The sequence below is a fragment of the Hyperolius riggenbachi genome, chromosome 8 (genome assembly GCF_040937935.1).
Source record: "Hyperolius riggenbachi isolate aHypRig1 chromosome 8, aHypRig1.pri, whole genome shotgun sequence".
Taxonomy (NCBI): domain Eukaryota; kingdom Metazoa; phylum Chordata; class Amphibia; order Anura; family Hyperoliidae; genus Hyperolius; species Hyperolius riggenbachi.
Window position 1 is genome coordinate 241256314 of NC_090653.1, and position 288358 is coordinate 241544671.

Genomic DNA, 288358 nt, shown 5'->3' on the forward strand with positions numbered 1-288358 from the left:
GGGGCAGTCACCAGAAAAGAATCGTTATGTGGGGGCAGTCACTAGAAAATAATCGTTATGTGGGGGCAGTCACCAGAAAATAATCGTTATGTGGGGGCAGTCACCAGAAAATAATCGTTATGTAGGGGGCAGTCACCAGAAAAGAATTGTTATGTGGGGGCAGTCACCAGAAAATAATCGTTATGTGGGGGCAGTTACCAGAAAATAATCGCTATGTGGGGGCAGTCACCAGAAAATAATCGTTATGTGGGGGCAGTCACCAGATAATAATCGCTATGTGGCTACAGTCACCAGATAATAATCGCTATGTGGGGGCAGTCACCAGAAAAGAATCGTTATGTGGGGGCAGTCACCAGAAAATAATCGTTATGTGGGGGCAGTCACCAGAAAAGAATCGTTATGTGGGGGCAGTCACCAGAAAATAATCGTTATGTGGGGGCAGTCACTAGAAAATAATCGTTATGTGGGGGCAGTCACCAGAAAAGAATCGTTATGTGGGGGCAGTCACCAGAAAATAATCGTTATGTGGGGGCAGTCACCAGAAAATAATCGTTATGTGGGGGCAGTCACCAGAAAATAATCGTTATGTGGGGGCAGTCACCAGAAAAGAATCGTTATGTGGGGGCAGTCACCAGAAAAGAATCGTTATGTGGGGCAGTCACTAGAAAATAATCGTTATGTGGGGGCAGTCACCAGAAAAGAATCGTTATGTGGGGGCAGTCACCAGATAATAATCGCTATGCGGGGAGCAGTCACCAGATAATAATTGCTATGTGTGAGCAGTCACCAGAAAAGAATCGTTATGTTGGGGCAGTCACCAGAAAATAATCGTTATGTGGGGGCAGTCACCAGAAAATAATCGTTATGTGGGGGCAGTCACCAGAAAATAATCGTTATGTGGGGAGCAGTCACCAGAAAATAATCGTTATGTGGGGGCAGTCACCAGAAAATAATCGTTATGTAGGGGGCAGTCACCAGAAAAGAATCGTTATGTGGGGGCAGTCACCAGAAAAGAATCGTTATGTGGGGGCAGTCACCAGAAAAGAATCGTTATGTAGGGGCAGTCACCAGAAAAGAATCGCTATGTGGGGGCAGTCACCAGAAAAGAATCGCTATGTGGGGGCAGTCACCAGAAAATAATCGCTATGTGGGGGCAGTCACCAGATAATAATCGTTATGTGGGGGCAGTCACCAGAAAATAATCGTTATGTGGGGGCAGTCACCAGAAATAGGGTTGCCAGGTCGGCTGATGGAGAAAACCGGACAGGGGGTGGAGTTAGGGGCGGAGTCAGAAGCGCACTTTTATGTAGAGTGGGGCTAAGCAATGGGCTTTTTAAAAAATGTTTTTTACAGTATTTATATCGCACTGACATCTTCTGCAGCACATTACAGAGTACATAGCCATGTCACTAACTGTCCTCACCAGTACATGCACATAAGAGACCACTTTTCACCAGTAAATGCACATAATAAGAGACCGCTTTTCACCAGTAAATGCACATAATAAGAGACAGAGCAGAAAACTATTACAAAACTGGAAAACTATGCAAATAATGCAATGCATTTATGGCGTTTTTGCACAATGAAGTGGGCGATTTCTTGCGGGAAGTTTTAAAATTTATTTTTTTTTTCCCACCAAAATTTTTTATTGAGAACAATAAAGTGGACATACATAGGCATAAAGTTAAAATATAAATCTGCGCATACATGTATGTACACATTTTGAGCAAATATAACAAATATAACAGTATAACAGTATAAATTGCGTTGTACAATAGTATGAATTCAAGTGTAAAGTATAGTAAGCAGCGGGCTCAGGCGAGATTGAATGAGATTGAAAGTCACGCCTGGACTATACGGAGGGGAGATAGAGCGGAGCCAATGCACACAAAGAGCGGAAATACAACCAGAGAATTATGGGTCACTCACTCACCATATCTCCAGACTCCTGACCTTACCTTGCTTCCTTCGCAGATGCAGAATCGCATTGCAAATGACGTGAGTGACGCACGTCATGCGTGCCTTGGCAACGCAGCGTTGGCGTTGCCGTAGCAACGTCGGGAAGCGCGGGCTCGGGGGCGGTACTTAAGCTGGCGTAACTTACGCCGCGTAAGCTGGCTGGCTGTGCCTTTGACTGACAGCTAGGCAGCGAATCAGCGGTCGCGCAGCGCTGGCGGACGGGTGGCGGCAAGTGGCAAAAGGCATAAAACCGGACATCTTAATTGTCCGGTTTAACATGCCTTTTTGGACAGGACACAGCGGCCAAAAACCGGACTGTCCGGTCTAAAACCGGACACCTGGCAACCCTAACCAGAAAATAATCGTTATGTGGGGGCAGTCACCAGAAAATAAACCTGTACAAATAAAAAAAAATCACTTACCTGGCCAGCCTCTGACATGAGCTCCCCGACGTGCAGCCAGCCTCCCTCGTGCAGCTCCTTTAGCGACGATCCTGCAGCGGAGCAGCCAGTTTCTCCCTCGCTGACAGGCAGAGTGCAGGGCTACGGCAAGATGGCGCCCGAAGCCCTGTACTGGAGACACAAATAGTCTCTAGTGCAGGGCTTCGGCAGCCATCTTGCCGTAGCCCTGCTCTGCCTCCGGGAGAAACTGGCTGCTCCGCTGCAGAATCCTGCTCTGCCTCCGGGAGCCAGTTTCAACACCTGGTGGGTCCAGGCCCCCGGGCCCCTCCCCCACCTCTTTAGGAGGCGGGCCCGGTCGCCACGGCGACCCCTGCGACCGCGGGCCCTACACCCATGAGTACTGTATATACTCTAATACAAGTCGAGCTCGTATATAAGCCGACTCCCAATATTTGACCCTCTTAAGCTGGAATTTTTTATTGACTCAAGTATAAGTCTACCCAGCAAAGTTAATGGCTGCACTTGGGGATTAGGAAGAACTAACACCTGCACTTGGGGCCCAGAAGGGTTTCATGACTGAACTGCATACAGTATTTCAACCATTGACCGCTCCTGCCCCTTGAGTGCAGCCAATAACTACTCCAGGTCCCCAAGTGCAGCAATTATTGTTGTGGCCAGGACTTTCAGAACTGTCAGTTTAAGTTTTGCACAACCTCAACCACGTCGTGTGACCAGAAAACTGCTGATAGCAGGAGTGGCGTCACTTGTGTAGGATACCAAGTATAATCAAATAGGTGCCACCACTCATCTGGTATATTGTGAAAAATATCTTTATTGGTACAAAAGTGCTGGAGTAATAAAGCTAAAACCACTTAAAAATGGAGCGCTCCCAAACCACCATTTCAGAACTGTGCTTACTTGGCATTTCCTTTATCAAGAAAGTTTCAATTGCTGCAAATGGGAATGTCACTAATAGTATGCACATTACTCAGTGTTCTCATTGTTATCCATGACTCATGTATAAGTAGACCCCTATACTTTGATTTAGTGAGTCAGACCTAAATTTCTAGACTTATACTCGAGTATATACTGTTATTTCTGCTATATCCAGATACGCCTGTAGGTGGCTGCTTGACTTAACATACTTTTGCTGTTCAGAGTGCAGTGACTGAGGCTAAGAGCTTGATAACATCACAGTCTGCAGCTATAGAAGCCTTTATCTCTGTTGCAGGAAGTGGCTGGTGGACAGGCTCCTGACCAGGTACTGTATGTAATTTTATTGGCGCCCTCTAAATAAAAAGCTTATACACATATGAAAACAAGTTCTGCAGTGACAGCCACTATCTACCAAGAGGTAAGGAAAAACATTGAGGTTGGGGCTGATCTTTCGAGAGGTGTCACATGTGTTGTAGTAGTGAGTTGTTGACAGTAGACTTGCAGTAAGTCAGGGGTGTCAACCTCAAATTCAGAGTGGGCTGAAATTGAACACTAGGACCAAGTTGCAGGCCAACCTCAATGTATAGTGGCCCCCTCCATTATAAAGTTCCCTGGTGTCTAATTCTTCTTCCCTCCCCTATACAGTTCCTGGTGTCTAGTGGCACTCCTCCCTCCCCTAGACTCTTCCCTGGTGTCTAATGCCTCCTCCCTTCCCTATACAGTTCCCTGGAGTCTAGTGACACTTCTCCCTCCCTTATACAGTTCCCTGGCGACTAATTCCTCTTCCCTCCCCTATACAGTTCTCCGGTGTCTAATGACTCCTTCCTCCCCTATACAGTTCCCTGGTGTCTAATGCCTCCTCCCTCCTCTATACAATTCCCTGGTGTCTCGTGGACCTTCCTTCCTTCCCCCTATATATCTCCATAGTGTTTAGTGGTCCTCCCTCCCCATAACGTATAGGTATCTAGTGGCCCCCATCCTCCCTTATACATTTCCCTGGTGCCTAGTGACATCCTCCCTCCCCTATACAGTTCCCTGGTGTCTAATGCTTTTCCCCTCGCTTCCCAATCCCCATATGATTTACCTGGTGATCTAGGGCTTCACTGTCAATATAGTTTCCCTGACGGTCTAGAGTGGGCCAAACATAATGCAAAGTGGGGAAACCACTTGTGGTCCAAATTTGATGGCTCTGCATGCCAGATTTGCCCCATGGGCCAGAGTTTGACATGTATGCACTAGCGCAGCTCTCTAGCTCTCTCCAAACAATGCCCAGCAAAATCTGGAATGGCCCATTGCTGGGCGACTACAGGCAGTAGCTGAATGACAGCAACAGTTTATTCTAAAGCAAGTCATTTGCTAGTCACTACTTGTATAGTCTTGAGACTAGTTGATTTGACAGAAAAGTCCCTGCATACAGTGCTGCGTAATGGGATGGCACTTTATGCAGATAACTTTTTAATAAGATAGTGGCAGACATTTTGTTTTTAGGTAAATGCCCAGTTATCAACTGCAATTCAAGGTGTCATTCAGGTAATCAAAGACACTATTAAGCTATGCACGGGCTGTCTTTTCTGAAAGTCCACTATGTGTACATATCACTTGTGGTAGCTTAGAGAAATGGCACACAAGTCAGTGACAGCGAAAAAATATGTGCAATGCATAGGCAAACGCAGGGGGGGGGGGGGTTATTGGGGGAATTACAGCTGCCCAGAATCTCCCGAGGCCAGTGCAGTGTCTGGGGACCGACACAAATTGAGACACCAGAATATCTACAGGCATCCTGCAGCTCACAGCACTGCCCCTTTATTTCCCTGCTACAGTTGATTTTGGATGGAACAGCAGCGTGTGTCCAGAGCATGGAGCAGCAGCGTGTGTACAGAGCATGGAGCAGCAGCGTGTGTACAGACCATGGAGCAGCTCTGGGGAACTTAACAGAGTCAGGTATGACTCTGTGCCCTGCTTTGTAAGTGCTTCACTTTCCTCTTCATTAGCAATGTTAGCTGTCCTCATTATTATCTGTATCCTCACTGCTCCTGATCGATCCCGTTGTTGGTCTGTCAGTCGATCGGACGGGAAATTGCATTATATGTACCCAACATGATGTCCTACCATATAATTACACTGTATTGTGCGTGGCTGAGGGAAACCTTTCAGGAATCCCCCCCTTGAAAACCCTGGGTTTGCCCCTGCAATGTTCTTGCACTCACCCTAACCGCTGACAGGTAAGATTCTCAGAAAATCTTGTGCTGCGCATGCTTCCTGTGATGGGAGCGTGATCAAGGACACGTGCGGCCAGGGCGTCGCTGAAATTAAAACTCAACCACTGCTGGGGATCAGAAGATTGTTCCAGGATGACACGGGCACAGGACGGCTGCAGGTGGCTGGTAGCCCCAGGTAAGGGAAACTCTTCTTCTCAGGTTAGTTAAGGTTTAACCATTTCAACCTGCGGGTATTTTTCACCTTATGGACGAGAGGAATTTTCACCTGTCATCGCTCCTCCCATTCATTCCCCAATAACTTTATCACTACTTATCACAATGAAATGATCTATACCTTGTTTTTTTCGCCACCAATTAGGCTTTCTTTGGGTGGTACATTATGCTAAGAATTATTTTATTCTAAATGCATTATGATGGGAATAATAAGAAAAAAATTAAAAAAATTAATTATGCTTCAGTTTTCAGCCATTATAGTTTTAAAATAATTCATGCTACCATAATTAAAATCCACACATTTTATTTGGCCATTTGTCCCGGTTATTGCAACATTAAAATTATATCCCTAGTACAATGTATGGTGACAATATTTTATTTGGAAATAAAGGTGCATTTTTTCAGTTTTACATCCATCACTCATTTTTAGCCCATTATTTCATAATTATATGCCCTCTTGCCATAAATATTTTTGTTTTCTTCCCTAAAGTCAGCAGGTGTACTTTACTATTTGGCCGCAAGATGTCCCCGCTAAGCAAAAATCCTATTTGCTACTTTGTGCGCTACATAGAATACAATGTGTTGTCATCGGAAACCTGCGATCACCTGGAAACCTGCGTCCACATTGCCGGCGGGGAAATTATGAATGGAAACATTGTTTCCATTCATAAATTTAACGATCGGGCGGCGGAAATCAGCGGTGGGAGATGTAAGAATAAATACTGTTTTTGAACAAAAACAGTGTTTATTCTCGGCGGACATGCTCGGATTGGCACAGGGGACTTTTGTCACCTGCAGCCAATCTCCCCTGCTAGCAGCAGCAGCGCGATCGCGGGCATCTGCCCGCACGATCGCCTGCAAACACCCCAAACTGCAGAGACGAGACTAGCGCGTCCCTGTGGCTCTAGCAGCTGCCGCTGCGAACTTGAAGCTCACGTCTGCACGGCATAAATGGTTAATGGAGGAGTGCACCAGCTGGGACAGGTAAATCGCTACAGTGCCAAAAACTGGGCCTGGGGAGGAGACGGCCCTCAGGAGGCTCGTGGCCCTGTGGCAATTGCCCAGTTTCCCGCTATGGAAGCATTGGCCCTGCTGTGCACTTGTTACCCACAGTTTTGTCCTAAAGATCAAGTTAGATCTACTGTATATAGTGGAATGTCCTCTTTCAGACGGACAGCGGACAGGCGGTAGATCCACCGACTGTCAGCCGCATCGGCGAGAATGGTGCTCGTTGGTGGCAAGCACGCAGTTTACCCATGTGTCTGAAAGAAAGCTAAGGGCTTGTTCACACCTAGGGCATTTTCGCCTTTTTTTTAGGTGCCGTCGATTTTCAAAATCTCCCTAAAAGTGCTTGTGCAATGATTCCCTATGAGAGTGTTCCTATCTGAGCAGTTCGATTCCGATCTGCTCACTAAGGCCCGGTTCACATTAGCGGTGGCCATCCGGAATCGCCGTGCCGGAGCCGGACCGCTTGCAGAATGCGTCCGTTCTGCCGGACCGGAGCCGGACCGGATCCGGGCCGGATCCGGACTCCGGCGTCCGTTCCAACATGCGCTATTTTTTGGTCCGGCTCCTCCGGCAGCCGTATCCGGGGCGGAGCCGGACTGCACCATCCGGCCAATACAAAGCAATGAGAGCCGGAGAGCGCACAACACACTGGCTACAAAAACCGGACGTTCTACCCCACTTCCTATGCATTTTGGATGGGGACCACATGGGCCCAGCGTTCAAAGAGTGGGGCAGCAGCGATTTCATGCTGGAGCTCTTTTTGGCAGCAACATGTCTGATATGTCTGACAAGGAGGCGAACAACAGGAAGGAGAGAATTCCCAGGTTTACGAGTAAAAAATGCCTGGATCCATGGTCCCAACTGCAGTCTCTGTATCCACGGATGGTCTCCACACGTCCACTTGTCTCCAACAATGACCCCAGACCCTTCTGCTGACCTCCCAGACCCCAGGTATTTACTGGATGTGTATCTCCTTAAGAAACCGGATCCGGACCGCAACCGTGTTCACACCGCACGGAAACCGGATGCAAACGGACCGGATCCGGATAGGAACCGTACGGATCAGGTCCGGTCCGGGTACGGTACGGTCCAGACATCCGGTGCGGTTTTTACTAAACCGCAAGTGTGAACGGGGCCTTAAGCACTGCCTGTTCCATTTTTGGGGCGCATGAAAAAGCGCTTTGTATAGCGATTTCCCCATCGCTTTCATGAATAAATACACTGTATCTATTCAAGCAGGGGCGTAGCAATAAGAGTTGCAGAGGTAGCGACTGCATCGGGGCCCTTGGGCCAGGGGACCCTCCCTCAACTACAGTATTAGCTCTCTACTGGTCCTGTGCTCATAATAATCACTACTATAGATACTTTAAATAGTGGTGATCATTAACAAGCTGTTCCCCATCCCCTTCTTGTACCTCTGACACTGTAGTTGCCACTGGCAGGTTTTGGTGCGCCGTATCAATTGTTATGTATAGAGTGCTTGGGGGGCCCCATTGTAAAACTTGCATCGGGGCCCACAGCTCCTTAGCTACGCCACTGTATTTAAAACAAGACAATATACTCTGTACAGCGCTGCCGCTGCATAATATGTCGGCGCTATATAAATAAATAAATAATAAAAACATCTATTCATTTCCGGGTGAAAGACTTCTCTTCCTGACTGACGTCAGTAAGTGAACAAAGAGAACCGCTCTGCAAAAGCGCTTAGAAAAGCGCTTTATACAAAATCGAAGCCTGCAGGTCAGTGCTGGGAGGGGGGAAAAATCGTGCAAAAAAAAATCTAAAATCGCTGGCGTTAGCGATTTCGATTTTAAACGTGAACAAAGCTTAATAGTGCGTGCCTTTATTAATCAGATTGCTTCTATGGCCTCTTTATAAAAAAAAAAAAAGAAAACAGAAAGAAAAAAATATCAATCTGCGTGCAGATCATGCCTTCTTCATAGAAAAGCTCCTGTCTGCTACTTCCTAGCAAACAGGATTGCTCACTTTTATGAAGCCTTTATGGAAATCATGCTGCTTCCAAATAACGTAGGCACAAAGCTACCTTCCCCTGAGCGCTGGAGGCTGTGTGTGACACTCCACTAAGATGAGTAAAAAATGAATGTATTATAGTAGACAGGAGGACTACAGTTCCCCTGATCCTCCAGCCTGCAGCCAGAACACGCAGTCCTTGGCGGCGAGCGCCCTCTAGCGGCACAAGATGGTCACTTCGCTTTAAATCCCCCAGGAGCCGCTGTGTGGATGCGCTTGAGTTGGCAGTCTGGGGAAGCGCAGGAGGCAGCAGATCCTGAGGAGGAGAAGCAGGACCGCTCAGATCGAAAGGGTCCTGCACATCCCCCCTCCTGCCGCTGTCACTGGGGACGAGGTGACAGAGCCTGACATTTCCTGCAGACAGTCAGCGAGGCAGCCTTCAAGATGGGCAACCGAGGCATGGAAGAGCTGATCCCGCTGGTCAACAAGCTGCAGGACGCCTTCTCAGCCATCGGACAGAATGCCAACCTTGATCTGCCGCAGATCGCCGTGGTGGGGGGTCAGAGCGCTGGCAAGAGCTCGGTGCTGGAGAATTTTGTCGGCAGGTAAGAGGAGGTGGGGGGATGCGGATGTCTCTCCAGCATCCATTGCTCAGGCTGAATGGATTATAGCAAAGCAACAGCAGTAGGGAAACCACAAAGCAGATTTATTCTACAGCAGAGCTTCTGCAGCTGATCACTGACATGTTTACTGCTGCCTTGTATAATGGGGGAAGGGGGCTGCAGAATAGGTCACCATAGGCAGTTTGGCCACATTCACCTTGAGCCCTCATCAGTGATGGCTGGACAGGGCAGGCAGTCATGCAATATAATGCAGTAGGTGCCACAGACTATGGGAGGTGGGTTAGTGGCTCCAGAACATCCATGTCATTCATTCCTGTGGGGGACATTGGACGAAATAAGAAAAATATGTTAGTGCAAACTGCAAAGGGTTAATGTGCAGTAAGAGGAAAAGATGGAGGAGGTGCTGGAGAATACAGTACAGTCACTCCTGCAATGGAGGAGAAGGGGAGGGGGGGCTGTTCAGGCAATGTCATCAGTTTACAATGCATAGTGGTGTCAATGTATGCAATCCAGGATACATGTTCTCTCCGGCATGTATATAGGTAGACTGTGGAACAACACAGCCTCTCTTTATCTCTAGATATATACAGATAGTCCTGTCTGTCTTATATTGTAATCTTGCTATATGCTGTGTCATGTATAGGTAGATTGTACAAGATGCTGTACCCTGTTGTAATATATATTATTTATACAGCACTGATAATATATATATATCTATATATATATATACACACACACACACACACACACACACCACACACCACACACCACACACACACACACACACACACACACACACACACACACACACACACACACACACACACACTCATACACGATTACTACGTGGATGTCACGTTGAAGCGGTCGGCTAGTATTTTTCATTGTTACGACTGCACAATATCATCGGAAACCTGCCGTCTGATTGGCTGGAATGGTTGAAACTACATCATCTCCTTCCATTTCATTAGATCTTGTTCTTTTTTTTGTTTGTCTTTTTCTTCTGTATAAAACAGATGTGAAGCAACCTACAGGTGTCACCCATTCATTAGTTAGAACAATGAAAGGTCACATCTGATTGGCTGCTGTGCCTTAATGAATGGTACGGCTTGCATTTAGCCTTACCCCGCCAGAGCATCTTAGGCTTATTTAGAAAGACAATGCATAGTGCAACCATCATGATGCAAACATTGTAGCCTGTAGCAACTGGATTTGGTCTTTGGGCAATCGGACCGGTAGTTGTGACTTGGAGTCTTGGTCTGGTTGCCGTGGCTTACTGCGGGTACCGCATCCTGCATGTTGCAAAGCCAGCAGTGTGAACGTGCCGGAGAAACCAGCAATGTTGGGTTTTCAAGGTGACACATCAGTGTACAGACCTCATCACTGTCCATAATTGCCACCCATCAGCTGAGCACGAGCAGGATAAGGGGTGGGGGGAGATGATGGTGTATTCTACAGATAACGTCATCTTAAAAGCAGGATGTTTCAATGTTTCAGGACCTCTGTAGACACACTGAACACACAATGCAGAATAAACATGACTGTGTCTACATTCATACAAAAGCACTCAATAGTCACTCAAAGACTGCGATTTCTGGGTGTAGTACGGCATAACAGTCACTGTTCCTCTTTCATCAAGGCCTAAGGGAGCAGTGATGGGTTAATGAGATTTACACACGGCAAAGGTACAGGCTCTGGGGAGCTGACAGCATCCAACTGATAGCAGCTGGTGTCTTCAAAATAGCCCCATGTCACACCTTGTGAGTGATGTATTCCAAGAGATGTGCAGTAAAGGGCTGTGAGGTGTACCTGTTCTCAGTCCAAACCTATAATCCTGCAGGGGACCTTAAAAGAAAAAAAGGGACTATATGGCAAGGAACTTTTAAAATGAACCCAAGGTATGAGACCTATGGAGGCTGCCATATTTATTTCCTTTTAAACATTACCAGTTGCCTGACAGTCCTGCTGATTTGACTGGTCAGTGTGGTCTAAATGGCACACCTGAAACAAGCAGATTTGTCATAGACATCTGATCTGCATGCTTGTTCAGGGTCTATGGACTAAAGTATTATAGGCAGAGGGAGTCAGTAGGACAGCCAAGCAATGTGCATTATTTAAAAGGAAATAAACAAGTCAGCTTCCATATCCCTCTCACCTTGGGTTCCCTTTAAAAGAAAATGGAGATACCAAGAGCCAGTTTAGTGAACTATTCGGAATACAAAAGAGTATTGCAAATAGGCTGAGGCCTGGTTCACATTACAGTTAAAAAATGGTCCGTTCCCAGATCGGAAAGGAACGGATCCAATGTTAAACTTTGGATCCATTCACATCCTTCTGTTCAAAGGGATCCGTTCCGTAATGATCCGCTGAGTGGACCGTAACTTTTGTTTTGCAGCATCTTCCTGTCCCACGCCACCAACTAGTTTCGTTTTTACCAACAGGCCTGACCACGCGTCTCCTTCTTCTCATTCCCGTCCGAACTGTTACTCAGTAGGCAGCCACTGGTAAGGCAAGTGGGGAGATAAACCTGATCCCTCATGGATAGCTTGGTCTCGCTGGGACATTTAGCAGAGTGATCACACTCCAACAAAGTCATTCATGGTAAAAATAAACCTAGTAAAAGTGGTTAAGATGTGGAATTATCTTCGCAGAGAAAGCCGTCATGGCAAATTCTATATATGCATTTAAAAGGCAATATTCCATATGCAGCCCTCTTTTCTATATGCAACTTAAAGGACAACTGAACAAAGAGGTATACAGAGGCTGCCATATGTATTTCCTTTTAAGCAATACCACTTGCCTGGCTGTCCTGTTGATCCTCGGCCTCTAATAATTTCAGCCGTAGACCCTGAACAAGCATGCAGCAGATCAGGTGTTCCTGACATTGTCAGATCTGACAAGATTAGCTGCATGCTTGTTTCAGCTGTGTGGATCAGACACTACTACTGCCAAATAGACAGCAAGGCTGCCAGGCAACAGGTAATGTTTAAAAAGAAATAAATATGGCAGGCTCCATATACTTCTCACTTCAGATTAGAAAAAACTTTTCTATCCATAATTTTCAATGGTGTTTTAGGCCTAGTCCACAGTGCTCAGTTATGTTGCACAATAACAGAGTATTGTACTGTGTTAGCCATTAGTAAAAGCAAGAAGTTTTGAATCAGGATGATACCATTTATTGGCTTAAAAGAAGAAAAGTAAGCTTTTGGCTGTGCAGCTTTCATCAGACTTCGATCCTGTTTGCTTACAAGATGTTGGAACAGTCAGGACAGTTTCTAGGCTAAATTGCACCCAGGACGATGGTGTAAAAATTGCGCCCCCACCTCCACCCTGTGGACTCACGAACCCTTATTCTTTAGGGACCGTCAAACAGCCACAGGTCACAAGTACTACTTACTAGTGACCAGCCGCTCATCCAGGAGGAAGCAGGGACCAGGGAAACACACAGGCGAAGAGAGCCCGGAAAGCTGACTCCTCCATGGGCGCTGCGCACTGACAGCCTGCAGTACCGCTACAGGACATCAGGTGTCATCACGCGGTGGTGACGTGATAATAACTTGACGTCTGACGCAGGCAGCCCAGGAGGATTCAAGGAAGGTGATCGCGCTGGTAATCTTCTTTCTCCAGCACCCTAGCGGTTATGTCCTGCCTGCGCCCCCCTTCTTCTACTTGCCAGTCTGCTCCCAGTGCGGTTGCCCTACCCGCACTGTCCAAGAAACGGCCCTGGGAACAGAAACAGTTGCAGGTATATAGCTGTCTGTTCTAACATCTTGTAAGCAAACATGGTTGAAGTCTGACGTAGGCTGCACAGCCAAAAAGTTGCACAATAAATTTGCATGTTGACTTACTGCCCATACAATTCTATGGGCTGCTCACAGTACTGTGTTGTAACTGGTCGCGTTAATTTAACTTGCTGCATGCAGGCTTTGTTTTTAAAGTCTATGGCCAGTCTCCATTGCAGTTCACACTCATTATAACACATGCGTTATGCAACTGACCACTGTGCACCTAGCCTTAAAGTAACACTGATGCGGAAAAAAAAAATAGTACAAGTCTCATGTTTGTATTGTCAGATATATATATATATATATATATATCTCATTGCATTATTCTCTAATATTTGCAGTTTACACGCTACACTCAGCATTCTAAATAATTTCACAGAGCAGGCTGATTAACTTTTGAACTTTCCTCTGCAGAAAAAACAAAATACAGTGACAGACACTTGAGATAATAAGCTTCAGAAGACAGAGCTCTCAGAAGACAGAGAGATCAGAGAAGCTCTTTTGCATAGATAACAACTGGAGTTTCTTAACTCTTCCTGTACTGGAAACAATATTAGACTCCTATCTCTGCTACTAATGTTTTATTTCTTAGCAGTACTACACATACAAATCATATCATAAGTTTATTATCACCTCAGATTCCCCTTAAAGTGAACCAGAGACGAAAGGGGTGAAAACTTTTATACATACCTGGGACTTCCTCCAGCCCCCTCCGGCCTGATCGCTCCCTCACCACTGTCCTCCGCCTCCTGGATGGTTTCGTAGAAGCCCCGTTATCTTTGGCCGGTCAGGCATACTGCGCATGCCCTGCATGGGCCGCGCATGCTCCGCTTTGTTTCCGTCACCGGGAGCGTTCTGCACCTGCCCAGTACTGCTGCGCAAGTGCAGAATACTCCCAGCTGCAGGAGCACAACGGAGGAGCACGCACGGGGTGGGGGGGTACTGCACCTGCGTGGACTGGCCCCGACTGGCTGAAGATAACGGGGCTTCTACAAAACCACCCAGGAGGTCGGAGGACAGCGGTGAGGGAGCGATCAGGCAGGAGGGGGCTGGAGGAAGCCCCAGGTATGTATAAAACTTTTCACCCCTTTTATCTAAGATACAATAGTGTAAAATTGATTTTAGCCACATTTTATAATACAGGCATGTCGGCTAAAGTGTGTCCTGTATAAACTGCTTTCCTGTGCCTACAGTGACCTGTGAAAGCATTTACCCTCCTCTTCCTGGGGTTGCATGGAATGAGGGTGGTTTCAATAAAACATGAGAATGCAGAGATGTTCCATATTATAAATTACTTATGCCTGACGACTGTTCTCTATTCTGCATACAGGCTGAATGCATTTAATAAGCCAGTTCCCTGGTGCAACTTTAGAGATTAACTGGAGTGTTACAAAGTGGTTAGGTATCTTGTGCCAGGTTTGAGTCAGGACACTGTTTGCATGGTGTCTGTATACTCTCCTGTGTGTGTAGGAGTCCTCCGAGTTTCCTTTCACAACCCAAAAACATACTGGTTCTCCCTAAAAAATGGCCCTACAAGCAGGGGTGCTGCTTGACCCAGGCAAACCAAGGAGCTGCTCGGGGCCTCAACCACAGCAGGGTCTTTCCATGCTGCCAGGCTGTCATATCTGTGACTTGTATGGCTGCCACTGCCACCCCATCACTGACACACAGACCTCAGATCAGCAGCAATGTGAACAGAGGGGATAGCAGAGCAGTGACCACAGAGTACGCTTCAGATGCACGAGTAGGCATTGCTAATTTCCTTCATTTTAAGTGTGCTGCACGGTTACTATGCACTGTTCCTCCTTCTTCGGGTCACCACTGATCTGCAAGTCTGTGAGTGTTGGCAATGGGGAGGCAGCAGGTAGCTACGTACTCCCACTGACACCAATACCCTATATGGGGTGGAGGACACCTTTGGCCACCTATACTGGGGGGGGGGGGGGGGGGTGATCTATACTGGGGGGTACACACCTTGGCTACCTTTACTGGGGGTGGCTACCTATACTGGGCGGTACACACCTTGGCTACCTATACTGGGGGTGGGTTGCAACTTTGGCTACCTGTACCTGTACAGTAGGGCTACCTATAATGGTTTTGTCTTCCTAAGTTGGAGGGGGGCATCTTTGGCTACCTATTATTACGTTAAAAGGGGCCTCTGACTGGGGTGTGTGTGTGTGTTTGGGGGGGGGGGGGGCGGTTGGGGGTATTGGCCGCACATTATGTGCCACTTGGGGCCACAAAAACTTAACAGCACCCCTGCCTACAAAGGGACAGAAGCTTCATAGTGTGAGCTTTGCTCAAGGACAGATATTTATGCAAGTAGGTTACTGTAAACATTGTGAAAAATGTATTGGCACTATATAAATGTGGGATGATAATACAAATTAGGAGGGGGTGCTGCTATATCAACAGACTAATCAACAGACAAATCAATGACACAGCATTTCAAATGAAATATACAGAGGCAGGGTGTAGAAAACAAAACAAGGAATAAAGACCGTGGGAAGAGTGAAATTTCTCTATCTTTACAATTTGATCAATGTAATTTGCCTTCTTAAAACCAAAGGCATTTGCCATGATTTAGCTTTAATTTCGCATAATTTAGCTTTAAGTGAGCAACTATGGTTTCCCACAAGGCATCACTTCTGACTATGCAAATGATCTCTTAATGCCTTTGAAGCCAGACTTGCATCCAGAACCTGGTGGATAGCATGCCTATAGCTTATATATTTTACAGAGCCACATCAACCAAACTTTTTGTCCTCATCAGTGCATGGCAGGGATTGATATGGCTCACATTCTTGTTCCCAATCTCTGAAAATTGTGATCTGAAGGTGAACCAGGCCTTGGTGTCGGCAGGTGTAATCTTATTAAATCCCACCAATGCTAGGAGGTAAAACTAACGCTATTCTCTATATTATGCAGGAGAACAGAGGCGCCAAAAGGATAAAAGGAAGCTAAATGAGCTTAAAAACCAAATTCCTGGTAAATAGAGGAGGTAGTGGTGGACTTACCTTCTCCAAGTAGACACACAACGACTGTAATAAAGACAGTCAATATATTTTATTTATGATCTCCAAATATGCAACGCGTTTCGCAGGTTTGATCCCGCTTCATCAGGCAATAACCACGGAGCAATAGCATATGTGGTCAGTAGAAGAGCCAGGCACCACTGTGCCTCTCTCAGAGGTGCCTGGCTCTTCTACTGACCACATATGTTATTGCTCCGTTATTTTTGCCTGATGAAGCGGGATCAAACCTGCGAAACGCGTTGCATATTTGGAGTTCATAAATAAAATATATTGACTATCTTTACTACAGTCGTTGTGTGTCTACTTGGAGGAGGTAAGTCCACCACTACTTACCAAGAATTTGGTTTTTAAAGAGAACCCGAGGTGGGTTTGAAGAATATTATCTGCATACAGAGGCTGGATCTGCCTATACAGTCCAGCCTCTGTTGCTATCCCAAACCCCCCTAAGGTCCCCCTGCACTCTGCAATCCCTCATAAATCACAGCCACGCTGCTGACAAACAGCTTGTCAGAGCTGGCTGTGTTTATCTCTATAGTGTCAGTCTGCTGCTCTCCCCGCCTCCTGCAGAACTCCAGTCCCCGCCTGCATTCCTTCCCTCCCTGCTGATTGGAGGGAAGGGACAGGGACCGGAGCTATGCAGGAGGCGGGGGAGCAGCTGAGACTGACACTACAGATGTAAACACAGCCTCACAGCATGGCTGTGATTTATGAGGGATTGCAGAGTGCAGGGGGACCTTAGTGGGGTTTGGGATAGCAACAGAGGCTGAGCTGTTTAGGCAGATCCAGCCTCTGTATGCAGATAACATTCTTTAAACACACCTCGGGTTCTCTTTAAGCTCATTTAGCTTCCTTTTATCCTTTTGGCGCCTCTGTTCTCCTGCATAATATTGAGTCCAAAACCCCCTTTTTTCTCATCTACAGAGAGCGACTTCTTATTCCTGAGTGGGGTCAGGAAAATCTCCCCACCTGCCTTTACAGTGGTTGCCTAATGGTAACCCTGGTTTGTGAGTGTTAATATTTACTCTATCTAGTAACCATTCACTAGTACATATTACACTATTGGGGCTCTTGGTGTTCCTTGTTTTTAACGCTATTCTCTGATCGATATCCAATCAGGGAGATAACAATCATTTGCCAGATTTAATATTGGAAGGTTGCGCTCTATATTTTGTTCCTTTAAGAAAACTTCTTATCCCTTCTTTAAATTTTCTACTTTATCCGCTACAGATAGTTTCACAAATCTCACAGCAAAGAATTCTTTCTGAAGCTGTAATTTAAACCTTTTTTTCCTTTCAACATCAAGGATGTCCTGGATTCTTCTGCAGTAAAGTGAACCATTGTCCACTGAATCTTCTGCAAGGGCCACTGATATAATTAATAACCTTTTCTCAAGATTATTAACTTTAGTTCATCTAGTCTTTGTACTTATAATTGAGGTCCTCCATACCTCTAATCATCCTGCTGACCCTTCTCAGCACCCTTCCCAGTTGCAGAAGATCCTTTTTGTGAATGACTGGGAGGGAGAAGGCACCCAAAAATTAGGTGGTAGTGGATGACAGGTATATATCTATATTATGTGACTAAAATGAATAGAAAATAAGAAAGAATGAAAAATGGCTTACCTCTAAACGAGGGGCAATGCCAATTTGAAACAAAAGATTTATTATTCATCAGACACTATAAATGATAACCTGTTTCGTGGAGCACAGTCCGCTTCCTCAGATGAAATACAAAACAGTGTCTGAAACAGGGAACAATGTAGGCACTCCTTAGAATAATATTATAATCAACATATAACAATATACATCAACATGTAAAAACATTCCATTTATAGTTGAAAAAACATTCTAAGATGATCATCTTAAAACCACATATAATAATTGCATGTCTATAAATATAAACACCTCCACACCTGCTCAAAAATGTATGTATAAGGATCTCATATATGATCTCGCATTCATATGTATAACGAACACCCGACTTACGAACGACCCGCAGATATAAATGGCATGGATTCTGTGTTTCCATGGGAGCAAGTCAAAAACATTTTTTTGCAAATTGGACTTCTAGTTTTTGAGAAAATCGATTTAAAAAAAATCAAAGAAAAAATGGCTTTTAAACTTATTTAAAGAGACACTGAAGCGAGACTAAATCTCGCTTCAGCTCTCATATATAGCAGGGGCATGTGTGCCCCTGCTAAAACGCCGCTATCCCGCGGCTGAACGAGGGTCCCTGACCCCCCAACCCACCCCCCTCAAACCTTGGTCGCAGACTTGGTCGCTGATTTTGCTTTCTGGAGGCAAGGGCTAACGGCTGCAGCCCTGCCTCCCAGCGCGTCTATCAGACGCGCATCGCCGCCTCTCCGCCGCCCCTCTCAGTGAAGGAAGACTGAGAGGGGCGGGGGAGAGGCGGAGATACGCGCTGACAGACGCGCGTGAGGCAGGGCTGCGGCGGTTAGCCCTGCCCCAATGCGGAAGCGCTCCCCGGCTGCACGGAGGGGATTTGGGGGGACAGGGACCCCCGTTAAGCCGCGGGATAGCGGCGTTTTAGCAGGGGCACACGTGCCCCTGCTATATATATGAGGTCTGAAGTGAGATCTATTCTCGCTTCAGACTTCTTTAAGCAGGTACAGAGGGCAGAGGTGACACAGAAAGGGACACTGGAGGCACAGGGGGGCACAGAGGAGGTACAGGGGACAGAGATGGCACAATGTTCCGACTTATGAACAGATTCAGGTTAAGAACGAACTTACAGTCCCTATCTTGTTCGTTAACCGGGGACTACCTGTATATATATTTATAATTGTGGAGATGTGTATAATAATGTGCATGAGGACTGCATATCTAAAATTAGGAGTCTAAAAATAACAAAAGGACCTAAAAACTACAAGTAAAATAGAATGAAATAGACCATTGTCTAAGAAGGACATCACAAGGTATTCCATATAGATAAGTCACATGATAAAAGCATACCATATATACAAACATCCGAAAGTGCACCACAATAATAGTCACTTACGGTAATTCAGCATAATGGGGTAAAGATCAACCGCAAAGGATTACCCTTATACTGTAGAGTGTAGACAGTAAGTTCGGAGCACCTAACTGGCTTCTGCTTGTCTGGTAGTTTATATATAAAGTGAGGTTGATTTCCATGTTCTGACATCACTTCCTGTATGGGTGGAAGGGCCATATCCTATTCAAGGTGATAAGTAGCTTGCAGATGCGAGCTACTTATCACCTTGCCATCGCGCGAGGATTGCTGGCAAATCCTATTGTCCATATCCTTCGCGCGATGGCCGATCGTTAGGGAGCATTACTCAGGCGAATGCCTGAGCGATGCTCCCTTTTACCGAGCGATGGGGAGTGAGGTTTACGCTGTGGTGCTGTCCATCAGCACCACAGCCTCACTCCCCACACATGCGCACTCGCCCGCCGAACATCGCTGACATCTTCCGCCGCAGCATCTGGGGGTCTCCTTTAATAAGGAGACCCCCAGAGCTCCCCGTCGGGTCGCCGCAAAGTTTAGAAGCCCCCGCGCAGCTCTGCAAAGGCTCCCCTGTCATACGTACCACCGCCGATCACCCGCCGCCTCTCGCCGCAAAATCCATCACGTAATTACAGTGTATCTAACAGTGTAATTACTGTCTGCATAGAAGGAGCCCGGGCAAAGCATCTTTGAATCTGCAGCCGGGCTCCCCATTGGTCCGCTGTCTGAACCAATAAAATCGTTTAGACAGCGGACCAATGGGGAGCCCGGCTGCAGATTCAAAGATACTTTGCCCGGGCTCCTTCTATGCGGACAGTAATTACAGTGTTAGATACACTGTAATTACGTGACGGATTTTGCGGCGGGTGATCGGCGGCGGTACGTATGACAGGGGAGCCTTTGCAGAGCTGCGCGGGGGCTTCTAAACTGTGCGGCGACCCGACGGGGAGCTCTGGGGGTCTACTTATTAAAGGAGACCCCCAGATGCTGCGGCGAAGACGTGCGTTAGCTAGTTTAGACCTGCTTTTTGCAGGTCTAAGCTAACGCTCATGTTGCAGGTCTAAGCTAACGACATGATAAGGGTAATTGGATTCCGTGGTAAGAACTCGCTGGGCGATTATATCGCCCAAGCGAGTTCTTTTCCGCCTAGGGGGGGGTCTAAAGTTTAATTAGATTAGGCTATGCCCCCATTGCCTAAGTTAAGAACTCGCCAGTGCTTAGCGCTGGCGAGTTCAGCAATAGAATATGGCCCGAAGTGTGTAATATAAGGGGTGGAAAGTGAGGGTAGAAGTAGAGGACCAAAGTGTGGTTGATAACTTAAGCTAAGTACCCACTTGAAGACCGTGGAAGATGGATCGGGGAGATACGCACTGACGGACGATCCAACAAATGATCCATCTTCTGCGATTGCGAACATTAGTACAGATGACGGGTACGGATGAGTTGTTGGACGATCTCGTTAATTAGCCAGGGTGTCAAGGCTATCGTTCCAACTGCGCACAAATGGATCCGTCATGGTGGTCGTTCAAAACGAATGATTATCGCATGCAATCCTCTGTCATTAAGCATCGTTTATCAAACTTTTGTTAAATGATGTTGCGTGATATCGCGAAAAATTGTCTGCTAAAAAATCGTTTGGTGGGTATGCAGCATAACAAAACCAGTGCGGAGAATTGCAACAATCGTTTATAGTGTCTGATGAAGTCTTTTGTTTGAAATTGGCATTGCCCCTTCTTTTAGAGGTAAGCCATTTGTATTATTTATTATTTTTTATTCATTTTAGTCACATAATATAGATATCCCTGTTATCCACTACCACCTATTTTTGGGGGGCCTTTTCCCTCCCAGTTGTTACGTCACATCCCCACAAGCTGCTTTGGGGGGTTAGTCTAGGTGTTCACTTCTGAACTATTGCTATTTTCTGGAGCGCGACCCACATATCTGATAAGCTAAAGAACCCGAATGAGGACAGGATTTTCTCACCTGCCTTCATACTGTGGTTGCTAGTTGTGGAACCCACACTTGTGAGTATTCTTTTGCTCTTTAGGGCTTATTCACATTAGGGTCGATTTCATGTTTTTCTTTTAGCGCTGGCTAAAAAATCGCCTTAAAAGCGATAGTGCTATGTTAACTTGTGTGAGTGTTCTCACATAAGCGATGAGCTTTCTATCCAATCGCAAACGCGGCTTCTGCACCATTTTCTGAGCTTTTGAGATTCAATAGAAAGGATAGGGAAATCGCTAAGCGCTTGAAAAAGCACTTTGAAAAGCGATCTCCCAAGTGCTTTCAATGAATAAATACATGGTGCTTGATTCACAAAACGGTGTTAACTGTTAGCACGCTGTTAAAAGTGCTTTGCGCAAAATTTCACGTGATAGCAGCTATTGCGCGGTCACGTTCGCGTGATAAATAACGCGAATAATAAATAACACGAACGTGAATTTTTGTGCTCGATAACCGTTTTTTCGCACTAAAAAGCGCAAAAAGCCGTGCTAACAGTTAGCACTGTTTTGTGAATCAAGCCCATTGTATTTGTTCATTTCTGGGGCAAAGAGGATGAACACATTGCTACACAAAAGCGCTAATTGCTCTGAAAACTCTTAGAAAAGCGCTTTCAAAATCTTTAAATAAATCGCTCAGCATTGCGATAGCGCTGGCGATTTATAATGTGAACAAGGCCTGATACTACGTGATCAGCACTCGAAATACTACAATCTAAGGGGCTCCTGGTGTCTCTGTGTTTTTTTTCCTGTCTCCCTAGGAAGTCTGTTGAATCCCTTGGGATAACACACACCCTCCTGTTTGTGAATAGCTAACCAAACTGAGCTGTATATTCATACTGTGGTCTTTGTATACAAGCAAAATGCTGTGTGCTTTGTATACAAGCAAAATTATACCTCTTTACCTTGCATGTGCTGTATATTCCGTATATACTCGAGTATAAGCCGATCCGAGTATAGGCCGAACCCCTAACTTTTATCTTCAAAAACAGGAAAAATTGGTTGTCCCGAGTATAAGCCGGGGGCAGGAAATGCCACAACTACAACTGCACTCACACCATGGCTGGCCACGATCATACACGGGAAAAGCAGCATAAACTTAGCAGATAGCAATAATAGGTTTACAAAATGAATAGTAAAAGTAAAACCACAAACGTACTTATTTACAATTAACCATAGCAGCTAAACAAAAGCAAATTAAGCAACTGACCACAGTGACCATCACCTCAGAACCACAGGTTACTGCACAAAATACCATGCTGGCAGTTTACCTCACACCACAAAAACCTCCTCACCTCAGCACTGCAATCACAATATGCCATACTGCAAGTGAATGACATCCTGAATGCCCCCTCCACCATATGCTGGGGGTATTATGTTGCAGCTGATTTTTTTCTTCCTCCCACAACTCCCCCCATGGCATGCAGTACATATGTGCCCCCAGAGCATGCAGTACATATGTGCCCCCAAGTGCTGCCTTGCCCCGCCACTTGTGTCCCCTGCCATATGCGGTATAAATAATGGTGTCTACAATTCAAGTGTATGTGAGCGGCTCACCCGAATCCCCCGCCAGTGTCCCCAGCCATACACTTGCTGCATAATGATGCTGCTACAATTTAACTGTACATGATCGGCTCTCCTCCCTCCCCCGAGTTTCTTACCCCCGCCTGAGAGCGATGTGTCGGTTCCGGCACTGTAATATGCAGAGTGGTACTCCGTGTTCAATCATCGGACCACGGTGCCTAAAAGAGCCTCCGCTCTATGACGTTCTGCAGCAGCGTGTATAATTATAGGCACTGCTAAGGTGTGTCATAGAGCGGAGATTCTTTCAGGCAACGTGGTCCGATGATTGAACACGGAGTACCGCTCTGCCTATTACAGTGCCGGAACCGACACATCGTTCTCCGTCGGGGGTAAGAGACTCCGGGGAGGGAGGAGAGCTGATCATGTACAGTTAAATTGTAGCGGCATCATTATGCAGCTAGTGTATGGCTGGGGACACTGGCGGGGGATTCTGGTGAGCCGCTCACATACACTTGAATTGTAGACACCATTATTCATACCGCATGTGGCAGGGAACACAAGCGGCGGGGCAAGGAAGCACTTGGGGGCACATGTGTCATGCACTGACTTGAGTGTAAGCCGAGACCCCCACTTTTGCCTCACTTTTTTGCACCCAAATTCTCGGCTTATACTCGAGTATATACGGTACTTCTTTTAGTAAAAACAAAAATGTTGCTAGCATTAGAAGCAGCAGGTTGACATTGCATGCTGATTCAGTAATCTTTGAAGACACTCGAAACCTTTTTTTTCGTGGTAGATTCACTTTTTTTAATCCATCTTAAATTATATAAAGTATGTTTTTTTGGCCCCCAAATGTCTAACTTTACATTTATCCACATTTAACTTAATTTAACCTGCAATAACCCAATCATATTGTTTGCTTAGTTCTCCCTATAAGTTGGAGATATTGTCTGAGATTTGTATTACATTAAAAATGTCTATGTCATTTACACAGAGTTAGTACTTTAAATATGGTAATGGCAAATTAAATAGCAATGATTCCAAAGCCGAACCTTGTGGAATGCCTCATTCAGCTGTGGACCAGAATAGGAATCATTAATCACAACTCTCTGTTCTATGTATTTGCATGTATGATTCTCTAAACCATACTTAAAGGGATACTGTAGGGGGGTCGGGGGAAAATGAGTTGAACTTACCCGGGGCTTCTAATGGTCCCCCGCAGACATCCTGTGTTGGCGTAGCCACTCACCTATGCTCAGGCCCCGCCTCCAGTTCACTTCTGGAATTTCTGACTTTAAAGTCAGAAAACCACTGCGCCTGCGTTGCCGTGTCCTCGATCCCGCTGATGTCACCAAGAGCGCACAGCGCAGGCCCAGTATGGTCTGTGTCTGCGCAGTACACTCCTGGTGACATCAGCGGAGGTGAGGACATGGCAACGCAGGCGCAGTGGTTTTCTGACTTTAAAGTCAGAAATTCCAGAAGTGAACTGGAGGCGGGGCCGGAGCATCGGTGAGCGGCTGCGCCAACACAGGATGTCTGCGGGGGACCATTAGAAGCCCCGGGTAAGTTCAACTCATTTTCCCCCGACCCCCCTACAGTATCCCTTTAAGATGACTGTGAGGATTCATGTTGAAAGCTTTTGCAAATATGAATCCTTAGATTAGGATTGTAGATAGAGTGGGAGGACTGAAGGTTAAAATTAAGTTTAGTGGAAAGTTCAGGGTTTGAACTAGACATTTCAGGAGCAAATAGGCAAAATAAGGTATGAAGTTAAAGGGCAACTGAAGTGAGAAGGATAGGGAGGCTGCCATACTTTTTAAGCAATACCAGATGTCTGGGCAAGCAGACCCCCCTACAGTATCCCTTTAAGATGACTGTGAGGATTCATGTTGAAAGCTTTTGCAAATATGAATCCTTAGATTAGGATTGTAGATAGAGTGGGAGGACTGAAGGTTAAAATTAAGTTTAGTGGAAAGTTCAGGGTTTGAACTAGACATTTCAGGAGCAAATAGGCAAAATAAGGTATGAAGTTAAAGGGCAACTGAAGTGAGAAGGATAGGGAGGCTGCCATACTTTTTAAGCAATACCAGATGTCTGGGCAAGCCTGCTGATCTTCTGCTTCTAATCCTTTTAGGCATAGACCCTGAACAAGCATATGCAGATCAGATTGTTTCTGGTGTTATTCAAACACAACTGCAGCCAAATAGATCAGCAACTAGTATTGTTTAAAAGGAAATAAATATGTCCGCCTCCATATAGCTCTCACTTCAGTTGTCCTTTAAGTTTAGGAATATTGGGGAGGAGGGGGCTTGTAGTGAAAGAAAGGTGAAACGTGAGTATTAGACATTGATGATTAGGCATGGGGCAAGAGTTGAGTTTAGGGTTGGGCTTTGGTAACCAGGATCAGGGCGGTCAAACTAAGGCGGCAGAGGTCAGGATTAATGGGTTACCAATTTTGTTGCTAAAACACATATGTGTTCTTTTGAGTAATGGCTGTTCTTTTTCTTTCTTTCTTTCTTTTTTTTTTTTTTTTGTGCGAAAAAGCAGCTGTAGAATATCAGGTCTTCCTGCTTTTTTTTTTTTTAACCTTATTATAATATAAAGCGTGAGGTAAAGTCCATGTTGTTAAATAAATAGTGAATGTAAGGGGTGTAACTAGATATCATTGGGCCCCCCTGCAAAGCTTTGCATGGGGCCCCCTCGCACCAAGGGGGCTGGGGGCTGTACACAAGAGCCTGATGCACACTGAATGGGGACTGTCTACAAATCTTTGTATGATTCCTTATCAGTGGCTGAGCAGATGCTGTCATTAGAACAATTGTGCAGGGAGTACAAAGCTTCCTTCTTCTTACCCTTAGTTGTCAGTCTATCAGGATGGGGCCCCCTGTGGCTTTTGGGCCCCCCTGCAGCTGCATCCCTTGCAGGGTTTATTGTTACGCCCCTGAGTGAATGATAAAACTGGGCCACCAGTAGCTAAATCCTGTCAGTGCCCGTCATATGCACCACAGCAGCTGTTAATTCACATATCCGTTTAGTCATGTGTGTGATGGCTGCCGGACTGATACACTCGTATCTCTGCATTAGGAAGCCCCGTTGGCAGGACGTCAATGGGCTATCGTGCCATGCTTCCTCTGCTGTATGTCTCATTGGAAATAAAATAGAAGGCCATGATAACATTTGTTATATTACCGATTGGGAAATATTCATTTTTCCTCTAAATTGTCATTTGAAGAGAGGGGGATTACAGCAACCGTATTTTTCTGGGAAGGGATTAGTTAAAAGCAGCCTTTTCCAGCTAGCAGATGAATGGGGTGGGCTAGCGCTGAGGCTTCTGGTTGTGGAGGTGTCACCCATTACATCTTTATTACAGCTCCCTCCGGTCTCCAAGGTTACTTGCAACGAACATCTTTTTGGTTTTAATTATTGTTTCCAAATTGTCGTTTGAGGAATGCGTGATCACAGATGGGGATAGTTTGTACACAGTACAGGAATGGTTTCTGTGGGGTTTCTGAAGATGTGCTTCGTCTGTTTCAAGGGCAGGTTAAAGTAGACCTGAACTCAGAACTTCCTCTCTGCTCTAAAAGATAAGCAACAGCATAATAACCTTTAAAGAAAAAAAACATTTCTTTGTTACAGCTGAAATACTGCAATAAACCTGTAGTGTGTCTACTTCCTGCTTTCTTGGAAGCAGACGTAGGGTTAACATCCTGTGTTTACAAAGTAGCAGCTCTGCCGAAGCTGCCATGGTTCCTGAGCTGACACAGCTGAGAGATCAAATTAAACTTGGGATTAGTCACAGATGAGGGGAAGTTAGGCAGGCTAAACTCTCTAAATATGTACAAGGTGGATTTCTCTATGTTTTTCAGGTCCACTTTAAAGGGATACTGTAGGGGGTCGGGGGAAAATGAGCTGAACTTACCCGAGGCTTCTAATGGTCCCCCGCAGACATCCTGTGTTGGCGCAGCCACTCCCCGATGCTCCGGCCCCGCCTCCGGTTCACTTCTGGAATTTCTGACTTTAAAGTCAGAAAACCACTCCGCCTGCGTTGCCGTGTCCTCGCTCCCGCTGATGTCATCAAGAGCGCACAGCGCAGGCCCAGTATGGTCTGTGCCTGCGCAGTACGCTCCTAGTGACATTAGGGGAAGCGAGGACACGGCAACACAGGCGCAGTGGTTTTCTGACTTTAAAGTCAGAAATTCCAGAAGTGAACTGGAGGCGGGGCCGGAGCATCGGTGAGTGGCTGCGCCAACACAGGATGTCTGCGGGGGACCATTAGAAGCCCCGGGTAAGTTCAGCTCATTTTCCCCCGACCCCCCTACAGTATCCCTTTAACATTGAATAAAATTGCTAGTACCTGTGTGCCAGTAGAATGGGATTCCGTGATGGGCCATACCATTGTTCTGTTGGCAAGGATATTGTTTTGTTAATCCTGATCATGTAAATCATTTCAACTGGGATTGTTTGATGGCACTTTCTGTTCAATAAAACAACAGCATTTATGCCAAACTGAAAGTTAAGAGCAGTGTAGTAATTGCAATAATTTTCAGTCGAATAGAGGTTTTTATTGAATTAAATTGCCAGAAAACGTAGATCACATTGAATCATATAGATCATTTTATAACAATATTTTAGCAATAGTTTTAGAATTATTTGTTTAGAAAGGATACGTTAAAATATACAGTATACATGTGTGACCAGCATAGCATTCAGTAAGTGAGGCTGCTTAAAGGGAAGGTCCAAGCAAAATAAAAAAAATGAGTTTCACTTACCTGGGGCTTCTACCAGCCCCATGCAGCCATCCTGTGCTCTCGTAGTCACTCACTGCTGCTCCAGTCCCCCGCTGGCAGCTTTCCGACCTCGGAGGTCGGCGGGCCCCATTGCGTACGTTTTTACGCATTCCCACTAGTGCAGGAACATTAACACATACATTTTTACGCATTACTGGTTCAATGCATAAACAATTACATATTGAACCAGTAAGGTGTAAAAATGTATGTGCTAATGTTCCTGCACTAGCGGGAATGCGTAAAAACGGACGCAATGCGGCCCGTCGACCTCCGAGGTCGGCAAGCTGCCAGCGGGGGACTGGAGCAGCAGTGAGTGACTACGAGAGCACAGGATGGCTGCATGGGGCTGGTAGAAGCCCCAGGTAAGTGAAACTCATTTTTTTATTTTGCTTGAACCTTCCCTTTAATGTTAGTGTAATAATAAATTAAATTGGTGTAAAAATACCAACCCCCCCCCCCCCCAACCTCTGGGCCAGTGGTATATTATATCCAGTTCATTTAAAAAGCTCTAAAAAGGGAGGAACATAGAGTCACCTTTGCATACAGTTACTGAGTCAAGCAACTCTCTGCTGTGTTTGTTTAGCCATATATTTTGAAAATAGTGATCACTGAACAGTTGCTGGCTGCTGTGGCAATGGCTGTGTGTCTAATAAGCCTTTTAAAGTGACACTGAAGTGAATGAAAACTTACGATTGAATGTTTTGTATGTGTAGTATTGATAATTAATAGAACATTAGCAGCAAAGAAAATAGTCTCATATTTTAATTTTTAGATATATAACTTTTTTTTATTAACATTGCATAATTCTGTCATATTTGCAATTACAAGCCACACTCTGTATTTTAAATAATAAAACAAGCAGAGCTAATGACCCTTTTAACTTCCCTGTAGTAAAAATCTTATCTAAATCTGTCTCTGTTTATTTGATGTATAAGTGCTCCAGAAAACAGCAACCCGAGTTGGGTCAGAGAGCTCAGAGAAGCTCTTTTGCATAGATAACAACTGAGGTTTCTTAACTATTCCCAAACTGGAAACAACATGACACTCATATCTGTGCTATTTATGTTATATTTCTTAGCTGTACTAACCATACAAATCTTTATCTCATAGGTTTATTTTCACTTCAGATTCCCTTTAAGGCTTCCTGCACACAGGGACGTTATAGGCGCATGTTAGTGCAGCCTGTAACGCTCCCCCAACGCACAGCAATGTAATACAAGTGGGCTGTTCACACTGCCCACGTTGCGTTACATTGTAACGCAGCAAAGTGCTGCATGCTGTGCGTTCTATGCGGCTAAGCCGCGTTAGACTGTTTGCACATGCTCAGTCATGTTGGGGAGGAGCGGAGAGCGGCCGGGCACATGGCTAATTAATATTCACTGCACTCAGTGACGTGCAGTGTTTACTTCCTGGAGCGGCCGCTCTGTGCGGCGATTGGCCGGGCGGGACCACGTGATGCTGCATGCGTCCAAGAGTACGCATCACGGCATCACGGACGCCAGAGTGAGCTGCACAACGCGGCTCACTCTGACGTCCACATCTAAGAGCACCAGGCGTTGCGTTAGGGGCACATTATGTGCCCTATAACATCCCCTAAACGCAACGTCCTGGTGTGTAACTAGCCTAAAGGAAAGGGAAATCCTGTCCATTAACTATTTCAGCAACTTTTTATTAAACTTTATCTGTCCCGAGAAGTTTTTTGGTGTGGCTAATCTGCAAAAGCAGAGGAGAAATCTTTAATGTAGCTCCATTTTATAGCCCAAGGTCACACAAGGGAGTGTCTGTTTGTGATCCTTGGCAGGCTGTGGGTAGGTTCAAACAGATCAAATGGGTCAGCCAATAACATACCTTTTATGGTCAACAAATGTTATCTTTTTTTTTTTTTATATTTTTTTACAAAAAGTATATTTTGTATTTATAACGCACCTACGCTATTCATCACATGGTAAATGTTACCTGTTTTTACGTTTTAAGTGCTATATAGAATTTAGTGAAACAACCCCATACTGTCATAAGCCAGTCTCTTATTTCAAGATGCAGGTAATGTTTCATTTATTTGAAGTATGTATCAAGCAGCAGCATCGCTAGATGTTCCAGGGCACCCCTGGGCACTCCATGCCAAAAAAGTGGATGTGATCATGATGTGTTATCGGCAGAGTAAAATGTACATTAACCTGGCAAAGATAATGGGCCTGCCCAGACATTGGATAAAGCTTTATATACTTTAATAGAAAAAAAAAAAAAGAATGCCCTAGTTACCATGCGCACAGCCATGTGAGATTTAACAAAATAGGCATTTGCCACAACATAATTAGGCATAGCCCCCAATCCCCAAACATACTTAAAGTGAACCAAGCACCATTTTTAGCACCCAAGGCATCTCAATAGCACATTACAAATGCATGCCAATAATGTTACATAGTCACGTAGTTATTTGGGTTGAAAAAAGACCATCCGGCCACACAGGAAGTGACGCTCACTTCCTGTTGGGCAATCGATGATGTGCACAGAAGTGTATTGCTAAAATAAGCTTCCACGCATGTGCGCCGTGAAAAACTGCGCAAAGTTTTTTAAATAGACGTGCGTTCCCATAGTCTTACATGACTTCCGGTCTGACGCAGATTGCCCCAGGTTGCTGCAGGAGCCGCGCGTTAATGTAGGAATGTCTGAGCGTTAGGGCACTTCCGGTGCAGCGTACCACAATGTGGGAAGTGTGAACTACCCCATAGACTTTCATTAGGCTGCAGAGGGGTGTGGTAAATTTACCCCACCGCCCCAGTGTGAAAGGCCCCTTAATGTGCGTACTGACCTACTACTAGTGTCGCCCTTCAGGATCAAGCACAATCTTGCGGATGATACTACGGACAACCAGTACCATACAAACCTGTCACACGGGTATGCATGAGTGGCGTGTACTACTTCTGTGGAGATGGGAGGTGTGACTCATTAGCAAGTAGCTTCTTACAGGAATTGTAAAGACGAGAACAGTGTCCTTGGTTGTCCCTGTTAGTTAAAGATTTTGTGTGGTAGATCGTTAAGTGACTTTTGGGGACACCTGTACATACGATCGATTCTCCTCAGAGATGGCTCCAAACTGCCACCTCAGCTGAGCTTCGTCTTGTGAGCCTTCCCACGTCCTCCTAAAGACCACCAATCCAGGTCTAGATCCTATGGAAGTTTGCGGGCGAGCTCCCGTCTGTGAACGGGCGTAGCCCTGCTGAGCAGGCACATGTCATCTTGCGTTTACGCAGCAGCACGGAGTTTCACTGGGTCAGCGGAACAAGCCAAGCCTCAGTGGCTCCGTGCTCATTCGCGAATGGGAGAACAGGGGCACGTACTGCTCAACAAAGCCCTCGTCCACGAGGTGGCGGGGTCCCAGGCAGCACTGGATCAATTGAGGCGAGGGGGATGGAACACCTCTAGAGGTTCCAGAAGCTTCTGTCTACTGTGGTAAGTACCCATTTGGGGCACTTTTTTTACCGTCAGGTACACTTTAACTCACAGATATTGGTCACAATTCTAGCTAGAGACAGAGGCTAAATACTATTCAGAAGTTTCTGATGACTTTTGAAGGACAGAAAACATAACTGGTATGAATTGCAAATGTTTTTTGCATCTGAAAAACATTTGAAGTCCAGTGAGAGTTTGTGGAATTCACCCAATTTTAAGGCATGAGTCAGTCCCAGATTCACTGCATCAAGGCTGAAACCCATGTGACACAATTACAGCTGGCTTTTAATACTGTGCATGTGTGTGTTTTACAATGACGGACCAATGACTCACAGTTGGCACTTGCCAACACCAATGACATCGAGCTAAGATGTCACCGATTAGTAGCTTTTGCAAATCTGTGGTTATTAGTTTTTGCAAGTCTCTAGCGTGGAGCTCTGTAGGAGTCTTGAGGCCAAACAAGTTATTGTGATTATCATGCAATTCTATAGTGGTGAGGTCTTCTGCAACACTTTACAATCTACACAGTCATGTCACTAACTGTATCTGTGAGAAGCTTGATCATAACTGAAGCCATAGTCTAATGTTGACACCATAGTCTAGGGCTAGGTTTTGAGGGAATGAGCTCACTTATTAGTATGTTTTTGGAGTGTTGGAGGAAATCAAAGAGCCCGGAGGAAACTTATACAAACATCGGGAAAGCACACAATCTGAATGCAGATAATATTGTGGCTGAGATTGGAACCTTCAGAAGAGAACTATGGATCCGCATGTATGTCTGTCCTAGCTTTGACAAAGGGGATCTCTCTGGCCCCGAAATGATCGTAAGCATACGGTCAGATTATTGTACGTGTGTGATGGTACAATAAAGGTTTCACTGTTCCTGCATAAATCTGTGTGCGGATCCATACTTCTCTTCTGTGGATTACGATTGCAGAGGATCCTGCACCAGCAACCGCTGGATTAAGGTGTGCGGTTTTTAGATCTTGAGATTGGAAACTGAGACTCTAGTGCTGCAAGGTGTGAGTGCTACACGCTACATATGGATATAGCGTATGCAGGCTGCCATTTTTATCTCTTTTGAAAAATGCTAATTGCCTAGTAACTCATGCTGACCTTATAATGTCAGTAGTTTCTAAGCCATACTCCTGCAGCAAGCACTTTAGGGATCTTTAAGGCCGCCTCATCACCGCAGTACAGAAATCAATCTTCATATGACCCTGCTCCACAGGGTCATATGCATCTGCCCGCCCCTGGACAGGAAGTGCCTGCTAGACAGGAAGTGCATCACTGGGATTCCCGTCGGTCCGCGCATGCCTGCCGCAGAATTGTTGTGCATTGTGCACGCTCACTGAGTTGCCCATCGACTTGCATTACTGCATGATCCGTTGTAGGCACAGTTCATGCAGTAACACGCTGCAGACTTTGCAACGGCATTGCGGCTATTTGGATACTTCCCCCGCACAGCGAAGCGTCATGTCCACTATGCAGATCTCCATAGACTTGCATGTCCCTTGAGATGAGCTGTGGCAGGGAAGTGTACTATGGTGCGATGCAACAGGTTCAGTGTGCAAGAGGCTTTATTGTCCCCACAGATCTACTTTATTCTTCAGTTGTGGAAAGGATTCTTTACTGTAAGGGCTGTTAAACTGTGACTTGTACACTTGTTAAAGGACCACTATTGTGAAAAAAGTAGGCAGTTAAAATCTGACAGAACCGACAGGTTATGGGCCAGTCCATCTCCTCATAGGCGATTTTCAGGGTTTTCTTTGTTTTCAACAGCATTTCCTGAACAGCAGCAGTTTAACTGCCATAATAGTAAGATATAAGCCAGCCTCCTTAATCACTTGAACACTATTTTGTCAGTTAGACTTTGCAACTGCTGTTCAGGAAATGCTGTTGAAAACAAAGAAAACCCTGAGAATCCCCCACGAGGAGATGGACTGGCCTGAAATCAGTCAGTTCTGTCAGATTTTAACTGCCTACTTTTTTCGCGATAGGGGTCCTTTAAGTGCAGCTTTGCCTTTTGCTGCAGAGCATAACCAATCTGAGGTTGGTGTGGAATAACTGTAAGCAATGTGTTATTAGTGATAATAGCTAAAGTGGTTGTCATCTGTTTAACTGATGCTATGCAGCACTGTGTGGGACAATTACAGATCTGTTGCATAGCAACAAAAGAAAGCACAATGCAATCTATGGATTGAGAATACTCCAATTTTCAAAGCGAGGAGGAGTCCACAGCAATGTGTTATGTGCCGATCCGCTTATCCTATAACACAACAAGCTAAAGGCCTTATTCAGGTGATGGGAATCATAGTAAAAACCTTCTGTTCAAGAAAGTGGTCTGTTACTAATTACAACCATATTAATCTATGCCATGTACTGATGAGGGGCAACTAATCCAAAACAGTCTGTATGCATGTTGAGCTAGTTTGGCTCTGTAATATTAACAGGCTTACACATCATTGCATTCCAGCAGATCTGGAGGTGTGTTTAGCGATCAGAGAAAACTAAGGGATGAATTGCATATTCAGCAGTGATGCATTGTGGGATACCTCAGAGCTCACTTCAACCTGAATAATTGCAAATACCTTCTGTTTTAAGAAATCAAACATCTGATTTTCATATCATCTTAGTAAGGAGGCTTTTTGGTCTCTTTCAGCCCCTTAAAGGGGTTCTGTGGACTGTTTAAATAAACAAAAACCGCCACTTACCTGGGGCTTCTATCGGCCCCCTGCAGCTGAAATGTCCCGCACCTTCCTCCTTCGATGCTCCATTCCCCGCCGCCGGTCCCGTTGTAATATTTGTCTAGAGAGACGAATAATGCTCGCTCCCGTGTGCGTCATCGGGAACTTACTGCGCAGGCTCAGTACTAAGATTTTACTGCGTTTGCACAGTAAGCTCCCAATGACGCACACAGCCACAGTCTAATCAGACGGCTGATTAGACCGGGACCGGCGGCAGGGAACGGAGGATCGGAGGAGGATGGCGTGGGGCATTTCAGCTGCAGGGGACCGATAGAAGCCCCAGGTAAGTGGCGGTTTTTGTTTATTTAAACCAGGAGTCCCCAAACTTTTCAGCCAAGGGCCGGGTCAGCATATTTCAGACTGCTGGGGGGCTGGAACATACATAAAATTATGTTAAAAACATTACATTGAATCTAGGTATATATTCTCCCCCAATCATGCCCGGAGGAGAACTCCCAGCAGCAGCCATTCAGCCATGCAGCGTGTGAAGAACGTCTTTGTGCATCAGACAGTAAAGCATATCCAGGTGACAGCCTGCCGTCCAGCTGGAGAGCAGTGTCACCTGATTCAGAATTGGATTGGAAGCCAGCGAATGACTGCTCGCTGGCTTCTACAGTATGTGGATGGGTGGTGCCAGCACTGCTATTCTAAATGTGAGCCGCTGATACAGTGGCTTGCAAATGTATTCTGCCCCCTTGACGGTTTCCACATTTTGTTGCATTACTGCCACAAACATGAATCAATGTTATTGGAATTCCACGTGAAAGACCAACACAAAGTGATCGACATGTGAGAAGTGGAACGAAAATCATACATGATTCCAAACATATTTTAAAAATAAATAACTGCAAAGTGGGGTGTGCGTAATTATTCAGCCCCCTTTGGTCTGAGTGCAGTTAGTTGCCCATAGACATTGCCTGATGAGTGCTAATGACTAAATAGATTGCACCTGTGTGTAATCTAATGTCAGTACAAATACAGCTGCTCTGTGATGGCCTCAGAGGTTGTCTAAGAGAATATTGGGAGCAACAACACCGTGAAGTCCAAAGAATACACCAGACAGGTCAGGGATAAAGTTATTGAAAAATTTAAAGCAGGCTTAGGCTACAAAAAGATTTCCAAAGCCTTGAACATCCCACGGAGCACTGCTCAAGCGATCATTCAGAAATGGAAGGAGTATGGCACAACTGTAAACCTACCAAGACAAGGCCATCCACCTCAACTCACAGGCTGAACAAGAAGAGTGCTGATCAGAAATGCAATCAAGAGGCCCATGGTGACTCTGGACGAGCTGCAGAGCTCTACAGCTCAGGTGGGGGAATCTATCCATAGGACAACTATTAGTCATGCACTGCACAAAATTGGCCTTTATGGAAGGTGGCAAGAAGAAAGCCATTGTTAACAGAAAAGCATAAGAAGTCCCATTTTCAGTTTGCCACAAGCCATGTGGGGGACACAGCAAGAAGAAAGTGCTCTGGTCAGATGAGACCAAATTTGAACTTTTTGGCCAAAATGCAAAACGCTATGTGTGGAAGAAAACTAACACTGCACATCACTCTGAACACACCATCCCCACAGTCAAATATGGTGGTGGCAGCATTATGCTCTGGGGGTGCTTCTCTTCAGCAGGGACAGGGAAGCTGGTCAGAGTTGATGGGAAGATGGATGGAGCCAAATACAGGGCAATCTTGGAAGAAAACCTCTTGGAGACTGCAAAAGACTTGAGACTAGGGCGGAGGTTCACCTTCCAACAGAACAACGACCCTAAACATAAAGCCAGGGCAACAATGGAATGGTTTAAAACAAAACATATCCATGTGTTAGAATGGCCCAAAGTCCAGATCTAAATCCAATTGAGAATCTGTGGCAAGTTCTGAAAACTGCTGTCTATCTAATTTGACTGAGCTGGAAATCTTTTGCAAAGGAGAATGGGCAAGTATTTCAGTGTCTAGATGTACAAAGCTGGTAGAGACATACCCTAAAAGACTGGCAGCTGTAATTGCAGAAAAAGGTGGTTCTACAAAGTATTGACTCAGGGGGCTGAATAATTATGCACACCCCACTTTGCAGTTATTTATTTTTAAAAAATGTTTGGAATCATGTATGATTTTCGTTCCACTTCTCACATGTACACCACTTTGTATTGGTCTTTCACGTGGAATTCCAATAAAATTGATTCATGTTTGTGGCAGTAATGTGACAAAATGTGGAAAACTTCAAGGGGGGCAAATACTTTTGCAAGCCACTGTATTTAAAGGTGCTGTGGGCTACACCTATAAGTTATACATTTTGTGTGAAAAAGGCTCAGGGGGCCGCATTTGACCCGTGGGCTGTAGTTTGAGGACCACCGTTTTAAACAGTCCACAGAACCCCTTTAAAGAGAGCCCGAGGTGGGCTCAAAAAAATGAAGAAAAAAAAGTAGGCTACTTGATCCACGGGGCTGAGCGGATCAGGTAGTCGCAAAGCACACTGCTTCCCGCCGCTCCTGTGGCCCGCAATGGCCCACTTTCATTTTTGTGACCCCTGGGTCACGATGCTGCACTAAGAGACTGGTGGAGCGACAGGAGGCGTGGCCAGGGAAAGTCAGCTGCCCAGTGGCAGCTCAGGAAACCCTGCAGGAATGCCACTGGGAACTCCTCTCCCCTGTGTTTACCTCCTAGATAGCAAATCTTGTCGCTAAATTCGGGGGCTATAGCGCGGCGGGGGGAGGGGGGGAGGAGGGCGCAGAGAGCGACGGTTGGGGTACACAGAGCTATGTCATTAGGCAGGGAAAATGCCTCTGTGTCCCATCTGCCCTGCGAAGATCCATCTTAGGTTCTCTTTAAACACTCCGAGGAGTTCTGGTTCACCATAATCTTGGGCTGGGCATTGTGGGCAATCTGTAATTAGAAAGTAGTTTCTTAGTTACTACGGTAAAAAAAAAAAAAAAAAAAAAAAAAAATAATACATGCATCCATCAAATTCAAGCTCACTGCAACTCAATCTGAAAAGAAAAGCAAAGGGGGCAGAACCCGTCTCCCTGAATGGATACTGGTGTCATCTTCTCACACCTAACAATCATGGCTGTGGATGCCCTTCAAAGTAAAGTAAAGCATCCAACCCTCTTTTAAAGGAAAAAAGTCTTTCTAAACAGGTGTTAGAATCTTCTTTTCTCCAAGCAAAGTTCATGCACTCTTGTCCTTTGTACAGACCTAGGGACAAAAATCTCATTCGTCAAGCCTCTACACTGCGCTTGGATGTATTTATCATGATAATTAGGTTGCCTCTACATCGTCTCTTTTCCAAGCTAAATAAGCTCGGTGTGTCCAGCGTTTCTTGGTATGGGAAACCATCCAATCCCTTGATTCATTTAGTTGTCCATTTTTGTACCAAAGTCTAAAACTTCAACATCCGTCCCACAGTGTGGTGCCCAAAACCGTCTTCTCCAGATGTGGCCTCACAAATAATTAATACAGAGGAAACAGTGGGGTTGCTTCACTGACAGTCGTTAAAATTGCTGTGCGCAGATAACGCACACAATTTTTTCGTTACTTACCCCAGTAGATTAGCGCACATTATGCAATTAGCCCAAAGAGCATTATCTGGGTAAGCTTGAATTGCTATGGTTATGTGCGTTACATAGAGTACCTTAATTTATTATAAATTATTTTCTCAAGTCCTTCTCCAAGTCTGATGTTTCCTGCTACATTTAATTTAGTCTATATAGTGACCTGCCACTGGCACGTCCAAGGTGAATGACTTTACATTTATCAACATTAACCACTTTGTCCACCAGTACAGTATATCTACATGACGTCCTCTGTGACTTCATCTAAGCCAGTGGTCTAGTCCTGGGAAAAGAAGTGAGTGGACTCACTTGGAGAAAAATAGGTGTGGTCAAGCACACCGTGGGCGTGGACATGGGTGGGGCCAAATATACATGACCTTAGCAGTGATATAAAAGGTCTGCCGAGGAAGTTTGAGCTCTGCCGTAGCGTATCCCCCAAAAATAGATGTAATCTGACAGCATTTCACCAAAAAGACACATAATCTGGTAGAAGTTCCTCCAAAATGCAGATAATATGAAAGTGGTTCCCCCAAAATAGACAATGTGGCAGCAGCAGTTCCACCAACATACACATAATTTGGAAGCAGTTCCCCAAAATACGCGAAACCTGGCAGCGGATCACCCAAAATACATGTAACACCCAAAGGACATATAATCTGGCAGTAGTGGTCCCCCAAACATACACAATCTGGCAGCAAATGCCCAAAATACACGTAATCTGGCAGCAGCTGTTCCCCTAACATACACATAATCTGGCAGCTGTTCCCCAAAATACATAACAGCGGTTCCACAAAAATGCAGATAATGTGACAGCAGTTCCCCCAAAATAGGTACCCCCAGGTAGCCAGGTCTATAGGTGTCCCCAGTATAAGTAGCTATGAGTATAGTAGTCCCCAGTATATGTAGCCAGAGGTATAGTTGCCTAGTATATGTAGCCAGGGGTATATGTGCCCAGTATATGTAGCCAGTGGGATATGTCCCCAGTATATGTAGTCAGGGGTATATGTGCCCAGTATATATAGCCAGGGGTATATGTGCCCAGTATATGTAGCCAGGGGTATATATGCCCAGTATATGTAGGCAGGGGTATATGTGCCCAGTATATGTTGCCAGGGGTATATATGCCCAGTATATGTAGCCAGGGGTATATATGCCCAGTATATGTAGCCAGGGGTATATATGCCCAGTATATGTAGGCAGGGGTATATGTGCCCAGTATATGTAGCCAGGGGTATATATGCCCAGTATATGTAGGCAGGGGTATATATGCCCAGTATATGTAGGCAGGGTTATATGTCCCCAGTATATGTAGGCAGGGGTATATGTGCCCAGTATATGTAGGCAGGTGTATATGTCCAGCCGCAAGGGACGCACCGCTCTGTGTGCGGCTAGTCTGGTCTTCTAGCCGCACACAGAGCGGAGCGTCCCTTGCGGCTGGAAGAAGGCGGAAAGTCTCCGCCCACTTTCGCCGCCGGACCCGACATTTCAAAACGCTGGAGGGGAGAGGCAGGAAGGGGAGCACGAAGGCGAGGGATGGGGGGAGGGAGATGTCCGCCCATCCCCGCTGTCCCCATAGCTCGCCTTCTCTGCGCTGCTGCCCTCCACACAAGCCAGGGTGAACGGCGTTCACTCTGAAGAAAAAGTGGGTGGACGCCGTTCACCCGCGTCCACGCAGGACTCAACCCCTGATCTAAGCCATGAGAACGTAGATATATGTCTTGTAGCTGAAGCAGTGCTCTGCTGTATTGGGCTCTGCTGCTACTGCAGCACTAATTGGTGAAAGCGAATATGTATTCCCTGAGCCAATAAGATTGATTTTTAACATTCAAAATACTTTTATTTTCTCAGTTCATAGTGAAAAATACACTCTGTATCATCATTTCAGAATCACATATCTTCACCATAAATTGTGACAGGAACATAATTTAAGTTTTGTGATAAACGGTAGAAATAGCCAAACAAAATTTGTGTTTTTTATTTACAGTAGTGCTTTTTATTTTTAAGCTGGAATTGGTAAAACTGAGAAATATTGTCTTTTTTTTTTTTTTATATTACACAGAAAACAAAATTGTTCAAGGGAAAAATGCCATAGGATGAAAGCCTAGTTGGTCTTGAAAAAACAATATATAGATCATTTAAGCGTTGTGTGTAGGGATGAAGCTATTGTTGATTAAACAGAGACATGGCTAAAATTATAAAACTGCTCTGGTCCATAAGGGGGAAACAAGGTCTGGACTCGAAGTGGTTAAACTTTATCTACAGTGTGCCTGCCCAATATAGCCATTCTGTCAATAATATGTCACCATAATGCGGAGTGTTCAAAATTCTACAGAATTTTGTCACCTGTGTAGATGGTAGCAACACTTTGTTTTTTTATCTACTAGTCCTTTAACCTCCCTGGCGTTCTATTAAGATCGCCAGGGCGGCTGCGGGAGTTTTTTTTTTAAATAAAAAAAAAATATTTCATGCAGCCAACTGAAAACCATGGTGACGAGCGGAGTGACGTCATGGACGTCAGCCGACGTCCTGACGTCTGCCGCCTCCGATCCAGCCCTTAGCGCTGGCCGGAACTGTTTGTTCCGGCTGCGCTGGGCTCGGTCGGCTGGGGGGACCCTCTTTCGCCACTGCACGCGGCGGATCGCCGCGCTGCGGCAGCGATCAGGTAGCACACGCGGCTGGCAAAGTGCCGGCTGCGTGTGCTGCTTTTTATTTAATAGAAATCGGCCCAGCGGGGCCTGAGAAATCCTCCTGCGCAGGTTACCCCGAGCTGAGCTCGCGATAACCGGCAAGGGGGTTAATAAATAAGAGAAACAAAAGTTAGCTTTCTTAAAACAGAAAGAATTTGCGATAATTCAGGTTGGAGTGAGCTTGAGATGTCTCCCAGTGCATCAGTGCTGAATATATGCAAATTAACCATTGTACCCTTAGAAGCTAAATACACCTCCAGAACCGCTGGAATGCAATGATGTCACCTTGTTAATTTGTACAGAGCCATAATAATCCAACATGCATACAGACTGTTTCGGATTGTTTGATCCTCATCAGCACATGGCATGGATTAATTTGGCTCTATGGAGTAGGGCTTGTAACACCGAGAGGTACAGACTAACCAGCAAGCTCATGGTGAACCAGAACTCATTGGAGTGTGTGAGGGACTTATAAATAAATTTGAAGAGAACTGGACCCAGTACTGACCCTTGCAGGACTCTACTACTAAGCGTTTCAAATTTCAAATATGATGCTCCTCTTTTCCCTCTATTCCTTATCCAGTTTTCTATCCATGTTCTATCCACAGTGTTCTTGCTCCGTAATTTCCATGTATGCCATGTTACTTTCAAGTCTCTGCCTCAGATTGGCACCAGCAGAATTTTCTACATGTAATTGTAGCAACCTGCCAACCTCCATTTTTTCCTACCCTAGCTCTGGTCTTGGCAACAGTATTTCCTTTGAGTCCTTCTATTTATACATCTTGGTTTTACTTTGACAAGCCCAGGCAATTTACTGGCAAAAATAAGATCCTACAGGCGGGATGCCCCAACATGCTTTTGAGATAAATTGGAGAATCAAACCAATCCAATCAAATTGATGGAATTGATCTGAAAAATGAATCGATTCCATTTATCCAATTAAATTGGTTACCGGGCTTTCGGAGGATAATGGACATGACCAATCGTTTACTGCGGTTATTGGAAATGGCCATTTGTCTGCGGGTTTGTATCATTAATGGCCACCATTAGTCCCATCTGTACTTCCTCTTAAGGGCTGGGGAATCGGAGTCGAGGAGTTGGAGTCTGAGCAATTTTGGGTACCTGGAGTCAGATAATTTGTGTACTGACTCCACAGCCCTTGTGCCCACATATTGCGAAGAAATCATTTGGGCCTAGAGCTATGCTTTAATTATTTCTGCATTGAATGATTTATAGGAACCCCTTTACACATCACATCAGGGTTATTTTGGAGCAGCGTTCTCCTCTATGGGGTTACCTGTTTTCTTTCAGCCACTTTTTTTTTCTTCTTTTGCCTGAGATCACATGTGAATTTGACACCATAGATTCCCTCCAGCTGATGGTCACATTAATGTTCTTCTGCAGATGGTTAATGTATGCAAATGATATTCCTTTTCTGAATCACACTCACACCTTCTCTATCGTTATCGGGCTGCGTCATCATGGAGTCTTACACTGGCCGCGGATGCTGTTAGATGAGTGCGCCCAAGGCTTTTTATATACAGATTAGATCCTTATGTTTCATTTTTTTTATTGTTTGTAACAGTCTATTGGTGTACATGATGATACATCAACCTCGCACAGGGATTTTTCATTGTAAAACCGGCCATACACAGTTCAGTGGCTGTTTGCATTGTGTGAAACAGAACTATGCAGAGCGGCAGTGTGATCAGTACTCAGATTTCTACTGCAGTCTGTTTAAAGTGAAGCTTAATGGAAAATAAACATATGAGATAATAAAAGGACGCCTGACGCAAGGCTAAGCTACAGTGGCAGCTTAGCGTCTATTTGTATTTTTTTTTGGGGGGGGGGGGGGCACAATGTCAGAGGGGGCCCATTTGGGTAATCAAAATTGATGTTGGTATTTTTTGCCTAACTCAGGTGATAAACTTAAAGAGGAACTGTAGTGAAAATCTTACAATTTAAAATACATACAAATAAGAAGTACATTTCTTCCTGAGTAAAATGAGCCATAAATTACTTTTTCTCCTATGTTGCTGTCACTTACAGTAGGTAGGAGAAATCTGACATTACCGACGGGTTTTGGGTTAGTCCATCTCATCATGCGGGATTCTCAGCATGGCCTTTATCCTTTATAAAGACATTCCCTGAAAAAGATTTATACAAAGATGCTGGCCAGCCTCCCTGCTCGCTGCACACTGTTTTTGGCAGTTGGCCGGAGCAACTGCCATTCACTAAGTGCTTTTAAAAATAAAGAAAACCCTGAGAACCCCCCCATGAGAAGATGGGCTAGTCCAAAATCTGTTGGTAATATCAGCTTTCTACTACTTACTGTAAGTGACAGCAACATAGGAGAAAAGTAATTTATGGCTCATTTTACTCTGGAAGAAACATACTTCGTATTTGTATATGTTTACGTGTATTTTAAAATTTACGATTTTCACGACAGAGGTCCTTTAAGGCTAACTAGTTCAGCAATGATAAGAACCAAATGTAAACATCACAAACAGAGCACAGAGGCTTTTGAGCAGAGCAGATTGTCCAAATGATGGTGCTATTATGGAAGAAAAGTTACCTACAGATGTACTCGACTAACCGGCTGGAATGCTTTGAGCCTTACTTGCTAGCAAGCTGCTCCTGTGTGGACAGATCACAGACAAATCATTACACCCCCCAGCCTGTTCCGTCGACTCTACGTTCAAGGGGAGGGGGAAGAGGCAGGAGAGAGAGAGAAACACTGTGGCCCATATGCAATTAACTTTTTATCCTGAGTTTTCTTCTAGGTGCCGTTTTAAAAAATAAATTTCACACCTTTTAAATGAAATGCATGTTAAAGAGAGTCTGAAGCGAGAATAAATCTCGCTTCAGACCTCATAGATAGCAGGGGCATGTGTGCCCCTGCTAAAACGCTGCTATCCCGTGGCTTAACGGGGGTCCCTGATCCCCCAAATCTCCTCCGTACAGCGGGGGAGCGCTTCCTGGTTGGGGCAGGGCTAACCGCCGCAGCCTTGCCCCACGCGCGTCTGTCAGCCGCGTATCTCCGCCTCTCCCCCGCCCCTCTCAGTCTTCCTTCACTGAGAGGGGCGGGGGAGAGGCGGCGATGCGCCGCTGATAGACGCGACTGGAGGCAGGGCTGCAGCCATTAGCCCTGCCTCCAGGAAACGAAAATCTGCGACCAAGAAGACGACCAAGGTTTGCGGGGGTGGGTTTGGGGGTGAAGGGACCCCCGTTTAGCCGCGGGATAGCGGCGGTTTAGCAGGGGCACACATGCCCCTGCTAACTATGAGCTCTGAAGCGAGATTTATTCTCGCTTCAGAGTCTCTTTAAATCACCAGCAAGCAAGAAAATACTCAAAATAATTTTGATAGTAGTTTTTCAAATACTTTTTGGTATTTTTTCAATTGTAAAATACTGAAAAGGTATTTTATATAAAGATGAAAAATTATCTCCTAGGAAAAAACTCAGGAGAAAAAGTTAATTGGATATGGGCCTGTGTGTTTAATTCCTTTTCCTAGTAGCTAAGCATTGCTGCAGACTAGAGATTGTGTTTTAGAGACAGGAAGTTTTCAATCTGGATTACAGGTAGTCCCCGGTTAACGAACGAAATAGGGACTGTAGGCTCGTTTTTAACCTGAATCTGTACTTAAGTCAAAACAGTGCACAGGGAGCGCCGGATTGCGGCAATTTAAATGTTTTAAAGTACATTTATATTGATCTAAAGACGCCATGTGTGTGTGAGGAGGTGAGCAGATACATACCGCACACCTCCCATGTCCTGGCCTCACCCTCGGCCTCTGCAAAACACCTCTGTGTCTCTAAACAGATCCGCGCCCTCTGACCCGGATACTGTACTGCGCTGGGCATGTGCAGTATGCTAGGTCGCCTCCTGGCCTGCGTCAGAGGGCACAGATCTGTTTATTGACACGGAGGTGTTTTGTAGCGGCGGAGGGTGACGCCAGGACATGGGAGGTGTGCGGTATGTATCTGCTCACCTCACCAAACACACATGGCGTCTTTTGATCAATGTAAATGTACTTAAAAACATTTAAATCGCCGCAATTCCACGCTCGGGTGACGTCATCAACGGGGCGGAGCTATCGGCGGGCCGTTCGTATCAGCGGGGCATTCGTAAAGCGGGCGTCCGTAACCCGAGGACTACCTGTATACCATTTATTGGCTAATTTAAATTGAAACACAGTAAGTGTTAGAACTGGGCGATAGAGAGATTTTCTTTTGCAAATATAAGTGTAATCCAGGTACATTAAGGTGCGTACACATGTGCAACTTAATGCACGACCAACTGCCCAACATGACGAGTTGTTGCACGACAAGTATATGCATAGGCATATACAAGTGTTGCACGACAAGTATATGCAATTGTCCCTCCCGCAACCTTCGCTCCTCCCAAGAAATTCTCCTGGCCTCTAAGTTGATCACCTCCTCTCATGCTCGCATCCAGGACTTTACACGAGCATCAGCCCTTATCTGGAACTCTCTTCCACAGCCTGTACGTCATGCTCCAAACCTGGACATCTTCAAACGCACTCTTAAAACACACCTTTTCAGACAAGCTTATAACATTCTATAGCCCTTATTTACTTGTCTGTCACAATGTAATGAGAGGCAAAGAATCACTGCCTCATCCATCCTCCACCCCCTTACCTATTGTGTCCCCCACTACCCATTAGATTGTAAGCTCGCAAGGGCAGGGTCATCCTCCTAATGTTTACTGTTCTTGTAACAATATTTGTGATGCTTGGAACTCTGCTGTACATTTGTTAGTTGTATCTATGTTCCCCTTGTCGTCTTATTGTGCTTTGTAAAGCGCTGCGGAATATGTTGGCGCTATATAAATAAAAAATAATAATAATAATAATAATAATAGGCGCTGACAATAGTTGGGCAATAGGTCCGCCTGTTGAATAGGGCAAACCGCCCGTTATAAGTTGGTTGTCTAGTCATTTGCTGCCTGCACATACACCCCACTATTGTCCAAAACACCAAGTTGGAATAATAGTTGGGCGAAAAGTTGCACTTGTGTATGAGCCTTTAATTAGAAGCTATGTTGCAAGGATCATGAGGTATTTATGGCAAATATATAAGACCCTTGCTTTACTAAACGCCTACATAGACTGACATGGAAAGTTTTTTACAGACCCTATCACGCTCAGTGTACACTCCTGGAGCCTGGAAACAGTTAACTGTAAGTTACTTAGTGGTAGGGGGGCACTCGGGGGGGGGGGGGGCAAAACAGTTATTCCAGAGAGGGGGGGGGCAGTGCCCAAGTGTAGTGCCGCCACTGCTAAGCTACCTGAGCTAAGCACAGAGATATGTTCGTGCTGGATTCACATTTCTAGGCAGTATGCATCCTTGGGTAGAGTTACCAGGGATGCAAAGAAGTGCAAGCTTGCCCTTAATTTTGGAATTTTATAGCTAGCTGCTAGTTGAAGTAGAAAGATTATTTTTAGTAACATTACTGCTCTATGTTTATTGCACATTCTTTTTAAAGCAAATGTAGAATTTTCCCTTTAAATCCTCCTTCCTCTTTGTACTTCCACTTCTCACTGTTTGCTGCCCTGAGACGCCAGGACAATTGCTGAACTTAGAGGCAATGCGTTTCTGGGGACACTGCATCACATTGTACATACTTTCAGCAGAGGTAGGCTCGAAATCTATCCAATTTTTGGGAAATCCGGCCCATTTTGAAATCGACACAGGAAAAGGAAATGCTGACTTCCTCCTCCTGCGTCTAAAAATAGTTAGCTATTAATTATTTTTTACTTTGCTGTCTGGATGGTCTGAAATAGTACTTTTCACACTCATATTCTCACTTGTTGCCAATGGACTGCAGGCATGTAGAAGTGGTCTTAGGTTATGCGCTTTGACATGACTCTTTCCTCAGATTACATGTTCTTATATATTTTTAGCAAGTAAAAAAATGAATTTAACTTGTGCAAAAAAATGTAAACAATTATAACAAATTATCTTAAAAAATGTAACTCATTATAAGTTGAACTATAAGTTTCCTCAAGGCATCCCAAATAAAAAAGTGACATAGTTACCTAGGTAGAGTGAAGCCTCTGAATAGTCCAGAGGCATCCTGTGGCCTCCTCACCCCCACTGTTGCCATGCTCGGACCCTCTGAACATATCCAACAAGAGCTGATGTTATTGTGGTCACACTTCTATTCACACACCAGTGCGGCCATACTGTACTTGTGCCAGTAGCCATGTCTGTCAGCGTTGTGGAGTTAAGGAGTCGGAGCAATTTTTTGTACCTGGAGTCAGAATCGGTGGTTTCATAAACTGAGGAGTCAGAGTTGGATAGCCCTTGCAGGGCTGTGGATCCAACACCATAGCCCTGCAAGGACTGTGGAGTTGGAGTTGAGGAGTCGGAGTCAGTGGTTTCATAAACTGAGGAGTTGGATTTTTGTGCCGACTCCACAGCCCTGGTGCCTGCACTGTAAGCCGTAGCTGCTCATTGCTGGAGATCTTTCTTTTCTTCTTTCTTCTACTCTATTTTTTTTACTCCTGGCAGGCTCTGATGGATTCTCAGGGTTAATATTTATGATCCTGATAGGTAACATACATTGGCATTGGCATTATATTTTACTGTAACGATCTGCTGGATGTATTGTTTATTGTATCCCTGGCCTTTGTTTGATAGGAGTTTCAAGTTAGTTTTTTTTATTGTTTCTTGGTTAGGATTTTATTTGGTGTATTAAAGGAATACTTAAGGGAAACAAAAAAAATGACATTTACTCACCCGGGGCATCCCTCAGCCCCCTGAAGCTGGATGGTGCCCTCGCAGCCCCGCTCCGATCGTCCTGTCCCCGCCGGCGGCTACTTCCGGGTTCGGCGACAGCCGCCGACAGGCTGGGAACGCGGCTGATTTTCCGCGTTCCCACTCGCTATATGCTGCTATAGCGTAGCTATATACGCTAACAAAACATGATTTCCTACTTTTTTTTTAAATTACTGATACAATAATCATATTTGCTTTTTGCATAAGTATTATTGTCCATTTACAAATTACAAGTTCCCAAAGTACTATTTATCTGCACTGAAAAAAAAAGTGCCATAGCTGCTGTATTTATATATTATAATGTACCCAGTGAGATTTCTCTGCTGTTTTTACATTCTGCTATCCGTGCAAGCTGATATATAAGCTGGTATAGCAATGTTAACGTATAGTGGGTGTCTAGCTGCTAAGCAAATATAAACAAGATAATGTTATCCCTTTCGAACTAACAGTAATGCTGCATACACACTTGAGATAAAAGTCTTTGGAAAAGGCAAGATCACAGACCAATTATACCCCATTCCATGTAGTATGAGAGCCATACTCTACACAGTCTATTCTATTGAGCTGAACTCCCCATCAGATAAAATCTTTGCAAGATGCTGCACACAAAGATGCCCGTACACATTCAAAAGATCATTATCTGCAAAAGATCTCTTCCTGCAATAGATCCATTCCTGCAAAATGCATTCATAGTCTATGAGATCTGCAGATCATCATACACACCTTGTTTAACAGGCAATCATCTGCAGATCATCTGCAGATCAGATCCACCAGGATGGATTTTCAGATCTGAAGATGATTGCCAGATATGCAGAAGAAGTCTGTTAAACAAGGTGTGTATGAGGATCTGCAGATCTCATAGACTATGAATGCATTTTGCAGGAATGGATCTATTGCAGGAGAGATCTTTTGCAGATAATGATCTTTTGAATGTGTACGGGCATCTTTGTGTGCAGCATCTTGCAAAGATTTTATCTGATGGGGAGTGCAGCTCCATAGAATAAACTGTGTAGGTATGGCTCTCATACTACATGGAAGGGGGTAAAATTGGTCTGTGATCTTGCCTTTTCCAAAGACTTTTATCTCAAGTGTGTATGCAGCATTAGTTTCCCACTGAAGAAGAAAGTGCTGTGTTTAACTGTTTGAATGCTGCTCTGCTACCGATTTTTTTCAGATAGTAGGTTTAAGGCTGTAAATAATCTTCTAGAAGAAATGCTCAGTATAATACCACTTTGAAGGGATACTGTAGGGGTGTCAGGGGAAAATGAGTTGAACTTACCCGGGGCTTCTAACGGTCCCCCGCAGACATCCTGTGTTGGCGCAGCCACTCACCGATGCTCCAGCCCCGCCTCCGGTTCACTTCTGGAATTTCAGACTTTAAAGTCTGAAAACCACTGCGCCTGCGTTGCCGTGTCCTTGATCCCGCTGATGTCATCAAGAGCGTACAGCGCAGGCCCAGTATGGTCTGTGTCTGCGCAGTACACTCCTGGTGACATCAGCGGGAGCGAGGAAACGAGCGTACAGGCGCAGTGGTTTTCTGACTTTAAAGTCAGAAATTCCAGAAGTGAACTGGAGCCGGGGCCGGAGCATCGGTGAGTGGCTGCGCCAACACAGGATGTCTGCGGGGGACCATTAGAAGCCCCGGGTAAGTTCAGCTCATTTTCCCCAGACCCCCTACAGTATCCCTTTAAGATAGTCAGAAGGTAGCACTGTTTTTAGTATTGGATTTATTATTTGCATTTGTTTTGTTGAAATAATAATAAAAAAAAGACAAAAAATTGATAGATCAGTAACTAAGTGGATACTTTCATTGCTGGGGTTCTTCTTTAACTGAGCTTAGGAAACTATCAACTGTCCTATCAAGTTATAGAAAATGACAGAGCACGGCGACAGGCTCCCATAGAAGCTTCTCAGAAGCAGAGCTTGTGATTAGACAAGCACTAAATATGCTTTGACATGAAAGCAGGGGAATGCTGGGATGGATTAAAAACTAGCGGAAGTAAAAAATAAAATGTAAGCATTCTAAAGGGCCTGGAGGCTCATCTACCAGACGATATATAACGAGTAGAGTTGGGCCGAACGGTTCGCCGGCGAACGTGGTTCGCGCGAACGTAGGTGGTTCGCGTGCGGGTACCGCACGCGAACCTTTTGCGGAAGAAGTTCGGTTCGCCCCATAATGCACTGAGGGTCAACTTTGACCCTCTACATCACAGTCAGCAGGCCCAGTGTAGCCAATTAGGCTACACTAGCCCCTGGAGCCCCACCCCCCCTTATATAAGGCAGGCAGCGGCGGCCATTACGGCCACTCGTGTGCCTGCATTAGTGAGAGTAGGGCGAGCTGCTGCAGTCTCTCATATAGGGAAAGATTAGTTAGGCTTAACTTCTTCCTGGCTGCATACCTGTTCTGTTCAGTGAGCCCTCAGCCCACTGCATACCTGTACTGTGATCCTGCCACTGCATACCTGTTCAGTGATCCTGCCACTGCATACCTGTTCAGTGATCCTGCCACTGCATACCTGTTCTGTTCAGTGAGCCCTCAGCCCACTGCATACCTGTACTGTGATCCTGCCACTCCATACCTGTTCAGTGATCCTGCCACTGCATACCTGTTCTGTTCAGTGAGCCCTCAGCCCACTGCATACCTGTACTGTGATCCTGCCACTGCATACCTGTTCAGTGATCCTGCCACTGCATACCTGTTCAGTGATCCTGCCACTGCATACCTGCTCTGTTCAGTGAGCCCTCAGCCCACTGCATACCTGTACTGTGATCCTGCCACTCCATACCTGTTCAGTGATCCTGCCACTGCATACCTGTTCTGTTCAGTGAGCCCTCAGCCCACTGCATACCTGTACTGTGATCCTGCCACTCCATACCTGTTCAGTGATCCTGCCACTGCATACCTGTTCAGTGATCCTGCCACTGCATACCTGTTCTGTGAACCCGCCACTGTATACCTGTTCTGTTCAGTGGACCCGCCACTGTATACCTGTTCTGTTCAGTGGACCCGCCACTGTATACCTGTTCTGTTCAGTGGACCCGCCACTATATACCTGTTCTGTTCAGTGGACCCGCCACTGTATACCTGTTCAGTGAACCCGCCACTGCATACCTGTTGTGTTCAGTGAACCTGCCACTGCATACCTGTTGTGTTCAGTGAACCTGCCACTGCATACCTGTTCTGTGAACCCGCCACTGTATACCTGTTCTGTTCAGTGGACCCACCACTGTATACCTGTTCAGTGAACCCGCCACTGTATACCTGTTCTGTTCAGTGGACCCGCCACTGTATACCTGTTTAGTGAACACGCCACTGCATACCTATTGTGTTCAGTGATTCTGCCACTGCATACCTGTTCTGTGGACCCGCCACTGTATACCTGTTCTGTTCAGTGGACCCGCCACTGTATACCTGTTTAGTGAACACGCCACTGCATACCTATTGTGTTCAGTGATCCTGCCACTGCATACCTGTTCTGTGGACCCGCCACTGTATACCTGTTCTGTTCAGTGGACCCGCCACTGTATACCTGTTTAGTGAACACGCCACTGCATACCTATTGTGTTCAGTGATCCTGCCACTGCATACCTGTTCTGTGGACCCGCCACTGTATACCTGTTCTGTTCAGTGGACCCGCCACTGTATACCTGTTCTGTTCAGTGGACCCGCCACTGTATACCTGTTCTGTTCAGTGGACCCGCCACTGTATACCTGTTCTGTTCAGTGGACCCGCCACTGTATACCTGTTCTGTTCAGTGGACCCGCCACTGTATACCTGTTTAGTGAACACGCCACTGCATACCTATTGTGTTCAGTGATCCTGCCACTGCATACCTGTTCTGTGAACCCGCCACTGTATACCTGTTCTGTTCAGTGGACCCGCCACTGTATACCTGTTCTGTGAACCCGCCACTGTATACCTGTTCTGTTCAGTGGACCCGCCACTGTATACCTGTTCTGTTCAGTGGACCCGCCACTGTATACCTGTTCTGTTCAGTGGACCCGCCACTGTATACCTGTTCTGTTCAGTGGACCCGCCACTGTATACCTGTTCTGTGAACCCGCCACTGCATACCTGTTGTGTTCAGTGAACCTGCCACTGCATACCTGTTGTGTTCAGTGAACCTGCCACTGCATACCTGTTCTGTGAACCCGCCACTGTATACCTGTTCTGTTCAGTGGACCCACCACTGTATACCTGTTCAGTGAACCCGCCACTGTATACCTGTTCTGTTTAGTGGACCCGCCACTGTATACCTGTTTAGTGAACACGCCACTGCATACCTATTGTGTTCAGTGATCCTGCCACTGCATACCTGTTCTGTGGACCCGCCACTGTATACCTGTTCTGTTCAGTGGACCCGCCACTGTATACCTGTTTAGTGAACACGCCACTGCATACCTATTGTGTTCAGTGATCCTGCCACTGCATACCTGTTCTGTGGACCCGCCACTGTATACCTGTTCTGTTCAGTGGACCCGCCACTGTATACCTGTTCTGTTCAGTGGACCCGCCACTGTATACCTGTTCTGTTCAGTGGACCCGCCACTGTATACCTGTTCTGTTCAGTGGACCCGCCACTGTATACCTGTTCTGTTCAGTGGACCCGCCACTGTATACCTGTTTAGTGAACACGCCACTGCATACCTATTGTGTTCAGTGATCCTGCCACTGCATACCTGTTCTGTGAACCCGCCACTGTATACCTGTTCTGTTCAGTGGACCCGCCACTGTATACCTGTTCTGTGAACCCGCCACTGTATACCTGTTCTGTTCAGTGGACCCGCCACTGTATACCTGTTCTGTTCAGTGGACCCGCCACTGTATACCTGTTCTGTTCAGTGGACCCGCCACTGTATACCTGTTCTGTTCAGTGGACCCGCCACTGTATACCTGTTCTGTGAACCCGCCACTGTATACCTGTTCTGTTCAGTGGACCCGCCACTGTATACCTGTTTAGTGAACACGCCACTGCATACCTATTGTGTTCAGTGATCCTGCCACTGCATACCTGTTCTGTGAACCCGCCACTGTATACCTGTTCTGTTCAGTGAACCCACCGCATCAGTGCGCATACCTGTGCAGTTAAGTGAACCCACCTACCTACGTGAGTGCACGCAGTGTGATATACCACTCCGTGCATACCCAATATGGACAAAACAGGTAGAGGAAGAGGAAGAGGTAGTGGCAGAGGCAGAGGAAGGCCACCCGGCAGGTCTGCGCGAGGTCGTGTAAATGTAATTTCGTGTGGACCTGGCCCACAGTACAGTGCTCGGAAGAAGGCACGTCCCATCACCTCCCAAGATTGTCAGGACGTGGTTGAGTATTTAGCGACACAGAACACCTCATCTTGCTCAGCCACCAGCGCTACTACTAGCACCACTTCCGCTGCATTTGACACTTCGCAAGAATTATTTAGTGTTGAAATCACTGATGCACAGCCATTGTTGTTACAGCCAGATGAATTTTCACCAGCTAATATGTCTGAGTTACGCGGCAACACTATGGATGTAACGTGTCAGGAGGATGAAGGACCTACTGATGGTGCAAGTTTGGATTTGTCTGAGGCAAGCGAAGCTGGGCAGGATGACTACGATGATGACGGTAATAGGGATCCTCTGTATGTTCCCAATAGAGGAGATGAAGAGGGGGACAGTTCAGAGGGGGAGTCAGAGAGTAGTAGGAGGAGAGAAGTTGCTGAAAGAAGCTGGGGCAGCTCTTCGTCAGAAACAGCTGGTGGCAGAGTCCGGCACCATGTATCGCCACCTATGTACAGCCAGCCAACTTGCCCTTCAGCATCAGCTGCTGAGGTCCCCATAGTGCCCACATCCCAGGGTGGCTCAGCGGTGTGGAAATTTTTTAATGTGTGTGCCTCAGATCGGACCAAAGCCATCTGTTCGCTCTGCCAACAAAAATTGAGCCGTGGAAAGGCCAACACTCACGTAGGGACAAGTGCCTTACGAAGGCACCTGGAGAAAAGGCACAAACAGCAATGGGATGGCCACCTGAGCAAAAGCAGCAGCAGCACACAAAAGAAAAGTCACCCTCCTTCTCCTCTTCCTCCTTCAGGTGCATCATCTGCTTCTGCCGCTTTCTCCCTTGCACCTTCACAGGCACCCTCCTCCACTCCGCCTCTGCCCTTGAGCGGTTCCTGCTCCTCTGCCCACAGCAGCAGTCAGGTGTCCGTGAAGGAAATGTTTGAGCGGAAGAAGCCACTTTTGGCCAGTCACCCCCTTGCCCGGCGTCTGACAGCTGGCGTGGCGGAACTGTTAGCTCGCCAGCTGTTACCATACCGGCTGGTGGACTCTGAGGCCTTCCGTAAATTTGTGGCCATCGGAACACCGCAGTGGAAGATGCCAGGCCGCACTTATTTTTCGAGAAAGGCCATACCCCAACTGCACCGTGAAGTTGAGAGGCAAGTGGTGTCATCTCTTGCGAAGAGCGTTGGGTCAAGGGTACACCTGACCACGGATGGCTGGTCTGCCAAGCACGGGCAGGGCCGCTACATTACCTACACAGCCCATTGGGTGAACCTGGTGGTGAACGATGGCAAGCAGAAAGCGGCGGACCAAATTGTGACACCTCCACGGCTTGCAGGCAGGCCTCCTGCCACCTCCTCTCCTCCTGCTACATGCTCTTCGCTGTCCTCCTCCTCCTCCTTGGCTGAGTGGCAGTTCTCCTCTCCAGCTACACAGCCCCAGCTCCGCAGGGCCTATGCTGCATGCCAGGTACGACGGTGTCACGCCATCTTAGACATGGCTTGTCTCAAAGCGGAGAGTCACACTGGAGCAGCTCTCCTGGCTGCTCTTAAGAAACAGGTGGATGAGTGGCTGACCCCGCACCACCTGGAGATAGGCAACGTGGTGTGCGACAACGGCAGCAATCTGCTTGCCGCTTTGCATATGGGGAAGCTGACACACATACCCTGCATAGCACATGTCATGAATCTAGTGGTTCAAAGATTTGTGGCAAAGTACCCTGGCTTAGCGGATGTCCTGAAGCAGGCCAGGAAGTTCTGTGGGCATTTGAGGCGCTCTTACACAGCCATGGCACGATTTGCAGAAATTCAGCGTAAAAACAACATGCCGGTGAGACGCCTCATTTGCGATAGCCCCACTCGCTGGAACTCGACCCTGCTCATGTTCTCCTGCCTGCTAGAACAGAAGAAAGCCGTCACCCAGTACCTCTACAACTGGAGTAGAACGAAACAGTCTGGGAAGATGGGGATGTTCTGGCCCGACAACTGGACACTGATGAAAAATGCATGCAGGCTCATGCGGCCGTTTGAGGAGGTGACCAACCTGGTGAGCCGCAGTGAGGGCACCATCAGCGACTTAATTCCCTACGCGTACTTCTTGGAGCGTGCTGTGCGTAGAGTGGCGGATTAAGCTGCGAATGAGCGTGACCAGGAACCGTTACGGCAGGAACAGGCATGGGACCAATTTTCATCAGACCCAGCTGTTTCCTCAACACCTGCGGCAGCACAGAGGGGGGAGGAGGAGGAAGAAGAGAGGTCGTGTGCAGAAGACGAGTCAGACTCAGAGGATGATGAGCAAGGTGTTTCTTTGGGGGAGGAGGAGGAGGAGGAGGAGGGGACAGCGGCAGGAGAACAACCGCAGCAGGTGTCGCAGGGGGCTTGTGCTGCTCAACCTTCCCGTGGTATTGTTCGCGGCTGGGGGGAGGAGGTTGACTTACCTGACGTCACTGAGGAAGAGCAAGAGGAGATGGAGGGTACTGGATCCGACTTTGTGCAGATGTCGTCTTTTATGCTGTCCTGCCTGTTGAGGGACCCCCGTATAAAAAACCTCAAGGGTAAAGAGCTGTACTGGGTGGCCACACTACTAGACCCTCGGTACAGGCACAAAGTGGCGGACCTGTTACCAACTCACCGGAAGGTGGAAAGGATGCAGCACATGCAGAACCAGCTGTCAACTATGCTTTACAATGCCTTTAAGGGTGATGTGACAGCACAACGCCAGCAAGGTACCACTGCCACTAATCCTCCTCCCGTGTCCACGCAGTCAAAGACAGGACGCTCCAGCGATCTCATGGTGATGTCGGACATGCGGACGTTCTTTAGTCCAACGCCTCGCCGTAGCCCTTCCGGATCCACCCTCCACCAACGCCTCGACCGGCAGGTAGCCGACTACCTGGCCTTAAGTGTGGATGTAGACACTGCTGTGAACAGCGATGAGGAACCCTTGAACTACTGGGTGCGCAGGCTTGACCTGTGGCCATAGCTGTCCCAATTTGCCATCCAACTTCTCTCCTGCCCTGCCGCAAGCGTCCTCTCAGAAAGGACCTTCAGCGCAGCTGGAGGCATTGTCACAGAGAAGAGAAGTCGCCTAAGTCACAAAAGTGTTAAGTACCTCACCTTTATCAAAATGAATGAGGCATGGATCCCGGAGGGCTGCTGCCCGCCCCAAGACTAAGTCAGTCCCCGCACACACAGCATCTCTGCCTGCACGCCGTGTGACTGGCTGCCTGGCCTGCCCCAAAAAGACTAAGTCGCTCCCAGTCCCTCCACACAGCATGTCTGCCTGCAGGCCGCTTCACTACCTTCTCCGCCACCACCAACAGGGTCCGGGACTCCAGGCGGATTGCTGAATTTTTTAGGCCGCTGCTAGCAGCGGCCGCTGTAATAATTTTTATGGTGCGTGTACATGACTGCCTAATTTTTCTGGCTGCACTGAGGGCAGCTGCAACAACAAAAGAAAAGGCATGTACATGCGCCCATTCCCCTTCGTGATCATTACCTTGCCGTGGTGAAGGGGCTTGCGTATCACAATGAAGCAATGACCGGCGCCTAGATGAGTGTCTCGGGGGGCACACAAAAGATAATAAGGTCGTTGCTTCATTGTGGTCAGACCAAATTTGATCAGCTGGACAGTCACTGTTCTGTCATTCAGCTACATCAGCCAGGCCGACCATATGGGCTGTAAAGCCACCAAAACCTGCACTCTCGCCATGGTGCGCACCAGTCCAGCACGGCCGTCACTAGTACAAACAGCTGTTTGCGGTGCGTTACACGGTGAGTTTGGTGTGTCAGTGTGAAGCAGTACCTTAATTACACTACCTGATTGATGTATACACATGCAAGATGTTTTAAAGCACTTTAGGCCTGTCATTTAGCATTCAATGTGATTTCTGCCCTTAAAACGCTGCTTTGCGTCAAATCCAGATTTTTCCCGGGGACTTTTGGCGTGTATCCCACTCCGCCATGCCCCCCTCCAGGTGTTAGACCTCTTGAAACATCTTTTCCATCACTTTTGTGGCCAGCATAATGATTTTTTTTTTTCAAAGTTCGCATCCCCATTGAAGTCTATTGCGGTTCGCGAACTTTAACGCGAACCGAACGTTCCGCGAAAGTTCGCGAACCCGGTTCGCGAACCTAAAATCGGAGGTTCGGCCCAACTCTAATAACGAGTGGAGCCACTGTGCCAACCATAATAAAGCAACCACCATTACTTTTCCCTATCATAATAAGTGTAGTCACAACACCTGCTGTAGATGGAGGTGGGGCTGATATTAAGGCCCTCTATGGCCCTGCCCCCCCCCCCCCTCTCTGCAGCTGCTGCTCCGGTAGCTAGCTACACCTCATTTACCTTCTGTGAGTTCCCTATTACTCAGCGATGCTATCCAACATAACTAATGTAACTTAATAACAGTATGTTTGTTTAGGCTGAAGTTCCCCTTTAAGGCCCTCTATGACCCTGCCCCCCCCCCCTCTGCAGCTGCTGTTCCGGTAGCTAGCTACACCTCAGTTACCTTCTGTGAGTTTCCTATTACTCAGCGATGCTATCCATCTTATTACACCCCTGTCTAGCCCAGGGCCGGATTACTGACCAGGCAACAAAAGCAGTCGCTTGGGGCCCCCATTCAGAGTCAAAGGGGCCCCATCAGCACATAAACCAGCCCTCGCCATCCTGTCAGCGGTGGCTGGATGGTATAATGGTTAAAGGGACTCTGAGCAGTGCAGTAACTATTAAAAGATGCATATCATTTTAAAGCTCTCTTTCTCCTCTTTCCAATGATATATAAACTGCCCCCCTATGCCTTTTAGTTTTTGCTATTTTCGCAACCGAAATTGCGGCCACAGCAATTTCGATAGCGAAAATAGCGAAAACTAAAAGGCGTAGGGTGGCAGTTTATCTATCATTGGAAAGAGAAGAAAGAGAGCTTCAAAATGATATGCATCTTTCCATAGTTACATTGTATTACACAAGACGACTTTTCTCCAAAGTCGGCAGCTCGATTCAGCACAATGCAATGAAATATAAGGAACCCAGGGGGATATAATTACAAACATCATGCTGGTAGGTGTGAGGATGCAATTAATTAGTTGTGGGTATGCTTAAAGACATACCCACAGGCACTGCTCGGAGTCCCTTTAAGGGCTCTGCCTCTGATACAGGAGACCAGGGTTCGAATCTCGGCTCTGCCTGTTCAGTAAGCCAGTACCTATTCAGTAGGAAACCTTAGACAGGTCTCTCTAACACTGCTACTGCCTATAGGGCGCGTCCTAGTGGCTGCAGCTCTGGCGCTTTGAGTCCGCCAGGAGAAAAGCGCAATATAAATGTTATTTGTCTTGTCAAATGATGCCGTGTGCTGCTGATTGTTTTCAGAGCCAGGCTCTCCTCCTAGGTCCCTGTCCTGCTACTGTGCGCTCTGCCACTGCCCACTCCTCCCTCCCTTCCCACAGAGAACCACAGCTGCAGCAAGAATGATAGCAGCAGATGGCAAACGCTCACTCACCTATCCATGATCCAAGTGATAGAGATCCCGTCATCTGAAACCCATCTGTCTCTTCTACAGTGTAGCCGCTCGCTCTGAACTTCCTGATTCTCAGACCAGACAGGAAGTAGGAAGTAGTAATAGTAGTAGTAACAGAGAGGCAGCACTCTAGAGAAGAAAGATGGGCTCCGGATGACGGGACCTCTATTGCTTGGATCGCAATAGGTGAATGTGAGTCATCTGGTGCTGTCATTCTCCCCTGCTGCGGCTGCCTTCTCTGCTGGACTATCGTATTCACTGGGATGGAGGCTGCATGGTGGCTGTCTAGTTTGGGAGGAAATCGGTTGTTCGGTGGTGGGGGTGGTTATGTAATTCTGTCTGGGGAACGGCTTCCGGTTTGGCGGTGTCCAGAGCTTTCTGCTATTGCCAGGCTGGAGATGCAGGGGGAAAGTGCTCCTGCTGTGATTTCTGGCGCCCTCTTCACAGGGGTGCCCCAGCCCCTGAGTGCAAATGTCCCAGCCATTCATCTCTCACTCTGCATTTTGCCGCTGCTATTCCCTGCATTGTGCACCCACAGAGGAAAGCGTGCTGTTGCCCATAGCAACCAGTAGCTCGGCTGCCCCGGTGTGTGCGGTCTGTGCAGCTGCATCTTCTGATTCTATTACAACATGATAGGGGGGCCCTACTCAGTTACTTTGCTTAGGGCCCCATTTAGCCTTAATCCTGGTCTCTGGTCTTGCCTCATCTTGCCCTTTAGTCACATAAAGCAAGGGTAAGTCATGTAAAAAGTCCCTAAATACCTGATTGGCTGGATGCTCAATTGCAAAAATGTTTGACGTTTCCAAAATCACTAGCACTTTCCAAATTGCCAAAGACACATGTTTTTCCCATGATTCCGGAGCGATTTTGCCATATTTGGCATAAGCACAATTGCTCTGGAAAAGTCACTAAAATGCTGCAGGCTGTGCTTTCGCAATTGCTCTGCAAACACAATGTGAGCTGTGGACTCACTCCCACAGCCTTTCAGTAGCGCTTTTAGGAATCACCGGCGGCAATCCTAGAAAGCATAATCGCTACTGAAAGGGCTCTAGTGGACGCCCAGCATTTTCCAAAGTAGTTTTTAAACTGAACACTAAAAGTGGACCTGAACTTTTGCACAGGACACAGGGAAAACATAGAGAAATTCACCCTGTGTGTTTTTAGATAGAAGGGCCTGTCTAATTCCTCCTAATCTTCAAGTAATCACAAGTGTAATTTTATCTCTCAGCTGTGTCAGCACAGAAATTCGTCAGTCCTTGGCAGGCACAGCTAATATGTAAACACAGGATGTTAACCCTTTGTCTGCTTCCATGTAAGGAGGAACTAGACAAACTGCAGATTTATTGCAGGAGTTCTGTAAGCTGTAACAGAAATGTTTTTCTTTAAAGGTTATTATGCTGTTGCTTATCTTTTAAAGCAGAGAGGTACGCTGTAAATAAGACAAATAAGCCATTATCAAGAACTCTCCTCAACTGGCTTACTTTTAGCCTCCTATGGATGCCCATATTACCAGGAGTCCACCGTAAAAATCAGCATACGACTGGACTGAAAGGAGGAAGCTTGGCTAGTCGGCTGTTCCTTGGAAGCTAAAATGACTTTCCTATGGATAGAGTGGGAAGGTAGGCAGGGAATAAGATCATCAACAATGTTTGATTTTTGTTAATTAGGGAATATCAAATTATTGGGGCTAATTGATATTTGTCAGTTTTTAATTCAAAGACAATTGTGGGTTCTGCTTTTCTAGTAAAGGAGAAGCACCAACTAAATGTATTATTATTATTATTATTTATTATTATTATTATTATTTAGTATTTATATTATTATTATTTAGTATTTATTATTATTATTTATTATTATTATTATTTAGTATGTATCCAAGTTTGTAAGCAGGCTGGTACTGACTAGTTTAGCTGTAGATTTGAAATGTAAGGACATTTTAAAAAACTTAGGGCTGGTTCCAACGGACGTCTGCTGAGCTTTTGCTGGGTACTGCGTTCCAACGGCGGCGTTTAGATGCTAGCTTTTACAGGCTTTTGGGAAGCACTCTAGGCTAGCGGTTAGAGTAGGTTCAACTTATCCGTGGCTCCGGTTTTTGTCCCGGATCCAGAACCAGAGCCACGGATACAAATGTTAAAAATAGAGGGCATCTTTACTACAAAAAAAAAACGGATCTGTCTGCATTCAGGGGGATATGTTTTAAAAACCTGAATGGACAGTCCGGATTTGCAACATTTTCACGGACCCAGGATACACGGAGGGGTAGGGAAAATCAATGCAAAAACGGATCCCCCTCTACACAGGCATCTTTGGACACAGAAACTGATCTGTTTTCTGTGGGTGGGGAGGGGGCTGCCATTCTGGAGAGGGGTAGCAGCCAGGACAGGGGTTGCAGCAGGCGGTGGGGATGGGGGGGTCATCCCCCCTCCCTCACCTGGGTCCCCCCTTCCCCGCTCCCCCTCCAGCTAGTTTAATCAATTAAAATCAATTTAAAGCAATGTATAAAGGCAAGCGGCGAGCAGGGGACTTACTTCCTTGCGTTCCACCGCTCGCCACATCACTTTCTGAATGCCACCCTCTGTACTTCATTGGATGGCATTACAGGAAGTGACGCTGCGAGCGGTGGAGCGCAAGGAAGTAAGTTCCCCGCTCGCCGCTTTCCTTTTATACATTATACTTTGCTTTAAATTGATTTTAATTAATGAGGGAGGGAGGGCCTCCCCGCCGCCCGCTGCAACCCCCATCCTGGCTTCTACCCCCTCCAACATGCCCCCCCCCCCCACGGCCAGGGCTGGGGACGTTTCCACGGACTGGAAACTTAGGCTTTAATTACACTATGGCCCCATTTTTTTTCTCTCAAAACGGAGAGGAAAAAAAAAATTAACAAAAACGGATCCGTTTGGAGCGGATTCGAACGGACAAGTGTGGACCTAGTCTTAGGGTCCCCACACTAGTTTCCCAGCGTTTACCGCCTCTGAAAGCTGCATGTTGCTTTTGAGACGCCAAGATCTAATGTCAGGCTTTTATGAAAGCCTGCAAAAGCTTGTCCCAAACGCTCCCATTCACTTGAATGGGACAGCGGTAGATCTCCAAAAACGTAGCGTCTAAAACATCGTGTTAAACATCCGGGAAAGCGTCCGTGTGAATCGGCCCTTAAAAAAATAAGTGTTTTTTCTTTTACAATATTCATTTATAGATTATTTAGTCAGTGTTTGCCCATTTTAAAAGCTTTCCTCTCCCTGATTATCATTCTGAAATTTATCACAGGTGGCAACATCTTTAGTCCTGCCAGGTGATCTCTGTGGAATGTTAGTTTACTGAGAGCTCTATACACAGAGGGAGATACTGGTTGCTTGGCAGTTGGACACAGCCATTATTTCCCACAATGCAACAAGGTTCACTGACAGGCAAACTGTCAGGGCCATGGCCCTGACATCACACCGTGGGAGGGGTTTCAGCCATAACAGATATCCCTGATGATCTATTGGAGAAAAGGTAAAGATTTCTCGTGGGAAAGGGGGTATCAGCTACTAATTGGAATGAAGTTCCATCCTTGGTTAAAGTTCTTCTATAAGTGGTGGTACAGCAAGTTCTAACTTCTACATGCAAACTTCAAGTTGTGACACTGGCAAGGCCACCATACTGGAGTGTTTTGTCCCCCACCCCCGCTGTGCCTTCTCATCGCCAGAGCAGTGTCAGTTGCTGGATAACGCCATGGGGACCTAACACTTAAAAATCACTCTAAGTAACTGAGAAGATGTGATATCACACATTTTGTGTAATTACGATTTGCAGCATGAACCGGGTCCAGATGTGTGAGTCTCATGCTAAAGTCATGACATCTGAGGGGATTTCACGTACGTCAACGCCTGCCTGTTAATGCACAGGAAATTCTGCAATGATTTTGGGAATCTGTGAAGCTTTGGCGCTCTTTGTCTCACTGAGACAATATGGAGTCTTATCTCTCTTCCTGCCTCCCCACTATCTTTTATTTTCCTTCCCCCTTCCGCTCTGCCTCATCCTCCCTTCAGTTTTAGGCACGGCACCCTCGCTGTGACAGTTATCTGTAATGACAGTAGCGCAACCCTCTCTCTGCTTTGCTGACTTGTTTCCATGGCAACAGATGGTTGCTATTCCCCCATCAGGCTCTGAGGAGGAAATAAGAGTGTGAGGTGGAGGACCAGCCCGTGCTTGTTACTGGCTTCGGGGCAAACTGCAGCCTAATGCACTGGATAATTTTTTAGGATGGCCAGGTGGTTAGAAAGGGTAATTACTGCGGATGAACTTCTATCTGTTATGTAATGTCTGTGATTTCTCTGCATGAGCTGTAACCCTGCTGCAGGGAGCCTTCCTTTTACATATTACAGTACTGCAAATACAGGACTCATAGTTACGTCTTGGAGAATCCAGGATTTTATGTAGGGGGCTAAATAAACAAATAAAGCAAAAACAAAAAGCCACCTACTTAGAGTAAATCCACAGGGAAAATAAACTGATGAGAAAAACAATTATTTTTATCAGTCCACTCCTAAAAATCACTTTTTAAAAGATGAACTTCAGCCTAAACAAACATACTGTCATTAAGTTACATTAGTTATGTTAATTAGAATAGATAAGTAATATAATCTCTTACCCACCCTGTTTTAAAAGAACAGGCAATTTTTTTTATTCCATGGGGCAGCTATCTTTTTGGTTGAAAGGAGGTGACAGGGAGCATAAGACACAGTTCCAACTGTCCTGTGTCCTGATCACCCCTCCCAGCTGTGCGCGCTAGGCTTCAAATATCAAATTCAACATTAAACATTTGCGCCAAAACAGCAGAATGAGAACAACAACATCAGAAATCCCATCATGCTTTGCACAGCATTAGGGGGAAACATGCTCGTGCAGATTTCTTTGGTGGGGTGGAGCTTAGCTTCTGTGCAGCTAAAAATGAGTAGAGTTGGGCCGAACGGTTCGCCTGCGAACGGTTCCATGCGAACTTCAGTGGTTCGCGTTCGCGTCCCGCAGGCGAACCTTTGCGGAAGTTCGGTTCGCCCCATAATGCACATGGAGGGTCAACTTTGACCCTCTACATCACAGTCAGCAGGCCCAGTGTAGCCAATTAGGCTACACTAGCCCCTGGAGCCCCACCCCCCCTTATATAAGGCAGGCAGCGGCGGCCATTACGGTCACTCGTGTGCTGCCTGCGTTAGTGAGAGTAGGGCGAGCTGCTGCAGACTGTCTCTCAGGGAAAGATTAGTTAGGCTTAACTTGTTCCTGTCTGGCTGCATACCTGTTCTGTGAACCCACCACTGCATACCTGTGCTGTGAACCCACCACTGCATACCTGTGCTGTGAACCCACCACTGCATACCTGTGCTGTGAACCCACCACTGCATACCTGTGCTGTGAACCCACCACTGCATACCTGTGCTGTGAACCCACCACTGCATACCTGTTCAGTGAACCTGCCACTGCATACCTGTTCTGTTCAGTGGACCCGCCACTGTATACCTGTTCATTGAACCCACCACTGCATACCTGTGCTGTGAACCCACCACTGCATACCTGTTCTGTGAACCCACCACTGCATACCTGTTCAGTGAACCCGCCACTGCATACCTGTTCTGTTCAGTGGACCCGCCACTGTATACCTGTTCAGTGTACCCGCCACTGCATACCTGTTCTGTTCAGTGGACCCGCCACTGTATACCTGTTCAGTGAACCCGCCACTGCATACCTGTTGTGTTCAGTGAACCTGCCACTGCATACCTGTTCTGTGAACCCGCCACTGTATACCTGTTCTGTTTAGTGAACCCGCCACTGTATACCTGTTCTGTTTAGTGAACCCGCCACTGCATACCTGTTCTGTTCAGTGGACCCGCCACTGTATACCTGTTCATTGAACCCGCCACTGCATACCTGTTGTGTTCAGTGAACCTGCCACTGCATACCTGTTCTGTGAACCCGCCACTGTATACCTGTTCTGTTTAGTGAACCTGCCACTGTATACCTGTTCTGTTTAGTGAACCCGCCACTGTATACCTGTTCTGTTTAGTGAACCCGCCACTGCATACCTGTTCTGTTCAGTGGACCCGCCACTGTATACCTGTTCAGTGAACCCGCCACTGCATACCTGTTGTGTTCAGTGAACCTGCCACTGCATACCTGTTCTGTGAACCCGCCACTGTATACCTGTTCTGTTTAGTGAACCCGCCACTGTATACCTGTTCTGTTTAGTGAACCCGCCACTGCATACCTGTTCTGTTCAGTGGAACCGCCACTGTATACCTGTTCAGTGAACCCGCCACTGTATACCTGTTCTGTTTAGTGAACCCGCCACTGCATACCTGTTCTGTTCAGTGGACCCGCCACTGTATACCTGTTCAGTGAACCCGCCACTGCATACCTGTTGTGTTCAGTGAACCTGCCACTGCATACCTGTTCTGTGAACCCGCCACTGTATACCTGTTCTGTTTAGTGAACCCGCCACTGTATACCTGTTCTGTTTAGTGAACCCGCCACTGCATACCTGTTCTGTTCAGTGGACCCGCCACTGTATACCTGTTCAGTGAACCCGCCACTGCATACCTGTTGTGTTCAGTGAACCTGCCACTGCATACCTGTTCTGTGAACCCACCACTGTATACCTGTTCAGTGAACCCGCCACTGCATACCTGTTGTGTTCAGTGAACCTGCCACTGCATACCTGTTCTGTGAACCCGCCACTGTATACCTGTTCTGTTTAGTGAACCCGCCACTGCATACCTGTTCTGTTTAGTGAACCCGCCACTGCATACCTGCTCTGTTCAGTGGACCCGCCACTGTATACCTGTTCAGTGAACCCGCCACTGCATACCTGTTGTGTTCAGTGAACCTGCCACTGCATACCTGTTCTGTGAACCAGCCACTGTATACCTGTTCTGTTTAGTGAACCCGCCACTGTATACCTGTTCTGTTTAGTGAACCCACCACTGTATACCTGTTCTGTTTAGTGAACCCGCCACTGCATACCTGTTCTGTTCAGTGGACCCGCCACTGTATACCTGTTCAGTGAACCCGCCACTGCATACCTGTTGTGTTCAGTGAACCTGCCACTGCATACCTGTTCTGTGAACCCGCCACTGTATACCTGTTCTGTTTAGTGAACCCGCCACTGTATACCTGTTCTGTTTAGTGAACCCGCCACTGCATACCTGTTCTGTTCAGTGGACCCGCCACTGCATACCTGTTCTGTGAACCCGCCACTGTATACCTGTTCTGTTCAGTGAACCCACCGCATCAGTGCGCATACCTGTGCAGTTAAGTGAACCCACCTACCTACGTGAGTGCACGCAGTGTGATATACCCTTCCGTGCATACCCGATATGGACAAAACAGGTAGAGGAAGAGGTAGTGCCAGAGCCAGAGGAAGGCCACCCGGCAGGTCTGCGCGAGGTCATGTAAATGTAATTTCGTGTGGACCTGGCCCACAGTACAGTGCTCGGAAGAAGGCACGTCCCATCACCTCCCAAGATTGTCAGGACGTGGTTGAGTATTTAGCGACACAGAACACCTCATCTTGCTCAGCCACCAGCGCTACTACTAGCACCACTTCCGCTGCATTTGACACTTCGCAAGAATTATTTAGTGTTGAAATCACTGATGCACAGCCATTGTTGTTACAGCCAGATGAATTTTCACCAGCTCATATGTCTGAGTTACGCGGCAACACTATGGATGTAACGTGTCAGGAGGATGAAGGACCTACTGATGGTGCAAGTTTGGATTTGTCTGAGGCAAGCGAAGCTGGGCAGGATGACTACGATGATGACGGTAATAGGGATCCTCTGTATGTTCCCAATAGAGGAGATGAAGAGGGGGACAGTTCAGAGGGGGAGTCAGAGAGTAGTAGGAGGAGAGAAGTTGCTGAAAGAAGCTGGGGCAGCTCTTCGTCAGAAACAGCTGGTGGCAGAGTCCGGCACCATGTATCGCCACCTATGTACAGCCAGCCAACTTGCCCTTCAGCATCAGCTGCTGAGGTCCCCATAGTGCCAACATCCCAGGGTGGCTCAGCGGTGTGGAAATTTTTTAATGTGTGTGCCTCAGATCGGACCAAAGCCATCTGTTCGCTCTGCCAACAAAAATTGAGCCGTGGAAAGGCCAACACTCACGTAGGGACAAGTGCCTTACGAAGGCACCTGGAGAAAAGGCACAAACAGCAATGGGATGGCCACCTGAGCAAAAGCAGCAGCAGCACACAAAAGCAAAGCCACCCTCCTTCTCCTCTTCCTCCTCCATCAGGTGCATTATCTGCTTCTGCCGCTTTCTCCCTTCCACCTTCACAGGCACCCTCCTCCACTCCGCCTCTGCCCTTGAGCGGTTCCTGCTCCTCTGCCCACAGCAGCAGTCAGGTTTCCGTGAAGGAAATGTTTGAGCGGAAGAAGCCAATTTCGGCCAGTCACCCCCTTGCCCGGCGTCTGACAGCTGGCGTGGCGGAACTGTTAGCTCGGCAGCTGTTACCATACCGGCTGGTAGACTCTGAGGCCTTCCGTAAATTTGTGGCCATCGGAACACCGCAGTGGAAGATGCCAGGCCGCACTTATTTTTCGAGAAAGGCCATACCCCAACTGCACCGTGAAGTTGAGAGGCAAGTGGTGTCATCTCTTGCGAAGAGCGTTGGGTCAAGGGTACACCTGACCACGGATGCCTGGTCTGCCAAGCACGGGCAGGGCCGCTACATTACCTACACAGCCCATTGGGTGAACCTGGTGGTGAACGATGGCAAGCAGGGCGCAGCGGACCAAATTGTGACACCTCCACGGCTTGCAGGCAGGCCTCCTGCCACCTCCTCTCCTCCTGCTACATGCTCTTCGCTGTCCTCCTCCTCCTTGGCTGAGTGGCAGTTCTCCTCTCCAGCTACACAGCCCCAGCTCCGCAGGGCCTATGCTGCATGCCAGGTACGACGCTGTCACGCCATCTTAGACATGTCTTGTCTCAAAGCGGAGAGTCACACTGGAGCAGCTCTCCTGGCTGCTCTTAAGAAACAGGTGGATGAGTGGCTGACCCCGCACCACCTGGAGATAGGCAACGTGGTGTGCGACAACGGCAGCAATCTGCTTGCCGCTTTGCATATGGGGAAGCTGACACACATACCCTGCATGGCACATGTCATGAATCTAGTGGTTCAAAGATTTGTGGCAAAGTACCCTGGCTTAGCGAATGTCCTGAAGCAGGCCAGGAAGTTCTGTGGGCATTTGAGGCGGTCTTACACAGCCATGGCACGCTTTGCGGAAATTCAGCGCAAAAACAACATGCCGGTGAGACGCCTCATTTGCGATAGCCCGACTCGCTGGAACTCGACCCTGCTCATGTTCTCCCGCCTGCTAGAACAGAAGAAAGCCGTGACCCACTACCTCTACAACTACAGTAGAATGAAACAGTCTGGGAAGATGGGGATGTTCTGGCCCGACAACTGGACACTGATGGAAAATGCATGCAGGCTCATGCGGCCGTTTGAGGAGGTGACCAACCTGGTGAGCCGCAGTGAGGGCACCATCAGCGACTTAATTCCCTACGCTTACTTCTTGGAGCGTGCTGTGCGTAGAGTGGCGGATGAAGCTGTGAATGAGCGTGACCAGGAACCGTTACGGCAGGAACAGGCAGGGGACCAATTTTCATCAGACCCAGCTGTTTCCTCAACACCTGCGGCAGCACAGAGGGGGGAGGAGGAGGAAGAAGAGAAGTCGTGTGCAGAAGACGAGTCAGACTCAGAGGATGATGAGCAAGGTGTTTCTTTGGGGGAGGAGGAGGAGGAGGGGACAGCGGCAGGAGAACAACCTCAGCAGGCATCGCAAGGGGCTTGTGCTGCTCAACCTTCCTGTGGTATTGTTCGCGGCTGGGGGGAGGAGGTTGACTTACCTGACGTCACTGAGGAAGAGCAAGAGGAGATGGAGGGTACTGGATCCGACTTTGTGCAGATGTCGTCTTTTATGCTGTCCTGCCTGTTGAGGGACCCCCGTATAAAAAACCTCAAGGGGAATGAGCTGTACTGGGTGGCCACACTACTAGACCCTCGGTACAGGCACAAAGTGGCGGACCTGTTACCAACTCACCGGAAGGTGGAAAGGATGCAGCACATGCAGAACCAGCTGTCAACTATGCTTTACAATGCCTTTAAGGGTGATGTGACGGCACAACGCCAGCAAGGTACCACTGCCACTAATCCTCCTCCCGTGTCCACGCAGTCAAAGACAGGACGCTCCAGCGATCTCATGGTGATGTCGGACATGCGGACGTTCTTTAGTCCAACGCCTCGCCGTAGCCCTTCCGGATCCACCCTCCACCAACGCCTGGAACGGCAGGTAGCCGACTACCTGGCCTTAAGTGTGGATGTAGACACTGCTGTGAACAGCGATGAGGAACCCTTGAACTACTGGGTGCGCAGGCTTGACCTGTGGCCAGAGCTGTCCCAATTTGCCATCCAACTTCTCTCCTGCCCTGCCGCAAGCGTCCTGTCAGAAAGGACCTTCAGCGCAGCTGGAGGCATTGTCACAGAGAAGAGAAGTCGCCTAAGTCACAAAAGTGTTAAGTACCTCACCTTTATCAAAATGAATGAGGCATGGATCCCGGAGGGCTGCTGCCCGCCCCAAGACTAAGTCAGTCCCCGCACACACAGCATCTCTGCCTGCACGCCGTGTGACTGGCTGCCTGGCCTGCCCCAAGAAGACTAAGTCGCTCCCAGTCCCTCCACACAGCATGTCTGCCTGCAGGCCGCTTGACTACCTTCTCCGCCACCACCAACAGGGTCCGGGACTCCAGGCGGATTGCTGAATTTTCTAGGCCGCTGCTAGCAGCGGCCGCTGTAATAATTTTTCTGGTGCGTGTACATGACTGCCTAATTTTTCTGGCTGCACTGCGGGCAGCTGCAACAACAAAAGAAAAGGCAAGTACATGCGCCCATTCCCCTTCGTGATCATTACCTTGCCGTGGTGAAGGGGCTTGCGTATCACAATGAAGCAATGACCGGCGCCTAGATGAGTGTCTCGGGGGGCACACCCACGATAATAAGGTCGTTGCCTCATTGTGGTCAGACCAAATTTGATCAGCTGGACAGTCACTGTTCTGTCATTCAGCTACATCAGCCAGGCGACCATATGGGCTGTAAAGCCACCAAAACCTGCACTCTCGCCATGGTGCGCACCAGTCTAGCACGGCCGTCACTACACAAACAGCTGTTTGCGCTGCGTTACACGGTGAGTTTGGTGTGTCAGTGTGAAGCAGTACCTTAATTACACTACCTGATTGATGTATACACATGCAAGATGTTTGAAAGCACTTTAGGCCTTTCATTTAGCATTCAATGTGATTTCTGCCCTTAAAACGCTGCTTTGCGTCAAATCCAGATTTTTCCCGGGGACTTTTGGCATGTATCCCACTCCGCCATGCCCCCCTCCAGGTGTTAGACCCCTTGAAACATCTTTTCCATCACTTTTGTGGCCAGCATAATTATTTTTTTTTTTCAAAGTTCGCATCCCCATTGAAGTCTATTGCGGTTCGCGAACTTTAACGCGAACCGAACCTTCCGCGGAAGTTCGCGAACCAGGTTCGCGAACCTAAAATCGGAGGTTCGGCCCAACTCTAAAAATGAGGCTTGGGTAAGAAAAACAAAGTTCTGAAGCTGTTAAACTGTTAAATAAATACCAAACCTTTTCAGTGCTGCTGAGTAGATTTTTAGCCTGAAGGTTCACTTTAAGTATCCCATGCTTTTCTTTTAAATTTAAACATTACAAAGTAGGTTGAATGTTTTACTGTCTCTAATCAGTGGCAGCCTATTAAGTGTCCCAGAGTGAAAATGCATGAACTAGACCTTGTCCTATCTCTCCTCTGTCCTCAGAAGTTGTATTCTGCCAGGAAAACAATTATGGCTGTAATTTGAAAGACAAGGAACTGACAAGACAGAAGTTGTCACTTCCATGCCTAGAAATTAACTCTTTCAGGCAGCAACGTAAAACAAGTTAAACAGCCTGGTTATTAATATGTTTTGTACTGTACATACACGTTTATCTCATCATGTCACATGTCACCTCGGGTACACCTTAAAGAGAGACTGTAACGATATATAGAAGAAGGCAGTACATTTTTCAGGGTACCCAGTTTTACATTCATTATCCTGGTTTCAGTATCAGAAACACTTTCTTTAGCTATATGCTGCTGCATAATGGTATGTAATCTTGTCCTCCTGCTGAGGCTTAGCCTAGGCTTTTTATTATGCAGAATTCTCCCCTAAGAGCATTGTGGGAGATCAGGTTTATTTCCTACTGGCTTTAGAACTCTTAGTAATGAGCATTCTGCAGAGATCACCTGCCAGTACTAACAATGGGGCGTCTGTAATCCAACTCAGGAAGTAAAACAGGAAGAGGAAAGATTTTACAATAGGCCAACACTGACTAAATGCTGTAAAAATAAATATTGTAAAAAATGTTTTAATTCAAATCTTTAAATCTTATGTAGACTACAGTTCTTTAAACCACTAAAAAAATAAAGTACTGACTTCTTATGTCCCAATTTGGACAAAGATTTTACATCTATTCAAAAGATCATGTTAAATGTATGTATATGAAAGTTGTGCGCCCATACATACATTTGCATCATCCTCGTCAAAGAACTACAGATGCTGACTGGCTACACACTTCATTTTTAGTCACATGGCCACGTAGGAGGTAGAAAACCATAAGCCTTGCGTTTCTATTGCCTACTGTGGCTGTCAGTCTCTAGCAGGCAATGATATTTTAATCATTGGAATTGCAGCTAAAGCCTGGTACACACCTTCAATTTTAATTGATCAATAAATGGCATTTTACCACCTCTATGTAACATGAGAGCTAACAGATTTTGAATACTGTGAACAGAGTCTGTAGGTAAAGTCTCATACTATATGGAGGTGGTAAAATTGGTCAGTAATTTGCCAATCAAAATTGAAGGTGTGTATACTGATCCAATCCTTCCACTCTTGCCCTGCACCCCCCATCCCACCTGTGAAGGAGTCACTTTGTTTCTATCTTTAGTCTTCCCTGTGGGCTGGTTGAGCATGCCAGTGATGATGTCATTGAACGCATCATATTTGGGAACAGTGGGGAGTGGCTGGCTGTTTTCATGAAATTCCGCCCTGGTGTCTGCACTAATAAAAAGGGGGGAGATAGGACGACAATAAGCAAAAGAGAGTGATGGGGACAGGGCGGTAATGACATACAGACACTTCCGCAGATACGCAGTTAGAAGACGGAAAGTGAAACCTTCATATTTTAATCTAACTATTGTTCCCTGCCCCTCTGTCTGTGTCAGACCCATTATTGTGGACCTATAGATAACTCGGTAAACACAGGTAGCATTTTATTTTCTAAGTCATTTTCTAAGTTCTTAATACCGTTTTCAAAAAGTGAAATCTTTCAGTAGCAGAGACAGTATACTTTCATGTTTGTGCACTGTTTTTACTTCTTTCTCACCTGAATTCTGCTGTCTTGTTTTTTTTCTGCCTGCATGGTAGCTGCCTTCTTGCTGGTGTTGTCAGCACTGTCCAAAGAGCAGGGATAATTCACAACATTGCTAGTCAGTGCTGCCACTGACTCAGGGTGCCTGCTGAAACAATTAAATATTCATAAATAATCAATTTCTTATCAGGTTTGTAACTGGGAGATTTAAATCAGGAAGCACCCATAATGCCTAGGACACACCATACAATTTTCTGTTAGATTATTTTATGTAGAGACTGATCATTCTCTGTGGTGCATTGACTTTTGGTTATCTCCTGCTGAGTAGAACAATGCCTTATTGCTAGGCAGATAGATGGTTAGATAGATAATTTCCAACATATTGGAAATTATCCATCTGGCAGGTAAATCTAATGCTGGGAATACACGGTACGTTTCTGTACCATGTATTGAGCCGCACGATAGATTCTGGCACGTCCCCGCTCGTCCCCACGGACGCCCGGATCGATTCCCGCTCGTCCTGCGGGCACTTCTTATCTTTTCGTTTTATTCTATTGTTCTTCCCATGGTATTGAGCACGGAATCGATCCGGCGGGGTATCGGACGCGTCGGATATTATCAATCGAGCCATCAGCGGCTCTATACACGGTACAGAAACGTACCGTGTATTCCCAGCATAACAGAAAATTGTATGGTGTAATCCCAGCATAAAACTAAATATGGTAGCTTTTCATTCCTGTGCAGGACCTGGATTAATGTAAATTTGGATTTCCTTGTGTTCAGTGGGCTTTTTTTACTTGAAAACTTTGTTGCTTCTGGAGTGTGGTGTATTTCAACTGGGTGCCTCATATAAGATAATTTCTTTTGTTTTGTTTTCTTTTTTTGTTATGCTTGATGGGGTTGTATGACATGAGGGGTTCTGCTGAGGTTTTTGTGGCCCCAAGCGGCAAGTGATTTGTGGCCCCCCATGTGTCTCACATGCCCCTGATCCAGTCTCACCACTCTCCTGCCAACGCCTTAGCTCCGATCACCATGGTACCTCTGGCCGGCACCTCTGATGCCATGAGACAGGAGCAGGGCCGGGCCGAGGCATAGGCTGGAGAGGCTCCAGCCTCAGGGCGCAGTGTAGGAGGGGGAGCACAATTCATTCAGCTGTCATTCCTAATTGTGTATGAAGCAGAAAGAAATAAGAAAAGGGGATACATAGCAGTGACTGCAAGCCAGATAACTAGATATTAAAGTGCTGGGGAGGTTTTGGGCCCTGTGGCCCTCTTAGTCTAATAGCAATCAGTGTGTGACAGCTGGGGTGGGAGGGATGGAGGGGCGCACTTTGGTGTCTCAGCCTTGGGTGCTGGAGGACCTTGTCCCTGCTCTGGACAGGAGTAAACATGGTGACAGGACGGATAGGATGGTAGGATAGCAGTGAGATGTATAGCTGGATCGGGGCATGTGAGTTACATCAGAAAGGGCGACAGGGCACAAGGCAGTCGCCAGGGACAGCGAGGCCCCCTCTAAAGTGAGGCCCCAAGCAGGGGCTTGCCTTGCTTGTACCCTGGTGGCGCCCCTGATGATATCCTCTTTAGGAGTGTCATTTTCTTGTCGTAGGTCACATTTTACTCGTTGTGTTTTTATAGCTAGACTACTTGCTCCATTGACACCATATTTTGCTGAACCTCAGCTGTTTGCTCACCTTGTGGTACCACCTTAATGTTATTTAGTTATGACTCATGTAGTGACAGACAGGTGCCTAGACTTCCTGTGTACACAAGCAATGTCATGGAACGAAATGCCACACGCAAAGTTAAAAAGTTTATCCTCTGTTAGGTGTGCGTTCTGCTTGCCTTCCACTGCTTAAACAATGATCTTCAGTTTCCATTTGTTGTTTTTAAAGTAGTAGTGGAAAAAATGGCTCCTGGAAGTGTATAGAGAAGGGCCCTTCAGGATGATGAGGTTGGGTGACACCAATTTTGTCACTAAGTGACTCAACTCGACATGTGACAAAACCCTTCCTGAACCTCCAGCACCAGAATAGGTGTGGATGGAAACAAACTGTCTGAAATGGATCTAAAGCAGATTGTTCAAGTGTGTTGGAAAGGGGTACATTTCTGGCAGATTCAATCAAAGTTAGCGAATTGTCTGGAAAAATTGATATGCGTATGGTCAGGTTAACACCAAAGGACAACTGAGAAGAATATGATGACTGCCGTATTTGTTTTTTTCTTTAGGCAATACCAGTTGCCTGGCTGCCCTGCGGATCTATGTGGCTTCAGTAATGTCTGAATCTCACCAGAAACAAGCATGCAGATAATCTTGTCAGATCTGACAATCGTGCCAGAAACACTTGATCTGCATATGATTGTCCAGGGTCTATGGCTTAAAGTATTAGAGGCATATGATCAGCAGAATAGCCAGACTACTTGTATTGCTTAAAGTAGACCTGAACTCTTGCACAGGATACAAGGAAAACATAACAGACATCCACCCTGTGTGTATTTAGAGAGTTTAGCCTGTTTTATTTGTGTCTAATAATCACAAGTTGTAACTTGATCTCTCCGTGTGTCACATGACTGCCATGGCAGAGATGGCAGATAAGCTCATTTGAAAGCACAGGCTGTAAACCAGGGGTGCCCACACTTTTTCGGCTCGCGAGCTACTTTAAAATTCGCCGAGGCCAGGAGATCTACCAACGTTTTAAATGCACCCCCCCCCCCCCCCAAGAAAGGTAGTTAGGCATAGGTCCCCTCAGTACAGGTTAGCTAGGCATAGGTCCCCTCAGTACAGGTTAGCTAGGCATAGGTCCCCTCAGTACAGGTTAGCTAGGCATAGGTCCCCTCAGTACAGGTTAGCTAGGCATAGGTCCCCTCAGTACAGGTTAGCTAGGCATAGGTCCCCTCAGTACAGGTTAGGTAGGCATAGGTCCCCTCAGTACAGGTTAGCTAGGCATAGGTCCCCTCAGTACAGGTTAGCTAGGCATAGGTCCCCTCAGTACAGGTTAGCTAGGCATAGGTCCCCTCAGTACAGGTTAGGTAGGCATAGGTCCCCTCAGTACAGGTTAGCTAGGCATAGGTCCCCTCAGTACAGGTTAGCTAGGCATAGGTCCCCTCAGTACAGGTTAGCTAGGCATAAGTCCCCTCAGTACAGGTTAGCTAGGCATAGGTCCCCTCAGTACAGGTTAGCTAGGCATAGGTCCACTCAGTACAGGTTAGCTAGGCATAGGTCCCCTCAGTACAGGTTAGCTAGGCATAGGTCCCATCAGTACAGGTTAGCTAGGTATAGGTCCCATCAGTACAGGTTAGCTAGGTATAGGTCCCATCAGTACAGGTTAGCTAGGCATAGGTCCCTTCAGTACAGGTTAGCTAGGCATAGGTCCCTTCAGTACAGGTTAGCTAGGCATAGGTACCTTCAGTACAGGTTAGCTAGGCATAGGTCCCCTCAGTACAGGTCAGCTAGGCATAGGTCCCCTCAGTACAGGTCAGCTAGGCATAGGTCCCCTCAGTACAGGTCAGCTAGGCATAGGTCCCCTCAGTACAGGTTAGCTAGGTATAGGTCCCCTCAGTACAGGTCAGCTAGGCATAGGTCCCCTCAGTACAGGTTAGCTAGGCATAGGTCCCCACAGTACAGGTTAGCTAGGCATAGGTCCCCTCAGTACAGGTTAGCTAGGCATAGGTCCCCTCAGTACAGGTTAGCTAGGCATAGGTCCCCTCAGTACAGGTTAGCTAGGCATAGGTCCCCTCAGTACAGGTTAGCTAGGCATAGGTCCCCTCAGTACAGGTTAGCTAGGCATAGGTCCCCTCAGTACAGGTCAGCTAGGCATAGGTCCCCTCAGTACAGGTTAGCTAGGTATAGGGCGGGCACACTTACCTCCCTTCAACTGTGGAGTCTGCGGGCTTGTCATCTCCCCATACACGCCATGTGTAGCAGCGATGCGGGCAGCCATGACACCTCGTGCGCGCAGCCAACTTCACGGCGGAGATCACATCACCAGGCGGCTGAGGGAGCGCTCCGGCAGGCAGCGTGAGAGGAGGCGGAAGTGTTGCCTCCAGCGCCGCCCCCAGCCATGACACTGCCGCCCTTAGCCTCTCAGCCGCGCCTCTCTCCTCTCCTGATTGGACACATCAGCGGCCAGCAGCAGAATCTGATAGGACGCGGCCACTACAGCTGCTGGCCACAAAAGTCAATGGGATGCAGCCAGGAGGCCGCGATCTACCAATCAGGCGGTCGCGATCTACCGGTAGATCGCGATCGACCTATTGGGCAGCCCTGCTGTAAACAATATGTCTGCTTTCATGAATCAGGAAGTAGAAACTGTGCAGATTTCTTTTTGAATTTGTATAGGGTGTAACAAAGATATGTCTCTTGGTCGAATCTGCCCATACATCTCTAAATGTATGGCTACCTAAATGCACAGTCTTCCACTCCCTCCTCCCCCCAAGCTATCTTATCCAAAGCCAACACTCCAACTAGTAATGGGACTAAAAGAGGAACTGCAGTGAAAATAATGTAGTAAAAAAGTGCTTCATTTTTACAATAATTATGTATAAATGATTTAGTCAGTGTTTGCTCATTGTAAAATATTTTAAATCCCTGATTTATATTCTGACATTTATTACATGGTGACATTTTTACTGCTGGCAAGTGATGTGTAAACAGCTATTTCCGACAATGTAACAGGGTTCACAGACAGGAAACTGTCAGGAGTACCTCGGTACTCAGAGCTTCTTGTGGGAGGGGTTTCACCACAATATCAGTCATACAGCGCCCCCTGATGGTCTGTTTGTGAAAAGGAATAGATTTTTCATGTAAAAGGGGGTATCAGCTACTGATTGGGATAAAGTTCAATTCTTGGTCGGAGTTTCTCTTTAAAGGGAACATGAAGTGAGAGGGTTATGGAGTCAGCCATATTTACTTCCTCTTAAAGGGAACCTAAACTGAGAAGGATATGGATTTTTCTTTTTAAAGTAATACCAGTTGCCTGACTCTCCTGCTGATCCTGTGTCTCTATTACGTTTAGCCACAGCCCCTGAACAAGCATGCAGATCAGGTGCTCTGACAGAAGTCAGACTGGATTAGCTGCATGCTTGTTTCAGGGTTGTGATTCAGCCACTACTGCAGCCAAAGAGATCAGCAGGACTGCCAGGCAACCGGTATTGTTTAAAAGGAAATAAATATGGTAGCCTCCGTATACCTCTCCCTTCAGGTTCCCTATAAGTTCACCATGTGAATTAAAGCAAAAGATGTACGTTAAAGAAACGTGGATGTTTAAAAGGTCAACCTACCATTTAGGGCCCGTTTCCACTACTGCGGAAATCGGACCGAATCCGCAGAGTTTCCCCGCAAGCAAATCGTGCAGGGAAACTCTGCTATAGGGGATAATGCTGCCGCAGTCCGAATCACTTAGCAATGCGGCCGACATTGCAGCATTTTTTCGTGTGGGTGGCAGCGGATCCCATAGCCGTGCATGGCTGCGTCCTCGCACCACAAGGAAGTGCCGCTGCGCGTCTCGCAGGCCACACGGCGGCTAGTGGAAACGGGCCATTAGATTGCAGTATTAATTCACTTAATCTTATAGCATTTTACTCTTCTCCTCTTGAGACAGAAGAACTGGTGAACACACGTGGTCCAGCAAATCTGTATTTGTTTTTCATTACAGTGGACCTGAATTCTTGCACAGGACACAAGGAAAGCATAGAGAAATGCACCCTGTATGAGAGTTTAGCCTGTCTAATCCCCCCTCATCTGTGATTGTAATTTGATCTCTCAGTTGTGTCAGCTGGCTGCCTGGGCAGAGCTTCCATGAAAGCAGGAAATAGACACACTGCAGATTTAGTGCAGTATTTGTATCAGCTGTAACAAGGAAATGTTTTTGTTTAAAGATAATCTGTATTGTTAAAATCGCACAAAAGTAAACATACCAGTGCGTTAGGGGACATCTCCTATTACCCTCTGTCACAATTTCGCCGCTCCTCGCCGCATTAAAAGTGGTTAAAAACAGTTTTAAAAAGTTTGTTTATAAACAAACAAAATGGCCACCAAAACAGGAAGTAGGTTGATGTACAGTATGTCCACACATAGAAAATACATTCATACACAAGCAGGCTGTATACACCCTTCCTTTTGAATCTCAAGAGATCATTTGTGTGTTTCTTTCCCCCTGCAGCTATCTTCCACTGAAGTGTCAGGCTGTTTCTTCCTGCAGAGTGCAGACAGCTCTGCCTGTATGTAATTCCTCAGTATGTGAAAGCCCAGCCAGCTCAGAGGAGGATTTATCCAGCTTGTAAAACATAAGAGAGAAGAGAGAAGCTGCCCTAATCTAAATAATACACAGGCAGTGTGCAGAGAGGGGCCTGGAGGGGGGAGATGCATCACAGAACCACAACACTGAAGAACTTGGCAGCCTTCCAGACACAGGCTGACAAGTCTGACAAGAGAGAGATAAGTTGATTTATTACAAAGATGGTAATAGTAGAATGTGCTGCAGTAAGCCAGAACACATTAGAATAGCTTTTGGAACTTGTAGGATGATAAAAAACAGTATGCAATTTTTGTTACAGAGTCTCTTTAAGGGCTCGTCCACTATTGCGGTGCGGAATCGCCTGGATTCCACTGCTGATGAAATCGCATGCGGATGCGATTCCGCATGCGTTTTTTGCCGCGAATTCGCATAGGTGAGGGTATATGCGATTTTAACCATGTCACTGCCTGTGTGAATTTACATTGGTACCTATGCGAATTCGCGGCAAAAAACGCATGGGGAAAACGCATGCGATTTCCCTATTAAATACATTGCATGCGATTCACATGCATTCCACTCGCAGGCGAATTCTGCGGCTCTTTTGTGCGTTTTTTCACCGCTGAAAAAAACGCACCTCAACAACGCTACAGTGGAAACAGGCCCATCCACTTGCATTACATGTGCGAATCCGCATGCGTTGGACGCATGCGGATTCGCGATAGTGGAAACGAGCCCTCAAGGTTATTATGCTGTTGCGTATCTTTTAGAGCAGAGAGGAAGTTCTAAGTTTAGGTCCACTTTGGCAAAGCTTTGCAACGCTGACCTGGATCATGTCAGGATATAACACGAGAGCTATAACCCCTTCTACAACACCTCTGCAAAGCTGTGTCAAAATTGGCCAATGCAGAAATGAACAGTGGCACATTATTAGTCATTCTGCGATTACGAGACACATCAGCTGACTGTGAAGCAATAGCTATAAAAGATGTTTTCCAACACTATTCCCAGCTTCCCACATTGCCGAGAGAAACAAGTCTAAGTAAAATAAACTCACACATGTCTGTTCCCAATTCACAGATCAGCATATTGGACAGGCGCCTGACCACAGGTTCCGAAAATGTTTGTAATGCAGGAAACATCTCCAGGATAAGTTATTATACAGTGGAGTCGATCTATGGGTAGCAGAACTGGAAAATAGGCCTCTTGAACTAATATTTCGAGGGGTGCCGCACTGTGAGGACTTTTATAAAAAAAACTTCACTTTTTGTACAGTGGTATTTTTTTTCATTATAAACTTACTGCGTTCAAATCGCAGACTGCCCATTTCATATGTCTGATAATTCCAACAACAATAATTTCATTGTTCCTTTAAGAACTTCTCTCCTGGCGGACTCAAAGCGCCAGAGACGCAGCCACTAAGGGTGCACTCTATAGGCAATAGCGGTGTTAGTGAGTCTATGAGTCTAGCCCAAGGACTCCTTACTGAATAGGTGCTGGATTACTGAATAGGAACTGCCGAGATTCGAACCCTGATCTCCTACATCAGAGACGGTGCCGTTAAAGAGGAACTGTTGTGAAAATAACATACAGTACAACTGCTTCTTTTTTACAATATTAATTTATATATTATATATATATTATAAAGTCAGTGTTTTCCCATTGTAAAAACTTTCCTCTCCCTGATTTACGTTCTGAAATTTATCACTGGTGGTGACATCTTTAGTTCTGCCGGGTGACCTGTACAGAATGTTCATTACAGAGAGTTCTATGCACAGAGGGAGATATTGCTTGCTTGGCAGTTGGAAAACGCTGTTATTTCCCACAATGCAACAAGGTTCACAGACAGGAAACTGTCAGGACCATGGTCATGACATCACGCTGGGGGAGGGGGGGTTTACCACAATATCAGCCACACAGACCCCCCTGATGATCTATTTGAGAAAAAATAAAAACAAGAAATAGATCATTTAGGTGCGATAAGCAGTAATAAAGTAATTGGCAAATGATTGGGAACACCGCTGATATGTGAGAATTCTTAGGGGCCTGAAGTGTTAAATTCCATACACAGCTAATGTCCTGCTGTCTACTGTACAGTATAGTCCTGAAAATGAAAAGGTTACTTGATGTACCTGCATATCATGAACTCTGTTGCGAATTCTACTGAAGAGAGACTTTCAGTCTAATTTAGTAAAATAACTGTCCACCTCCAGAAGCCCATCAATGTCTCATATGACCTTAAACAGCGTTTGGTCCAACAAGGCACTAGAGATGTAGCGAACGGTTCGCCGGCGAACGGTTCCAGGCGAACATTGGGGGTTCGCGTTCACCTGCGCCAGGCGAACCTTTGCGGAAGTTCGATTCGCCCCATAATGCACTATGAGGGTCAACTTTGACCCTCTGCATCACAGTCAGCAGGCACATTGTAGCCATTCAGGCTACAGTAAGCCCTTGAGCCCCCCCCCCCCCCGTTATATAAGGCAGGGTCCGGCGGCCATTACACTCACTCGTGTGCCTGCTATTAGACAGACTAGGGCGAGCTGCTGCAGACTTGTTCTTCTAGGGACAGATTAGTTAGGTTCTTGGCTGCTTAGTTTGCTCCTGGCTGATTGTTATTGCTTTTATAGCACCCTAGCTCTTTTCAGAGCTCATCCTGTACTTTATTTTTTTTACTGTGTGTCAAACTGACACTTTTGTTGCATGCACAGCCTTGCTAATTGATAGTGTGTGTGCCACTGCCAGCAGCCCAGCACATTCAGTGACTGACTACCTGTGTGTGTGACAGGGAGCTGCACATTGTACTACCCAGTACTGCATATACCCAGTACCTGTTGTGTTTACTTAACTCACCTCATCACTGCATATACCTAGCTTTGTGTTGAGTGAACCCAGCTCACTGCATCCTACTACTACCTGTTGTGTTTACTTAACCCACCTCATCACTGCACATAACTACCTGTAGTGTTAAGTGAACCCAGCTCACTGCATATACCTACTACCTGTTGTGTTTACTTAACCCACCTCATCACTGCACATAACTACCTGTTGTGTTGAGTAAACCCAGCTCACTGCACATACCTACTACCTGTTGTGTTGAGTGAACCCAGCTCACTGCATATACCTACTACCTGTTGTGTTTACTTAACCCACCTCATCACTGCACATAACTACCTGTAGTGTTGCGTAAACCCAGCTCACTGCATATACCTACTACATGTTGTGTTGAGTAAACTGAGCTCACTGCTCAGGCTCCACACCAGATTCAAACCCCTCATTCCCCGGCCATTACCCGGGGTCACAATGGCAGACTTGCCCGCCTCCACAGGATTCTCATTGTAGCGGTACTGAACAAGTACACAGCAAGTAGAAAATGTAATTTAAAAACAAAACGTAAGCTTTTTAACAATGCCATGGAAAGTTGAGAAGGAAGTCACACATTACCTGACATCACTGAGTGAGGAAGAGCAATCTCGCCATGTTGCGCAGTAGTCCAGCATGGCCGTCACTACACAAACAGCTGTTTGCGGTGCGTTACACAGTGAGTTTGGTGTGTCAGTGTGTAGCAGAACTCTAATTACACTCCCTGATTGATGTATACACATGCAAGATGTTTTAAAGCACGTTAGGCCTGCAATTTAGCATTCAATGTGATTTCTGCCCTTAAAACGCTGCTTTGCGTCACATCCAGATTTTTCTGTGGGACTTTTGGTGTGTATCCCACTCCGCCATGCCCCCCTCCAGGTGTTAGACCCCTTGAAACATCTTTTCCATCACTTTTGTGGCCAGCATAATTTTTTCTATTTTTCAAAATTCGCCTCCCCATTGAAGTCTATTGCGGTTCGCGAACTTTTCCGCGAACCAAACCTTCCCCGGAAGTTCGCGAACCGAAAATCAGCGGTTCGCGACATCTCTACAAGGCACCCCTACACTGAAGAAATGCTCTTTGCATAATAAAAGCGGTGTGGTGGCCACATATTTCACTCTGTCTATCTCTCTCCCAATCTCTCTCTCTCTCTCTCTCTCTCCCAATCTCTCTCTCTCTCTCTCTCTCTCTCTCTCTGTTTTTCTGGCTTCTAATCCGGCTTGAGGTGCAGATTGATATTAGGCCCAACAAGATTATTCTACCAGCTATCCAGGGATTACACAGTCACAGCTCACAGTTACAATATAACTTCACAGGTTAAAGTAGTTCTCCAGGTTAGTTCTCCAGGATAGTGTAACGGTTAAGGCTCTGCCTCTGACACAGGAGACCAGGGTTCGAATCTCGGCTCTGCCTGTTCAGTAAGCCTGCACCTATTCAGTAGGAGACCTTGGGCCAGTCTCACTAACACTGCTACTGCCTATAGAGCGCGTCCTAGTGGCTGCAGCTCTGCAGCTTTGAGTCTGCCAGGAGAAAAGCGCGATATAAATGTTCTGTGTTTGTGTTTGTTTGTATTGTGTAAGTGTACTTGTCTAAGGGCTTGATTCACAAAGTGGTGCTAACTGTTAGCACGCCTGTGAAAACCCCCTTAGCACGTCTAAACGAGCTTTTCACGCGCAAAACTTTATGTGCGTAAAACTTTACGCGCGCACTGCACAGAGCGCAGGGCGCTCTGCGCGAAGTGCCCATTAAAGCCTATGGGACTTAGAGTGCGCATAGGACATTGGTACTTAGCGCGCGATCTGATTGTGAAAACCGATGCTAACCTACTTAGCACCCTGGTTAGCGCGCCTAAAGACTGTAGGTTAGCATCGCATAATGAATCAAGCTCTAAGTTTCACTTACCTGTCCAGAAAAAGAGTGCTATAATTTACGAATGAAATTATTTTTCAACTTTGCATAAAGCAAGGACTGGCCATACATAACCTTTTGGATAGTGGAAACCAGAACTCTTGTATATTTGTTGCAACTTGTAATGCTTTCTGCTTTACTTATCGTCGCTCGGTGGCTCACTGACCAGACGGTGATCTGGAACTGATGTACACATGCCGGATTATCAGCTGCGGGGGGCGCTATCAGCCACTTTAGCTGACTTTCATTCTAGCATGTATATGGTTCTTTAGTTTAAGAAGTTAAAGTTTAAATACGTGATAGGATCTAAGGTAAAGACAGAAGATAGAGGTAAGAATAAAATGTGAAATTTGTGCCTCAAAAGTTATCAGTTGCAAAAGTTTTTAATTACCCCCTCCCCCCATGACCCTCTCTTGTCAGTTGCCAGTGGGGCTAAGTTGGGCTTTTATACTGCTTACAGGTATGTAAACAGTAATAAGTAGTTTCTTCCATACTAAACCTATGCATTCTGTTGTCTGTGATGGTTTCAGCAAAGCATTAACCCATCTATTCCTTTGTGTTTGAACTTGACAAGCATTTGAGTAGATCTACCTACTTCCTGATTCTTCTGCCAGTCATCTATTGCTCGAACATACCCGATCGATTAACTTTCAACTTACTAAAACTGCCATTTTATTTAGCATATAAATAAAAGACATATAAATAAAAGACTAGAACACAAATTTGTTGAACTAATTAAATTTATGAATAAACTGAAAAAATTGTGAAACTGTACAAATAAGGCTCAACACACACCATACAATCTTGGTTGTACAGATTTACCGAATCTATGTAGTATAAGGGCCAACAGATTGAAAATACCTTGAATGATTGATTGGATAAGCTCTAATACTACATGAAAGTGGTGAGATTGAGCAACCATGATTGTATGGTGCGTGTTGAGCCTAAGGCTCAACACACACCATACAATCTTGGTGTGTGTTGAGCCTTGGGCTCAACACGCACCATACAATCAGGGAGGTTAATTATCGGTAATCGGCGAACACGCAGTGATTGGGGCCCCCGATGCGGCTGGTAGCCGGATACTACATCGTAATAAAGGTTGTAGCTGCTCATAGACAATTGGCTACAATTATCAGTCATATGGGCTCTTGGGTTTTAAGGTTAGTGTTATGCTCTTAGTGTGGGATTAGAGATAAGGTGCCCATACACGGTACAATAAAAATGTTCAATTTTCCCTTTTATTCGACCAAAACGATCAAATCGAATCAAAGTTTAAAATAATCTTGTTTTTTATCAAGAAAAAAGGATCGATTATCCCTTTTTTTCCAATAAAAAATATGATTGGACATGTTGGAAAATCTTTATATTCGATCTAACGCAATAATTAAAGATTGTCTAATCGAAAAAAATGAAATTGTACCATGTATGGGCACCATTAGGCAATGTGAGTGTGTGTGTAGGTTAGGCACTTACAGGGGGGTTATTTGTTAGGCATTAGGTGGGAGTTTAGGGTTAGGCACCTAAAGGGGGAGGTTAGGGCTAAGCATTAGGTGGGGGGTTTAGGGTTAGGCATTTGCAGTGGAGGGTTCAAGTGAGAATGGGTACCGTTTACTGCATAGTAAAATATTGATAATTGATATTACAGTAAATATCGGTAATTTAAATTACAAGTTGTCATCTCCATACATTTCCTCATTAATCTCCAGATACCATCTCGCCTGGAACCTTCGCTCCTCCCAGGAGACCCTTTTGTTCTCTGGCTTGGTCGCCTCCTCTCACTCCCCCATTCAGGACTTCTCACGAGTGTCTGTCCCCCCCTCCTCTGGAACTCTCTCCCACAGCCTGTTCGTCATGCTGTGAGCCTGGAAACCTTCAACCGTACTCTCAAACGAGGCCTGAAGTACTAACAAAGAGACTGTGACAACCATTGGCATTAAAGGCCACAGCTTTATTATTAGTACACTTATAATTCATAACAAAATATTTGCATAATACTTTCCATGTAAAATGATATCATAAGAGTCCATGACAATGCTTCTTTATTATTTAGAGATAACAATAACCACCGTACCAGCCACCAGCCGCAGTTTTTCTAGCTCGGTGGAGACACCAACTGCTCATTAGCCAGGACACAAGTCCCACCACAGCCATAATCAGTCCAGCCAGCATTGTCAAGGACCCGCCGTCCTTGCTGTGACATTCATAATTCGTTCCAAGACATTTGCATAATACCTTCCGTGTAAAATGATATAAGAGTCCATAACAATGCTTCTCCATTATTTAGAGATAACCATAACCACCGTACCAGCCACCAGCCGCAGTTTTTCTCGCTCGGTGGGTACACCAACTGCTCTTTAGCCAGGACGCAAGTCCTGCCACAGCCATAATCAGTCCTGCCAATATTGTCCAGGACCCGCCGTCTTTTGCTGTGACAACTCGTTAGCGGCAGCAGATCAACCTTACGGACTCAAGGGTGGGTGGGAGGGTGTCACTCTGGAGTTCAAATTTAAAGAGGAAGTTTCCCCTTGTTGCCCCTGTTTTAACATTACCTGGCTGCTTTGCCCCGCCTCCTGGCCCACCTTTACCTGTCCGGCCTATCAGCTCCTGCCCCCAGGCCTCTATTCTCCGCCCATGTCATGCCCCCCGTCGCTAAGCAACGGCTGCTCTGGGGGCTTCCTTTCCTATTGTAAGCAACTCAAGGTCGGCTGGCACACCAGTTCAAAGTTCTAAGCAGTTTTATTGAATGCACAACATGACAATTGTATCGGGGCCCTTCATCAGATAAAGTGCAGACTTTATCTGATGAAGGGGACCCTCCGCGGCCCCGAAACAATTGTCATGTTGTGCATTCAATAAAACTGCTTGGAACTTTGAACTGGTGTGCCAGCCGTTCCTTGAATTGCTTGTATTGGACTGATGTGGCTTCTGCATCAAGGCTGAGCACCCAACTATCCATGGCAAGGTATGCCTATCCAAAACCTGATATTGTACTTTCCTATTGTCTCCACCCCACTACCCTCTAGATTGTAAGCTTGCAAGGGCAGGGACCTCCACCTTTTGTTTCTTATTTTGTTGAAATGTATCATTTGTGTACCAATTCTAGTACTACCTTAAACCACACATTAACTATTTATGTATTTGTACTTGCATTGCTGGATTGTCATGATTGTACAGTGACTTGAATTTTTCATGTATATACAGTATGTTCCCCAATATTTGTTTAGCACTATGTACAGCTCTACAGAAGATGCTGGCGCTATATAAATAAAAAATAATACTAATTTTACTATTAGAGGCACCACCCGATGCCCAACTCATGTGGTGCTGCAGGAATTAAGCTGTTTTGCTATCCCTTGTATTTTATCTGGCTATAATGATCAGGCCTATAGTTTCTGTAAAAACACATTTTACTGTTATACTTGTAAATAATACTTCCATCATTGATCCATTGAAATTCTATAGAAAAACATGGGCTGGGGTGGCAGTAATGTATGTGCGGTTTTCTGACTATCCAACCCTCCACGAGCCTGTAGCCGGATCACATGTGACACTCGTCTGTGTTTCCTGGCTCGCTGCCCTCTCACCATCAATAATTAAGGAGAGAATGGTGAGACAGGACTTCAGCAGAGGAGAGGAACACACATGATCCTGAGGAGATTGATTAGCTTGCGGATGGATAAGATGCATATAAATATCTATGAGATCATGACTTGGCATGAGACTTAAAGAATACCCGAGGTGACATGTGACATGATGAGATAGACATGTGCATGTACAGTGCCAAGCACACAGATAACTGTGCTGTGTTCCTTTTTATCTTTCTCTGCCTGAAAGAGTTAAAGGAGTTCTGTGGGGGCAGCTACAGATAAAAACACACTTACCTGGGGCTTTTATCAGCCCCCTGTAGCAGTAATGTCCCACGCCGTCCTCCTCCGATCTGCCGTTCTCCGCCGCCGCCCCCGGTCTTGCGCGTCATGCATCCAACTGCGGCTGCGCGGTGGGGCCGCGGGCCTGCTTGCTCCTGCCCGCGTCATCGGATGCTTATTGCGCAGGCGCAGTACAAAAAAACTTGCGCGAACGGGAGCACGCATTATTCGTCTGTGTTAGACGAATAACAGCCCGGTGGCGGGGAACGCCAGATCGGAGGACGGCGTGGGACACGACAGCTACAGGGGGCTGATAAAAGCCCCAGGTAAGTGTCTGTTTTTATCTGCAGCAGCCTCCACAGAACCCCTTTAAACATCAGGTATGTAAATGGCAGTTCCTGTCTGAGTCAGGACTTCACTGATAAGAAATTACAACTATAAAAAACTTTCTTAGCAGAAAATTGCTTCTGAGAGCAGGAAAGAAATGAAAAGGGTCAATCGTTCATAGATTTTAGCTCCGGCATACTTCAGTGAATGTGTCATTGAGATAAAACAGTAAAAACTTGAAAAGTCGATTTTAATATAAAATAAAACTGTAGAATATCTTAAAAAGTAATTTTTAGGGGAAGGAAGATAGATACAATTGTTTATTTCATTAGTTTATTTTCACCTTGGGTGACCTTTAAAGTGGAAATGATCATGAATTGCTTACAGTAAGTGTACAGTTAGGCCTCATTCGCATTAAAGTAGATGGCCGTGCGATTGGAATGCAAAGCCTTTGATCGCACGTCATCTGTGCTTCCCTGTGTTGCGCTGCTGATCCCATTCAGTACAGTAAATGGGTCAACGCTGCGCTTTGCCAAAAAATGCATTCATCAGTGCGATAGTGCATTGCATTGCTGCGCAACGCTTTGCAGCGCATATAGTCTGAGCATCAGACAGCACAGTCTATGCACTTCTGATGTTCCTACATACACAGTACCAAAATGCGCACAGCAACGAGTATAGTGTGAGTGTGACCAAGGTCTTAGAGATTAGAACACTGACCCAGTGTGTGGAATAAAATGCCAAACTTAAAGGAAGCATCAGCCATATAATGCTGCCCCATGATATACCTACCCGGGGCCTCCTCCAGCCCCTTGCAGCCGACATGTCCCACACCGCATCTTCGCTCCCAGCCCACTAGTAACCTGTGTTCCAGATGCCAGATCCCTGTGATATGGTCTGCATAGTGACATTTCCTTGTACACTGGAATACAAGCTATACAGTTACATTACAGGAATTCACAAGGTTTAGGTGAATAATGCAGGTTCCAAGTAACAGCACTGGGGAAAACAGAACGCTCTGGCCCCAGGGAACATCGGTAGAAATGGGCTCCGGGCGGACATCTCTTCTGTGGAGACCACATGGGTGAGAAGGGGGGTCATTGGTTGCAACGGGGCCGCCACAGTCCCGGAGATTATGAAGGGGAGGGGGCAGCCTGTTTCAGAGGTGCCGGCTGAGTCAGAGCAGCTTGATGCTGGGGGGGGGGGGGGGGGGGGGGGAGGGCTGCACACTGGATGGGCTGCATCTGGATGGGGGCCTGCGTGTACGGGGGAATGAAGGGGGGGGGCCCTCGCACCCAGAGTGTTGGATGGCTGACTGCCCATGTCATTCAGTTGCCCCTCTACCCACTCCAGCCCTACTTCCTCAGTCTGGTTCCTCATCCTCTCCCAGAACCGACCCAGGGGTGCCTCCATTCCTGGTGCACTAAACTGTCTAAGCTGACACTAGTAAAAGACTCACAATTTCTCTGTGTAGGGTGCATGTGGGTCTGCCTGGGGTGTGTTTAGGTCTGCCTGCTGCTCCTTCACTGTGATGTTGCCTGTTGTCCACTGATTCCAGAAAGGAAGTTCCCAATCCCCTTCCCCTGCTCTTACTGAGGCTAGCAGCTTACCTGCCCTCCCCTTTGTCATCTTTTGCCCCCTATTGACCTATCCTAGCTGTCTTGGGATCCCCTTACATCTATCCAGGTCATGTGCTCCTCTCGCCCAGCTCTGCCCTGCTCTGGAGCTCACTTTACAGGAATTCACAAGGTTTAGGGGAATAGTGCAGGTTCCACTCACGGAAATGCCAGCATCCCCAGATAGTGAACAAAGTAAATGCATAAGATGATGTGACATCATCCCATATTTAGTATTTTAGCCAATATAAGAGCTAATGTATAAAAACTGGATCAAAGGGAAGAAGTGGTTAGCTGGAGCTGTCTTTAACCCAGTTTTCATAGTCCTGTGTTTATGTATGGTCCTGTGCTCTATTTTCTCACTGAGTGTTTTTGTTTTCTCTTTTCTCTGATTTTAGAGATTTCCTGCCCCGTGGATCTGGCATTGTTACCCGTAGACCTCTTGTTCTGCAACTAGTGAATAGCCCTACAGGTAAGAACGTTAATATACTGAATCAGAATGTGATTTAGCTGCATGGCATGTTGGGGTACCATCTGGATGTGGGATTACAATAGTTTGCTTTCTTAAATCAGAAAGAATTTGCGATAATTCAGGTTGGAGTGAGCTTGAGATGTCTCCCAGTGAATCACTGCTGAATATATGCAAATTAACCATTGTTGCCCTTAGAAGCTAGACACACCTCCAGAACCGCTGGAATGCTTACCTGTAAGCTTTTGTACAGGCACTTCTGTAACTCATATTTAAAATAGAACTCTAGACAAACTGTATATGTTAGTTAGGGAATGCTTGGAAATGGTAAAAAATGGTCAGTATTGAGTTGCTATTTGTCTTCCCATTTGGGAGGTTTGGATTTATTTCGTGCTCTGGTGACAGCTAGGGCTCTGCTGTGAGCTGAATTTCCTGCTTCCACCCATTTTGAGTTGCAAAACAAGGCATTAGAGAGTCAGTATTACTGGCATTATTTATGTAGTAGGCTGACTACATGTCCCCTAATAAGAAGTTGTGGCTTTCAGGTGGGGTGGGGATTAGTGTTAGGCATAAGGAGGAGGGTTAATGTAGAGGTGGCCATTAATTATACAATTTTCCTAGCAATCGATTACGAACGATTCTTCTTATGAACGATTGTAAATTATCGTTTGGACCACTAATGGACAAAAATCTCCTAACCATTCTGATCACATTGAGGAGATTGAACCGAAATTCGGATTGATTTCATTAATCTGATCAGATTTGTAATCGTTCAGCAAATTGTATCATTAGTGGTCACCTTTAGGCATCAGTACATAAACATGTCTATCTCATGTCACATGTCACTTAAAGCTGGATTGTCAGTCACAAAATCAAATTCCATTTACCCACTATTATTTGTTTAACTGCAGCCTGAAATCTTACCCTGCATTGCAGGCATTCCAATCTATTCAGAAATGTTTCTGCTGTAATAAATCTTATTTCAGTCAGCTTGGCTCTATTTTTGCTATTGCCAATAAGAAGGAAGCTTGTTATCACCCCTCCCACATTGCTGCTCCTCAATGATTGGCTGAGGGCAGTTCAGTGAGCTGCTGAAATCTGATCTATGCTGTACTCATGTGTTTACAAAGCAAGCTAGCTATGACAGTGCGGTTTCTAGGAGGAAAAAAGTAAGGGAGGAAATGACATCAGGATTGGCTTCAGTCAGAGGGAACCAAGAATGAAAATGCCAGTAACAGCATTCTCTTCATTTACTATGTAAAATTCACTGAAATCAACACGTGGACAGTACAATACATCTGTTATGCAAGTAGAACAAGTAGTTATCTACTTATAAATGTGGTTTATTTTTCCATGGATAGTATGACTGCCCCTGCTGCTTTAAAGCAGTAGGATCAGCCATACTATACCAGGGAAAAAAACACATATGTAAGTAGATAAATACTTGATCTACTTACATAACACATGTATTATACTGTCCATGATTTGATTTCAGTGAATGTTATATAGTAAATGACGAGAATTCTGTCCCTGGTTGGGGCCATGTCTTTTGCCCACAGTTAAGGCTAACTCGTGATGTCATTTCTGCCCTTTACTTTTTTTCTTGTCTCCTCCAATCGAGGAATCACCTCAGCCTTGCTTGTAAACACAAGCGAGTAGGGGATTAGGTTTCAGATAAGCAGCTGGCAGGAAAATAAAGGACAGAGGAGGAAAAGATTATAGATAAAAAGAACCCCCAGCATGCAATTCTTTGGCACGACTACTAAAGGGCCAGTGCTCCTTAAAGAAAACCTGAACTGAACATTAAAAGTCAAAATAAACATACACAAGTCATACTTACCTCCTGTGTAGTCTACTCCTCAATCACTTTCGCCTCTCCTGCGTCCTGTTTGTGCACTGTGATCAATGGAATTCTCGGTCCTCCATTTTGAAAATGGCTATTACCCCATAACAGCTTCCTGGTCAGCACACAGTTGAACTGTAACATCACCCACTTGAGCCATAGGGAAACATGGACACATCAGTTCTCCTCTCAGCTGTAACTGACAGCAACTGATATATTTCAGTTCTAACAAAATGTTGTCAGAACTGGAAGGGATCACTGTAAGAAGACAATGGTGAGCTTCTGAGAGGAACTGGTGGCAAGGTGACTATGTAATGTTCATTTGAAGTTACCTCATGTGTTTATTTTAAATAATTTTACTCAGTACAGGTTCTCTTTAAGTATGTGATAACTCCAAATCATAACAGCAGAAAAAGTTTTGAAAGTTTTAAATGCAGGCTTAGCATCTTTATCACTTAATACACTCAGACCAGTTGCTGTTGAAATTTGATTTTTATGGTGACGATACTGCTTTAAGCTTCCCTTTAAATTAGAGATCTGTTGATTTTGCATTGCAAGTACATTGTAAATAATTTGCTACTTGTATTGTCATGCCAAATGTCCCTGATACAGTATACTGGGTGTATTTTCCATTGGCTGTCCCATTACTATTTTACAGAATATGGGGAGTTTCTGCACTGTAAGGGAAAGAAGTTTACGGACTTCGATGAGATCCGCGGAGAAATTGAAGCTGAGACAGACCGGGTCACCGGAAATAACAAGGGCATTTCCCCTGTGCCAATTAACCTTCGTGTCTATTCTCCAAATGGTGAGTCTGACAGTCTGTATGCAGAATATCAGGATTAGCATGGTGGTTTGCAATCTGGCTTTGGAGCATTTGTGTTACAAGTTTGCACCCAAGAAACGACAGTATATGCGTGGGATTTGTAGGTTCTGTGTGTGTGGTCCCACAAACATACTAGTAGGTTAACTGACTTCCTTTCGCAATTGGCCATTTACTGTAGAAGGCATATTCGTTTTGGTTTTAGGCATGGGCATACCAGGCAGATGCCTGGAGTGACAACTTTAGGAGGGAGCACCGCAGAGCTAGTCTTAGCACACTGTACTTTATGGAATTCTTATAGCCAACTGCTAGTTCCATTAGGTAAGGGATGGATGGCAATTTTAACACCTAAACGGCACTGCTATGTTGATTGTTGCAACTTTGATTGGATTTCCAGGGCAATATTCTAACCTATAAGACCCAGGCTATACATGAACAGTATGTTTATAAAGTGGATACACACCCCTCAAAACCATTATTGGAAGGGTTTATTATATGGGTTCAGTGAGTTTGGGCTAATGAAATGTACAGTATACGGCCTGGTAATAATTTCTGTATCCTTTACAAACTTATTTTGGCAAACAACCTTTATATGTAAGTTTATATGCAAACTATCAATTTCTTATTGTCGTGGCCACAAAACTAATTGATCTAAGTTATGATCTTCCCATTCACTAGATTGGGGTAGGGAGACAAAAAGGTGCCTTGCCTGGGGTGCCAAAATGGCCAGAAACAGCCCAGCTTCAGCTAGCCATGCATGAGCCGGCTGATCCGGCAAACAACTGATTACCTTCTGATTTCCACCTTGTGGTACTTCTCGGTACAAATCTGAATTAGGCCTGGGGACCACTTCAGATTGCAATCACTCAGCGGTTTTAGCTAGCCTTGTATACGTTGATTTCTGGCGGTTTTTGTAGCGATTTAATTTCTAGCGATTTAATTTTTCTTTTTGGGGGAGGGGGGGGGGGGGTGCTGGCCAGGTAGTTATTTCAAAGTGATTTTGCAGTATGAAAATGAGCCTAGTGAAGGAGATATGTGAACAACACAGTACTTCAAAGCCCCATGCAAGGGAGTTGTTCAGGTTGTTGTGAAAATGCTATTAAAGCAGGTTACTAAGAAAAATCAAGAAGAAAATATTAAACAGATGTAATCAAGTCAAATAGAAGAATGACAGGACATATCTATAAGTTTCTTGCCTCTTTGTACAGTACTGAGAAAACAGATTTAAAACTACTGCTTAATTATTCACAAAATAGTAGGTAATGAAGGCCTTGGTTATTAAAGTTGTATTATACTCACAAAACTAAAATTTCAGTGACTACTCTTAGTTACATGTAAAAGAACACATGAAAGCATCTCCAAGCATTCCCTGTGTGTAAAATAGTTAACTGCAAAGAGCAGTAGAAGCTGCTTATCTCTAGTCATCGGAACACACACACACACACACACACACACAGTCACTTCAACAGAAAAAGAGCGGTGCAGAGTTGCCGGTGACACGAGATAAGCAAGCTTCTACTGCTCTCTGTAGTGTAAATACTTAATTGTACACACAGTGAATACTTGGGAATGCTTTCAAATGTTCTTTTATTTAACTTAGAGTAGTTACTGAAATGTTAGTTTTCGGAGTATAATCCCACTTTAACGGTGAAGTTTGGGGCACAGGGACTGATATAAAATGGTGCATCCACATAGGCCTTAAATGCAGATTAAAAGGAAGGGTCGAAAAATGAGTTGCAATAACTGAACACCAGTAGAATATAGATTTTTAGGTATCCTGAAATTTAAGTAAATAAATTGAGAAATATGGATAAATCTTCTAATTGCCTTGGCTTAGAGCCGGTTTCCCTTGACGCCCGGCTTCTAAGACTCGTCGTCAAACGCTCCCATTCAAGCGAATGGGAGCATTTGTATTGGGCTTTTACCGGCGTTTGCACGAACGCGTCGGTCCGATCCCGATTTTCCCTGTCGTTTCAGGCAACCCTGGAAACTACATGCAGCATCCAGGGTCGATTACTGCCATGTCTTCATGTCCCCATGAGGGAGCGAAAAACACTGATTGCAGCGGGAAGCCACCGAATGCCCACAAAAGCCCGAACGAGACGCTGCCAAACTGGACGCCACTGGAAGCTGGGTGAAAGCTTGTGTGAACCGGCCCTTACTGTAACATTGCTACTCTGAATATGATCATTTCTTATTGGCTTACCTGGGATAGGAATGAAGATCAGACACTGATTGCTTATTCCGGGTAATTGATTTTGAAATGATTATAGCCAAAAGGATGAGCATTACTGCTTGCCACTTTCTGGAGGCCAATAATGGCAGGCTGCACCATTTTTTTATAGACAAGTTCTAGTTTTAGTTGAACAGTCCTTATTATGTCTGTGTTGCGACCTTAGTTTTTTGGTATGCTTTCTTTCCAGTGCTTAATCTGACGCTGGTCGATCTACCGGGGATGACCAAAATCGCAGTTGGTGACCAGCCTGCAGACATTGAGTTTCAGATCCGTGAAATGCTTATGCAATTCGTCACCAAGGAGAATTGCCTCCTACTAGCCGTGTCTCCAGCTAACACAGATCTGGCAAACTCGGATGCCTTGAAAATCGCCAAAGAAGTGGACCCTCAAGGTTTGTCCAAAATTAAGCCTAGAAGGACTTTGTGTTCAGTTGTATTATACTTACAGAGGGAATAAACTATGACATAATATTCAATAAAAACATGTTTTCCTATTTCTTATTATCCATACAGTGATCATATTTGCTTTTGTGCTCTAGTAGTATTGCTCATTTACAGATTACACGTTTCCAAAGTACAGTTTATCTGCTTTGAAAGCTGCCATTGCATTTGACTGCATAGCTGCTATATTTATTTATTATAATGTATCCAGTGATCATTTCTCAGGTCTCTCTGGTTCTAAATTGTGTTCAGATCAGTTTCAACATGCTGCTGGCTGTATACTAATTGTAGTTGACAAAGGAGTGTAAGCGAAAGATAATATTATCACCAGTTTGTATGCAGCAGGAAGCTTCCGCTGAAGAATTAAAGTTGACCCGAACTCAGAATATCCTCTGTGCTCTGAAAAAATAAGCAATAGCATAATGACGTTTAATGAAAAACATTTCTTTGTTACAGCTGATACAGCTCCTGCAATAAATATGCAGTGTGTCTGCTTCCTGCTTTCATGGAAGCAGACTTAGGGTTAACGTTCTGTGTTTACAAAATAGCTGCTCTGCCATGGCAGCCAACTGACACAGCGGAGAGATAACATTACAGTTGTGATTAGTCACAGTTGAGGGGGAATTAGGCTAAACTCTCTTGATTTATACAGGGTGCACTTTTACTGTTTTCCTTTGTCCTGTGCAAGAATTTGGGTCTACTTTAAGTGCTGTATTTAACTGTTTGAATGCTGTTTTGCTAACATTCTTTTGCACTAGCATGTTTTATGCTGTAAATAATCTTTTAGAGCAAAGAAGAAATGCTGACTTTCATTAAACAGGAACTGTAGTGAAAATAATGTAATGAATAAAAGTGTTTTTTTTTTTACAGTATTAATTTATAAATGATTTGCTCAGTGTTTGCCCATTGTAAAATTTTTCTTCACCCTGATTTACATTCTGAAATTGATCACAGGCGGCAACATCTTTAGTGCTGTCAGGTGCAGCTCTGCGGAATGTTTGCTTCTGAGAATTCTGAAGTCAGTACAAATAATACCTGAATAATTTACTACATTTGACTATATGCCACTACAGTGCCTCTTTAAAGAGAACCCGAGGTGGGTTTCTGACATCAATATTAGGACACAGAGGCACATTCTGCATACAATGCCCAGCCTCTGTGTCCTTACAGTGTCCCCCCACTCTCCTTGTTGCTCTGCTGTCCCCCAATATAAAAACTGCCAGGCTGGAACAACGCAGATTGTCGCTAGCTGGCTGTTTACCTTTATGCTGCCACTCAGCACCGCTCCCCCGCCTTCTCTATAGCGCGGCTCCCCGCCTGCGTCCCTTCCCTCCCTGCCTCTATAAGCCAATTGGAGGAAGCTTACGGAGGCGGGGAGGGAAAGGACTCAGGCAGGGAGCGGCACTGAGTGGCAGCCTAAAGGTAAACAGCCAGCTAGCGACAATCTGCGTTTTGCTAGCCTGGTGGCTTTTGTAATGGGGGACAGCAGATCACGGGGGAGAGGGGGGGCACACTGTAAGGACACAGAGGCTGGGCATTGTATGCAGAATGTGCTTTTGTGTCTTAATACTAATGTCAGAAACCCGCCTCTGGTTCTCTTTAAAGGGAACCAGAGAGGTTCAGGGAGAGCTTCTATACATACCTGGGGCTTCCTCCAGCCCCATACGCACGGATCGCTCCCACGCCGCCGCCCTCTGCTGCCTGAATCCGCCGGTACCGGGTCCCGTCATTGCCGCGAGTCGGCCAGTCGGCCGGCAGACGCGGCCAAATGTCCGCATCACACGGGGCTCCCTCCATACACATACGCATGAGGCTGCCTGCTGCGCAGCCTCATGCATACGAGTATGGAGGGAGCAATTGTCCGCGTCTGCCGGAAGTGACGGGACCCGGTACCGCCGATCCAGGAAGCGGAGGATGGCGGCGTGGGAGCGATCCAGGCTTATGGGGCTGGAAGAAGCCCCAGGTATGTATAAAATCTTGTTCTATTTTTTTCATGCCGACCCTCTCTGGTTCCCTTTAAGGAAACGCTCTGCATAGCTGCAAATTTGCAGCAAAGCACAGATATTCTTTCCCCTTTTTCTATAATGAAACCTTTAAAATGACCCCCCCCCCCCCACCCCATCTGAAACATGCTATTTCATAGTTTTGAATTCCTTGTCCCTTCACATCTCTGACTTCCTGTCCAATGTGAAGTGCTCATTTGCAATACAGAGTAGACTGGCTTCCATAGAGGTAAAGCCTGGCCCACATTTCAGACTGCACATATGCAGGACTATGGGCCATATGCAATTCATTTTTTTCTCCCGAGTTTTCTCCTAGGAGATCACTTTTAATCTTTTGATTTATATTAACTTTTTAGCACTTTGCAATGGAAAAAGTACCAAAAAGTATGTGAAAAAGTACCATCAAAATTATTTTGAGTATTTGTTTGCTTGCTGGTGGTTTTAGGCATTTTATTGACACATTTGAAATTTCTCTAAGGAGAATTCTCCAAGGAGAAAACTCAGGTGAAAAAGTGAATTGCATATGGGCCTGTGCGTTGCATCTCATTGGCCATTCTTACCAAGGGCTCAGTGGGTTACAGTAATCCTTTGCAATAAATCCCCTGTGTCTCTGCGTCCCGTGTTTGTGTCCCTGAGTTTGCGCTACTGAGCATGTGCCACAGGGACCCCCTTAGGACAGGGAGCAGGATGGGCCTTGGGGCCGCTGGGCGGGAGTGTGAGCCCATGGAAGGCGTGCGGCGGGCATGCGCACGCATTCACGCTAAGGGCCTGTTCAGACTATATGCGTTCCTAGCCGTTTTCAGGGAACGCGTACTGGTACCAAAAACGCATAGAAACGGCTCGTAATGCTTTTTAATGGGGTAGTTCACATGTATGCGTATGAGACGCATACGTTTCTCATCCGCATTGCTGCACGCAGTTCTGTGCGATACGCATAGAAACGGACGCAATGAAAGTCTATGGACGCGTATCAAAAACGCGTACTATTGCGTTTTTAGCGTCCGTTTTCCTCTGCGGTTCCCATAATTCTTTTTTTTTCCCCTGGGTCACATGTTTGTGCAAAACGCAATAGAAAACGCATTCAAACGCAAGAAAAACGCATGCGTTTTTCAACTTGCGTTTCTTTGAATTTATACGCGTTCTACAAACGCAGCAAGTATGAACAGACCCTTACTGTGCGCGGCGGCGGTCACAGGGGAGGGAGGGGAGGAGAGCAGAGGGGAGGGAGGAGGTGTTCCAACACAGACCTAGAGCCCGTTTTTAAACAGCTTCGGTCTACTAGTTATAACAATAATATGGTCCGTTCCCAATAGGGAGTGCCATTTACATTTGTTCAGTACAGATGGTGGGCGAAGGATTACTGTATTTTGCTGTGAAAGGAAATTAAACAACAACTGACCTGAGAGCGATATGGAGGCTGCCATATTTGTTTCCTTTTAAACAATGCACATTGCCTGGTTGTCCTGCTGATCTTCTACCTCTAATACTTTTAGTCATAGACCCTGAACAAACATGCAGATCAGATGTTTGAGCTAAAGCAAAACAACTTATGATATAATGAATTGTATGTGTAGTACAGCTAAGAAATAGAACATTAGTAGCAAAGAAGAAGAGTCTCTTATTTTTATTTTCAGTTACTGTATATAGCTTTTTTTAAGCTCTAAAACAGAGCAGAGCTAATGAACCTTTGAACTTTCTTGCAGTAAAATCTTATCTCAACCTGTCTATTACTGGTTCTTGGTTGTTTAAGGCTCTGTTCCCACTAGATTAGAGAACAGACATTTTTTTTGTCTATTCTCTGCTCATAAAGTGAAAGGCTCCTATTTTATAAATTAAGCTGTTCACGCTTGTCATGCTGCAACAGATCCGTGGCAGTTAGCAGACCACAATTCTCAGCGAGACACTACACTGTGGGAACTGAGCCTAAGTGCTTTACAAAACAGGAATGTCTTTGGCCCAAGTTGGGTAGGGGAGCTCAGAGAAGCTCTTTTGCATAGATAACAACTGAAGTTTCTTAACTCTTCGGCTACTTTCCCACCAAGACGTTGCGTTTTAGGGGACGTTATGGTCGCATAATGTGCTCCTAACACAATGCGTGGTGGTGTTGAAGTTGGACGTCAGATTGAGCCGCATTATGCAGCTCTCAAAGCAGCCGCTCCAGGTTAGTGATAGGAAGTCCGGATCTTTTTAAGGATTCGGATCATTTGAATCGGATCATTGAAAAGATCCGGATCTTTGAACCAAATCATTTGAATCATTTTACTAGGGTGTGCAGACTGGGTAAAATGATTAGAAGGACAGGACTTTCCCTGCACTGTACATTCTGTATGTTCCTGTTTCTTCCAGACAGACATCCACTGTGAACCGAATCTTTCATTGTGATGATCCGGATGATTCGACTCACAAAAAAGATCCGGATCAAATGAACGATTCGTTCATGATCCGGACAACACTACAGTCCCACCACAAGTCACCACAATGCAGTGAATATTAATTAGCCATGTGGCTGGCCGCAGAGGAGGAGGGGAGACCTCCTCCTCCAACATTACTGAGCATGTGCAAACAGTCTAACGCTGCTTAGCCCAGTATAACGTACAGCATGCAGCACTTTGTTTAAACATGCTGCGTTACTATGTAACACAACGTGTGCACTGTGAACAGCACAATTGATTTTACAGTGCTGTGAGTTAGGCTGCGTTACTGGCTGCTGTAACGTGGGACTTTAACGTCCCACTGTGAAACCAGCCTACAAATACTGGACTCAATATGAGACTCTTCTTTGCTACTCATGTTCTATTTGTTAGCTGTACTACACATACAATTCATTATCTCAGAAGTTAATTTTCGCTTCTGGTTTACTCTACGTTTTACAGCATTTGTCGTATGCTTGTTTCACTTGTGATTTAGACGCTACTAATTCCTGAGAGATCAGCTGGATGCCAGGCAACTGGTATTGTTTAAAAGAAGATAAATATGGCAGCCTCCACATACCTCTTCTGTCAGTTGTCCTTTAAAATAAATGTGGTCATAGGTTCTGTAACTTTCATACATATTACGCCCTTTTTTGTGACAGTTTAAATACACTTCACATATCTTGATTAATTGATATACTGAAATGAGATTTTATGAGATGTGAATGAAGCTGTGTAAAAATCTGTACAATAGAATGATAATACTGTTCCTTTGTCACATCTTTTACTCAGGACTTCGCACAATCGGCGTCATAACCAAACTTGACCTGATGGATGAAGGAACTGATGCCAGAGATATCCTTGAAAATAAATTATTACCCCTGAGGAGAGGTGAGGAGTGTCATAGAAACAGTTTCACTATCCATTGGTGGAACCCAAAGCATTGACATCAGGGGGTTACAGGGGCAAACCCAGGAATTTCAAGGGGGGATTTCTGAAAGCTCTCCCCCAGCCAAGCACAATACAGTATAATAATATGGTAGGATATCTTGCTGTATACACACAATGGATTTTTCCGTCCGACTGATTGACAACGGGAATAGATCAGGAGCAGTCTGGATACAGATAATAATGAAGTCAACATTGGTAATGAAGGGGAAAGTGAAGCATTCACACAGCAGGGCACAGGGCTGTGCTCATTCAGAGCTGCTCCATGCTCTGTACACACGCTGCTGCTACATCCAAAGTCAACTGTAGCAGGGAAAGAAAGGGGGCAGTGCTGTGAGCTGCTGGATGCCTGCAGATATTCTGGTGTCTCAATTTGTGCCTGTCCCCAGACACTGCACTGGCCCTGGTCTGAGGGGGGATTCTGGGCAGCTGTAATCCCCCTGCGTTTGCCTCTGGGTTAAAAGTATTGACAGCAAGGGGTGTTGGGTGTTAGGCATCTTTGTGCTTGTGGGCATACATTTTGTACATGGGTTTAAAGGACTATTTAAAATACATACATATAAAATGTACATTTCCTATGTTGCTGCCCACTTACAGTATTTTGCAAAAAATCTGCAAGGACGCATGCAGCCAGCGTCTGCGCACTAATGCCCAACTCTGATCAATTAAAAAACGATCAGAAAATTGAAAAATCAATCGAAATTCAGATCAGACATTTTGGAAATAATCGATCTGGCAGGTAAATCTGCCAGAAAATTGTATGGTTTGTACCTAGTATTACTTTGGGGACCCCTAGGCCTTCATCCCTAATCTTGTGTTCCTCAGGTTATATTGGAGTTGTAAACAGAAGCCAGAAGGACATTGATGGCAGGAAAGATATCCAGGCTGCCTTGGCTGCTGAAAGGAAGTTTTTCCTGTCGCATCCTTCTTATCGACATCTTGCAGACCGCATGGGCACCCCATACCTACAGAAGGCTCTCAATCAGGTATGCTATATAGAAGCTTGCAGAAAGCATAAGGAATTACTGCTCTTAAAAGGCAACTTCAGTGATTTTTTTGTTTTGTTTTAACAAGGTTTAGTGCAGTAAGTATAGAGGAAAAACAGTTACCGTAAGTAAAACATGTACAGTGACTTGCAAAAGTATTCGGCCCCCTTGAAGTTTTCCACATTTTGTCACATTACTGCCACAAACATGAATCAATTTTTTTGGAATGCCACGTGAAAGACCAATACAAAGTGGTGTACACGTGAGAAGTGGAACGAAAATCATACATGATTATAAACATTTTTTACAAATCAATAACTGCAAAGTGGGGTGTGCGTAATTATTCAGCCCCCTTTGGTCTGGGTGCAGTCAGTTGCCCATAGACATTGCCTTATGAGTGCTAATAACTAAATAGAGTGCACCTGTATGTAATATAATGTCAGTACAAATACAGCTGCTCTGTGATGGCCTCAGATGTTGTCTAAGAAAATATTGGAAGCAACAACACCATGAAGTCCAAAGAACACACCAGACAGGTCAGGGATAAAGTTATTGAGAAATTTAAAGCAGGCTTAGGCTACAAAAAGATTTCCAAAGCCTTGAACATCCCACGGAGCACTGTTCAAGCGATCATTCAGAAATGGAAGGAGTATGGCACAACTGTAAACCTACCAAGACAAGGCCGTGTACCTAAACTCACAGGCCGAACAAGGAGAGCGCTGATCAGAAATGCAGTCAAGAGGCCCATGGTGACTCTGGACGAGCTGCAGAGATCTACAGCTCAGGTGGGAGACTCTGTCCATAGGACAACTATTAGTCGTGCACTGCACAAAGTTGGCTCTTATGGAAGAGTGAAAGAAGAAAGCCATTGTTAACAGAAATGCATAAGAAGTCCTGTTTGCAGTTTGCCACTTGCCATGGGGGGGACACAGCAAACATGTGGAAGAAGGTGCTCTAGTCGGATGAGACCAAAATGGAACTTTTTGGCCAAAATGCAAAACGCTATGTGTGGCAGAAAACTAACACTGCACATCACTGAGAACACACCATCCCCACATTTAAATATGGTGGTGGCAGCATCATGTTCGTGGGGTGCATCTCTTCAGCAGGGACAGGGAAGCTGGTCAAAGTAGATGGGAAGATGGATGGAGCCAAATATAGGGCAATCTTGGAAGAAGAGTCTGCAAAAGACTTGAGACTGGGGCGGAGGTTCACCTTCCAGCAAGGCAACGACCCTCAACATAAAGCCAGGGCAACAATGGCATGGTTTAAAACAAAACATATCCATGTGCTAGAATGGCCTAGTCAAAGTCTAGATCTAAATCCAATCGAGAATCTGTGGCAAGATCTGAAAACTGCTGTTCACGAATTCTGTCCATCTAATCTGACTGAGCTGGTTTTGCAAAGAAGAATGGGCAAGGATTTCAGTCTCTAGATGTGCAAATCTGGTAGAGACATACCATAAAAGACTGGCAGCTGTAATTGCAGCAAAAGGTGGTTCTACAAAGTATTGACACAGGGGGCTGAATAATTACGCACACCCCACTTTGCAGTTATTGATTTGTAAAAAATGTTTGGAATCATGTATGATTTTCGTTCCACTTCTCACGTGTACACCACTTTGTATTGGTCCTTCACATGGAATTCCAATAAAATTGATTCATGTTTGTGGCAGTAATGTGACAAAATGTGGAAAACTTCAAGGGGGCCGAATACTTTTGCAAGCCACTGTATATCCCACTCCTCACTTGATACAATTAAGTAAACACAAGATAACATTATCTTCACTTTGGATGCATCCAGATTTCTCTGCACTGAACTTTGAAGTCTTGTGTGTAACCCTTTGAATGCTGTTCTAGTAAAAAGAAAATGCTTGTTGTATATAATATACTGTAAATCATTTTTTAGAGCAAAGAAGAAATGCTGGGTTTCATTACGCTTTAAAGTAACATTAAAGCAAAAAAAAAAAACCCTTATGATATAATGAATTGTATGTGTAGTACGGATAATTCATAGAGCATTAGTAGCAAAGAAAAGAGTCTCATATTTTTATTGTCAGTTATATAGCTTTTTTTTATAACATTGCATCATTCTCCAATATTTGGAGTTTTTCAAACTACACTCTGTATTTTAAAATATGAAACCGAGCAGAGCTAATGACCCTTTGATCTTCGCTGCAGTAAAACCTTCTGTGAAGTTGTCTTTCACTGTTTCTTTGATGTATAAATGCTTCAGAAAACAGTACTGTCTTCAACCTAAGTTGGAAACAATATAAGACTCATATCTTTGCTACTAACGTTCTATTTCTTTACAATTCATTATGTCATAAGTTTATTTCTACTTCAGATTCCCTTTAAACCCCCCCCCCCCCCCCCATTCACTATTCAATTATGAAATAGTCTTCTGCTTTCAATATTAGATTTTGATGTGCCCATTGGTTGTATTTCTGAAAACAATAGCACATAAATTGTTCAGTGTGCCATCTACCTGTACAATAACTGATATGATGTACAATTAATATTCCCTTTGCCATTTCAATATGGGGCCTGAAAATGTTGACATGACCTTTGGAGTGTTATTATTATTATTATTATGGTGTATTTAAATAACTTTACAGAGTATATATTCATGGCACGAATTGCCCTTGGAGGAGCTCAAAATCTAATGCTTACTGTAGTCATATGCCCTGTACACACCAGGGGATGTCTGTCGACCGGCAGGGATCGGTACTCGATCCCTTGGGTGACAGTGCAGTGCAGACGCTGTACAGATGTGGCTAGTGTTGCATCTGTTGCTATGGAGGGAGTTGGAAGGTAAATGAGCGTGGTACGATGGAGCATACTATCTCAGGTGGGGCAGAGGGGAGAACAATGTGATCAGGCGGTGCTCGGGTGTCGGAATCACTAAAGGTTAGACATGCCAGATCTTTAGCAGATGTCAGGCAGCAGCTATACATATGTTGGATTGACTCATGATACTCGGCCAAGGTGGTCTTTATCATCTGCCATGGCCGAATTCAAACCAGTGTGTGTTGTATGTAACTTTCGTCCAGCATCCCTATCACAGACTATGGGAAATTTTTAGGGGGAGCCGCTGACAGCTAGGATGAGTGGGAATAGTGAAAGTGAGTAGTGAAATTAACCTTTCTGGTCATTCCTACTGTCAGACAATTACCAGGAAGCTACAGACACTTTGCCTGCAATAAATTCTTTGCTAAGCACCTGGGGTACCAAGCAGCTAATCAGTAGGCTGATTTTTCATACCACTATGATTATCTGATTCTTAAAGATCCTGTTATCGTCGCCGTTTCAAGCCTTCACCTTTCAGAAAATTTAATTGTGGTAATTTTTTAGTGAACAGTGACATTCTTTTTACAACAAACGCATGCAAACCACTGACTCTGAATTATACTCGTACCCTGTTTCCCCAAAATTAAGACATCCTCCGAGAGTAAGCCCTAGCAGGAATTACTCAGAGAGTAAGCCCTAGCCAGTAAGTATATATTGCCAGTAAGTATGGCAACTTGTGTTATTACTGGAGCCTATGGTCTCGCGGGCAGGACCATGGCTCCGTCATTAGGCCAATCACTGCGCTCGCTGCTACTCAGTGAGTACATTGATTGGCCCAATAAAGGAGCCATGGTCCTGCCTGTGAGATCATCAGCTCCAGTAGAAACACAAGTTTCCATACTTCTTCCCCACAGGCTGAAGCTCAGGGACACAGTGCCATGAAGCTGGGAGAAAGCAGAGGATGCAGGGGAACATCGGAGGATATAGGGGACAACAGGAGGACATGGGCGACAGTGAAAACACAGCAGAGGACTCAGAGGACATAGTGGGACACAGAAGGACGGGATAGAGGAGGACACGGGTTCAGAGGGGGACACAAGAAGGACACTAAAGGTACAAGGGGGACATGGGCATACATCAGATGGATCCAGCGTAGAAAGAGGTGGCACAGTGGAGAAGACAGGAGGACATACAGCCCAGGAACTTGTGTGTTCATAGAAATATAAGACATCTCCTGAAAATAAGCCCTAGCACATCTTTTGATGTAAAGATTAACGCAAGACACTGTCTTATTTTCAGGGAAACATGGCATATAATAAACACAGGGGTCCTAATTTGCGAGTTCTGCTTACATACTAAGATCTGGTATTCATAGTATATATGAATAACTCTCACCATTGTGTACATCTTACTGCAGCAACTGACCAATCACATTCGAGACACACTGCCAGGGCTGCGGAACAAGCTGCAGAGCCAGCTTTTGTCCATCGAGAAGGAAGTGGATGAGTACAAGAACTTCCGTCCTGATGATCCGGCTCGTAAGACTAAGGCTCTCCTCCAGTGAGTAGTGGACTCTGAAGTGTATAGTTGATGACTTGTGATATTTTGTTGTTTTCTGTTAAAAGTCGCTGCACACAAATTTGATATTTATTAGAGGGTCTCCATTGGATTCAGTAGATACCAATCACTATTGCTGCACTACCACACAATGAAATTACTTTTCACTGAAGGGTGACCATGAGTGGTTAGTTGCACTTTGATACCCAAGCTTCAAATACCAGATGCAACATCTTGCAGCATTTATCTTAACTGAATTGGTGTGGGTATCCAAAGGGTTTTGCATAGGGAATGTACCCAGCCTGTCATCACATAAAGCACCATACGTGGAGGAGTGACTGTTAGAGGTGCACTCCCAATTCTTGCCTTCTTTTCTTCAATAAATGGCTTCCCAATACAGCGCAGCTGTTTTTGTGGCTGTGTTCATTATTGAATCAGGGCAACCACACATGCTAACCAACCCCTGACAGATGGGCTCTCTTATGTTAGGTACACACAATGACATTTTCTGGCAGATTTTCTGCCAGATCGATTATTTCCAACATGTGCGATCGATTTTCCATTCACTTCTATGGAAAATCGATCGGAAATCAGATCGGACGTGTTGGAAATAATCGATATGGCAGGAAATTTGCCTGATAATTTCATTGTGTGTACTAGGCATTTCTGTGGAGGTCAACATGGGGAGTGGGGTTTAAAGTTGGCTGAGGGGGGGGGGGGTTCTCCATCAAAGTTTAGCTAAGAGAGACCATAATTTGCAGTTACACCTCTGATTATAAGTCACACTTAACTACTTGCCGAATTGGCGTGAGAAGTGCTGCAGCCCCAGGACCTTTCCACGCCCATTGGCGTGAACGGCCGTCTACAACAACAACAACAACAAATAACATTTGTAAAGCGCTTTTCTCCCGTGGGACTCAAAGCGCATAAGCATGGCGCCGACCATCGTGGTACAGAGGAAGAATTTTATAAATCTGGAAATGCCAGGCTAAACAGGTGGCTTTTCAGTCTGGATTTGAATAGCTCCAGGGATGGTGCTGTCTTTACTGGGTGTGGTAGGGAGTTCCAAAGAGTAGGGGCAGCATGACAGAAGGCTCTGTCTCCAGATTTTTTGAGGTGCACTCTGGGAGTGACCAAGTTTATAGAACTTGCTGATCTGAGGTTGTGAGAGGTGTGGTGCAGCTTCAGCAAGTCCTTCATGTATCCAGGGCCCAGATTGTGCAGGGATTTGAATGTCAGCAGTCCAATCTTGAAGAGTATTCTCCATTCTACTGGTAGCCAGTGCAGTGAGCGAAGGATCGGTGTAATGTGACAGTAGCGAGGCTGGTTTGTTAGCAATCTGGCAGCAGCATTCTGCACTAATTGCAGGCGACGCAGGTCTTTTTTGGGGAGGCCAGCATAAAGGGCATTGCAGTAGTCCAGCCGTGATGTGATGAAGGCAGGGCCGGGCCGAGGCATAGGCTGGAGAGGCTCCAGCCTCAGGGCGCAGTGTAGGAGGGGGCGCACAATTCATTCAGCTGTCATTCCTAATTGTGTATGAAGCAGAAAGAAATAAGAAAAGGACATGCAAAGCAGTGACTGCAAGCCAGATAACTAGATATTAAGGTGTTGGGGAGGTTGTGGGCCCTGTGGCCCTCTTAGTCTAGTAGCAGTCAGTGTGTGACAGCTGGGGTGGGAGGGATGGAGGGGCGCACGTTGGTGTCTCAGCCTTGGGTGCTGGAGGACCTTGTCCCGCCTCTGGATGAAGGCGTGGACTAGGGTTTGAAGATCCTCTGGGGGAATCAGATGTTTAATCTTTGCAATGTTCTTCAGATGAAAGAAGGAAGATTTAACTACAGATGAAATTTGGTTTCTGAAACTCAATTCCCCATCGATTAGTACGCCAAGGCTGCGTCTAGGGGGCTAGCAGAGCATCTCTTGCTTGGGGGGCAAAGTTCTGCCCCGCCTGCAGTCTCCGAGCGGCAATCGCCGCTCGGGAGACTGTTACACGGCAAAATTACTTTGTACATCGCTGCAATCTGCAGCAGCGCTGTACTGGGGACAGCCGTGTGACACGACTGTCCCCCTGGGGGACTCAGAAGCGATCTGCTGTGATAGGCTGAAGCCTATCACAGTTGATTACAGTGATTGGCTGGCCAGGGGAGGGAGAGAGGAATATAATACAAATAAAAAAAAGCACATTTTATTAAAAAATTTATAAAATAAATATTTACAAAACAAAAAACAAACATCTGGGGGGCGATCAGGGAAAGGGGGGGGGGGGGGGGATCACTGGTGTGCTGAGTTGTTCGGCCCTGCAGCTTGGCCTTAAAGCTGCAGTGGCCATTTTAGTAATAAATGTCCTGGTCACTGGGAGGGTTAACACCGCAGTCCTCAAGTGGTTAAATAAAAAAAAAACCACAACTTGCACAAAGGCTCATCTATTAAGACTTGGTGGTCTTGTTGCATCCTTCAGGCGGTCAGCTCTTATTGAACAGCCACCTACTCTCTCTGCATCTGTCCCAGGCTTGAATATATGGCCTCGATTCATCAACACTTAGCAAATTTGTTAACAACAGTTTGGTAAAATACCAAATTTGTTAACTTCATTTCAGGATTCATCAAAGTTATCTACAGCTGTTAGCGAACATTCGTTAACGATTTGGTAACGATTCGCTAAAACGGAAGAAAGTGCAATTCATGAAAAAGAAAGTGGGCGTGGTTTAGTGTTACATTTAGGATTAGTTATCTCCTTCACTGCTCTGTCGTTATTCCTGTCAGATCATTGCTGACAGAGAAGATGGAGCCATTTGAAGTGGTTATGTATCAGCTGAGAGTGAGTCAAAGGCGCAGAAGGGCAAGAATAAGGTCTGCAACCATATAAATTTGTAAAAGAATAGATTTATTTGCTATAACACGACATCTGCATTTCTCTTGAATCATCTTGTAAGAGAACACAGGCAGTGTCAGGGTTAACTAATTTGCTAGCTGCACTATAATTTTTTAGAAAAGGCTCCTATCAAATTGTGGGATTGTCCAAACCACTTTCAGAATCCTGGTCCAGGTGTAAAGCCCTATTCAGAATGTTGCTACGTAGTGCTCAAAGGACTGCCTTTTACCCACAATTCCATGGGAATCTTATGGCCTTGTGTTAAAGTACCACTGTAAAATGGAAATATCGACACGTTACCGAATTGTTATCGAATTCACACCGAATGAGGAAAAACCTTGATGAATACAACTAGAAATCGCTAAACTTCGAATTCGGTAATTTAACAAACTGGAAAAAGTTATCTCAAAGAGAATGATGAATCGAGGCCATGATCTCCTGGCAGATACTTTCCCAGTGATGTCAAACCACACCTTCCATAGTCTTCTCCATGTGTGTTGCTATCATTAGAATGCCTACTGTATTTCTTTGCTTACTTGAATTACATATTTTAAGAAGTTGCAATGAATCCTGACGTTTGGAATGGAGACTTGCATCAGCTTATAATGAATTAGCAGTGAATCATTCTATCCATCATATTCACTGGAAATAGTTTTATAAATATACTTCGCTGGTACAGTGAAAGCTATAGCATGTTGTATATGAATTAAGTATTGACTTTTTTATAGGCATGTTTGTTTTTTCGGCAACGTTCACATTGTCTTTAGACTTATACTTTCAGTATACAGCTTTGTTACTTATCTAATATTATTATTTAGTATTTATATAGCGCTGACATATTACGCAGCGCTGTACAGAATATATATATTAGTAGGTATAATTGGGTGCAGCGCTCAGCGTATATCAGTCTCTCATACGACCACAAGCATTGATGGGGACTCCATAAACAAGGGGGGTAAGTGTTAGCACAATCCCCCCAAAGTGGAAGGACTCACCAGATCAGCTGGCCAAGTGGGCCCGTCTGCGCAGTAGGGGTATCGGCCACCCCTCAGCCACCTCAGAAGACCTCAGCTGGGCACTTGTGTTGGCAATCCGTGTCACCTCCAAAAGAGAAGCCTCACCATAGCGTAAAAGAGTAAGGGATTGTTTCCCACGTTTATTTAAAAGTATGACAAAGTCCAACATCGAATGTCACATGGGGAAGGGGTTTCCGGCAAGCGCACAGCTCTGTATAGCCTGCTCGCCTGTAAAGGCTGCTCCGGCTCCAGTCCCCGCAACAGACGCTGAAGTGCCTGTAAAGGGCGCCCCTGATGAGTTGCCATAGCAACGAAACGCGTTGGGCGGAGCTACGGAGCGGCGCTGTGCGTGTGACGTCACCGGACGCGGTGACCATCCATACACGCTTTCTTTACACTTCAGCGTCTGTTGCGGGGACTGGAGCCGGAGCAGCCTTTACAGGCGAGCAGGCTATACAGAGCTGTGCGCTTGCCGGAAACCCCTTCCCCATGTGACATTCGATGTTGGACTTTGTCATACTTTTAAATAAACGTGGGAAACAATCCCTTACTCTTTTACGCTATGGTGAGGCTTCTCTTTTGGAGGTGACACGGATTGCCAACACAAGTGCCCAGCTGAGGTCTTCTGAGGTGGCTGAGGGGTGGCCGATACCCCTACTGCGCAGACGGGCCCACTTGGCCAGCTGATCTGGGGAGTCCTTCCACTTTGGGGGGATTGTGCTAACACTTACCCCCCTTGTTTATGGAGTCCCCATCAATGCTTGTGGTCGTATGAGAGACTGATATACGCTGAGCGCTGCACCCAATTATACCTACTAATTTTGTTCAGCTTGTCACAGAAAGCAGGGAGCGCTCCACCTGTTATTATTGGTGTTTGCCTATATTAGTGTTGATGCCTGCATCTTTTTAAACTGACTTTATACACCTTTTGTGAGCGCTAGTATATATATTTTGTATAGAATATATATATAGTCTTTTCACTAACTGTCCCTCAGAGGAGCTCACAATCTAATCCCTACCACTGCACATCTCCACTAACACAGCCTCTGGTTGCTAGAATGGAGACAAACTTACAAATACAAAGGAATGCTATATGCAAGCAATCACATTGCTTCACTATTTTTCTTCTTTTCAAGGATGGTGCAGCAGTTTGCTGTTGACTTTGAGAAGCGCATTGAAGGTTCTGGGGATCAGATCGACACTTATGAGCTGTCAGGTGGTGCAAGAATTAACCGAATCTTCCATGAACGCTTCCCATTTGAACTGGTGAAGGTACGGCTTGTCACTTTTTCTTGATCTCTCATATACTCCTAAAAGTATCATAGTGCACTTTTTTGTTCAGTATTTAGTGTTAAATTACATCAGTCTGGTATAACCTACAATAAAAAATTACTTTCTTCACTCTTTATTGCCAATGGGGCATCCTATTTGCATTTTTGGCAGGGTAATGTCATCTGTGTGAGTATCACGAGTCCCCCAAGCTCAGAACACAGCCTTGCTAGGAGCTGTCATTGCATGGATATAATATCAAATTCATTCCAGTCTTTTTTTAAAGACTATTTTGTTTACTATGCTCAGAACGGCTAAGGCTTGACATAAGGGCAAAGAGAGTTTAAGGTTGTTTGAGGGTTAGGCATTACGTATGTATGTGCGCACGTGGGAGGGCTAAGGCTCATCCTGAGGGCAAGGAGATTGGAAGATTTTAAGGGTTAGGCGTTAGAAGGGGTTAAAGTCAATCTAAGTCTCTAAAATATGGGTAAAGTGGGTATGCGAGACCCAGGCACTCCTAAATTCAGAACACTGATTAGTACAGGTAATGCATGCTGAGGTTGTAATTAAATTATCGCAGTTCTCTGTGAGGGGGAGAGGAGGTTCCGCTTCCTTACTTTTTACTTCTCCTTTTTCTCTATTCCTTCTTTTCTTAACTCTTTGTTTCTTATGATCACTGGTACTATCAGACGCCAAAAGATGATTCGGTGTAACCTATGCAATGGTTAATCTTGATTGCTATCTGCTATTATGGTTAGTAATAACTAGATGTGTAGCTTTTTGTATAGAGTTGACTTTTGTACTTGCCTCTATTCTATTCTATCCTTGTCACCGTGTGACATTGCCTTCAGTGTCATTTTGCTTAATCGGAATCAAATGCATTGACATAACATCCTGGATACCTGCTTGTAAGCTTGTCTAAACTTAATAAAGTTTATCTGTTAAAACAAATATAAGTCCATTTCCATGCATGAAACTATAAGTACCATCTGCTAGCTTAGTAATCAGACAGCAGGGAAGGGAAACTCCACTTCCCTAAAATATATTGAGGGAACTAGTGGTGCAGAAAAAGCAGGCTAATTACTGCAGAGCAAAAGCCACAGAAAGTAGTACCTCACTACCTTGGAATGCCGGTCTTCTGTAACTCTTTTTAAGGATTTCTCCAAATCCTAGAAATAAAAACCCTCCAAATAGAGGACTGGAGTTCAACATCATTAAAGGGACTCCGAGCTCATCTAAAAAATAAAAGTTGTACTCACCCGGGGCTTTTTCCAGCCCAGTGCTGGTCGGGAGGTCCCATGACGGCGTCCTGGCTCCTCTCCTACTCCCCGCTCCGGAATGGCTGACCGGCCGCAGCCCGGGCGACACTCGGCCGAGTGTCGGGCTGCTCCTTCCGCGTATGACGCGGCTGATGTCACACGCCGGCCGCCTCGCGTCATCACGGCGGCCGGTGTGGCAGTACCGCGCATGCGCGCTTTAATTGCGCATGCGCAGTACTTTCACGCCGGCCGCCGTGATGATGCGAGGCGGCCGGCGTGTGACGTCAGCCGCATCATACGCGGAAGGAGCAGCCCGACACTCGGCCGAGTGTCGCCCGCGCTGCGGCCGGTCAGCCATTCCGGAGCGGGGAGTAGGAGAGGAGCCAGGATGCCGTCGTGGGACCTCCCGACCAGCACTGGGCTGGAAAAAGCCCCAGGTGAGTACAACTTTTATTTTTTAGATGAGCTCGGAGTCCCTTTAATTTAGGTCCTGTTTCCACTGCACGCAGATTGGATGCAGAAAAACTGACTCCAATGAATGCTTATGGGCCTGTTTCCACTAAACGCAATTTTTCTGATGCAGAGTTTCCTATAGGCATTCATTGGAGTCAGTTTTTCTGCATCCATTCTGCATCCAATCTGCGTGTAGTGGAAACAGGCCCTTAGAGGAAAAGACTAATACATTTTTTTTATGCAATCCAGCTATGAAAATGTAATCCAGCTATGAAAAGAGATTTCACATGTTTATGGGGTTGGAGGAAGCCATGGGTAAGTATTGATTCTGTGTATTTTATGATCTCTGGTTTTGCCTTCTCAGAATCTAGATAGACCCAAGAACCCAAACCTACTTCCATGAGATGGCATTTTGAAACTACACTAAGCGTAGTAAATCAAGAGACTTCTAATCGCTGCCAGAGAACATGTTATGAATGAATGAGTACACATTTTCTCTGATATTTCTTCAATAACACACCCAAAGTGCAGAGCTCTTTTTCAAACCTTTTATTTCATTTCACGAAAGGTTAGGATCCATTATATTTGCATTGCCATTTGTATTAATATTTAACTTATCAAACAAAAAGGTACATTGACTTTATGAAGACCTGAAAGTACTTACGAACCCTAGTTTCGTAAATCTCCAAACCAGTAGACTCAGATTTCTTTTCACGCAAGTGTCCTCAGAGGGATTGGCTCAAAGTCTCACACCAGACCAAGAAATGCAAAGAAAGGCCTGATTCTTTATCCACGATTCTATTGACTAAAATATTCAAAGGTCAGAATCCCAAGGTATGGAGGTTAGTTTGAAAGAAGATACCTGACTTTTTTCAGAAAGACCTCTTATCTTATCTAAATCTGTAACTGTGCAGATCAAGAGTCTCCCTTTTTATTTATTTATTTTTACTTTTTTAAAAACATTTTTTGAGCCTTGTTGCCTTTTCCTAAAAGCAAACAATGCAGGTATCTTTTTCTGTATTTCCATTTATAATTTTCCTACCTTGTTCTGGATCCACATCTGGATCTAAATTTATAAGTCATGTTATGGTTTCAAAGGCTGTTCTAGTCTGCCCTCCACATTTAGAATTTCCACAAGTCTAAAGGTTTTATCCTCTGTCGAACCTGCTTTTGCTATTTTATTCGATATTCAACATTTTCTGTATGGAAGGTTTTTTTTTCTTTATTATTATTTTCAGTGTTTTGCAGTTGTCACAAGCTACAGTCATACCATATTAGTATGGAGGGTCCAAGGGAGGAGAGACACATGGGTGTATAACAGAGTAACCAAGCAGCTCGGGGTGACCCAAACCACCAGGAATGTATAGGGGGAAAAAAGAGACCGAAAAGCCCTCCTATCTCTCGCCTCCCTTGCACTCACTAGCGTACCACTGTTGGTATGTAATGCAAACTGTGTTCCTTTGAATGTCACATGCAGAAGACTGTGTAAAAAAAGATAAGGTGAACTTAACAAATGCCCTATCAGCCTCTACAATCCTTTCTGATCATTTTCCACTATACTGGGATACTGAACACATCAGGATCACATCAAGCTGCACACATGCCATCAGCCCTGCATGCCAAAAATATGAGACTCTTTCCTTTGCTACTTATGTTTTATTTATTATTATCTATACTACACATACAATTCATTATCTCATAATACATTATCTCATAAGTTTATTTTCACTTCAGATTTGCTTTAAAGAATATCATGTAAAAAAAACCTATGCTACCTGATCCGGGGGGCTGGGCTGATTAGGTAGCCGCCATCCTCACCGCTCTCTGTCACTCCATTGGCCTGCAGTCCATCACTTTTGTTTTCATAACCTCTGGGGTTGCTATGCTGGAAGGAGAGAGATCTCTCTTAGTGTGCAGGAAGGTGGGGGTGTGGTCAGAGAGAGAGAGAGCTGCCCAATGGCAGCTCTGGAAATCCTGCAAGAACGCCCCCTAGTGGGCGTTTTGAGCAGAGAATCCCTCTCCTCCGATTACCGTCCGGAATAGTGACAAATATTGTCGCTAATTTCAGGGGGCCATAGTGCGACAGTGGGGGGGGGGGGCAGAGAGCAGCGTCTGGGGGACACAGAGGCATGTCATGAGGCAGAGAGCATGTCTCTGTGTTCCATCTGCCCCTGTGCCTCATGTCTCGGGTTCTCTTTACAAACCTCTTTTTCTTCTGACCACAAAAGCAGTGTGTAAGTTGGAGCTCCAGTGAAAATTATGTAATTAAAAAGTACTTCATTTTTACAATAATTATGTATAAATGATTTAGTCAGTGTTTTCCCATTGTAAAAGCTTTCCTCTCCTTGATTTACATTCTGACATTTATCAGATGGTGACATTTTTACTGCTGGCAGGTGATGTCACTGGAAGTACCTGCTGCTTTCTTTTTTGGCAGTTGGAAACAGCTGTAAACAGCTTTTTTCCACAATGCAACGAGGTTCATAGACAGGAAACTGCCAGGAAAATGGTGCTCACGGTTTCCTGTGGGAGGGGTTTCACCACAATATCAGCCATACAGCGCCCCCTGATGATCCATTTGTGAAAAGGAATAGATTTCTCATGTAAAAGGGGGTATCAGCTACTGATTGGGATGAAGTTCAATTCTTGGTCACGGTTTCTCTTTAAACCGTTTACAGCTTGAATCTCAAGAGAATGTAGTTTTTTTTTTCTAAAAGGCGTATTAAAAATGTTAACTTTAACAAAAAGGTAGCAAGATTTCTATTTGGTCTGAGACACATATGGTACTTTTTTACTAATAAAAATCTAAAATAAGATACAAAATCACTTTTTGTGAAGACGTAAATTGGCTTTCTCTGTTTAGAAAATACAGATTCTATGTCTGCTAATGACCTCCAACAAATAGACCAGCTAATGGAACAATCAGATGTACTCCCCTCAGAGGAAAAAGAAATCAAATACAAATGTCTTGGCCAGAAATACTAGCAAACAAAGCACACAGCGTGTTAGCCAGAAAGCTATCCTGAAAATGAGTTTTCTTTTCATCCAGCTGACAAATAATCACAAAAATATAGACAGTTCCTTTAGGGAATTTCATAAACCTTTATTTCAAATATGAAATTTTTCAAGAGTTAGCTGAAGGCATTCAGTAAATAAGAAATTAGTAAGGCAATCAAATGTCTGAAACCTAATAAAGCACCTGGGTCAGATGCTTTGTCTCCAATATACTGAAAACAAATCTCAATCATTTCAGCATCTTAGATCATAATTTAACTTCCTTTAGAGGGAAGTAATTTCACACAGAAGCCAATAAGGCTATGATGTCAGTGATACCTATACCTGGCAGATATATTTACACATGTGAAAACAGTAAACTATAACTTTGAAATCAATGCTGATCTTAAAGAGGAACTTTAACCAAGGAGTGAACTTCATTCCAATCAGTAGCCGATACCCCTTCATACCAGAAATATTTACCTTTTTGTTTGGGTTTGGGTGTCTGTATGGCTGATATTGTGATTAAAACCCCTTGACCTAGGTCCTGACAGTTTGCTGTCTGTGAACCTCATTGCATTGTGGGAAATAACTGCTTTTTCCAACTGCCAAGCAACCACTGTGCATAGAATTCTCTGTAACTAACATTCTGTTCAGGTCACCTGGCAGAACTAAAGACATCACCACCTGTGATAAATTTCAGAGTGTAAATCGGAGAGGAAATATTTACAATGGGCAAACGCTGACTAAATAATCTATGAATGAATATTGAAAAATAAAAAAGCAATTTTATCCATTGTTATTGTTTACTACAGCTCCCTTTTAAGTTTGTTGCAAATATTTTAACTACTATAAGGGTTAACATGCAAATGACAAGGATCAATAGCATAAGACATTTCCTCAACAACATAGTGTAGGCAAATCATGTTATTTTAATTATAAAATTATAGGAGTTGATAAAGAAAAATCCTTTGATACCCTGAAATTAATGTATTTGTTCAGTGTATTTTTCTAGCCTAGATGAATCATTCCTACAAAAATGAAGGTAATATACCCTAACTTTTCAGCTAGAGTATTAGTTGGCAGTGAGTCATCTTAGCTTTTAAAATCCAAAGATGTACAAAGCAAGGGGGTCCTTTGTCGCTCCTGCCCTTTGTGCTACGGCTCCAGCAACTCTTTCAAAGCATAAAGGAAGCCATACAAAGCATAACCCAAATGTGAGATTTTTATATGTATATGATAAAATGATTGGTTGTGTAGAAAAAGCGAATTCATGTTTTCTTTTGTTGAATGAATTTTGGTTGATTAAATAGAACATTTGATTAGTTGGGCATACTGGAAAATTCTGTTTGACTGGTTTAAAAAAATTAATCATTTTAAAAAGACTAAATAATAATAATAATAATAATGAAAAATCAAACCATATATGGCCACCTTAATCTCCCTGGCAGTATGACGTCTTCCCGATTTTAAGGTCTAAAAACGTTATTTTTTCATCTGCTTTTAGAGCCTAAAAGCAGGAAAAAATCATTCTGCAGAGAGATTTCCTGCAGCCCTGCACATTACTCACCTGTCCTGATACAGCGCTGCAATTTTTCCTCCTGCCCTCTGGGTGGCACTCTACCCCTATGGTAAGATTGCCGTCTGTCGTCATGTGACAAATAGTAATCTCTCCCGAGGGATCAAGAGTCTCTGAGGGTTGAAAGAAGATGGGCTGCAAGCGTCCAGATCCATGGCAGGTCAGTTATAATCGCTGCTGCACTGCAGCCTCTGCACATACCTCCCAGCGGTCATTCCAAGCCTGGCTCGGAATTACGCAAACAGCATCTTTTTTTCACCCCGAGCCTGGCTTGGGGTAGCCACCAAGAAAGGTAAAAGCAAGTGTGGGCATTAGTGGGATAGAAATTGGTAATAATATATGTAAATGTGACTTACGGTATATGCAGTTAACTTGCATATAAGTCTTTTAAAACCTCATACAGTATATCTCTGCCAGAATAGCTTTGGGGTATCTCTGGCTTAAAGGACCACTATATCAAAATTTTTTAAAATATATACATATAAAAAGTACATTTCTCCCAGAGTATAATGCACTGTAAATTTGCTTTCACTTTCAGTAGGCAAACAAAAGCAGATATAACAGATTTTGGTCTAGTCTATTTCCTCATGAGAGAGTCTCAATATTACCTTTATTCTTTTCAAAAGCACTCTGTGAAATGATCTATGCAAAGATGCTGGTAAGCCTCCCTAATCGTTTGCACACTATTTTGGCAGTTTGTGCCTAGATACTTGTATTTGCACAGCATGTCAGATATAATAATGGCATGTCCTGTCGGACTCAAAGCGCTTGCGAGGCAGCCACTAGAGCGCACTCAGTAGGCAGAAGCAGTGTTAGGGAGACTTGCCCAAGAAACTCCTTACTGAATAGGTGCTGGCTTACTGAACAGGCAGAGCCGAGATTTGAACCCAGGTCTCCTGTGTCAGAGGCAGAGCCCTTAACCATTACACTATCCAGATATGCCAGATATTCAATAGATACTGTGAGTGACAGCGATATAGGAAAGTAATTTATAGTGCATTTTACTTTGGGAGAAACCTACATTTTATATGCATGTATTTTATATTTTACAATTTTCGTGATAGTTGTCGATTAAAATATAACCAGGACAATATTGCAATTTTAAAATGATCTGCACCAATAGATAAGCTATCTTTGACACCTTATAACACAATTATCTTCAGGATAATTATGAGATTAATTGTCCCTCTTAATTACTAATTACTAATTACTAATTTAATTCAAGATTTTGTGAAATGGGAATATTAAAAGCTCTAGTTCAGCCTCTCATTTTGAATACAATTGATGGTAAATTTGCATTAGATAGTAATGCTCAATTGCACATCTGTACTTTTTGCATTAATCAAATTGAAAGCAGGTAGCTGGCCAGCTTCTATCATTTCTCTTTTCCTTCAGACAACAATGCAAAAAACCTAACAAAAAACTGTCTAGAATCCTCTTTTGAAACCATCATTGCCCACATGAGGCAATCGTTTTGTTCACCCCACTGAATTAAAGCTGAAAGTCTGGACTTCAACTGCATCTGAGCTGTTTCATTTAAAATTCATTGTGGTAATGGGCAGAACCAAAATTAGAAAAAAAGTTGTCTCTGTCCAAATATTTATGGACCTAACTGTATATATGATTCTGTAGGCTCAGAATCATATATAAGTCTCTGTATTTTACATTCACTTTTGTACGGTTCAGGTCCAGTTCTGTATAATGCCTGAAGAAGAAACTTAACCATTTATGCCGCCTGGACGTGATTGTTATGTCGAGGCTGCTGCTGTAGCGCTGCTGCGCGGCTCCCGCGTGCGCACGTGTTGTTCCCTGTTAGCCCTGAGATCAATGAATTTGAACATAGTTCCCATTCATTGATCTAAGTCCCCCGTAGAAAGACCGACGGATTCTTATCAGAAACCGCCATCTTTCTGATGAAAAAAAAAAAGTTTCCCATCCTCCTTATGTTCCCTGGAAACGAGAGCATTCGCTTTCAGGACTGAAATTTTTTTTTTACTGTGGCCATCTTGTGGCCAAATAATAAAACTACATCTACATACATTTTTCAACACACATTATTACATTCAAAATTAACTGTTTACCTCCCACACCAAAAATTACCCAAATAAAATTTTTAATGGAAAAAAAAAATTACAATTATAAAAAAACATAAATAGTTACCTAAGGTTCTGAATTTTTTTTTAATATGCATGTGAAGAGGATATATTACGAACATTTTTTTAAATTATAAGCTTTTAAATAGCGATGGATGCAAAACTGAAAAAAGCCCTTTTCATTTCCAAATAAAATATTGGCGCCATACATTGTGATAGGGACATAATTTAAATGGTGTAATAACCGGGACAAATGGGCAAATAAAATACATAGGTTTTAATTATGGTAGCATGTATTATTTTACAGCTATAATGGCTGAAAACTGAGAAATAATGCATTTTTTTTATTTATTTTCTTAATATTCCTGTGAAAATGCATTTAGAAAAAAATAATTCTCAGCAAAATGTACCACCTAAAGAAAGCCTAATTGGTGGCGGAAAAAAACAAGATATAGATCAGTTCATTGTGATAATTAGTGCTAAAATTATTGGCGAATGAATGGGAGGTGAAAATTGCTCTGGTGCATAAGGTGAAAAATACCCGCAGGCTGAAATGGTTAAAGAGTAACTGTCAGGCTGCAGAAGCTAATTTAAACCTCTATTCTCCTGTGTTAAACAGTTTAGACAGAAGCCAAAAGACATTACTAAAGATAAAAATCTCTCTTACATTTAATGTGTGCTTATCACCAAAGCTAAGCTCCTAAGGAGGACGCAAGCCGCATTCCATACTGCAAAGCATTCTGGGGCCCTCCCCTCGGCTGCTAAGGAGAAGACGGGATCAAGTTTCAGCAGCTTCTAAACTCACAGCACAGATAAATCTCTGGGAAGATTACTCTGCAGGAGTCCGCTATTGTTCCTAGCCACATGGCTCATTAATATTCACTGCACACTGTGTTATTCTGTACCAGCTCTTCTGTGATCAGAAGCAGGCAGGACATGACGACACATTTGGCTTCACAAACATGGAACCTGCCATGGGCTGTCAGGAGCATCATTCTCTGCATATACTATATACAAATTCTGTGAAATCCAAACGTGGACAGTGAAATGCATATGTAATGTAAGTACAGCCAATCTTTAGCTACTGATATATGTGTTTATTTTCTCTGAGACCTTATACCTAACAGCTCCTCTTTAAAGGATGCCTGAGAAGAGAGGGCTATGGAGGGTGCCATATTTATTTCATTTTAAACAATACTACTTGCCTGGCAGTCCTCCAGGCCCTGTGTCTCTAATACTTCTAGCCATAAACCCTGAACAGGCATGCAGCAGATCAAGGACTCTGACTCAGCTGACTGGATTAGCCATATTCTTGTTCCAGAGTTTTGACTCAGACACGGCTTATGCCAGAAGATCAACAGGGCAACTGGCATTGTTTACAAGGAAATAAATATGGCCTCTCACCTCCGGTTCCCTTTAACACAAGCTTGCAATAAACCATGTACAGTTAGTGATTATAGGTATCACCAGAATCAACGTTTGTTGTATTGATGTCTGCATTTCTGCTCCACACCTAACACCTGACTATGTTTCACTTGCTTTATGGTTTTAATTGTAGTTTTATCTAAAATGCACTACTTTGGATCCCTCCCTGTCCTTGTCTCTGAAAATTATAACTTGGTTTTTCAGAAGCCTTTTTTTTTTTTTTGCATTTTATGAGATGACAAGAAGATACGAATTAGAACGTAAGTTTTGTATAGCTCCAGGAAATTTGTTAGCCTGGGTAATGCAAAACCATTAAAGCGACTCAGGGAGGAAGGATACGAAAGCTCTGCTACTTACCTGGGGCTTCCTCCCGCCCAATAAACACGTTTAAGTCCCACGCCGTCCTCCCGCGGTCTGCCGTTCAGCCGCGGTGAGCTCCGTTACCAGGCTCAGTCGATGCCAGTCAGGGACTACTGCGCCTGTGCAGACCTCCCACGCATGCGCAGTAGACCCGGACTGATGTCACTGAGACTGATCGCCGTTGAATGGCAGACCGCGAGAGGACGGTGTGGGACTTAGACGTGTTTATGGGGGGTGGGGGAGGTATCGGAGCTTTAGTATCCTTCGTCTCTGTAGCAGTATAGTATATAGTATAAGAACTCTTAACTTACACAACTAAGTTATCAAACTAATTCAGTTTATATTCCCGTTTGGGTGGTGTCTGAAAACTCATTGATTCAACTTAAAGAGACTATACAATGTAAAAAAAATTATACCGTTCTCCATCTCATGCAAAGTTATAATGACTTGCTGGGTTTGTTTCCTTTAATGCAATCCCCGAATCCGGTGTGCCCCTGCTTCCCGCATATAGCCCCGACTCCTTTCAGAAACGTGCTGTGGCGCTTCCTTTGCGTCTCTATTTCAGATAAAGAGTGCCATGGCACTCATCTAACAAGGGTGCGGCTACGCACCAGAACCCGGCACACACATGGTTTAAAATTGCATTACAGGAAACAGACCCGGCAAGTCATTATAATGTAACCTTAGGAGAAGAAAGGTGGAAAGTTTTTTCTTTTCTACACTGTATAGTCTCTTAAAAAAAAAAGTAGTTTTATAAGTGAATAAAACTTCTAATAATAGGGCTCATACACACTCTACATTTATCGGCCATCGACCACGTTTATGGCTGAACACTAGATATAAAGATGATCTTTTTTGTAAAAACTCAGAATTAGCTTTAATGACTTGTAATGTAGATTACACCTCAGGAGGGGCTCCAAAAGTTTTTTATAAGGTGGCCTTTGTAGAATAATTGCTATAATGTGATGAAATTAGATCATCTGAATCTTTGACGAAAAAAATACAATATTCCTTTTTATAGAATATTTTAGATATCAGAAGCGACATCATACCATTTTCTTTATACAGTTTTCCACACAAAATTGTAGCGTTACACTTTTTAAATTCGGACTATATAATAGTGTGATCTTTAAAGGTATGACTTCATCATGCTTTTATTTTGTACTATGCTGAAGGACCCATCTGGGAAACCATAAGGATAAATTGCAGCTGACATGGGAAAGGGATTTAGAATCACAGTCAGATGTAGGAGATATCTGAGAATACAGCAAAATGCTTAATCAACAATTCATGACAGACACATCTGTCTTAAAGGGGGCCATACATCTATAGACTTGGTGGCCTATCGACCATCAGATTCGATCTGAAATGACATTGATCTGAAATGCTGCATATTCTCGGGTTGACATGCTCAGTTGGGTGTGCGGTGGCAACGACTTGTATAATCAAAATGGAAACCCCCGGCCGCTGTCCCCCTTAATGTTTTATGTCCTCCCTGGTGCCCATGCAGTTATATTTTACCTGTCCACGCTGAGTGTCCGTTCCCACATTTCCACATTCAGGCCCCACGTGACTACCAACATATAGCACGTCGGCACTTGTGTGATGTCACACACACACCCCACGTACTATAACACCAACAACCACGCAGGGTTATAGTATAGTTTGGATACTCAGCGCGGACGGTGGACAGGTAATGGCACGGGTTTACGTAAAACATTCTGGTACAATGACTGGAGGTGGCGCTGCAAGGCCATTTCCTGAAAGATTTCATGCTGAAATCAATCAGGAATCGGCCTGCAGTTTATGGCGATCAACAGATCTCTCTTTGAACAGAGAGAAATCTATCTCTCGCCAAACTCGCTAGATGTATGGCCATCTAGAGCCCAATATAGTGTAGTATGTATGGATTATTGTATGGATTAAATAATATGAGTAAAAGGGATACTCACAAAGGTAACCACTGTATCAGCAGGTGGAGCGAACAAACCCGACCCCACTCTTTGTAGGATAAGAAAGATAGAGGTAACACCCTTCCACCAAAAGTGCACAATATAATGCAGAATGCAGTATATAGAGGCGCCAGCAGAATAAGATACACTAAAATCCAGTTAAAAATGGAGGTGGTGGTGGACTTACCACCAGTGGTACGACACTGATAGTGAATTTTTCAAAACTGTTTTAACTAAGACATAAAGGCTTCAATTCATCAAGCATTACTGCATTCGGTAATGCTGAAAACAGCTGACTTTACGGAGCACTTAGTAAAATGTTAATTCATCAAAGCAGTTACCGCATGAGAAGCAGACATTCCTGTGCAGAGAGATAAATTACCGACTTGTTAAGTGATTACCTCAACACATGTCAGTAAAATGTCAGCAAATGTTAATTCATCAAGCTCACAGCATTCGATAACATGTGCGGTGTTTATCTCCAGCTCTCCCCTGTCGATAAGGAGCTTGGAATGCCTTCTCCGTGTGTGACAGGACCATAGAAACCTCCCCTGTCCCCTGCAAGTGCTGCTGATAGGTTGGCCAGGCTTCTCGGGTGGAACAGACCCCCCCAGGCAGCCAGGGGAGAGAAAAGAATTAAAGTTATTTTCCAGGCACCCTTCTTTTCTAGGCACCCTTCGGTAGTGTAACCCCTTGAGTGCCTGTTTAAATATGCAGGGATGCAAGTGGGAGCTCATGGCAAAATGACCTAAGCAGGGAATGTGTAATGTTTCTCAGCAGTTCATCTAAGCTGTGGCAAGTAAATAGAAACTTAAGACTAATGAGACAGATTCAGCAAGAGCAGAGGCAGCACAACAAATATAAAAGGCACATGTATAGGGATGTCGGTGCTGCCTCTCTCCTATTGTAATGCCCTCACTGCACGGACCTCTTCGGTAACTTACCGAACATCTACCACATGTGTGAAAATATTGATGAATTAGCACAGTGAAGTGTAAAATACCGAATGCGGTATTTTAAGGACTGGGATTTTGTTATCGAACACCCTTTGATGAATTGAAGCCATAAACTCCAAATTGCAATGCGTTTTACAAGACTTTCTTGCTTCTTCGGGCAAACAAAGTGCAAGTGTACGTGGCACAGTGGGGTAATGCATTATCTCACTGTGCCACAGATTCTCCCACTTATTTATTTTTGCCTTAAAAAGCAGGAGATTCCTGTGAAATACGTTGCAGTTTGGAGTTTTTATGACAATTAAAACTGTTTTGAAAAATTGACTATCGGTGTTTTATAGCTGGAGGTAAGTCCACCACCACCTCCATTTGTAACCAGATTTTAGTGTATCTTATTTTGTTGGCACCTCTGTTTACCGACATTTCCGCGTTTTTTTTTTTTTATTAAATGGCTCTTACATCCGATGTCTAGTTCCAAACTCCTCGTAATGCCGCGTGGTATGATATATTTTAGAATTTGGTATTTTGCCAATGTATACAGTACAGTTTTTATGAGAAGGCATGCTGTTATGACTTTGATATAATATATGCTTGCTATCGCTTTTTCTTTCCTGCTGAGTTTGGCTTGGTGTACTGATTTAAACAATCTGTTAGTTTGCTAAACTGCCTTGTAACTTATTGATTTTAAACTTATTTTTATCTTGTGGTTGTGATATTCTCCTGTGCAATGTTGTGAGGTGAGAATGCTTTTGGATATATTATTGGTGTTATTAATTAAAGTACTGAAAGGAAAAAAACATAATAATGAGGCTTCTTTTTGCAGCATGCAGGACTTTTTTCAGGCTTCTTTTACACTGTAAATTGCAATTCCGATTTGCGATTTTCACTGGTTGCTAGCTACTTAAGAAGAAAAATGCAGAAATATTTAAAGAGTAACTGTCGGGCATAAAATCAAAAATCAATTCTATATTTTTATCTGGTAATAAGGATGCTAATCAGGCAATCCAAAAGTTAAAATCTCTATTACTTTTCTTGTTTATAAATGATCATTACTCAGTTTACCTGATTCTTATTTGGTATGTTGCCGCCCAAAGGAAGTTGCAGGGCATGCTGGGTTGTTCTTTTTTTGCTTATGTGCATTAGTTAAATCTGAGAGGAAATAAAGAAGCAAAAAAAGACAACCCAGCATGCCCTGTAACTTCTTTGTGCGGCAAGTACCAAATAAGAGTCAAGGAAACTGGGGAATGATCATTTATAAACAAGAAAAGTAAAAGAGATTTTAACTTTTGGATTGCCTGGTTAGCATCTGTATTACTTGAATACCAGATAAAAATAAAGAATTGATTTTTTATTTTATGCCCGACAGTTACACTTTAAGTGCATTTTCAAAGCAAATTATAATCTAAGGGAAAAAGTGTTTGAAAATTAATTTGCAATAACTTTAGGTATAATTTTAGGCAAATAAAACAACTATGCCGGAATTGGGGCTTTATTTTGATTCGAAAACAAATTCTAATAGCAGCCAGTCAGGAAGAATATAAACAAGTGTATAGAAACAAAGTCCTGGACAGAATGCCTGTTTCATGGACCATTTGTATGTGACACTGTAATATGGCTCGCTTCCTCTCCTCTGCGGATTTAGCTCCTGGTCAACCAGGTCAGCACATACAGTATGACACACAAAGCAGAAAAACAATACATGTTAAACTGCATTTTCTTCACTACTTTACATGAAGAGGTATGACTTTGTAGTTTACAGGAAGTAAGTTCTAGACCTCAACTTTTTCAACAGGTTACAATAGGCTAGAAAGGAGTCACAATCTCACCTCAGAAAAAAGAAAAAGGAGAGGAGCGCTCTCTGGTGCATTAACTTTTTTAATGATGCTTCTTGCACAAAGACAAAGAATAAAACTTACAATGTTAAAAGTAAAACAAAGCTCATCACAATGTTGTATATCACTGTGTCCTAGATGTAATATCACCGGCCTGGCCACCTCCACACTATGGCCAGTAGTTGTGGTAATACTAAGGATCCAGTCCCGCCAGCGGGATGAAGTACACGGGAGATAGCGGCAGCTGCCCTGCGCCTAGGACGTCGTGCCGCGTTTCGGCGTTCCACGCCTTCATCAGATGACGTCATGGCGCAGAAGGGCAATGTTAAAAGATGTACCGTTGCTTAGCAACATTCGGGACGCACAGACGGTGGTCGGATAGAATCAATATTAATGCGTGCGTATCATGCGGACAGAAGGGCGCATGAGACGCGCCTAGTTGCGTAGCAACAAAAAGGTAACAGGCAGGAGGCTGTGAACTCCTGGAACTATATAGAACGCAGCGATGGTGGGCGGACATAAACAACAATGTTAGTGCACGCGTGTCAAACAAAAGGAGGGGCGTGACAAGCGTCTGGTTGCTTAGCAACCGGAAATGCAAAAGATGAGAAGCTGTGCGCTCCTAAAAACATATAAAACTTAATCCATTTGGATGCGCAACAAGGACAGCAATAACTTGCATGCTAATCTTAAGCTCGCTTGTTATAGATCTGCCTTGGATATATAAAAGAAATGGTACATTTCAGGCAGGTGTACTACGAGGAAATACCGAGCCATTTGACAGTAAATGCATAAATACACAAAAAATACGCAAAGATGCATAAAAATACATACAAATCAATAATCCATCCCTGTCATCAATAAGCAAATAGATGAACTTATGCATAATATAATAATAAATATCCATGTGCATAAAAAGTATATATATATATATATATATATATATACTGTATATTCCGGCGTATAAGACGACTGGGCGTATAAGACGACCCCCCAACTTTTCCAGTTAAAATATAGAGTTTGGGATATACTCGCCGTATAAGACTACCCCTCTTCCAATGCACACCAAATTAAAATAAAAAAATCATATACTGGTGCTATGTATGAACATATACTGGTGCTGTACTGTATGTGTTACCCAGTATATAACAGTATATAGTCAACTGACTTGTTGCATTGGTCAACTGCAATTAGTGCAGAATGCTGCGGCCAGATTGCTAACAAACCAGCCTCGCCACTGTCACATTACACCGATCCTTCGCTTACTGCACTAGCTACCAGTAGAATGGAGAATACTCTTCAAGATTGGACTGCTGACATTCAAATCCCTGCACAATCTGGGCCCTGGATACATGAAGGACTTGCTGAAGCTGCACCACACCTCTCACAACCTCAGATCAGCAAGTTCTATAAACTTGGTCACTCCCAGAGTGCACCTCAAAAAATCTGGAGACAGAGCCTTCTGTCATGCTGCCCCTACTCTTTGGAACTCCCTACCACACCCAGTAAAGACAGCACCATCCCTGGAGCTATTTAAATCCAGACGGAAAAGCCACCTGTTTAGCCTGGCATTTCCAGATTTATAAAATTCTTCCTCTGTACCACGATGGTCGGAGCCATGCTTATGCGCTTTGAGTCCCACGGGAGAAAAGCACTTTACAAATGTTATTTGTTGTTGTTGTTGTTGTTAAGTAGACTGGTCAGCTTTCCTTGTCTACCTGTTTGTTAGAGTGGTATGGAAGAATAGATTGCGCTCCCTCAGCAGGGAGATCTGAGAGGCGGTAACAGGATAGGGCGTATCACCCGGTATCAATGACACCCGGCGTATAAGACGACCCCCATCTTTTCAGAAGATTTTCAAGGGTTAATACCCTTGAATATACAGTATATATATATATATATATGTATATATATATATATACACAAATGAAATCCTGTTGGGTAAATATAAGCTCACTAAAACACCTCAATCTGAGTCTCGCTGACTACAAAACATATACATGACATAAAGAATTAATAATGAATGCATATGAGCATATGACAAAACAACTATATACACACATGGACTTATAACCATGCGCATATAAAGACTGCATAAAACATATCTATACCACAAACCATCAATATCAATACACTTTTATACTCAATGTTAGAAAATTGATTAGGCAGAATAATTTCATAGATTTGTATTGGATTATAATAAATTCAAAAAATTATGTGAAAGAGAGTCATATTGGATTTTCAAATTGAATTCTCTAACCCCAGTTGGATTAATAAATGAAGGTTTTGAAGTAGCTACTTATATCTAATTACTATGGGCATGCCACCATACACCACCTAGCCTTTATTCTGTTCCTTCTTCCCCTGGTTTGGAGTTGTACTTGCCCAGCTCTGGACCAATAACATTTAACTTCTCCCCCTCCCTCTCTTCAGCAACCAAGAGAAATATAGTTCGAGTCGTTTGCCCAACAATCTATGCTCTGAACTGATGGCAAAACACAAAGCCGTTTGACTTTCTATTAGTACCATTTACGTATTTAATGTACAATTTATTATAATCCAATACAAATCTATGAATTTATTCTGCCTAATCAATTTTCTAACATTGAGTATAAAAGTGTATTGATATTGATGGTTTGTGGTATAGATATGTTTTATGCAGTCTTTATACGCACATGGTTATAAGTCCATGTGTGTATATAGTTGTTTTGTCATATGCTCATATGCATTTATGATTAATTCTCAATGTCATGTATATGTTTTGTAGTCAGCGAGACTCAGATTGAGGTCTTTTAGTGAGCTTATATTTGCCCAACAGGATTTTATTTGTATATATATATATATATATATATATATATATATATATATATATATATATATATATATATATACACTTTTTATGCACATGGATATTTATTGTTATATAATGCATAAGTTCATCTATTTGCTTATTTATGACACAGGGATGGATTATTGATTTGTATGTATTTTTATGCATCTTTGTGTAGTTTTTGTGTATTTATGCATTTACTGTCAAATGGCTTGGTAGTTCCTTGTAGTACACCTGCCTGAAATGTACCATTTCTTTTATTTATCCAAGGCAGATCTATAACAAGTGAGCTTAAGATTAACATGCAAGTTATTGCTGTCCTTGTTGCGCATCCAAATGGATTAAGTTTTATATGTTTTTAGGAGCACACAGCTTCTCATCTTTTGCATTTCCGGTTGCTAAGCAACCGGATGCTTGTCACGCCCCACCTTTTGTTTGATACGCGTGCACTAACATTGTTGTTTATATCCGCCCACCATTGCTGCGTTCTATATAGTTCCAGGAGTGCACCGCCTCCTGCCTGTTACCTTTTTGTTGCTACGCAACTAGGCGCATCTCATGCGCCCTTCTGTCCGCATGATACGCGCGCATTAATATTGATTCTATCCGACCACCGTCTGTGCATCCCGAATGTTGCTAAGCAACACTACGTCTTTTAACTTTGCCCTTCTGCACCATGGAACGCCAAAACGCGTCATGACGTCCTAGGCGCAGGGCAGCTGCCGCTAACTCCCGTGTACTTCATCCCGCTGACGTGACTGGAACCTTAGGATTACCACAACTACTGGCCATAGTGTGGAGGTGGCCAGGCCGGTGATATTACATCTAGGACACTGTGATATACAACATTGTGATGAGCTTTGTTTTACTTTTAACATTGAAGAAGAAGCATCATTAAAAAAGTTAATGCACCAGAGAGCGCTCCTCACCTTTTTCTTTTTTCTGTTTTTACCAGTATGTTTACCCTAATCCCAGAGTAAACCAGGAGCAGCACTCATTGGTGGCTTAACGATTATTTGTGGAGACACTATCTGGCTGAACGCAGTGGAATACGTTTGAACAATCTCACTTTAGCCTGGCTCCAACAATGGACCGGTGTTCTCAGGGAGCCGATGCGGACGTTTGGGTTCCCAGTGTGCAGTTGGCATTTGTGGGTCCTGTGAGCTTGGCGCGGACCAACTTCCCCTGTTGTTGCTGGGCGACAGGGACGCGTGATGTATGCTCTCCGACACCGCATTTGAACCAGGAAGTGATTGCCTATGTAGACCTCGATCACTGGTGGCAGGCTGTGCGTACCATTTGCTGGCTGTCTGATTGGAGCTTCTTGATTGGCGTCTGGTAGTATTTTAACTGGGTTCTTACACTTGTTCATTGCCTGTGATAGCAATAAGTCGCTAGAGTCAGCTGCTGGGCATACCTTGTATCTTACACCTGTTACCTTGCCTGAAACCTTGCTTGTGACCTGACTATCCTTCTGTTTGCAGCCTGGACTTACCTGTGTTTGATTTTGACCACTTTTCTGTTTCATCCTTTGTATTTGGTATTGTCTGTTTGTATATGACTTCTGGCTTGTTGACTATGATATTGCATACTCCTCTGATTGACTGCCATCTGATTACTGTGTATGACCCTGTATTGTTTGACTACGTATTTGCCTGTTTCACAGCTCAGTAAGTTCTGATGGTTGCTGAGTCTTCCCTCGGCTTCAGTCCTTATACTTTGCACCCTGAAGTCCTGGGGGTAACCGTAGTCAGGTAGGCATAACTTTGTCTCCCGTTCACGTGGGGGCTTGTCTATAGGTGAAGAGCATGGTTTCAGATTGGGGCGTAGGGCTTGAAGAAAGACGAGAGATCGTTCAGTCCTTAGGTGCACATCTTTACCAAGCACAGCTACACAAAAGATTTTTTTAACTTGAAAAGTTCAGTACCAAAGGTAAAAGTTATAACTTACCTGAATCAACATAAGAATGGCAGAATTTGCTGTGTTTACTTTGGGGTTTAATTGGTGAAAGTACTAGTTATTTACATATCCAAAGTATCCAAACTGTTACAAAATTGAGGTAATAAGTAACATCTAATATTTTATTTAGTTACTACATTTTAATAGTTATTTATGTAGATTTTTTTTTACTGATCACAACCTATCTTTGATTTACAGATGGAATTTGATGAGAAGGAGCTGCGAAGAGAGATCAGCTATGCTATCAAGAACATCCATGGCATCAGGCACGTATAGCATGTGGGGTGTCTTGTAGTTGCACATGCATTAGTGCTGTGTATTTTTCTCCATGTAGTACTTTTCCCTTAGAACCTCTTAATCTTTTCCATGACCCCCTAGATAACTGTCTAGGGTAGTTTTTCTTGTGGTGGCCCACTCTTCTTAGAACCTTAGGCACAGCCACTGGGAATATAAGGCAGCTGTCTGACATTCACACAGAGCAGAGGTACCCACACATTTCACAATGGAACACTCACACATCTCACATACTGCACCAGGATATATTTATTATTATGCTTGTGACATCTTCAAGAGATGTAAGAATCCATTGGGTAACTCAGCACACCAGTGTTGTAAATAATTAGTTTTCAGTTAGCTTAACTTTGAATTGAAAAGTGGATCCCTGCTTAAGACACATTAGTGTAGAATAAATGGGGGTGTCTTCATCCCACATTCATCTGCTAAGCAGTTCAGGTTCTCACATTTAGACAAAAGCTCACATGGTGTCCATATACAGTATTTGGGTGATCACACAAAGTATCAACTGTGAGTTGGATTTTTTTTTTAGAAAGGAGGAACTCACAGTATTCCTATGCTGTGGGTTTATCAAATCTCTTCTTTAGATTTGTAGGATTTAGTCATCTCCCTCAGGTACTTTATGTAGTCCTCACCTTATTTTGAGGATGCAATGATTACGCTTACACACAGTTAAAAGTGAGTAGATCAGGACCCTTCGTTTAGCTAAACTGCCTTATGGCTACCAGTGGTGTTGCCTTATAAGTCAAACTATTACTACTTCTAGCTCATAACATTGTTGTCACTGGTGGGTAACGATGTATATTCTCCTTATTACCTGCCTCCCTCTGTCGGGTGTTTAGAACTGGGCTCTTCACACCTGACATGGCCTTTGAAACCATCGTCAAGAAGCAAGTGAAGAAGCAGAAAGAGCCGTGCTTGAAATGTGTGGACATGGTCATTTCCGAGCTAATCAATACCGTTAGACAGTGCACCAAGAAGGTAAACCTTCTGCATTCAGATCCTGACATCTGTGACATCCCAGACTCAGCATGAACTGGGAATACAGCCAAACAGAAGGCAGGAAACTGTTTGCGGTTTTTTTCAGCTTCTGATTGGCTGAGCCACTTCTATCTGAGCATGCTCTCCACAGTGTAGTCTTTCTTTGAGCAATTGCATGGACTCAACATGACAAAAGAGGATCACAGAGCCACCAAGGTTGTGTGAGTGTGTGAGAATATGTGAGTACTAAGAATTATGTTCCATAGTGAGTACATTTATAGTTTAGTGTACTTAGAATACTCTGATAAGGACAGGTTTGGTAAAATCAGATCTGAGTACTATCTAGACAGCACACTGAATATGTAGGTATACGGCAGAAGATGTTTCAGATGTGTCCAGCAAAATGGCCTATGACTCCTTCACATCATTGCTTGTCATCACTTTCAAAAAGGTTATACTCTTTTCTCGCTCAGATGTCTCTCTCTCTATCTCTCTCTATCTCTTCCTTCTACCTCTATCTCTCTCTCTCCCGTGATGGTGTTCACCCTAACTCTAGCAAGTTACTTAGCTTAAAATGCATAAATTATATAAATTATAGACACCCTTTATGTTTGCTTTGAAATCAGACACCAGACAGCATGTAGAAATTGAAAACAGTTTCTCACAATAGAGCCATTATTTGCTCTAATGAGACTTCAGCTTCAAAGGGTTAGTCCACCTGAAACTAATGTGCCAGCCATGAGTGGTCTCTGGTGGTCTTTGGTGGCCTCAGTCATTCACTGGCTCCTCTCTAAAAGGGATCAGTGGCATGATATCTTAACCTGACCTTCTAGCCTTGCCTCTCCTCAATATGGAATCACGATTAAGCTTCAGCAAAGGGGCCTCAAACCTATCAACTCCAGTCTTCAAAAGAGTGAAAGTGGGATTAACTTATGATAGTTGAGGCTTATGGATGGAAGTGGAAACAGATGACGGTATCATGTTAATGGACTGCGCATAAGACACAAAAGGCCAGTGGTTGATTAAAGTAGCAACTATCTAAACCAGACTATTTGTTTTGGTGAACTGACCCTTTTTGGCTAGATATAGTAAAGCTTATTGGCTAGATGTAGTTGCTAAACAATTGCTTTGCATCAGTCTCCATTTTGTTGAAGTCCCTGAGTTCTGCACCAGGAAACATGTCTGCCTTATCCCCCCAGTGTTTGGTCTTATGACTCCTGGAGAAGGGTTAGGTCAGCAGAGAGTTGTTTACTTTCTTCCCTTCAATCTTCTTTCTCATACTGCTAATCCCCACCTGCTATCAGCCTCTCTTTTCCTTAAGTCATACCCAAGCAGAGTCCAGCCTTTCATTTTTTGCCTCATGTATTTCTCTGTGTTTTTCTCAAACCTTTCCCTCCTGTGTCGATCTGTGACCTCATGTGTTCACCTTCTCTGTTCTGGACTTCTCTTTCCATCTGGCTTCTTCCCTGCCCCTCTTATGGACTTCTCTGCCCTGTGACCATATCTATCTACCTATCTATCCTCTACTGCTCTGCCTTCCTACCCTTTTGTCCTGATGTTTGTCATGCCTCCCCCTTGGGGTCCACCTTTGACTTGCACAGGACTGGACTCTTCACGCCTGACCTCGCTTTTGAAGCCATTGTGAAAAAGCAGGTGCAGAAGCTGAAGGAGCCGAGTCTGAAGTGTGTGGATATGGTAGTAAGTGAGCTGACCTCCACCATCCGAAAGTGTAGCGAAAAGGTAAAACCGCTCTCTGCAGTTCAGCCATCGTTACTATTTATAAAAGTATGACTGTAAGGCCAGGAGGTTCTGGTAAAGCTTTCTTTGGTCAGAGAGGTCTGTAATATATAATAAGTTAAAGGGAATTTGAAGAACAGCAGTTTCAACTGGGCACTTCCTTTTTGTATTCTAGAAGACATTTCACCACTATGTGGCTTCTTTAGCACAAATAAGCTGAAGAGGTATCTAGGATTTTGACTGTATGGTTGGTATGTACTTCATGCATCAGAAAAGGTCTAAAATAGAAAAGCTAAGGCCTCTTTGACATAAAGAGCAAAATGCCCGTATAAATACCCAATTGCCGGTAGTAAGCGCCTTCCGGTTGCAACCAATTAGGAGCTTTTGGTGCCACATCTGACACTGGTGGAGCCGCCCTCGAGATATAACTATACAACTGTTATATTTGAGGTAAGAGATATTTTGTCTTACCATCTTAGAAGGACAAACAAAGTCTTTTTTGGGGAAAAAAAGTTTTTTTTCATGCACATAAGACAACATGTTTTAAAGGTTCTGGCCCGCTTCCTCAGGTCAACAAACGTGCCACCACTTCTGCCGCAAGTCCTATCAATGTCTTCTTTCTACTTCCTGCCAATCATATACAGCCTCCGGTCTGAGCGGTCCATTCCAAATACGTGTCATCTATTGACACATGGTGCTGTTGTTGAGTCACTCTACAGTCTCGTTCGACTCTTTGCAATTCCATGGACCACATCACCCCAGGCCCCTCTATACTTTACTGCCTGTTGACGGTTGTTTGCCTGGTAAAAAAAAATTCTGCATGTCAAGTCTAGGGGCAGCTGTCACCTGTTTAGATGTGGTTGCAAGAGACCACCGCCAGTGCTGGATGCTTGCACAATGCAGAAGTACAACGTAAACTTGGGGGCAGCAGACAGGTAAAGTATTTAAATGCAAGGGGGAAGGGGTCATCTAACGTTTGAGGGGATGTCGGAGAGGTGGTGCCACAAGGCCGATTCCTGAAAGATTTCATGTTGAAATCGATCAGGAATCGGCCTATGCTGAAATCGATCAGGGATCGGCCTGTCATGGGAAGCCAACAGATCTCTCTCTTTCTCAGATCAGATTCGATCAGAGAAAGATCTGTCTCTTGGTTGAATCTGCCCAGCAGTCACCAGATACTGCAGCTACTGCAGACAGCACAGAAGCCAAAGTAATGCCAGAGGGGTTACCACTAAGGATGAGGTGCCAGCTAGGAAGGTTAGTGTTACACTGTAAAGTATTAGCCTTTAACACAAATCCTGGTGGTGGGGCTGCTACCTAAAGCTTCCAGGCACACTGATTTTCTTTCAGGGATCCTTCCCTTAGCCTTTGGAATTCCACTTCTACCACAAGGCAGCAGAGCTAGTTTTTGAATGACCCTGGATTATACCAGTATTTGCTATATCTAGTCAGCATTCTTTGATATGCCACTGAATGAGGCTTCTGATGGTAGACTAGCAACTTCACACAGTCTTTGCTCCACTTTGGCCCTCATGTTTGGGGTTCCTGTCAGGCGTTCTTGGCTACTGGAGCGGCTCAGGGTCCCAACAGACTATTGGCATCAATTCACTAAACTTATCTCCTGTCTTTAATAACGTTTCTAGAGTTATCACCATGGTGATAAGGCATGTAGTATTCAGGAAACATTTTAACTCAGGCAAACCTAAAGTTAACTCTTCTGTCTTTAAGTTAAGGTGAGATCTCTAAAGTTAACTCTTCAATCCTTAAAATAACGACAGCATTCTAAAGTTAAAGACAGGCTGTTAATTAACTGCATGTGAAAATAACTACAGAGGAGGTAACTTAAGGACTGAAGAGATAAGATAACTCTCTTACTGTGTAAACGTATCTCTACACCTTAATAAGGCAAGATCGATGTGTGGTGGTAAGTTTTCTCTTGCCTTATTATCTCCAGCATGATCTTAGTGAATTGAGGCCAATCTCTTACTTGATATTGCCCAGGTCATACCATGAGGAGGTATCGAGTTTGCTGGAAAGTGAGTAATGTTAAGGGTTACCTCTAAAGATGAGGTGCCAGCTAGGAAGTGTTAGACCAGTGATTCTCAAGCCTGTCCTTCTTACTTCCCAATGGTGCATGTTTTACAGGCAACCACACATAATGCACGGGTGGGATAATTATTATCTCAGCTAGGTGGATTCTATCTACTCGATGGGGGAGATAATGCCGAAACACCAACAATAAAACACAGTTACAAACCTCCTCCTCGGGTATTTTAAAAGTGATCAATTTGACATCATCAGAGAGCTTCTACTCAGATGAAAATAAACTCTACCTAAAGTTGAGCTTGAAAGCTGTAGTTCTTTTTTGACTGAAAAAAGTAAGGTAAATGCCACTCATGTAACGTCCAAAGGACTAGGCTGGTGCATGACATGATTAGCAGTACAAAGAAATTCAAAACTTAAAGGGGAACTGAAGAGAGAGGTATATGGAGGCTGTCATGTTTATTTCCTTTTAGACAATACCAGTTGCCTGGCAGCCCTGCTGATCCTCTGTCTCTAATACTATTAGCCATAGCCCCTGAACAAGCATGCAGCAGATCAGGTGTTTCAGTGGTTCAGACTTATAAGTCTGATCTGACAAGACTAGCTGCATGCTTGTTTCTGGTTTTAATCAGATACTACTGCAGAGAAATAGACCAGCAGGGCTGCCAGGCAACTGGTATTGATTAAAAGGAAATAAACAGGACAGCCTCCATATACCTCTTTCTTCAGTTCCCCTTTAAGATCTAGCATACAAGGTGATGTGAAGACGAAGTTTTAACTATGAAGTCGATATATTTGTAGTAACTTATTGCTGAAATCTAGGAAAGGGGATGGATTTTTCAAGCTCTGCAATTTTAGAGAGTCAAATGGGAGCCTTCTGAGCTCCCTTATAAGTCTCTACTCGCCAGCCACTCAGAAACTCTGAAGTCATCGATGTTGCCAATCATGCTGTGTCTTAGAACTCAATGCCCCATAGTCAGTGCACTGCAGCTGTCAATATTTAGGCCACATGCCCCTAGAAGCAGGTTGTCCACGTTCTCCTTCAAAGAGCTTACATGTAGCTTGAAACGTGGATTATCAATCTTTACACTGTGCTGAGAAGCTTTATAGACATTGAATAAAGAACATTACAGACTGGAGAACATTATTAGTCTATAATATACCGCGGTGTTTGCGAAGACATGGAAATTGCCTTCATCTAAAAGACACCAGGGAAAACATTCCTAGCAGAAAATGAAAACAAGATCTATAAATATGTATTAGAAGCTGAATTTACATTATAAGAAGCAGGCAGCATGCAGCAATCATTGTAAAAGGTCAGCAGAAAAGTTGATAATCCCAGCCAGTGATATTTGTGGATGGTTTCTGAGCTTTTTAACAGAGAGTATGGTAACCCCTTTCCTCCGAGAGATCTGGAGGATAAGGAGAAATTGCAGTTGCTTTGATCAGTGGAGTGGTGAATACTGCAAAGGCCCACATGACCTTGGATGGGTCAACCTGTTAGTGGGGTCATAATTGAGCCTCCGCTACCCTTTCCCCTTCTACAGTGGTCCAAGTTTATTGTCGCATAAAGGGAACCGATAATGGTAACAATGTTTTTTCTATAGACATGTGCTTATGATTAGCTTTTTTGTTCTTCCTCCCTGCAGATATGAATGTTCAAAAAGTACTGAAAGTAAACCAGTTTTGCACATTTTCCTTTAAAGTAAAGCTAAAGGGGGAAAAGTGGTTTAAAATAGTTTGGAAAGGTGTTGGAATTTATTCTTTCTTTGTGCTCTTAATTGCTGGCCTGTGAAAAGAAACTGCTTCTGAAAATAGCATTAGATAGCAAGCTCAGGAACCTGTGAACTGGAGGCTGCAAATGCTGTGAATTCTCCGGGCATTATGTATCTCCAGGGGTCTGCTTCCTAGCCCCCGTCTTTATGTTGGCCTCTATCTTCTTTCAGGGAGACCCGCAAGTGCTGCGGATTGAAGCACTTAAAGCAAACCTGAACTGAAAAGTAAAACTCAAACTAAACATACACATGCAATACTTACCTCCAGTGTAGTCTACTCATCAAACTCTTTCTCCTCTCCCGCGTCCTGTTTGTCCACTGTGATCAATCAGTTCTCCGTCCTTCATTTTGAAAATGGCCTTTACCCCATAACAGCTTCCTGGTCAGCATATTGTTAAACTGTAATATCGCCCACTTGAGCCAAAGGGAAACATATACATTACTTTGCTCATCAGTTGTCCTTTCAGTTATAACTGACAGCAACTGATATATGACTGACAGCAACTGCTATATTTCAGTTCTGATAAAATTTTGTCAGAACTGGAAGGGATTGTTGTAAGAAGAAAATGTTGAGCTTGAGAGAGTTACTGAAGGTAGGTAGGTATGTAATATTCATTTGCAGGTACAACGTGTTTATTTGAAATAATTTTTACTCGGTTCAGGTGCACTTTAACCACCAAGCTGCCCCGTAGCCAACTGACATGAACTAGGATGGTAGAAGTGATCATATAATGATGACTATAGTTTATCACCAAGTGTGTTCCAATATTTGGCTACAATATTAAAACCAGACACAATGGTGACAGTTACATGTTTTTGAGTGACTTCTGCTATTAGCTTTAGATGGATTATGTTAATATGAAATGTGTCTGTAAAATCAAATTCTGAGTACCTTGGTATAGTACTCAACACTGCCAATGTAACTTTGAACCCATACTTAGTTTAGCAGTAAGGAAGAAAATATCCATTCAAAGCTTATAGCTATGTAGTTTCCACCAGGCCTGGATGTCCTGGCACCCAAGACTTCACCCTCCATGAACCTACAAGTCCCTGCCAAACTGCACCACAAGTGTGCTGGCTGGCCCAGCTGTCACTTCTCCCTTACTTCCCTTGCCCATCATAGGTAGCCAGAGGTACCCTGATTATTAAGTACCTAGAGGTGTCCCCAAGTATAAGGTAGCCGGAGGTACCCTCAGTATTAAATAGCTACAGATGCCCCTTAGTATTAGGTAGCTAGATTAACCTCAGTATTAGGTAGCTAGAGGTACCACTGACTGAAGGGAGATCTCGTCAGTTGAATGACAAGAGCAGGGTGAGTAACCTGTCATTTACACTCTGCTCAGGACTTTGCATTGAGAAGGAGGGAGGGAAGCACCAGGGGAGGGAGTGACCCTCCTTTCCATCATCAGGTGCCTGTAGGCACGTGCCTACAGTGCCTTATGGTAAATACGGTTCTGGTTACCACTCAGGATTGAATATTGCAGACCCACAAGTGCTCAAAAGCACAAGAAACCTATTTTCTCTCATTTTAAGCATGCAGCAACAGCAGAATGTGTTACAGACCTCTCTGTTTCCAAACAAGGTGATTTATTGACCAAGGCAACCTTTGGTGATTATCCTCGAGCTTTGTTCTGGAAATTTAGGCAGATAGTGGTGTTGAGAAGGGAGGAAGCTGGTGTGAATTTGATGTGTGCAAGCCTTCAGATCTGATTCATAATCAAGGTGGCTCCACTTATTCTGAATCAAGAGGGACAGGAACAGGCAATGTTATCTGTGTAAACTCTACCCAGAAGAGGCTGAACTTGGGTCTACCATCATTTCAAAAGCTAACTCTGAAATTTCATAAATTGTTCTTCAATGCCTCCCACGTGGATCCAACAAAACGCACCTCAATGCTCAATTTTAGTTTTCATCCTTCTCCCCTTTTTTGGTCCTTAAAAACCTACAATGTGTCATCCAATATGGACATTTAAGGGCGATGTATTAAAAATTCACCTGTAGGTTGAAAACACAATACTCACCTCTGCAGGAAGGCTACTTCTAGTCCTTGGTCTTCTTAGATTCTAAGCTCATCTCACCAAGTGCAGCAGTGAAGAAATCAGTAAGTGTCTAGATTAGTGATGGTCATGTCTAGGAGAACTCATGGAGAAGCATGTGACTTGTTTGATCAGCTAATCGATTTGCAAAGCTTTGATTTGCTGTCATCACATCCTGCTTTAGCACATGATCATGACTAGCAAATCAGAGATATACATATCTATCGCCTGACCAAACTGATCACATGCTCCTCCATGAGTTCTCCTAGACATAACCATCGCTAGTCTCTATTCACGCATGCCCAACTGCCCCACAGACCTTATCAATCAAATCCACCCCTTTACCTTACCATACGACTGAGAAGGGCCAGGACATGCTGGCCATCTTGGAAAGGCAGCTGCAGAATCTTCACTCCTGTGATAATGGTGCTATGGGACAAGGAAAAGGAAGACCCAGGATAGGGTGGTTTTGCTCAGGTGATGATTATCTCCCCCAGAGGAGTATTGTTTGTAGAAAGGTCCAGAATTACAATTTAATGGATGGAAAGAGTGAATGGAATGGCTGCACTAGTGTCTGTAGAAGATATTTTTTACCACACACTTATGTTGTATCCCCGTGGCTGTGAAATGAGTACATCTTAACAGATGGGTAGCTATTTGCCTGTGCCTGTTCCTTATGCACGTGACATTGATCTTGTGTATTCTCTGCACCCATGCTGCATATCCTTTGCATGTTTGCTTGTTGCATGTGCTGATGGTATTTTATGTTTTTATTTGTGGGTCTTTTGGCCAGTTTAGTTTTCTCAGACTCCATCCCGAGGGAATGCCATTTCAATTATCTGATTTTCATTACCATGCAGGACTCCTAGCAAGTTCAATTCAATTCAGCACTTATTATTTTCAGTAGATCTTGTTAAACTTGGATAGAAAATAATGAGTGGGTATTGAAAATCTTGTTAGCGTGAAGGAAGTGAGTAAAGTTGTTACATATGAAGAGTCCTTACCTTCTCATATAGGAGGTATCTGCTTCCTCGTACTTACCATCAGCGTTCAGTCTGCATTATACTAATGTAAGGTGTGCTTTCTGCTTCATTTCATGCAGTGAGAACATCTGATTTTAATTAGTACTAAATAAAGGTGGCCATACATCTATCAATTTTGTGGCCCAGTTGACCCCCCAATTTCATAATCGATGCCCTATTGACAATTCAACTGATTGTGGGCCGGATTTGGTCAAAATATTGATTGAGCATGCTGAGAAATTTCGGGTCGAGGTGGTTGATCGAGTGCATGGCAGTAATGGTGTGCGATTTTGCAATGACCGACAAAGACGTGACATAACTCCTAGCCGCTGCCCCCCAAATATTTATGTCCCCTCGCTGGTGCTTGTGCACTAAAATCTCACCTGTTCCAGCTGACATTACAGTACAGCTTCTCCCAATCTCATTCGCTGCTTCTTCCGAGCCAGGCGCGTGGGGGACATCACAAACACACCACGTGCTATACGTGGCAACCACGTGGTGTGACGACAGCATTCATGGGGAAGCAGCAGGCGAGACTGGGAGCAGCTGGACAGTTGTGGCACCTGGAACAGATGAGATTTGAATGCACAGGGGCAAGTTAACATTTGGGGGGATAGTGGCCAGGCGGCAGGAGTGGCGTAGGTGGCGTCACAAGGCCAATCCCCGAGAGTTTTCATGCTGAAATCGATCTGAAATCGGCCTTCAGTGCATGGGCAGCCAACAGATCTCACTCTGATCAGATTTGTTGAGAGAGAGATCTGTTTCTTGGACGATCTGCCCAAACATTGCTAGATGTATGAGCACTTTAATCCTATAAAACCTCAGATCTTCTCTACCACCGTGAATTATTTGCAGTGCAGAAGGAAGGCTATATCTTAAAAAGAATGTATAGTGTTTTTTTTCACATTATTTGTTTTATTTTAATTTTTTATAGTTTTAATACTAAAAAATGTATAAAAGGTTTTTTTATTTTTAATCAAAAAAAGATTAAACACGAGAATGGAAAATGTGATATTTGTTTACAGTGGCACCTGTTGATCTGTCTGGCAAACTACAAGTAGGAACTAATTTTGCTGCAGTGCAGTAAAGCAATGGTGGCTCTATTAAGCATGCCCAGGCCTACTTGTGATTCAACAAGTCTGGGGACTTTGCTGTTGTAAAGTTACACTTTTCTTTTTATTGTGGCAGTAAAGTGACACTCTTTTCTGCTTTTAAAATATTAAAAAGTGGAGGTGCAGATGGACTCCAGAAGGCTGCAATGTTTTTAGTTTACAAAATAATTTCTTGATTAAAAAAAAAGTGTTTTTATATTATTTTATAATTAAAAAAAACAATATTTTTTAATTCTAAAAAAAACCTGAAATATGTTTTAAAGAAAACTCTATACTTTCCACTCAAACCCCAAGATCAGGTACAGTTGTATGGCAGCTAAGAAAAATGTTTTTAAATAAATTACTTACATCCTTAAAATGCTTTTTAAAATTAAGTACAAAAAAAGAAATAATAATTTGAATGATTTATTTAACATAATTGTCTATAAAAAAAAAACTGGGCCTCGAGGGTACTTTAATTTTATATAGATAAATTGCCATTGCTTGCTGCTACCATTAGCTATTGGACTAAGCATTTATCAGATGTCTGTAGAAGTATATCTTGGCCTCTGAGCTGAACCTTCTTATACCTCCAAAGAAATGAATATGCCTTATAGAGTGACTTTAAACCTACAGTATGTGCATCTTAATACATTTGTAGCCTCCTGCATGTAAACGAAAATCAAAATTAGGTGGCAGTTTCTTATTACTCATGGAGCAATAGAGATAAAACCAAACTTGGCCAATGTGTTTATTGTTTTATTCTGCCTTAGAAATAATTGTTAGATAAGATTACTTATGTGAACACATTACTGTTATTTTCTTATTTCTTTTTTTTCTAGCACGTGAGCTGAGTGTTTTACTTAAATTTTATTAGGTTATATTTGCACCAAGTAAAACTTAATATTTACTTGATCCAGAAAATTGTCCAGTTATATAATGCAAACCTGGAGTCAATATGAAATAAAAACTGTCTTTACCATTACATAATGGAGCCATGACATATACTTACCTTCCATGCTCCCTACTGACCCCACCATCATTTCTGGAGTTTGCAAACAAAACAGGACACTTGCTGGGACTACTGTTAAAGATCCAACCACCCAGCAGGATATTGAGTTCTTGAGTGACCTGTTTCTAGGCCTGAGCTTTGTCTCTTGAGCATTATAAGTCCTATGCAAATTCCAAAAGCTAGCTGTTTTATTATTTGCATGTGCTACTTTTGGTGCATCTGGCATTGCTGGGAAGGTTAAATATCCCCCACAATTGGCACCTTAAAATTTTGGTAGAGTTTACAGTTTTTATTATTTTAATTTTGATTATTTAATTTAAATCCAAACAAATACAATTCAAACAAATTAAATACATAAAACCCAGAAAATTAATATAATCAGCCAGTTTCTCAATACATACTGTGTATATAGATGGATTTTTGTTTCTCAGGCATTGAAACAAAAATATGACCGCCTCAAACTTAAGAAAAGCCTTGTGATTGTGTGCCATCATGAAGAATATTTTGATTCCATTTTGAGAATGCAGTTCAGACACAGTCATAGATACGCAAAGTCGAATATCCTCTAGAACAGTGTTTCTCAACATTTGGTATGTACCCCTTTTAAAACCCTGTACTCACCAAGTACCCCCTGGCATAGTAAACATTATCACAAGTACCCCTTGACAAATATATATTTAATCATAGTACATGATAATTGGTTCTAAACAATTTCCAAGCATTTACTATTGCTTTTAATTAACTAAAATACTAATTTGGTGTTTTTAAATAAGATTTATCAATTTCTAAAACTCTAAATGTGTTATTCTTGGTTAAGTATATCAAGCCTGAGTACCCCCTGGAACCATCAGAAGTACCCCTGGGGTACGCGTACCACACGTTGAGAACCTATGATCTAGAACAAAATCTAAAACATAGTCTAAGTTGTGGGCCAAATTGTTTATTAAGATCTAACATTTATTGAACAGTCTTAAACTAAGTGGTGTGACTATAGTGACCATGGTGGGGGGGGGTTGCTGCTCCTCCACTTCTGCAGAGTGGAGCAGTGTAGTATTTACCTGCCCCAGTGCTGCTTCGGTGGAAAATGTTCCACTTCTGCAGAGTAGCGCAGTGGAGCAGTGTAATATTTACCTGCCTCAGTGCTGCTTCGGTGGAAAATTTTCAAGATGAAATGTGGCCCAAGTAAAGATGCTAGCCACGCGAGGGGGTTGGGATGCTAAGAGGGGTCCCCATGGTCATTTTGCAGAGGGGTCCCATGGGTTGTTGCTGCACCTCACCTCAAACTGACAATGTTTCAACCAGAAACTGTCACCAGCATGCCCCTCTAGCTGGGAAAGCAATGTGCTGTTGTTGTTTTACTACTTATGGTGCCCATACATGGTACAATTTTTTTCGATTAGATAATTTCATTTGATTATTCCGTTAGATCGAATATCAAGATTTTTCCAACATGTACAATCACATTTTTATTGTACCATGTATGGGCAAGGTTGTACATTTAATGTACAGCTCTCGAGGGCCACATAAAATAGCAAGGAGGGCTGCATTCACCCTACGGGCCTTGTGTTTGGCACCTGTGCTCTGCAACTATAGATAAAACACATTAGCCAACTTAAAAAAAAAAACATAACGCACAACAGCACTGGGCTAGTACTGCTAACTAATTCAGCCCAAATTATTTCCCTTCACAGCAACTCGCTCTGTCACTATTACAGGCCTTTTTTGCTTGGTCACTCTTTATTTATTAATTTTTTATAGGTTTTGAAAGGGGAATTCTGCTTTTAATACATATTATAAAATTTGTTGTGTGCTGCAAAGACTCTGCGGGAGCCCCAGGGAACACAGTTAAATTGGAGGGTGACTTGGGGGTTCCTGGCTGTCGACTCAGGGCCCTTGGGCAGTCGCCCATTTTGCACATATGGTAGGGCCGGTCCTGGTTCAGCTTCATTTTAAGTTATTTTGGACACACTTTTTAAGAGGACCTCAATCTTGAAAAAAAATTCTGCAGTGCTACTGAAATGAAAAGTTATATTTACCTCCGAAGTCTTGTCCCATGAAGCCAACCCAAAGTCCCTGCATCACTACACTTCCGTCGCTTGGCCCTGCCTCCCCTCTCTCCTCCGAGAAAAAATGCCTGGCAATTTAATGCAGTAAATAGCTTGGTGTTTTTCTTGGAGGAGAGAGGGGAGGCGGGGCCAAGCAGCGGAAGTGTAGTAACGCGGGGACTTATGGGCGGCTTCCTGGGACGAGACTCCTGAGGTAAATATAACTTTTCATTTCAGTAGCGCTGCAGGATTTTGTTTTTCAGGATGGAGGTCCTTTAGGAGTATAATGTATACACACACAAACACACACACTTTAACTTTTTTAAGACTCAGTAAAGATGCTGATATCTTTTTAATTCGACAATTATAATGGGATAGATATTTAGCTGCTCAGATGAAACTCTTCTCATTATATAGGGGAGATGGGCTGCACATTGATAGATGTTGACAGTTGCTGCATGGTAATTGGGATTTTAATTATGCGGAACCTTTATAATATAATCCGAGGCTTGCTGCTGGAGTTGTAAACATCTTTGAAGCCTCTTGTTTTATCCCTTAAGGGAAGATTCTCGGGATTTCCTTGCCATTCTCCACTCTCGCTTCGTGTGTCCCAGCTTCCCTCAGAGGAAACAGGAAGACATGTTTCCATGGAAACTCATGAGTTTAGGCACACGAGCCAAAACTTTATGGCGGATATGATGGGGTTGTTTAAATAAACGTTGTATAGTTAGTATGCTGGTGCAATTCTGTGCAAGTGAATCACTGGCAGCCCATAGAATGTTATAATAAAAGGACCTATGATCAGAATGTATAGGCACACCTCTTGGGCACCCCCCACAGGCACAGAAAAGAAGAGAAGTCAACAAACTCCACCTATGTGGAGCTGGAAGACAACAAATATTAGGGGTTTGTTGTGACAAGGGGTATTATGTTAATTGCACATCTTAAACAAAAGTTGTATACATTAGTCTTTAATGTGTACATTGATTTCATGCACGGTCTGTGCTTCCATAGGGGAAATTTAGGCAATTGCGCCAGGGCCCTGAGCTGGCCCCCCTCCAAGGTCTCCCCTCCCCAACTTTATATTGGTTCCCGGAGCCTATGCAGTTTTTGGTAGTGTAGCAATTCACGTGCCCCTGGGTGACACGCTCTGCTATCAGTCTATGCACTCCTGTCTTCATCCCCGCAGGAGCAACCTCTTAGTGACTTGGCGCATGTTATTACGTAATATGCCGTTGGGTCACTGAGAAGATGTGGCCAGTGGGAAAAAGATTGGACTATAATCAAGTTTGGGGGTGACCTGGGGGCCTGGCCTCTGGCTCGGGGGCCTGGGGGGGGGATTTCCAGAAACAAAGGAGTGGGGTTACTGTCATGGGGTCCCCCAGGTTAATTTTGCCTTGGGGCATCATTGTAACTAGAACCAGCCCTGATTTCATGTGCACATAAACAATTCAGAGATAGTATAAAAACTTTTTGGCCAATTAAAAAGCTCTTTAATGAGCACTTAAATTCCTGATGCATGTTTCGCATCCCAATTTGCAGCTTCCTCAGAGGCTCCGCATAACAGTCACTTTTTTGTTGTACAGCCTTACAAAACCATCTGTATGGGTAAAAAAAGAAGAGAACTGCTGTAATAGGTTAGACCAGGCTTTCTCAACCAGGGTTCCCTGGAACCCCAGGGTTCCTTGAGTACTCTGCAGGGGTTCCTTGGCATTTTCCCCCATCGTGGTGAAAGTATATAGAGCACACTATAATAGGTGGTACTGTAACAAGAAGCACTAATTTGGTGGGTCAGGAGACGGTATAATGAGTGGCAGTGTAATAGGGGGTAGTAAAATAAACAGCCACACATACTTTTAAAGACCATGCCTCCTGCAAAATAACTGCAGGGGTTCCTTGAGATCAAAACATTGTTTGCAGGGGTTCCTTGGGATCAAAAAGTTATTTGCAGGGTTCCTCCAGGGTAGAAAGGTTGAGAAAGGCTGGGTTAGACGTTACTTTCCATGAAACATGAATCTAACAAAAAATCGAATAAAAATAAAAGCCTTCTCAATTCACGTTTGATTGTTTTATTGACCGAACATTCTTTTTGCATCTAATATCAAGTGGGGAATGGTGGTACACAATCAATAACGGGTAAATATACATTTTTTTTACCACATTTAATAGCATATAACCATAACATGGATTTGATAAAACTTGACAACAGAGTGCAATCAAGATTGTATAGTGTATGACAGGTTTAATCCTACAGCCAAATGCAAAGCCAAAAACTCTTTGCAGCTTAGGCAGATTTTTTGCTCATTTATGAAAGTTGTTGCTCACCTTCTGTTAGACTTCTCATACCATTTCTTCACTTAAAGTATACTGTAGGTTCAGTCACTCAGCCATGTTTAGCTTTATCCCACACAGATGTGCATTGTCTTCCACAGCTCAGCCAGTATCCTCACCTCAGGGAGGAGATGGAACGGATCGTCACCACACATATCCGTGAGAGGGAAGGAAGGACAAAAGACCAGGTGAAGATCTAGAATCTCGCTGTGCAGTTATTGAGCATGTTTTTAGGTCCCAGCCAAACCCAAAACTGGTCAAGGCTCATTTTCTTAGCAATCATAATGATAAGTGAATGCAAACAGTGCAAAGGGGGTAGAGAGAGTGTGTTTTACAAGCCAGATATAATTGGTATACTTCTCCTCTCCACTCTGAATGCAGTCAGTGGGTGTGGCCATGTGATGCCCAAAGTAGGAAGAATAAGAGATCCACAATAGTTTCCTTTTCACTTCCTCTTAGTTCCTCTTCGGTGTTGCTGCCGTGCAGCCAATCACTTAGTGGCTCCCAACACTGCATGCCTTGTGACAAGCTGTTAGGTGATTGCCTGCACGGGGGCTACACTGATGAGGAAGTGAAGAGGACCTGTTCATTGCCGGATCGAGGTACAGTATGAAGCTTCGCTGCCAGGGCTCTGCACTGCAGGTCTGAGTCCCCTTACACCCTGGGCCCCCCTGTGCTTGCAAGGGTCTGAGGGGCTATTGTTATGCCCCTGATACCATTATCCATGTAACATAGTAGAAAGTGTGCATTCTTAGTGAGGATATAGACTTGTAAGTCACAGGAAGTAGGAGGTTAGCAGTTGTAAGACCACGGCACAGTATGAGTAGTGGGTTAGTGGGGAGCACAGCATATGGAACCAAGAGGTGGGGTTGCTCAGAGCCCAGTATGGGGAGCTTACAAGATTGGAGTTGGATGGAAGTGAAGGTCAGCATATGCGGGAATGGCATGTGTTGGTTGGGGAGTTAATCTCAATTTTGCATCATAATTTATTTCTCGTTTTTTTTTTTATTCCATCGACTTAAGCTTAAATAATGTTGTTTCTTGTTCCCACAGGTTATGCTGCTGATTGATATAGAGCTGGCATACATGAACACTAACCATGAAGATTTCATTGGCTTTGCTAAGTAAGGAGCTACTGTCACCGCAACAGAGAGAGCAAAATTTCTGTCAGGGCAAATGCACAACACTGTATCACCTGTCGCATTTTAGTCTCTCTGCATTTAGATCTAAATCTCACGGGCAGTTAAATATTTTTACATCCAAGTAAAACAGTCTCTGATTTACAACTAAGTTTTCTCTGAAGACAGCTTTGAGGTGTTCCATAAAAACCAACTTCATCCTGCACTTGACACAGAGCCCAAGTCCTGAGAGCTCCATAGCATCAGCAATACGACACCCTCAGTATGAAACATTCTAGGTGAGAGAAATCTTTAAGTAGCAGCTTAGGAGAAAGTAAATAAAACAATGTGCAACTCAGGTTAAAACATTATAATTTAAGATTTGAGTCATATTCTTTACTAGTCATGAGGCCCATCAAATAACAGGTGCTAGGTAGCACAGTGGTGCACAAGTTCCTGGCTGTGCGCTTGACCGCACGCTGCTGGCGGCATGTGTGCTCGCGGCCCTGTGCTGCAAGGCATTTGGCACACACGGATGCAGGAGGACACAAATTCCTGTGTTTTATTTGATAAGATTGTTTTAGGCTTCAGGTCAAATCATGGATGGCTATACAGCCTTAAATGAATGCCATGCTGCTGTCATTAGTAGGAGGATAAAGTTCCTATATACTGTAGAGTATATATTTACTCCTATATGTATAGGAGGAGCGATCTGGATTATAGGTGATGATGTCAATAGGGATCGATACTAAAGTAATCGTATAGTGTCGCTCTGTATTGACTGCTAGAGGTGGTGGCAAAGACTCTGTATAGACTGGGTAGGGGATGGGAGAAGACAAAAATGGGAAAAGAGCGCACTCAAATTCTTAGCCAAGTCATGCCAAGCCTCTCCGTAGAATAATCCTCTCCGTGGAATAATCCACAGGTTGGATTATTCCACGGAGAGGCTTGGCATGACTTGGCTAAGAATTTGAGTGCGCTCTTTACCCGTTTTTGCCTTCTCCCATCCCACCCCCACCCTGTCTACACAGATGCTGCTGTCATGCCTGACTACATACTTCCTGTCACAGGAATTGTAAGAATCAAAGGGCCATATCCAATTAACTTTCTCCAAGGAGATAATTTTTCATCTCATCTAAACATATATTCAATACTTAGCAATTAAAAAAGGACTAAAAAGTAGGTAAAAACATAATGTTAGACTCATTTTGAGTAATTTCTTGCTTGGTGGGAGCTTTAAAAGTATATTATTCATTAGGTTTAAAAACATCTACTGGAAGAAAACCCTTGAGAAAAGATATTAGGCTAAAGGTGGCCATACACTGGTCGATGTGCCATTAGATCGACCAGCTGACAGATCCCTATCTGATCGAATCTGATCAGATAGGGATCGTATGGCTGCCTTTACTGCAAACAGATTGTGAATCGATTTCAGCCTGAAACCGATCACAATCTGTTCAGCTGCTCCTGCCGCCTGTCCTCCCCCCCCTGTATACATTACCTGAGGCTGACTCCCAGGCGTCTTCTCCGCACTGCACCGCACCGCTGTTCTTGCTCCATCCCGGCGCTTCCTGTGTTACTCCGTGACCAGGAAGTTCAAATAGAGCGCCCTCTATTTCAACTTCCTGGTCACCGGAGTGACACAGGAAGTATAAGCGTACACTGGGACATGCGGAAATGCGGTGCAGCGAGGAGAAGAGGACCCCGGAGCCAGCTTCAGGTAATGTATACATGCTCGGATCGGGCCCGAATCGTACGCCGCAAGCGACGCGCTCCTACCGCCGGGCGATCGAGGGTAATTTCCCGCACGGCGCGATCGACGGACCGATCCGATTTCGGGAGGGAATCGGATCGGCGGGTGCGTTTAGCGCAAGCGATTGGCAGCAGATTCGATCCCAGGATCGGATCTGCTGTCGAAACGGCCGTGAATCGAGCCAGTGTATGGCCTGCTTAAGGCTCATGTGCAGTTAACTTTTTATGCTGAGTTTTCTCCAATATGTTAGTTTCAGGCCTTGCCAATAAACAGTAATGCCTTTTAACCACCCTGGCGTTCTGATTAAATCGCCAGGGTGGCTGCGGGAGGGTTTTTTTTAAATAAAAAAAAAACTATTTCATGCAGCCAACTGAAAGTTGGCTGCATGAAAGCCCACTAGAGGGCGCTCCGGAGGCGATCTTCCGATCGCCTCCGGCGCCCAGAATAAACAAGGAAGGCCGCAATGAGCGGCCTTCCTTGTTTTGCTTATATCGTCGCCATAGCGACGAGCGGAGTGACGTCATCGACGTCAGCCGACGTCCTGATGTCAGCCGCCTCCGATCCAGCCCTTAGCGCTGGCCGGAACTTTTTGTTCCGGCTACGCTGGGCTCAGGCGGCTGGGGGGACCCTCTTTCGCCGCTGCTGGCGGCGGATCGCCGCAGAGCGGCGGCGATCAGGCAGCACACGCGGCTGGCAAAGTGCCGGCTGCGTGTGCTGCTTTTTATTTGATGTAAATCGGCCCAGCAGGGCCTGAGCGGCAGCCTCCGGCGGTGTTGGACGAGCTGAGCTCGTCCAGACCGCTCAGGTGGTTAAAGAGGTGCATAAGTGAAAAAAATAAATTGAGTTTTACTCATCTGGGGCTTACCTCAGCCCCTGCAGCTGATCGGTGCCCACGACGAGTCGCTCTGATGCTCCGGGTCCCGCCGGCGGCCACTTCCGGTTTCGCCGTCAGGACCCATCAAGCTGGGAAACGCGGCTGATTCTACGTGTTCCCAGCCAAAATAGCACCCCTATGCGGCCATATGGTAGTACTTTGATAGTACTTTTTCACATACTTTTTGGTACTTTATAAATTGCAAAGTACTGAAAAAAAATGCAGGAGATAAAGTTAATTGCATAGGGCCCTTACATGCCTTGTAAAGCTGTCTGTCCTCTTATTTAACAGTATTGTTTATGCAAACTTCATTGCAGTAGGAAACTGAAAGCCCCAAACAAGGCTGTCTAATGTGCTGCCTGACCCCAGTGTTGCTATGAGAAGCCCTTTTTTCTGCTGTCAATTTAAATAGCCTTGAGCTTTTTTTCATATGTTTCTGACAGTGCCTGTCGTTTTTGGAAGTTTTAAGATTTTTGGTTTTCAGCAGTGAGTTGGGGCAACGGATAAGGCATACTTTCCTGAAACATAAAGCCAGCATATAAAGCCAGACAAATAAATAAAATGGGCTAACAGCTGTCCTTGAAAGGTAAGACTTGCTACAGGGGCATAGCAATAACCATAGCAGCCATAGCAACTTCTATAAGACCCTGGAGAAGAGGGGGCCCAGTGGTACCTGATGTGTTCTCTATGAACTTTCCTTTGTTTCCTTCACCCTACGACTTTGTCTCAGTAGCCATGGACTATAAACAGTGTACATTGCATAGAAATACAAAAAGCCCGGTCAACTTATATCCATAGGGTAGGGGCAGGTGGCATTGCTCAAGAGTGTGATGGCCCCAGGAAAATTTTGCTATGGGGCCCCATAGTCTCTAGCTGCACCACTGACTTGCTATACTGGTTTTGACCTTGAAACCTGGTATTGCAGGATGGCCACAAATAGCAGTAGTGCATTGTCAGCATCCCTTCATTTAATTGGTTTATTCCAGCACTGCAAGTAAAGTAGGCAATAGTGAGATATGGAGGGTTGATACACTGTTACTGTAGATATAGGGGAATAGTGAGGTGAGAAGGAGCTGCATTTAGCAGCATGACAGGACCGCAGCCCAACAGAGGCTTTCACATTTATTGGAACTCACCCTACATAAAGGTATGACTTGTTTCACCCAGTTTAATTTCCTGACCAGAAATGACTGACCGGTTTGGTGGGTGAACGAGAAGGCATAGCGGAATCAGTAGAGACAGCTGACCAAATATGAAGGAGATGCAAGGAGTGCGCTATCGAGCATAAATCTTTTTTTTTATTGAAGGTCATAAAAACCTACTGCACTTACTAGATGTAAAAAAGTTGTAGGGATATATTAAAACCAAGGCTTTCACTGCCGTCCTTCCTCCTCGAACCGTGACCAGCAGTGTGGATGTAACACGGTACACAGCCTGGTGGATGATCCTGTATTCAGAGTGTTACTGCATTGTTACGCGTTTCGGTGAACTCGCCCTTCATCTGATGAAGAGGGGGGGGGGTCACCCGAAATGCGTAGTGATTCATTTACAACTTTTGTCCATCTAGTATGTGTAATATGGTTTTATTACCATCAATAAAAAAAGATTTATGCAGGATAGCACGCTCCTTGTATCTTCTTCATAGATCCCTGCCACTGACCCACAGTATGGAGCTGTGCTTTTGTGTTACATAAAGAAATGACCCAACTGGTCTGATTGCGCTGTAGCGCGGGAATTCTTACTGTATATACAGATGACCAAATAACCTGCTCTTTATTGTAGTGCACAGCAAAGGAGCAGCCAAATGAACAAGAAGAAAGCATCCGGGAACCAGGTGGGTGCATTTTATACCTCTTGCTTCTGATCAGATGAAACGCATATGTGATGTAGCTAAATTGGGAAACCCATATGTGCAATAGAGTTTCTGATACGATGCTGTTTATTAGTTTTGTTTTCATTAAATTGCATTTATACCCACCCCTAAATCTAATCCTGGCCAAGAGCAGATAGATTAAAAAATGTATGACAGATTCCCTTTACAGTTGTTCCAAATTGATTAGCAAAGTACTGCAGTCAGTCCTTCAAAAATACAAAATCTTAAAGGGTCAGTTACATGGGTCAAGTTCACTATGATACTCTAAATGAAATTTCAATTGGATCTGTGTGCTGACCTGACGGGAATAGATTGAATCTGCTGCTCTACATTGTTTTATGCTGTACAAATAAAAACAAATTTCCAATCACAAGATTGTTCAGATCTTGAAAATTTCATCAGAAGTCATTCATCAATCTTCAGTGAAGCACCAGGTTTTAGCAGAAGTATCAAATCTGTTACTGTAGTGTATCTACTCGACCATAAGTCTGGAAATTTAGGTCGGACTCACTAAATAAGGGCTTTTTCACATCAGAGCTTGCGTTGGAGAACGCTCAAAGCATACGTTTTGTTGTATGCGTTTTAATATGCGTTGCACTGCAGTGAGTGTGCGTTTTTAATGCGTTTTCAATGCATTACAGCACATAGGAAAACGCAGGTAATTTTTTTTTCTTTTTAGTTTTCAACTCTCTACATTGTTCCTCTGTTGCATTCTGGGACTGATTGCCTGCGTTAACGGTTTAAAAACGCGCATAGTGTGCGTTTTACATTGACTAACATTGTAACGCATAAAGCTAGCGTCGGCCGAAAAACTGCGCCTGGGTGCAGTGTAACGCAACGCACAAAAACGCAGCGTTATATGTGAAAGCTAAAATGAAAGTCTATGGACTTTCATTTCACCTTTGGGTAACGCAAACTTTACCCGTTGCGTTGAAACGCAGAAAATCTGTCCTAATGTAAAAGAGCCCTAAAAGTATAGGGGTTTATTTATACAGGAGTCACAGGCAACACTGAGTAATGTGTATACTATTAGTGACATCCCATTTGCAGCAATTTTCTCAGTGGCAAGTGACACTTTCTTGATAAAGGAAATGCCAAGAAAACATAGGCCTGAAAGTCCAGGCCACAACAATTAACAAGCAAGGGGGGGGGGGGGGGGGGAGGGGGCTGCAGGAAGGGGAGTGAATAATTTTTGCACTTGTGGGCTTGGAGGATTTATTGGCTGCACTTAACCTCTTGAGGACTGCAGTGCTAAACCCCCCTAGTGACCAGGCCATTTTTAGTAAAATGTGCCACTGCAGCTTTAAGACTAAGCTGCAGATCCGCACAACACAGCACACAAGTGATTCCCCCCCTCCCCCTTTTCTCCCCACCAACAGAGCTCTCTGTTGGTGGGGTCTGATCGCCCCCAGATTGTTTCTTTTTTTTTTTGTGCAAATATTTTTGTTCCTCTTTTTATTAAAAAAAGTGTGTTCCTTTAAATGTATTCCCTCCCTCCCTCCCCACAGCCAGCCAATTGTGGCGATCAGCTGTCATAGGCTTCTGCCTATGAGAGCCGATCACTCTCCAGTGTCCCAGGGGGACAGCCGTGTCACACGGCTGTCCCCAGTACAGCGCTGCTGCCGATCGCAGCGCTGTACTCGTAAATAGACGGCAACAGTCTCCCGAGCGGCAATAGCCGCTCGGAGACTGAAGGCGGGGCAGAGCTCCGCCATCCAAGCAGGAGATGCGCGCGCAGCCTGCGCACAATCTCCTGAAAAACAGAGCCCCAGAACTTTACGCCAATTGGCGTTAGGCGGTCCTAGGGCTGCCGCCGTGGCCACGCCCATCGGTGTGATGTGGTCGGCAAGAGGTTAAGGGACCAGGGAGGGGTTAATGGCTACAATACTGTATGCAGTACAGTCATTAACCCCTCCTGAGCCCCAAGTGCAGCTGTTAATTATTCCTGGTCCCTAAGTGCAACCATTTTCTTTGCTGGGTAGACTTATACTTGAGTCAATAATTAGAGTCGACTTATACACAGGGTCGACTTTTATTCAAGGATATACGGTAATCAAACTAACTGTTAATTGTTCATCAAATCTGACAACAATCCATAATTTCTAAAGAAATTGTATATAGCCACCTTCAGGGGCGTAACTGCAGGGGAGCAGCCTCTGCAACTGCAGGGGGTCCCAGAGTTGTAAGGGGGCCCCAACTACTACTTCACCCCTCCAATAAAGGGGGCCATCCTTCAGATCAGGTGTTTTTGTGGCTACACGGGTTAAATTGGTTTTGGGCCCCATTAAAGTTGTGCTGGTGGCCCCATGATTTGTAGCTTCGCCAGTGGCCATCTTTATCAGATCTTATGCAATAGAAATTTCCAACCTGATGGAAGTTTGAAACAATTCCATAAAGATATTGTTTGCTTTTTATTGGCAGGGAGAAAACAATCATACCTGATTTCTGGCCATTATGATTATTTCTGATCAGAAATGTCATTGATCATCCATCGATATCATGTCTGGGCAGCAGTAAAATATCCTGTTCTTCTTTAGCTTGTCCAACCTTGGGAGGCAACACATTCCCATGTTAAGCTATTTACACACACTAGATGTTCATTAGAGGAAACCATTTTTCCTGATCATCCTGTGTGTACAGATCTTTAGTGATCCTTTGTGACAAATTATTGATGAATGGCACTGCTGTTATTCTTGTTCTACAAGTACCAACCAAACACCAGAGCTCAACTTAGAGCTTCACCTTTCATGAGTCAATGAGGGCAGGATAAAGTGAAGCCAGTGATTTTGGCACGCGGCTCTGCAGTCTTATTGACCCTAATGACGAGTAATAATAATCAGGCGCTCAGGCGGTGAGTTGGGTGCTTGATGCGGGTAGCTTATGTAGCCAAGTAGTAACCAGTTGGCTACATAAGTAGCTAATCGGATACTATTAGGTTTGTAGTAGAGCTGCCGATCGTTTAGGTATTAGAAGGGGAATTACTTTTAGGCATTGGGTGGGGGTGGTTAGTTTATGGCATTGGGAGGGGGGATTCATTTTAGGAATTAGATTGGGGGGAGGGGTAGTTTTATGCACTAGGAAGGGGAATTCGTTTTACCTTAGGTATTAGGTGGGGTGAGGCAGAGTTCGTTTTAGGCACTAGGAAGGGGGATTAGTTTTAGGCATAAGGTGGAGGGTTAGTTTTAGGCAATAGGAAGGAAAATTCATTTTAGACATTAGGTGGTTGTTGGTGGTGGTGGTGGGGGGGGGGGGGGGGTTCATTTTAGGAACTAGGAGCAAGGATTAGTTTCAGGTAATAGGTTAGGGTAGGTGGTAGTTGTAGTTACTTGGAAGGGGGATTAATTTTAGGCATTAGTTAAGGAATTCCTTTTAGGCACTAGGAGAGGGCATTAGTTTTAGGAAATGGGGGGGGGGGGGGGGGGGTAGTTTTAAAGAGGAGCTGTTAGGTATAAGGTCTCAGAGAAAATAAACACATATATCAGTAGCTAAAGATTGGCTGTACTTACATTACATATGCATTTCACTGTCCACGTTTGTACTTCACAGAATTTTTATATAGTATATGCAGAGATTGATGCTCCTGACAGCTCATGGCAGGTTCCATGTTTTTCTGTCAAATGTGTCGTCATGTCCTGCCTGCTTCCTGATCACAGAAAAGCTCGTACTGAATGACACAGTGTGCAGTGAATATTAATGAGCCATGTGGCTAGGAACAATAGCTGACTCCTGCAGTGTACTCTGCCCGGAGATTTATCAGTGCTACGCGCTGGACTGATTACAAGCTGCTGTAACGTCTCATTAGCAGCCGAGGGGAGGGCCCCAGAATGCTTTGCAGTATAGTATGCGGCTTGCGTCTTCTTAGGTCTAACAGCTTTTCTGATAAGAACACATCAAAGGTAAGAGAGATTTTTATCTTCAATAATGCCTTTATGGCTTCCTTCTAAACTGTTTAACACAGGAGAATAGAGGTTTAAATTAGCTTCTGCAGCCTGACAGTTACTCTTTAAGTAATAAGGAGGGGGATTATTTTTGGGCATTAGGTGGGGTAGGGGGTGTTTTAGGAAGGGGGACGGGACTAGTTTTAGGCATTAGGTGGAGGGTTAATTTTAGGCACTAGGAAGGGGGATTAGTTTTAAGCATTAGATGGGAGAGGGTAGTTTCAACCAGTAGGAAGGAGGATTAGTTTTAGGCATTAGGTAGGGGGTTCATTTTAGGCACTAGGAGATGGGCTAATTTGAGAATGAGTGCCAGGTTTATCTATAGTAAAATATCAATAATTTAAATTACCAATATTTTTACTATCGGCAACTCGTGTGCAGCCAACTCATGCAGTGGCATGCTATAAGTACTTAGGATGAAGGCAGCAATTTTTGGGCCATAGTCACCTCGCCCTTCTTCAGGTTCCTTCCTAAGGACGAGGTGGCCTAATATGTAATGTGTACCCTAAGCTAGGTACCCTACTCTAATTGACTAAGAAAAAGTGAATGTAGGTTAAGCTCTGGGGCTTAGCATGTACTTGGAATGTTGACCCAGGTTGGTGGATTCCATATCACACTTTGAGCACCCACTATAAAGTGGAAAGCAAAGCAGGCATAGAAAAGCACTTGTTGTTATGCTCTTTTTAGTCTTATGGAAGAAAATTACTTTACAAATGGTGTTGTTGGTTTTTGTTGTGTTTTTTTTTTCCTCCCGCAGCAGGGCGCTTCTTGCTCCCCCTTCCTTCCGTATTCTTTCCAAATTACAGTACAGACTGCTCAGTATAATAGGCAATCCGCATGATCTGTACAGCTATCATCCGCAAACTGTCACCCAAAATGATCACTAACAGTCATCACCAAAAGTGTGTATAAGTCTTTAAACACTCTTTATTGGAAATAGCATAGCATCTGTGGCCTTGCTTTATGCTACAGAGCATCTACAATACACCGTTCTGCTTTTTCCTGTTTTTGCCGGTCTGAGTGGCACAACTTGTGAACTGTTGAAAAGCCATTGATTAATGTTATGTGAATGAGGACTGGCCTGACCCCCGTGGCACACCCGATCGGCAGTGTTCTCTTGCATTATTACATTTGCTGGCATTGGTGATGTAACACAGTAAGGCCCATCCGGATCATATCACATGGCTGGCAGGCTGCAGCGTCAGCATCTCAGGCCGCAGGCTTGGCACGTGTGCCTCTATGTGTGTGTGTGAGGTGAGACTCTGCCAGGCCGGCATGTCATGCACGGGGCTGTGGGATCTGCAGCAATTACACCTTTTGGTTTTGCACCCGCGCTGCTAGTAATGTATCTCCCTCTTCTTCTGCTCCTCTCTCTCTCCTCTCCACTCCGCTGCTGTTGCTATGGTTACCCTGTGCAGGATGAGATCCTGGTGAGTAGTCGGCAACGGCTGATGCGTCAAGCAGCGAGAGTGCATCAGGGCAGCGTTTGTGCAGGCACTTATCACATCCAGACAAATAAACACCAGCAGGCAGAAACGTCCAAAAATCACTGCCGCGTCTGATCTCTGGACGCAAGAGTAAACCATCACCGTTTGTAAACTGCAATGCAAAATAAATCTGATAACATTCGAGACACCAATGCCTTGTTAAAGGACCACTATTGTGAAAAAACTGTAAAAGTTAAAATACATACATATAAAATGTACATTTCTCCCAGAGTTAATTGCACTATACATTACAATTTTCCTATGTTGTTGTCACAGTAGGTAGTGAAAAGCTGACATATCTGATAGATTTTGGACTAATACATCATCTCATGGGAGATTCTCAGTATTACCTTTATTCATTACAAAAGCTCTCCCTGGAAAGAATCTACACAAAGATGTCAGCCAGCCTCTCTACTCGCTTGCACAGTATTCTGGCCGTTGGACTGATCAACTGCAGTTTAGTAAGTGTTTTTATAAATAAAGAAATAACTGAGAAAACCCCATGAGGAGATTGACTAGTCCAAAACCTGTCAGATCTTTTCACTACCTACTGTAAGTGACGGTGAAATGGGAAAAAGGTAATTTATAGTGCATTTTACTCTGGGAGAAATGCACATTTATATGTATGTATTTTAAATTTTATAATTTTTAATGATAGCTATCCTTTAAGATTCCTTTAAGGAAAATTGTAATGTACATATGAAAGTACAGTTATCTGTTTGCCCACCAAAGTGCAAAAGTACAAAATATATGAAACCCCCTTTCTTAGGTTATCTGTATACAAAAATTTGGCAGCTATAATCTAGTATATCACAAAACAGCACAAAATGAGGGTTTACAATGCATATAGTATTGAACAGTAAAACATGACCTTTAATACATCACATTTAAAAGAGATATGTACAGGTAAGTAAAAACTGCACAATACATCATGGCAATGTCATTAAGCGCAGCCTGACATGCGTTTCGTGACTATAAAAGGTCACTTCTTCAGAGGCACGTGGTAAAGATAAAGATCTCCATGATCATATAACAACATACATGGATCCCGTCACATGAAGGAATGAACATCCACCACTGTCGAGTAGTATCACAAAGACTATTTCGTAGGGCAAATACCCCGTGAAAAATACTGTATATACTCGAGTATAAGTCTAGAAATTTAGGTCTGTTTCACTTCATAAAACTATAGGGGTCGACTTATACACAAGTCACAGGCAACACTGAGCACACGCAGTAATGTGTGTACTATTAGTGACATTCCCTTTTGCCGCAATTTACCCAGCGGTAAATGACACTTTGAGGAAAGGAAATGCCAAGAAAACACAGGTCTGAAAGTCCTGGCCACAACAATTAACAAGGAAAGGGGCAGGGGGGAAAAAAACTGGGCTGCATAAAAGGAAGTGAATAATTGCAGTATTTGGGGGCCTGGAAATGGTATTGGCTGCACTTAAGGGCCAGGAGAAGTTAATGGCTGCAATACTGTATGCAGTGCAGTCATTAACCTCTCCTGAGCCCCATGTGCAGCCATTAACTTTGCTGGGTAGACTTATACTTGAGTCATTAAACATTTCAGCTCATTTTAGTTGAATATTGGAGTTGATTTAGGCCCCGTTCACATCATCAAACACGGACGGCCGTGCGTTCGGAATGAAACGCATACAAATGCACGCCATCCGCGTTTGTATGTGTTGTGTGGCTGATCCCATTCACTGAAAGTCAGCCGCGCATTTTGGGAAAAAACACTGGTCCGGAACGCATGCAGTGTGAACATCAGTCAGTGAAGTCTATGCACTTTCTGATGTTGTGCGTGTCTGCCTCCTGCAAGCATTGCCGAAATCCGGACGGCAATGCGTACAGTGTGAACGGCCCCTAATATACAAGGTTGACTTGTATTTGAGTATATAAGGTATATATCCAAATGCCACAGCACAAGGAGAAGTTAGTGTTATAAACGTCCAAGGATTTCTCTGGATATGCCTTTGTCCAGATGCAGAGAGTATGGCATGCAGAGAGGGGACCGTTCACCCAAGACGCCAGATCTTTATCTGTACCGTACTTCATGACTCTGGAGAAGAGACCTTTTCGTGGTCGGGAAATACTAGTTAGGCTGCATTGCTATGATGTATGTTTTTTGTTAAATTTGATGTATTAACCACCCTGGCGTTCTGATAAAATCGCCAGGGTGGCTGCGGGAGGGTTTTTTTTAAATAAAAAAAAAACTATTCCATGCAGCCAACTGAAAGTTGGCTTCATGAAAGCCCACTAGAGGGCGCTCCGGAGGCGTTCTTCCGATCGCCTCCGGCGGCCAGAATTAACACGGAAGGCCGCAATAAGCGGCCTTCCGTGTTTCGCTTACCTCGTCGCCATGGCGACGAGCGAAGTGACGTCATGGACGTCAGCTGACGTCTTGACGTCAGCCGCCTCCGATCCAGCCCTTAGCGCTGGCCGGAACTGTTTTTTCCGGCTACGCTGGGCTCGGGCGGCTGGGGGGACCCTCTTTCGCCGCTGCACGCGGCGGATCGCCACGCTGCAGCGGCGATCAGGCAGCACACGCGGCTGGCAAAGTGCCGGCTGCGTGTGCTGCTTTTTATTTCATTAAAATCGGCCCAGCAGGGCCTGAGCGGCAGCCTCTGGCGGTGTTGGACGAGCTGAGCTCGTCCAGACCGCTCAGCAGGTTAAAAGTTATCCCTCTTTCACGCCCTATATATATATATATATATATATATATATATATATATATATATAGGTCTGAGACTACTGAAATGTACTTCTTCGAGACATAAATTAACTATGGTCTACTGCTTATCCATTCTACCCTGCCAGTGGTAAACAATAGTGATGAGAAAACAAGTAATGAGCACAATAATAAACAGGCCAAGATCCATGTCCGTGGACGAAATACAAACTACAATATATATACAGACATCCACGACATACCAAAATCAATACTGCAAAGCAACCACCTCCATGAATATCAAAAGTTTATTAAGGAATGAACAAACATATAAAAAACAAACAAATTAAAACCACATAGTGGAACCTACAAAGTGCAGAAAATATACAGTGGGTTGCAAAAGTATTCGGCCTCCTTGAAGTTTTCCACATTTTGTCACATTACTGCCACAAACATGCATCAATTTTATTGGAATTCCACGTGAAAGACCAATACAAAGTGGTGTACATGTGAAAAGTGGATCGAAAATCATACATCATTCCAAACATTTTTTACAAATAAATAACTGCAAAGTGGGGTGTGCATAATTATTCAGCCCCCTGAGTCAATACTTTGTAGAACCACCTTTTGCTGCAATTACAGCTGCCAGTCTTTTAGGGTATGTCGCTACCAGCTTTGCACATCTAGAGACTGAAATCCTTGCCCATTCTTCTTTGCAAAACAGCTCCAGCTCAGTCAGATTAGATGGACAGCGTTTGTGAACAGCAGTTTTCAGATCTTGCCACAGATTTGCGATTGGATTTAGATCTGGACTTTGACTGGGCCATTCTAACAAATAGATTTGTTTTGTTTTAAACCATTCCATTGTTGCTCTGGCTTTATATTTAGGGTCATTGTCCTGCTGGAAGGTGAACCCCCGCCCCAGTCTCACAGTCTCAAGTCTTTTGCAGTCTCCAAGAGGTTTTCTTCCAAGTTTACCCTGTATTTGGCTCCATCCATCTTCCCATCAACTCTGATCAGCTTCCCTGTCCCTGCTGAAGAGATGCACCCCCCGAGCATGTTGCTGCCACCACAATATTTTACAGTGGGGATGGTGTGTTCAGAGTGATGTGCAGTGTTAGTTTTCTGCCACACATAGCGTTTGGCATTTTGGCCAAAAAGTTCAATTTTGGTCTCATCTGACCAGAGCACCTTCTTCCACATGTTTGGACTTCTTATGCTTTCTGTCAACAATGCCTTTCTTCTTGCCACTCTTCCATAAAGGCCAACTTTGTGCAGTGCATGACTAATAGTTGTCCTATGGACAGATTCCCCCACCTGAGCTGTAGATCTCTGCAGTTCATCCACAGTCACCATGGGCCTCTTGACTGCATTTCCGATCAGCGCTCTCCTTGTTCAGCCTGTGAGTTTAGGTGGATGGTCTTGTCTTGGTAGGTGTACAGTTGTGCCATACTCCTTCCATTTCTGAATGATCGCTTGAACAGTGCTCCGTGGGATGTTCAAGGCTTTGGAAATCTTTTTGTAGCCTAAGCCTGCTTTGAATTTCTCAATAACTTGATCCCTGACCTGTCTGGTGTGTTCTTTGGACTTCGCGGTGTTGTTGCTCCCAATATTCTCTTAGACAACCTCTGAGGCCCTCAAAGAGCAGCTGTATTTGTACTGACATTAGATTACACACAGGCGCACTCTATTTAGTCATTAGCACTCATCAGGCAATGTCTATAGGCAACTGACTGCACTCAGATCAAAGGGGGCCGAATAATTATGCACACACCACTTTGCAGTTATTTATTTGTAAAAAATGTTTGGAATCATGTATGATTTTCATTTCACTTCTCATGTGTACACCACTTTGTGTTGGTCTTTCATGTGGAATTCCAATAAAATTGATTTATGTTTGTGGCAGTAATATGACAAAATGTGGAAAACTTCAAGGGGGCCGAATACTTTTGCAATCCACTGTAGCTAGTATGATATACAATACCACAGGGTCAGAGGAACAATCCCTCATAATATACAATACAAGCAACTGAATAACCAAGAGCTGCAACAAGAGAAAAAGGCATAATGCATTAATTGTGCAAACAGCCTAACTTCTAGATACCCACATCTCCATAGCTGCAGCTATCCAATGCACACTTACCCTGGTAACGATGTTGTCCACACAGCGAGGCCCAGCTCTGCCTATCTAACCTGTGTCGGACATCAGTCCTTCATCGGAGATCATCTTCTGTCTATCCAAAGAAACTAGAAAGGACACTAGAGCCTGCCTTATTGCAAGTATCAAATTGCATATCGCAGTGGCATTCATCAATTGCCATTACCACACACCTGCCATCAGAAGCTCCGCCTTCTGTCTACCTCATAACTCCTTTGGGCATACAGCACAGACTCAGGCAGGGGTCACAAATGAGTCAGAAGAAAATTGGACAAATTTGCAGTGTCAGACGAGAGCAGCTCACTGTCGGCAATGGGGAATCAGATGCAATGTGCGAAAAAAAAAGCAGCAGTGTTGGTATTTTTTCGCACATTACCTTCCCTTCCCTGCGACTGCCCACAAGGAAGCGTTATGTATAATGCTCGCATTGCAAAAAACGCATGCGATTCTTGGCAAGCGTGACCCTTGCCTTGTCACTAGGCCGCAGTGTTCAGATTTATGTATACTGACATACTAGATAAGAGGAACAAATCATTTTTGGGGTGACATACAGGTAACTATGCTTATGAGCATCAGTACAGTTATGCTTGAAGTATTCCGCAGTAAATTACTTTAGTGACGTTTATTTGTCTGGATAACCATAGTGGAATTATTCTATAGTTATCCTCAGTTTACCTCACAGAGCATCGGAAGGCATGACGCTACCTCATAAATAGCTTATATGCACAGACTGATAGACAAATAAGGAATTTTAAGGGCTCCCAGATGCACCCTCTTGCCGTGCTCAGTCCCCCCTTGTGTGTCCTCATTTCCCTTCCTACTGTTCCTTTCATGCTATGAACATTGTGTGTGAGAGTTACATTCCAGACCTCGTCAAGCTGCCTCAGTATCCTGACGGATTACCAGTGGCCTGGTATAGGAGGCAGTCCTAGTGAAACAGTTAAGCAGGATTTATTCAAAATTTGTCAGAGAAAAGGATTACAGCATCGCTATCAATGTGCCGAACATCAGGGAATTATCACTGAGCTGCATTATTCTCAAATAATGGAGATTGTATCGCTCATCGCCCTTAAAGGATAAGTTAACTTACAAATTTAAACTCACAAAGACCTTTGCAACATTTAATTACAAGGCAGTCTGGAGTCGAGATCTTTTTTTCACACATGGCCCCCCCACCCCCACCTCTGACAGCCTGAAGTTGGAAGTAAAAATCCTTGTTTTTACCTGTCGCACAAGCAGGGGTGTACCTGGGTAATATAGAGAATACGGCAAACACTGAAATGCGCCCCCCACCCCTGGTCAGAGCCCCCTTCCCCTCTAAAAACAGCATTGTTTTTCATGTACATTTGTTATGGGTGCCTGTGTTTTTGGCTCGGGATATTGCTGAAATATTTTTTGGGGGGAAATATCTCTTCGTATTCCCTCTCTGTCCTCTTTTCTAACACTAAGCTGAGTGCGCCCTACATACATAAGTTAATAATGGCAGTATTTGTATAGCGCCTTTCTCCTGTCGGACTCAAAGCGCTTGCGAGGCAGCCACTAGAGCGCACTCAGTAGGCAGTAGCAGTGTTAAGGAGACCTGCCCAAGAAACTTCTTACTGAAATAGGTGCTGGCTTACTGAACAGGCAGAGCCAAGATTTGAACCCAGGTCTCCTGTGTCAGAGGCAGAGCCCTTAACCATTACACTATCCAGCCACTGCACTGCAAGTTAAGTAGCTATGTTCCACAGATACCAGAATTAATCTGAGGTCTGAGTGACTAGGACGCATGGGGGCAGGCATGTTGGGGTAGCACAGGGGCAGGCATGGGAAGCAGCACAGGAGCAGGCATGGCGCCCATGGCACAAGCCACATCTGCACCCCTCTAGATACGCACTAGAATAAAAGTAAAAGTGGGATAACTTTGAAGAAAAAGGCCTTCCTTCTCACAGTTTGACTAGGCCGAGGAAACAGGAAGTGAGAGACGCTTTCTGGAAAGACTATATGGTCATGTGAACTTAAAGTTATTTGACATGAGCTAGTGACAGAGATCATACATGGAAAAACACGGCTTTGGTAAACTCATGCCTGTGGTTGGTCTGAATGTGATACTCTTTTTGTATGTTTAAAGCCATAGTTCACTGTCCCACCATGAACATAATGTTTACCTCATATAGGAGTTGGTGCATTATAATAAAGCACCACTTAATATGTGCTGCTGCTGGTGCTGTTAGTATGCTTAGTGACTGCAGCTTAAGACAATTTCATGGTGCGGAATATATTCAGCTCCATGAAAACCAAGAAAAAATATGAGTTAGGTTGGGGATCCTCCCAACTTGTATAATGGAATACTGTACAAGTTGGGAGGATCCCCAACACTCGCTAGGTTTCCCTGTGCTCACTTCCAGCTCCTATAGATGGGAGTGGTGGCTTATATAGATGGGGCATCTATATAAGCCACCACTCCCATCTATAGGAGCTGGAAGTGAACACAGGGAAACCTAACGAGTGTTGGGGATCCTCCCAACTTGTATTCCATTATAAATGGTATGCCATTTATAAAGTTCAAAGGGGCATGCTTGAATTTCCCAATGCCCCTGCATAGCCCTAGCCGGGTCTTAAATAGAGGCAGAAAAAAAAGTTAAGTAGCCAGAAGACAACTCGTGTTTTCCAGGTACTATTCAGAGACTGAAAACTCTAAGCAGCACACAGAGAAACCTTCTATAAACAAGGGGGAAAGAGGCGCCAAAATGATGATAAAACTGTTAAAAACCGCTAAAAAAAAGGTCGAGGTGGATTACCTCAAATGACGACAAATTCATATATAAGACTCACAAATTTAATTAAGCATTTGGCAACGCGTTTTGTGGGTCCTTGCCCACTTCTTCAACAACAGAGATGGCCGACCTACACTCATGCCCATTGTTCTGCTCTTCACCCCACCCGACGAAAGCCGCTCCAGTGACTGCCGCACCGCCATCCCTCCACCCTTCTCCAATCAAACAGATGAGGCTCTCAGCTGTATCCATGGAATACATCTGTACAGTAGTTGTCCACTGCAGTGTCGCCACTGCAGGATTGAGTTCAGTGAGATAAACAATTGTATCTATAGTCCTATTCCTAAATTACCACAGTCTTATCTTTAAGTTTGAAGGAAATGACCAGGCTACTTAAAAAAAAAGATCTACTTACCTGGGGCCGCTATGTCCCTCGCCGTAGCTCCGCGCTCTCAAGCCTGCGCAAGCTCGGCTGTCAATCAAGTCCACGTTGTCTGGAGTGTACTGCAAAAATGCAAGTTTAATGTTTTTATTGTCTCAGCTCAATGACATGGTCTTTTATTAGAGTATATATGAAATGGCCGTGTTTCATTTTGGTGCAGGAAAAACCTCTAGGTAATCTCGGGGGAATATAAAAAATATATTCCCCTACTGATTACCTAACTTTTTCCTTTATGTAAATAATTTGGGGTCTGGCTATTGCCAGCACCTGAATTACGGTGATTTTATTGTAATTCGTGATCCGCATATTGCCAGCTCCCAAATGACTCTGTGAGCGCCGCTATAGCAGTGATTAACATTATGGCTTATCACGACACCCAAATCCTGCGCAGCGCGGGTGCCGAGTGGGGGCCGAAATCACCGGCTTGGTTTTAATATTCCACAGCTTCTATCTTGTACTATTGACCCTTTTTATTTATTTCCTATACCCAGAAGTGAGTGTTCTGGTTGGAATTGGTTTTCAGTGAAAGTTCTGCTACAGTCTGACTAACTTTAAATTTACATACGAGATACCTTAACTCTTAACCCTTACAGTGAGAGGAAGAAAAATGGAACACAACGTAGTTTTATAGTTCTATGTAACCATGGGAACATACATATACATGTTTATCTCATCACATCACATATCGGTTCAGGTACCCTTTATGTAACTTGACCTAGTGGCAGAGTTGTTCAGGCAGACAGTTATGCACAGGTAGCAGCCAATAAAAGTTATCATTTACCTTCACATTTAACTATGGACAAGAGACTCATTCATTTGAAAGCATTGATCTCAGGCAGTACAATAGACAGTCTCATTGGGATCTTTCCTGACTGACACCTGAAGACTGTTAAAAACAATACAATTTAATAACAAAACCTTAGGGCCTGGACGGCATGCTGCAGATTTCTGCAACCCGCAGCCAAAGCCTTATAGCCGTGCTTGGCTAGTGGAAACCGACAAGGATGATCCAACTTCAGTCAGCTTTAGACTGGTATTTCATCCTACAACAAATTTATATTTGTGACTAGTTCTCTTTAATGCCCTTATAGTCATTCTAAGCAGCTCCAAAGAAAATGACCCTTTTAGCCTAAATTCAATGGGGCTGTTAGACGAATCTTCTTCACAGATCACTGAGGAGAGATATGAAAGGTCTGGAGTTGAATATCTTACACACTGCAATTCCATCCATTCTATCTGCTTTGCTGGAAATGAGCACTGTTCAAATTACTGATGTGAGATTACGGGGTTTGGCAAGCTTTTCCGCTCTAATGACAAAGCAGTATCATGATGTTTGCAGTTTGTGATGCCCAGGAAGGCTGGCTGCCATTTTATTGTCTGGCCAGGCCTTGCACAGAACAAGATGGCCGATGTCTTGCTCTTTTGCTGTGAGTTTGTCTATTTCGCCTGAAGTGTGTGCATGCGTCTGCTAACCATAGCTTGTTCCATCCCCACAAACAGCATTATATTGACCTCATCATCTTTCATGCTTGTCTTTTCCTTGTGTGGCCTCATAAAAGAGTGATGTGTAAAACTAGGGCCCTGAGGAGGCCCATGTTATCTCCTCTCTGCCATACATCTAAGTACTGGGTAATACATACTGCTAACTGATTTTTTTTGTTTTTGTGAATTTGCAGCTTTTGTTTTATTTTATACATTTCACTTTGCACTGCTTTAGTTTATTTAATGAAATGGAACTTGAATCAGACGTGCAGTAAAGTTTGGTCAGCCTCCAGAATTAAAGTTTAACTTTAGCCAGTTTTACATAATATCAGTAAGGGTTAAAACTCCTGCAAGGTGCTTATTGTTGTCTGTGCCTCTTCTGAGGAGATTTCAGGTCACCTCCCATACTTGTAACAGTTGGGCAAAACAGAGAGTGATCGGTATCTTGAACCAAAAAGAAGTCACCTGTGGTGAAAACTGCAGGACAAAACAATTATTTGATCCAGAGATATAATCAGGAAATTGTATTCACGGTAAATAAATTGTTATTGTTGCCAAAAGTGTCAGGAGGAAGTTCCTCAGTGTCAAAAGAAAGTCCCTCCCCTTTGACATTGTAAGCCTCCCTGTTGGTCCGTTGGATGGCTTCACTGATCAGTATGGATATTTAGGAGTTCAGCTCAATTTTCCCTCAGTTCCATTTTCCTTTATTACACCTCGCTTCTCTGGAACGCCTGATGATTTTACATATGCAGTGTTTACTATAGGTATCATGTGACTGCGAGATTTTCCATCTCATTTGTTTTTATGACCTTTGCTTCTGGGTTGTGTTAAACTTTTCCATTGGCTTACAAACCTGTCATGTCTGTATGAAGACCAGAGATGGGCAATGAGAAGTTCATATTTCCAGCTTGCATGTATGTAAATTGTTTGCAGCTTGGCACTGGGCTAATGAAAATCAACAGGAAGTTCACCTGACTGGTCTAATTCCAAGCTAATTTGCATAAAAGTTGCATGAAGCTGTGATTATTAGCATCTCATTGACAATCTTTGATCAAGAGTTGCACCAAACATTTCTTTATTTTAATTAAAGCAGTCGATTAAATAACTAAGGCTTAAACTAAAGATTGTAATCATAAATAGGGATGGTAAATGAGATGCAAATCATTTTAGAGTTGATGCAGGATTATGCAAATGTATGCAGTTGAAAATGGACCAATCGAATTTTACCTTAGCAGGATTTGATTGGTTCATTTTTAAGCTGCATAATTTTGCATCTCGTTGAACATCCCTAATCATAAATGCTAAATAATGAAATTAAGCTGCATTTTTTTACATTTTATACAATAGTGGGTATAACTCGTATGGCAAGAGAGGAAACTTTTTAAATAAAGCATAATTGGCAAAGAATACCCAAAGACCGTTGTTTGGAGTGGTTCTGGTAGACATATATGACATGTCGAGGTGGTTAGTGAGAGGCAAATAATTCTGAGTTGCAAAATTTGTATGCAGATTTATGCAGCTTTAAAAATAGACCCATTGATTCCCGTCTAGGTGGAATTTGATTGGACCCTTTTTTCAAGCTGCATATACTCACATACAACTCAGAATTATTTGCATCTAATTGACCATACAACTTATGACAATACAGAAACTGAATTCAGCATCCTTTTGGTTGTGCAGTGAGCGCTCTCTATAGTGATCACAATGTAATTGCCCTTAGGAGGGACCGATGGGTTGCAAAACGTAGGCTTCTTGTTTTCTTCATGAAATAAAGCTTGTTTGAAGTGAAGGAGGTGCCAGCTTGAATATTGTTTATTGCAAGCTTTGTGAAACAAGGAAAGGGATAAGAAAGATTTTACAGTGGGCACACACTGACTAAATAATTAAATGAATATTGTGAAAAAAAAAAAAAAGCAATTTTATTAATTACATTACCGGTATTTTCACTATTGTTCCTCTTTAAGGACTCTAGGCAGTAGGGTTTCTTATTTGGCAACCCACCAACGGTAGCAACATAATTGCACCCTGTAGTTATAATAAAACACCACTTTTCTCTTAGTAAACTTTACAAGTGTGATGCTGAGTTCCTTTCACTGTAAGGATAGAATATGAGGGTACCTAAAGCCTTTGTGTACATGTATCTGCGAAATAATCTCCATGCTCAAGCTGCATTTTTATGTATTGGGGTTTGAACATGGATTAAAGCATATTGCAGCTACACTTTAAATATTCAGCTTTTTGTTTGCAAACGCAGCTCCAGGCAAAACTAATGTAGATAAATGTAAACTGTCCTACCTGTTCAAGGATTATTTATTTTTATCTTGCGATTATACAACCACACTGCATTGCAAGATGATGCCTCCTGTCTTATTGCCTCCTTTACCTGCCTGCTGAATGGACAAATCATCATTAAAACAATAGCAATTAAGTGTCATGTGAGCAAACAAGTGACATGAACCCACACAGGTGGGATAGATGGGACTCCGGCCTGCCTATGCAGTGTAGAAGGGGTGTGTAAATCACAAGACCTCTAGCACAGAATTACTATTCACTTGGCAGGTAGAATTGTTTGTCTTGCATATGTTACACCAGTTTGCCTGGAGTTCTACAGTTATTAAAATGAATCGGAGGTGAGTGACTTATGGAGGCTGACATATTTATTTCCTTTTAAAGTGGATTCGAGATAAACTTTTACTCATTGCATAATTGTGTTCCTTTCATATAGTTTATAGGGCATTCCTCAAGCCCAATACTTTTTTTGTTTTTGTTTTAATACTCTAATTCCCTATAAATTAAACAAGCCTCGACCAACAGCTTCTCCAGAGTGCCTTGGCACTCTCAGCCTTAGTAGCAAGGGCTTATGGGAGCTTAGTCTGGGCAGGAGGAGGAGGTGTTACTAGCTAGAGATTTCAGAGGCAGAGGGGAGGAGGAGAGGGGAGTGAAGTTTTCACAGGCTGAGGGCTGGAGATGCAGATCAGCTTGACTGTGTGTAATGTGACAAACAGAACATGGCTGCTCTCATTGTATCACAGGAATAAATAATCATAAACTGGTGAAGCTGTCTAAACTTTAGATAAGATATATAGACAAGTTACTTGTTATAGTTAGTTTTTCATCTCGGATCTGCTTTAAACAATGCAGATTGCCTGCCTGTCCAGCGTATCCTCTGCTTCTAATACTTTTAGCCAGAGACCCTGAACAAGCATGCAGATCAGATTTTTGACAAAAATCTGACAAGATTATCCACATGCTTGTTTCAGGTGTGTGATTCAGACACAGACCATAAAAATCAGCAGGACAGCGAGGCAACTGGTATAGCTTAAAAGGAAATAAATATGGCAGCCTCCATGTGTCTCTCATCTTGGATACCTTTTAAATATAAGCAGTGTTTGCTAAACCATGACAAAAATCGTGATATCCCTACAATCCTCTTTAACACATATTGCTAATAAGCTAACTTAACAAGCATGCAGATCAGATGTTTCTGACAAGATTAGCTACATGCTTGTTTCGGGTGTGTGATTTAGACACTACTGATGCCAGGATAATCAGCAGAGCAGCCAGCCAACTACTATTGTTTAAAAAGACATACATATGCCAGCCTCCATATCCTTCTTAACTTCAGGTCTCCTTTAAAGGTAATCTGAAGTGAAAATAAACTTATGATATAAGGATTTGTATGTGTAGTACAGCTAAGAAATAAAACATTAGCAGCAGGGATATGAGTCTAATACTGTTTCCAGTACAAGAGGAGTTAAGAAACTCCAGTTGCTATCTATTCAAAAGAGCTTCACTGAGCTATCCAACTTTCAAAGTCGCAGAGAGCTCTGTCTTCTGAAGCTTATTATCTCAACTGTCTGTCACTGTATTTTGTTTTTTCTGGAAAGTTCAAAAAGTCTTTAGCCTGCTCTGTGTAGTGTGTAAACTGCAAATATTAGAAATTGATACAGTGTTCTAAAAATACTATATAACTGAAAATAAAAATATGAGACTATTTTCTTTGCTACTAATGTTCTATTAATTATCTACACAATCCATTCATTATATCCTTTTTTTTGCTTCTGTGTCACTTTAACAGTTTGGGGAGCAAGTGTTTCATACAGCATATATGTTACCCACATTAGCCAATAGGATTTTTTTATTTTGAGTTTGGTGAAGCATAGGGAGATTGTGATTGTTTGTATTTTGCAGCTCTACTTCTGCAAAGAATATTTTTGAAAGTTGGAGAGCCAGTCTCCAGATTGTGTGTGGTTTGTATCTTTGTCTTCCCTGCAATAACAGTATTGCCTTTCTCTGAACAGGTCATCCGGAAGGGGTGGCTGACTATCAACAACATTGGTATAATGAAAGGTGGCTCAAAGGAATACTGGTTTGTCCTCACAGCAGAAAATCTGTCCTGGTACAAAGATGATGAGGTACGTACTTCAGAGGTTGTTTAAAATTGTAACCAAGAATTGAACTTCATCCCATTCCCATGAGAAATCTTTTCCTTTTCTCAAACAGATCATCAGGGAGCTCTGTATGGCTGATATTGTGTTGAAACCCCTCCCACAGTGTGATGTCAGGACTATGACATCACACTGTGGGAGCCTTGTTGCATTGTGGGAAATAACAGCTGTTTACAGCTGTTTCCAACTGCCAAAAAAGCAAGCAGCATCTCCTTCCACTGACATCACCTGCCAGCAGTAAAAATGTCACCATGTGATTAATGTCAGAATGTAAATCAGGAAGAGGAAAACTTTTACAATGCGCAAACACTGACTAAAACATTTATACATTATTGTAAAAATGAAGCTCTTTTTTATTATATTATTTTCACTGGAGTTCTTCTTTGATCCTTTAGCAGCCAATTTATTTAGAGGCTTGAAAGTGCTCCAGGCCAATTTGTTTTAGCTCATTTTTTATTTTTTTATTTGTTACATTTTCTCGCTTGTAATTAGCACTGCTGTAATGTGTATTTATGGCTACTAGGGGGCAGTTTAAGACAATAAAAGAGGACTTCTTTCAGTTTCTATATTTTTTGCTAGCAGAGCGAGATCTAAGCATTCCAAGAATTTACTGCACAAAGAGTTCTGCTGACTGAAGTCTAAAGCACTGCACTTATCTCGAACGAAAACTCTATTGAAGCTGCTACTTATAGGTTAGAGTAAAAATAATAAGTAAAAGTAATGAGATGCTATAACTGTGATTGTTATAAAAACTATATTATATACATTCATATCATATGGTAGGGATTAGATTGTGAGCTCCTTTGAGGGACAGTTAGTGACAAGATATATATATATATATATATATATATATATATATATATATATATATACACTGTACAGCGCTGCGTAATATGTCGGCGCTATATAAATACTAAATAATAATAATAATATCCAGGTGAAGCTGCTGCTACACATACAGCAGGTGGGCCTTTATGTTTATACTTTGTTTCCAATACCATCTGAATCACAGACAGTGGGGAGGATGCATATCAGGTTATCAGTCTCCACTGCCTGCATGCTGGTTCCAGGTGTTTGACTCTGACACTAGTGAAGAAAAAAGATTACCATGACAACCAGGCACATAGCCTATTTTAAAATGGAATAAAGATGGCAACCTCCATGGTCAGTGAGATTCAAATCATTCCAAACCGTGTTTGCAGCTTTAAAATGGACCAATCAAAACCCAGCCGAGGTAATTTTCAGGATGAATGAATTTGCTCACAAAATGTGCATAATCCTGCATCAACTCGGAATTATCTGCATCTTATTGACCATCTCTACGTCTCATTATTTACTGTAATGAATACAGTAGCCACAGTAAGTGCATCACTGCATTGTGGCCCTGAAAGGGGTTACCTGCTACTGAGAAACTAATTTTTAAACATGAAAACATCCTTCCCAGTGTTGGACTGTGAGGTGGAAAAGGAAAGGAAATCCTCTTGTTGGCCAAGCAGCAGTAACCCTGTGTTATCACTCCCAATTGAAACCTGTAGCAAGTGAGCAGCAACACATGATTACTGCTGCTTGGCCAGCAAGTGGATTTCCTCAGCTTTACCACTTCCCAGTCCAACACTGATCCTGCCTCCATTATCTAGTAAAAGACGGACCTGGAAAAAATGTGGTCGACTTTTCAAGCTTGTTAGAGTTCATAGGCATCGGAAGTGAGAGGCATATAGAGGCTACCATATTGAGCGGAAGTGAGCGCTAGAAAGCCTCACTTAAGATTTTCATCTCTGCCAGGAATAAAATGAAGGCTCTTTATTATCTACAAAGCCTTTTTAATGTTGTGGTCCGATCACGCTGGTTGCTAGTGTGAAACCAGCCTTAAGGTTTGTTCCATGCCAGTGGTTCACTAAGTAATGAAGATGGGATCAGGTTAATACCGTGGAACGTGCACCAAAAAATCCTCAAGTGTCCCGGTTGACACATTGGGCCTCATCCAGTTCACTTTTTCTCCTAGAAGGCAATTTTTCATCTTTTGTTTAAAATAACTTTTCAGCACTTTGCAATTGAAAAAGTATCAAAAAAGTTGTTGAAAAGGCACTGTCAAAATTATTTTGAGTATTTTCTTGCAAGCTGGTGGTTTAAAAGGCATTCTATTGATAAGGTGTAAAAATGATCACCTAATAGAAAACTTAAGAGAAAAGTGAATTGGATCAGGCCAATAATCATACTCTACATGATCATACTCTTCCCAGAAGTATAGCAACAGATGTCTGCAGTGCAGAAACATCACATAAATGACTACTGTACATCGAATAAAGTCCTGTACATACACTAACTGGTGCAAGATCAGAGCGGATGGTCAGGGCCATCTATTCTGAGAATCTAGCACGTTTACCGCGACCCTGATGTGTCTGTGAGAGATCCAGAGAGTCGAATGTCTCGGCCAAGCGCATTGTTCCCTCTACCCCTCCAACTGGAAGCTCCTTCATTGCACACTGCTCCATTGTCACTTCTGCCCCCTTACAGAATGTGTTATGAGGCTACTTGTGCCTGTACAACATTCGGGCACTGAATTATCGCTCGATGGATTGACTCCCATGGCAACAACTTAGAGCTGCAGAACAGTGCCATATTAACAGGATGGGTTGAAGAGGTGATAACCACAACCAGGCCCTCACACCAGTGATCCTGATTACAGCCCTTCTTCAGGTATTGGTCATTGGTGGTACAGGGGTAATGGAACAGCACATAACTAGAGAGGAGGTCAGTGCTGCGGAGGGAGAAAGCAGTGAGGAGATTCATGGAACAAATGGGAGGCACTGGGTAACAGTTGTCCCTGCTGTGTGGATCTTGGGTCCTCCCTCTCTTCACTGCAGAGTAGTACAGAATTCGAATAATATAACAATTACACTAATAATAGTGTAATACTTGCCTGTTCCAGAGCTGCTTCCTGGCAGTCGTTTGCCCTATGCTGATATTCCCCGGCCCCTGGTGCATGTCACGTGATCAGGAGCCGTGATCATGTGACATGCTGCGATGCAGCATAGAACAAGTGGCTGCTGGTAGGAAGAGGACACCCAATGCAGTGCTGTAATATTACACTGCTCCCTGCATTACTCTGCAAAGTTGGGGGGTTGCGTTACTAACTACACTTTGCTGAAATGTGGGGGTTGAGAAGTACTGGGAGTAAAGCTCTAATAAGAATCGGTCAGAATTTTCTGGCTATCATAAACTGTTATCTTGGACCCTCCATACATGGTAAACTTTAGGGCATACTTTATGCTGAAGTACTTCCTGTACCACTCTGGAGTCAGCTGTGCTAGCAAGAGGGGGGACCAATCTTTGCTTTATAGCTTGTGGTTATATTATTATTTTGGATTTATATTCTGCCAGCATCTTCAGTAGCGCTGATCTGGCTATGAAACTGCTGCACAGAGTTCTATTGCTACACTGATGTCCCATAATCCTTAGAATGAACGTAAGCAAAAGCAGAGCTTTCCAGGTCTTGTGTTCATTTTCAGCCTCATAAATACTAGCTGGTTGCTATGGCAACATGTGACCATTTGTTCTCATTTCATACTTTTTATTTATTTATTTTTATAAATCATTCCCATATGTTGCGTTCAGCTCACAAGGTCTAAACCAGCGGCTGAAAATCTGCTGACACATTTATATATTCCTGTAACTGCCTTGCCCACAATTACTCACAGCTGTAGCAGCTGGATTTCATCTGCAGCATTTCCTCCCAGATCTCCCCTGTCCCTCTCCGGCCCTTACAAACCGAAACCTGGAATAAACCAAAACAACTTCAACTGCTATTTTCATCTTGTGCAAGTTCCCCGTACAAAGATTTCCAAGTCCCATTGTTTGCTATCAAGACTCGACTTGGAGCCAAAAATCTGGGGAAGCACTGACCCCAGAGAGCTTGTAGCGTGCCTTCCCCCGGCCACTCGGTACGGTCTGATTTCCTGCTGGTCTTTCTTTAGAAAGTACAAAAGAAAAAAAGTTTTAGAACATTTATTTATTTATTGTATTTATAAAGTGCCCACATATTACGCAGCGCTGGACATTAAAGGACACCCGAGGTGAAAATTAACAAATTAAATAAACAATTGTACCTATCTTCCTTCTCCTAAAAATTACTTTTTAAGATATTCCACAGTTTTATTTTATATTTAAATCTACTTTTTAAATTTTTACTGTTTTATTGTTTTTTCTCAATAACACATTCATTGAACTATGCCCGAGCTAAAATCTATAAACTATTGGCCCATTGTATCTCTTTCCTGCTCTCAGAAGCCTTTTTCTGCTAAGAAAGTGTTTTATAACTGTAATGTCTTATCAGTGAGGGTCACACTGTAGTCTGACAGGCGCACTGATTCGTCACTCCACCCAGATTCCTCTGATGTCCAACTTAAACCACAGCTATCGGGGCTAAAAGTTAACTGGTGGGTAATGTAACCACATTGTATATCAATGTGCGGTTGCATAACCTGATAGCAATGCACAACGAATGGGGATGCATGCCGAGGCGCATCCAGTATAGATTCTTTCCAGGGAGAATTACAATCATTTTTTTTAAGTAATTGTAACTTTAAAAAAAAAATGGTGCAATGTACCACACGTGCTCAATTTTTAACCAGTTATGAAAATAATTATCAGAAACCGCGTCTATAAATTATGAAATTTGCACTCTATCCTATGCCATTACATTTTTGGAAAAATTGTTAAAACTTTTCCGCCACTGTGAAAAAAAACCCTTGAAATTTGTAAATTTGTGTACATGCAAAAACGTGCAAAAATGTTGCATGCTAATTTGTACGCAGTGCAAACCAGAAAAAAAATTGCTTAAAGGTGCATCAAATAGCGGTAATAGAATATCGGTAAACTGATGTAGTGAAATATCGGTAATAATTGCCAATATTTTACTATGACCTTACCTCTCCCTACTCTTACACAGAACCCTCCCCTGGGGGGAATTAATAACACCCCCCGGAAAGCTAACAACCCTTCCCTCTGGTGGTCAACTAATAACATCCCCCGGACAAATAATAACCCCCCATTGACATAAACGGGAGGCTGATAAATCGCTTTGTGCCTGCTACCACATAGTAAGCGGTACCGGCTCCCCCATTTTTGTTGCGCTTTTTTAGCTGCTTCATTCAAGCTTTCCGTACAAAGGATAGTTTAAAAAAACGTGAAGACTGACCCTTTTAATTATATCATGTGTGGCCACTTTTATGCTGATGAACCTTCAAGACATTTATCAATGCATGAAAATCTGAATTTTTCTAAATTTTTTCATAACGGACCCTTAAAGCGGATCCGAGATGAAAAACTACGGTAGCTATAAAAAGTTACTTGTCTATATATCTTATCTAAAGTTTAGATAGTTTACACAGCAAATCTAGACGCAAACAGCTTCAGTTGTTTATGCTTATTTATTTCTGTGATACAATGAGAGCAGCCATGTTCTGTTTGTCACAGGCTGAGAGCTGAAGATGCTATCAGCTTGCCTGTGTGTAATTTGACAAATTCAGTCCCCTCTCCTCCTCCCTCCTCCCCTCTGCCTCTGAAATCTGTGGCTAGTAACCTCCTCCTCCTCCTGCCCAGACTGAGCTCCCATAAGCCCTTGCTACAGTGCCAAGGCACTCTAAAAAGCTGTGGACGAGACTTGTTAGTTTATAGGGAATTAGAGTATTAAAACAAAGCAAAAAAAGTATTTGGCTTGAGGAATGCCCTATAAACTATACGAAAGTAACACAATTATGCAATGAATAAAAGTTTATCTTAGACCAACTTAAACTGTAGAAGTAGTGGTGAGGGAAGCCTTCATGTATTTGACGGTTTTCCTCCTTTCTTCCGTCCCAAAAGGTTGGGAGGTTTGAAGAACATACGGTGCACTGCCAGCTGCAGCAGTAAAAACGTGCAGGCTGAGCTGTGTTCAGACATTTTCCATACACCGTGCATCTCCAGATTATGAGGTCATACTTTGCATTCATATTCAGGCATAAAGTTAAAAGTAGAAATCTAAAACAGATTTCTTCTTTTAAAGCTGAAGTTCAGCCATATTTATTTTTTACAGATTAATTTAATAGAATAATATGACATGAATTGTGTACTAAAAAGTTTCAAAAAATGTTGCGGTTGTTGCATAATGAAAAAGGAAAAAAATCTACTCCATTCATTCATAGACCGTGAGCGACATCCAGCTGCTTGATCCCTTCCTAAGGCCTTGTTCACATTATAGGCGTTTTTGTAAAATTTTAATCGCGGGCGATTTTCAAAATCGCCCTGAAAGCGCTTGTGCAATGATTCTCTATGAGAGAGTTCATATCTGAGCGGTTCGTTTGCGATCCGATTAGAAAAGCGGTGCTTAGACCATTTTTGAGGCGATTTGCCTCAATGGAGGGTATAAAAAAAACGCAAAATGCTCACAAATTCGCTTGGCTCTGCAAAAACGCTTACAAAAACGCCCCAAAAAACGAGTTAACATGCAGAAAATCGCCAGAAAACGGTTTAAAAAACGCATTAAAAAAGCCCACCGCGGACGGACACACGAGCCGAACGCAATGTGAACAAGGCCTCAGCAAGTTTTAGGATATGCTTCTTTACTGGCGTACATTTAAAATGGCAGCTGGCAAATTTGGGTGCAGGGTGAAGTCGAAAGTTGGCTGTGTTAAATACTATTCCCCCTTCGAGTTGTCGCAACTTACATGTAATTTGTGCACCGTCTGTTGCACGATGCCCAAATTATCGTTATTTTTCTAATTTGAGCTACGGCAAAACTAGTCATTGAGTGCCGCCTATGGTGGTACCCAAACGATTGCACACCGCTGCGCCAAAATTAACTGATCTGATTTACTGGGCTATAGAAGTCATGATAAGCTATAAGTCAAAAAGTAGGCAATGCCAAGGCCAGATTTATACTTTTAGTGCCCCTATGCCCCCTTCCATGCGCAGCAGCCGCCCTCCCATTCCATGTGCAGCCCCCTCTTCTATATGAAGCATCTATGTACAGCTGCCCCTTTTTTCATATGTAGTTACTTTGTGCAGCAGTTTCCATCTTCTATGTCGTGTTCCTCGTTTGCAACCTCTTTTTCAATTTGCATCCTCCTCTATATGCAGCAACCCCTGTTCCCGGGCTTTGTGGGAGGGCCACAAAGTCTGGGCTGTTGTGGCCTTCCCAGAAAACTGGCCCTGGGCTTTGCTTCAACTGCCAGAGCAATCACTCATGCCTCCGCATGCCCATGTGACAGGAAGGAAGAGCACGTCAGACTGACTGGTCACTGGTAGTTAGCACCTAGCAGTAGGTCACAAAAGATCTTCAAATTGGTACAACAGATAATTTTACTTTTTATTTTGCAAAAACTCAAATATTTTTAGTTAATTAGTTTATTAATAATTACTGTATTTTTCTGACTATAAGACGTTCCTGACCATAAGACACACCTAGGTTTAGAGCACAAAAACCAGGGGAAAAAATATAAACTAAACCTGGTGCATCCATAGTGAAGGGGCATCTTGTGGATTATGCCCCCTTTGTACCTCATGCAGCCTTGTACCTCTTGTGTCTCTGTGTCGCCCATGTGTCCTCCTCTGTCCTCCTTGTGTCCTTGTGCTTCTGCATGGGCACAATACATGGAGTCCCCGACATTGTGGCAGGTTGGAGGTTCGTATTGGCAGGTGTTCACAAGTCAGGAACTCCCTGCATTTGGACTATAAGATGCAGTGACTTTTTCCCCCGCTTATGGAGGAGAAAAAGTGAGTCTTGTAGTCCAAAAAATACAGTAATCATCAAAAATGTGTACATTTATAAAAATGCCTAACGTAGCATATTTAAAAGACATTTTAAGCTAGAGGGGGCTGTCATATTTATTACTTTTGAAACAAGTTGCCAGGCATTCCTGCTGATCTTTCTGGTTAGTAGTATCTGAATCACTCACCTGAAACAAGCATGCAGCTAATGTAGTCGTCGTCTGTAACCTCCGCAATCCGTCCCAGTAATCTGGTCAGTTGGTGCATGCGCAGTATGCTTCGACTACCAGTTACCGGGACGGATTGCAAAGGCTACAGATGGCAAAAGAGGACATCGAGGACAGGATTAACCTGAATGGGGCTGGAAAAGGCCCCAGGTACGTATAATTTTTTTAATATCTGCCATCTCGGGTTTTCTTTAAGGTTTTGTTGCTGATGTTTGTGCCCTTAGAGTGAAGATATGCTCCCATACCTGTTTCAGAATAATATAAGATGGTAAAGGGAAGCAACTTTAATGGGAGGGTGTCCTTAACGAGGCGCTGTCAGCCATACTATCTCAGAACACACACACACGCACGCACGCACGCACGCACGCACGCACGCACACACACACACACACACACACACACACACACACACACACGTAGATAAATACTTGCTTTACTTACATAACATATGTATTGCACTGTTTATGTTTTGATTTCAGTGATTTTTCTATAGTAAAAAAAGAGAAAATCCTTCTTAAGCTGGCCACTAACGGTTCAATTTCTAGCGAAAAATTGTTTGAGCGATCAAAAATTCTGATTGGATTGGTTGTAAATAATCTTAGTTGATGGGCACAATCGATAATGAACGATTATAAAAAAAATCGTCTGATTGAATTTTCGTCTAACCAAAATTTGGATTTTCTTGTTGGTCGTGATAGATAGGAAGCAATGATTGGTTAGTTGATGGTGTATGAACGATTTTTCGTCTGATCAGAATTTCTGATCGCTCGAACGATTTTTCGCTAGAAGTTGGACCCTTAGTGGCCACCTTTAGGATTCTCCATTTTAACTGTGTCTGTCTTGAAGCCAATCCTGATGTCATTTCCTCCCTTACTCTTCTCTATGTATGCATTGCCCGCCCTCCTCCCAGAAAGTGGCTAGTCTCAGTATGAGAAATATTGGCCAATCAGAGAGGAACAGAGGTGTAGGGGAAGAAAACAAGGGGGAAAGAGGCTTCAGCCAACCAGGCTTCATTAGTTAAGTCTGAGAGTAAAGTAAAGAAGCTAAAAAAAGACAACCCAGCATGCCCTGCAACTTTCTTTGTGCGCGATGTACCAAATAAGAGTCAGGTAAACTGGGGAATGATCATTTATCAACAAGAAAAGTAATAGTGATTTTTAACTTTTGGATTGCCTGATTAGCATCCGTATTACTTGTTTACCAGATAAAAACAAAGAATTGATTTTTGATTTGACATGCCTGACACTTATACTTTAAAGCAGAACTATATCTAGATCTTGTCTTATTTTAAAGCACCCTCCCAGATATTTTGTTTAACTACCCCTCCCACCCCTTCCTGATGGGCAAAAAGAAAACTACTGCCGTGAATAAGTCCAGTTATGCTTTGAAAGTCTGTGTATGAGTAATACTGTAGAGTGTGACCTCAGGATCAGGAGACGGTTAATGTATGGAAAGTGTCTGGATGGAGTTGAGCCTGCACATGTTTTTTATTGCTATTACTGGCAGAGAACCAGGTGTTGTTCTACCCCTCTGCAAGGGCAGGCTGAATTACTGTGCTGCATATGCACATTTACATTCACTGTGTAGCTGCAGAAGCATATTCTCCCACTTTCTCCATACCGGTAACAGTGGTTAGAGTCAGAAATGGATTGAGAATGGAATGAGGCCCTAGGCGAAAGAGCAGTTTTTGCCCACAGCTGATGATCATTTGGCTTATTTTCCTTAGCAAGATTTGGTGGGGGGTAGCATCTGCCAGCCCCTAGACTATCTCCAGGCCCTAGGCAACTGCCTAGATTTGCATTTTGGATGATCCAGCTCTGTACAGAGTGGAAATGGCACCTTACTAAGGGTTTGTTTACAGGCACAGTCAGTGTCGCCTGTAATGATTATAATTCACCATTAGGGCAACACCATGGGGACTGAGCTCTTTACAGAAACAACACTTGTCTAAAGCCGAACAGTGTGTACTGTTCAATGTAGAGGAGGGACCAAGAGGTGTCACTCAAACAAGTGGCTTCTGTCAGGCAGGGGAAGGAGGAGGACAATATGATCATTCGTCGGTGTCCTTTAGAGATAGCATCAGATCATTAAACAAGGCTATTATTATTATTGATTTATAAAGTGCCAACATATTCCGTGGCGCTGTACAAAGAAACGAACATGGGCTATGGGGCAGATGAACAAACACTGGATGCTTGGCCGAGATGGTGACGAATCGCTGCCTATGCAGAGTTCTCTTTAGGTGTGTACGAGGCTTCATAGCTCAAGGGGGAGCAATGTCCCAATTTTGTGCCAGCAGGGTGTATCATGCCACAGGTGCCAGCAGGGTGTCTCATGCTGCAGGTGCCAGCAGAGTGTCTCATTCTGCAGGTGCCAGTAGTTGTCTCATGCCGCAGGTGCCAGCAGAGTGTCTCATTCTGCAGGTGCCAGTAGTTGTCTCATGCCGCAGGTGCCAGCAGGGTGTGTCATGGTGCAGGTGCCAGCAGGGTGTATCATGGTGCAGGTGCCAGCAGGGTGTATCATGCCACAGGTGCCAGCAGGGTGTATCATGCCGCAGGTGCCAGCAGGGTGTATCATGCCACAGGTGCCAGCAGGGTGTATCAAGCTGCAGGTGCCAGCAGGGTGTCTCATGCTGCAGGTGCCAGCAGGGTGTCTCATGCTGCAGGTGCCAGCAGGGTGTATCATGCCACAGATGCCAGCAGGGTGTATCATGCCACAGGTGCCAGCAGGGTGTATCATGCCGCAGGTGCCAGCAGGGTGTATCATGCCACAGGTGCCAGCAGGGTGTATCAAGCTGCAGGTGCCTGCAGGGTGTCTCATGCTACAGGTGCCAGCAGGGTGTCTCATGCTGCAGGTGCCAGCAGGGTGTATAATGCCACAGATGCCAGCAGGGTGTATCATGCCATAGGTGCCAGCAGGGTGTCTCATACTGCAGGTGCCAGCAGGGTGTATCATGGTGCAGGTGCCAGCAGGGTGCGTCATGCTGCAGGTGCCAGCTGGGTGCGTCATGCTGCAGGTGCCAGCAGGGTGCGTCATGCTGCAGGTGCCAGCAGGGTGTATCATGCCATAGATGCCAGCAGGGCGTCTCATGCCGCAGGTGCCAGCAGGGTGTATCATGGTGCAGGTGCCAGCAGGGTGCCTCATGCAACAGGTGCCAGCAGGGTATATCATGCTGCAGGTGCCAGCAGGGTGTCTCATGCTGTAGGTGCCAGCAGGGTGTCTCATGCTGTAGGTGCCAGCAGGGTGTCTCGTGCTGCATGTGCCAGCAGGGTGTCTCATGCTGTAGGTGCCAGCAAGGTGTCTCATGCTGCAGGTGCCAGCAGGGTGTATCATGCTGTAGGTGCCAGCAGGGTGTCTCATGCTGCAGGTGCCAGTAGGGTGTCTCATGCTGTAGGTGCAAGCAGGGTGTCTCGTGCTGCATGTGCCAGCAGGGTGTATCATGCTGTAGGTGCCAGCAAGGTGTCTCATGCTGCAGGTGCCAGCAGGGTGTATCATGCTGTAGGTGCCAGCAGGGTGTCTCATGCTGCAGGTGCCAGCAGGGTGTCTCATGCTGTAGGTGCCAGCAAGGTGTCTCATGTTGTAGGTGCCAGCAGGGCGTCTAGTGCTGCAGTTGCCAGCAGGGCCTCTCGTGCCACAGGTGCCAGCAGGGTGCCTCATGCCGCAGGTGCCAGCAGGGCGTCTCATGCCGCAGGTGCCAGCAGGGTGTATCATGCCACAGGTGCCAGCAGAGTGTCTCATGCTGTAGGTGCCAGCAGGGCGTCTCATGCCGCAGGTGCCAGCAGGGTGTCTCGTGCTGCAGGTGCCAGCAGGGTGTCTCATGCTGTAGGTGCCAGCAGGGTGCCTCATGCCGTAGGTGCCAGCAGGGTGTCTCAATCCGCAGGTGTCAGCAGGGTGTATCATGCTGCAGGTGCCAGCAGGGTGTATCATGGTACAGGTGCCAGCAGAGTGTCTCATGCTGTAGGTGCCTGCAGGGCGTCTCATGCCGTAGGTGCCAGCAGGGTGTCTCATGCCGCAGGTGCCAGCAGAGCGTCTCATGCTGCAGGTGCCAGCAGGGTGTATCATGGTGCAGGTGCCAGCAGGGTGTCTCATGCTGCAGGTGCCAGCAGGGTATATCATGCCACAGGTGCCAGCAGGGTGTCTCATTCTGCAGGTGCCAGCAGGGTGTCTCATGCCGTAGGTGCCAGCTGGGTGTCTTATGCTGTAGGTGCCAGCAGGGTGGATCATAGTGCAGGTGCCAGCAGGGTGCCTCATGCCGTAGGTGCCAGAAGGGTGTATCATGCTGCAGGTGCCAGCAGGGTGTCTCATGCTGCATGTACCAGCAGGGTATCTCATGCTTGTCTTTCTTGTCCTTTCTACCCAAAGCATAACGGGCTGCTTGGCAGTGAGCTCATAACAGGCACATTATTTTTCATAGCATGAAGATTGCTATGGTAACCTGCTCACTAATGCACCCATCCACGTATGCATTGAAGAAAGCGTGTTTGGACAATGTCGTTCATTACAAGGCAGAGACGTAATTATGTCCATACAATTGTATAGGCAGTGCGTTCACATACTGCAACACAGCAATGCGCATAGTGTGTACATACAGTGGCTTGCAAAAGTATTTGGCCCCCTTGACGTTTTCCACATTTTGTCACATTACTGCCACAAACCTGAATCAATTTTATTGGAATTCCAGGTGAAAGACCAATACAAAGTGGTGTACACGTGAGAAGTGGATCGAAAATCATACATTATTCCAAACATATTTTACAAATCAATAACTGCAAAGTGGGGTGTGCGTAATTATTGAGCCCCCTGAGTCAATACTTTGTAGAACCACCTTTTTCTGCAATTACAGCTGTCAGTCTTTTTGGGTATGTCTCTACCAGCTTTGCACATTTAGAGACTGAAATCCTTGCCCATTCTTCTTTGTAAAACAGCTCAGTCAGATTAGAAGGACAGCATTTGTGAACAGCAGTTTTCAGATCTTTCCACAGATTCTCAATTGGATTTAGATCTGGACTTTGACTGGGCCATTCTAACACATGGATATGTTTTGTTTTAAACCATTCCATTGTTGCCCTGGCTTTATGTTTAGGGTTGTTGTCCTGCTGGAAGGTGAACCTCCGCCCCAGTCTCAAGTCTTTTGCAGACTCCAAGAGGTTTTCTTCCAAGATTGTCCTGTATTTGGCTCCATCCATCTTCCCATCAACTTTGACCAGCTTCCCTGTCCCTGCTGAAGAGAAGCACCCCCAGAGCATGATGCTGCCACCACCATATTTGACAGTGGGGATGGTGTGTTCTGAGTGATGTTCAGTGTTCGTTTTCTGCCACACATAGCGTTTTGCATTTTGGACAAAAAGTTCCATTTTGGTCTCATCCGACCAGAGCACCTTCTTCCACATGTTTGCTGTGTCCCCCACGTGGCATGTGGCAAACTGCAAACGGGACTTCTTGTTTGTCTGTTGTATGTTATGGCTTTCTTCTTGTCACTCTTCCATAAGAGCCAACTTTGTGCAGTAAACGACTAATAGTTGTCCTATGGACAAATTCCCCCACCTCAGCTGTAGATCTCTGCAGCTCGTCCAGAGTCACCATGGGCCTCTTGACTTGACTGCATTTCTGATCAGCGCTCTCCTTGTTTGGCCTGTGAGTTTAGGTACACGGCCTTGTCTTGGTAGGTTTACAGTTGTGCCATACACTTTCCATTTCTGAATGATCTATTGAACAGTGCTCCGTGGGATGTTCAAGGCTTTGGAAATCTTTTTGTAGCTTAAACCTGCTTTAAATTTCTCAATAAGTTTATCTCTGACCTGTCTGGTGTGTTCTTTGGACTTCATGGTGTTGTTGCTCCCAATATTCTCTTAGACAACCTCTGAGGCCATCACAGAGCAGCTGTATTTGTACTGACATTAGATTACACACAGGTGCACTCTCTTTAGTCATTAGCACTCATCAGGCAATGTCTATGGGCAACTGACTGCACTTAGACCAATGGGGGCTGAATAATTATGCACACCCCACTTTGCAGTTATTGATTTGTAAAAAATGTTTGGAATCCTGTATGATTTTCGTTCCACTTCTCACGTGTACACCACTTTGTATTGGTCTTTCATGTGGAATTCCAATAAAATTGATTCATGTTTGTGGCAGTAATGTGACAAAATGTGGAAAACTTCAAAGGGGCCAAATACTTTTGCAAGCCACTGTACCTGGTTTGTAAGCATTTAGGCTTAATAGTGTGTACATATATCCAGTTTTGATTGGCCAACTTCCATGTTCCAGCGTCAGTCCGGCGTGTGTACAGTTTGTCTGTAGCGGCGGATCGCTCAGGAACAGCCGTATCAGTCCGCCGACAGACTGTACACATGCCGGACTGTCGCCGGAACGCCCACCCAGCGGGAGGTGACGACGGACCCGTCGTTGCCTCCAGTCCGGCGTGTGTACGGACCTTTAGGCTATGTACAAACATCCAGTTTTGATTGCCTAATGATAAGCTAATTTTACCACCCCCGTGCAGTTTGAGGGCTAGTTCGCAGTGCTCATTTGCATTGCAGAATAATTCTGCATGGCTACTCAGTGCCCATACAATTCTATGGGTCTGTTCACAGTACTGCGCTGTAACTGATCATATTCTCTGCATGCAGGCTTTGTATTAGCATCTATGTCCAGTCTCCATTGCAATCCACACTCATCATAATGTCTGCGTTGTGCAATTGACCACTGAGAGCTTACTTACACTATCTTATTGAAATATGATAACAGAGGCGCCAAGCAGAATAAAATTAGTTAAAATTGTTAAAAAGGGGGAAGTGGGTGGACTCACCTCCCTTCTGAAAAAAATGGCCGGACAATGGACAGGTTACTTACAGTCTAAAGTAACATTTATTAGTAACTCCAAAAGTGCAACGCGTTTCACGGGTAACAGTCCCGCTTCTTCAGGCAAACGATTATTTGGAGGGTGCAAAATCAGGTCATGAACCAGGTAGAGCGCCTCTGTCTGGTTCATGACCTGATTTTGCACCCTCCAAATAATCGTTTGCCTGAAGAAGCGGGACTGTTACCCGTGAAACGCGTTGCACTTTTGGAGTTACTAATAAATGTTACTTTAGACTGTAAGTAACCTGTCCATTGTCCGGCCATTTTTTTCAGAAGGGAGGTGAGTCCACCCACTTCCCCCTTTTTAACAATTTTAACTAATTTTATTCTGCTTGGCGCCTCTGTTATCATATTTCAATATCATCTAGTCCACCCTTGGTGGAGGGGTGTATCCCCATTTTCTCCTATCTACAGAGAGCGACTTTTTAACCTGAGCGGGGTCAGGTTACAATTCTCCCCGCCGGCCTTTCCAGTGGTTGCCTTTGTGGCGACCCACCCTTGTGAGTATAATCATCTCATTTATTCACAACAGATCTCTCCATATTAACATACTGCACCATATTGGGCTCTCGGTTTCTCCCCCATTTTCATACTTACACTATCTGTTCATACCATTCAAACATGTTGGCCTTCGTGCTACATAGAAGTGGTAAAATTATTCAATCAAAATTGGATGTGTGTATGTACCCTAAGCATCCCAAACTTGGACTGGGTTATTTAAAAATTGTTGTTAAGTGGTAAAAGATTGCATCGCTCTTTAGGGTCGTGTTAGAATAGATCATAGTGAAGATTTCTCAATGATGTGAGATTTAGGAGTTGTGTGATTGCAGTTGCATGCGGCATCCTTGGGTTTATTTAAATAATAATAATCATCATTATCATCATCTTACTGTGGTTACCTGAATACAAATGTAGTCACACAACTGCAGCAACCCCCACTATGTTCTAGAAGGTCTCAGGCATGGGTTGCCAACTTTTACCAAATTATAGTCACCCCTATTATAGATATAATTATAGATCACTGAAGATACCCCCTTAGGGGTCCTCAGGGATCACTGCAGCTATCCTGCTCATTTTTTTGGCTTAAAAAAAATGTCTGAAACAAGTATGTGGCCATTGTTGTTAGGCACTAGCCAGATCATGTGATCTTTCTCGTTCTGTGTCAGTGGCCTATACGGTTGCACCATTAGGGGTGGAGAGCCAGTCAGACAATATTTTATTGTTTAAAAGGAAGTGAATATTGCAGCTTTCCATATGCCTCTCATTTCAGGGTTGCCTTAAAGTGGAAAAAAAAATCACCAAAGTAGAGGGAAGACTCTTGGTCCTATAGAGCCTTCCCGTTCCTCCTATGGTCCCTTCGCTCTAGGGCTGTGTCCCCGTTAGCAATCTCTGACTGATGGGTCGGAGATGCTCTCTGCCGCTGCAGGAGGCTTTGGAAGTCTTCAGTAGACCAAGTGCTCCTAAATACGGGCGGCTCTGTACTCCCCTGTAGCAGTATTTGGCTAAATCAGTCAAATACTGCTCTCTGCGCCGCCAAAGGGAGGCTTCAGAAGTCTTCTGGATCCCAAGTGCTCCATACTGAACACAAGCAAGCGCCTCTCTCCTGCACTAGCACTGTGCGCAGTATGGAGCCTCCTTTCTTCAGGAGGACTCGGCTCCTAAAGACTTACGAAGCACCCCGCAGTAGGGGATTTAAGCGGAGGAGCGGACACCGCAATGAGGGCACCAGTATAGGAGAGGAAGGCTCATTAGGACCCAGAGCCTTCCCTCTCCTTAGATAAGTGTCTAATTTTTTTTTTTTTTTTATTACAGACTCCCAATGACTTCAAATAAATCAAACACTTTGTCTTTTGTATTGCAAACTGTTTTTTCTCTATAAGAAGCTTTTATTTTAACAATGTGTATTTTTTGCCCCCTACAGGAGAAAGAGAAGAAGTACATGCTTCCCCTGGATAACCTGAAGCTGAGGGATATTGAAAAGGGATTTATGTCAAGCAAGCACATTTTTGCCCTGTTCAATACTGAGCAGAGGTGGGTACTGATCAATGTGCTGCTCCACTACAGATGAGCTTGAGGGCCCGTTCACATCTGAAACCGCAGAACGCCGGCGATTACCGCCGGCGTTTTGCGGGAGTGATTTTCCCGCGATTAACACGGAAAAATCACTGGACACTGCGGCGGTTTTGGAGCGATCACGATTAGCGTGCTTTGCACGCTAATCACCGGCAAACTGCTGCATGCAGCGTGTTTGCGGTTATCTCTAACGGAAGTAAGAACACCGCCGATGGCTACAATGTGTAGCGGTTTTTACAAAACCACTAGCGGTTTGCCCTGACTTTCCATACAAATTTCCATTGACTTACAACTGAGCCAATCAAGCCCTTCAGCTGCTGAACAATTAGCTGACAGCTGGTTAATTACCCAGCAGCTAATAGGCTTGACTGGCCCATATTGGATTCAGTGGAAATTATTTCTACTTTGTATCTTAATGTTCAGCACTAGCCAAAACTTTATTTCAGTTTCAGTAGAGTGAGGAATGGTAAAAACTCCTTTTTGAATTTTAAAAAATGATTAAAACCTCTATCGGGTTTGTATTTCAGTCTGTGTGTCTTTTGGGAAGATTTTCAATCTATGTCTGTTCCAGTGATCACTCATCACTTCCATAGGAAGTCAGATAAAGAGGAAAAGTTCTATTAAAGTACCTCTGAACTGGGTTTTGCTCAACACAATTTTAATTCTGTTTTATCTGTGGGAATCTGTTCATATGGGAGACAAGCACGTGTACATATGTATTTAAAATTTTACAATGTTTCACATTAGTGGTCCTTTAAACAGTAAAAAAAAAATGGCAACTGTGAATCTCTGGCACAGCTCTTTCTAGTGTTATCCAATGAATATGCTGCTACCAGTGTCACAGCAGCAGTAACCTTGAAGGACACATCCGGGGTAAAAAAAAAAATCCAACATCTACTTACCTGGGGCCTCCTGCAGCCCCTGGCAGCCTATCTCCTTCATGCATCTCCACTGCCAGCTGGTGTCCCGTGGTCCCCTTCGTTGCAGATGTCTTCTGCACAAGCATGTGGCATCTGCAACGGAGGGGACCTCGGGACATCGGCTGGAAGCGGAGAGGGCACAGGGCGGCTGCCTGGGGCCGGAGGAGGACCCAGGTAAGTAGAGCTTGGTTTTTGTTACCTCAGACCTGTCCTTTAAGCTCCTCAGACTTGCAGGCAAGGGGATACTTTTTCTTCCTTGATCAGTGACCCTGTTTATTGATGAAATGCACAAGACTCGTTAGTACTAACAGTAATGCTTCAACTGCTGGAATGCAGGACAGAATGCCACAGAGCTATTATAATCAATTCTCTGTATTATATGATATTCATATATATCTTGCGTGGTATGTTTCAAGCAGGAATGTTTACAAAGATTACCGTCAGCTGGAGCTGGCCTGTGAGACTCAGGAGGAAGTGGACAGCTGGAAGGCCTCCTTCCTACGTGCTGGTGTTTACCCGGAGAGAGCTGGGGTATGTTCTTAAAGATCCACATAACACAACTGTTTCATTCAATCATTAACATCTTCTATTCCATCTTGTTTTTGTAGAGGTCTCATAGACATTGCTGGTGTTGTTGAACGTTACAGGGAATGTACCACTGAACTTTATCAATTATTCAGTTAAAAGACTCAAGACTCACTAACCAAGAGACCCATAATGATCTATTGCTGGTAGGCTTTCTAGAGGGCAGCAGAACTCATGGGGAAGCATGTGATCAGTTTGATCAGGTGGTAGAGGTTCTGATTTGAAAATCAGAGCTTTACAAATCCATTGACTGATCAAAGCCTGCCACACAAGAGATATGGCTACACACAAGTTACTGGGAGTGGTCTATTCTGTTTTTGGTCTACTTTACATATTGCTGACTTACCAAACACGTAAAGCCTACCGGAAGTCATTAAATAAAATACATTAATTCAGTATTGGGAAACCCCTGGATAGTCCAGAGACTTCCCCCATCTTTTTACACCCCTCTGTTCCAGATGGATCCCTCTAAACATATTCAATAAAAGTGTTAAATATGCTTCTCTTGGCCCCACTCCCATCCTTGTATGAGCACGCCAGTACTGCACACAACTGCACCCTTTTCTCCTCTGTGTTTTTAGATCCCCAAAATCCCTCCTTATGCAACACTGAAGGGTATACAACTGGTGGGCCCGTCACAGCATCTTAGTGACGCAGCCTCTCCAAAAGCTTAATTGTGGGTTTTTGTTTTCAGAGGTGGACTTGCTTCAGATTGTACAATTGTTTAACCCAGTTGCACTTGAACTTCAGATAATCGACTGACGATGGGTCATTCTCCATCAGTGCTTTCTTGTAGAAAGCAGAATTCCTCCTTCATTCAATCATGGCAAGTCACAGGAGCCCTGAAACAGCAAATCACCCCTAACAATCACACTACCGCCGCCATGTTTCACTGTGGGCATTGTGATAAAAAGTAGCAAAAGTGTTTAAAATGTGTTCTTTTGGCAAATGTTATATAATCCTTTATGTTCCTCTTGTTTAGCAATTGTTTTCTGGGTTCTCCTGTGACTTCTGTGATAAGACTTCCATATGCTTCTAGAGTATTTTTGTTAGAATTGGCACTCATGGGCAGATTTACCACTGTTCCAACGTTTCTCCTTTTTAAAATAATGGCTCTCATAGTTGTTAATCTGAGTATTAGAGATTTTTTTGTGAGTGATCCTTTCTTGACTGATGCATTTTAGTATTTTTTTTCTCAGACCTTTTGGACTTGATCAACACATTAATTTTTTTTTCTCCTAGGTGATAATGTATGTCAATAAAATGTCCTTTAAATCACCAGCAGGCAAGGAAATACTCAAAACAATTCTGATAGTACCTTTTTTACCGATTTTTTTTGGTACATTTTCAATTGCAAAGTGCTGAAAAGTTATTTTAAAGAGAATATGAAAAAAAAAATTCCATAAAGCTGGCACCACCGAATGAAGTAAAAAAGCTCTTTATTCAAACGTCATTAAAATGACATTCAGTCAGTAATCAAAAAGTGTAGCAATGGCGACAGCCCGCTGTTTCGAACTTCGAAATTCCTTTGTCAAGCCATACTGCTATCACTAACCATAAAACACACCTCCTTTAAATAGTGGTCAGTTACACAATCAACCAATGAGTTTGAAATCTTAACAACCAATGGGAACGCCTGACAGGAGGTGAGGACCTGATGGGGAACTGCACTAAATCATGTGATCCATGGTAGACCAATAGGAACGCAGATCGCGTGAATGGAATTTATGAGAAACCCCCTTCTGTTAGGGATAAGGTTTTTCACCACCGGGTATCAGGGGACAGGCCTCCTGATAATGTTAGGAAAGGTACCTATCCCTGCCTTAATTGCCATTTATGCAGTCACATTACTAAGGGCGGTACTTTTACTCACCCTTCTAAAGGTACAAGATTTGTTGTTAGGGGACGGTATTCTTGTGACTCGAGTTATGTAGTTTACTTAATTGTATGCCCATGTGGTCTTGGGTATGTTGGGATGACGACTACACCTCTTAAAGTTAGGATGTCGGGTCACAAGACTGCCATCCGTAACAAGGATTCTACTCAGACAGTTTCTAGTCATTTTAAAGAGGAACTGTAACGCCAAAACGGCCCCTGGGGGGTACTCACCTCGGGTGGGGGAAGCCTCAGGATCCTAATGAGGCTTCCCACGCCGTCCTGCGTCCCTCGGGGGTCTCGCTGTAGCCCTCCGTGCAGTCCGGGCAGCGGTGACGTCATTATTTACCTTCCTGGCTCCTGCGCAGGCGCTCTGATGCCTCTCGGCGCCGAAGTAGGCGGAAATACCCGATCGCCGTCGGGTCTGCTCTACTGCGCAGGCGCAAGTTTCCGGCGCCTGCGCAGTAGAGCGGACCCGACGGAGATCGGGTATTTCCGTCTATTTCCGTGCCGAAAGTCGCCACAGCGCCCCCGCTGGAGCCAGCAAAGGTAAATATTGAAATGACAGTCGGCACAGTCGCCGGCTGTTCGGAGGGCTGCGGCGAGACCCCCGTGGGACAGAGGACGGCGTGGGAAGCCTCATTAGGATCCGGAGGCTTCCCCCACCCGAGGTGAGTACCCCCCAGGGGAGGTTTTTGTTGTTACAGAGTCTCTTTAAAGAAGCACGACATAACATCTCACAAATGAGAGTCCAAGTAATTGATAGTGTCCCCTGATTGGCGAGGAAAATTGGACCGCAAACAAGAATTAGCACGTAGAGAAGCTTGGTGGATTAAACGCCTGGGAGTTATGGGTCGAGGGGGTTTGAATCGAGTCTTTTCATTTATGAGGGGCTTTAGGAAATTTTTAATCGGCCACACTGAGTGGACACCTATGATATGATATTGGTAAATTTACGCATCCGGTGACGCATGCGTAAATTTTTACGCGTACGGCACGCGTTGACGTCATTTTTGCGTACCGGAAGTTTTCATGCGTATTTTCATGCGTATTTTTGTCCGCATGCGTATTCCATTCACGCGATCTGCGTTCCTATTGGTCTACCATGGATCACATGATTTAGTGCAGTTCCCCATCAGGTCCTCACCCCTGTCAGGCGTTCCCATTGGTTGTTAAGATTTCAAACTCATTGGTTGATTGTGTAACTGACCAGTGACCACTATTTAAAGGAGGTGTGTTTTATGGTTAGTGATAGCAGTATGGCTTGACAAAGGACGTCAAGTTCGAAACAGCGGGCTGTCGCCATTGCTACACTTTTTGATTACTGACTGAATGTCACTTTAATGACGTTTGAATAAAGAGCTTTTTTACTTCATTCGGTGGTGCCAGCTTTGTGGAATTTTTGTTACTGGGTCACTAGGTACTGTGACCATGAGCTAAGGCACACAGAGGTCTTCTTGCATGGGTGCTTCTCCATTTTTGTGAATTGTGAAAGAGAATATGAAGAATTATAGGCTAGGAGAAATCTCAGGAGAAAAAGTTAATTGCATATGGTCCAGGGTGTTCTGTATCTTAATACCTGTTTGGCAATTTCAGATTGGTGAAATGGTTCTAATCAAATGATGTTCAATATTCAAATGATGTTCAATCAAGCTTAGGTGTATCTGTTCTAAATGTACCCATAATTATTGAAATTTGCTTCACTGTTTGATTGTGTGACCAAAGGAGCAGTTAACTTTTCATAGGGGTAATATGGGTATTGATAAACATTTTCACACAACAAGTCAAATGAGTATTCAAAATCAGTGTATTGTTTGTACTCAGGGGCCAAATGCAATTACCTTTTTCTCCTGAGTTTTCTCCTAAGAGGTTATTTTTCAACCTCTTTTTAAAATAACTGCTTATCACTTTGCAATTGAAAGAGTACAAAAAAAGTAGATGAAAAAGTACTATCAAAATAATTCTAAGTATTTTGTCAAATGCTAGTGTTTTAGGGCCCATTCACACTTGCAGAACGCTAGCGTTTTGCTCTGGCGATTTTTGGTGATTAACACACAAAAAAAGCGATTTTTTTCACATTTGCGTTTAGCGCTTCTATAGCACTAAAAGCGATCGCCGGAAAACCGCCTGAAAATGGTGCAGGGTACAAATTTGTGTTTGCCGATTTGCGTTAATCGCCAGCGATTAACGCAAATCGCCCAAGTGAGAACGGGCCCATAGGGTATCATTGCACTAGCGCTTGAGCGTTTTGCCAAAATCGCCCGCAAAACGCTCAAGTGTGAATGGGCCCTTACAAAGCATTTTATTCACAAGGGCCAATAAGCAGTTAGCTTTTTACCCTGAGTTTTCACCTAGGTGATATTTTCAAACTGGTCAATATAATGCTTTTTAAAGTTACTAGTTACTAGTTTTGATACTAATTTCCCAGCTATGTTTGGTATTTTTTGAGTTGAAAAATGTTGAAAAGTTATTCTAAATAGAAAATGAAAGTTTGGCTCCTAGGAGAAAACTAAGGAGAAGACTGTAATTGCATGTGGGCCAAGGTGTGAAAATATCACCCAGGCAAAAACTCAGGAGAAAAACCGTAATCGCATATGGACCGAGATGTCTTTTCTATTTTACTACATTTGTTTGGAGATAAAAAATAAATAAATAAATAAGTGCAACAAATAAATCTAAATAGAATAAGGTAGCAAAAACTATTTTGCACCAATGTATATGAAAAATGTGATAGCATTGGTTGTCTATCTTCCAGGTTCAGATCCTGATCAAATTAATCTAAACTACTAAGCTCACTACTAGATATAGCCAATAAGAACCTAATAATTCCAGATTGCATGATTTAGTGAAAATTGTGTACAACTTCGGATTGATATAAAGATGTTTTGTACAATATCACCTTGCAGTCTCTTCCTCTGAGCTGCCATTTTGTTGTGGCCATTGATCATTCCCTACTAGACTTCAGTGTGCTCATTTCCTGTTTCATTATATACAAGCAAGGCCTGAGGATTCCTCCTTAACCACTAACTCTGGTGTTTTTCTATTTTGTCCCCTTTTGTGTGTTTTATTTTATTCTATTGTGGCTCAATCTGACCTGAAAGGACAAGGATAAAGTAAGTGGTGTAATCAGCTCCAGGAGAGTTCTGACGCTCTTTCCTGCTTCTTTAATGACCTCACTTTCCTTTCTGCTTCCCCCATGAGTGGCCCCTGTGGCCCTAGCTGGATATTTCAAAGGGGGATACTGACTTCCCTCGTCGTCCTCATCATTTTTTTTATCCTCAGTTTCGTCTGTCTCCAAGTCTGGTCAGAGCTTTTAATTTGGGGTCTCTCCCCCTTTTCTCTCCTGGTTCTGACGTTCTCCCGAGCTCTCTCCATTAACATTCTTTTTTATTTTGCATGCCTGACACGAGATGCTGAACTGAAACAGAGCAGGTAGAACCTGAACAGTCTTCTCCATGGTCCTCAGCAGTCCCTCTAAGGTTCCTGTTGTACTTTTAAATATTCCTGTCTCCCACACATGTTCAGATGGTGACACCTTCTTAGCATGTACAGATGGCAAAATGCAGTGAGATTTTGATTGGCTGATTCAAATAATTTCACCAACAGCCATAAGAGGTTAAAGTGGTCTGAAAGTCAGCATTTCTGCTTCGCTCTAAAAGATTCCTCACAGCTTGAAAGCTACTATCCCAATTTTTTTTTAAGCAGAATATCACTGAAATGGTTAAAGAAAGCACTTTGTCCTGCTATTTATCTACAAATCTGCATCCAAACTGGAGATAACCGTATATTTGTTTGCATTCCAATGTTGATACATGTGTGTAAACACAGTGTAACAAGTGAAAAGGAGATCTCTGTGAAGCTCTCTGTGCTTCAAGCACACAAACATCTCAGAACAGCTAATTAGAAGATGTTAATATGTAATAAAAAGCAGTTTAAATAAAATGCAACGGCAGGTTTCATGGCAAGATAAACTACACTTTCGAAACTTGTAATTTGTAAACAGACAATATTACTTATGCACTAAAGCAAATATGATAACTGTATGAGTAATAAAAAGTAGGAAAACACATTTTTATTGAATGTTATGTCGGAGTTTCAGACCACTTTAAAGCCCAACTACATCTAAAATTACTTTTGAATAAAGTGGAAGATTACAAACTTTTTAGTGTTTGTATTGTTGTCATTTCAGAAAATAAACATCATATCATGTCCAGAGGGAAGTAGATAAATCTCCAGTCTGGACAAAGACAAATAAATATATTTTTGTAGAAGTGAGAAGAGACAGCTTATCCCTTATTTTTACTGCTGGCTCTCACTTCTTTCCATGGTGACACCATGGGCTCAGAGTCAAGGACACTGTGTCACAGAGAAAGGAAAGGAGAGGAGATCTCTCCAATGGAGGCACAAAGTAAGAAACTGACAGAGGTTCATGTTGTAGTTCATCCACTCTGTCCAAATCTTAAAATAAAGGTTTTGACTAGAGTTGGGTTTAAATGTTCTGCTTAATGTCAACCTGTCAGTTACATGACCAACATAATGGTACTAGCACTATGTGAGGACCTTGTAGTGTCCACCAATACCTGCAAAAGTCTTGATGTCAGCTTCTATATTTCTGGTTCGCTAGGTATACTCTATACAAGAGCCTATTCCCTCCTGCTGATAAGACTCACCCAAATGTCAAGCATCCAATACCTCCACATTCGTTGCCAATTGATATTCTGGCTGGGACTGGTAAAAACTGAGAAAGACTAAACTTAGATAAAAATCAAGAATGTTAATTATATTACTTTGCAGGGTCGGATTTTCCTTAAAGGAGTTATCAGGCTTTTTTAATAAAAAGAAGTGCTACTTACCCTATTTCGTCCAGCCTCAAGCTTCCAGCATGTCCCTCCTGCGTCAGCCGTTCGCCGCCGTGCCTACCGATCCCCGGCGATGACGCGATGCGGTGCTGTCAATCACTGCCACGTGGTTCGGAGCATACTGTGCAGGCGCAGGTCGGCCTGACTTCATCGCCGGGGGCCGGGAGGCAGTGACCCTGAACTGCTGACGGCGGAGCTGCGGCGAGGGACATGCTGGGAGCTTGGGGCTGGACGAAGCCCCGGGTAAGTATTACTTATTTTCATTAAAAAAGCTTGATAACTCCTTTAAAGCATTGTAGGCACGTGCGTACAGGCGCCTTAAGTGGGAGAGACCCCTCCTCAGGTCACTGACCTCAGGATCTTACAGTCTAATCCCTGCCTTATATCACTGACCTCAGGCACTTACACCCTAATCCTTGTCTCATGACACTAAGGATGATATGAGACAGTGATTAGAGTGTATGATTCTAAGGAAAGTTAGTGACATAAGGTAGGGATAAGAGTTCAGAATATTATTATTTGCCTGTTTACAGGGGCGGAGTTTAGGGCACCAGAACGCCTGTGCCTACAGTTGTAAATCCGGCCATGTTCTTATGCATGTACAACCCCCTGTTCAAACAATTTGTGACGCTGTGTACATTTTTTTCAAAAACCTGAGTGAAATAATTTGCAAAACATTTATACCCTGTATTTAGACCTGGTCCACACTAGGTCCGGAAACATATCCGTGGCTGCGTTTTTCAAACCTGATGAAAAACGGAGTCCCGGATACTAATGTTCAAAATAGCAGCCAGCCTCACCCAAGTAAAAAACGGATCCGTCTGCGTTTGCGGGGACCCGTTTTCAAAACCTGAACGGAAGGTCCGGATCTGCTGCATTTTCACGCAACGGATCAGGACCACGGATACACGCAGGGGTAGTGAAAAGCAATAAGAAAACGCATCTCCAGCTCCACAGACAAAAAACTGATGTGAAAACGGATAGCCTGAGCTTTATGATTGGCCCAAAAAAATACTCCCACTCCTTCCTAATGATGAAGACGTTTTCTGTCAGGGAAAAACTGAACGGAAACTGATGCAAAACTGATGCACTTTCATCAGTTTGCAGTACGGTGGGTACTTCCCCTAATCTTCCCCTGATCCGGACTGCAGTGTCCGTCCTGCAACTGTGTCTAGTGTGGACCTAGCCTTACCGGTAGTTTAAAATATTCCAAAGACAACATGTCAAATGCCGAAACTGATAAATTGTATTCTTTTATGAAGAATATATGCCCCTTCATATGTGAATCTAGCAACATACCACAGAAAAGTTGTTATGGGGCAACAAAAAAAAATTAAAATGCTATTTTATCATAAAAAACACCTAGGTGGAACATCTCACAACTAAGTCGGATCAGAGGCAACCAGTCATTGGGTATAAAGAGTGCACCCCAGGAAGGCGGAGTCTCCAAAGAAGAGATGGAGAGGAGCGCACTGCTCTGTGAAACACTGTGCAGCCAAATATGATAAAACTATCAGATTAATGTTCCATGGTGTAAAACTGTAGAGTTCAGGCACTTCATTTACAGTAAAGATTTGTGTACTACTTAAAAGCACCATTTTTACCATAGGAGACTCAAGCCCTGGCTGGGATTCGAACTGGCACCAGCGCTGCAAGGCAGGAGTGCTAATCACAACACCACTGTGCTGCTTAATAGACTTCACAGATAAAGGTTTTCGAAATGTTCATGTGTCAATTCCAGTGATTTCCATTTGCCCCCTGAAGGCCATTTAGTAGTTGCTTTCAGCCATATCCCTTACATACAGATACTTCTTCATATGTAAGGCTTCATAGACAGCAGTCTTATCCTTAGTGGGTACTTTGTGAAATTAGACCTGTTTTACTTCAAGGCCCTAGTGGCTGGAAAGTATAATGGTTACGGGCTCTGCCTCTGACACAGGAGACCTGGGTTAAAATCTTGGCTCTGCCTGTTCAGTGAGCCTGCACCTATTCAGTAAGGAGTTTCTTGGGCAAGTCTCCTTAAAGCTGCTACTGCCTACTGAGTGCGCTCTAGTGGCTGCCTCGCAAGCGCTTTGGGTCCGACAGGAGAAAGGCGCTATACAAATACTGCTTTTTTTATTTTTATAGATAATGGGTTGGGATCTAGATACCAGTATGTCTACTCTTCTTCAGTTTGGTCATGATTGTTGAGACTGGCCCACAGTTACAGGGTTGCCTCAGTTTTTAATTTGCAAATCAAAATCTTACAGCAGACCTAACCCTCCAATTGATGTAGTGAACAACATGGAAGAATACCTATTGCTCAGTTGTGCCCTGGCTGTTTCGGTTCAATATCAGTAACAGACTATGCCATGGACGCAGTCACGAAGGACTCTACTGACCTCCATCCTAAGCTTTGCTTCTCTCCTTGTGTTTCTCTTGCTTTACAGTCTAGTGAGTCTGAGGAGAATGGATCTGACAACTTTATGCACTCCATGGACCCTCAGCTGGAAAGGCAAGTGGAGACCATCCGTAATTTGGTGGATTCATACATGGGTATAGTCAACAAGACCGTGCGGGACCTGATGCCCAAAACCATCATGCATCTCATGATCAACAATGTAAGTCTTTTTATAAGTGTCCTCCTGTACAGGCTGTATATATTCTCAGTTTTTAACTAGTTCACCCCACAGGCTATTTTACTCTTACCACCAAGAGCCATTTTCTCTTTTTCAGCGCTCCTCCTATTCATTTGGCCATAACTTTATCACTGCTTATCACACATAAATGATCTATATCTACTTGTATTTAGTAATTACTTTATTTTCTATGAATTTTAAGGGGAAAACCAAGGAAAAAATGCACTATTTCTTCAATTCTATCCTCAATATTTATAAAATAAACAATGCTTCTATAGATAAAACCCACAATTTGTATTTGCCCTTTTGTCTCAGCTGTCACAACATTTAAACTATGTTCCTAGTACAATGTATGGCAACAATATATTATTTGGAAATTTAAGTGTATCTTTTTATTTTTTTGTACGGGGGGGGGGGGGGGGGAGGGGGGATTAAAGGGACCCTGAGCAGTAAAAATAAACGAAATTGGTACTTCCCTGGGTCTTTCTCCAGTCCACCGTAGGTTGCGAGGTCCCCCAGAGTCGCCGGCTGCTGCGCGTCAAAAAACATCGGCCGGCGTGACAGTACTGCACATGCGCAGTTAAACCCCGCATGCACAGTACTGTCACGCCGGCCTACATGATGACGTGCAGTGGCCGGCGTGATGATGAAGAGCGTCACCGTTAAGGAAGTGGGGGCCCGATGTGGTATGCCGCGGAGGGACCGGGAGAAGAGCCAGGAGGACACCCGACCTACGGTGGGCTGGAGAAAGCCCCAGCTAAGTACCAATTTAATTTCTTTTTACTGCCCAGGTCACTTTAAGTGGTCTACACTGTCATGGGTTAAAAGATTATGATGTCCACACTTGTTTTTATGATCCTTGCGAGATGGCCCTCAGGATGTGAGGGTCACAAGGGGCTGCCAAGCTGTGAATAAAAATTTTTGCTGGGGGCCTCATGATTTATAGTTTTGCCCCTGTTGCCAAGCACAGGAAGTGATGTAAAAATGTGTCCATTGGGGACACGGGGTGCAACAGTAGTAATGTTGGAAAGTATTACTAACATCTGTGACATTTTAGTCTTGTCTTTGCCACCGCTGAGAAGATGATCACTTGACAAAGTCACTGAGAAGCGAAACCAAGTGGAAGGTTCCTCAGTGGTGGTTACAGACAACCAGACGTATTCCATCAGTTTGGTTAAAAGAGTTCCTTATCTGTTCTGTGCTTTCTTTTCTAGACAAAAGAGTTCATCCATTCTGAACTCCTGGCCCACCTGTATTCCTGCGGTGACCAGAACACACTGATGGAGGAGTCAGCAGAGCAGGCACAACACAGGGACGAGATGTTGCGCATGTATCACGCGCTGAAAGAAGCCTTAAATATTATCGGAGACATCAACACCACCACCATCACCGTCCCTATGCCGCCTCCTGTGGATGACTCTTGGCTGCAGGTCCAGAGTGTACCAACAGGACGCAGGTGAGCAACCTGGATGTGATCTCAGGACAACCAACCATAAAAGTGGCCATGCACAGGTGGATTTCGAATGATCTTTAAAGGGGCCCATGAACTATCCAATATCCCAAAAGATCGACCATCCAATGCAATTGTAGGGGACAAAATTACAAGCAATATGATTAAAAGAATAGTTCTGACACCCAGATCAATAGAACAACTTTTTGTCGTTATTTAATGGTACCAGATGGGCATTAATGGGCGCCTTTAGAAAGATCACTTTTCAGAATGATTATATTTGCTTTGCAAAAAAACGGCCACTTAGCAGAAAAAGCTAAAGACAAAAAAAGAAAAGAACAATCAGTCATTTTGCATCGCTCTCAACTGATTTTATTTGATTATACACCATCTACACCAGCCTGTTTGTATAGAAATATAATCATTTTGTAGGCAGTACTTTGCAGTTAATATCGTTTCTTAAGCCTTGTGCACATGTACTCATTGGGAGTCTATCCCTCGGGCTGAGGCTATACAGATGTATCGCTACCTTCTAGGCAGACGTGTTCTGTTGCTTTGCAGAGGGGAGGAAGGCCGACAGAGTAACACAGAGCAGGAGGGTGAGTGAGGAGAACAATGCCCTTGACTGAGTGCTAGGTAGATCACTGGCCATTGTGCCAAGGGGAATTAGGGGCTGCTGTACTGAAACATCCCACATACAGTACCAATACAGGAAGTACAGGACATATTGCTTGCTAGGCAGTTGGAAAAAGCCGTTATTTCCCACAATGCAATGAGGCTCACAGACAAGAAACATTCAGGACCAGGGTCCTGACTTCACACTGTGGGAGGGGTTTCACCACAATATCAGCCATACAGACCCCCCTGATGACAAAAGGTAAAGATTTCTCGTTGGAAAGAGGGTATCAGCTACTGATTATAATGAAGTTTAATCCTGTGTTGAAGTTCCTCTTTAAAACCACCAAAAGGTAGAAAGCGGGGGCAGCCTTAGTACATAATGGTTATAAGGTAATAGTAGCTACCAGTGATCCAGACTACGTTTTAGGGGATAATAATCTGTGAGGATATTGAGATAGGTTAAATAGAAATTATGCTACACAGCAATAAGTCTAAACACAGTTAATAACAGGGATCCATGTGAAATAGCTTAGACAAAAGTGCTCACTAGAATCAGTACTGAATGCAACTTAACTCAGAAAAGTGCAAGTGCAAAACTACTACTAAACAGCCTAGGGTAGCCAGCTGAGTAGGGCCAAGGCTACTGCCTGTGAAGCACCAGGACATGAGTTCAACTCCCGGATCTCAAAAAAAACCAACAGCATAGGTCTCTAATGGCAACATTCCATAGAAAAACAAACACCAAAAAAATAAAAAAAAATAATAACTGACAATAACTCATGAACAGCTTCCATAAGAGTGCCAGGTAAATAATTTGTGTAAGAGATTATGTAAGTTACACAAAGTGCATATCCTATGCAGATCCTTGTAACAAACGCCTCATCGCCCAAATTAGGAAATGCGGATACTCTCAACAGGCAAATAAATAAAGTCAATTATAAAGCCAAGAAATATTGGAAGAGTAGAAAGAACAAGGCCTTGTTTAGAAACGGTGAGTGCGCCCGTAACACACGTCAGGCATTGGGGTGTCGACAGCCAGGCCCTGTGACTCTTCTTGCATGTAAGCATCATCCCCTTTATTTATTATGAACGAAGTTCTTTTCTCATTTTACTCTCTTGGTCTATTTACTACTCCATAGCAACAGAACCCGTTGTTAGCCTACATACTAGCAATGGGTCTGTACAGCACTCGTCCCCAAAGTGTCGTCTGAAGGGTCGAATCTCAATACTTGTGGGTGACAGGCTCATACATGTGTACAAGGCATATGACCAAAGATTATATTTAGTATGACTTTATTTACAACAGTTTATGCCGCTAGTACCTAGAGGTTCTATTCACTAACAATAGAACCTCCAAATTCTTTGGCCTTATAAAGCCAGTGCTGTCCTTGTTCCTGTAGACTGGAAGCGTGTGGAGTAGGGCGGTATGGGCTATAAGATACAGCCAAATGCATGAATATTCAAAGTCCTACAAGCTCTGCATATAGTTCAGAAATAACACTGTATTTTAGCCATACAGGCCTTCTCAGGCTTGAATTTTGGCCAGGACACTATCTGCAAGGCGTTTGTATGTTCTCCCTGTGCTTTTTCTTGGTTTCTCGAGGGAGCTCCAATTTTATCCTACATTTCAAAATTTTACTTATAGTTTAGTTGGCTTTCCCTGAGTCTATACCTGTGTTAGGGATTTCACTAAAGATGGCCATACATCAGGCGATGTAGCGGCTTCAGTAATAATTATCGGATGCAAATTGATTCCGCTAAAAGCATTACTGATCAGCGATGCGACCAATGTGGGCCTGAAATTAGTCATTTACAACCGATCCCCCCCCCCCTCGTATTAATAATTTACCTCTCCGTCGATGTGTCCGAACTCCTCTTCCAGGTTCGCGCCCCATGTGGTTGGCGTAATGTGGTTTGCTGGCAATATGTGCGGGCAGTCACGTGGGGTGCAAACCTGGAAGAGGAATCTGGACACATTGGTGGAGAGGTAAAGTAGAAATGCTGGGGCACCTGGGTACATGTACATTGGGGGGACAGCGAGGCGGCGGATGTGGCATCACAAGGCCGATTCCCTATACATTTCATGCTGAAATCTCTTGGGAATCGGTCTGCTGGTGTATTGACAGGTAATAGATCTCTGTCCAATCATATCTAATCAGAGAGAGATCTGTCTCTTAGTCAATCAGCCCATATGATGTATGGGCACCTTAAAGTGGATCCGAGATGAACTTTTACTCATTGCATTATTGTGTTCCTTTCCTATTGTTTATAAGGCATTCCTCGAGCCAAATACTTTTTAGTTTTTGTTTGAATACTGGAATTCCCTATAAACTAAACAAGCCACGCCCACAGGTTTTCAGAGAGCCAAGGCACTTTCAGACAGTAGCAAGGGCTCATGGGAGCTCAGTCTGGGCAGGAGGAGGGGGAGGTATTACTAGCCAAAGATTTCAGAGGCAGAGGGGAGGAGGGAGGAGGAGGGGGATTAGGTTTTTTGCTCAAGATACAGATAAGCCTGCCTCTGTGTAATGTTTACAAACAACATGGCTGCTGTCATTGTATCACAGGAAGAAATAATCATATTCTATTAAAGCTGTTTGCAGCTAGATTTGCAGTGTAAACTATCTAAACTTTAGATAAGATATATAGACAAGTTACTTGTTATAGTTAGTTCATCTCAGATCCGCTTTAAGTGTCCCTCAGAGGGTCAGGACTTACAATCTACTTAACATTAAGTTAATTTATTTAACTTAACATAAACATCTAATATGTACAGAACTGCAAAAATGTCTCAGTGCTACATACATACATAATACTGTAATGATATTAAATAAAAGTAGCAAGACTAATATGATGAGAGACATGTCCCATGATGACAACAAATCTTCCTCCCTTTACTTATGTTTCTTTACAAGAGCATCTTGTAAAGCATCTTGAGAATCTAACTTGACACATTTTCTTCTGTGAGTTTCATCCAGCTTTGTAATGTGCCACCCAGAGTGAGTCCATGTGCCACCAGTGGTAGGCCTGCAATATCTTGGGAAATGGTAGTCTGTCATAGCTCAAACTGTCTTTTGATTTCTTGTTGCAATTTAGGTCTCCCACATCTAGCCCAACCCCTCAGAGGAGAGCGCCTGCCGTACCCCCAGCCAGACCTGGCTCTCGAGGACCAGCACCTGGCCCACCACCACCTGGAACCACTCTTGGAAGTGCACCACCAGTTCCCTCCAGGCCTGGAGCTTCCCCTGACCCATTTGGTCCTCCTCCCCAGATCCCCTCTAGACCTAACCGTGCCCCTCCTGGTGTCCCAAGGTAAGTTTGTCTGATCTCTGAGCAACTTCCCTAAAGGAGTAAATCTTAGCCTTGACGACTTCATCTGTATCACGATTAATAGACATTGTGAGATAAAATCGAAACGTAAAAACTTTCTTTCCTAAAGAGAAATGTGGTGATCAAATGGCCAGCAAACCCAAAATATCAAAATAACTTTTTACTGGGTCTGCTCATAGACAGACATACTTAAAGGGTCACTGAATCTAAAACATGTTTTATAAAAATAAAGTCAATTTCTTCATGGATAATGCAGTTAGCACCCTCTCAACCTTTGCAGACTGGAGTAGCTGCATACATAAAGTATAAGCTGTGCTGAAATAATTGTTTGTTAAAAAAAAGGAATGGAAATTTAAAAACATACATCCAGGCATCACATTAAAAAAAGACGATACCCTCCACCTCCACCTGTTACTGTCTGCCTATCAATGATTGATAAAGCGGTGGTAATTATCATATCACAAGACTGCTCCTGTTGCTTTCAATGGCCCTTCTTGTGGCTGTGGAGGAAAGATGGGGGAATCACAGACTAGTGATGTAATATTCCCATTAACCTCTAGAGAGCCAGAGGAGGGTGGATCCCGATCCAGTATCTGCACATTGTTGCATGGAGGTGACATCCTGGACTGATCATACAAGGCAGTAACAGGCGGAGGGTGACTGTTATATTACATATTTTGTGATGTTTGGAATTAAAATTTACAGTGGAACTCCAGGAAAAGAAATACATTTGCCTGTGGAACATAAGGTTTATATAAGATACTTACCCCAATCCTTAAACAGTGTTATACCTGGTACACACCATGCAATTTCCCGTCAGACGGGTCAAAACGATTATTTTTCCACAGGTCTGATTTCTGATCGTTTTTTTCTGATCATTTTGTATGGAAGTGATTGGAAAATTTATCAGAAATCAGATAGGACCTGCCGGAAATAATCAATTAAACCCATCTATCTGGCAGGAAATTGCATGGTGTGTACCAGGCATTAGTACACAGTCTCCCAGTTAATTGATTTGATGCAGCTCTCTGGGCCAGTTTTAAACAGTTGTGTCAGCTAAAGCCACTTTTCTTAGCTTGCACAATGGGAGGAGCAATGAGTAGAAGAAAAATATACAATGTCCTTTTTTTTGTTTACATGGTTCATTTTTTGGCACCCTCCACTTGTCACTTCAATTTAGCAGTGGCAGATAAAGAAAGCTATAGGCTGGACGTGCCGCTCTCGGTCTTTTGTTACACAGTCAAATTTATTTTTTCTTTGGACTTCCACTGTAAGAGACCATGAGTATGATATGACTGTAAAGATGTGTATTGCCTTGTTTATGAAAGGCAACTTTTGTTTTAGGTTTAGTGGTCCTTTAACTGTCTAACTGGTGTGGTTTCCTTTTACGCTTTTTTCGCTTGACCCGGGACACATTATAGTTTCAGGTGTGCTACATGCTCTCATAGTGTGTGATCAGTGGCACAATATTCCTATAAGCATGTCAGCCAACAGTGTGTGCACCACTATGGAAGCAGATAGCACTTACTGAATGCCTGTGCGCCTCATCACCTAGCTCAGACAGTGCATGCTTTCAGCCGTTCGGAATTTGCAGTTAAAGGATCAGTCCACCGAAAACTGACTTTTCAACCATAGCTAAATTTGCTGAGATGAGTCACTCACTCTCAGGAACTGCAGGGCCAAGTCTCAGTCCTCTGTTAGAAGGTCAAATAAATTAACCTGAGAGAGTTTTGCCCAGTTGTATTGACTACAACTTGTGGGCCGAGTTGGGAACAGGTTCAGAGATCACGTCTCAGTCTCTCCAACAGCCATTGGACAATACCCAGCATTCTCATAGCCAGTGGGTCTGATTATAGTTAAAAGATAGGGGTACTTAAATGACATTGGGAATACATCAGCTAAGGTTCTGTGATCAATAATAAAATTCTAATGCATTACTGATTTTACTACTTTGTAGAGATCCCTTTGTCTCTGTACTACTTACTAGCATTCTCTCCATAGAAGCTTGCATACTGTGCACAGTTTGTATACCAGATCTACTGTATACTCTGCCTCCTGTCAGCTTCCTCATGCCCCTCCCTGTGAATCCTTCTCTGCTGTCTATTTCTGAGTGAATATTTTACTTAAAACGGAACTGAATACTGCTATGAAAAAAAGAGAGAGAGACAGAGATTCACTTACATGGGACTTCTGCCAGCCTCCTGCAGCCACCCTGTGCCTGTGCAGACCTGGAACGTTCCTACGGTCCCTCCGTCCACTGCGCCAGCGCGAACCTAGCCGCATGCGTCCTTGTTCGCGCTCCAGTCGATAGGAGCTTCCTGTGCAGTTGCAGTAGAGATCTTTTCTCGTACTGCACCTGTGCAGGATGCTCTCAGCCACGGGAGCGCACACAAGGATGCGCGCGGCAGGGTCGGGCAGGTGCAGTGGCCATTGACTTGTAAGTCGGCAGAGAAGAAACGGAGTCGCTGCAGGGGATCGGAGGATCTTTTAATACCGGAGCAGGACAGGATGGCTGCCAGGTGCTGGGAGAAGCCCCGGGTAAGTGAATCTTTTTTTTTTTTTTAAAGCAATCTTCAGTTCCTCTTTAAAGGACACCTTACCCGAGGCAAAGCTACTAAAGGTAAGCACAGAGATGAGTTCATGCTGGATTCACATACCCCTGTGCATTTTCTGTTCCTTTGCTTGTCCCCCCCCCCCCCCCCCCCGATCCCTGTAATCAATCCTTGAAAAATTAATTTTTGGCAAGTCAGTTTTTTTTAAATAGAGGAGGAGGAGGCAGGCTTGTGGCAGTGTTCCCCCCTATCACCCTCCCATTCCCTCCCCAATTCACTCCCCCTGAAGGAGTCATCGGTAAATTTACAAAATAGGTGCTACTTACCCGGGGCTTCCTACAGCCCCAAGCTCCCAGCATGTCCCTCGCCGCAGCTCTGCAGTCAGCCATTCGCCGCAGCTCGCTCCCGGTCCACAGTGATGACGTCAGGCTGACCTCCAGGACTGTTCTGTGCCTGCACGAGCGGTGCTGTCAATCGCCGCCACGTGGATCGGAGCGGACTGCGCAGGCGCAGAACAGTCCTGGAGGTCGGCCTGACGTCATCGCCGGGGACCGGGCGCGAGCTGCGGCGAACGGCTGACTGCAGAGCTGCGGCGAGGGACATGCTGGGAGCTTGGGGCTGGAGGAAGCCCCGGGTAAGTAGCACTTATTTTGTAAATTTACTCTGATAACTCCTTTAAGAGGGGAATGGAAGAGAACATCACCACAAGCATGCTTCCTCTTCTTACCTGAAAATGTGACTTTAGCCAAAAGTCCCATTTTTAAAAGAGTGATTATGGGGACTGATGGGAAGAAGGAGAGGAATGAACAACGCACAGAGGTATGTGCGTTGTTCATTTTTTTCCTTCTTCCCATCAGTCCCCATAATCACTCACAGTCCCGTATAAACACACCTTTGTGCTTGGCTTTAGATTTAGGTTAATGTGTCCTTTAAACACTGTATGTGATGTGTACTCAGGTCTGATCACTGCTGTCTGCATATCCTTTTCTGTATTATGCCCAGGAAGCAGAATTAGCATTTGCAGGAACAGAATGGACAACACTCAGGACAACACAAGAGCAATAATCAGACCTGATCTACAAGTCATATGAGTAAAGCTATCACACAGGGATGCAGAGTAAAGCTTTCACACAGGGATGCAGAGATCTTACACCTGGTGTACAGTGTATATAGAATGCTGTATAGAGTTTGTAAACAACAAGGAGCCAGTGGTTCTCATATCTTTATGGGGTTCACCATAATTATTTAGGATTGTGTTATTGATCAAGAATCAGTTTGGGCTTGATTTCCTTTAGTTATACTCAAAGTACACTTACCCTTTAAGGGAGAACATACTTATGCTACAACATTGGACTGTCTGGTTCCTGAACGCAATCTGATTTGGTTATAAGACGCAGGTGGCTAATTTGACACAGTACTATTTATTTACAACTGGTGTCACTTTTAGGCGGATTGACCCTTCAATTGGTAGCAACATCAGACTCACCTTTTTTAATGATTAAGCCTCCTTTGTTTATTAAAGGAAATCGTGAAGGTGGCCACTTACTGTAGTCCCCTGATGACAGCAGGTAGGAATGGTTCACCCAAGTTACGCTCCTGTTTATTTGCTTGCAGCCTCCCTCACATTTGAATAAATGTGAATTGTCTGTCAGGATCAACATTAAAATAACACCAAATTTTAAATTTGCAGTTCACCTGCTCTCATTGGGCTTCTCACAACACAGCCACAGATGTCCAGGACACTATAACGTGATAGCAGTTAAATCGATGTAATAGCCATTTGTGTGCAGCATCATATGAGAACATTTTATGTCAGTTCTCTAAAATCCGGAAAGCTGAGGTTCCAGGTGCTATTGGGAATGTTTAGGGGGTGGGGGAGGGGATGCAAAGCTCAGATCAGGCTAGGTTTAGGGAATTGTCACACTATGTACAACTGATAGAGTTTTAGCATTACAAACAGTCAATTCGAGCTGCTTTAGATTTATTAGAACAATCATTCGTAATGCAAGTCTGGGAATTCCTAGTAAGAGAAATTTTCAACCTGGAATTATACTTTTAATCAGGTCAGGTGAAAGCTCAGCGTTAAGCTACATTTACACTTTAAATTTTATTAAACAATTGTTAATTATCTTGAATACTGTGTACAGGTGTTAGGGATAGGTTAGGAGGGTAGCTTAGTGTTAGGGATAGGTTAGGAGGGAGGTTTAGTGTTAGGGATATGTTAGGAGGGTGATTTAGTGTTAGGTCTAGGTTAGGAGGTTAGTTTGGTGCTAGGGATAGGTTAGGAGGGTAGTTAAGTGTCAGGGATAGGATAGGAGGGAGGTTTAATGTTAGGGATAGGTTAGGTGGATAGTTTAGATTTAGGGATAGGTTAGGAGGGAAGTTTTGTGATAAGTATAGGTTAGGATGAAGGTTTAGTGTTAAGGTTAGATTAGGAGGGAGGGATTAGTGTTACGGATCTATTTGGAGGGCAGTTTGGTGAAAGGCATAGGTTAGGGGTTGGTTTGGTCCTAGGGATAGATTAGGAGAGATGTTTAGTGTTTAGATTAGCTATGTAGGGATGTTTAGTGTTAGATTAGGAAGACAGCATGGTGCCAGGGATAGGCTAGGAGGATAATTTGGTGCTAGGGATATGTTAGGAGGGAGGTGTTTGAGGAAGATCAGGAGGGAGAATCAGTGTTACAGATAGTTTATGAGGGTTGTTCAGTGTTAGGGATAGGTTAAGAGGGAGGTTTAGTTTTTACGTTTGAATAGGAGGGAGTTGTAGTGTTAGGGATAGGTTAGGAGGGCTGTTTGTTGCTAAGGATAGGTTAGGAGGGGGTAGGCTAGTGTTGGATAGCTTGGGAGGGTAATTTGGTGATAGGGATAGGCTAGTGGGAAAGATTCGTTTTTTGGTTAGATGTTATGGATATATTATGAAAATTGTTTAGTGTTAGGGATATGTTAGGAAGAAGGTTTAGTGTCTGGGTTAGATTAGGATGGGGCATGGGGGTTTAGTCTTACAGATAGGTTAATAGGAAGATTTAGTGCTAGTGACAGGCTAAGATCGAGGTTTAGATTTCGGGATTGTTCAGGAGTGTTGGCTAGTGTTAGAGTAGTTTTGGGTCCTACGGTGAGGGTAGGTTGTTAGAGGACAGTTGTCACTGCTGCTACAAAGTTGTTCTTACATCACTTTTCTATTGAGTGGATCCTGGTTAACTGACAGGCTACTTGTATGTATTCTGCACAAAAATGACTCCTCTCTGTACAATGGAATGACAACCTTAGGGTTTCCTTCAGTGTGCTTATATGGCACTACATAGAGAAATGAAGGCACCATCTGCACAGGACTACTTTAATCACTAGAAGCTATATTTGAATGTTTGTACAATATTACTTGAAGATTATTAGTACAGGGATGACAACACAACACTGTTGTATTATGTCACTGCTTATACACAAGAAGACCCTCCCCTACTTATACACAAGAAGACCCTCCCCTGCTTATACACAAGAAGACCTGCCCCTGCTTATGCACAAGAAGACCCTCCTCTGCTTATCCCCTGTATGGTCATCAGAAGCCTCCACAATCACAGCTAGAATTAACAGTTGCCCACAACTACAATTTGCAATCACCCTCTTTTATCCTCAGCAGTAGTAATAACTTTAGGTGAGGCCCTGTCCAGGTTCATCAACAATATATGAATATATCCTGAGATCAATGAAAAAGAGAGGCTCATGCCTGACCATGGTTATATTGCATGTGTATGCCGATTTTGTTCTCTTGCTTATATATGAACTTTGGCTGTTCTCCCTGTGTAATGATACAGATAGGTAGACATGAAGAGTAATTTTTCAGCGTTCTAGCATCATCGGGAGTATGTGTTATATTAACCGGTTTAAAGCAGCAACTAACCCATGACGAGACTCTTCCACAACCTGAATTTTAATGTTCGTCTTTATGTAGCTTTGCATGTTTCCATGTTGTGTGTTACCACACCCAATCCATGTCATCACATCATGCGCATTCCCTCATTCCATCCTCCTTTCCCCAAGTTTTCCCTGTCCTCATTTCATACTGCATTTTCTCTATTCTATATACCCCTCCCTTCCCTCCCCCCTCTTACTCTGGTGGTGGCTGCAGCCCTCGCTTTTAGACATTAGTGTCTTATGAAATCTGCCTGCAATTACAGAACAAGCAGGGATAGTAGTCCTTCTGTGAATGCAAAATTAGATTTTCTGCTCAAAGAGTGCCCTCTAGTGGTTCTAAAAAAAAGCCACTGCTGATTGCTTCATTCCCTATTGTTTTCTGCGAAGCAGGTGGTTTCAGGCGCCGGCTACAAAGCGCCTAAGTTGGGGGCTGCTATAGCATGAGTGCTAGAGTCTGCGTCCCATGCGACGGGTAATTCTGGTGTCGGCAATCGCCGGACCTCAAATTACTACTCCCTTCGAGTTGCTACGACTCAGAGGGGGAATAGTATTGAACTCTGCTGGGAATTTGAACGGCAGCAGGATGAGTTGTCATTCTGCTCACCCTGCGCCCAACTCACCAGACGTATGTGTTTCCTGGGTACTTACGTTTTATACCCTCTACTGAATTTTACTGCCCCCTGTTTAAAAGATATTTACTCCCCTTTGTTTTTCCTGAGTTAGGTGGTGTTGAACAAGGCAAGTTCACTGCGTCTGGCTGCCAGCAGCACTAACCTGGCAACCCGAGTTTCCGTCCCAAAGCTAGCGAGCGAAGTGAACAGGCGAGGGTCCTGGTGTGCAATGTCCAAGTGGACACAGAGTCAGTATAAAAAGATGTCCAAGCGAAGGGAGGTCCGAGCGCACAGCCCAGCAAGAGAAGAAAGCGGGTTAGGGGACAATGATACCAGTAAAGCAGGGAATATCACTTTAAAAGGAGTGGACACCCCTCGTTCAACACCCCCTAACTCAGGAACAATGCATCCCAACAACACTGGGCATTGTGCAAATGAAAGCCAAGGTTCTTCAATGTCCAACAATAGGTAGATTTCCAAAGGGGAGGAAATATCTTTTAAACAGGGGGCAGGCAAGTTTGGTAGACAGCATATTATATAATTACCATTTTCTGAATTTGAGGCCATGTTATATACTCAAGGCAAGGCTAAAGTACTCAATCAGAATTGATGCTGCATTTAACAGCTGAAACCTGATTGGTTACTTTTTACTTTTCATTATTCACTTTAGTTCAAGTCTGCTTTGCTTGTCTTGGTACCGACAGTTTCCAAGGAGGGAAGAGGGCAGTAAGGGGCTGGAGTCAGGCAGCTAATTGACTGTTGCAGGATCAGGAGATACCACACAGTCACCTTAAAGTGTCCGTATAGCTTACAGCGACCAATGAAAGTATTTCATTTTCCAAAACTGCACTGTATGCTGTAAGCAACATTTGCCATTGAAACTCTAAACAGCCATCAGCATATGCTGGGAAAGGAATCTGTGCTTGGGCAGGATGCAGCCAGTGGCGTAACTACAACTCATGCCCCTCCCCCAGCAAAATTTTGATGCCCCCCCCAATGTTCACAGCCCCTCCCTTCCCTCTCCTTGGTGCCCTTCACGGCCTTGGGGCCCATCTCACAAGGGTCATAAAACAAGTGTGGCCATCATGATCTTCACACCCATAACAAGTGTAGCCAGAAAACACCTGATCTGAAGCATAATCCCCGATTGCTGGGGCTGCTCTAATCTAGTTACACCCCTGGATGCAACCTATACCTGAATTATGGTGTAGAGACACTTTTTTAAAGTAATTAAGAATGTCTACAGTTTTTTCTGAGGGTCTTTAGGTTGTAGTTCTCTTTTGCTTGGGTTCTACAAGCTGTTATTGTGTCTTATGTCTGTCTCCTCCCAACATCTCTTGTATCTTGTGTATAGAATGAGCTTCATTTGCCACCCCTGGATCCATCAACAACATCATGGTGACATTGTTCGACACAAACCTTGAAGGGCTTTGTGTTCAAGTTCTGTGCTGGTGATAGAGTTATACGCGTAACCTGGATCTTATGTTATATTTATCTTAGTTTTCAAAGTTTTGGATTGATGTACAGCACACTGCCATCTGCATTGAATTGTGTGTCCATAATTTCTCTTTTGGGACTTTCAGACCTCCGTTATAAACCGTGGAGCAAATATTAGCCTGGGCTCCATAACCAACCAATGTAATCAAACTACCCATTCTTCTTACACATGGATCCAGACGTCACGTGTATGCTTCATCAGCTAAACAGACTAAGAAAATGGCACCAACTGTCATTATTCTGCCAAGTGAAAATGTTACGTTACTTCAGGTGGAAGCAGTTTGTTAAAGGATCACTATCGTGAAAAAATTGTAAAATTTAAAATGCACACATATAAAATGTACATTTCTCCCCTAGTAAAATGCACTATAAATTACTTTTTTCTTATGTTGCTGTCACTTACAGTAAGCAGTAAAATGCTGACAGATCTGAAATATTTTGGACTAGTCCATGTCCTTGTGGCAGAGTCTCAGTAATACCCTTCTTCTTTACAAAAAAACGCTCCTTGGAAAGGACCTATACAAAGATACTGGCCAGCTTGCCTACCTACTCGTTTTTACACTATTTTGGCAGTTGGATTGAACACCTGCTATTCAGTAAGTGCTTTGTAAATAATAATATACCCAAGAGTCCCCCATGAGGAGATGGACTAGACCAAAATCTGTCATATCTCAGTTTCACTACCTGCTGTAAGTGACGGCAACATAGGAAAAAAAAAAAGTAATCTATAGTGCATTTTGCTCTAGGAAAAAAAAATCTACATTTAATATGTATGTATTTAAAATGTTAAAATTTTTCATGATTGTTGTCCTTTAAGGACCTAAATTGTAACTGTACTTACACATGCCAAGTAAACTTGTGTCTAAAATTGACTTAATAAGTTGAGTGCATGGACTTATACAATGGGTTATAATAAGTACTTGCCCGCTATCTCTTTTCTTATTTGTCGTCTTTAGATTTTCTAATTCGCGTTTTCAGTTTCCCGTGGAGGAACAGGAAGTCTGTTGCTCCGTGCCCTGCATTTACCTTCCTCAGTGTATGTGAGAAAGACTGTTTGTTCCCCTGAAATGTTTGTCCTGCTTCCAAATCATATTTTGAAATTAAACAAGACTGAATGCTATGAGCAACAAGCACAAATGCTTCTCACTCGAGACTCTGGGCTGCAGTTTTATCTCTCTCATGGGTAAAACTGTATTTAGCTTAATTGAAGATGGATATACTTTAAGCCTAGTACACACGATACAATTTTCCATAAGATCGACGGATCGATCTAATAATTCCTGACCGGTCCGATCAGATCCTGATCAATAATGCGATCAATTTTACATAGTTATCAATGGGAAATCGATCACATTATCGATCGAGAGCAGTTTGGACATCTACACACAATGCAACTTCCTATCCGATCGAGCCGTCAATATGACGCAAAATTGCATTGAGTTTACTAGGCTTTAAACCTGTCACTAATATTACAAGATGGTGACACTTGGCCAATGGAAGCAGCTTAGTGGCACAGACAGCATTAGACCCAGGTTATGACTCAGGTCTGAGTTTCACTCATAAGAAACATAAGAGACAAAAAACAATTTCAGAGAAAATAAAAATATTAAGGCCAAACACAAAGCTATCATATAATGGCAAAGCTCTATAATGTTTTCACAGGTTTGTTTTACTTCACAGGATTTGGACACAGGTTCACTTAAAGTACAGTTACCTGTTTGTCTCTAGAATGTATAAAAAAAACTTAACTTGGACTGCCTGCCTAGGATATCCAATACAGAGCTTTGGCCATGGCAGCCTTGAGTTTCCACCAATCCACACTGGCAGTTTTAAACAATAGTGATTCATCTCCTTGGGAGCCCAAGCGAAAGAGAGGGAAGCCTCAGAACCCTATTGATGCTTCCCTCTACATTCTCTGCTCTCCCACTGCTGAGCACGGGCTGCCTGCACATCGGGGCACTGAAGAGGCGCAATGGTCGTACGAGTAGGCCGAGCATGTGCAGTAGCACGGAGCCACTCATTCAAAAGTGGATCAGGCCTACCGTGCATGCCCGGGCGCGCTGAAGGCAGAAGAGGAGCACGGCACTAAGATTGACGACTCTGCCTTGTTGCCAAACTTGCGTGGGTATGCGCTCAGCAAGGGGGGGAAAGAAGAACCCTGAAGAAAGCCTCAATAGGATCCTGAGGCTTCCCTCTCTTTAGCCACGTATCTCTTTTTATTCACTAGCTTCAGTTCGGGTACACTTTTAAAGTGAATGGGAACCGACATAAAAGAAAAAAAAGCCAGATACTTACCTAAGAAGAGGGAAGGCTCAGGGTCCTATAGAGCCTTCCCTCTCCTCTCGGTCCCCGTTGTAGCGCTGGCTCCCCCGTAGCAGCATTAAATCAATTTGGTCAAAAGCTTTGGTCTCCGTCGCCAAAGGGAGTCTTTGGAAGTCTTCGGGAGCTCGAGTGCTCCCAAAGATGGCCGCTCCATAATGCGGCCTCTCTCGCACATGCACAGTATGGAGCAATCTGTCTTCAGGAGGACTCGGCTCCTGAAGACTTCCAAAGTCCCCCGTGGTGGGGGATTTGAGCAGAGGAGCTGCCGCCTGAGTGAGAGTACCGGGAGAGGAGAGGGAAGGCTCTATAGGACCCCTTCCCTCTCCTTAGGTAGGTATCTGGTTTCTTTTTTTTTCAACAAAGATCCCATTAGCTTTAAAGAAGCTAGATAGGAAACTAGACGTCTGGTGGCTGGGGGTGGGGCTTTGGTTAGTCAGGGAGGGGCTTCCATAGAATGTAATTGCCATGCCCATTGCAAAGAGAAGCTCCACCCCTTTGTCTACATTTTTGCGTTTTTAGGTGGACAGGAGATGGCATCTCTGTTGCTTATGACTGCCAGCATGGACTGGATGGGCACTAGACTATGGAATTATAATTGTACTTATGCATGTGAGTACAGGTATCTACTTGCCTTCAGAGAAGGGAGAGAAGTACGTAGCCCCAGTAATCAGGGCTGGTGATTATCTATGCTCCACATTTGTTGTGGAGAGCACAGCCACTTTGAGGGGAGTGTAGTGATTCTCCTGCACATCAATCAGATTACCACCAATTTCTCAGCTGGTGGATGCAGGCAGAGTGGTTACATTGTCTTCTACACAGCAGTGAGCCCAGTTGCCATTGTGACCTCTGTTTCTACTGAACTGGTCAGAAGTCATAAAGAAGCCCTGCCTGGTCGTCCTCCTAGTTACTTTGGGTAGACTAGAGATGTCATATTTACAATTGTCGGTACAGCAGGGGGAACAAGGTTGCGGTGACCATACCTCTGTATCCAAAATTCTTGCAGTTAAGGTCCAATTATTTTTTTAGGCATTCTAGGGGAAATGGATAACTGTACATGCATGTGTGAGTACAGTTATATTTGAAATGTAGAAGTTTGTAACTACCAATACAAAGTCAGATCATTGGGAGACTGACTATGGCCATTCATATGTTTTAGCGTATATTGGAAAGTTGATGTTAATTTTTACCACCCCCACTATTAATGCTGGACTTCAGGCACACATAAAACATTTCCCAATTTCTCTTTATTACCTGCCCTAGATACATTTTTTGGAAGTTTGAGGTTTTTATCAGGGTGCTGCTCAAGTCTTTGCATGCCCAGTTGGGGTGGAGGGTGTATGCATCATCGCACATAGGATGTCATTGCGTTGCCACCACACAAATTTTGAGGCCTAGCAGTGAAAACATGGGGAGAGAAATGGAAATAATAGTAAAGTCATTGATAAGCTGCCTATACACTGGTTGAATTTTACTGCCCATATCTGGCCAATTCAATCATTTGATCAAATCTGCTTGAAATCGAAGCCCCAGCATTTTGGCCTGATAGATAGATCGGTGGCTAGACAGGAGCAGTGGCAGATCGATGGCCCATAGCGTAGCACTGCATCGAACAGTGAGCCCACTTGTAATTGCGACCTCTGTTAGATAGGTTTTTAATAGAGTTCATGCTGAAATGTATTAAAAATCTATGTGCAGTGTATGGAGGGATACAATCAGATAGATCCCTGTCTGGTCAGATTATGATCTAAGAGGTATCTATCTTTTGGCCACATTGGCTAGGGATGAGCTCTCGAAATCGGGAAAGTTCTGATTTTCACATCAGAATTCGGCTGTTCCAAGTAAAATAATGAAAATCGGAAATTACACTGTTTCAAGTACCACCTTCTGTTCAGCTGATGTGAAAATTGGTTTCGGAAACAAGAGATTTCAGCAAACACGGCGTTAACACAGTTAGGAAAGTAAAAATTGGTTTCTAAAACAATAATTTTTGGCCCATAGTTATGTCAACAAAATGGCTGCTGGGGATTCCCCGAAGGCCACACTAAAGTGGCAGAACAAAAAAATATATGCAATAATCAGGGCCACATTTAGGCCAAGGCTGCATAGGCCATGGCCTAGCCCACCACAAGAGCAAGGGTGGGTGGGCAGCAGGCTAAAAGCATTTGCAAGCTTGCTGCAGTGCAGGGAGATAGGGCAAGTGCCTGACCGCGGTACTCTCCTGCCAGCTGCATGTGCATTGGCCGCCCTGCGCTCTGTGCACGTTGGCTTTGTGGCAGGCGGCTACAGACTTGGGCAGCATTGCAGAGTTGCAAATGGAGGAAATGGTACTACAGCCGACAGTCACTCACAACTCCGCTCGTCTCCAGTGTAGAAGCTTCCTCTTCCCCTCTGTCACCATCAGCCGCTAATGTGCATCTGTCCCTACAGCCAGTGTCTCCCACTTGTGACTCACTGGCATGTTACCTGTGAGTCTCTTGATTCCTATCATGTGACTCGCTGGTTACATGCTGGCGAGTCACATGTGCGAGTCGCCAGGTGGAGGGACAGATGTACAGCGGCGGCTGATGGAGATGGAGGGTAAGAGGAAGCTTCTACACTGGAGACGAGTGGAGTTGTGAGTGACAGGGAGGGAGAGGTGTCATCTCGCTACCTATATTGAAGAGGGGCCGCTGGTGACAGTGACCTTGGGTGGTAAAGAGTACAAATCTGGCCCTGGCAATGATGCTGCCGGAAGTTGCGGGGATTAGTATGCAGGCTGCCTTGCACTAGTTTTTTTTTTTTTTTATAAACCTGCAACATTGAAAGTTAAAGAACCACAAAACTACATGAGCCCAGTGCTAAGTTATATCAGGTTGAGGGATCATGGAAAGTGTAGTCTTGTGTCATCGGCCCTTCCCATTAGTCTAACTACTAACATAGTATAGCGGGAATAGAGTAATAATAATTGTACAGAATATTTAAAAGTTTTTAAGTGAATCTAATCAGTAACGAGTCTGGATTGTACATGGGGATTTTCTAGGAACCCTAGAGTTCCTCTTTAATATCACTTTCCAACATACCCTAAAATTATCAAAGAAACAAAAAACAAACAAAGGAAAAACCCTCCCCTGTTTATCAGGATAATATTTTTCCCAAGCACAACAGGTACTCCTTAAGGCCTTCATTATTGGGATAACAGTGAACGGAGTCTACCTTCCTTGTTTTCTCTAATGCTTTGTGCATTCTCTAATGTTTAGCGTGCTTTACTGAAACTTTTTATGCTATAGAGTTATATATTTTTTATGTACTGTGCTTTACCACTTCCACTAACCCATAGCAACCAATCAGCAGCAGCATTTTATCCTCGATCAATCAGCACTGTCATTTTATCTATCTACAATAAGCTGGATTTTGAAAGCTGCTGTTTGATTGGCTGCTATGGTAATGGTCTGTTGTTGTTTTTTTTTTCAATAATGCTCTATGTGTAGATATCTTTATCAACTTCTTGTTTTATACTGCACTGGTCCATTCACAGTATGTATGTGTGCATTAGCACTTGTTTATCAAGCTATATAGAAATACACATGCTTCCCATTGATTCTGCATGGCTGCATATGTGCATGCATGTTATGTACGTATCTTATATGCTTACTAAATTTATCTCTAGGTGACACAGATAGAGATGTATCACATAAGAATTGTGTTGCCCCATACACAGAGTTGGCTGCTGTGGAACATTATAGAAAGTCCTATTTAATTCATGTGTGGGTGCACTGCACAGAGCAATGTTATGCTTCAAATCACATCAACCAATCAGATATAAGGTTTCGGCAGTGTGCTGACTCAGACTACTGTTCTCAGATCCTGATTGTCTGCTTTGGGTTGGCTAATGAACATTACAGAGCTAGGTTCAAAGGGCCATAACCCATCAAATGCCATTCTACTGTTTGAACAGTTCAGGACAGAGTCCTTCTGGTTGCCATTGGTTACTGCAGCGTTGGCTTACTAGATTGGAGATTGAACTGTGGAATGGAGGTGCAGATGGTGAAGCCGAGTGAGTCTGTGTGGACCAGGGATATCAAACTGGTCCTACAAGGGCCGAGGTCCTCACACATTTTTGACACAGCTCAAATGAATTGATGGGTCTGAATCAGGAGAGGTGTGGTCCATCAGGTAGAACACATTCCTCTTTTTCTCAGTCCATCCTAAACACTGGCATGGATCTGGCCCTGCATGCCTGGAGTTCGACACCTGTGGTGTAGACTCTTTATAACAGATATATGGTGAGACATTATGGAATCTGCCATCGCTTACCTCCTTATAAAAAAACAATTCAAGTGGTATGGCTGTCATGGTAATCCTTGAATACTAACCCAGTCCCAAAATAAGTAAGACGATTAGAACTTCTGAAACTCTATGGCTCCAAATCCAAAAGATCAGCACCCCATCCAGGAAACTGTAATTTTTTCACAAAGTCAGGAATGGCAGCCTATAGAGTTTCTCGGACTAGGCAGTGATATTTTAGTGTAGAGCCACTGGCGAATTCAGTTCCACCTCACTCTTAAAGTGGACCCAAATTAAAAATACAAGATTTCAGAAATAAAATCTATTTTCTAACCTTTTCAGCTGCATGATGACAAATATAAAATATTTTACATTTATTGGAGGAACCCCTCCCTTCCTTTCATATTGCCGGGACAGAATCCGGCAGACTGGTGGAGGAGATAAAAAACAAAACACAGGCTGCTGCTGCTGATGTCACAGGGGAAGTGATCTCAGCTTGTGTGAGATTTCACATAGACGACGCCCCTGTGAGGAAGGGTAGCTGATGACAAACACACCCATGATCTAAAACCTTCTACTAAGCTCAGAAGTAATGGCTGCCACCTGTATAACCCTAGTTATGAAAAGAGAAGGGTGAAAAGCATGCACTAAAATGCTCATAGGCTTGAAGGAGTGTTTATTTATCTGTGTGTGTGTCAGAGTGGTGCAACTAAATATTTTGAATTAAAAAAAGGTTTGGTTTGGGTCCGCTTTAAAGGGAACCTGAGGAGAGAGGGATATCGAGGCTGACATATTTATTTCCTTTTAAACAATACCAGTTGCATGGCAGTCCTTTTGATCCTTTACCTCTAATACTTAGACCTGGCCATAGACCCTGAACAAGCATGCATATCAGATGTTTCTGACTGAAGCCTGACTGGGTTTTGCCATATGCTTGTTTCAGGTGTGTGATTCAGACACTGCGGATGCCAGAATGATTAATAAGTCTGCCAGGCAACTGGTATTGTTTAAAAGGAAATAAATATGGCAGCCTCCACATACTTCTCTCTTTAGGGGCCTATCACACTAGCGTGGTGCGGTATTTTGCCGCAGCCTAACTCTAGGGCAATGAGAGTCTAGGGGGTAGTTCACATTGAATGAGGTGTGCTTTGCCGGAAGTACCCTATCTAAGGGTCAGTGCACACCAAAAACCGTTAGCGGATCCACAAGGCGTTTTTCCTGAGCGGTTCTATGCATGTTTACAGCGATTTTCTAAACATGCCTAGCATTGTTTGGAGCATTTTTGTGTAGCAGATTTATATTTTGTTACAGCAGAGCTGGAACTGAACAGCTTCTGTAACAAAAACGGTTGGAAAACTGCTCTGATCTAGCGTTTTTCAGAGCAGTTTTCCACTTTCCTATACTTTGAGGCAAAATCGCCTCAGGAATGTAAAAAATGCTGCAGGACCCGAAACGTATTTTTTCCTTAATATGCTTCCGCACATGTCATCGATTCAGCCAAAGGAAGTGAGCATTAGAAAGCCTAACTTCCTGTATGGCCTGCAGCCAGACAGGGACTACCATGTATCAACGTGGTAATCCTGTTTTTGGTGGTGCGGTCCCAGGCCCGCAGGCTCTGCTACTGCCAATATGCAGTGTGATACCAGCCTCAAGGTCTCTTTAACCACTTGCTTACCAGCAGTCTCTGGTCCCTTAAAGAGACTCTGAAGCAAGTCTAACTTTTTTAACTTGTAGCCATGTTAAGAACTATAAGCCCTGCTAAACCGCCGCTATACCACGGCAAAACGAGGGATTTATACCCCCTAAATCCCCCCTGCAAAGTCCATGACTTTCTTGGTCATGGATTTTGCTGCTCATGGAGGCAGAGCTTTCAGCTGCAGCTCTGCAGCTCAGAAATGAACCCTCTCCCAATAACTTCGAATTTTGGGACAAGACCAGAGGATATGGAGTAGGTCACCTCCAGGTTCCCCACACCTCCGACAGTTATCATTATCTATAAGGCCAGCGCAATGAAGTTTTTTTAGGTGTATTGTACCAAAAGGATATTTTGTAGTTTAATTCCTGAATGCCCACACTCAAAGAGCCTTTGTGGGAATTAGTCAGGATGTGATCCCATTGCTCCTCTGTCAGGGTCTTACCCAAGAGTCTATCCCATTTGTTTTGGGTAATTGACAATTTCTAGTTGACACTTAAGGAGCCCATACATCACTCGATTTTGCAGGCCGATTGACCTTCCAATATGATAACTTTATCGAATGGGAGGAAAATCGATGCAGCCACATGGTCACCAGATCACTGGTAACGGCGTTTATATTGTGAAAACCGACGTACCTGATGAACCCCTGGCCATTGTCCCCTCAAGTGTATATGTGTTCCCCTGTGCCTGTCTGCAGTGTATAAAGGCTTACCTTTCTGTTGGCATAACACCTGGCCTCCTCCGATGCCCGGCGTCCTAGCGAGAGCCTGTACCACGTGACACAGGCGCATGTACTGTAAGATGTCACTATTTGCACCTGTGTCATGTGGTACAGGCACTCACTGTGATGCTGGGGCATCGGAGGCCAGAAGTGCCAGCTTTTATACATTGGGCACAGGAGGACACATACACTTGGGGAGCACCCAACAGGTGGATGCGCTAGGCTGATTTCTGAAAGATTTCATGCTAAAATCAAATCCCTCTTTGATCAGATTCGATCAGAGAGGGATCTATCTAATGGTGAATCTGCCCATACATTGAGTGATGTATAGGCACCTTTTGGGATGGCATTTGCTGCATAAAAGGTCAGCTGAAATAACTCACCAGAACCTGGTCAAGAACTCCTTCACCAATTCCTTCCTGCACCGCAAACTTACAGACTGCAGTCTTGTCAGGGAGCTCTGTCTGTGCCTGGAAGTTTGAACAGTATAATGATGCAGAGCCAAGAAGCCCCTCCTACTGCCTGTGCTCATCTCCTTCACAATTACATTTTTAGTACAGGATTTATGGTTCTAAAAGCCTAATTTAGCACACACAAAAAAAAAAAATAACTCGGCCATTCTGCCAAGTAATCTATATTTAGATATGTGCCTGATATTGGGGTTTAAATAACCACATTCACTTCTGTGTATACGTGTCACATATAACCTATTCTATTTCTGACTTGAATGTGTGTGCATTTGCATGTTCTAATCTCCATTCTGACAATCTGCTAAGACCAAGTAAGCTGCGGCTGGATATTAATGTAACGCTTGTATGTATATGTGCCACAGTCAGCCATATTTCTGTGTATGTATACGTGCCCCTTACATGCTTATAGCTGTGGCTGCTCTCAGCCTCTGACTTCATGTTATTTTTCAGAATAACTATCAGTGACCCATGAGGAACACTCGTTACGGTATGTCACGCATTTCCAGTCATGTGATCTGTGTGCCTCCTCTTCCTAGTCATGTGATCTCCATGTGTGTGGTGCACATGTTCCCACCCATTTTGCTGTTTCTTACCCAGTTGCCAGGCAGTTTCTATTCTAGCGTCACCACCAGCTTCCAAACCAGGTCCATACAGATGCTTCACGGTGGTGTTAGTAAATCTGTTTAACAAAGCGTGGTGGTGGGCAAAGTGCTGGAAATCTTGGCCACCAATCAGCTTTCGCCTGGCCAGAATTGTATTGTGGAAATATGAATCCTGATTCGTGGGCAGCACTTTGCACTATGCTTTTGGCCAGAGGTGGTAATTCTGCATACATATGAAATCGCCGCTGGGAGACTTGGGCGCAGGATACAGCCGGTGTATGGCTTATCCTGCTGCTGCACAAGTTCCCGGCGGCGTTAAATACTATTCCCCCTCTAGGTCCACGTGGAAAGTGGGGAATTATGTAATTAGTCTTCCAGCTATTGCAGGAGGCCGAATTACAGTGTTTTAAAAGTAACTTCAGCTCCGTCTTCTGACGACGCCAAAGTTACTCACTGTGCGCTGCTATAGCCGTAATTCCTATTACAGCCTATGGTGACACTGGCTATGCCCAAATCTTCTGCACTGTTATTACAGCGCTCGGTAATTTTTACCTACACATATCCTCCTATATCCATGAATTCTATGAGAGAATTCATGGATAAGCAGATAATTGATGTGGTCAGGAGATTTATTTATAAGTCTGTATTGGCTCCTCCTCACTCTACACAAGAGGCAGAAGTAAGAAATTATCACGTGATCGTAATCAGCCAATTAGAATTTTAGAAATTGCTCACTGGATGAAATCATTCTTATAAATCTCTGTTAATTCTCCTGTAGGATAATTGAGGTAGGGCATGTTGATCATGCCTGCTTTTTAACTAACTGACTCGTTCCCTGGATAGCTGAATGTGGAACGGCTATAAAGACCTTTTGCTTTTAGCTTTTGAATGAAATGGAGAATGGTTACAGTTGCCCATAAGGGATGCAGATGTCAATAATAGTTCAGTGGAACCCTCCTCTCTGCTAAATTCCATTACTAAGCACGCCTTAAAAATGTAACTTGTGGCTTAAAGGGGAACTGAAGTAAGAGGTATACGGAGGCTGCCATATTTATTTCCTTTTAATCAATACCAGTTGCCTGGCAGCCCTGCTGGTCTATTTCTCTGCAGTAGTATCTGAATAACACCAGAAACAAGCATGCAGCTAGTCTTGTCAGATCTGACAATGTCAGAAACACCTGATCTGCTGCATGCTTGTTCAGGGGCTATGGCTAATAGTATTACAGGCAGAGGATCAGCAGGTGGGCCTGGCAACTGGCATTGCTTAGATGGAAATAAATATGGCAGCCTCCATATCCCTCTCACTTCAGTTGTCCTTTAAGTATAATTTGCAGATAGGAAGAGGAAGGCTTGCTGCGATGGTGCCTCCCATTCCTTTTTTTTTCCATCCCCATTTACTCCCCAATGGGGCGAGGAAGAGGAGGGAATAGGAGGGTGATTGGAGGGAATATCGCAGTAAGCCTTCCTCTCGATTGTCTGCTGGTCAAAGGTAAAAACAGGCTAAAAGGGCACCAGAGGCGCCATGATAAGAACGGCGCCAACATAGGCAGATATGTTAATAGCTGCTATCAGTGGTAATTTGGGCACTGGTATAGCCACTATGTCCAGCTTTTAACATTGCTGCTTATGGCGGTGCTGGAAATATTGGTGGATAAGCTAAGGTGGTGGTGGTTGGGGGGAGGGGGTTATGCTTCAGGGTTAGGTGTTGGCAGGTAGTGGTCCTTAGTGCTAGGCATAGAGGGGAGGGGTGGTTCGTGGTTTAAGGTAAGGCACCACCAGGTGGGTTAGGCAGTGCTAGGGGGTCCTTATGGTTAGGTAGCATGAGGGCGGGGGGTATTCTTAGTGTTAGCACCCCCAGGAGGGTTTTAGGGTTATAGCGCTAAGGGAGTCCTTATGGTTAGATACATGGGGGGGAGGTGATTCTTAGTGTTAGGCACCACCAGGGGGATTTTAGGGTTAGGCAGCACTTGGGGGGTCCTTATGGTTAGGTAGAATGGAGAAGGTAAATTCTTAGTGTTAGGCACCACCAGGGGCATTTTACGGTTAGGCAGTGCTAGGCGGTCATTATGGTTGGGTAGCAACAGGGGGAGGGATTCTTAGTGTTAGGTACCACCAGGGGGGGGGGGGGGGGAGGTCTTACCTATCTCTTGCGCCTGTTTTACTGCTGGCCCTTTTTTAAATGTATGCACCTTCAAATGGTCTTTTATGTAACAAAAGAGTAATTTAAGTTTAGGTAGTTAAAGAGAACCTAAACGGAAAATAAAAAAATCAAAATAACCATACACAGGTCATACTTACCTCCTGTGTAGTCTACTACTCAATCTCTTTCTCCTCTCCTGCGTCCCATTCGTCCACTGTGATCAATGGATTTCTCCGTCCTCCATTTTAAAAATGACCATTACCCCATAACAGCTTCTTGGTCAGCACATTGTTAAACTGTAATATCACCCACTTGAGTCATAGGGAAACATGGACATTACCTTGCTCATTCAGTTGTAACTGACAGCTGCTGATATATAACTGACAGCAACTGGTGTATTTCAGTTCTGACAAAATATTGTCAGAACTGGAAGGGATCACTGTAAGAAGAAAATGGCGAGCTTCTGAGAGGAACTGGCGGTGAGGTTAGTGTGTAATATTAATTTGCAGCTACGTCATGTGTTTATTTTAAATAATTTTCCTTGCTTCAGGTTACCTTTAAGGCTGGTTTCACAGTGGGACGTTACAGGCGCACGTTAGAGCAGCCTGTAACGCAGCCCACCGCACAGCAATGAAACATCAATGGGCTGTTCACAGTGCCCACGTTGCGTTACATAGTAACACTGCGCCACCAGACAACGTACTGCATGCAGTACTTTCTAAGCGGCAGAGCCGCGTTTGACTGCTTGCACATGCTCAGTACGGGTGGTTTTTTTTTATTTTGGGGGCGGAGAGGAGGCGGGGAGAGGCCGCTACGTAGCCAGGCACATGGCTACTTAATATTCACTGCACTTGCAGTGTTTTCTTCTTGGAGCGACCGCTGATTGGCTGGTGGGACCACGTGATGCGGAGAGCTCTGCTCACGTGGTCTCCGCAGTGCCTCCGACAGAGCAGGCGCACCAAGAGCTGCTTGTAACGCGGCTATTGGTAGCGTCCTGCTCCAACACCACAAGGCGTTGCGTTAGGGGCACATTATGCGACCTTAACGTCCCCTCTAACGCAACGTCCTATTGTGAAACCAGCCTCAATCCCACTTTATGGCCTGGTGCACACCAAAAACCGCTAGCAGATCCGCAAAATGCTAGCAGATTTTGAAACGCTTTTTCTTCTTTTTCTGTAGCATTTTGCGGTTTTGGGAAGCGTTTTTGATGTAGTAGATTTCAGATATTGTTACAGTAAAGCTGTTACTGAACAGCTTCTGTAACAAAAACGCCGGCAAAACCGCTCTGAACTGCCGTTTTTCAGAGCGGTTTGCGTTTTGCCTATACTTAACATTGAGGCAGAAACGCATCCACAATCCAAAAAATGCCTCACCCGGGAGTATGCGTTTCTGCAAAACGTCTCCCACTCTGGTGTGCACCAGCCCATTGAAATACATTACCCACTCGCAAAACGCAGCCGAACCGCTCTGGTGTGCACTAGGCCTAAGAGTTCCCATTTGAAACAGTAGTGACAGCACTTTTATTGTTGTGTGAAACAATCACTGTGTATATAAGTGTTTGGTGTGCAAAGGTGTGCAAATTTAAATATATGTGGAACAGATTTTATTTCATTAACCTATTTTGGTTCCTGGACGTAGTTTCTACGTCCAGGAACCATGCGCGCTACCACGGCCGATCGGGCGCGTGCACGCGCACTTCCGGCCGCGGATTCGGTAGCCACGGAATCAATGTATCGGGCTATGGTGCCCGATCACTGATTCCTCTCCCCCGCTGAAAAAGCGACAGCTTCTCTCGGAAGCTGTGCTTTTTCTGGCTGTTCCCTCCCCGATGCGTCACTCTAAGCGTGTGCTACGCTTAGAGTGACATCATGTAAACAAACTCATGGCCGCCATCTTGTGGCCAAAAAGTAATACTACACCTGAAAGGAAAAAAAAATAAAAATTAACACACATTTACATTATAAATCTATTGTTTACCTCCCACCCTCTCAAAACTACCAAATAAAATGTTTACTATAAAAAAAAACAAAAAAACATTACAATAAAAAAAACAAACATGTAAATATTTACCTAAGGGTCTAAACTTTTTAAATATCAATGTAAAGATGAAATATTTCTATTTTTTTTTATTTTAAACTTGTAAATAGTGATAGATGCAAAATGGAAAAAATGCACCTTTATTTCCAAATGAAATATTGTCGCCATACATTGTGATAGGGACATAATTTGAATGGTGTAATAACCGGGACATATGGGCAAATACAATACGTGAGTTTTAATTATGGAGGCATGTATTATTTTAAAACTATAATGGCTGAAAACTGAGAAATAATGAATTTTTCCATTTTTTTCTTATTCTTCCTGTTAAAATGCATTTACAGTAAAGTGGCTCTTAGCAAAATGTACCCCCCAAAGAAAGCCTAATTGGTGGCGGAAAAAACAAGATATAGATCAGTGCATTGTGATAAGTAGTGATAAAGTTATAGGCTAATGAATGGGAGGTGAACATTTATCACGTGAAAACGACGGAACGCGAATGGGTTAATAAAAAAAAACCCACAACAGCAGAGTGGGGAGGGTTGTGTGTGTGTGCGCTGCTCAGTTATGCTGATGTTGTGAATGATTCTGCGCTGCGTAATATGTTGGCGCTTTATAAATTCAAAAAATAATAATAATATTAAAATAATAATAATAATTCTGCATGCCAGCTCACTGCCCATACAGTCCTATGAGCCTGTTCCCAGTACTGGGTTGTTTCAAAGGTTTTATTGTAATTTTCATTTTAACAAAACAAATAGTACATAATAACAGCTTCAACATAGGAAGGGTAGTGGGAACCGCTTGTACAGTTATTCTTAGCATATACATTTCACTTAGAGGGATAAGGACAGGTATAATAACCAGTACTGTGACATTATGGTGGTTAGTGCAACTTGAAAAGGGGCTGTTACTGTCAGAGAAATGCTTATGAGCCCTCAGAGGACTATGTCCAACTATCTGGGGCTTGCAAATTGAGGTATGGGGTGTAGGGTAAGGTGGGCCTGAACTAAGCCAGATCGTGCAATTTCATTCCCAAGCACCTGTCACCCAGCGGTGGGCAGGCGAAGCAAGAACGGTTATAACCGTAGGCTTCAGAGGTAAGTGGTCAGAATGAAGAAGAGAAGTAAGGGAAGAAGAAAAAGAGAACAGAAGGAGGAGACAAGGAGAGAGAGAGAAAAGGAAAGAGAACATAGGTAGGGATCCTCCTTACAGTCTTGTGATTGAAGACGTCTCCATATTTGGATGTTCCAGCGAATCCAGGGGTCCCAGATTTTCTCAAATCTTTTTTGGGTGTCCCTAAGGATACTAGTGAGCTTTTCATTTACCATTATGGAATTAATAATAATTTACCTCGTTAATGGAGACCGACGGTTTCTTCCAGTTCCGCGCTATCATCATGGTAGCTGCTGGCAGTATATCTACACAGAGGCGTAGACATGCGTATTGCAACAAACGGCTCCTGCGCGGGTACTCATCACCGCTCATTAACCCGGAGATCAGTGAATGGGAACATAGTTCTCATTCATCAATCTAAGTGCCGGGTATCCATGATCGCCAGCATCAATGAGATGCCTGCGGTCATTGTAACAAACTAAGTTACCAGTCCACGCATTATATACTGTTCGCGTACTAATAGTAAGCCTGTTCGCATTTCCAGCTGCCGCATTGCATGATAGGAGATGTAGCTCTTCAATGTGACATCTTCTGGCCAGTAGAAGTACTCACTGGTGATCTTACACAGACCACCATGTAGGGCACTGATTATACTTCTATCCAGCACCATCAGTTACCTGATCTGCAATGGTATAGTATCCCTTCATGCACACTCCATGCAAATCTGACCATCAACATGGTGGCATGCAGCTTGACCTGGATGTAGTGTGTAGCTCTGCCCATCTCCCTCGCCAGCCTGTACTCTCTTACTGGTAATGGGGAAGATGGGTGGAGAGTGATCTCACATTCTGGACTGATCTATGTAAGTACAGTCAGTTCCCTACATAGGGCTGTGTGTCATTTAACTACATTTATCCTCACAACAGGGTCCCTTTAAACGTTTATTGCTGTCATTTTCTTTTTCTTCACATTAAAATCATGGTAGCACCAGGAACAAGAGGTGAGAGAGGATCTCTCAGGGCATAACAAGGTTGCATATAACCCCGGGGCACCTGTTAATAAGAGCAGCAGTGCAGCGTACACACATCGATGTCGCCGCGGCTCTGCTCCCTCTTCTTTACTCTCCAGCGTTCCTCCGTGAAGCTCTGATGTCATATGACATACTTCGGTTCCTTGTATTAACCACTTAAGGACCACGGGCTTAACCACTTAAGGACCAGCTAACGCCCATAGGCGTCGGCAGGTCTTAAGTGGATTTACATGGAAATGGCCGCTCGAGCTGCCTTTCCATGTCAGTTCACGGAGAGTGTCTCCGTGAACAGTGTGCGAGCCGCCGATCGCGGCTCGCACGTATAATGTACACACGCGGGGAAGAAATCCCCGCTGTTTACATCAAAACGGCGCTGCTGCGCAGCAGCGCCGTAGGGCAGATCGGCGATCCCCGGCCTCTGATTGGCCGGGGATCGCCGTCATTTGATAGGCTGAAGCCTATCCCCTCAGGCGCAGGACGGATATCTGTCCTGCGCACATCACAGCCAGAGGAAGAGGTAGGAAAGGCGGAAACCGCTGCGGAGGAGGGCTTTGAGGAGCCCACCCCGCTCATCCACACAGAGCGGCGGCGATCAGACCCCCTCAGCAGGTCATCCCCCTAGTGGGGAAAAAAGGGGGGGGGGGAAGTCTGATCGCCCTGCCATTAACACGATCTGTGCTGCGGGCTGCAGAGCCCACGCAGCACAGATCTCCAAAACATAGCCCGGTCCTTACCCCCCTAAAGACCAGGCCATTTTTCACAAATTGGGCCACTGCAGCTTTAAGGCCTTGCTGCTGGGCCACACAACACAACTCAGCACACAAGTGATTCCTCCCTTTTCTGCCCACCAACAGAAAGCTTTCTGTTGGTGGGGTCTGATCCCTGCCAGTGTCTATGTATTTTTTAACAAATATTTATTTTTATTATTATAAAAATGTGTATTTTTTTATTTATTTTACTAAACCTCCCTCCCTCCCGCTAGCCAATCAGTGCGGTCGGCTGTCATAGGCTTCACCCTATGACAGCGGATTGCTGTCTTGCCGCCCCGGGGGACAGGCATGTCACATGGCTGTCCCCAGTACAGCGCTGCCATAGATCGCAGCGCTGTACACAGTAAATAAACGGCGGTTTCGCCGTCTAACAGTCTCCTCGCCACTGGGAGGCTGTTGACAGAGCAGAGCTCTATCAACGTGTACGCAATCTCCTGCAAATCACACCCACAGGACTTTACACCGATCGGCATTAGGCGTTCCTTGGGCTGCCACCACGGCCACGCCCATTGGCGTGCCGCAGTCCTCAAGAAGTTAATATGCAATAAGAAGTTGGATATTTATCTGTGTAGGGGTTGAGTCCTGTGTGGGAAGCTCTTGTGGCATTGCGTGGACTGTTGAGAGAGGTTTGATGGACCTCCCATCCCAGTAGGACTCCCCGCTATCCAGATCATGGCATAAATAGTTAAAACCCTAAGGCTAGGTGCACACATGGCAGAAACGCTAGCTTTGCGTAAAACGCTGCGTTTTATGCACCAGTGTTACTCAATGGGCCTCATAAAAAGAACGCATGGGTATGCATTTTGTACTTTGGCGGTTTTAAAATCGCTAGTTTTGTTGTATATTATGCATGAACGCATCAAAAATTGCACATAATGAAAGTCAATGGAAATGCAATGTATGCGTTTTTATTGCTGTTTTATGCATTGGGGGTTTTTCTTAGATTTCTGATGTATTTCCACTTCCTGTTGTCTTCCTAGTGATTTGCATAAATATAAATATAAAAATGCATACAAAACACGAGTGCGTGTAATATATGGAAACCGCAAACACAATAAAAGGCAAGCAAAACGCTTGAAAAGCGCATCTGCGTTAAACGCAAACGCAGCAAAAACGCACACAATGTTAACATAAAACATGGTATAAAACGCAACCTTTCACGTTATGTGTGTACCCAGCCTATACAGGGTTTAACTTATTTCAATGCTTTGCAAAGCTTAAAATATTTTTTTCTGGATTTGCACTTTATAAATCAATAATAATAAATAGCCAACATATTCCATGGTGCTGTACAAAGTAAGAAACAAACAGGGTACATACTGTATACTGCCTAATGCAGGTATAGGCACAGTGAAGTACTAGACAAGACCACTGCACAATTGAAGTAGTTTTAAAACCATGAAAATGCTGGCCCATATGCTTGGCACAGGTCCAATTCTAAAGGCATGTGAGTGGTTAGAGATGAGTTTTGAGCACCTCAAAACTCAGCTCTTTTTCACAATAGGCATTGTTACGGGCCTGAGGAAGTGATCATTCAGTCTCACGAAATGCATCGCTAGCCTTATGGCCCATACTCACGGGCTAAAATTGTCACCGCAACACGTGGCGCGCGTGTTGCGGCGACAGGTCGTCCGTGAGTATGAGGCGCAACACGGGCGCGCACCCCGAACAGTCGTTCGTCGCTGCTGTCGCCGGGCGATTGGCGCGGTCAATCACCTTGCCGACAGTTGCCGCCGCAACTGTCGCTAGTCCGCGTGAGTATGCGGACTAGCGACAGCAACCTTTCGCCAGAACACGGAGCTTCCGGCGGCGGGGGAGGAACGTCGGCGACAGCTTCCGTCGCACAGCTGATCCCTCTTCCGCGTGTGTACGCGGAGGGACCTGGCAACGAGCGGTCGCCGGCCTATCGCGCACACGCTCACGTGTGCTGGCGACAGGCCACAAATGTAGCCCGTGAGTATGGGCCATTAAACGTGTTAAAGTTTTTATGATGTATTCATTGTGTCATTTTTGAGATAAGCCACTGATTACCTGGTATGGATCCAGTGATCAATACCAGGATATCTGAATGGAGACAGATTTTCGACAGGCTAGCTCGGTTGGTTGCCCACTGTGCAACCCTTCTTTGTAGGTATTTTTCTTGTAAATACACACTTGCAAATTAAGTGACAATACTGCACCATTTGGGCTCCCTTTGTCTCTGTTAACCTTTGAGGTGATTTTCATCTCTCTCTCAAGTGGTGTTTACATTGTTGTTGTATTCTGTTTAGAGCTCCAACCGTTGGTTTGACTGGTAAAAAAAAACAAGATGGTCAATGGCCATTTTGGGTGCAAATTAAATGTAGATTGTACAACTTAAAAATGGACTATTCAAATGCACTTCGGGCTCAGCCACACTAAGCGCTTTTCTGAGAGCTTGTGATTGATTCACGATTTTTCACGTACGCAATCACTGCGATTTTTACCGCGATTTTAATAAGTGAATGGGAATGATTTTTAAAAAGTGCTCAGAAAGTGCGAACCAATCACAAAGCGCTCAGAAAAGCGCTTATAGTGTGGCTGAGTCCTTTGTGATGAATTTGATGGGCCTAATACCTAATTATTAGCCTCTCAATAGCCATCTCTGTACAAGAAAGACCGGGACTGATTCAGTACACAGCTTCATGGATACTCAATAGAGCCTAGTTATCAGTCTCCAAGTCTGGGGACTTTGCTGTTGAAACTTGTTTTCTGCAACCCTCTCTTTTGCTCGCAAAACATTACAGGTGGAAGAGTAGGTAAAGCATTTAAAATAATTTGTAATATTTCATGCTAATATTTTATTATGTTTTGTGCTAAACTTAATGAAGAAATAAAATAAGCATATATTCCCCCTTTAAGGTTGTCCTCTCTCATGTGGTTTAGGTTTTGGTGGTGGTTCTTCATCTCCTTTCTTTCTACTCCCACACCTGAGGTCTTCTCTTCCTCGCTGTACCTCACCTCTTTCCTTTCCTCTTCCTTCCTTCATCCCTACTGATCATTTCCTCCCTACTGCTGTAATGGTGTGCTCAGTTTTGGCATGCTAGGCTTGTTTACAAAGTACCTGTGCCTGGCAACTCGGACTAATTATGCAGTGACCTCAGACGGTCTCAGTATCATTTCTCCTCACACACGGTCATTTCTAGTCACTCTTCTCTTGTCATCCCCACCCTGTCCCTCAAAATTCTGCTTCTTAGATCTTCTGTCGGCTCTTCCTAAATCCATCACCTCCACTCACACCACACCTGTATAAATGGCAGCATGCTTTTTTGGAGTAGTGGCGAGTATTGTGGTGTTCCTGTGCTTGCTCTTTGTTGTTCACACAGTCAGCCCTACTAAACCTGACACGAACAGAGCAAAATATGACCTTTTACTGCTTAAAGGGGAAGTGTGATAATTAGTTTGGAGAATGGTGGAAGGCTAAGAAAATCAGTATTTTTCTATTTTCGTTTTTGCTGCACCTTTGTTGTGGAAATTGTGCCTCGCTTCCTTTAATGTGAACTTAATCAGAACATTTGGGAATCTTCTCAGTCTCTTAAAGTGGGATTGTCAGCCACAAAATCAAATTCCATTTACCCACTGAGCTGTTTATTATGCAGCCTACAACCTTACCCTGCATTACAAGCATTCAAATGCAATCATAAATGTTTCTGCTGTAATAAATATCTCAGTCAGTCTGGCTCTATTTGGTACATTGCTGACAAGAAGGAAGCTTGTCATTACCCCTCCCACATTCTGCTCCTCACTGATTGGCTGAGGGCAGTTCAGCGTGGAGCGACTGAAATCTGATCTATGCTTTGCTCACATGTTTAAAAACCAAGCTAGATATGACAGTGCAGTTTCTAGGAGTAAAAAAAAAAAAGAGTAAGGGAGAAAATGACATCAGGATTGGCTTTAGTCAGAATGGAGAATGCCAGGAACCGTTTTCTCTTTATTTACTATAGAAAATGCATGAAATCAAAATAAGGACAGTACTATACATATGTTGTGTAAGTAGAACAAGTCTTTATCTATTATATTTTTTTTCCTGGTATAGTATGGCTGTCCCTGCTGCTTTAAAGGAATTCTGAAGCAAATAAAAAAAAAAAATACTTACCTAAGGAGAGGGAAGGCTCTGGGTCCAATAGAGTCTTCATGGTCTCCACACGGTACCCGCATTCCCCTGCATGCTTCCCCGATAGTCTACGACCTATGGTCCGTGGACTGCTCTTTTCCGCTTCTGGGGTGCTTCGGGAGACTTCGGAAGTACTTGGGCTTCAGAAGACGGCCGCTCCGTCCTGTGCATACGCGAGTGCCCTCTCTCATGCACTCACACGTGTGCAGTACAGAGCCGCCAAAGACTTCTGAAGTGCTCCTGAAGCTTCGGGGAAATGAGGACACAGTGAGGAGAACTGTAAGGACCCAGAGCCTTCCCTCTCCATAGGCAAGTATGTCTTTTTTATTTTTTTCCCTTCAGCCTTAGTTTGAAGAGACTCTGTACTAAGAAAATAAATGCCCCTGGGGGGTACTCACCTTGGGAGGGGAAAGCCTCTGGATCCTGTTGAGGCTTCCCCCATCCTTCTCCGTCCCACGGCGGTCTGGCACTGGCCCATAGAAAGCACAGTCGACAATGTGTCAGGCTGTGCAATATTGACCTTCCCTGGCTCCAGCGGGCGCACTTTTGCAGCTTTCCACTCAGAAATAGGCAATCTCAGTTGGGTCCGCTCTACTGCGCAGGCACAGGAGACATGCGCCTGCGCAGTAGAGTGGACCCGACTGGGATCGCCTATTTCGGAGCCGAACTACTGCGCCTGAGCTGGGAAGGTAAATATTTACATAGCCGCCGTTCCTGGACCTGCAGCGAGACCCCTGTGGGACGGAGGAGGACGGGGGAAGCCTCTATAGGATCCAGAGGCTGCCAGATTTATTCCCCTTTAAACAATACCAGTTGCCCGGAAGCCCTGCTGATCTATTTGGCTGCAGTAGTGTCTAAATAATACCAGAAACAAGCATGTAGCTAATTGGGTAAATCTACCCAACTAGTAAAAAGCAATAAGATCCTGGCTCCGGTTATACACCTTTCCCACTCTAGTTGAATTGTACCAACAATTGAGGTTTGCATTGATCAGTTTAGGACGATTTTCTCATCTGAAGTATTATTTTAATATATTTTTTCAGTTTGTGTGTGGAAACAAAATTCCAGGTATGACCTTATATACAGAACTGGGAGCACGAAAGGGTCCGGGGTGGCACTCTTTGTCTGAAATGTTATGTCCAGTAGGGATGATCAATGAGATCATTGATGATAAATTATTTGAGATGCAAATAATTTCCTCCAACATTCAAATTCATATACATTATTTGCATTTTGAACTTGGACCAACCTAACGACCGCCTAACGCCGATAGGCGTCGGCAGGTCGAAGCGGTGTCACCATGGAGCAGCCGTTCCTTGTCAGTTCAAGGAGGGTGTCTCCGTGAACAGCCTGTGAGCCTCCGATCGCGGCTCTCAGGCTAAATGTAAACATGTGGGGAAGAAATCCCTGCTGTTTACATCATACGGCGCTGCTGCGCAGCTGCGCCGTAAAGGAGATCGGCGATCCCCGGCCTCTGATAGGCAGAAGCCTATCCTAGGTAGCGCAGGACGGATATCCGTCCTGCGCAGCCCACAGCGTAAGGGAGAGGGAGGGAAGGGCAGAGAGGGTGGAAATAGCTGTGGAGGGGGGCTCGCAGCTATTTCCACCCTCTCTGCCCCCCCCCCCCCCCCCGCAAATCACAGATAGCCGGCGGCGATCAGACCCCCCCCCCAGCATCCCCCTAGTGGGGAAAAAAGGGGGGGGGGGGAAGTCTGATCGCCATGCTGCAAACCTGATCTGTGCTGTGGGCTGGAGAGTCCACGCAGCACAGATCAGGAAAAAAGAGCCTGGTCCTTAAGTGGTTAAAACAAACAGGAAGTTATTCTGATTCTTCCCATTTCAAGATGCATATAATTTACATGAAATTTGAATGTTAGGGATATCAATGAGATGCAAATAATTACCTTTCATAGCTGTAATATCTATGCAACTAGCAATAAATTGGATACTCTTAGTAAACAGTTCAATTCCTATTTAATGTGTACCAGAGGTGGACTTCTGGTACACACACTCATACTAACCCAAGATCCTTTATCGGCTTCCCATGCCATCCTCAGGTCCCCTATTTTTGAGCACGCCCCTCAAAGTATTTCAACAAGGGCTTGTCTAAATTAACATCAGGGTCGCGCTCTTCAGACACAAGCACGGCTGTTCTACGCCTGCCCAGCCAGAAGAGTAGTGCGGCTCTGAAGAGCAGGAGGGTCCCAGGCAGCGGTAGAGGTCTGAAGGACAGCATGGGAAGCCACTGGAGGAGCCAGAGCTTTCCCTCTCCTTTGGTAAGTATTTATTTTTTTCGCCCAAGCTTTGCCTTGGGTTTTCTTTTAGTTTTTCTTTTTGACTGATGGATTTGGGAAAGTTGGTGGATCCTTTTCTGAATTGGGTGAACCTGAAGATTCAGTATCAGCTAGATACTCCACTGAACTTAATGTGGTCACGGTCATGTGATCCAATATAACCTCTGCTTCCTGTTTTAGCTCTACACAGGAAAGTAGAATTGAGAAAAGGAATAGATGGTGGTGACCAGCCAATCAGAAACTCGGTCACTTGATCATCTCAGCAATTCTGTATTCTATGAAAAATTGGTTAAAAAATAATTTCTAGCATCAGTCTCTACGTTATGAACTGAGAAGTTTCCCAGACTAATTTAGATGATAATTTTACCAAAAACTTTCCGCATTTTAAGGCCATATATACCAAGTGATGTTCATAATAGGCTAGATCAAATAAAATGGCTCCAGATGGCAGGGGATGCTGGGCTGGCTGTCTCACCTCATGAACAATGCTAATCATGCTCTGTGTTTTCTTGTCTGTTTTTATTTCCACTTTCATCCAGCAGGAAGGCTCCCGCTTCACCTACACGACCCACCATTATCCGACCTGCCGACCCGTCCCTCTTAGATTAATAACTGGAGGCCTGTCTGCCGAATACAGCTTTCTCCCCACCACCCCTCTTCCCAGCCCCCCATCACACCTCTCCAGGCATGGTGACAGCGTCCCCTCAACTTCACTGTGTTGTAAACACTGGCTCAGTGTCACTATGTATTGTATTGTACAGATGTGTAGTATTGTCCCTTTGCCGCTCCATATCGTGATGTTTAAACACCTGAAATGTCTGGTCGAACGCTATATAGACTTTATTTTTCTTGCTTTCTTCCCTCAAATGCCACTGCCTATTCCGTCAGCTTCTGGAATTGTTTTTACCTCATGTGTCATGCTGATGTGCTGCTGTACGGTTTCCACTTTTTAAAATGTATTTTTAAGCGGTGTCGTTGAAAAGAACGTCATTTGTGGGCACAAAAACTGTATAGAATGAAAAACGGCATTTCACATCTTTATCACAATTTCAACTGTATCTGTTGCACAGTGGAGGCAGCCATTTTGTAGCCATGCCTGGTGTGATAATTCAAGACTGATCCCAGTGCCTGCTGGATGGATAGGCCTTTTGTCAACGAAGTCTAAACAGAACTGCTGCCTCTGCTTTTAAGGGAACAATGCAAAGACATAGGCTTTTGACATAAGTTTTTATTCAAGTTGATATTCTCAGCCATAAAAAAATTGCAATCTGAGGAGAAATTGAAAAAAAGCCATACTGTAGAGAAACTGATGTCAAAAGCCTGTGTACACTAGACGTAAGATGTGACAGCACTCAATGATTCTTTGGATGTCATTCTTGGCCCCACATTGTTACCAGAACACAGTCTAACCTTATAAAAGTAACAATAGGAATATATGCAACGGTTAGTTAATTTCTATTGGGTCATTACAGTGCTGTAATGGTAAGATTAAAGGTACTCAAGGCTTAAAATGAACGTGACCTCGTCTGCTGACTAGCAGTAGTCAGACTGTGAAATCTCAGCATGCCTATGGGTTTCTGTTGACCTGTTGAGATGTCCTACAAGCAACCAGTTGTAGAGGTAGAATTGATTCCCTTGGATGGATTTCCTCAACTGATTGCCAATGGTTTTGTGGCCAGAAAAGGCATTTATATTTGTGGAAGGATCATCCAACAAGCAGGAAATTAACCAAATCTCCAGACTACTGACCCAAGATGCCCATAGACAGCAGTTGGATTAGCAAGAACCTCAATGTGAAAGATTGAACCAGTAGGTTAGAGAACCGGTCCTAGTGGCTTTTGTATCCCTAGGAGATAAATGGCACTGTTGGCATTGTTTCACCAGCGTGTCCCGTCTTTCACTTCGGTATAAACACAAATGCAAAGTTAAATGGTTGTGTTTATTTGCCTGTGAGCTGAAAAACCTGAGGAATGTAGGATAATTCCTGCTCATTCAGTTGGTCCCTTGGGTCCATGGGTATCATTAGACTCATGAGAGCTGTCATCCATGTGCAAAAGGAGATGCTTAAAGTCTACACTACAGCCACATTCCCTTAAGTCTGGGAATGATCAAAAATCAAACACTTCCATACTTCTGCCAGATGATTACATGTAATGTTTTTGGTTCCTGGAACGTGTACAAGTAGTGTAACAATTAAAGCCAATATTTGCTTTGGACAAACCACTGGGGTTCATCATTATGATGATAACTGGTTACCTCCACAGCCATCGAGATTCTAAATATCCTCACATTTGATTGGTTGCCTCAGACAACACAGACTTCCATTTATAAAAAAAAAAGGCATGTGTGTAATAGTTTAATTGTATGCAGGTAAGGGCTACAATTGCCCTTTACTGAAGATAACTGACCCGTGTGGCAGTTAGTTATGCACTCACATGACTGAGATGGCAGATTTTCCTATAGGAGATGGACCCTTGAAATTGCCATACCCATCAGATTGGACAGAACCTGTTGAGGATTTTGTATGACTGCTTATGTGGTCCAATAAAGAGATTTTGAAATTTGGCATGTAAGGGCCATTTCCATCAAATTTAACCAAAATCGTAGGTGGCGAATAATCTGACTGCAATGTCCACCATAGAGAAAAGCTGTGATTGTCAACTTAATGTAATAAAAATTCTGGTTTTGGATACAAGCCTAAAATACTTTGGTTGAAGTTCTACTTTGAGCTTCTTATCACTGACCTCCTTCTGAAAATGCTGGTTATCTGGCTGTGATGCAGATTACCGGACTGTGGTACTCTCAGGGCCAAACTTCTAGAAAGACTACAGTCTAGGTGAGGAAAGCAGCCAAGAAGACCGCTTACAACTGCCTCATGCTACAATAGTGCCTGGCCATCCCTCCACAAGGCAGCAACATACATTATGCACAAGAGCCTGCAGCACACCGTAGAAAGGAGAAATATCCAGTAACTTTTATTGGCCCATCTAAGAAGAAAGACCTTCTTGTGTCTGAAAGATGTCAGCTGCTGTACCTGTCTCCTTGGATGCGCCAATAAAAGTTGCTGGATATTTTTACCTCTCTACGGTGTGCTGTGGGCTCTTGTGCATAATAACAGCCTAGCTGAGCTGTTCTGCCTGAGGCAGCTGTACATGGTAGAAGAGGCTTTAAAAAGGGGGCAGAAAATAGCAGATGGAAGGTGATAAACAAGGTGAACTTCACCTGGAAGAGAGGCTACTGTACACGGAATAGGGGCCTTCTACACATGAAATTAGGAGGTGGCAGCTCACAGAAGAATTGCAGTACAAGATAGCCCAAGGGTGTTAAGTGTATAAACCCAAGAATCTAATCTGGAACAAACATTCAGATCAGGACAGGCTGCTGAAGTCTGAAACACCTGATCTGCAGTCTTATAGCAGGTGATGGCCTTAGAGAAGTGTTATGACCAGAATCCAGCCAGTGCTGAAGTAACCAAAGCCTTCTCAAAGGCATCACTGAAACTTTGATAAAGGGATTATATTATCAACACCCAACAAATATACAATAAAAAAAGAAAATGCACAGCAAAGGCACACTAAAATTACCAGAAGTTCCAGAAGGTACTTGGGTCAACATTGTATTATATACAGCACATTTTGTCAATGAAGACCCTTTTTTCAGGTCAAATGCACTATAGAGATATCGGTGTCATTGGATGAGGAAGGCTTTGACCCTACTGCTGCTCTGTATGGGGCGCCTCACCTGAAGAAGTGGTCTTGCACCACGAAACGCAAACATATTTTACCTTTTAGTTGAGGAAATAGCCATCAAAGCCCTTACATATTTGATCCTCTGCTAATTTGCAGGCACCAAAGCTACACATTTTTTGATAACCATATTATCCCATTATAGCCAGATGATTATCACTACAACCAGGCAGGTGGCATTTTAGAAGGTGGTCAGACACTCTTCCTTCATAATTCTGTCACGATGGGTTTAATGCCAACGAGGCCCACTGATGGCAACAGCAGGACACCCTATTGTGGTTATATGACACATAACTGTTCAATATTGTACTTTTCTATCTGAGCTTTGTCTGACTGTTCTTTTTCCTCCCTCTCCTCTCTCTTTCTTTGATTGCAATCAGAGCCACCCGAGTTAGCCCATCAAGGCCAGAGAGTCCTAAGCCTAACTATGACCAGTAAGCCTCCTTGGGCTCAGACTGTTGCCTGCTTCCTACTGTAGCTGTTCTGTGTTGGAGTGTGTGACTCCTCCCACACTGTCTCTTCTGTTGTACAATGGTTGTGCTACACGCCTATCAAAAATGTGATTATTGGTGTGAATAAGAAAAATAAAGAGAAAACAAAAAAAGCAAAATCAAATATCATCTTCTGTTACATTAAGGAACTTGCGTCTGTGGTAGTGGCATATCCTTATATAAATATATTATAAATAATTCTACAAAATATATATATATGAAAAGTTAACTATACACCTTGGAGATGTGTAAGCCAGTGTGCTTCCATGTGGTTCTCAGTCTTTAGCAGAACAGAGATCCTGGGAAAATGATTGGATGTCTGTCAATAGGCAGCTGGTTCTGTATCTCTGCATGAACATAAAGAGCTTCAGTTCTGGGGAGGATGTTATTTGGTGCTGGTGTTTAGCTGTGATATCTGTCAGAGCGTTGAATAAAATATGTTTCTGTAAAAAAAAAAAAGTCTTAGTAGTTTTATTTCATTAGAGAACGACAAATATGAAGTTCTGGAACAATTTATTATTAAGAGTTTGCAAAATAAGTACTATATAAGGAATGCAAGTAACCGCAAGTGAGAAGAATACTGTACAGAGGCTTGAAAAATGGGGGAGAATCCAAGAGCCCAATATGGGGAGATCTGTTGTGAATAAATGTGATGATTATACTCACAAGGGTGAGTCGCCACAAAGGCAACTACTGGACAGGCCAGCGGGGAGAATTGTAACCTGACCCCGCTCATGTTTAAAAAGTCGCTCTCTGTAGATAGGAGAAAATGGGGATACACCCCTCCACCAAGGGTGGACTAGATAATATTGAAATACGATAACAGAGGCGCCAAGTAGAATAAAGTTAGTTAAAATTGTTAAAAAGGCGGAAGTGGGTGGACTCACCTCCCTTCTGAAAAAAAGGCCGGACAATGGACAGGTTACTTACAGTCTAAAGTAACGTTTATTAGTAACGCCAAAAGTGCAATGCGTTTCACGGGTAACAGTCCCGTTTCAGGCAAACAATTTTTGGAGGGTGCAAAATCAGGTCATGAACCAGGTAGAGCGCCCACTCAGCGGGACTGTTACCCGTGAAACGTGTTGCACTTTTGGAGTTACTAATAAATGTTACTTTAGACTGTAAGTAACCTGTCCATTGTCCGGCCTTTTTTTCAGAAGGGAGGTGAGTCCACCCACTTCCCCCTTTTTAACAATTTTATTCTACTTGGCGCCTCTGTTATCGTATTTCAATACTGTATGGAGGCTGACATTTTATTTCTTGCCTGGTTGCCCTGCTGCTCCTCTGCCTCTAAGGGCTAGTTCACACTCGAGCTTTTTGAGAGCTTTGAGCCAGCGATCAGCAAAGCGCTGCTCCTAATGTATCCCTATAGATACATTCACACTGCAGCGAGATTTCACCCACTGAATCGCGATCGATGGGAAGCCCTGAGAATGCACCAGCCCTAATACTTTTAGCCATAGACCCTGAACAAGCATGCAGATCAGCCAGGTGTTTCTGACACAAATCTTATAAGAGGCAGGAGTACAAAAGCGCCGGGCACCAGGACGTCTGCTACCAGTGAAATTTATTAGGACAGATATAGGTACAGTGCCAGCCCTCTCCTGCATCTTCTTTTTGACAAATCTTATAAGATTAGCCATATACTTGTTTCAGATTACAGAATATGGTTTCCTACCTGTCGGTAATTTTCCTTTCCCGATGCTTCCATATAGTCACACACATGGGTTGATGCCCCGCCACTCAACCCCATAGAACCTTGTAGGAATAAATCTTACAGATGCGCCCCCCCCCCCAGTAGTCTTAGTAACCTCGGACTCACCAAAGCCACCAAGAAGGGAGGGACGGTGTGTGATGACATGTAAGCATCGGGAAAGGAAAATTACAGACAGGTAAGAAACAATTTTTCCGTATTCCCTATGCTTCATGTCATCACACACATAGGAGTTAACTAGAAAAAATGAAGGGAGGGAGAATATAATGCTGCTAATCACACACTTTTAATTAAACATTTCACACAGAATTTGAAGACAGAACAGATTTTCCAAATATTGCAGATTGGGCCATGACATAAAGCCTGTAATGTCTCATTAACGTATGTATGGCCGACCAATTGGCCACCTGGAAAATCTTATCAGCTGGAATTCTGTTTAAAGCTGCCCAATAGGTAGAGACGCTTCTGGTAGAATATGCCCCAATTTGTTGTGGGGGTTGAAGTTTTAAGGTTCTATAGCATAATTGGATAGCTTTAAAGTGAACCTTAAGCCAGAAAAAAAAATGAGTTTTACTCACCTGGAGCTTCTACCAGCCCCCTGCAGCAGTCCTGTGCCCTCGCAGCCACTCACTAATCCTCTGGTCCCCCGCTGCCAGCTAGTTTCGTTTTTGCGACAGGCCCGTCAGGACTGGCCACGCGTAGCTTTCTCCGCATTCCCGACTGTAATTAGCGCTATTGCGGGCCGCAATGCGTAGAAAAATACGCGTTGCCGCATTACGAACGCATTGTGGCCCGCAATAGCGCTAATTACAGTTAGGAAAACGAAACTAGCTGGCAGCGGGGTTCAGAGGATTAGTGAGTGGTTGCGAGGGCACTGGACTGCTGCAGGGGGCTGGTAGAAGCCCCAGGTGAGTAAAACTCATTTTTTTTCTGGCTTAAAGTGAACCTCCGGACTAAAAATCGACTCAGCAGCACTGAAAAGGCCTGGTGTTTCTTTAACAGTTTCACAGCATCAGAACTTTGTTTCTCTTATCCAAGCATCATTTTTAGCTGCACAGAAGAAAACTGCCCGGGCTTTTTTCCCCTGATGCTGTGCAAAGCATGATGGGATTTCTAATGTTGTTGCTCTTGTTCTGCTGTTTTGGTGCAATTTTTTTTTTTTTTACATTTTGAATTTGACATTTGAAGCCTAGCTTGTGCAGCTGGGAGGGGTTATCAGGACACAGGACAGTTGAAACTGTGTCTCCAGCTCCTTGTCACCTCCTTTCAACCAAAAAGATGGCTGCCCCCATGACAAAGATGGCAGCCCCCATGAATCACAAACATTTGCCTGTTCTTTTAAAACAGGATGGGCAAAAAATTATATTACCTATCTATTCTAATTAACATAACTAATGTAACTTAATGACAGTATGTTTGTTTAGGCTGAAGTTCCCCTTTAAGTGTCCCTTTAACATGCCAGGATACAATGGTCCTTGTAGAGGCTGGTCCACCTTTCCTGTATCCTCCAGGAACTACATTTACATAGAAAGGACCATGGAAAGAATTTGTACAAGATATTTGTGGTACAAAAATATCAAAAACTTTGACACAAAATACAACGGGATTCGTTAAAAATCTCTGTAAGAGGCTCCTTGCAGATTTAGTAAATTCTTCCAATACATGACAATAAATGGCATCAGTAAGAACTTTTATTGTAGACTTAATGCAATAGTAAGAACTTTTATTGTAGACTTAATGCAATAGTGCCATCTACAAAAGAACACACAAATAGACACACATTAACAACATTAATATAATGTAAACACTAATCCAGACACCTCACAGAGGATTATCCCAAATATAAGTACATCGACATAGTGTGCACACCAAGGCCCATATAAACGGGTCTTCACACTTGTCTAGAGAAAAAGGCTTGTCAAGAAGACATAGATAGACAAGAAAAAAGGTGCCCCCTTAGTGTTTACATTATATTAATGTTGTTAATGTGTGTCTATTTGTGTGTTCTTTTGTAGATAGCACTTTGTGCAATTAGCCCGAGGAAGGGCCTTGTGCGCCCGAAACGAGCGTGTCGTTGCCTCATTACTATTGCATTAAGTCTACAATAAAAGTTCTTACTGATGCTATTGTCCTGTATTGGAAGAATTTACTAAATCTGCAAGGAGCCTCTTTTAGAGATTTTTAACGAATCCCTTTGTATTTTGTGTCAATAAAGTTTTTGATGTTTTTGTACCACAAAGATCTTGCACAAATTCTTTCCATGGCCCTTTCTATGTAAATAAAGCTTGTAAGCTGGTGAAGTGGATGACCTGAAAAAGGATCGAAAGGTTTTTTTTCTTTTACCTATATATGTAAAAAAGACGCTACTCCCAACTACATTACTACTCCTCCAGGAACTGCCCATAATCTATTTGTCTTACGAAAGTCTTTAGTAACTTGTAAATAATGTTTGAGTGTTTGTACCACATCTAAAGGATGAGCTTGACTGGAGTCATCTTGAAGAAAAGCTAGAAGTGTCCTTTCCTGATTCAAATGATATGTTGACGTGACCTTCGGAATGAATTGTAGAATTGGTCTTGGGACTACTCGATCTGGAAAAAAGGTTAGGTAAGGTTTATCTATTCCCAGTGTTTGCATTTCTGATACTCTACAAGCAGAAGAAATAGCTACCAAAAATAGTCTTTAATCTCTCCATAAAGAGCAGGGCCGGGACAACACAGAGGCCGGAGAGGCGGGAGCCTCTGAGCGGCAGGTCATCAGGTCAGACTGGGGCGCTTTCAAAGACATTCCAATCCTCAGACAGTTAAGGAAAAAAGTGTTTTTTTTCCACTGTCCTGCGAGACACAGTTAAGGGAGGGGAGATAAAAAGCTCTTTGCACAGTTGTTCTGAAAGAGTGTACCTAATAAGGAGTCATACATAGTTTAGACAGTAAGATTGGTAGACAGTTCCTTGTTTTGTTTTTTTTTTAACTCTTCTTAGCTGACTTCTGTCAGTGATGTCATCCAGCTGCTCCCCCAGGAAGCCGCCCAGTCAAGCATGGCTGGCTGATGGAGAATAGAATTCTAATGGGAAAGAAAAACAAAAGTTTGCTTTCTTAACCACCCTGGCGTTCTGATTAAATCGCCAGGGTGGCTGCGGGAGGGTTTTTTTTAAATAAAAAAAAAACTATTTCATGCAGCCAACTGAAAGTTGGCTGCATGAAAGCCCACTAGAGGGCGCTCCGGAGGCGATCTTCCGATCGCCTCCGGCGCCCAGAATAAACAAGGAAGGCCGCAATGAGCGGCCTTCCTTGTTTTGCTTATATCGTCGCCATAGCGACGAGCGGAGTGACGTCATCGACGTCAGCCGACGTCCTGACGTCAGCCGCCTCCGATCCAGGCCTTAGCGCTGGCCGGAACTTTTTGTTCCGGCTACGCTGGGCTCAGGCGGCTGGGGGGACCCTCTTTCGCCGCTGCTCGCGGCGAATCGCCGCAGAGCGGCGGCGATCAGGCAGCACACGCGGCTGGCAAAGTGCCGGCTGCGTGTGCTGCTTTTTATTTCATTAAAATCGGCCCAGCAGGGCCTGAGCGGCAGCCGCTGGCGGTGTTGGACGAGCTGAGCTCGTCCAGACCGCTCAGCTGGTTAAAACAGAAAGAATTTGCGATAATTCAGGTTGGAGTGAGCTTGAGATGTCTCCCAGTGCATCACTGCTGAATATATGCAAATTACCATTAAAAGGGAAAGAGAGGTATTTGTGCTGTGTGTGTGTGTATGTGAGAGAAAAGCCCTGCACCCTTCCTCCATCCTGAACTCTGGAAGCAAGGGAGACTGTAGGCTGTAAAGGCTTCTGTGCTTCTCCCTACTTCACTCCTACTAGTACTGAAAATGACCTGAACCTACAGAAATGACACTGCAGTGTCCTAATGCTTCCATACTAGAGTAAAGGCAGCCATACATCTAGCGATGATGAGCAGATTTCATTAAGAGACAAATCTCTCTCTTATCCAATCTGATTAAAGAGAGATCTGTCAGGTACCCACACACCTCAGACCGATTCACCATCGATTTTAACATGACATCTCTTGGGAATCAGAGGAGTCCCCTGCTTCTGCTGCATCCGCCGCGACACCCCCTAGTGTATCAATGTGCCCCCCAGTGTGTATTTGTACATAACCTGTTCTGTGTTGCCCACCGTGCGGTGCCCATATGTCTTCTGCTCCTCCATTTGCGCTCCACACGCTGCTGGCATTTAGCACACGTGACATCACACATCCATCACACACTATATGCTGGTGGCATGTGAGCCACAAATGGAACAGAAGAAGCTGAAGACGGATGGGCACCATGTGGTAAACGACACAGGACAGGTAATGTATAAATGCACACATGGGAGCACATTTATACATTTGGGGAAACAGCACCAGGGATTTTGTCACATACATCACTCGCACCACTTTACAAAGTACATACTGTAGTCGTGTCACTGACTGTCCTCTGATGAGCTCACTTTCTAATCTCTGCCATAGTCATAATCTAATCTCCTGCCATATTATTATTATGTATTTATAAATCACTGACATCTTCTGCAGCGAATTACAGAGTACATAGCCATGTCACTGACTGTCCTCAGAGGAGCTCACTATCTAATCCTACCATACTTATAGTCTAATGTCCTACCATATTAATATTATGTATTTATATAGCACTGACATCTTCTGCAGCACTTTACAGGGTACATAGTCATGTCACCGACTGTCCTCAGAGGCGCTCACAATCTAATCCTACCATACTCCTAGTCTAATACCCTACAATATTACTATTATGTATTTATATAGCACTGACATCTTCTGCAGCACATTACAGACTACATAGTCATGTCACTGACTGTCCTCAGAGGAGCTCACTATCTAATCCCTGCCAAAGTCATAGTGTAATGTCCTAACATATTATTATTATTATGTATTTATATAGCACTAACATCTTCTGCAGCACTGTACAGAGTACATAGTCGTGTCACTGACTGTCCTCAGAGGAGCTCACAATTTAATTCCTGCCATAGTCATATACTAATATTTTCACTATAGGATTGTTTGGGGGAATCCAGTTGACTTGTATGTTTTTGTACCAGTATGTTTTGAAGATGTAGGAGAATATCAAGTATCTGAATGAAATCTGGGGGCACTTATACCTGGCTTCCTATATTGGGGGAACCTATACCTGGAGTGATACTCGGGGGCCCCTATACCTGTACCTGGCTACCTAACCATGGGGCACCTATACCTGGCTACCTAAAACTCATAGCAAAAAAAGACTTCAAGTGATCTCCAGTACTGTGATGATTACAGTTTGCGTGCCAAATGCAGTCCTGTGGAGCAGCTCACTATATACACCAGCCTGTAAAGAGGAACAATAACTGAGATGTGGCCGATGAAAGAGGGGGGGGGGGGGGCGCACTTGGGCAGCTGAGCCTCTGTTGGTGATAGACCTTGTCCCGGCCCTGATAAAGAGCATTGCTCTAGAGGATGGAAAGGTTCCCCTGCCAAAGCTTCTAGTACTAAAACAAGATCCCACTTTGGAAAGATATTCTTTCTGGCCGGTCTAATTTTTTGTACTCTTTTTACAAACTCTTTCAGTAGAGGATGTGTTGCCCAAGACTTTCCCGTAAGCACTGAGATTGCGGATATATGGACCTCCAGAGTGGTAACCCAGACCTTTTTCTAAACTCTTTTGAAGAAAACTTTTTAGTTGATGAGTTTCCGGAGTCAGAGGATCGAAGTTTTCCACTTCAGCATATTGAGTAAATCTATTCCACATTCTTTTATATGTAGCGTTAGTTGTTGGTAAATCATTGGTATTGGTGGGAACACATAGCCTATGTTGAAGTCCCATTTTGCTGTAATTACATCCGTTGCTATTGCTTGACTGCAATGGAACCTGGAGATGAATGTTGCACATTTGGTGTTGATACTCGTTGCCATCAGATCTATCTCTGGGTAACCAGTGTCCACTCGTTGTTGTCTGACAGGTGTCTGCTGAGATAATCTGCCTTGACATTCATTAGGCCTGGTATATAGGTTGCTTTGAGATCCTAAAGATTGTTCTCTGCAAAGTGGAATATCTCTGCTGTTATCTGAAGAAGACAAACTCTTTGTGTCCCCGTCTTCTTATATAAGCTACTGCCGTCTTGTTGCCCATCTGCAGAAGTACAATGTTGCCTTAACTCATTTGTTGGAAATTCTGTAATGCACACAAAGCTGCTTTGAGTTCTAGAATGTTCGCTGGTGTCTGAACTTGCCTGGTCCTCCACAGACCCTGAGTAGTATGGTGTCCACAGTGTGCTCCCCATCCTGTCGTACTGGCATCTGATGTAATGATTATCGGAGAGGTGGGTTGGATTAGATGAGCTCTCCGGAGGTTGGATTGACAAGTCCACCATTTCATTAAGTGCCCATTCACACTTGCAAAACGCTAGCGCTTTTGCTAGCGTTTTGCTCTGACGATTTCTGGCAATTAATGCGAAAAAAATCGCCATTCACACTTGGTGATTTTTTTCACGATCGCAATTAGCTTTTAAATGCGATCGCCTGGAAATCGCCTGAAAATGGTGCAGGATACAAATTTGCATTTGGCAATTTGCGTTAATTGCCGGCAATGAACGCAAATCGCCCAAGTGAGAATGGGCCCATACGGTATTATGGCACTAGCACTTTAAAAAGCGCTAGTGCTTGAGCGTTTTGCCGAAATTGCCGGCAAAACTCTCAGATGTGAACGGGGCCTAAAGGAGTTAGACGAATTATTTGTTCGAGTTCCATTTTTTCCAATGGGTGAGGAACCCCCATTGGAATGGGCGGATGTGCCAATGTGCCCACCGGACCATGGGTATTGTCGACGTCAGTGAACCTATTAGGCTTAGACATTGTCTCGCTGAAGTGTGTTTCAACGCTTGTATCCGTCGAGTTTTTGCTATTATTGCTGACATCTTCTCCGAGGGAAGACTCAGAGTGTTCTCCAGAGTATTGAATAGTGCCCCCAAGAACACCATGGACTGAGTAGGTATCCGTTGACTTTGTTGTGGTTTATCTTCCAACCGAGTTGTTCCAGTGTGTTCATCAGACTCTCTCTGTGATCTGTTACCACTATCGGATCTTGTGCTAGAAGTAGAACATCTATATATTGGAACAATCTTAAGTTCTTGACACGAAGAAGGGCTACTACCGCAAGGAGGATCTTTGAAAATGTGCGAGGGGCTGTACATATGCCAAAAGGAAGACAGGTGAATTGGTAGTGAAGATGGCTGACTGCGAATCTGAGGTATTTCTGATATTTCGGATGGATAGGAATGTGTAAATGGGCGTCCTCCAGATCTACAGGCAGCATCCAATCTGATTTCAGAACTGATTGTGCAATGGTTTGTAATGTATCCATTTTGAATTTTCCCAGATGAATCTTTTTGTTCAGCTTTCTCAAATCCAGTACCGACCGCCAGGCTCCAGTCTTTTTGAGTACGAAAAAACAACAGGGAATAGAGCCCCTTGCCTTTTAACATTTCCTGGAAGTGGAACAATTGCGTGCTTCAGAAGGAGGGTATTGATGTAATCTTTTAGGATCTGCTGCTTTGCTTGCTGATGCTGGTATTCTCGGAGTGAAATAGCTTTTTGGAGGACTGCTTATAAATTTCTAACAGCCTTTACAATCCATTTGTTGCGAATGTTTTCCACCCAAACTTGTCCGAATTGCTGTAATCTGCCCCTACCAGGCAAATTTGGATGGGCACACAATCAAAAAGGCTTTTGTTGGGTTTAACTAGTGCTCGCAGTCTTCTGTCTTGTCATCCATTGTAAGGTACTTAGTGAAATTTGCCAATTCCTTCTGTACTCTCGACCAGGTTATAACTCATGGGATTCCTAAATTTTGACTGTTGAAATTTTGCTTCTTAGGTTTGCGGTCTTGTGGGATTAACCCCGATTTCCCCCCGGTCACCCTCTGGATAGCTTCATCCATTTGTTTTCAAATAAATTCTTGCTATTATATGGTATTTTACACCACTCTATGAGTGAGGCAGGATCCACCGACCATGCTTTCAGCCATAGTGCCCTTTTTGCCACCACTGAGTGTACCATGAATCTGAAAGTGCATCATATGTCCACCGCCGCTTCACCTACAAAATCAGCAGTGAGTTTAAGGTCATCTAAGGCAGAGATTATTGCTTACTTATTTGTCAGTGCGGATAGCTTCTTCAATGTTTTCCGTCCAGCTTCTTAATGCTTTAGCAACTGATGTGATTGCTGTGGCTGGTCTTGTAGCATTTCCTGAGATTGTATAGATTTTCTTCAATTCAGTATCCATTTTCTTCTCGAAGCCATCACAGAAGGTAGCTGCATTCTCTCTAGGGAGAGTGGATGGACAAGCAAGCCTGATAACAGAAGCATCCACGATTGGAGGGTTTTGCAACTTCTTTGCACTTTCCTCCTCTAGTGGATATAGTTTTGCAATGCGATTATTCAGTGTTTTTTTTTCCTCCAACTTCTCCCATTCGTTTTTAATATCTCAGATTTCACCCATAAGAGGGAAATCAGTGAATTTATTTTTTAAATGAGAATAGTATTCATTATGCTTTTTCATTTTGTCATTGGTATTTTCCTCTACATCCTCCCACTGGATGGCTTCCCTTAAGGCACACACATATGGCTCTACCAGGGCAAAGTCAAAGCCAACAGTGAGCATATCTTCATCCATCACAACCATTTGTGTAATAGTAGGTGTAGATGTTGAATCAGAAGATGTAGACTGTTGCGGAGGTAAGAAAGTGATGTAATCCCTCATCGACTTCTGCTCCACCTGCTTTACTAATTCTGAGACGTCCACTGGCGTTTGATCAGGTACCACTGACATTTCACCAAAGCAGTTTCTACACACTGTTTTTCCGGGTATAACTTTGTTGTTGCAGGCCCCGCATTTGTTATGTCTGTCACGAGATCTAGAGCGATCTCTTCTGGGGGATCTACTTCTGTCTTGTCTATCACGTGACAAAGAGCTCCATCTTCTAGACTGTTATCTACTTTGTGACTTTTTCTTCTTAGGGCTGTTGCAGCAAGTAGAATATATAATTTCCATAAGATTGCACTCAGTGGGAAAAGCGGGTGAGAACCTACCTCTAATGCCCCTACCTTAAAACCCGCTGCTGGTTATTTATGGGTGCTGTGAAGTCCACAGATGCAGCCAAAGCAGCTGAAAGAGGAAAAGACAAAGGCCTCAATTCATGAAAGTGTGTGCGGGTAATGAAATCTGTGCGGGAAAACTCCGCGCACGGTATTTCACACTTCTGAGTGGTCATTCATAAAATGTTGTCAGTTGCGATAACAGAGCGGAGATCTCCCGCTCTAGGCTGGCGGAAGGCATGCGGAAACGTAGGAAGCTGCCGGAGTCCCTCCGTGCACTCCTCCCAGTGCTGCTGCTTGGGAGGTCTGTCCCATTCACTTGCACGTGTTCCGCATGGTTATCGCTACATCCCGAGGTAGCGGTAATCCCCAGCCGCATCCCGCTTGCGGTAATTTTTATGAATGGGCATTTTGATACTTTTATTAACATAATCACCGCACAAGGCGGTGATTTCTCGCTCTGCTCACGAATGTGGAACAAGCATGTGGATTATGTGGTCAATTTTTTTTAAGCATCTAATCTATACAGTATTTCTGGGACTGTGGCTTAAAACGTTAGAAGCAGAAAATCGGGCAGGACAGCCAGAAAGCATACATTGTTTATAAGGGAATAAATATGGCAGCCTCCATATTCTGTTCATTACAAGACCCATTTAAAGGGAACCTGAAGCAAACAGCGAGCTTAAAGTGAACCCAAGACGAGGGGAAAAAGGTTTTATACATACGTGGGGCTTCCTCTAGCCCCATTTCGACGGTTCAAAGCCTCCTAGATCTCCTGGTAGCAGCCCCGTTCTCCGCGGCCAGTTGGACGTACTTGCGCATGCATGGCCACGCCCTCTTCCTCTACCACTGCGCAGACGGCTCCCAGCCGTGGGAGTGAGACGGGGCAGTGTGCTTCGCCACACCACGCCAGTGCCGACAACAGTGCTGCTACCGCGAGATTTAGGAGGCTTTAGACCGCGACGTAGGAGAGATCTGTGTAGAGGGGGCTGGAGGAAGCCCCAGGTATGTATAAAACTTTTCTTTTCCCTCGTCTCAGGTAAGCTTTAAGCAGAGATGGCCCCCAAACCCACCACAATATGCAAATAATTCTAAGTTGATGTAGAATTATGCAAATGTTACTGCAAAATCTATGCAGCTTGAAAATGGACCAAACGCTTTCACCGATTTGGTCAATTTACTTTTTAGCATACTTATCAACCAATAAATTTGTGTGCATCTCAGCTGATAAAGGTCAACTTTTGTACATGTAGATTTGGGCAAAACGATGAATAAACAATTCAAACAATTGACATGGTCATGTAGCCTTTTTAAAAACAGTTGGCAGTCTTAAGGGTTAAAGACTCCACCACCTACAGCTTTATGTATTATATTTAATGCTGGTTTCTCCCTACTTATAAATCACTGCCTTAACTGCTCTTTCAACATGGCCAATTTTCTATACTGTATGCAGTGAAAGCGACATTCCAAACAAAGGTTATAACTAAAGAGGATTCATTTCTTCTGCATAAATTCTGTTTAAGGTGAATTGAGTAGCATGGGACCGATTTGATCAGGTACTGATGATGTGTAAAATGGAATGGCCTGATCTGTCAGTTAGGTATTCCATACTTACACTTTCTGAATAGTTTTGCTAATGTAAGGCAACCACATGGGCACCTAAGAGCTTACATTACATAGCAGGAAGTTACATATGTTACATGTAGAATGTGTTCAAATTTGATAAAATACCAGTGCGGGGATGGACGCCATCAGTACCTCCCTGATCATTCCTACAGTGTACACAGTTTTAGCACAAAAATGTACCCAATCTATAGGAGGAACCTTCACATGTAGAAGTCGACCTCCAGTGAAGGAAAAAAAGAAAAAAAAAGACACTTTAAGACAGAGACTTTATATGTCAGAGCCTGTATGTGAAGTGAGGGGAAAATAGGCCCCAAGTGGATAGTAACCTCAGTAGAGGGGAGACTGGATAATCTAGAGGCTTCCACCATCCCTCTCGCCTCCACCAATCCAGCGATGGGACCTCCAACCGCTTTGACAAGGGCTTGTTGAGGAGTGCGAGCAGCCATGCTCCTGTCTGTGAATGAGCACGGATACGGTACACATGACGCTTCGCACCTGCACTTTATACGGCGACCATCGAATCTGTCCATTGCTCCTCCATCATTGTCTGGTACTCGGGGGCAAATGCGAAGGACAGGCTCAAACTCCAGAGAGTCATCAATGTGGCTGAGAAGATCATTGGGTCGCCCCTGCCACCCTTGGACCTCCTCCACACATCCAGAATGAGGTCCAGGGCCAATAGAATCACACTCGATCCCTCCCACCCTGGCAATCACTTCTTCAGTCCTCTTCGCTCGGGACGTCGCTATAGGTCCATCTACACCAAAACCACCAGGCGTAGGAACACATTCTTCCCTCAAGCGATCACTCTCCTCAACTCAGACCCTCTCCCCAATGCCATCTCCTAATCCCCTTCTGCACCTCGGGGCACTAGAGGACGACCGTGCACCCATAGGCTGACACTCATGTTCAGCTCTGCATAACATAGCGACAACCGCTCTATGTGTCATTTGCTATGTCGAAATGTTTCCTTATAAATTGTACTATGTGTAATGTTACTTGCACTGTTGCACTTGCCAATATGCCTTGTGTCCACAAATAATTCCGGGTGCGGCGCCTGTCGCACTTGGCGAATACAGTGATTCTGATTCTGCACAGTAGTGAGACAAATGGGATCCGCTATTTCACTGAGCCTGAGTAACTGCGCTACTGCGCAATGCAGCTGTTCACCTCCAGAGAGTCCCAGGGCAGGATTGGTGGTCTCGAGGAGGACATAGGAAGCTTCTTGAGGAACCAGAGGCTTCCCTCTACCAAGGTATCTGAATTTTGCTTTTTTTTTTTTTTACAGATTTACTTCAATACTGCTAGGATCAGTAGGTCTCAGGGATAATAATTCAACCGCTCACCTGTTACTGTGCTTCCCTCCTCTGCAAAGCTGCCGTGGCATTTTTCTACCTTAAGTCTTCCAAAGCTCCGTGCCACCCCCTGCAACCCACCCCGTTGACGCGGCTTGCCCCCAGCTTGGCAGTCGCTGCCTAATTGGTGGCTGCCAAGGTGGAGGCAGACTTGGCAACACATGAGAGGGGGGGGGGGGTCAGAGCTTTGGAAGAATCTGAAAAAGATGGTCGCAACTGTCTTGCCAATGGAGGGAGCAGAGCTTCACCCAATGAATAATGCTCCAGCAGGTAAGCCATTACTCCTGAGACCCACAGATCCTGGCAGCATTAAAACAGACATGACAGGCTCTGCCTTTTTCACTGAAAGTAGTCCAAGTAAGCCAACATCAGAGTGGGCCAAGTGATGGAACGCTTTGATGGGACATCAGAGGCATCAGATTATAGGAAAAAGACATTACGGAAATTGTCCTCCTCCTGATCATTTTTCAGTGCAACTGCAACCTATTTCCCGGAAACAGGCACAGCTCCCAGGCATGGTCAGGTCTACTTTAATACTTCAAAAATACAGTTCTTTATTATCATCTGGTTATGCAGTTAAAACCCACACTAAGGCCTGAAACACACCAGAGGAGTTTTTCTGAGCGTTTTGAGTTTTTAAATCTGCTGCTAATGTTATCCTATGTGTCTGTGCACACTGGAGCAATGAGGTTTTGTAAAAAACCCCATAGCATTACATTGGGAAGAGCTTTTAGAGGTTTCAAAACCTCTTCCCAATGTAATGCTATGGGGTTTTTTACAAAACCTCGTTGCTCCAGTGTGCACAGACACATAGGATAACATTAGCAGCAGATTTAAAAACTCAAAACGCTCAGAAAAACTCCTCTGGTGTGTTTCAGGCCTTAAAGCTTTTTACTCATTTTTCCAGAACACAACAGATCGGATGCACGAAAGGCATGTCCATTCATCCTTGAGGATCCACAATTGGGATGATCTAACGGATCCACCAAACCTAGACTAAATACACTACTGCATTAAGGGGCATCTATCTACAGTCCTGGTATGTAATTATAGTTCTGCCTAAAAAGGTGTTTAGCATGTACTCCCAATATCCATTTTTTATTTTAAGTTGAACCCCCACCACCATTGGCCTCTTACAATGCTTTACATGCAATTACTGCAGGAATTACTCCATCTGTTTCATTTATTTTGGCCAATACAGTATGGAAACTCCTATCTTTAAAATGTTGCTGATCCTGCCATAGCTTCTGGGTTGGAGCTGCATGCACATATGTACTTATCTCTGTGTATGAGCCATTCCATATACTGAGCATGTGCAGTTCTTAAGCTTGAGCGTGCGCCGTACAGATGCTCTCATAAACCTTTGGAAGGGTAGGGATGGGAGCGCGGGTAGGGATAGGAGGCACAGGAATACTGGTAAAGATGGGAGGTACAGTAGCACGGGTAGGGTTGGGATGTGCAGTAGCACGGGTAGGGTTGGGAGGTGTGGGAGCACTGGTAAGGATAGGAAGTGTGGGAGCATGGGTTGGGATGGGAGGAGCCTAAAAGAATTAACGGAGAAGTATATAATCAGTTTAATCAGCCGATATTTGTAAAGCTCAAATTTGCTGGTCATGATCGTGCATTAAACCAGGGAGTTGTCGCAGCAAATCAGAACCTTACAAATCTAGCAGCTGATCAAACTGATCACATGCTTCTCCATGAGTTCCCCTAGGCAAGGCCATTCCTAATGATAAGTAATAAAGTTCTCCTTTGATAGTATTGTGTTAATAAAACACCACGAATGTCAGGTTTAATTTGCTGAATACGTTTATTCAGAAAGAAACAAAATTTAATTCCAACAAGATGAAATCAATTCAGCAACAGAATGGAAAGTGCAGCCCCCTGACCTGTTAAGTATCACCTAATAAATTAGAATAGCCCTCCCTGCCCTTATTAATAAATCTCCAATCAAGATGACAGACCAGCTTCTATAGAAGCCCCATCATATTATAGTACAAGATCCCCGTAGCGGAAAATGCTGCGGACCTCCAGCGTCTGATCCAGGAATATACAAAATGTTACACTCATACACTATGTACAGGAACCGCTTCCGGGCTGGACTCAGGAAGTGATGCGGGAATTCTATCCAAGCCCCACCCACTCAGGTGATGTGTGCAAACTTCCTGCTAGAACAAGATCAACGGGATGGTCTTCCGACTCCATCATCCCACAATCATCTCTAGCTCTTGTAGCATTTCATTACGACAACTGCAGATAATGGATAAAACTCACAGCCATTCGTAAGGCAGAGGAGAAAAAAAAACTAAAAAAAAAAAAAAAAACGCCATGCGGTGTTGACACACTCCGTTTCAATGCTCTGGGACTTTAAACTCCTAGCAAGAGTGAGATATATGAAGTGTTAAGAAAGTGCTCAGCAGAATAAAAAAAAAGTGAACAGCCCATATATTCCTTCACTAAAAAACACACAGCTGGTCAGCTAACCACTATAATGCCGTCCACGCTATGAGCAGATCAAATAATCAGCCTGTTGGTTGACCATGAACTAATAGCTGGACTATCACATAGCTGAGTGGGCTAGATTAACTTAGGATAAGTCTTGGTGTTCGAATACAGGTAATCAAAATTCAGAAACCCGAACAGTACAGTCAACACAGACAAATGGACAGAGTCAAGGGGAGTTCACGTTGTGCTTGACGAGAGTCCCATGAAGCCCAAATAAGTGAACTCCCCCGACCCTAGCACATGTCCGGAAATTTTAATAACCCGAATGTGAACACAGACACTACTTAGAACTCTACAGAGACCATCAACCATCACCAGTGGGGACATCATTAATTCCCCAGCAAAACTGGGTCGGATATTTCAAAATGGTTTAAGAAGTGGAAAAATAATGCAAACCTGGCCTGGATCAAACTGAAACACAAAAGGGATTTCTGAAAAAGGTCGTAAATAAGAAGTTTGGTGATTGAAGTCTTGTGTGGTCAACCACTAATTCACATACCTCTCAGCAACCCTGACTGTCATCTGATATAGCTCAAGTGATGTGGGTAAATCCTATCCACTTAGAATAAATCCAATGTACTTTCTTTTTTGATCACTTGTGACGTCCTCACTGGAAATGATTGATCTCTGGAGGTGCCCTTGTAATTTAAGCCCAATTATAAACAGATGAGTCCACTTAGGATGGGCAAGCAGGGGCATCAGAGCATCAGCATTACAGCCAGGCCTCTAATTTCTAAAGACAGCCAGGAGCGATGTCCTCCATGTTACAGCATGTTCTCCTTTATAGTGCTCAACTGTGAATGGAGCTCCTGCTCCCCCGCAGGCAGTCTGTGGCTTCACCACCCAACCTAAAAGTAATTCAAGTTACAGGCAAGTCCTCAGTGATCCCTGAGATATCTAATATAAAGGAGGATAGTGGACATACTGCCATCTACACACTATGGAGGTGGAGTCTAGATTGTTCATGCCTTTAACAAATGAGTTCCAAGCCAAAAGGCTACATCACAAACCGACTAAAGCGAAATGAGGCCCCAGGCAAGATATCAGCTCTTACCCACAGTGGTCACTTGACGATCATTTGGTGGAGTTAGCATCAACCAGGCCCCTGGTCTCTCTTCAGGCCCAAGCCAACAGCCTAGATTCTTTGTAGATGATCAGTCTCTGGGGTGCATTCACATAAGGATGGCATGGCAGAACTATGGTGACTTCGCTTTCAGATGCTACTAGATTCCTGGCTACCATGCTCATCCTACAGCGGTACTGCTTCTAGTAGACTGCAATCCACAACATACATGCAAGTCATAATGCCTAATGTGTACCTGCTGCCCCTTTGGCCATTTAAGCAGTGAAAATGGCGAATATGAGAGCCAGCAGCCTGTAAGGAATAGAATCCCCAATTTCAACATCCATCCCGCTATCAAGACAGGCTCACTTTAGGATATATGGTCAACTTCCTCAACACACGAAACTCGACAACTACCACTGTGTATTAGATCACCACGCGCAGGCTTTGGTATGACTTCTATTAAGCTCCTTCTTAAAAAAAATAATAATAAACCCGAGAATTTCTCATTTATACGACTCAGGGTTGGCATCTGAAGCCAATCAGGAGTCACTTATTACTGCTTCTTAGTTCATTTCTATAAAGGTAAATAATTGGATTTTGTGGTTAAAATGGATGAATAAAAATCACTCTACTGCTGCCCTATACGAGGCCCCTAAACAGAAAACAAGGGCCAAAGCGAAAGGTTAAATGGAACCTTCATGAAACACATCCCTTTATCACGCTTTAGGACATCCTCGAACAATATTTTACACGTATTCTACATCAGCACAATCTTCCATATCTCTGTCCTTAAACACTCCTCCTTCATTGGTCACCTGAACTGTGGACTACAACGTTTACCTCCCAATCTTGATTCGTTCTGGTACCTCCTCTAATACCGCTATCTTACCAAGATCCCACCTGGTTTTACTAGGAGGGATAACCTCTATTGGCCTTATCTGACTCGAAACTAAATTAGTGTTAGGGCCATTTAAACACAATGCAAGACTTGGGATGGCACAGATTGTGTTATTCAACCCAAGGAGCTAAAGTTTAAGTAAGCCGTGTACAGTTATGTGGAATAACGCTCAGTCTGTTAGCCTTTAAAAATTGGATAACAGCCCCCTTGGGGTAGATATACTGGGGCAAATAATTCAAATACTGACAAGTTTCCTGTTTCTATGATGTTTCTATGATCACAGAGCCTCCAATAAACCAGCGCTTAGGTGAGGAAAAGACCTACCCCCAAGGCCTCTATATTCCCCAGCAGCTGTAGAACCAGCAACATTCCGAGCCCACCCCACCCTAGTGACCACTACTCCTGTGCAGTTGGAGATCATGAGTCACAGTTCAGAGAGGAGGTGGTGCGAAAAGAGTGGCGAATTGCATGAGAGTTGCGGTTTATTTCAGACCACCATGATCCGGACCTCATCGTTCTCATCCACACGGTAGAAGAAAGGGATGCAGGGGTTGTGGAGGAGGGAATTGCTGCGTTCTTGTGGGTTCTGGATCTCACGCAGGAGTTGCATGATCTGCTTGGCGGTAGGATCTGCTGTACTTGGGGCCGCACTTGTTCCTTCTTGTGTTGTGGATAAATAAGTTGCATTCTGGACTTTCTCTTGGTCTGCATCGTCCACTAGGCTGACTTCTTCCAGAGCTGAGGAGGACAAGAGGAATAATTAGCTAGACACAGACTTTGTGAATTCACGTATAACCCCGGTTTGAAGCTACTTGAAACAAGCCTCCAAAGCATGAGGGCTGTAACTGCTACAGGTTTCCTAGTTTCTGCTCTGTGCCCATCTAAATGCATGGAAAACACTCAATGTAAACAGCATGTTCAGCCATTTTCCCAGCGATTCTAAAAATAAAACGTAGTAGTCCAGACTCTTATTTTTCCTTGAGGTGCATATACCAAACCCCTTCTTACCCCTACTTAATATGTAGCAGCACCCTCTTCCATGTTAAAAAATAACTGAAGTGAGAGTGATATGGAGGCTGCCATATTTATTTCCTTTTAAACAATTTTATTTATTTAACAATACCAGTTGCCTGGCAGCCCTGCCGATCCTCTGCTTCTAATACTTTTAGCCATAGACCCTGAACAAGCATGCAGCAGATCAGGTGTTTCTGACAATGTCATATCTGACTAGATAAGCTGCATGCTTGTTTCTGGTGTTATTCAGACACTACTGCAGCCAAATAGATCAGCAGGACTGCCGGTCAACTGGTATTGTTTAAAAGGAAATAAATATGGTAGCTTCCATATTCTTCTCACTCCAGTTGTTCGTTAAAGTGAGCCTGAAGCAATTTTGAAAGAAAAAAAACAGATACTTACCTAGACAAGGAGAAGGCTCTGGGTCCTATAGAGCCTTCCCGTTCCTCTCCTGGACCCCTCGTTCTAATGCCATCACCTCCATTAGCAACTTCCACTGCATAAGACTTCAGAAGTCTTTGGGAGCCCAAATGCTCCCGGAGACGGGCGGCTCCATAGTTCGCATGTCCGAGCATGCTCTCTTGCGCACTCACCTGTCTTCGGGAGCACTCGGGCTCCCAAAGACTTCCAAAGTCTCCCACGGCGGAAGATTTGAACAGCACAGTACAAGTTACCGCTCAGGCTCCAGTGGAGATAGCCGAGGCTGATTGGGTCCACTCTACTGCACCCGCGCAGGAGCACATATAGGTAATAGATTACCGCACGATGAAGCACTCACTGCGATTTTTGGGGCTGACTGCGCTAGATCCCCGAAGATGGAGGATAGGGGATCCTACAGAGGCTTCCCCCTCCCAAGGCAAGTTCCCCATAGGGACACTTTTTCCCTTTCAAGCCTCAATTCTAGTATCTATGTGAGGCAAATATTTTTTTTTTTGTCGGTAAAATATCTCATGTGGTTTTTTTTTATCAATTCTGAAAGATTTGTCCTCATTGCCGAACATGTGGTAAAATATGCAGTAAATTCAGCGGTAAGCATGCAGTAAATAAATAATAGTAGTCTTTAATGGTCTTCCATAAGTTAGGATAGTCTTTGGAAGATTTATTTATTTATTTAATTTTTTTTTGAGAGGGGGAAGGTGTATTTGATTATGTAGCAAACAATGAAAAGTATATTTATAGGCATCCCCTATAAAACAAAATCCAGGAAATATTTGGAGTTTTATTTCTACTAATCTTTTCTATTGCACAGCCTGAATAGGAAACTCCACTACAGCAATAGGAACTCCACTAAAAGCTGCAAAATGCATACAAATTGACTTTATCACCAGGTACAGGCAGGTCTTAAAAACGGTAAATTACGTGCCAACATGCCCCCGAATGTCCATTAGAATAGTTATTTTCAGTAAAATGAATGCAAATTACCACACAAATTACCGCATGAGGTAAAACATGACTAAAACCTATCAGAATTGCTAAAGGTCATTACCGCATGAGGAAATTACCATACATGAGGTAATTTGTTTGAAAACCCTACCAGAATCGAGGCCACAGTGTTTAATTTCTGCATTTTTAAAGTCAACGTCCCTTACAGCATCCGTTCACAGGTGCCTGTGTCTTGTGCATATTACTGTTAACAGGTACACGTTTTGTCCAGAATTCCTCTAAGTGACAAGTCATCTTTACCTTCCTCATCAGTCCTTCCCAGATCTCCAGGCGTCTCAGCACCCAGCGCTGCTTTCCCCGCCTCCCTGGAATCCTTTGCCACTTCTGCATACTTCTTATACCAGTCGTTCCTCTCGCCCACCAGCCGCATGACTAAGACCTGCAGCTCCAGCAGCTTGGCCTAGGCATAGGCATAGAAGATCAGAACATGAAATAAACCGGAGATAATATCCTGGCCAAACAGTGAAATCTCCATCTTACCTTCATTTCCTCCTTGTCCTGAGCCAGCCGACTGATGTACTCCTCCTTCTCTCTGTGACGTTGCTTGAGGATGGCTCTCTGGCTCTGATAAAGTGCAATGTACTCCCCTGTACAGGAATGAAAACAAATCTATTGTTAAAAATTGAACGAAACTCAGTTTACTTTCTGCTCTAAAAGAATAGCCACAGCATGATAACTTTAAAGCCTGGCTCCCAGTTGCGGATGCAAAATGGGCATGGTAACCGCTCCGTCCATTTTGCATCCGCTCTGCGCTGCGCACACCCCCCCATCGGCACTCACAATATCCGACGCTCGGTCCCTCTAAATTCAGCCCAGAGACTGGCAGAAGCATGGGGTTCTCCATAGGTTGCATTAGACCAATCCTCCCTAGCAACATGGAGAAATGTTTACTGGTCCGTGATGAACCAATAAGAGTTCTCCCTGTTGCTGAGGATTCCTATTGGTCTTTTGCAGCCCAATAAAGATGTCCATGTTTCTTCCCTGTGTATAGGGAAAGAGTGATGGTAGGACAGGTAGTCTCGGGCCGCTTAGAGTTTTGGGCAGAGTCTCACCTGTCCCAGTGGGCTGGTTGCAACAAGGGCCCCCATGGCCCTTTCTGGTCGGGGAGGTGTGTGGGGGCCTCCAGGTTAATTTTGCCTGGTGGCCCCACTGTTATTAAAACTGGCCCTGAGATGCATTATTGCCATAGGCTGCCCAGGATAATCTCGACTGCACAGAAGTGCGGTCTGCTTACTGCAAAAGATCCCACGAGTCGTTGCAGAGTGACACGTGTGAACGGCTCCTATTTATGAAATAGGAGCCCTTTAGTTTAGGGATGAGCGGAGAACGGACAAAAAAAAAAATGTCTGTTCTCCGCTCCAGCGGGAACACAGAATTATAGACAACAACAAAAAAAATCATTAAAAAAACTGGTTCCAATTTGGTTTCACTTTGCAGGGGACATTGAAAGGGTTAAACCTCAGTGCTTACTGTATAGTGATAGCTGCCTTATTAGCAGCTGAGAATAGAATACAGGAACTCTACCAAGAACTAATTAGACAGTTTGATCTGGCTACAGCACACAGAGAAGTGAATTTCAGCATCTACTGTATATGTGGAATAAAGACTTTGCATTGTGTGCTGTGCAAGAGTTTGGTTCCACTTGAAAGAGCTGTAAGGGAATCACCGTTCTAGATGCTGGATAATTTCTCCATAACAGATTATGATTTATACATATGGATTTCAATGTAAGGCCACATCTGCTTCTGGTCTCCACATATAAGGGCTGGTACATACAAGCCAATATTCACTCCCAATCAACAAACTATATAACCCCAGGGACGCAACAATATGCCCCCATGACCCAGGCTGCAGAATTTTGCTGGAGGCATAGTCATATTTAAGTTACACCCCTGGATGTACTAATACCTATCTAAAATCACTGAACAAAAACAAGTATACAAGTCAGACGTTCTGCCTCCAACAGTGGTATGTTTATTGCAGATGTGTATTATAAAAAACACACACAAGATTTATATTTTATCTTAGCACCACAAAATCACAACTGCATGATTTCACCAGAGTTTACAAGATTTCCATGTAGGCGTGTACTCAGTCTGGCCATAGGGGAAGCAATACTACCCTACATCTATGACTGAAGACAACCTTTAAAGTGAACCTTAAGTGTCCCAAAAAAATGAGTTTTACTCACCTGGGGCTTACCTCAGCCCCCTGCAGCTGATCGGTGCCCACGACGAGTCGCTCTGATGCTCCGGGTCCCGCTGGCGGCCACTTCCGGTTTCGCCGTCAGGACCCGTCAGGCTGGGGAACGCGGCTGATACTACGCGGTCCCAGCCAAAATAGCACCCCTATGCGGCCATATGTCCGCATAGGCACCCGTATGCGGACATATGGCCGCATAGGGGTGCTATTTTGGCTGGGAACGCGTAGTATCAGCCGCGTTCCCCAGCCTGACGGGTCCTGACGGCGAAACCGGAAGTGGCCGCCAGCGGGACCCGGAGCATCAGAGCGACTCGTCGTGGGCACCGATCAGCTGCAGGGGGCTGAGGTAAGCCCCAGGTGAGTAAAACTCATTTTTTTTGGGACACTTAAGGTACACTTTAAGGAGAAGAACCATCAGCACTAACCAATAGTGTCCGTCTCCCTGCAGATGTCACTCTGGCCACAGGGGAAGCAATACTACCCTACATCTATGACTGAAGACAACCTTTAAGGAGAACCACCACCAACACTAACCAATAGTGTCCGTCTCCCCAGAGAGCTGAATGCAGCGATGCTCCAACTCTTCCACCCGGTCCTTCAGCTCCACCTTCTCCTGCATCAGGTGCGTGAAGCGAAACTAAGAACAAGGCAGAAGTAAACAGCAGTAAATAAGTGCTAATATACACTTGTACACATTTTTCAGAGTTAGATAAAAATAATTATAAAAGAAATGTCCAAAAGTGAACTCTGGTACCCCGACGTAGTAACATAACACTATCCAGCCACTCACGTCTAAGCTTTTCTCCTACCTGTAGCTTCTCCATGGCACTCTGCAGCGCATCATGAACCTCTCGGGGAACGTTCTCCACACTGAAATCTGCAGTTAAAAATGTGAAGAGAATGTTGCCAAGAATTAAAAAGAATCCAAGATATGTTCATAACAGACATATTTACTGTAACAGCCAGTTAACGTTATGGGTTTTCGGAGCATTCTAATGCAATTCAGTTGCAGATCCTAACCCTCCACTATAAACTCAAGCAGGGCCGGCTATGTCATGAAGCAAGGTGAAACACTTGGGTCAGGCGCAGAGATTACAGAGGCAGCATTTTTGTACTGTGTGTTTACACTTAGAGCCTGCAGTCAGAGTAGGAGGCGAAGAGGAGAGCGAGGTCATCATTGGGGAAAAGCAGCTTGTTGTGCTTTGTGAGGAGTCTGACAGTGAGTGAGGATGGAGGAGGCAGGAGATCAGCAGTGTTTTATTTCAATTAAATGAAACAGAGTAAATTGTTGGGTGCTGTGCGATCATACTAAATCGGGAAGGGTGGGGGGGGGGGGGGGTTTGGTCATCATCAAGTTTGCCTCAAGTAGCAAGAAGCCTAGGACCAGTCTTGAACTTAAGTTCAGGGCTGGACTTCTGTATTTTGCATTCCTGGGACAACAGGTTTGGGTAAACCCATTTTAGGCACAGCCTCCTCCCCTTACAGAGCAGCTTTCCGCACATCTCTCTCTTGCACTGTAAGATACCCCCACTGCCAACAAGCAGGAGTCCCTCTGCCAACTTTAGATCCAGGTTGTGGTTTCACCCGCAGGTGGGGATGAGTGTTCTGATTTGGAACCCTGTATCGATTTATTTCGTTTTCAAACATCTCTTTATATGAAAGATTAAGAGAACGTAGTACAGGCTAGCAACAGTAGTACATATACTGTAACGCTATATAAAGACAGCAAAGTCTAGGGGACACACACAATTTTTTAAAATCTCTTCAATTCAACAGTGGCAATCAATTTTTCTGACCGATCGGAACATTTAAAAAATCTGCCCAATGTACCACACACACACACACAGTTTCAATGTGTTTTTGCTGCATTTTAATATGTTGCATAAGTCAGTTCTCTGGATGTCGGGAAGCTGCAGGTTTACAGCCTAGCAGAAGAGACTTGAGATTAGAGTTCTGTTCTGAATCATTCGTGGCCAGTGTTCATCCAGTGTTCTGGATTGCGGTTACCCGCAGGTGTGTTTTATTTATTATGCTGAAGCTGAATGGACCTTCCTTCACTCCCATAAGCTGCCAGAATATTCAATGGCATAGAGGCAGCAGCACGGGGAGGACCAGGACTCGGCAACACTAGATAGCCACTGAATATTCTGGCAGCTTTTGGGAGTGAAGGAAGGTCCATTCAGCTTCAGCATAATAAATAAAACACACCTGCGGGTAACCGCAATCCAGAACACTGACAACAAAAGCACCTGCTTGCACAAGCAAAGTGTGATAGAAATTAGAGAAGACTGCAGCAAATACAGTTTGAATAATTTACAAATCATTTACATCAGATGCTCTGATTAAATTTAATGACAATTTTGTAGTAATGGTGTTTCTTACCGCCTGTAGTGTGATGGAAGGAAGAGGATAACTGCTGCTGTCTGAGTTCTGATATTTCTTGCAGAAGTTGCTTACAGGTTCTCTTCTGCTCCACAAGCTGCCTCTCCACCTCGTCCCGCTCTCCGTGTAACTTGGAGATGGCCGATGAAAGGAAAGCCATCTGTGGGCAAAACAAACAATTACACATCCGTTTTAGTGTACATTTGAAATCGGCGCCGGTAGACTTGCGCGCAGGATACAGCCGGTATTTGGCTGATCCTGCTTCTGCACAAGTCCGAGACGTTTTAATTACTATTTCCACTCCAGGCCGCCATGCTGGAAGCCGAATTATTGTGTTTAAGCAACTTTACTCACTGAGCGCCGCTATAGACTGATTACCATTACAGTCTATGGCTGCGCCCAAATCTAGCAGCGCTGATAAGCACTGCTCCGCCGTTTTACCCTTTCTGGACAGGGTTGCTCTGGTCTTCAATGGGAAATTGGCTACTGACTGGCATACTGAGCTCAGCTGTCACTAGGACCGCTAAGTGAGCGGGCTGCAGTGGCAACAAAACAGCAGGAGCAATGAGACCGGCATGAGCGCACAGCGGCGAAAAGGTGAAGTCTACATCCTGTCAAGTGACTGACTGACATCAGCAGAACATAGATTTTAACTACATCAGTCCAGAACGGGTTATGGTGACAATGCAAGACAACAAAGAAAACACAGTCCAACAAGTTCTTGTAATGCTTACAAAAATATATCCTTGACTAGGATCACGTGCTCTGACAAAATTCTCATCACAAATTTGAAAGAAAATCAGACATACTGAAGCCAATTAGAAGGAAAGAGGCTACTAGGGTTTCAAAAGAAATGAGTCTGGCAGCCTCCATATCGCTCTGCCCACTGGACCAATTTTGGCTGGTAAACATCAGCTGGCAGTGTGTCGCAGCGGTGAGCGGAGATCCCCCATTAACCACTGCTGGTTTCCTTTGATGGTGCAATTCTCTACTGATCTTTAACAGGAAGCTCTGTCTTGGTGGTTTAGGCTTCTAGCCTGGAATGATGGTTTATGACCGGCCATTCAGCAAGGTGTTTGGCTAAAACAGCCAAAGTATCATCAGAAGCTTTGGACCCCGAGGTAGACAGCATACTGGCAGGGCCGGCCTTAGGTTTTACAGCGCCCTGAGCGAAGCCAGATTATGGTGCCCCCCCCCCCCCCCCCCATCATCCTACACCTACACACACACACACACACACACACACACACACACACACACACACACACACACACACACACACACACACACACACACACACACACACACACACACACACACACACACACACACACACACACACACACACACACACACACACACACACACACACACACACACGGAATAGGTAATATTGGGATGGACAGACAGACAAATATATATACATTGAGAGTGAGAGTGAGTGAGTGAGACAGAGACAGAGAGAGGAGGAGGAGAGAGACAGAGACAGAGAGAGGAGGAGGAGAGAGACAGAGAGAGGAGGAGGAGAGAGACAGAGAGAGAGGAGGGAGAGACAGAGAGAGAAGGGAGAGACAGAGAGAGAAGGGAGAGACAGAGAGAGGAGGGAGAGACAGAGAGAGGAGGGAGAGACAGAGAGAGGAGGGAGAGACAGAGAGAGGAGGGAGAGACAGAGAGAGGAGGAAAGAGAGAGGACGAGAGAGACAGACAGATATAGGGAAGGAGGGATAGGAGGGAGAAAAAGAGAGAAAAACATAGGGGGGGGGGGGAGGGTGAGAGAGAGGGATGGATGGATAGATAGATAGATAGATAGATAGATAGATAGACAGACAGACAGGATATAGGAATAGATAATCTAGGGACATATATGAGAGAGAGAGACAGAGCTATAGGGATGGATGTATGTTTGGGGAGAGAGAGAGAGAGAGAGAGAGAGACAGATATAGATGGATGGATGGATGGATGGATGGGAGGAGTAGAGAGAGAGACAGATATATAGGGATGGATGGATGCATGGGGAGATAGAGAGACAGACAGATATAGGGATGGATGGATGGATGGTAGGAGTAGAGAGAGGGGGAAGAGAAACAGAGAGAGTGAGTGAGTGAGTGAGTGAGTGAGTGAGTGTGCTGCACAAAGTACGGTCCATTAACCAGCTGAGCGGTCTGGACGAGCTCAGCTCGTCCAACACCGCCAGCGGCTGCCGCTCAGGCCCTGCTGGGCCGATTTTAATGAAATAAAAAGCAGCACACGCAGCCGGCACTTTGCCAGCCGCGTGTGCTGCCTGATCGCCGCCGCTCTGCGGCGATTCGCCGCGAGCAGCGGCGAAAGAGGGTCCCCCCAGCCGCCTGAGCCCAGCGTAGCCGGAACAAAAAGTTCCGGCCAGCGCTAAGGGCTGGATCGGAGGCGGCTGACGTCACGACGTCGATGACGTCACTCCGCTCGTCGCTATGGCGACGATATAAGCAAAACAAGGAAGGCCGCTCATTGCGGCTTTCCTTGTTTATTCTGGGCGCCGGAGGCGATCGGAAGATCGCCTCCGGAGCGCCCTCTAGTGGGCTTTCATGCAGCCAACTTTCAGTTGGCTGCATGAAATAGTTTTTTTTTTATTTAAAAAAAACCCTCCCGCAGCCACCCTGGCGATTTAATCAGAACGCCAGGGTGGTTAAGGCTGCATTTCTATCTATGTAAAGCCCCCTGAGTGACTGACCTGCCTCTCTGCTGTCCCCCTTGCTTGCAGTTTGCTGGCACTCTGTGGGAGCTGGGCGATGTGCTCCTGTCACACAGACCTGTGGGCTGCAACAAGTTCCTCTCTGTGGTGGCTCCCTCCATCCCCGGCACTCAGACTGCCAGCCATGTAGTTCAGCGGTGGGTGGTCCAGCAGCATTGATGGCAGAGCGAGGGAAGCCGCTGTATACTTCAAATACAGGAAGTGCTCATTCAGGAAAGCACTTCCTGTATTTGAGATACACAGCGCCACCACTGGGCTCCCTCTGTCATCACAGCTGCCGATTCACCCACAGCTGAACAGGGCTGACAGTGAGTGCCGGAGATCGGAGGGAGCCGCGAGTGAGGGGAATAGAAACCCCTGCACATGCGCCCCTTGGAGGCCGGCGCCCTGTGCGACCGCTCCGGTCGCACAGGTCAAAGGCCGGCCGTGCATACTGGTAACTGAGAATAGTAACTCACCATTTCTTCTCGAGACTCAAAATCTTCAGGAATATCTAGCGACGTCTTAGGGATTTCCTCTTCATATACTATACTCTCCACACCATCTCCTAAAGTACAGGAAATAAGTCATGAAACAGGAAATTCAAGCCTCAAGTTATCTAGCCTCTAGTCTAGTTTAGGGGACCCCGCAGAAAACCTCATAGGTAACAGTTCTCCAATCACAGCACCCTCTACAGCATGAAGTGTTGTGACTGGCCGAATAGTGTGAGCGTAGTTTACTACATAGTAAATGAAACCTAGCAGTTCAAGAAGGTGCTGTTCAACCAGTCACATTAGTGGAATTCCCCTTGTGGAATTGTCTTACTGCAATTGGCTGTAAAATTTACATATAGCTGGGAAAAGTGATGCAGCATTATAGCCATTTAGGACAGTGGGCACAGAAGAAAAATTAAAGGCAGGCATACATGTATGGTGCCATAAGTAATCAGAATAATGCATAAGTGTACAAAAAGGACACCGCAAAATTTGGGCGGGGGTGAAGCCGAAAAATGGCTCACTGTGCTATGGCAAATTTCCCGGCAGCGTTAAAGAGAATCTGTACTCTAAAATTCTTACAATAAAAAGCATACCATTCTATTCATTATGTTCTCCTGTGCCCCTCTGTGCGGTTTCTGCCACTCCCTGCTGCAATCCTGGCTTACAATTGCCAGTTTTAGGCAGTGTTTACAAACAAAAGACATGGCTTGTAACCAGTTTGTGATAGGCTGAGAGGAGCTCAGTCTGTGACTCACACAGAGCCTGGAGGGGGCGTGGAGAGGGTGTGTATAGCATCTATCCTATCAAGAAGAGCAGCACATTCCTGCCTGAGCCCAACAAAGCTGTCAGAGGAAGGATTAGATTATATAACAGATAATACAGCCACTGTGCAACTAGGAAAGGTTGCAGTAAGGGCTCGTTTCCACTATAGCGAATCCGCATGCGGGCACTGCATGCGGATTCGCATACTCAATGTTAGTGGATGGGGCTGTTTCCACGTGTTCGGCGGCGGCAGCGTTTTTCGGTGCGGGAAAAATCTGCAAGACAGGGTCGTCAGATTTCGCGTGCGGCAGGAATGCGGGCGAATCGCCGCTAATGCATTCAATAGGGAAATCGCATGCGGCTTTGTCATGCGGATTTCCCCACGATTTCGCAGGCGATTTCGCATGAAAGGCAATGGAACTTTACACAGGCAGTGACAGTTAAATTCGCCTGGCTCCTTGCCATGCGAAATCGCATACGAAATCGCGGGTAAATCCGCATGGGGAAACGCAGCCGCATGCGATTTCTTCAGCAGTGGAATCCAGGCGATTCCGCACCGCTACAGTGGAAACGAGCCCTAAGACAGACCACATTAGAACAGGTATAGGAACTTATAGGATAGAAGAAATAAGGCTGAACATTTTTTAGAGTCTCTTTATTTACTATTTCCCCTCCACGTACAGTGTACAGTGGAGGTAAGAGGCAATTCGGCTTCCAGCTATTGCTGGTGGCCGAATTGTGTTTTTTTTTTTATTGTAATACGGACTCAGTCTTTTGCCGGTGCCCAAATTACTCACTGAGCGCTGATATAGCCATAATTCACATTACAGCCTATGTCGGCACCCAAATATCCTCAGCCGCATGGCGCCCTGTTTTTTACCTGACTTTACCTACCAATTATGACCATTTCCTAGTCAAAGGAAAACATTTTGGTTGGAAATCTGTTTAATATGGTGAATGTGTATCCAATTACCTTCCATCCTGCTCAGAACTCTGGAGTCAGGCTCACTGCGGATCAGCTGCACCTGAGCTCGGAGCTCCTGGTTTTCTTTGGTGAGAATTTCCACACTTTGCTGAAAAACACAAAATATGATAGTTACCATTGTGTACATGGAGACTGCACTGTAGTCTGTGTCCAACATTACAGCTGCACACGGCGCAATGCACCAGAGCCCGATTGGTTCACACCTTTCATTATTTAGTATTAAGACATCGCCCTTTACATAGTATATAGTCTTCTCACTACTTTAGTCATATGTCGTCTAGGGCCAATTTAGGGGACAGCAGATTAACTTTTATGTATGTTTTTGTGATGTGGGAGGAAACAGGAGTGCTTAGAGGAAACCCAGAGAGACACAGGAAGAACATACAAACTCTGTACAGATATGCAATAGCTGGGCTTCAAACCGAGGACTCAGCTCTTCTCCCCATCCCTCTGATTGCTACTGTATAGGAATTACTTGAAGCTGACTGAAGCAGAATCAAGCATTGATACAAGCATATTTACAAATACAACTGATCATCCCTAATAAACAGCTTCATTAAATGAACATTTTTATATATCTATGGGGTTGAGCCTCAAACCAAAAAAAGATTTAAAGTGGACCTGAACTCTTGCACAGGACAGAAGGAAAACAGAGAAGTGCACCCTGTATGTATTTAGAGAGTTTAGGCTGTCTAATTCCCCCTCATTTGTGTCTAATCTTAAACTGTAATTTGATCCTCCCTGTGTCACATGACTGCCTATGGCAGATAAGCAGTTAAGGCCATTTGAAAGCACAGGCTGTAAACAATATGTCTTCTATGAATCCGGAAGTAGAAACAGTGCAGATTTAATTTAAGATTTGTATCAGCTGTAACAAATACATTTTTTTTGTTTAAAGGTTATTATGCTGTTGTGTAGCTTTTAGAGCAGAGAGGAAGTTCTGAGTTCAGGACCGCTTTAAGGAAACTACCATCTGTACTCCCCACTACAAAAATGCAACTAGAATGTTGATGGTTGTGTCTGACTCAGAAAGATTTAACAAGCATGCAGCTACTGGGATCAAAGCATGTGCTCTGTATACAGATTCTGGGTCAGTGACTCATGAAAATATTTGGGGCAGAGAATCAGCACAATAGCTGGGCAATTAGCATTTTTAAAGAGAATCTGTGTTGTTAAAATCGCACAAAAGTAAACATACCAGTGCGTTAGGGGACATCTCCTATTACCCTCTGTCACAATATCACCGCTCCCCGCCGCATTAAAAGTGGTTAACAACTGTTTTAAAAAGTTTGTTTATAAACAAACAAAATGGCCACCAAAACAGGAAGTAGGTTGATGTACAGTATGTCCACACATAGAAAATACATCCATACACAAGCAGGCTGGATACACCCTTCCTTTTTAATCTCAAGAGATCACTTGTGTGTTTCTTCCCCCCTGCAGCTATCTTCCACTGAAGTGTCAGGCTGTTTCTTCCTGCAGAGTGCAGACAGCTGTGCCTGTATTCCTCAGTATGTGAAAGCCCAGCCAGCTCAGAGGAGGATTTATCCAGCTTGTAAAAGATAATAGAGCAGAGAGAAGCTGCACTAATCTAAATAACACACAGGCAGTGTGCAGAGAGGGGCCTGGAGGGGGGAGTTCATAGCAGAACCACAACACTGAAGAACTTGGCAGCCTTCCAGACACAGGCTGACAAGTCTGACAAGAAAAAGATAAGTTGATTTATTACAGAGATGGTGATAGTAGAACGTGCTGCAGTAAGCCAGAGGACATTAGAATAGATTTTGGAACTTGTAGGATGGAAGAAAACCGGATGAAATTTTTGTTACGGAGTCTCTTTAAAGGGCATCATCACTGGCAACTTTTATATTCCCTTTCTTTCATTTTGTCCTTAAACAGATCTGCACAGAAATTAAAGTATAACAAAAGTGATCAGATGGAATATAATAAGCAGGGCCGGATTTTGCATGAAGCAAAGTGAATCACGTGCCTCAGGGCAGCTGCAATTAGAGAGCAGCAAGCTGGCAAATGTGCACAGCATGCTGCAGAGTTCAGGCAGGATTATGGAAATTTTCTATGCAAATGTGTGCAGCTTGAAAATGGACCAATAAAGTCCCACCAAGGTTTAAATTGATTGGTCCATTTTCAAGCTGCATATATTTACATACAGAATTTACATAATCCTGCATGAAATATTTGCGTCCTCACAAGTTTGCCTCAGGCAGCAAAGAGACTAGAACCTGCCCTGATTATAAGCATGTCAGATGTAGAGAGGGGAGGTTTTTTTGGGAGAAACATTTTTTTACAGGAGAGAGTCTAGAGCTGTGAAAATACACCCTCTGGTGGTGGGAGAGAGTCAATATACCGGTAATCCCCATCAGTACTCACTCTGCTTTGCTGCAGCTCCTTCAAGTGCATCTCGGCATTGACCTTCCCCTGCACCTCATCGTGCTGCAGCCTGTCCATGAGCTGTGCCTGCAGCAGGTACTGTCTCTGGATTTCCTCCTTCTCTATGGACACTTGCTGATAGGCTGCTACATATTGTTGGAGATGTGCTGAGATCTCGTCCCGCTGCGCCGTCAGTAGTTGAATTTCCTGCTCCTTAGCAGCAAGCTATGATAGGAATACAGGGATAGATCATGAATACCACTCTACTGCACAGAGCCAGAGTTAGGAAACATACTAATCAGAGGAACCTCTGCGTGACGTTATGCAACTACAGGGATAGATCATAAATACCATTCTACTCCGTAAGGCCAGAGTTAGGACACATACTAATCCAGAGGAGCCTCTGTGTGATTATATGTGACTATGCAAATTAATGCTTTTTTTTGCAAACTAAAACATCTGCTTTTAAATCAGCTGGCTTGTCTGCAGTGAGTATTTATATGAGAGTGCACAAAAGGTTGAGGGCCCTTTTCCACTAGCAATCGCAAACGAGATTTTTCATTAATTTTGTTATGCGATTGAGAGTTTTCATTTGCATTGCATTATCCCCCTTATCACTCCAAAAAGCGATTGCGATTTACAAATAGAATCACTATAGTGGAAAATACTACTCATGATATCTATGATAAAATAGCAACCCTAGCGATTTAAAAACCACTACAGATTTGCGATTCAGCTATGCAGTGGAAAAAGGCCCTTAAAGCTAATGTAACCACGGTATTAAAAAAAAACCAAAAAAAACGGCAGATACTCACCTGAGAGGGAAGGCTCGGTCCTAATGAGCCATCCCTCTCCTCTCCCTTTGCCCCCCTGGTGCTGCGCTGGCTCCTCCAATCTCATCCCATGCCGAGGGGACTTCGGAAGTCTTTGGGAGCAGAGTCCTCCCGAAGACAGGCGGCGCACACGCGAGTGCGTCATAGAGGGCGCATGCATGTGCGCAGTGTAGAGCGGCCTGTCTTCGGGAGCACTCGGGCTCCCGAAGCATTTCCGAAGCCTCCCTTCGCCCGGGAGACAGCGGTATTTGACCGAAACCGTCGAATACCGCTACGGGGGAGCCAGGACAGCAGCGGGCACCGGGAGAGGGGATGTTCTATGGGACCCAGAGCCTCCCCTCTCCTTAGGCGAGTATCTGCCTTTTTTTTTTTTTTTTTTTTACCGGTTCCCATTAGCTTTAAGGACAACTGTAAGGAGAGCGATATGGAGGCTGCCATATTCATTTCCTTTTGTCCTAGTGTCTGAATCACACCAGAAACAAGCTTGCAGCATATTTAACATTCCAAGCTTTATTTTATGGCAAGAAGCATAACAAAATAGTAAAGCTATTTCAACTTTATAGCAGGATTGTCAGCCACAAAACCAAATTCTATTTAAACACTGCAGTGTAAAATGCTGCCAGAAATCTCTCTCTGCTAGTACAAGCTCTCCAATCTATTCAGGAATCTCTCTGCTGTTATAATATGTTCTCAGTCCTCCAGGCTCTTTTCTGTGCCATCGCCAATGACCCTCCCACCTTCCTGCTTCTCACTCACTGATTGGCTGAGCAGACTGCTGCCTAGCTGAAACATTATCCTCTGCTCACTTGTGTTTACAAGTAGGGCTGAGGTGACTCAGCAATTGGAGGAGAAAAAGAGACAAAGTTCAGGGAAGAAGTGACTTCAGGATTTAGCCTCAAACTGTGGGCAAAGGACATGGTTCCCACCAGGAACAGAATTCTCTTCATTTACTATATAAAATTCACTGAAATCAAAACGTGGACAGTACAATACATGTGTTTTTCAGTAGATCAAGTATTTATCTACTTATATATGTGTTTTTTCCCTGGCATAGTATGGCTAAAGGCCCGTACACACGCCATACTAAAGGCAACGGCGGGTCCGTCATCTCCCGCTGGGCGGGCTTTCAGCAGACAGTCCGGTGTGTGTGTACAGCCTTTCGGCTGACTGATGAGGCTGTTTCTGAACGATTCGCCCGGCGGATCGCTCAGAAACAGCCTTATCAGTCTGCAGACAGACTGTACACACGCCAGAATGTCGCTGGAACGCCCGCCCAGCGGGAGGCGACGACGGACCAGTCGTTGCCTTTAGTACGGCGTGTGTACGGGCCTTAATCCTCTTGCTTTAACATACAATGTGAAAGCAGACACCACCAGCCAGATAAAGACATTCAATGCGAATCATAGTTAAATACTAGCAATAAGTCCCCGTTCACATCTAAGCTAACCACTAGTCCTAATGTACCCTATGACCGTGTTCTCACTTCCACAATCGCAGGCGTTTTGCGATTAGTGGTTATCGCCAACGCGTTACCTGCAGCGTTTTGGCAGCGATCGCAATTAGCATGTATAGACCCGACAATCACGATCACTCCCAAAACGCTACTTTGTCCAGTGATTTTTCTGCGTTAATTGCGGAAAAATCACTCCCGCAAAATGCTAGCTGTAATTGCTAGCGTTTTGCAATTTTAAGTGTGAATGGGGCACCTGAAGAAAGTTATGGAGGTGCGATACAGAACATTTCCTCTGGACTGGATATATCCAAACACACGTAAACAGAGGGGTCCATTTCCGCCCGTAACTGTCCAGTAAGGAAAAGAGCTTGTAATTTGTCACTAAAATCTATCAAATGAGAGAGCACAAAACGCAGAGGCGCCACTCAAAAGGAAAGAAGAGGGGACAGAAAGAAGAAAGGGGAGGTGAAGGAAAAGAAGCAGGAAAGTCAAATACAGCATCTCAGACATGGGCAAGTAGGAAATTTGTAATCATCAGAATCTCCCAACAAGCCCAGGTGTAGATGAACTGTTCCGTTCTATCTTGAGACAAGAGTTGCGCAATTCTATCTACCCTGTTCAATGGTCTGGTTTCCTCCAAAGAAAAAGGTTAGTAGCCCTGGCCGCATTTAACAAATGAGGTAGAATAGATTTCCTGTACCTCTTAACGAGAAGGAGCCAATATGAAAAAGGAAAAATTCCGGAGTCTTGGAGACCTTCAAGAAGGAAATCTTTTCAGTCTATTCATGGACTTGCTTCCAAAAAAGGAGCAGCTTGGGACAATGACAAAAATGTGTACCATGTCTGCTTGCATGCAGCTAGTCTTGTCAGATCTGACAATAATGTCAGAAACTAATCTGCTGCATTCTTACTCAGGGTCTATGGCTTAAAGTATTAAAGGGGAACTTCAGCCTAAACAAACATACTGTCATCAAGTTACATTAGTTATGTTAAGTAGAATAGATAGGTAATATAATCTCTTACCCACCCTGTTTTAAAAGAACAGGCAAATGTTTGTGATTCATGTGGGCTGCCATCTTTGTCATGGGGGCAGCCATGTTTTTGGTTGAAAGGAGGTGACAAGGAGTAGGAGACACAGTTCCAACTGTCCTGTGTCCTAATTACCCCTCCCAGCTGCATACACTAGGCTTCAAATGCCAAATTCAAAATGTAAAAAAAATAAAAATTGCACCAAAACAGCAAAACGAGAACAACAACATCAGAAATCCCATCATGCTTTGCACAGCATCAGGGGAAAAAGCCCGGGCAGTTTTCTTCTGTGCAGCTAAAAATGAGGCTTGTATAAGAGAAAAAAAGTTCTGATGCTGTGAAACTGTTAAAGAAACACCAGGCCTTTTCAGTGCTGCTGAATAGATTTTTAGTCCGGAGGTTCACTTTAAGCCCAAGATACACGATACGATTCTTTGTACGATTCGATTACGATTCTATTTACGATTCTATTAAATCAGACATGTCCGATCGGGATTCAATTCAGTTCGATTTGCAATTGTAAAACAATGGCAAATCGAATTGCATTGAATCCCGATCGGACATGTCGGATTTAATAGAATCGTAAATAGAATCGTAATCGATTCATATAAAGAATCGTATCGTGTAGACTGGGCTTTAGAGGCAGATGGATCAGCAGGATAGCCAGGGAACTTGTATTGTTTAAATGGTAATAAATATGGCAGTCTCCATATCCCTCTCGTCTCAGTTATCCTAAAACCTTCCTGGCGGTAACCCCGGGGTAAGCCGCGCAGGAGGTTTTCTCAGGTCCTGCTGGGCCGATTTGCGCAATTTTTTTTTGCTGCACGCAGCTAGCACTTTGCTAGCTGCGTGAGCACACCGATCGCCACCGCCCCGATTCGCCGCGCCGCAGAGCCCCCCCCCCAGACCCCGTGCGCTGCCTGGCATATCAGCGCCAGGCAGCGCTGAGGGTTGGATCGGGACTCCCTTAGACGTCACGACGTCGGTGACGTCATCCCGCCCCGTCGGCCATGGCGACGGGAGAAGCCCTCCAGGAAATCCCGTTCTTTGAACGGGATTTCCTGATCACCAGAAGCGATCGAAGAGGGTAGGGGGATGCCGCTGCTCAGCGGCTATCCTGTAGCGAGCCCTAGGCTCGCTACATTATTTAAAAAAAACAAAAAAAAAAAAACGGCTGCGCTGCCCCCTGGCGGTTTTTAATAGACCGCCAGGAGGGTTAAGTGATTTTGTTTGGCCGCACCCTCCAGTTTTCCTTCCTGAAGTGTGCTCATTTGGTAGGATGGGTATCATCATATGCAGTGACAACTGGCAGTGAGCTTACCTGCTCCTTGAAATCCCCCAGGGTTTCCTGTAACTGGCCCAGCTTCTTGGCCAGCTCCTTCTTCACATGTTGCTCACTCTGCAGACCATTTGTCAGTTCCAGGTTCTCATTTGTCTGCAAAAAGGGCAATAGTTACAAAAATGCATTATTAATTTTAAAAGGACTGTTGAAGTGAAATGAGAAACTACAGGGTTGATTTATCATTAAAAAAAAGAAAAAACTACCAGTATAGCTGCACCATTGAGATTAATGTTTAATACATGTAAATACTAGTCATACAATAGTATATGCCACCGAGGTGGCATCAGTTGCATATACCTTTGTATAACTAGTATTTACATTTAACAATCTCAAGGGTGCAGCTATACTGGTTGTGTTTATCTTTATGTTATTAATTACCTGTGCTAGCACCTGGGTAACTATTCCCTAATATTTTCAATAGTATAATATACTATTATACTGTATATTCTGACGTATAAGACTACTTTTTAACCCCTGAAAATCTTCTGAGAAGTCAGGGGTCGCCTTATACGCCGGGTGTCATTGATGCTGGGTGATAAACCCTCTACTGTTACCGACTCTCAGATCTCACTGCTGAGGACTGTAGTGAAGCGGCGCAGGCACACATGAGCGAGATCTGAGAGGCGGAGAAGGCTGTAAAGAGGATACAAGGGTGGTCCAGAAGGGTGAAAGAGTCGTGTTTTATGGACACAGCGCAATCTTCTATACTGCTCTGATAAACCGGGAGATAGGGAGAGTTGACCAATCCAACTAGTCATTCACCTGTATACTGTTATATACTGGGTACTACATACAGTACCAGTATCTGTTCATACAGATTTTTTATTTTTATTTGGTGTGCATTGGAAGAGGGGTAGTCTTATACGGTGAGTATATACCAAACTTTATATTTTAACTGGAAAAGTTGGGGGAAGGGGGGGGGGGGGGGGAGTGTCTTAAACGCCGGAAGGTACTTATGATTTACACTAATCGACTGAATTTGTTTTTAAGATTTTTACATTGTCTGGTTTTGAGTTTAAATGGGTGTATATAGTTAAAAGCACATAGATAAAAGCACGTGGATAGTGCCTACATTCCCTGCACTTCTCTATAGCATGCTGCTCTCTTTGCAATAACTGGTGTGCATTAAAGGGATCTTAGAAGCTCCTGATTTCAAATATCTGAAAGGGCTGCCATGTTTGAGAAGTTAACCCCCTGCTCCCTTTCCACTGCCATTATCCAGGGTTAGTGTGCAGTTCATCAAGTGTGACTTATCTGTTTGAAGCACAGTATCCTCCCCAATCTCCCTAATGCTGAATGCGTTTGTTTGATCTCAGCTTCTGGGCAATTAAGTCTAATTAGAAGAATCCTTATCGGCCTTCCATTTTCTGTGGCTTGCTGTCTGTTTGCAGATGGAGGAAGTAAAAGAAAACTGCCTGTAATTAACCCTTAAATGAAAAAAAGATGAGGTAAAACTAACTTTTTTTGTTAATGAGCTACATTTTTAGCATGCATTTCTTTTGTGCTGTTGGGAGCTAAAAATGATGCTCAGTTCCCTTTAAAGTGGACCTGAACTCAGAGCGTCCTCTCTGCTCTAAAAGATATGCAACAGCATAATAACCTTTAAACAAAAAATATTTCTTTGTTACAGCTGACATAAATCCTAAAATAAATCTGCACTGCAATCTTCCCGATTCATGGAAGCATATAAGCAGACATATTGTTAACAGCCTGTGCTTTCAAAGAAGCGTATCTGTAATGTCTGCCATTGGCAGTCATGTGACAGGGGAGAGATCAAATTACAAATTGTGATTAGATACAAATAAGGGGGAATTTAACAAGCTAAACTCTCTAAATACATACAGGGTGCATGTCTATGTATTCCTTCTGTCCTTTGCAAGAGTTCAGGTACACTTTAAGCAGACAGTCAGCATGTGGTAAAGTCTTACCAGCTTGACAAATCCATTCTGGAGCTCAGCCAGGTGTTCTTTCAGCTGCCTGTTCTGGGTCAGAGCCCGGCTGATGGTGGCTTTGTCGCTCTGCATGTTTTCCAGGATCTGCTGCTTGTCTACATTGTCCTCGCTCTGCCGCTGTATCGCCTTCTCCAGTTCCAGCAGGCGTTCCTCCTGTTCCTGGTTAAGGCGGCTGAGCTGGCTGTTGTCCTGTACCTGGGCCTGGTACCTGGCCTGCAGCTCCTGGAAATCTTGCAGTAACTTCTCCACCTCCCTCTGTAGAGCCTGTTCTGCTTCAGAGGGGCCCTGCTGTGTGGGAAGCTCCGTATCAGTCGGCTCTGCTGCTGTATGGAGGTAAATGCAGATCATTCAAGCCATGTGTATAATGCAAGTCAGAAAACTTCAATGCAGCACGCTGCCATGTACCTGATGCCAGTAGCAGCTCCGTCACTCTGGTCTCCAGCTGCTCCACTTGTAGACGAGAGCTGTCCTTATCCTGCATGAGGATTTGTATCTGGCAATAAAGAATATATATAGTGCAGCTGATCAAAAGGCTTACAGCAGAAGAAAACAAGCAAAGAGGAAGACGAGACAAATACTGTGTGTTATTAAATAGGAAGAAAATGGGGGATGCAGGGGTAAAGCTATACTTGCATTTTTATCACGAGACTGTAGTGACTGTGCCAAGTAAGTCTACTTTATATACAAGTGTCCCACATTGCTGGCAATAAATTCTTCAGCAATCCACCAAGACAGACAATCCTCAGATGGCCGCTATCTGATTTTGCTGTGCGTGTAGCAAAATTCCACCTGCGACAAGCAGCCTATCTGCACATCGCTCAGGGTAAACTATCACAGAACATGGCTGTGGGTGACATTCATCCAGGGCCTGTATTTAACTTTATGCAGTTTTAAAGTGGATCCAAGAGTACTTAAGTGGTGTAAAATGGCCACTGTCAGGATCCCTACTGGTATAAAGATTAGTATCAGCTTCGCCTTCTTAACATGAAACGGTGTTCAGTTCATCTATTTAGGAAGTGAGACTCGGACTGGAGTTATAAATTGGTCACGCCCCTTAGCTCCCTCACAAAGCTGCTCCCACTGGCCATCTGTCACCATCTCTAGTCATGTAATAATGGGATGCAGGAGGCGCCCCAATGAATCTTTCCTCAAAAAAAGGGGTAGCTCATAAAAACCATAAAGCCTTAAAGAGACTCCGTAACAAAAATTGCATCCTGTTTATCTTCCTACAAGTTCCAAAAGCTATTCTAATGTGTTCTGGCTTACTGCAGCACTTTGTACTATCACAGTCTCTGTAATAAATCAATGCATCTTTCCCTTGTCAGACTTGTCAGCCTGTGTCTGGAAGGCTGCCAAGTTCTTCAGTGTTGTGGTTCTGCTATGAACTCCCCCTTCCAGGCCCCTCTATGCACACTGCCTGTGTATTATTTAGATTAGGGCAGCTTCTCTCTTCTCTCTTATCTTTTACAAGCTGGATAAATCCTCCTCTGAGCTGGCTGGGCTTTCACATACTGAAGAATTACAGACAAGGGCAAAGCTGTTTGCAGGAAGAAAAGAGCAGCCTGAAACTTCAGTGCATGAGAACTGCAGGGGTAAAGAAACACACAAATGATCTCTTGAGATTCAAAAGGAATGCTGTATACAGCCTGCTTGTGTATGGATGTATTTTCTATGTGTGGACATACTGTACATCAACCTACTTCCTGTTTTGGTGGCCATTTTGTTTGTTTATAAACAAACTTTTTAAAACTGTTTTTAACCACTTAATGCGGCGAGGAGCGGCGAAATTGTGACAGAGGGTAATAGGAGATGTCCCCTAACGCACTGGTATGTTTACTTTTGTGCGATTTTAACAATACAGATTCTCTTTAATAGGGTAAATAAGTGAATTTATTGAACACTTTAAAAAGACAATGCGTTTTGCGCATCTCCACCTGCGTCCTCAGGTCAAGTAGTACGTGTCTTTGAAAAAGGACTTTGTGGCTAGAACCACCTCCATCATCCCTAGATTTTCCACAACCGCCCCACTTTTTTTGGGGGGGGAGGGGGGGCCTGGACACTGTCTCTTTGTTGGTAAGTCTTTTGGCTTTGCCATGTGCTAAAAATTGGCCACAGCCATTTCAAATGTACGCAATAACTTCTATAGTGTCCATTCCAACTCTTGTACCAGAAGCAATGCATCTATCCTAGACAGTGGACAGAACTCTGCAAATCATTTTATCTATCCTTTACTTTTGGAATACAGAACATCGAGCAATGTAAAACTCCAGATGAGAAGGAAGAGAAGCCAGGAAGAACCTCCTTTGATGCTGACCTGCTCAGACAGCTGATGGACTCTCTCCTGCCAGACAGCTCCTTCCTCTTTCAGTTTCTCTACATACTGGTCTCTTTCCACCATCAGTTGCTGAAGGGAATTTGACATCTACATGAGAAAGGAAAAATGTCAGATAAATTACTGCACTGTAATGTAGTAACTGAGCTGAACAATGCATTATGAGACCTCAACAAGGCTCAGATTTATAACTTCAATAAAAAAAAAATATTTATGGAACTTTATCAGGAAGCTTAGGACATCAGGCAACTAAAGCTATTCCATAGACAGTATGCCAGAGTTTATTGCTCCCTTGCTGTAGTCCTCTACAGCCTGGTTCATACGCAACTTGCCCCGGAAAATCCTCAAGTCAGGCCCAGTCGGCACAAATGCAGTCCGTGTGCGTGTGGCCGTGCATGCACAGATGGCCCCAGACCAGAGGATTTTTTGGGGCTAATTGCAGAAGAACGAGGAGGTGGCAGAGGATGGTGAGGGAGCGATAAGCCTGGAGGGGGCTGGAGGAAACCCCGGGTAAGTATATTTTTTCTTTTAACCTCCCTGACTGTATGATTTTTTCCAGATTTTAGGGTCTTTTCAGCATGTTTCAGACCCTAAAATCAGGAAAAAAATGATGCTGTCAGAAAGCCAGCAGCCGCCCCTGCACTTACCTCCCTGGGCTCCAGCGCTGCAATTTCCCCTCAATCCTTCGGTTGGCGCTGAAACTCTGTAGTGAGATCACCGACGGCAATCTCTCCAGAGAGATTCAGAGCCTCAGAGGACAGGAAGCAGAATGGCTACCAACATCTGGATTCCCCGAGAGGTGAGTAAAAACGCCTGCTGCGTACTACACTCTGCATAGAGCTCCCGGCATAGCTTGGGCTTACCGCCAAAGAGGTTAAAAAAAATGCTTTTTCACTTGGCCATGAGGTTCATGTAATGGTCATTGCATATTAGGAGGCAAACTTGAGGCTCTTGAAGTAAAGATTCTACGAGTCGACGATTTACCGTGTTGCAAACAGTCACCTTGCATGGAGGCGCTAAGAGCTAGCTGCATATATAAGCATAGCTTTGGTCATTGGGACAAGTCTTGTTCCTCTTCACCACATTATCCAATGACAGTGAAACTCTTATTGTAACAAAGGCACAGCTCTGTGCATTCTTGGGAAATAATGTAATGTGCATATGCAATACACCATTATTTCATAAGCTCCAATGGACTGTTATGGGGGTATTAAAGTTTACAGCCTGTTAATGGATTAGTACAAGGGTGGGAAAATGAGTAACAAGCTTGTGCTTTGTGTACACCTGTGGTAAGATGGGAAGTTTGTTCTCAACAGAGTAGATTAGAAACTTGAAAAGGAGCATTTTCCGCATTGTCTGTTTTGGAAATTAACGGCTGGGTGTAAATTGAAATAAGGTTTTTTTTTTATGATATTGATTCATAAAGTCTTGCAGAGGACGGATTTATTTGTAGCAATTGTTCAATGAAAGTGGAGTTTCTGCCCCCTTAAGGACCAGAGACCGACGGTACCATAAACGGCAGAATACCAATGAATCGTTGAACATTCCCTGCCCTCCATGCTGCACGCCACCTCTTATGACAACAGAGCTCTGTAACCTGGTCAGGAGCAGTTTTCATTGATTGGCTCCTGACCGTGTGATCAATGTAAGCCAATGGCAATTGCTTACATTGATTAGAGTCAGGAGCCAATGAAATCAGCTTCTGACCTGCTTACAGGGCTCTGATGTCAGAGACGGCAGGGCAAGTGAGCTGCGGCTGGCAGAGAGCAATGCGATCGGCAGAGGCAACGATAGCAGCGGAAACGCGCGGTGGCGGTTCGCTGAAATCTACGCCCTGGCAGCCACAACCGCATTAAAACAGGACTTCAACTAGCATCATCCTTTAACTGGTTAAAGGGAACCCAAACTGAGAGGGATATGGATGTTTCCTTTTAAACAATACCAGTTTTCTGACAGTCCTGCTGATCTCCTTGGCTGCAGTAGTGGCTGAATCACACACCTGAAACAAGCATGCAGCTAATCCAGTCTGACTTCAGTCAGAGCACCTGATCTGCATGCTTGTAGAGGGGCAGTGGCTAAGTATTATGCTGGGGATACACGGTACGTTTCTGTACCGTGTATCGAGCAGCTGATCCGGCCAGCTGATCATATTCAGCCGGCCGGATCATGCCCCTCGACCTGCGCCCGCTCGATTCCCGCCGGCGGACAATGGCAGGGAATCGAAGAGGGGTAATAAGGACTGCCGGCGGGGACCGATCCGCGCGGACGATTGGGGACGCGGCTGGGGTCGATCCGGCGGCTAATCGAGCCGCCGGTCGACCCGTGTATCCCCAGCATTAGAGACACAGGATCGACAGGAGAGTCAGGCAACAGGTATCATTTTAAAAGGAAAAATACATATCCTCAATTTACCGGTAGGTTCTATTTAAAGAGTAACTGTCAGGCTGCAGAAGCTAATTTAAACCTCTATTCTCCTGTGTTAAACAGTTTAGAAGGAAGCTCAAAAGCCATTAGTGAAGATAAACATTTCAGTTACCTTTGATGTGTGCTTATCTTAAAGTCTGTTATAGACCCATAAAGACGCAAGCCGCAGCTAAACTGCAAAGCATTCTGGGGCCCTCCCCTCGGCTGCTAATGAGACGGTACAGCAGCTTGTGTAATCAGTCCAGAGCGTAGCACTGATAAATCTCCAGGCAGACTACACTGCAGGAGTCAGCTATTGTTCCTAGCCACATGGCTCATTAATATTCACTGCACACCGTGTTGTTCAAGAACGAGCTTATCTGTGATCAGAAGCAGGCAGGACATGAGGACACATTTGGCTTCACAAACATGGAGCCTGCCATGAGCTGTCAGGAGCATCTATCTCTGCATATACTATATACAAATTCTGTGAAATCCAAACGTGGACAGTGAAATGCATATGTAATGTAAGTACAGCCAATCTTTAGCTACTGATATATGTGTTTATTTTCTCTGAGACCCTATACCTAACAGCTCCTCTTTAAAGAACCCAAGCTGAAGCTCAGATTCAGAAACAAATACTTGGCTAAGGAGAGGGAAGCCTCTGCATTCCCTTCATGCTTCCCTCGCTGCCCTCCACCGCTTGTCAGGACCCTCTTGCTGATCGGCATCATGCTCCTGTGCAGGGATGGGCTTTAGAGTATTGAGCTACTCGAATTTGAAATTAAAATGAGGCTCGATTGCCTCCGGTGTGACCAGGGGAGACGCCACTCGCACACGACCAATGGGACGCATTCCATGACTCACTACCACACTTTCTCCTTCAAGCCAGAAGAAGGAAGTGCGGTAGTGAGTCGCGCAATGCATCGCATAGGTCGCGTGAGTGAAGTGCGATGCATAGAAGCCGACTGACTTCTGGGTAAGTAACCCCTCGTCTTCCGTGGTCTCACCCGAGGCAATCAAGCCTCATTTTAATTTTGAATTTGAGTAGTTCAATACTCGAACGCCCATCCCTGCTCCTATGCTGGCACAAGTGTGGCCGCACCTGCACAACAGCACAGAGCCGCTCATGCACTAACAATTGCTGGTCAATCTTTGGATGGTTTGCGCTCAGCGATGGCGGACGCAGAGGGAAGCCTCATTAGTATCCAGAGGCTCCCCTCTCCTCAAGTATTTGATTTTGTACCAGAGCTTTGGCTACACTTTGAAGGGGCACTATAGCGAAAAATTGTAAAATGTAAAATATGTGCAAACAGACAAATAAGAAGTACATTTTTTTGCAGAGCAAAATGAGCCATAAATTACTTTTCTCCTATGTTGCTATCACTTAACAGTAGGTAGTAGAAATCTGACAGAAGCGGCAGGTTTTGGACTAGTCCATCTCTTCATAGGGGATTCTCAGCAAGGTTTTTATTCTGTTTAAAGATATTCCCTAAAAAGTATTTAAACAATGATGCTGGCCAGCTTCCCTGCTCGCTACACAGTGTTTTGGCAGTTGGACAGAGCGACTGCCATTCACTACGTGATTTTGAAGATCAATAAATCCCTGAGAATCCCCTATGAAGAGATGGACTAGTCCAAAACTTGTCGCTTGTGTCAGATTTCTACTACCTACTGTAAGTGACAGCAACATAGGAGAAAAGTAATTTATGGCTCATTTTACTATGGAGAAAACATACTTCTTGTTTATGTTTGCACATATTTTAAATTTTACACTTTAATAAAGGTAAAAATTGTCAGACTGAAATGCATTCTCAATCCCACATGTGCCTTCCAGTAACATTTCAGCAGTCAAACCAAACATATCAAACACTCCTAATGGCAGCCTGATGTAAAAAATATATACTCATTCCTATGTAACGACAGGCACAGCACACTCGCTATCTTAGGTGAATTTAGAAGGAAGTCCTCCCTCCCTCCCTGCATTCTGCTGCCGCAAGGCAGAGGTAACTGACCAGAATAACCCACACCTGCACAGTGTCACTGTTAGCATTCATGAGCTACTACAGTCAGAGCATGTTACCTGTGTTAGCTGAGCAGCCAGCTGATCTCGCTCTTCCAGGGCCATCAGAAGCTGCTGATTTGAATCAGGTGCTCCTGTCTGATTAGAGAACTAGAACAGGGAAAAAAATAGAACATAAATAGGCAGTAAAGAAACCAATGGTTAATCACTGTTGGAGTTGTTAGAAGGGAAAACTAATCATGATGATCAAATGCAAAGAAAACAAACCCCACACAAGTAGTAAAGGTTTTCCCTGCACATAGAGGATACACAAAGCTTCATTTTCACCTCCGCTATCAGAAAACAGCAGACTCTTTGCAGATGAAATATGGTGGTGACAACTATTAAAGCTAAATGGTACGTCCGAGCAAAAGCATGAGGATACAGCACCAGCACTTGGCTACACCACCTACCGTATTTTTACGCCGTATAAGACGCACCTAGGTTTAGAGGCCAAAAACCGGGGGGGGGGGGGGGGGGGGGGGGGGGAAATGTATAAACTAAACCTGGTGCGTCCATATTTCAGGAGCATCTTGTACATGACCTGCCCCAAATGGTGTCCTCCTGTGTACCCATGTGTCCTTATGTCCTACGCTGCAGCTTTGATTTCACTGCAAGATTTGATTGGTCCATTTACAATAGATTTTTATAATTTTCATAAATATAATGAGCAGAATTCTCAATTTCAAATTTATTTGTACCCCTATGACATCCCTACTGACTAATGTGGACTTTGGTACAAGTAGATTTGGGCAAGACATTTCATAAAAAAAACACAAACACAGCTGGCACTGACGTGTATGTAGCGTTTTAAAAAATAGCTGCCAGTCTAAGGGTTAAATTATCTGACAAACCTCAATACATCTGTGGTCTACTGTGTATATGGACCCTGACAAACAACCTCTTACTGTTGGGCCCCAAGTTGTAGACCCTTGTACGATATGAATTTGGACAACTGTTACAGGGCTTAACTAGAACTGCCTCCATCCTTCGGAGTTCTCTTCCAATTTCCCATAAGACTTTCCCCCTCCTTCAAAACCTTCAAACAAGCCCTCAAAACTAACATCTTCAAGGAGACCTACCCCACCTCAACGTTGCCCTAACTCTCTCTGCAGAGAACCTCTCCTTGCAGCCCCCCCCCCCCCCCTCCTTTTGTGTCACTACCCCCCCCCCCCCCCCCAATTGTAATACTTTGGCTGGGCTCTCCATCCTTGTGCATAATCTTGATTTTGCACTCTACCCACAAAACAATGTGAACTTGTATTATTGGGACTACTACTCCAGTGTATAATTTGGCATTGCGCATCTTATTGCTTATTACCTGTATTGTGTTGTCGTTCATCCCGGTTATCATTGTAACCAGGGCGTAGCTAGAGAGGATCAGCCCCTTTAAAAACGCATGCTCTTTTTGGAGCTTTAGTTTTACCTTGACTTTCATTGTAATGCATAATGCAAGCGTCGCACGATTAAAAGCTCCAGGAAACTTTGAACCGCAATGCAAAAAAATAAAAACATTTTTTTTAAAAAATGCGTTAGATGTGAAAGGTAAAATGAAAGTCTAAGGGCTTTCCATTTTACCCTAGACAAAACGCAAAATGATCCCTGATGTGAAAGGGGCCTTAACCCTTGTTGTGCTTATTATCATAAATTACTACTTTTTTCATATAAATGAAGTACAAGTGTACTACAAGTGTCCACTAATCCTACGTCTAAGCCCTGAGCACAGTTGTGCGGATTTCTCCCTTTTCTAGGCTAAGGGTTAAAGATTTTTAGAAGCATCCCAGGATTCTCCTTACCTGCTGGATCATGAGTTCTGCCATTTCAAGTTTCTTGTGCAGATCTCCGAGCTCCAGCTTCATGGCGGCGTTCTCTGAAAGGAGCACGTTCAGCTTCTCCGACAGCTCAGAGTTCTGCTGCTTCAGTTCTTCATTACTTTTACTGCACAAGAGGAATAAAGACAAGCATGAGGCGTCTGACCTCTCCCAATCCCAACTTCTAACGCTGGAGGGAGAGAGAAGACTGACCTATTCTTCAAAGAATCCAGCCGGAGGTTGTCACGCTCTTTCTCCAGTTCTTTATTAAGCTGTGAATCAAAAGCAAATAGTGAGGAAAAAAATGCCAAGGATGAATTGATGCCAACAAGCAGACTACTAAAGAATCCGACATCAAAGCTGCACTGCTGTGTGTGAGCGATGCTGAAGTGCATGTACAGTTTGGTAGGTTTATTGCCACATCCAGCGGGCAGGTTACAGAATAGGAGAAATGCCTA

General features: G+C 44.2%; 2 protein-coding genes across 15 annotated transcripts in view; one reads left to right on the forward strand and one right to left on the reverse strand.

Moving 5' to 3' along the window:
• The first annotated feature begins 8953 nt into the window (after positions 1-8953).
• Positions 8954-240460, forward strand: DNM1 (dynamin 1). Of its 14 annotated transcripts, none has more exons than XM_068248454.1 (22): positions 8956-9312; positions 88118-88191; positions 90690-90839; positions 93278-93481; positions 98737-98835; positions 99718-99878; positions 104085-104227; positions 109246-109381; positions 129266-129333; positions 130204-130342; positions 145536-145622; positions 146488-146558; positions 150962-151013; positions 156409-156420; positions 170294-170407; positions 187199-187308; positions 188687-188801; positions 198019-198189; positions 199422-199663; positions 203369-203584; positions 207677-207722; positions 239891-240460. In XM_068248454.1, exons 1-21 carry the CDS (start codon positions 9152-9154, stop codon positions 207684-207686), a joined length of 2535 nt encoding a protein of 844 aa, XP_068104555.1. In that variant the 5' UTR covers positions 8956-9151; the 3' UTR covers positions 207687-207722; positions 239891-240460. The 14 variants fall into 14 exon arrangements, with proteins under 14 accessions (XP_068104544.1, XP_068104548.1, XP_068104543.1 ...); XM_068248452.1 differs by lacking the exon at positions 207677-207722 and adding an exon at positions 222094-222130 and having other exon boundaries at positions 236307-240460; XM_068248453.1 differs by lacking the exon at positions 207677-207722 and adding an exon at positions 222094-222130.
• A 15165-nt stretch (positions 240461-255625) lies between these two features.
• The window catches only part of GOLGA2 (golgin A2), an 81210-nt gene continuing 48477 nt past the window's right edge, over positions 255626-288358 (reverse strand). Inside the window, exons 10-25 of the mRNA XM_068247961.1 lie at positions 288114-288172; positions 287886-288027; positions 286111-286200; positions 281607-281714; positions 279698-279785; positions 279269-279615; positions 277320-277433; positions 272684-272908; positions 270284-270383; positions 268531-268619; positions 265345-265504; positions 263772-263839; positions 263497-263599; positions 261241-261347; positions 261001-261160; positions 255626-259041 (exon numbers count right to left, since the gene is read on the reverse strand). Of these exons, the coding sequence (XP_068104062.1) occupies positions 258791-259041; positions 261001-261160; positions 261241-261347; positions 263497-263599; positions 263772-263839; positions 265345-265504; positions 268531-268619; positions 270284-270383; positions 272684-272908; positions 277320-277433; positions 279269-279615; positions 279698-279785; positions 281607-281714; positions 286111-286200; positions 287886-288027; positions 288114-288172 (2211 nt within the window). The 3' untranslated portion in view covers positions 255626-258790. The remainder of the gene's footprint in view (positions 259042-261000; positions 261161-261240; positions 261348-263496; positions 263600-263771; positions 263840-265344; positions 265505-268530; positions 268620-270283; positions 270384-272683; positions 272909-277319; positions 277434-279268; positions 279616-279697; positions 279786-281606; positions 281715-286110; positions 286201-287885; positions 288028-288113; positions 288173-288358) is intronic.

Coding starts and splice junctions, on each gene's coding strand:
- DNM1 (XM_068248443.1), top strand. CDS start 9,152: ATGGGCAACCGAGGCATGGAAGAGCTGATCCCGCTGGTCAACAAGCTG. Junction 98,836..99,717: donor ATTATTACCCCTGAGGAGAG/GTGAGGAGTGTC, acceptor TGTGTTCCTCAG/GTTATATTGGAGTTGTAAAC. Junction 187,309..188,686: donor CTGTTCAATACTGAGCAGAG/GTGGGTACTGAT, acceptor GTATGTTTCAAG/CAGGAATGTTTACAAAGATT.